The sequence below is a fragment of the Molossus molossus genome, unplaced genomic scaffold, assembly GCF_014108415.1.
Source record: "Molossus molossus isolate mMolMol1 unplaced genomic scaffold, mMolMol1.p scaffold_m16_p_12, whole genome shotgun sequence".
Taxonomy (NCBI): domain Eukaryota; kingdom Metazoa; phylum Chordata; class Mammalia; order Chiroptera; family Molossidae; genus Molossus; species Molossus molossus.
In genome coordinates this window covers 74,545,073-74,828,733 of record NW_023425347.1, presented here as the reverse complement: position 1 = coordinate 74,828,733, position 283,661 = coordinate 74,545,073, and the positions used below count along the sequence as shown (strand labels likewise).

Genomic DNA, 283,661 nt, shown 5'->3' with positions numbered 1-283,661 from the left:
TATGGGTGTACAAATATCTCTTCAGGCCCAGCAGGTGTGGCTCAGTGGATTGAGCGTCATCCCATGGACTGAGAGGTCGCTGGTTCGATTCCCAGTCAGAGCATATGCCTGGGTTTTGGGCTGCCTCCCCAGTAGGGGTTGTGCAGGAGGCAGCTGATTGATGTTCTTTCTCATCGATGTTTCTCTCTCTCTCTCTAAATTAGAGTCTAAAATATCAATAAAACCATATTTAAAAACAAATCTTTTCAGGACCCTGCTTTCAATTCTTTTGGGTATATACCCAGATGTGGAATTGCTGGATCATATGGTAATTCTATTTTTAATTGTTTGAGGAAGCACTATACTGCTTTTCACAGTGGCTGTACCATTTCACATTCCCACCGACAATACACAAGGATTCCAATTATCTACATCTTCACCAACACTTGTTACTTTCTGTTTTGTTTTTATCCTAAAGGACATGAGATGGTATCTCATTATAGTTCTGATTTGCATTTTCTTAGTAGTTATGATGTTGGACATCTTTTCATGTGTTTATTGGCCTTCTGTGTATCTTTCTTAGAAAAATGTCTATTCAGATTCTTTTTGAATTGGTTTGTTTATTTTTTGTTATGAACGTTAGTTCTTTATATATTCTCGATATTAATCCTTTATCCAATATATCATTTGCAAATATTTTGTTCCATTCTGCAGGTTACTTTTTTACAGTTGATGCACAAAATTTTAAATTTGTCATTAAATTCAATGTATTTATTTTTGCCTGTGCCTTTATTGTTAAATCCAGGAAACCATTGTGAAATCCAACATCATGAAGTTTTGCCCTAGGTTTTCTTCTAAGAGTTTTATAATTTTAGGCCTTATGTTTAGGTATTTAATCCATTTTGAGTTAATTTTTGTATATGACATTAGATTAGCATGCAACTTCATTCTTTTGCATGTGGATATTCAGATATACCAGCACCATTTGTTGAAAAGACTGTCCTCCATTGAATGGTCTTGGTACACCTGTTGAATACCATTTGACTGTATATGCAAGGGTTTATTTCTGGGCTTTCTATTCTATTCTATTGGTCTATATGTTTGTAGATTATTTGGGTAGTATTGATATCTTAACACTAAGGCTTCCAATCCATGAACACAGTGTGGGGGAGAGCTCCTTTTTTTACACCATTGCCAATATTATATACCCTTGTCAGTGTTTGAAAAACCTTTTGCCCACTGATAGGTGACAATTAATTTTGCATTTGCATTTCTTTGATCAGCATACTTAGTTCTTAGTGGGCATTCAGATTTCATTTACACGTTGTCTCATCATGTTGTTTGCCCATTTCTCTATTGGAATATTTATCTTTTTTGATATTTGTGGGAGCTCTTTTATATATTAGAGCTAATATTCCTAATGTTTTTCTTCATCCTGACTTTCAATCTTCTTTTATTTTTTTGTCCTTCATAAGCACTTGATTTTCATGTGGTTAAGTCTACAAGGCCTTTTCTTTATACCTTTTGTATTTCCTGTCATATTTAGAGAGGCCACTTTTCCTTAAGATAATACAAATATTCACTCTGCTTTAGTCCTTGTGTGGTTTCACTTTTTACCACTTATGTTTTTGTCCCCTTAAATTTATTTTTGTATAAAGAGTGAAGCATGATTTCAGCTTTATTGTTTGCCAAATGGTTGGTCAGTTATTCCACCAACATTTGTTTATTCGAATTTTTCCCCAATGAGGACCAGAGAGGGAACAAGGTAAATAAATAATGTTCGAAGACAGAAAAGGATGCCAACAGGTTAAAAGAGAAGTTCTGGACAAAATCCCCCAGAATCTGCTAGCAGCTGGTTCCTGGGGAATCCTTCTTCACCGTGGTCTGCTCACCCTTCAGGGGCAGCAGCAGGATGCTAGAGCGACTGAGCCAGACCCTGCACTACAGTCAAAGCTTCTTCAAGAGACTATACATGGGCAGGACAGCCTTGTGCCCAGCTCTCAGCAGTCGAGAAGAAAACTCTCCTCCTAGAGTCAATAGCAAGTTGCCTGTAACTCTGGATCTTTGTGAGATCCTCCTGTTGCCTTATCTCCTTCATGCACTCTGGCCATACACCCTGATCGTCCATGCTATCGCACTAGCATGTAAATAACCCATCCCATCTTCTTCATCACACCACCACTCCCTGCGCAGCGAGCATCAGCTCCAGGGATGGCCTGGCCACTGCCCATCCTCAGGAAGGCAGCCCCAGAGCTGTGGCAGTCTGTGTGTGGGTTTAGAGGTGGAGGAAAGGGAAGGCAAAGCCATGGGCGCAGTAGCTTCCAGGTTGCCATTGGTGTCTACACCCCAGGTTCGGGCTGCTGGGATCCTCTTTGCCAATTTGTTTAAGGCAGCTTAGATTTGACTGTGGTCTGGGCACAGAGAAGAATTTGTCCTGGAATCCCTGGCCGACTTCTCAGCACAGGGGATCCTGGAAGACATAAGGGTGATAGAAATTTCTTGTGAATCTCTTTCCTGGGAGACAGAGCCCTTATGGGACCTCCATTCCCTACTTTCATCCCCAGCTTGTGGCTACAGCTTGGCTCTGGGGCCAGGAGAACAGGCACAGGCAGGCCTGGAGTTTAAATTGGGCAAAATGCCAGGCTGGGCAGTCATCCTGTGGGCACTGAGGGTGAATTATGGCACCAAGGTCCATGGAGCAGGCACAACTCATGAGGCTGTCAGGCACAGGGGAAAGGCACGGCCTGCCCTCCTCCCCCCGCAGGATTGATGGGTTCAGGGCCCAGGTCTGGGTTCAAGATGATTGGACTTTACGATGTTTCATTTTCCCAGAATGCTCCTGGTGAAAATCTTGCCACCCAGGACCACGCACGTGTGAATGTGTGCATGATTCAATGTGACTGCGCAGGAAGGCGAGTTTCTGCATGGGTCTGACTTTATTTCTGCAGGACTGACCATGCCTCTGAATTTGACGTGAGCTTTGTGGGGAAGAGTATGCGTTTTCTGTCATGTGACTGGGGGTGTTATTCTCAGGGAGGAGATCTTGTGCAGCTGTGGAGTCTCTAAGCTCTGAGTGTGGCTGCACAGAGCACGTGTATCTCTTGGAGGACGAATCAGGGGTCTGGAGTCAATGTGCCTGGATGGCTGATGTGGCTACAAACCAAGAATGGGGTAATGGGAGGGAGGGGAAGCAGGTTGGAAGGATGGTTTTGGGTGTGATGAGTCTGAGGTTTTGGCAGAACATCAAGGGGAAACATCTAGAGAAGCACATCTGGGGCTCTGCGGAGAGTAAAGGGCAGGAAGGCCTTGGCTCAGGTTGCCATCCAAATATGTTCAGATGACAATGCTCTGGGGGATGTGACCTTTGGCTGTAATGAGGTGAACACACACACACCTACCAACCTCTGAAGGCTGAAAGGATACGTGCTGTGTTAATCCCAGCTGGACGTAGTTCAACAGGAAATTTCCAAGAGTTGCTGGAATGGCATAAAATGAGCCCAATGCTGAGAGTCAGAGAAAACTTCCTGGCAGAGGTAAATATTCAGTGGAATCATAAGGAAAAGAGAATGCAGAGGGAAGAGGAGAATGTTCTGGTTTTAACGATGGGGAATAGGGACAGATTGATTCTGCAAGACTTGGGGCTGGGACAGCAAACCATTTTGATGACAATGAGCTTCTAGCAGGGACTGTTGTTTATTCATCATGGCATTTCTAGCACCTAGTGCAGGAGTAGGCGGTCTGTATGTTGAGTTGGAGTCAAAGTCGGAACCACTCTAACTAGGGAGTTAGTAGTTTACTGAAGGAGAACTTTGAAATCTACACAACATACTGGGTAAGGACTGATGGGGGTGGGATGTTAGATATCTAAAGTGGCACCCAACCTTGTCCAATTCCTTCAACTTAGGAGACCTGCCCCCGTACCTTACCCTGGGTTTTAATTCAATCAGGCCTCTTCACAGTTACTTCCTCCATGACCTGTCTTCTAAGCTCTTGGTCCTAAACCACCATTTGCATTTCCTCTTCTCATTGCCTCTTGACCTTCCCAAGCTCTGACTTGGACTTAGTTTCCTGACTACAGCCTTGCCAGGCTCAACACGTGAAGAAGCTTCTGTCTGATTTCTTGCTGAATAAGCCAGGGGACCAGACGAAGGGCAGCTCAGCTAGAGGACACCCAGGACTTGGGCACTTGGGGACTTGGGAAGAACCTTTTTAAAAATATATTTTTTATTGATTGTTAGAGATAGAGGAAGGAAGAGGTGGAGAGAGAGAAACATTGATGTGAGAACAACGCATCGATCAACTGCCTCCTGCAGGTCCCTTACCAGGGCCGGCAACCTGGGCATGTGCCCTGACTGGGAATCGAACCAGCAACCTTTCGGCGCACAGGATGATGCCCAACCAACTGAGCCACACTGGCCAGGGCTGAGCAGAGCCTTTTTTATCCTCAGTTATAAGGGCATGGATGCAATGAAAAGGGGTATATGTTATGTTGAAGGAACCAGGGTCTAAGACACGGTGAAAGGTCTAAAACTAGATTGCTGGGGGCTAAAGGACGGAGGGCAATGGTGTCATATGCAGGTCACCAACAAGGTGTGTGTCCTGGTAGGTAAAAGGAGTGAGCATTATGACAGGGAGTCTTGAAATCCGGGGTCTGCACAGGCATATGGACAGGAGTCAGCCTCAGAGGCAGAGGCCATGAGCAGTAGCGCCTGGGACCAGAAGTACATCAGGCTCCTGGATATTAGTAACAAAACATCTAAACTCAGCAGTCTTAAATGATGAGAGAGCACATGCTCTCCCATAACAGGAACTCCCTCTGGAGGAGGAGGAGCTCCTACACAGTCACTCAATGGTGTCATCAAGGGCCCAGGTTCACTTTCTGTCTTTTGCTGCTACCATAAGCGTGTTCATTTTGTCCTCATGATTATAAAAGGGCTGCCCACGATCTAGGCATTCCACCTAGACATAGACACAATGTCCTGTGAAGCAAAGACATTCTCCTACTGGGTATCTCTGAATGAGGATCCTTAACCAGAAGAAGTCCTCCATCATGCTTTTGCCTACGTGCCTGTGTCTAAATCCATCACTGACAGGGGAGTGAGATTGCCAATACTGACTCATGCTAGTCAGAATTTTTCCCCAGGGTGGGGGCCAGCTGTTCTGAAGCACAGGCCTCATTTAGGAAGGTACATGTCTGAGCCCAATGAGACTTCTGTTAGGAACAATGGGTTGGATGTTGGGTAGGCAATGAATTATCTCTGTTCCACCAGGCCTCCCCCAGTTCCAGAGGGTAATGTGTGCAAGACAGAGCTACAGGCAAGTCGTTGAGGCAAGGGCTCAGCAATGGGATACCAGATCGAGGAACCAGTTATTTGAGATGAGTCCTTGTGTCCAAGTAGAATCAGTAGACAGGTCAAACTACTCATCAAAAACTTCTCATTACCATCTCTGCTCCATGTTCACTTCAGAACCAAATCCTTGATAAGATCTGCAAAGCCCTGCATTATCTAGTCTCTTTCCTGTCCTCCCTTCTTCTCTCCTTTCCTCTTTTTGTATATGGACCTTTCTGCCTCAGGTCCTTTGCACATACCTCTCTTCCTCAACTTTCCTCTTTTCATTCCACTCCTCCATCTCTTTCTTAGGTTAGGTCACTCTCTCTTCAGTATATTTCCACAGTTCTCTACAAATCTCTTTGGTGCCCTAGGGAACTTATTTACATACACTGCTAGATTGTAGTCTCTTTGTGGTCAAAGAAGGTGTCTATCTTATTGTACACTATGCTGTCCTCCTTTACATAGTGCTTGGCACACAGCAGGCATTTGATAATTAGTTGTTGAGTGTGTGAATCAATGAGTCCCTTCAACTAGGAACAGGCGGGGTCCTAAGCTTTGGGCAGGGTGGAGGGGTGGCAGATTGATGAAAAGCCTGGTCTCCTGGAAGCCCTTGATGGTTTCTGAGCGCAGAAATGGTATGACTACCATGGGCTGAAGAGCAGTGAGGACACTGGTGTGCAAGGCAGGGGTAAGAAGGTCGACCGGCCACGATCCTGTGCTCATCATCCAGACCAAGATTCCAGCCACAGAGCCAGTGTCTGATGAATCAGTAATGACCTTATAGAGACAAGAAGGGTTAGATGGTGAGTGTTGGGGAAACACCTGTGAGTGGTGGTGCCAGAGACCTGGTGCTAAATAAAGATGGTAATTTCATCTACCTCACAGGACTATTAGGAGGAGTAAATGAGATGAGGTACGTCAAGAACATAGTCTAGTGTCAGTAGGTGCTCAGTAAATAATTAGGCCTTGACTTTGTCTTTACCAACTTTTTATGCTAAATGATTTATTGCGCCCCAGCCCCCATCCCAAGCCAGTTCTGAATTGGTCCTAATTCTCTTTCCCTACCACGCTTAACCTTCCTGAGCTTTCATTTCTTCTTCCAGTTAAATGGGAGTCATAATGCACCCCCCCGCCACGTAGCTGGCATGAGGGTCAAATAAGATAACACATTCCAGGGTGCTTTAGAAGCTGTAAAGTACTGCGAACATGTAAGGCATTACTGTTCTTATTATTTTGTCAGAGCTGGGCTCATTCCTGGGCCTGGCATCTGCTTTGACTTTCTCGGTTCCTGTTTCTTGCTCAGTCTCCGCTTCTTGTAGCCACCCACGATTCTGGCACTGAAGTGTGAGGATATAAGATGACATCCAGGGAGTCTGAATGTAGAAAGAAGGAACACGACAACATCCAGAGTCCTCTCTCTGACAACACCTCTGACTCAGGGGTAACCCCACCACCTTTTCAAGTTAACCAGACCCCAAGACTGGTCATCATCCATGTTCCAGTTAGCTATTGCTACATAACAATCCACTCCAATACTTAGTGACTTAAAACGGCAATTTATTATTATCTATCATGGTTTTGAGGGCTGACTTCGAGAGTTCTAACTTGTGGACTTTGGTAAAGTTGTAGTCAGAGGACAGCTGGGGCTGGAGTCATTCAAAGGCTTGACTGGATGGGACATCCAAGATGACTTCCTTCACTCACATGCTGGTGCCTGGGTTGGGAAGGCTGGAATAGCTGGGGGCCGGCCAGGCATTTCTCCCTCTCCATGCAACCTCTCTGCGTGGCAACCTTGGGCGTTCTCATAGCACAGTGGTCTGACATTGTTAGACTTTTTACATGGCAACTGGCTTCTCCCAGAGTGAGTGCTCTGAAGGATCAAGGCAGGAGCTTTATGGCTTCTTTTGACCTAACTGCAGGAGTCAGGAGGCACCAGTTTTGTTGCATTTTATTGGTTACAGGGCTGCCAGATTCGGTGTGAGAGGGGAGTACACAGGCCCTGGATACAGGAAGGCGTGGCTTGTTGGGGCATCATCTTTGGAGACTAGCGAGCAAGAGCCTAGGCTGGTTTGGGACACTGCTCTGTGGAGCCCTCTTAAAGGTCAGGGCTTGGTAGAAGAAACTGAGCAGCTAGGACTCTTGGCCCCCAACTTTAGTATTTACTATTTATTTATCATTTAATATGTTGGACTTTTGCAAAGAATTGAATGTAAATTAACAGTTCTGAGGCTCACTTTTCCGAGGAAGAGATACAGATGGTAATTAAGGATACGGAAGTAAGCTCAACAACATTTATTATTAGTGAGATAGATGATGAAACCACAATGAGATATTACCACACAACTATTAGAATGGCTAAAGTAATAATAACTAATTTTAAAAAACCGATAATATCAAGTTCTAACAAGAATGAGACCAACTGGAATCCATACACATCTCCAGTGGTAATGCTAAATGATACAGACACTTTAGAAAACAGTTTGGCAGTTTCTTGGAAAGTTAAGACATTGCTCTGAATGCAACAATTCCACTCTCAGGAATTTCCCTAGAGAAATGAAAAGATACATCCACACAAGACCTGTGCATGAATGTTCCCAGCAGCTTTCTTCCTAATAGCCCAAACCAGAAAACAAAAACTCCCAAAATCCAAATGCTCAACTAGTGATTGAATAAATTGTGGTACATCCATACAATGGGCTACGTCTCAGTAATAAGAATGAACCGCTGATTCACACACAATTTCATGGATGACTCTCAAAAGGATTCTGCCGAGTAAAAGAAACCAGCCAGAAAGGTCCTCTACTGGATGATCCCATTGTGATAATGAGGAACAGGCACAACTAGAGTGACAGAAAGTGATCTGTGGTTGCCAGGGGCTGGCCATGGGGGAAAAGGGTTGAGTCTAAATGGGTACCAGGGGACCTTGTGGGGTGATCAAAGTTTTCTGTGACTTGATTGTGGTAGTGGTTACTCAACTGTACATGTTTGTCAAAGTTCATCAAATTGTATACCTAAAAAGGGTGAATTTTCCTGAACATAAACCGTGCAATCCTGAGGCTAACATTTAAAATATGCAGAAACTCCTCTTTCTCCCACCTGTCTCCTCATGTCTAATCAGCCACCAAGCCCTTCTACGGGGATGCCTCGGGTTTCCAGTTACCTGTGCACTACACCCCAGTCATATCTCCCAACTTCATGCCTCTTCATGGGCACTCTCTTCTCTACTCATGGCCTGAACAACTCCTATTTATTCTTCAGGCTCCAGCTAAATCTCTTTCCCAATGAGAAAATTAAAAAGAGCTGGGACAGTACCAGGTGTTGACAAGGATGTGGAACAACTGGATTGCCCTGCTGGTGGGAGTGTAAACTGATGCAACTACTTTGGAAAACTATTTGGCAATATCTGCCAAAGCTGAACACACACTTACCCTATGATCCAGCAATTTCACACCTATTGAATATAGCAAACGAAAATGCATACGCTTGTGCACCAAAAGTCATGCTCAGTTATGTTCATAGTAACATTAAGTATAGTAGCACAAACAGTAAACACCTAAACGCCCATTCATCAAGGATAGAATGGATAGAGAAATTGTGGAATGGTCATACAGGGCCTATATATGGCAATGGAAATGAATGAACTACATTCAACAGCTCACAAACAATGCTGAGTGAAAAGTATAGTGTGTGACTCTGAAAAACAGCAGAATTAATTTATGGTTAGAATAGTGGTTACCTTGTGGAAGAAGGAGCAGGTAAAGACTGGGCATGAGGGGACTTCTAGGATGCTGGCAATGTTTTCATTCCCGATCTAGGTAGGAGTTATGTGGATAAGTGAACTTAGAAAAACCTACTGAGTTTTATGCTCATGATTGTGCATGCCTTTCTATATATGTTACTCTCTAACAGGAAGTTATTTATATGTGCATGTGTGTGTATATATGTGTGTGTAGATAAATATATATATATATAAATATATGTATTTGCATTTCTCTCTTGATCCCACTTTTATTTCCAGCTATTACACCACTTCTCTCTTTCACAGCCAAATTTTTAAAAATTGTTTATGCCCTGACCGGTTTGGCTCAGCGGTTAGTGTCGGCCCACCCACCAAAGGGTCACAGGTTTGATTCCTGGTCAAGGGCATATACTTGGGTTGCAGGTTTGATCCCTGGCCCCAGTTGGGGGTCATGTGGGAGGCAGCCAATTGATGTGTCTCTCTCACATAGATCTCTCTCTCTCTCTCTCCCCCCCCCTTTCACTTTCCCTCCCTTCCAGTCAAATCTTCGACTCCTCTCTTTCTCTTACTTCTTCCATCCCATCTATAAGCAAATCATTTATCTCTAAAAAATCAATGGAGAGCCCAGCCAGTGTGGCGCAGTGGATTGGGCGTCATCCCATAGACTAAGAGATCCCAGTTCAATTCCCGGTCAGGGCACATGTCCCTTCCTCTCTCTCTAAAGAAATCAATAAAAACATATTTTAAAAAATTCAATGGAAAAATATCCTCAGGTGAGGATTAACCAAAAAAAAAATTGTTTATGTTTATGGTCTCCAAGTTTTTAACCCCAACATTCTCCTAAAATTGCTCTTGCTAGGGTCACCAATGACATTCATATTGCAAAATGGTCTCAGACTTCATTGTACTTCAACTGTCAGCAGAATTTGACAATATGACCCTCATCTTAGGCACACCTTTGTCACCTGACGTCCAGAACACCACTCTTCTGGTTCTCTGACCTCTCCGGACACTCGTCTCAGACTCTTGGCATTACTGTGCTCCAGGGGTTAATTAGTGAACGTCTCCTCTGTGTACACTCCCTCTGTTGGTGTCCACTGATGAGTTTCTCAGCTTTTTCTACTTACGCATCTTGGATCTCTCTCCTGAGAGGCCTCCTGTATTTAACTGCCAACTTGGTATATTCACTCTATTTATTGGGTATCTCAAACTTAAAATGTCCCCAAGCAAACTTCTGTCTCCTCCCATCCCCTCAATCTGCACCTCCTCAGGAAGAGATAAGATCATCTTTCCAGGTGCACAGATCCAATATCTTGCAGTAATCTTCGACTTCACTCTTTCTCTTCCTTCTCCCATCCAATCTATAAGCAAATTATTTATCTCTATCACTTTTCATCAGCTCCAAAGCTATTACTTGGGAGCAAGCTATCATCTCTTCTCAAATGGATGATTCCATTAGTCCCCTAATAGGACTTCCTGTTTCTGTCCTTTTCTCCTTTCAGACAGGATCCACCCAGGATGACAGAAACCACTCCATGAAGGAAGGTAACACTGAACCTAGTCACACAGGTGATAGAGAGCTGAGGAGGCAAGTAGGGCACTGGGAGGCAGCCCCAGGATGATCAATAGCAGGGCTGTGACCACCTGCAGACTGTAGGGGTGCAGGTAAAGGTGGTATTTGTTACCCACACCCAGGGGCCAGAGTTAATTTGAAAGAAGCTACACCAAGGTAGGAGATGCAGGCACAGAGCAGAGGCTAGTGATGCCTCCAAAGGAGAAAGTACAGCCAGCTTCTCCCTTATTCCTGATCTACCTGCCTACCAGGCCTCTCATTGGTCAGATCCTGCCAGGAGGCAGCTGACACAGGATCCCTGAAATAGCTGCAAGCGGGGTCAGGGCTGGGAGGGTGAAAAATGGATCTGAGACAGAGATGCCAGGGAGTAGCACACCTCCACCCCCATCGTCTATTCACCCCATAAACAGATCCAGGTCTTCAGCCTTAATCATATGCAGTTTGGGGGTGGAGTTATTGAGAAAAAATTAAAAGATGAAAAACGCTAAATTAGGAATGAAAGTAAATATTTATTTAGATAAAAAAAGAAATCACTACAAGTTACAAAATTTAAAAGGCAGATAAATACCGCAAACATCTGACATAATTCACAAACTAAATCTTTTTTATTAATTAACTGCCTGGCATACCTCTATAGTTCTTCCCCCTCTCCCCCCTTTGTGGCTTCATGTTCTTTGTCAAAGCTTTTCATAGGACAAGATTTTTTTTTTATGGAAAAAATGAAAACAAGTCTTTTCTATTCTGGTTGATTAAATTTTGTTTGTTTTTTATTATTAATAGTTTTAAAAAGCTTCCTCTACTTTCACAATTTGTTATCGGTGAATTTTTAGAATTGTCGAATTTGAGAAAGCGCTATCAAGTTTCTTTTATATCTGAACTTTAAGACTTCTGGGTCTTTCAGATTTTCTTGTTCAATGACTAATATTTTAAAATTCTGTGAGCTGACAATGCTCAGCTCTCACGGCACCATCCTGGGTAAGTCAGCACAGTGGGTGGCAGGCAAATTCCTAGAAGTCATTCTTGCTCCAAGACAGCTGGTAATAACTTCCAATAACATGGAATAAATTGTGAACCACACAGATATATCCCACTATCCTCAAACTGAAAGTATCTTCAGCTCAGTTTTCCCTAGCTGGATCCCCAAAACGCCTGTGGCCATTCCAGCACTGAGAGTTGATACGGTAGAAAAATCAAGAAAGAGATCGAGTGATTTTAACCAATTGTGGTTATGATATCTTCCTTTTGACAATTTTACAAAGCACAGGACCACGTGAATGCATGGCTGGGGTCTGGGAAGGGCCCATGCAAGTGTAGAGTTCTGAAGTTTGAGTTTCATTAGCTTTATGGTGGAGCTGGTCACCCTGACCACATTCCTGGCCACCCACAGGAGACAGAGTGGTTCTTTTAAAGTGTAAGTTGAATGCTAGACCCCTCTGCTCTAGGGGCTCCAAAGGCTCTGCACCATATTGAGAGTAAAAGCCAAAGTCCTTAACAATCACTTGCAAGGCCCCACTACTCATTGCTGACCGGTCCCCTCCCTCTGGCTCCTGCTGCTCAACACACTCTGGCTTTTTGCCGTTCCTCTAGCATTCCCACCCCAGGGCCTTCGCTCATGCTTTTCCCTCTATCTGAAACTCAATTCTCCCAGATACACACTTGTTTTACATCCTCTCTTCCTTCAGGTCTTTGTTCACATATTGCCTTCTATATTCATTTCCTACTATGGTTGTAACAAATGATCATAAATTAGTGGCTTCAAACAGCACAGCTTTATTATCTTACTATTCTGGAGCTCAGAAATCTGAAATGGGTTGGCATGGTTGCATTTTTTCTGGAGGCTCTGAGGGAGAAACCATTTTCTTGCATTTTCCAGTTTCCAGAGGCCACCCCCATCCCCTGGCTCATGGCTATATCACTCACATCTCCTTCTCTGACTCTAAATCTCTTGTTTCATTTCCCTTATAAGGACCCTTATGATTACATCAGACCCATCTGGATAATCTAGAATCATCTCCTCTCTCAAGACCCTTAATTTACTACACCCGCAAAGTCCCTTTTGTCTTGTAATCTAACATATTCACTGGTTCTGGGTTTAGGGCCTGGATAGCCCTAGGAGGAAGGGGCATTACTCTGCATACTGCATCTTCCCAGTAAAACCCTCTCCAATTATCCTTTTAATGTTGTCATAGTGAGCATCTTGTCTCGTCCCTGCCTGAGAAGGAATGTTACCTGTGGTCCACAGGTATATGTGATGTTTGCTGCCATTAGAAACCTGCTATCAGTCAGGCCTCTACCAGAGAAACAGAGCTGCTAGAAGATAAATATCAAAACTTATTACAAGTCTGGCCAGTGCAGCTCAGTGGTTGAGTGTCGACCCATGTACCAAGAGGTTGCCGGTTCGATTCCTGGTCAGGACACTGCCCAGGTTGTGGGCCCCATCCCCAGTGGGGGGCATGCAGGAGGCAACCAATCGATGTTCTCTCTCATTGATGTTTCTATCTCTCTCTCCCTCTCCCTTCCTCTCTCTCTAAAATCAATAAAGAAAAAAAATTTTTAAAAAGAACTTATTACAAGAAATTGGTTTATGTGGCTGTGGCTGGGCCAGAAAGTCCAAAATCTATAGGGCAGGCTGTGCAAAGAGCAGGCTGAAACTCTCAGGCATGAGCCAAAGCTGTGCCCACAGGTGGACCGTCTTCTGGAAAGTCTCAGTTCTTCTTTTAAAGACTTTCAATTGATCGAATCATGCCCACCCAGCTGACCTGTGATAACATTCCTTAACTAACGTCACATGGTATGGACTTTAAATTATGCTACAAAATACCTTCCCAGTAATACCTAGATTAGTGTTTGATTGAATAACTAGGGTCATAACCTAGCCAAGTAGACACATAAAACTGACCATTGCAGAACGCTTTATCTGGTTAAGAAAGCTTATTACAGATCTTTATCATCTTATATAGATGATCATTTAGTTTTCTTTCTTTAATGTACCATTATAGTGAATTTTTTTAAAAGTTTAGTTTGGCCCTGGCCGGTTTGGCTCAGCGGTTAGAATGTCGACCTGCGGTCCAGAGAGACCCGGGTTCGGTTCCCGCTAAGGGCACGTACCTCGGTTGCAGTTTGTCCCCGGCCCTGGTTGGTCGTGCGGGTGGCAGCCACTCGATGTGTCCCTTTCACGTCGATGTTTCTCTCTCTCTCTCTGTTCCTCTCTCTCCCTCCCACTCTATCTGAACAAAAAATGGAAAAATGTCCTCGGGTAAGGATAAAAAAAAAAAATTAGTTTGTAATGTTAAAATCTATGCTTAACTCTTGGGATAAAACCTCTTTGGTCATGATTTATTGGTCTTATCTAGCTAGATTAAATTTGCTACCATTTTATTTATGCATTGTACATCCAGGTAGTTGTGATTGGGCTATACTACTTCCTGGTGTGTGACATCTTCATTCAGCTTAGGTCTGTCAGAGTTAGTGGCTCCAGTTGAAAATGACAAAAGATTTAACCCTAGCTGATTAAACGTTGGCTCAGCAAGCTGAAGGGTCCAGGGGTGGGGGGTCATACCTGAAGGCACGGCTGCATTCAGGGCTCAGTGCTGTAATCAGTGCACATCCTCTCTCCATCTCCTGGTTCTGCTTTCGCCTTGTGTCAGCTTTACTCTCAGGCAGATGGCTGCTCCGGGACCTGTAGCCTTAGTGTCAAGGGCAAGTGTTTTCCAGAAGCCACTAAAATAAGTCTCCTGAGCCCTGGAACTAGGAATGGTGTCACCTTCCCTGGAAGTGCATAGACATAGAGTAGGGTAGAGAGAGCTCCTTCTGAGGAAAATCAGGGCGTGGTTCCTAGAAGGATGAATGAACTCTGAGAAGCCAAAACAACAGATGTCTACTCTACTTGTACTAGCCCAACAGAATGTTTTATGCTCTATAACCATTTCAATAACAGAAGTTATTTGTTCCTTGAATGTTTGATATAACTCACCGTTAACTCCATTCTGGGCCTGATGCCATTTTTAGAAGTATATCTTTGATTATCTGATTGCTTCTATATATATTAGCATTTTTACCTCTTTTGGGGCCATTAAAGGTATAAATAAATGAAAGAAGCAGCATTTGGTTTTATTTACCAAGTCTGAATTTGTTTCTCATTTCATTAATTTCTGCTTTTATCTCTATTAATTCCTTATTTTTATAAAGGCTTTCTTTTTCTTGCCCTAGCTGCTTTCCTTTTCTCAGCTGCTTGGTCTTGATTTTCTTTCCTGTTTTCTAATAAATGTGTTCAAGGCTATACGTTTTTCTATAAATACTGCCTTGGCTTTGACAATTGGTTTTATTATATGGTGCTCTTAGTGTTGTTCATTTACAAATAGTCATTTCAATTTTGAGTTTCTCCTTAATCTGAGAAATATAGAAGAATGTTTGAAAAATTTTAAGTCACTGTTTTTAGTTTTGAACCTGGGACTCTCTGGTCCACAGGCCGACGCTCCAACCACTGAGCAAAACCAGTCAGGGCTAAGTTACTGAGTTTTTGCTATATTGTAATGCTAGTCTTTTGTTTTTGAATCCAGTTTTTTAAACATTGTAGTCAGAAAATGTAACCTGTATGACTTCTACTTTTCAGAATTAAGAGTTTGCTTCTAGCAGTTTTAATGGATGGTCAATTTTTTAATAAAAAAATTGTGATGTAATATTAAAAAGAATGTATTAAATGTATATTCAGTAAATTTTCTTATATAAATCTCAAATCAAAAATTTAAATTATATTATTTGAATTCTTCTATAGCTTTACTTTTGTTTACTTGATCTGTCAATTTTTGAAGAGACATGTAGAAATCAAGTATAATTACAAGTTTGACAATTTCCCTTTGTAATTATAAAATTATTTCTTTCTGTATTTTGATACTTAGTTGTTTAGTACAAAATTTATTTGACTGTCATATCTTCTTGGTAAATTATAAGTGCTTTTATTTTGAACTATATGTAATCTGACACTAACATTTCTATGCCTTCTTGTTTTGTTAGTATATACTTATATTCCATTCTTTTATTTTTAAACTTTTTGTATTATATTGTTTTAAACGTGATTCTTTAAAATAACTGCATTATGTGTGGATATGTATGTACATACACATATATATTGTTGTATCTATGTGTGTGTGTGTGTGTGTGTGTGTGTGTGTATATATACATGGCATGTATATTGTTGAGATTTCTTTCACCCATTCTAGAAGTCTCTGTCATTTCACAGGAGAGTTTAACCCATTCACATTTATTGTGATCATGGTATGATTAGATTTTTTCCCCCCGATTTCAGTTTGACTCATCAAGTTTTCTTTATTTCTATTTTTTTCTATTTTTGGCAAGTTATATGTACCATTTCTAGATTTTTAGTGCTCTAAATTTTTAATAAACATATTTAAGCATTTTTTCTTCTAATAGTATTTTAAACCTCCTCCTATCTTTCATATTTCAGTTCCAGGTATTATTATTTTACTTTATTTATATACTTTTTATATGAACAATTTCTTTAAAATTGTATGAATATTTATAGATTTATTTTTATTTATTATTCAGAATCTTAGACATTTTCTGGTTTGCTTAAACAATTAAAAAATCCTATGACATTCTCTTTTTGAATTCCTTTTTTGTTTTTCTGCAGTGCATAATTATTTCTTCAGTAGGAGTGAATGGGTAATAAATTTCCTTTGTCTTTTAGTATCAGAAAATATCTTGGATTTGCTTTTATGCTTGACAGTTTTGCTGACATAGAATTGCAGGTTCAAAATAATTCAGAAGCATTGAGAATTTTGTTTTTATTTTGTAATTTAGAAATGTCACCAGGAAATGTATCTTTTTATTGTCTTCTGCTTACTACTTGGTGGGTCTTTTTATAGTTTGAAACTCAGATCTCTCTAACTCTCAAAAATATTTTTAAATTATATCTTTAATTTTTCATCACCTCTAGTCTCTGTTATCTCAGTCTAGAACTCCCATAAGTTTTAGGTCTTTAATCTTCTCACGATTTGTATCTCTTTGTATTTTCACTCTACCTTCTAGGGAATTTTCTTATCTTCATGTTTTTAATTTTCAAGAATAATTTCTTTTTATTTGACTGCTTCTTTTCCACAGGAATCTACTCTTCATTTATAAAAGCACGTTTCTTTGGGCTTTCTCTGAGGATACCACTTAGAATTCTTTTAAAGTTTCCTTCTGTCTTCTACATTATCTCCATTCGCCTAAGAGACATGATTTTGGTTTTTAATCTTGTTTGCTTTCATACTCTTGGTTTACCTCAAAGGTGATTCATGATGGTCATTTCAGGTTTATAAATTTAAAGTTTGGTAGATTCGTATATTTAGGAGACTGGTGTAGACTCGCTTCCAGGATGGCCTTTTCCTGGAAGGGAGGCTGTCTCCAACTCTGTGTCAGTGAGAATGCAGGGGCTTGCTCGCGGTGGGGTTCCCTTCAAGAAGACTGAGGGGACTGCACACAAGCAGGCTGGGGACCCTCATGATTGCTGAAGTAAGAAAGACTTTACTCTGTACGTAAGTGCTTTAATACATACTTCACTCCTGAGCAGGATGGCCTCATCATCTTCTCTCTCTTTTCCCCTGTCTAATTCTATTACAGAGATTTAGCTGTTTGCTTCTCTGGCCCCAGCACCTACATAGTCATCCTCCCATGTCAGTTATCTATTGCCACGTAACAAACACCCCATAACTCAGTGCCTTAAAACCACAATGACTTCTTCTTTCTCATGACTCTATGGTTTGCCAGAGCTCATTCTTCACATTGCATTGGCTGGGCCCACCTACGTTGCTGCGTTCAGCTGACCGCTGGGCTGGGTTGGAAGGCCCAAGGCTTCACTGCCATGTCTGGGGTCTTGGTGCTGGCTGTCTGGTGAAGCACCTAGTTTCTCCACCAGGTGGCCTCTTTCCCCACATGGCTTTTTATCCTCAGAGCCTTTCTCCAGAATAGGGTGAACTTCCTTACAGAAAGGGTTCCAAATGGGAGTATTCAAGCAGACAAGCCCCCAAATTGCATCATTCTTGCTAAAGCCCTATTGGCCAAAGCAAGTTACATTACCAAGTCCAAAGTGGATGTGCAGGGCACTCCACGAGGATGTGAATACTGAGAGGGTGGTTCATTGCCACCAATGCAAGTTCACCACGCCTCCTAAGGTAGATCTGTCGTTTTGCTTAGAAAGCGGTCTACCAGGCGTCCACGTCAGGCAATAAAACTAAATATGTCGGGAGAGGAAGGGGATGGCCAGTCGTTTGTTCGCTCTGCGTTTCGTTACCTGATGGTTGCACCGTGGCCTGCACCCTGCTCCCTGTACTTGGAGCCTCCCCAAGGCTCTGTTGAAAAAGACAGCTTCAGTCCATTTCTCCTGTGCTGATTCAACCACTCTGCTTTTCTCCGCAAATCCGATTCTATCTGTTTCTTTATCTTCTAGAATGTCTTCAGACTTTTCCGACCTGCTGATGCCATGATTCTTGTTTTCTTGGGCTGATATGGCTGAATTCATTTCGTGTATCTTTCTGTAATTTCAATGAACTTCGATGAAGAAGGAGAGGAAATCGTATGTGCTTCAGACACCACCTTGAACCACTAGAACACGCAAAGATGTTTCAGGTACATTTATATTGTAAAAAGGAAAAGAAGTAGCGCGAGCCCTCTGGCCACGGTGTGCGCTCACGCACCAGAATGCCGAGAAGTGGCGGTGAGGCCGACGGCAGCTCCGCTCTTCGCCAGGCCTGAGAGGTTGGAGATGCTGTCACTTCAGCCTCTTCTTCCTCATGAGTCCAGGCTGATGTGTTAACGATGATCGTGTTAATTCAAGCCCCTGCTGAGACCTGGATTGAGGCCTTTGGAGCCCGCTTTCTCGGTGATTGAGTTCAGACTCCTCATAGTGCAGTTTAGGAAACAAGGCACAGAGATGGTAGCACAGGTCACCCTGCAAATCAGTAACAGAACTGGGGTTCAAACCTGGGCCTCCTGGCAACTAATCATCCTCTCCTGCATCTTCTCCCACTTGGCACCTCCGAGCACCCCTCAGAGAAGCACAGTCTTATTGTCTGGTGTGGGCCCAGGCAGTATCCCTACCCCAGGATAGCCAGAGACAACGGATTTGAGGCTAGAGTTGCCCCAAATGAGACAGATGTCTGTCTGGCCCCTCCTCCCAAAAGGCAATTATTTGAGCTGGAGATGACAGCGCATTTGGATCATAGACTCTCCTTCTCCCTCCAGCGCCCTCTCTCCCCCACTCAGTTATCTATTTACCTATCTATTTACGTGAGTCTCTTTTCCCCCCAATGAATTACGTCTGTAAGGCAGTAAAATGTTATGTATTTGCAAGGCCCATAATCTTTAAAAGCCCAGTGATGCCAGCTCCAGACAGCAGTGAGCTCCCTCCAGTATGTTAATAGATAGTATTAGGGCAATAATGAAAACACTTGAGACAAGTAAGCTCCTATCAAAAGCTGAGTAATAGGGCTTCGCCGAGTGAATCACAATGCAGAAGAGATTAAGACGTCTGCCGTTGTGCAGTGTCTATTCAGACTAACAGCTGCTCTGTTTCTGATTAAAATGGGTTTGGGGAGACCTTAAAGCAAGTCCCCTTTTTATCCTGCACTGTCCTCACCCTGTCCACCTCCACCTCCATACACAGGCACCTACATTTGCACTTAGCCACACACACACACACACACACACACACACACACACACACACAGACTAGTCACACACACATTGCATCATCACATACACACAGAGCCACAGTCGCTCACACACAGCCATGCGCGCTGACACACAGACACACTGATGCATCTAAGCACGTACACACAGCCACAACCTCATGCACAGGTGCACAGGCACACGCAAAACACACTCTCTCACACACTCAAGGCCTCTGCCAGTCTCTCACACACATTAAATGACAATCTGTCACAAACACAGTCTCACAAATGCATTAAACTACAATCTGTCATAGACACGCTCTTCACACACAGAGTCACAACCAGATACTCAGAGACAATCTCACCAGAGTCAAAGACCCACACATACCTGGCTGGTCACAGCCACACAGAGCCCCAGCAAGTCCTTCAGGTGCAGATCACACTGTGATCCCCGTTAGTCAGATCCACACAGCCCATCGCTGCTGACTGTCACAAGCACTCCCACACATGCCCGGCCACAGTCAGAAATACTCACACATGTCACGTGCTCACATACAACCACAGCCCAGGCACGTATGACGTGACACTGTTGCGTGCACGTGCGCGCGCGCACACACACACACACACACACATACAGCTGGTCTGTAGACCTGCATAGTCCCAGCCACAAGCATGTACATAGCACAAGTCTTACAGATACATCTGGGCACACACAGACCAAGACACTGCTGTGCACACCCCTGGGTAGTGACCCAGAATGAAGACTTGACTAGAAGCCCGAGGGATGGTGCCGAGCTAGTTCAGTGGCCTCATGAGAAACAAAATCCTTGGGGTCAGGCATCAGGTTCCCCATTCTCCAATTTCTGCAAGGCTGTAGTGGGAAAGGGAGCTGGAATCACTTCTGTGGTGCCTGAGTATAAACCCCTGACCTTGAGTGGAACTGCTGATTTAGACTGAGGATAACTCAGAGCTGACCAAAGATACAATGACCTTTAGGAGGTAGTGAACACTCTATCGGTGGGAGGTGTGCATGTGAAGGCTGGATCCTGAGACACCCACACAGAGGAAGTAGAACTGGAACATGACTGGCATGGGAGCAGGTTCAGAACAAGCTACAGGTGTCCAGGAGCTTTACTGGGGTCTGCAGCCCACCTTTAGGGACCTGTATGAATGGCTGCCTTACAGGGCCATGTCCAGATGGTGATGCCCAAAACAAGAGAATTAAAGAGTGAGGTCAGAAACCAGAAACTCAATGCCTTTGTGGTTCAGAAGAGGCCTGGTAGAATCTGGGTTCCAGGAGCTTGTTTGGACACTCAAGTAGCCACAGAAGGTTGGCACTTACCATTATCATATACTAAAGGCATCCATCTACTGTGTCTCTCCCTTATTAGGTGGCAAGTGTCTCCCGGCAAGACCTTGTGTTATGCCTTTGGATTCTCCCTTCCTTTCACAGTGCCTGGCACATAAAACACTCTCAGCAAGCTTTTGTAGCATTTGATTCTGCCTCTGACTCTGAATGTATGGTCTGGACTTGACCTTCAGGCCCTACCTGACCTCTGCAGCCCACCTCCCCTGCTAGCTGCCCTCACCTGATTTACCTGCAGTCGGTCTCCTCCCAGTTCCCAGAACCAATCCTGCCTGACCTGAGTCTGAAATTATTTAGGGCCTCCAACTTGGCTTTTAGATACTTGACCCCAAGCCTCCTTACCTGCTGCTGCACTAGCATCGCCTGTTTGCTATCCCTGAGGCTGGGTGCCATGGCGGAACCCTTTCAGCACCCCAGTTCTGTACTTCACACTTGCATTGGCCAGTTCTCCGTCTTCATCTCACCTAGCGGTCATTACCTGTGATGCAGATGATCACTTCCTCCCCTTGAGACACTTTCTTCATTCGTCTTCTAGCGCTCCACACTGGCCTGGCTTTTCTCTTCCCTGTGACTCCCCTCTTCAGTCTCCACTGTGGTCCCCCCATTTCCCCAACTTCGTAATGTTACACTTCTCCAGTTGGTCCTTACACCTCTTCTCATTGCCTATCCTTGCTTCCCAAGGGGTCTCCTCCAAGCTCATGGCTTAGGTACTGTCTTTCTGCTGATGACTCTCAAATCTCAAGTGCATTTCTTCAGCTCAGACCTCTGCCCGAAACTCCAGACTTGTGTATCCACCTGCTCACTCAACATGTCCACCTGGATGTCTATTACACATCTCAACCTTTCAACAAATTCCTGATTACCAACCCCAACCTCCTCCCGCCACAGTCTATACACACTTGATAAATGGTAACCCTATAAATGGTAACTTATAGTTGCTTAGACCAAAGACCAAGGAGTCATTCCTCAACTCGAGCCACCCTCTCTCTTTCAATGGCCTCAAACAGGTCTCCCTGCTTCTGCCTTTGCCTTCACTTCCTGAGGCTCTAGCTGCCCCTTCTTCTGACATGCCAGCCATAGACTGAGGCCCTTGGCCCATCGGTGCCGCTTCTCCCCTGTGCCATCCATCCCTAACCTCTTGTTCCCATTGCCTGGCTCCCTTTCCTCCTAGACTGGACTCCCAAATGGTGATGTCATCTGAAAAGCAATAGAGACAGCACTTCTGTTCCTGCCTTCTCTGTCTTTTCCATCTGCCCTTCACTCTAGTTCCAGCATTTTGGTGTCTATACTTAGCAGTCCTGACCTAAGAAGGACCAGGCCGAAATCTGGTCCCTGGGCCGATACCTTGGACCCAAGGGCCTGCCCGGAGTCCAAGGGCGTGTGGCTGGAGCCCTGAGACACTGCGACATTTCTTCTGTGGTGGGCCCTCACAGTCCCCCTGTCCTTTACCTTCACAGTGATCCTGTGAAGAATGCATCATTTCTCCTTCCTGTAGGGGAAGGAGAAAAGAGAGCGCACTTGACCGTAGCGACCCAGGTAGTCGGGGTGTGAATCTCATCATCTGACCCCCGTGTCCTGCTTCTTCCACTGCTCTGAGCCTCAGAGCTCAAGTGGCCCCTCCCACCTTCCACTTCCCATTTACCAAAAGGGCACTGAAATCGGAGGTGGGGAGTTTTCTCCAAGGTCACAGAGTGAGTCAGTGACTGAGCCGGTGGAGTCCCCATGTCTCCAGGCTGTGCTGTTCCCCAGCAAACCGGCGGCAGGAGGGGGCACACACCCCAAGGCCAGGCCCTCCTTCTCTGTGGCTCAGCTCCTGACTCCCTGAGGCCCAGAGCCCTAAATAGAACAAGCCATGCTGTCGCCCTTCTTGGGGAGGGGAAGGCAGCTGCGGCAGTGGTGGCGGGCGGAGAGAAATCCCCCTTTCTGTAGATTGGATCAGTCACTCTCAGAATTGATGGCAACGGCTTCATCACGAAGATCTAATGCTTTAATTATGTTGTGACATGACCTGACATGGGGGTGGCATTTGATGGATTTTCTGGTGTCATCAGCATGGCCCTGACATAGGAAAGTGGCAGAAGGCAGGGGGTGGGGGAAGAGGAAGGGCTCCCGGGGGGGGGGGGGTCCTCTCAGGCCCCCTCCACCTTTCCCTGCTCCTGTCTCCCAGGGCAGTTCTGCGGCAGTGGGGACTCGGGAGAGAAGGAGGAGCAGCTCCCGGGCAGGAGAGGGCTGATGTGCCCTCTGGGATGGACTGGATCCTGGGAGGAGGCTCAGTGCGAGTGTGTGTGTGTGCGCATATGTGAGCACGAGACACAGGGATGTTTGAGCAGGTGAGAGGATTCAGATCCATGTTGTAGAAGCAACACCTGAACTGCTGTCTGGCCTGCAAAGGTCTAGGAGGTGAAGGGTGAGGGTGGGGCACGGGATTGGTCCCCAGGTCCTGGGCTGTCAAGAGGCACAGAAGCAGATGCATCCATACAGCCTTCCAGGGAGAGCTGGGACCAGCAAGGGAAGCTCCGGGAGGTAGGCGTGGCTCTGCACTCGCCTGACCACGGACTGATCAGCCCTGGGGGGCAGCGAGCGACCTGTCCCAGGCAAAGCCTACCAGGGTCAATTTAGAGGGGATTCCTTTCCTTGGGGTACACTTTATGACTAGTGACCTCCAGGGCCAGAATTTCCTGTATCTGTGGGTGAGCCCATGAATGTGCTCGTCTCTTTCCTGTTTTCCCCCAGCCCAGTGGCCGGCTCAGGGTTTTGCAGGGTCCCTAGTATGGCAAGAGTGAGAAGCAAGCTGCTCCTGTCAGCCCAAGCTCCTTGCCAGGAGGCTGGCATGCACAGCCCCTTCTCTGTTCCCTCTCCCCATCCCATTCCTGTGGCAAGCCCTCCCACTCTAAGCTGGGCAGGCTCCAGGGAGTCCCAGCCCTGAGCCAGCTGGAGCGAGAGTGGAGGCTTGAAGGGGCAGGGGGTGGGGTTGCCTGTTGGTGCGGCCCCCGCTGGGTGGGGCACTGTGCCGGTCCCTTGCAGGATTCTCGTGTCCACCTGTAACCAGGATCGATTGTTATCCCCAACTTACAGTGGAGGACAGTGAAGCACAGAACATGGAATTTCCTGCCAAGGCTACATGGCTAGGAAGGAGTGGATTAGATTTGGTTTGCAAATGTTTGCTGAGTGGCTCCTATGAGCCAGGCCCTGTGGAAGAAGCTGCAGATTCAAACTGCAGTCCTTGACCTCCAGCAGCACAGCATGTGCCCCCGGCCCTCTCTCACTCGGTCGGATGTCACTGCTTTTCCGGCTGCTCCACTCTGCCTTCCTGGGGCCTGAGCTCAGCAGCTGGAGTGGTGTCGGGAGATGGGGTCTGGTTCTGGCTTTTTTAGTCCACAGCCCTGGTCTTTGGGGAAAGAAGAGCCTGAGAAATATGAGACTGGAGGGGACTTTCAAATTCTGTTCAGTGCTATCCACCTTGTTCCACCCACCCACCCTCATGGTGCAAAAGGAGAAGAAGAAGACATGGGCCAGGGTCAGCCAGCATGTCGGCACAGGAGCCAGGATTCTGGCCCTGGGCCCCTGACTCCTGGCTCAAGTCTCGACCATGTCTGCATCCGAGGGCAGTGCTGCTGGTCATAGTCATGAAAGGCTTCCAGCAGAGCCTCGAACTTCTTCTGGAAAGATGAGTAAAGAAAGGCCAGCCAGAGAGAACCTTTCCAAAGCCTGGGAGCATTCTCACTACCTGGGGAAAGCTCTGAAAGCCCCTGTCCAGCTCTCAACCCAGCCGATCCAGCCTCCAGGATGGATGGAGAGGCCTGACCAGCTAGGTCTGAGGTTGGCTGCTCCCTGGGCTGTGTCTCAGAGACATCAAGATGAGGAGAAGACCAGAGCTATGGCTTAGCTGTTCTCTAAAATCCCCTGTGCAACTGGAGGCTCTGAAATGATGCTGTAGGAAGACGTGAGGAGGGCCTCACCCATGCGGAGCGCAGCGCAGCGCACCGTGTGTCTGGGCAGGCACAGGAGCAGGTGCTCACGTATGCTGCCTGCAACCTGCTGCCCAGGGCTGGTGGAAGCAATACGAGTGTGGACTCAAGGGTCTGCACAGGTGAGGATTTCTGAACAAGAACTGGGTCAGAGAGGAGGCACATGGTCTCCCAGACGGCTCAGTGTCTGGATGTAAGCAAGTATTTCAGGGTGACTGTGGTGCCATCATATGCTTACATGTGCCCTGCTGGCTGACTACTACCCAGGGCTTAGTTGCAGCTGGTGTTGCTGGGTATCCCTGTGTGAAGGTGTTACCAGGTGTAGCTGTATCTGGCCAGGCTGGCGTGGGCGCCTGTTCCGTCTGAGCCTCCCATGGGTGAAGCTGTGTGTGCCAGCCTGAGTTTGCGTCTGGATGCAGCTGTGTGCTTATGAATATAGCTCCAGGCATAGCCACGGCTCCCAACGTAGCTCTGTGTTGCACTGTAGCCACATTTGTGGTCCTGTTTGAGATTGTCTCTGGGGAAGCCTTAGCCCTATAGCCTGGGGCTCTGGGCTGCTAGGGCTCTGTAGCAGGTGGCCACCCATCACAAGGGGCACTATGCATCTTCCTAAACCTTCATCGCCAGCTGGTTCCCAGTGTGTGGGCAGAGTAGGCTGGGAACTGATACAAAGATCCCCTTGGGCAGGCCCAACTGCTTCTGCCTTGAGGTCTCTGGGAAGTCCCAGGGCTTCTCTCAAATTTTGTGCCCAGGGTGAAAGGAAAAGATGTCATGAAAATCCTCCATACTAAGTCTCATGGGAGGAGGCCATAGAGATATCTCTTCCAATGGCTTCATTTGACGGAGAAACTGAGGTTCAGACAGGAAGTAACCTGCCCTAGATCTAATCCCAGGATTATATCCCAACTCTAAGATAAAGATGATGACACCAAATGTGCAAATTGCACTTTAGAGTTTCTATCTCAGGCCTTGTTATAGTGCCCATTTGACAGATGGGTATTGACAGTTAGTATGGGAGCCACCCTGGCCTGGGATTCTGGTCCTGACTCCACCACTTACCTGATGTGTGACCTTGGGTCATTCACAACCTTCTTTGTGCTTCTTTTTTTCATCTGTAAGCTAAGAGAATCAGTGTGCTTGCTCTTCAAGCCCCCTGTTTCAGCATGCACCTTCTCGCTCCCAGAGGTTGGAGGTCAGTGCAAATCTGAGCAGTTATATGCACCTGCTGAGTGATCATTACTCAGGGCTTAATTATGGCTGGGTGCTAAGTATAGCCTAGAGGTGAGAAGGAAGGCAATGGGCCCCTGATTCTTCCCCAGAACCCCCTCGCTCCATCCCAGCAGCTGACCCCACCCTCTCTCTGGGCCATTAGGTGTCAGTGCCTCATTGATACAGCCCTGCGGTCCCCCCTGAATCAAGCCATTTCCTGAAGTCACATGCCTCCCATGTCTATGCCAATCAGGTACTGTGCTGGAGATTGTCCTCTCTACCCCCTTATTTAGTTCGAGTAGGAACCCCATTTTACAGATGCGGAAACTGAGGCTCGGTGGAATTAAGGAATAATAATCATGGCTACTGTTTTTGAGGCTTCCTTAACTGAATGCTGGACGCTCATTGAGGTGAGTGGAGGATAACTAGTCCAGCCTCCAAAATAGCCCCTCAAATAGTGCCAAGACCTGAATGGGATCTGCCAACCTGATTTAGACAGCAATTTGCATACAATTTACCCAGAAAGCTGCACTGTGAAAAATATAATTACTTTTTTAATATTCTCACTCTGATGTGAATGCTTACCGCCCGGTAATGAATTACTTGCCTAATGAAGATAAACCTGAATCGGAGATGCACTTCGGAGAGCTGCCGGGGCAGCCAACATGATGCCATCGTTTGCAGCTGTTAATCTCTGAAATTGATGCCCTTGTTGGTAGGATCACAAATCGAGGGGAAAATCTCTGAGCTCCATGGCCTTCCGTGACGTACTGTGTGACACTGGCGGAGTCACTTTGCCTCTCTGTGTCTCTTTCTTCATCTGTCACAAGGGGATGAGGGTAAAATAGAATCATTGAAAGGTAGGCATGGATCTTTATTCAAGAATGATTGAACATTTACTGTGTGTCAAGTGAGAACCAGAAGGAGGAAGTGATTTTTCAAAGACACGGGCTGAGGGAGCTTCTGAGCTAGAGCTGGGAGCACGACTTCGCCCCCCAGGCTGCACCTGGATTGCTCCCCCTGAAGAGCCTCTGAGCTCCTCCCAGTTGCTGGTGGTGGAGACAGAAACCAGGCTGGATGCAGTCAGACCGCCACAGGAAAACGCGCAAACAAACCTGCAGGCAGGTGTGGCCACCAGAAGCTGCCTGTTCCTGGACCCAGTGCTGGCCACTTCTAGGACCAATCAAAGTGAGGCCAGGACTCTTCTAGCTCCTTCCCAGCATTTTCTCAACACATACACAGGTCAGGGCTGCGGCTTTCGGGGCAACATGTCACTGATTTAGTAAATATCAACTTACCATCTTATATGACAAGGTATTCTAGTCTCTGGGGACACAACTATAAGTAAGACCAACAAGGTCACTGCCACTTGGACCTGAAATTCGAGGAAGGTGTGGGGACCACGTAGAAATAATAAGTGAGTAAACTAAGGATAAAGCTACTGTCAGCTGGTGATAACTGCTATAACATTTTTAAATGGATAATAGGATATCGACCCATTGAGAGGATTATATGACTTGTTAGTAAAAAAAAAAAAGATACCTCCCTCTGAAGGTGACACCTCGGCTGAAAATCTAAATGACATTAAGGGATCATCCCTGTAAATATTGGGGACTGTGGCTCCAGGTGAGATCCGAAAGGCAGGCCAGAGCCAGATCATCACGGGCCTTACAGCATGTGGAAGGGACTTTGGATTTTATTCTTAGTGCAAGGGGGAAGCCATTAGGGTTTTTCATGAGGGGAGTGATATAATTTATTTACATTTTAAAAGATCAGTCTATAAGAAAAAATGGAAAATCTGGATAGCTCTATATCTATTAAAAATTGAATTTATAATGTAAAAATTTCCCACCCAGATGGCTTCACTAGTAAATTCTATCCAATATTTAAGGAATAAATAATACCAACCGTACACAAACTTTTTCAGAAAACAGAAGACAAGGGAACATACCCCAACTAATTTTATGAGCCCAGCATAATCTTCCTGCTGATATTTACTTCTGTACAACTATTCCAAAAGGCAGAAGCTTAAAACAATAATTTCTTAGTATTACATTTTATGATTCTAGAGTTCAGATTTTGGACAGACCACACTGGGGATGACTTGCTCATCTATGCTCCACAATGTCTGGGGCCTCAGCTGGTGACTCAAATGTCTGGCGGCTATAACAATTGGAAGCTGGCTGGGAATCTTTCTCTCCGTCTCCACATGACCTCCTGGTTAGCTTCAGTTCCTTCATCGTGTGGTGGCCTTAGGCTAGTTGGATTTCCCACATGGCAGCTCAGGGCTCTAAATGTGAACAGTCCAAGTGGACTGGGAAGAAGCTGCAAAGCATTTTATAATCTAGCTTCGGAAGGGCATGTCTATTGGTCAAGCAATCATTAAGGCAGCCCAGCTTCAAAGGGAAGAGAATTAGGCTCTACCTCTCAATGGAAAAGCAGCCAAGAATTTGCAGCAATCTTGAACACACCTCTGATGCCAAAACCTGACAAAGACGTTTATAAGAGAAGAAAATTATAGCTCAATATCACTCATAAGCAAAGATGCAAAAATCCTTAACAAAATATTATCAAATCAAGCTCTAGAAATATATAAATAAGAGAATACATTATTGCAAAGTGGGGTTTATTCTAGGAATGTAAAGTTTAACATTTTAAAAAGCCCGTCATATTTAATTCACCACATCAACAGAATAAAGGAGAAAAGCCATAAGATCATTTCAATAGATGCAAAAAAAGAGCATTTGACAAAATTCAACACCCATTCACATTTAAAAAAATAAAAAATAAAAAAAAAACTCTCAGGAAACTAGGAATAGAATGGAACATTCTCAACCTGATAAAATACATCTATGGAAAATTTACAATTAATAATGTACTTAATAGTGAAAGAATGAATGCTTTTCTCATCGGGAGCAAGGCAAAGATGTTTGCTCTCATCACTTCTAGTCCATGTTGCTGGAAATCCTAGCCAGTGCACTAGGCAAGAAAATAAAATAAAAGGTATAAAGACTGGAAAGAAAAAAGTAAAACTTTCATTTGTAGACCATAAGGGATCCTCAAAGCTAATAAGAGAATTTCACATATTTATAGGATACCAAGTCAACATACAAAGATCAATTGTATTTCTGTATATTTGCAGCAAGCAATTAGAAAGGGGAAATTTTTAAAAAATGTATTTATAATAACATAAAAAGCATAAATACTTAGAAATAGATTTAGAAAAAGACATACAAACACTTTAAACCAGTGTTAAAATAAAAAAGACCTAAATAAATGTACTTATAGACTATACTCATGGTTTGGAAAATTCAATATTGTTAAGATGTCTGTTAAGCCTAAATTGATATATAGGTTCAAAGCAATCTCAATCAAAACACCAGCAGTGTGTGTGCGTGAGTGTGTGTGTGTGTGTGTGTAGTGTGTGTGTGACGAGTTCATTCTAAAATATATGGCAACATGCAAAGGAATTGGAATAGCCAAGACAATTTTGAAAAAGAGCCAACTTGAAAGACTCACCTTAGCTTATCTAAAGACATACTTTAAAATTAGTCTTTTAAAGGAATAAAAGTAGGTGCAGAGAAAAACCAGTTAGGATGTATTTGGTATGAACCAGATGACAGATGATGGGAACTCAGGCTGTGGTGACAGTAATAAAGAGAGAGAGAAAGGAAGGATTGGGCTGTATTTTGGAGACAGAAGCCGCGAGATTTGCCAGTGAGTGTAGGTGAGGGGTGAGAGAAAGAGAAGAACCAAATGTGATTTTGGCTTCAGCAACTGGATAGGGATGGTGTGACTTACTGAGATGTGAAACTTCATGAAGAATGGATTAGGATGAGAAGAATCAAATCTCCGTTTTATATGTGTCAAGTCTGAGAGACCCATGAGGTCTACATGGAGAGGCGTCAAGCAGGCTGTTGAATATATAGGTTTGGAGTTCTGGGGAGAAATCAGAACTGGAGATCTGAATTCTGGAGTCAGTGTGTAGATGATACAGGAAGCCATGGGATGGGATGGGATCACCTAGCAAGGGAGTGTAGAGAAAACAGAAGAGGGCCGCCGGCTGGTGTGGCTCAGTGGCTGAGTGTCGATCCATGCACCAAGAGGTTGCTGGTTCGATTCCTGGTTGCGGACCCGATCCCCAGTGGGAGGCATGCAGGAGGCGACCAATTGATGTTCTCTCTCATTCATGTTTCTATCTCCCTCTCCCTTCCTCTCTCTCCAAAATCAATAAAGAAAAAAATAAATAAATAAAGAGAAAAGGGCCAAGGACTGCTTCCTGGAGCACTCTCACTTTTAGAGGGAAGAAAAGCAGTCAGGAAGGAAAGGGGGGAGAACACTCAAGGAATGAGGGATAGAGAAAGTTGTGGGGATAAGGGTGGGGAGACTGGGTGACACGGGAGGGGAGTAACTCACACTGCCCGGTGTCTTCCATGTGCCAGGCCCTGCTGTAGGAGCTTTACCCGCACTCCCTCAGGGCAACATTGTGAAGTAGGCCTTGTTGTTCTATTACTGGGATGATAAAACTGAGGCTCAGATGGATGAAGTGACTTGCCCCAGTCCTACAACCAGCAAGCGGCGAGTCTGGATTTGCAGCCAGACCTGTCTCTGGAGTTCTTTCCACCCCTCTGCCTTCTGTCGGTGCCTCCAGCAGGAGGAATAGGATTGGGGGGAAGACACTAAACCTTTCTCATCTGCAAAATGTTCACCTTTCAGAGTTACGAGGATAAAATAAGATAATCCATGTTAAGCACCTGATAGTGCTTAATTGAGTGGGCCCTCAGTAAACAGTCCGTTGTGGCTATATGAACACAATACAGCGCAGTCCAACGGGAAGCGGGTGGGTGAGTGTGCCAGGGGCTGGGGCAGGCTTCCAGGAGGAGGCGCAGTATGAGCTGAGGACTCAGTGGTCCCAAACCCTGAGCTGTGACGAAGTCTTCTGTGGCTCATGAGCGAAACGCGGAAAAGAAGGACGATGCAGTGGGTTTTACATAAAGCTAAATGTGCTCAAAGTGAAGGATTAGCCTTTATCCTGAGATTATGTGCTTCCTACTTTGTTGATATTAAAGCGCTCTTTTTATGAAATGATGGTGGACAGAGGATGGGAGTCATAGTTTAAATATCCTTACTAACAAAATGAAAATTTGGCAACCTTCTGTCGTTCTCCCAACTTTCTTTTGAAGTTCTTAACTGGTCCATGAAATACAGAAATATGAGGCCCACTGACAGCTGGAGCAGGGGGGCATCCTAGGCAGAGGGACCTGCTGCACAGAGACAAAGGTGCAGGGAAAATAAAGTGTGTTCTGGAACTGCAACGCAGCAGCAAAAGTAGCAGGAGCAGAGGAGGGGGAGGGTTCTAGTGGGTTTGAACAAGGAACTAGGAGGCCAAGTCCTAGGGTGGGGGTGGTCACCCTGCTGAAATCCTTCTCCTCATGCTTCCAGAGGCTCAAAGTGACAGAGGGGAACTCCCTCTGACCTCAGACTGCTCCCCAGGGTATCCCATGACCACCACGTGTACGCGTGCATGACTTTCCTGAGAAGAAAGGGGGTCAAGAATGGGGAAGCTAAGGACTAAAGGGTTCTGGTGTAATACATTTTGAAGAGACACACAGGATGGAAATAGAGATCAGGAAAAGCATTGGAGAGAAAAGGAAGGAGACTCTCAGGACTATCTGAGTGTGGGGAGCAGTGTCTGCAGGTCTGGGCACATGTGTCCGTGTGTGTGTGTATATCCCTGAGCTCATGTGCCTATATACTTGTATCCTACAGAGTGTGTGCCTGTTTTCAGAACCCAAGTGTAGGCAGGAGAGGGAGGGATATTTCTGCTGGCTGTGTTGGGCTTTGGCTGAGGGGTGGTCAGTGTATCTTAGGGTGCTCTGTGTGCTGCTGTTGCAAGTGTGATCCTGCCATGTGAAAGTGTGTTGTGTGTATGTGGGTATGTGAACTAAGGGAGGCGTGTCTACTGTGCCACTGAGTGTGTGTCTGTATGTCCTTGGGTTGCATCTGTTGAGCCTAGGTTATGTCTCTGTGCTGTGTCTGTATACCTGTGCAAGGAGTCGGTGTTGAGCGTGCCTCGATGGCACTGAGTGTGTACTGGAGCCCAGAGCTCAGCCCCTCATCTCTCGCTGATGAGATGATGCCCAGGCCAAACTTCTTGTTTATTTTCATGCTGCCTGTCTGTCCCAGGCCTGTCCATCTGACTCTGTCCAGGATCACGGCTCTTGCTCATGACACTGGGGGTGGAGATGGGGAGAGGACAAGTCCCTGATCCTGTGCTCCCATGGTCCCAGGCCCTTGTCAGTCCTCAGGCTCAGGGTCCTGGTTCTGACCTAAGGTGGGAGAAGCCTTGTGGGTCAGGGATGGCCCTTCCAAACCCCTGCTCCCAGCCTGGTTTGGTCCTGCAGAGATTTGATGTGTCTCTGCACTCCTCTGCCCCCATCCCAGTGTCTGTTTCAGAGGCTGGTCTCGGACTCCAGACTTCTCACCCTCCTTGTGAACAGACTGAATGAACTGAGCACCCCCCACCCCCTCATGGCCTACCACTTCTCCTATGCCTCCCCCCAGCCTCAGGTCCCCTCCTCCTGGCTTCTCCAATTCAGGCCTCTGTGATGGGGCTGGGTCATGGGAAGCAAACCTCTCTCCACTGCCCTGACTGCCACTGGGCCTCAGCCCCTGTCTGGAGGCCTGTCAGGGGGAGTTTAGCACAGAGGAAAAATGGGGCGGGGTAGGAAGGTGTGCATGGGCGTGATGAGAGTGTCTCTGTGAGTGTGCGTGTGTGTAAGTCGGGAGTGAGAGGTGCATCTGTGAGCAAATGGCACGCTGGTGTCAGAGGGCCCTGAAGGGGCTGCTCCACGAGGCATGTGCGAGACAGACTGTGTGCGAGCGTGGGGGGGCGGCGGCGTGACTACCAGCACATTTATCAAGTGCTCGCTCTTAGCCAGGCAGGATGCTAAGTGCTTTACTCGGATTATCTCATTTAATAAGTGTGACAGCACGTGAAAGGGTGAGAGAGACCAGGCAGAGAAGGGCAGGCGGTTAGGAGGCTGCTGCTTGGAAGCTCGGGCAGAGCATTCCCTCGCCCCACCCTGCAGTGCCGCTCCACGGCGGGTCTGAGCCAGGCCTCAGAGTGGGGAGCAGCCTCTTAGTCCCACCATATGAGGACCGGCAGGAGGAGGGAGCAGGCTAGTCCCCGATGCCCTGGCCACCTCCCTGCCCTGCCCCCGGAATGAGCTGTTCCCTTTGGGGGCCAAGGGCGGCCTGAGGCTTGTGTCCTGCCTGTGCTTCGTACCAGGCCCAGCACTCAGCTGGTGTTTCATCGGTCCCTATTCCTTAGCAGAGGGTGAAGCAGACCCTAGGAGATGTCTCTACATTGGTTCAGCCTCTGTAATCCTCACAGGAAGGAAATGAGACCTCCCTGCCCCATGGGTCAGAAGCCAGGCCTTAGAAATGAAAGAAGCAATGGCTGGAGGGCTCATCAGGTCATCAGACTCCAGGGTGTGTGGTTGCTGTGCCCCACCCAAGGTCTTGGTGGCCCGCCTCTGATACCCAATGCTTTAACTCACTCCAGTTATTTCTGGGTTTTAGGTAAGTGAAGGTGCTTAGAAGAGAAGACTGGGTCTCTTGTCACTCAGGTGACCATGCTGCAGGGGCCTAATGGCAGGGATGCCATAGATTTCTAGAAGAGGGAGGGAGACCGTGGGCACCAATGGAGGCCCTCCTATCTCATGCAGCAACTAACCCCTTGAGGACAGAACAGTTAGGGTTGCAGTCATTCTCCGTGTTGCTTTCCCCAGCTTCAGTTACCTGTGGTCAGCCACTGTCTAGAAATGTTAAATGGAAAAATTCCAGAAATAAGCAATTCATAAGTTCTGAGTTATGCACCGTTCTGAGAAGCATGACGAAACCTCACACCGTCCCACTCCATCCCACCCGAGACATGAATCATTCTCCAGCGTCTCCGCACTGCACAGGCTACCTGCCCGTTCATCACCGGGTAGCCATCTGGGTTATCAGATCGACTGTCACGGTATCTCAGCGCTTGTGTTCAACCCTCGTTTTACTTAATAACGGCCCCAAAGCGCAAGGGCAGTGATGCTGGCAAATCAGATAAGCCAAGGAGCAGCTGCAAGGCGCTTTCTTTCTCTAAGTGGAAAGGTGAGTACACCACACTCAGACATTTTGAGGGAGACCACATGTACATAACATTTTTTCAATATATTGTTATAATTGCTCTATTTTACTATTGTTGTTGTTAATCTCGTACTGTGCCGAATGTATCATAGTATGTGTGTATAGAAAAAATATAGTATCTATAGAGTTCAGTACTATCTGCAGTTTCAGGAATGGCTACCCCCATGGAAAAGGCGGGGCGGGGGGGCTCCTGTACTCAGTTACTCAAGAACCCTGAGCAACAATCGTGGGAGGGCTTCCAGGAGGAAGTGGGCTTGGTCCCTGAAGCACAGAACAGTTGCCACAACGAGGGGGACTGGGGAGAGGAGCTGCTGGAAACAGAATGCTTGGAGTCCAAATGCACATCCAAAAGAGCATATCCCCTCCCACCCCTCCTCACCACTGCAATGGTAACAGTAGCCATAATTACTGAAAACATTCCAAAAGTACTATTATTAGCTATCATTTATTATTTTGAGAGAAATACATTATTCCCACACGAGGAAACTGAGGTTCAAAAAGGCAAAAGCGTTTGCTCAAGGCCACGTGTAGAAGCAGTGCTGGGACTGAGACCTGGGTTTGGCTTCAAGTCGCATGTACCTGTATTGCATCGCCTCCCAACCCTCAAGCTCACCTCAGGTCTTGGAAGCCTGTGGCACTACCATATATGCCAGGCATTTGGGCTCAAAACCTCAGTCATTGTCCACGTCCCCTACCCACCACCCCCACCATTTCCAGTCAGTCACCAGACCCTGCGTATCCCTTTTGCCTTAGGACTGGAATCCGAGCAACCTGGATTCCAAAACTTGGACACACGACTTAACCTCTGTGCCTCAGCTTTGTCTACTATGCGGAGGGGATGATGATAGCACTTAGAGGACTGTGGTGCGAATTTAATCAGTGAGTTGCAGGTAAAGAACTGAGCACAATGTCTGGCAGAATAGTCAGTCAGGAAACGTGAGCTATTTTTATTTCCACTAAACTACATGCTTCCGCAGACCAGAGCTGCGCGTATAGCTATCCTTCACAAGAACCTGTCCCTCCTGCCTCACACCTTACAGACCAGCCAGAAATTCCTAAATGCATGTGCTAACTGCATCGGTCAGCTTGGGCTGCCATAATAAAGACCACAGGCTTAAACAACAGAAGTGTATTTTTCACAGTTCTGGATGCTAGAAGTCCAAGATCAACAATAGGTGTTAGCAAATTGGGTTTCTCCTGCGGCACCTCTCTGGCTTGCAGGTGGCCATCTTCTTCCTGTGTCCTCCCATGGCCTTTCCCCTGTGTGCGCAGCCCTCCCTGGTGTCTCTCTGTGTGTCCCAATTTCCTCTTCTTATAAAGACACAAGTCGGGCCCCACCCTAACACTCTCATTTTGACTTATTCACCTCATTAAAGACCCTATCACCAAATGCAGCTATATTCTAAGGTTCTGGGGTTTTAGGGTTTCAAAATACAAACTCTGGAGGGACACTATTCAGTTCATACTGTTACCTTCCTTCTCTGCATCTAGGCTGATGTTGCCTTTCTTTCTGCGTGGAACACTGTCCACAATCTCTTTCCCTCCCCTAAAGACCTCCTACTCTCAGAGCGTCACTGACTCCAGGAAGTCTTCCCGGCTAGACTGCTCCTCCTCTGGGCCCCCATAGCACACTGCGCCCACCCATCTCATGGCATGAACCACACCCTAAGATTGTCATTTTATATGCCTGTCTCCTCTGCTGGGGTAGATGCCTGTTTTAATCTCTGCAGTGCCTCTTGCCCCCTCTGATAATAGCATCTTCCCTCCCTCACTTTGAAGAAATGACACTCCCATCGCTCCTCCATTCCCTGTGGTTCTGATGGGGTGTCAAATTATAGTTCCTGCTCCTTACCACAGGGATGAGCATGGGACTCAAGCAGAGCAAGTAAGAGTCCTTCCTTAAGAATTTTTATCTATGAACTCTGGATGAAAAAATGCTTCGCTTTCCTCTGGGATCCAGAGTGATGTAAGCCTGGAACTTTGTGTGGCCAAGCCCTACTGACCTCCCACTATAAAGGACTCCATCTGCAAGGGGCAGACTGAGGCCCACACCTAGAGGAAACACCTGCTAAGGGTCCGATACTTCACTGAAATTTTAAACTTTTCACATTTCAACTATTTGTATTTTAGATAAGTAACTTTTAAATGGTTAAAAATCAAAACAATATACAAAGGTGTAAATAAGAAGGCTCAATTTTATTTCTGTTTCTGTCAATCCCATTACTTACCTCTCACTACATGGGTAACCACTTAAAGTTTTTTCTTTTGAGAGGGACATCTGTAATACTTTCAACAATAAAGATTTAAAAATAAATTAATGATAGGATACACTCACACACAAAAATTTCTTGTGGCTCCTTCCAATGGTTTTTTAATGGCAATATAAAATTATATATATATATATATTCATATATTAAATATGAATATATATATTCATATTTCTCCTCCTCCCGAAGAAAAGAATGATATCTACACACCTTGTTTATTTTCATTTTACAATATATCCTGGGGTCTTTCCATAAAATACTCTGTGACCTTTCTCTTTCTTTTTTACAGCTGCATAATATTTCACTGTGTGGATGAACTATACAGTTTCTAATGATGAACACCAGGGTTATTTCCAATATGTTGCAACAAACAGGCTTTGTATGCATCATTTTACATGTGTATAAGAGTATCTGTAGGTGTAAAAATAAAATAACAATTCAATTTTTAAAAATGGGTAAAGTTTTTGAGTAGACATTTCTCTAAAGAAAATATACAAATGGCTGATAAACACATGAAAAAATGTTCACCATCATTAGCCATAGAGAGATGCAAATCAAAACCACAGTAAGGTACCACTGCATACCCAACCGGAAATACCACAGACTGGTTGGCTTAAACAAAAGAAATTTATTTCTCACAGTTCTGAAGGCTGGGAAGTCCAAGATCAATGTGTTAGCCAATTTGGTTTCTGGTAAGACCTGTCTTCCTGGCTGCTATCCTGCCGTGTGCTCATATGGCATCTTTTCAGTGTGTGTACAGAGAGAGAAAGAGCTTTGGTGTCTCTTCTTTTTCTTATAATGGCATCAGCCGATTCAGATAAGCGTTCCACCCTTATGACCTCATTTTACCTTTTATCTCCTCACAGGCCCTATCTCCAAATATGGTCACTTGGGGGCTAGAGCTTCGACGTGATTTTTGGGAAGACGCACATTCAATCTGTAACAGTTGATGAGAATGTGGAGAAATTAGAACTCGCATACATTGCTGGTGGGAATGTAAAATGGTGCAGCCACTTTGGAAAGCAATTTGAAAGATTTTCTAAATCTTAAGCATGGAGTTATCATTTGATTAGGAAATTTCACTTGTAGGCATATACCAAAAACGTGTCCACATAAACACTTGTACACGAATGTTCATAGCAGCATTGTTCATAATAGCAAAAATAATAGGAAAAAACCAATTGTTCATCAACTAATGAATGGATAAACATGTGGTATATTTATACAATGGAATATAATTCAGTAATAAAAAGCAATGAAGTACTGACACATGCCACAGCATGGATGAACCTTGAAAGCATTATGCTAAGTAAAAGAAGCCAGTGACAAAGGATCACATTTTGTATGACTATATTTATATGAATGTCCAGAATAGGCAAGTCTGTATATACAGAAATTAAATTAGTGTTTATCTACCTCTCAGGGAAATGGGAGTGACTGCTAATAGGCATGGAGTTTCCTTCTGAGGAGATAAAAATAGATTGTGGTAATGGTGCATAGGTCTGTGAATAAACTAAAAGTCATTGAATTTCACCCTTTAAATGGGCAAATTGTGTTGTATGGGAATTATATCTCAAAATTACTTTTAAAGAAAAAATATAGCATCTCAGATCTGCGGCTGTTGGACTAAAGGGTGCATGCATTTAAATTTTTGATAAGTGTTGTCAAATTTATCTCTGTTGGGTTATTACATTTTCCCCTCCTACTAATAATATATGGAAGTACAAGGCAGGTACTATTATCTCCATTTTATACATGAGGAAATCGAGGCACAAACAATCCAAGACCACACAGTTAATAATATCTAAGTTGTAACTAAAATTAGGACTGTCAGCCTCCAAAGATTGTGTTTTGCTGCATCCTATTCATTTGGTACTTTTCCAGCAGTCATTTGATCTAAAAAACAAAACACACACACAAAAAACAAAAAACAACAACAACTTTGATTGCATTGATTTGCTTTATTATTTTCTTGTTTTTGATTTCATTGATTTATGCTTTGATCTTTGTGATTTCGTCTTCTGATTTAAGTTTAATTTACTTGTCTTTTTCTGTTCTTAAAGTAGAAGCTGATGACATTGATTTGAGAACCTTGTTCTTTTCTAATACAGGTGTTTGGTCCTATAAATTTTCCCCTAAGTACTATTTTAGTGTCTTTCCACAAATGCTGACATGTTGCATTTTATCTTCATTCTGTTCAAAATACTTTCTAAGTGTCCCTTCTGATTTCTTCCTTGACCCATAGGTTGTTTAGAAGTATTTTACTTCATTTCCAAACATTGGAGGGGATTTTTCTAGATATCTTTTTGTTATTGATTTCTAATTTAATTTTATTGTGGTCAGAGAACATACTTGGACTTATTCTAAATTTATTGAATCTTTTATGGTCATAATATGGTCTGTTTTGGCAAAGTTTTTAGGTACACTTTAAGAATGTGTACTCTACCCTGGCTGGTGTGGCTCAGTTGGTTGGAGCATTGTCTGGTACACCGAAGTGGCAGGTTCAGTTTCTGGTCAGGGCACATAGCTGGGTTGTGGGTTTGATCCCTGGTTGGGGCACTTGTGGGAGGCAGCCAATCGACATTTCTCTCTCACATCACATAAATGTTTCTCTCTCAAAAAAAAAAAAAAAAAGCCCTGGCCAGTTTGACTCAGCTGTTAGAGCGTAGGCCTGCGGTCTGGAGAGACCCAGGTTCGGTTCCCGCTAAGGGCACGCACTTCGGTTGCAGCTTGTCCCCGGCCCTGGTTGGTCATGCGGGTGGCAGCCACTCGATGTGTCTCTTTCACGTCGATGTTTCTCTCTCTCCCTTCCTCTCTCTCCCTCCCACTCTATCTGTACAAAAAAATGGAAAAATATCCTCTGGTGAGGATTAAAAAAAAAAAATGGGTGCTCTACTGTTGTTGGGTGAAATGTTTTATAAATGTTAATTAGGTCAACTTGGTTGACTGTGTTATTCAAGTCTACTATATCCTTCCTGATTGTCTACCTGCTTGCTCTATCAATTATTGAGACAGGGGAAATATTTCTGACTATAATTGTAGATTTTTCCATTTATCTTTGCAATTCTATCAGTGTTTGATAGAATTGAAATTTATATTTAAATATTTATATTTACAGTGGGTTTCTTGCAGGTGACATATAGCTGAATCTTCTTTTAAATAAATAATCTGACAACCTTGGCCTTTTAATTGTGGTTTATAGATCACTTACACTTGATGTATTGATATGACTGGGTTTAAATCAATTTCCTTGCTATTTGTTTTCTATTTTTCCTTTGTGTAGTTTCCCCCTTTTTTTCTCTTTTTCTCCTTTTTTTTTTTTTGCTTTGGGTGTTTGTATGATTTCATTTTATCTCCTTTATTGGCCTAATTAGTTATACTTTTTTTTTTTTAAATCCTCACCCGAGGATATTTTCTCAAATATCTTCAGATAGAGTGGGGGGGGGGAGAGAAACATTGATGTGAGAGGGACACATCAATTGGTTGCCTTTCGAAGGACCCCAACCAGGGCCAGGGATGAACCACAACTAAGGTGTGTGCCCTTGGCTGGAATTGAACCTGAGATTCTTTGGTCCACAGGCCGATGCTCTAACTGCTGAGCCAAACTGGCCAGGGCAGCTATACATTTTTTAGTGATAACTTTGGGTTTATAGTATACATTTTTAACTTTAAAAGTAACATATTACTTTTAAGTAATATACCACTTCATATATAGAATAAGAATCTTACAACAATATGCCTCCATTTCCCCCCCTACCAGCCTTCATGTTATTGTTGTCACACATTTTACTTCTATGTATATTATAAACTCAGAACACTTATTATTTTTTGCTTTAACCAATAAATTATCTTTTAAAGATTTTTTAAATAAAAAAATATTTTATATTTTCCCACCAGTTACCATTTCCAGAGGTCTTTATCCTTTTGTGTAGGTCCATATTTCCATCTTGTATGGAAATTGAGACCAATTTCCTTATGACTCAAGGATTTCCTATAACATTTATTGTAGTACAGGTCTGCTAGCGATTAATTATTTCAGCTTGCTTATTTTGGAAAAAGTAGTTCAGCTTTGTTTTGAACTATGTTATCACTGGGTACAGCATTCTAGATTGATGCATTTTTTGTTTTACTTTTTACATTCTGTACTTTAAAGATGATGTACCCACAGCAAAAGAAACAATCATCAAAATGGAAAGGGAACCCACCATATGGGAGACCATAATTGCCAATGATGCATCAGATAAGGGATTAATTTCCAAAATATATAGTGTACTCATACAACTCAACAAAAGGAAGTCAAAGAAGAACCCAATAAAAAAAATGGGCAGAGGACCTAAATGACACCTCTCCAAACAGGACATACAAATGGCCAAAAGACATATGAAAAAAAATGCTCAACGTCACTAATGATCAGAGAGATGCAAATTAAAACAACTTTGAGGTATCACTTCACACCTGTCAGAATGGCTGCCATCAATAAATCATCAAACAACAAGTGTTGGCGAGGGTGTAGAGAAAAGGGACTCTAGTACACTGCTGGTGGGAATGCAGACTGGTGCAGCCACTATGGAACACACTATGGTGTTATCTCAAAAAGTTAAAAATTGAACTGCCATTTGACTCAGTGATCCCACTTCTAGGAATATATCCTAAGAAGCCTGAAACACCAATCAGAAAGAATATATGTACCCTTATGTTCATAGGGGCACTATTTACAATAGCTAAGATCTGGAAACAACCCAAGTGTCCATCAGTAGATAAGTGGATAAAAAAGCTGTGGTACAGGTACACAATGGAATACTATGCAGCTGTAAGAAAGAAAGATCTCTTATCATTTGAGATGACATGGAGGGACCTGGAGAGTATTATGCTAAGCGAAACAAGCCAAGCAGAGAAAGACAAATATCACATGATCTCATTTATTTGTGGAATATAATGAACTAAACAAACTGATGAACAAAATTGACCCAAAGACACAGAGGTAAGGCACAAACTGACAAACCCCAGAAGAGGGGGTGTTGTGGAGGAAGAGATAAACCACAGAACTTGTATGCATGTATGTATAACCAATGGACATAGACAACAAAGCTGGGGAAGGGGCGGGAGGATGGGGAGGAGGGTGTCAATGGGGGGAAAGGGAGAAACATCTGTAACAAAAACAAATTAATAAAAATAATTTAAAATAAATAAATAAATAAAGATAATGTACCATTGTCTTCTGACTTAAATGATTTCCAATAAAAATTCTACAGTCATTCTTCATTCTTTGTATGTGATAAGTCTTTTTCTCTGGCTGCTTTTCAGATTTTCTCAATATTGCTTTTAAGCAACTTTATTGTTATAAAGTTGTAGTAATGAACTTGCCTTTGTAAATTGTTATTCATGTTATATGTGTTTAATATTTATTGAAAAATTTGAATCCATGGTTTATTTTTTTTTTTTCAAAGTTGGAAATGTTTTGATTGTTATTTCTCCAGATAGTTTTTTGCTTTTCTCCTCCTTTGCGGAGTCCAAGTACACATGTATTAGGCCTTTTGGAGTTGTGCCACAACTCATTAATAATCTGTCCATTAATTTTTTTCCTCTGTATAGTTCCTTTTGGTAACTTTCTATTGCTATGTCTTCAAACTCACTAATTCCTTCTTCTGTGTAATCAAATCTGCAGTTAATCCAATTAAATGTGTTTTTTATCTCAGGCATGGTATTTTTTTCATCTTCTGGAAGTTTGATTTGGGTCTTTCCCCCCCAGTGTCTACTTAGCATGATGATCAGTCTTTCCTATAGCTTCTTGAGCATGTGAAAATAGTTATAGCATTATGTTTTAATGTCCTTGTATACTAATTTTATCTTCTGGGTTATTTACAGGTCTGTTTTTTTGTGGGTTTTTTTGATGGTACGTGCCCCTAGCAGGAACCAAACTCGGGACTCTCTGGTCCTCATGCCGACGCTCAACTGCTGAGCCAAACTGGCCAGGGCAGGTCTGTTTTTTTTGTTTGTTTGTTTGTTTGTTTTTTATCCTCACCCGAGGACATTTTTTTCCATTTTTTGTTCAGATAGAGTGGGAGGGAGAGAGAGGAAGAGAGAGAGAAACATCGATGTGAAAGGGACACATCGAGTGGCTGCCACCCGCACGACCCAACCAGAGCCGGGGACAAACTGCAACCGAGGTACGTGCCCTTAGCGGGAACCGAACCCGGGTCTCTCTGGACCGCAGGCCGACGCTCCAACCGCTGAGCCAAACCGGCCAGGGCGGGCAGGTCTGTTTTTATTGATTAACTTTTCTCCTCATTATCGTTTGTATTTTCCTGCCCTCTTTTTGTCCCTATGGTAGTTTCTGGTTGGATACTAGACATTGTGAAGTTCACCTTGCTGTGTACTAGTCATTTTAATATTCCTCTAAATACTCTTGAGCTTTGTTTTAGAATGCTATCAAGCCCAGCCCGTGTGGCTCAGTGGATTGAGCGTTGTCCCATGGACTAAGAGGTACCAGTTCAATTCCCAGTCAGGGCACATGCCTGGCTTGCAGGCTCAATTAGGATGTTTCTGTCTCTTTCTCTCTCTCCCTTCCTTTCTCTCTCTCAAAAAAAAAAAAATTAATAAAAACATGTTTTTAAAAAATAGAATGCTGTCAAGTTGCTGTAAAATAGTATGATTCTGTTGAAAAGTACTTTTTAACTTTATTAGGCAAAATCATTACCTCCCCCTTCCCCTACCACTGAAGCAATACCTTTCTAAGGAATCAACTTGATGTCCTGTGATTTACAAGGTTTTTCATTCTGGTTGATAAGGATACAAACCATTCCAGATCTTGTATGTGCTTTGGAAATTGTTTCCTCTGCTCCATTGTGATATTCTTTCCTCAAACTTGGGTAGTTTTCTCACATACAAGTGCTGTTCAATATTCCATTGAAGATTTGAGGGGAACTCTCAGCAGATCTTTGAAGCTCTCTCTCTGCAAAGCTCTCTTCTCTGAAGTTCTTTCCCCTGTGAACTTTAGTTGCTTTGGCCTCCCCAGATACCCTGCCCTGTCTCCTCAATGCAGGGAGGCAGCTGGGACACTGCTCCCTGTGCTACAGCCTGGAAACTCTCTCCAAGCAGAAGCTGGCAAGTGTAGGGCTCACCTCATTCATTATTCCTCTCGCAGGAATTGCTATTTTTATGCTGCTCAGTGTTCAATATTTGAAAACTGTTCTTTAATATATATATATATATATATATATATACCCTCACCTGAGGACATATTTCCATTTTTTGTTCAGACAGAGTGGGAGGGAGAGAGAGAGAGAGAAACATCGACGTGAAAGGGACACGTAGAGTGGCTGCCACCCGCACGACCCAGCCAGGGCTGGGGACAAACTGTAACAGAGGTACGTGCCCTTAGCGGGAACCGAACCCGGGTCTCTCTGGACCGTGGGCTAACACTAACTGCTGAACCAAACCAGCCAGGGCTAATATATTTTTATCTAGGTTTTCAGTTGGTCAAGACATAGGGTAAATCCACTCCTTGTTATTTCATCTTCCCAGAAGCCCTGTAACTACATGTTCTTATTTATTATCACTGTAATCTTATACATTAGGTGTGATTATCTCCACTTTACAGATTAGGAAAAATGAGGCTTAGAGAATGAGTTGTAGTATAGTAGAGTTGTGAGGCAAATAATGTAACAGATAAAAAGATGGATTTTGTAGTCAAACATTTATTAGTTGTATGACCTTAGACAAATTATTTAACCTCTTTGTGACTCAGTTTCCTCATTTGTAAAAATGAGTTAATATATAACTGGCATATAGTTACTATAATGTGTTAGCTATTTTTATCAGGGTAGAAGAGTTTAAAAACCTAGAGTTGAGCGTCAGGCAAACACATTTTGAATTCCAGCTCCATTATTAACTTTATACTATGAAACCTGTGCCATGCGTATCAATCAGGTTCAATTAAAGAAGCAGAACCACTGGGAGATTCTAACCAGAACCATATAAGAAAGAAAATTCTGGGAAATGTAGTTCAGCTGAGCCAAGTTGACACATTGCCAAGCCACCACACCATGCAGTTTAACAGCTCTGAGAACCCAGTTCTTCATCTGTGAGATGGGATAATAATACCCATCATTGGATGAAATGAGATAATGTACATGAAGCACTTGTCTGGTACAGAGTAGGGTTCAAGAAATGGTTCTTACCATAGCCACCCAGGCTCCCACAGCTAATAACTGCTAGAGGCATGATCTGTCCCCCGAAGTCTGCTGCTCTTGCTACTTTTCCCGGCTACCTCCCTGTGCTGGTCCTGGGAGTGTGGGAATGAGTAAGACAGTCCCTATCCACGGGATCCCGAAGTTCAGAAAGAGGGGAAGCCAGGATCACAAATAAGGATAAAATCGGGCAGGAAAAGGAAAGCTGTCACTATTATTGGGAGCTCTCTCGGAGCCCGGCTCTGAGTTGGATTCCCCCCACGGGGAAGGGAGAGGAAGGGATCATGGTTTACTGCATACCTGCTGTGGGCCATGCACAGTGGTAGACAGTTGATGTGTTGATGTGGTGATCACGTTGAGTCATCACAATTGAAAAATGAGCATGATATTATTATTCTTCCCATAATACAAACAGGAGAACTGAAGAGACCTAGGTCACAGAATGGCCAAAAGACAGAGCCCCTACCTCCTAGGAGACGGCTAGAGTGGCAGTGGAGGCTGCAACTTGGGGTCTGTCCTAAGGCCATTCTGGAGATGCAGACTCCCCCGAGCTCAGGAGCAGGGCTGGCTCTGGAGCCCCTCTTCCAAGCCTGCCTCTGTGCCCGCGTCTGCCCGTGGGCAGTGGGCTGCGGTGGCTGCGGTGCGGGTGGCGGTGGCAGCAGCGGGGCGGCAGCAGGGAGACAGTCACACCTCACTGTTTTGTAAACTGTTTCTCACAGCTTGTTTGTTCCGGGTTAGGGCTGGAGCGGCACCGTATGGAAGTGTGACTCATTGTTTAATGTGGCAGCTCATTAGCAGAGCTTGTTGCTGCCTCTGATTTCTCTGCTCTTGCTAATTGGAGAGCCCAGGGGGCCCTGGCTTCCCGTGAAGAGCGAGCCAGTCCCCCAGGGCTGCAGCTGGCCTTTGCCCCTCTGGCTCCCCGAGGAAGCTGCCCCATGTCTGTGGGCACTAGTTTCAGCCAGACTGGGTTCAAATCCCACCTCATTTGGGCTGGATAACGTTGGATAAGGCTCCTTGTCCAGTCCTCTCCTCTGAGCCTCAGTTTCACTAGCCACCTGGGGGGGAGGTGTTCGCCACCTCATCAGGGTGGGTGAGAGGATTGATAATAATATGTGTAAAGTTCCCTGGCATATAGTAGATGCTCCATACAGTAGTCCCCCCTTCTCTGCCATTTCGCTTTCGGTGGTTTGTTACCCACTGTCAACCATGGTCCAAAAATATTAATGGAGAATTCCAGAATTAAACCATTTGTAAGTTTTAAATTGTGCTGTGGACCCCACCTCACCCCCCAAAAAAGAGGTTCGTTGGCAAGTAACTTCACAGAGTGAGCTGACCATGCATACCTAACTAGGCAGGTCACAGTGGGTAGTCATGTCTCAGGCGTACAACCCCTTTAGTGAAAGGTTTTAAGCCAGCTCTGTCCATTGTTCTTGTGCATCTAGGTTAACACACCTCTGAAATGCCAGAATACCCCAGAAAGGAGTATTAACCCTCAAGAGAGCACATAACCTTAAACTATCATGCAATCCAATCCCCAGCTTGCTTTCTCCGATCTTCCTTACATTCCCGCCTTAATTTCAAATGCATAAAAGAAGCTGCAAAATTGTTACTCTCAAGAGCATTTGAAATCTTGCTCCCCAGCATATATCATCAGTTTGGCTCAAATAAACTCTTATAAAAATTCTCTACAGGTTTGGACGTTTCTTAAGTCGACAGTGTGTTGTTCTGAGTAGTGTGATGAAATCTTGGGCTGTCCTGCTCCATCTAGCCCTGACGTGAATCATCCTTTATCCAGTGTATCCACGCAGTATATGCTACCCACCCATTAGTCACTTAGTAGCCATATCAGTGATCAGATCGGCTGTGGCTGTATCACAGTGCTTGTGTTCAAATACCCTTATTTTACTTAATAATGGCCCCAAAGCCATCCACATAACCTTTATTACAGTATATTGTTATAATTGTTCTCTTTTATTATTAGTTACTGTTATGAATCTCTCACTGTGCCTAATGCATACATTAAACTTTATCATAGGTATGTATGTACAGGAAAAAACAGAATGTATGGGATTCTGTACTACCCGCGGTTTGGGGCATCCCCTGGGGCTCTTGGAATCTACCCTCCATGGATGAGGAGGGGCTACTGCACGCAGGAATGGTAGTGGGATTATGATTAGGCTGGGACCTCAGGGAGCCTCTGTCCTGACTTTCATGGGGCAGCCCCCCAGCACAGAGTGCTCCGGAGGCTCCAGGTGTGAGGGCGTATTCCATTTACATAATCTAACGTTTCTTCCTTCCATGCTAACTCTTTCGAAGGCAATTCCGCCAGATCCCGTTCACCCTCCATGACCACAGAAGAGGCAGCACGACCCTGTTGGGGACAGTCCTGGTCTGCTCTTGGGCGGAAGTCTGCTTCCCTGGAGCTCCCCCTCAGAGCCCAGCTCTCCTCTCTGAGGCCACACAGAACACGTCTGCCCCTTGGCCTGATGACTGTCCTTTGCTATTTGGAGACAGTCTCCTCTCCAAATAGTCTCAGTCCAGGTCCTTCAAGTGTCCCTTCAGTGACATAGTTCACTGGACTGTGATGTCCGAGGTGTCCCTGAGTGGTGCAATGCTATGGCTCCTCTGAGCAACCCCCTCCCCCCGCCCACCCTCCGCACTCTCTCTGGATATGCCCCCCTGCCTGGGGCCTCTTGAGATGTGCAGTCTGGAGTTCAGTCGGTCCCCTCTGCAGAGCAGGGCAGCCCTAGCCCCGCCTACATTTGAGACCTGTACTGTGGCAATAGCAATGATTTGTGAACCACTGTGTCATTTGAAATTTTCTATTAGCCACCTTAAAGTAAAAGGAAATAAGTAATGTTAACTTAAAACTGTATTTTATTTAACCCAATATATCTGAAAAATATCATTTCAACATCTGATCAAAATAAAAATCATGAGCTACCTTCATCATATTTTTCATACATCTGGTGCATTTTTTACACTTACCAGTATGTCCTACTGGGAACTAGCCATGCTCTGAGTACGCAGTAACCACACATGACTGGTGGCGATGGTACTGGACAGTGTGAGGCAGTTCTAGACTCAACCTCTATGAACACGGTCCGAAGTGGCTGGGGTGTTGTGGCTAACACGTCACCCTGACTCAGGAGGAAAGAATAATCTAGTGCCCGAGGGCTAGGGGATCAAAGTCCCAGTCTTGGTTTCATCACATCTCACTATCTATGTGACCGGGGACAAGTCACTGCCCCTCTCTGGCCTTCTCATCTGGCAAATGTGAGGGGAGCGGGAACAGAGGCACCTGCTTTAAGCCCGGAACTCTCCGGGGGTGCTCTTTATGTACCCCTGCTATACAGGTGTTCTTATCTCCGTTTCCCAGGTGAGAAGTCCGACTCCTTCCCCCTCCAGGGGCTTGTGGCTTCGCCTCACAGGTGGGCTGCTTGCTCCTGCCTTCCTGGCCACCATGGATGCTAGTGGGGCTTAGTTCAGGAGGGCAGCCCCCAGTCCTGCCCCCTTCCTTGTGACTCCGTCTCTAGTAACAGAGGAAAGGTGATGACTGTGTTTTGAGGTGAGTGTGCAGGTAGAGTTTTGCTAGATGGAAACACCTCCATCTGCTCGGTGTCTGGGCAGTCTCCACAGCTGTCTCAGCACAGTGGGGGGCTGTGAGGACAGGACCCATCCTTCCCTGTGCTTGTCCCGGCGTCACCAGGACGTGTGGGAGTAAAGCCCACACATCACATCGCCCAAGGCTCCCTCCCTTCATCTGCTTCCTTCCCAGCGTCTCAAATCCAGCTGTCTTCTCCTTCCTGACCACAGATGTGACTTTCGATCCCAGAGCCGTCCTGTCACCGGTAAGACTTGGAGCAAATCACTTTATATGACAGAATCTTCGTTGTTGTGTCTGGGACGGGGAGAATTGTCCCTTACTCGCCAGGTTGGTGGGAGTGACAACTGAGACCATATATGTGAACGTGCCTCGCTCAGTACTTTATGTAAATGTTATTTGTAACGGAATCTTTACAAGTCACTTTATTCTTTTGTTTTGTTTTGTTAATCCTCACCAGAGGATATTTTTCCATTGATTTTTAGAGAGAGTGGGAGGGAGGGAGGGGGAAAGAGAGAGAGAGAGAAAGAGAGAAACATCGATGTGAGAAAGACACATTGATTGGTTGCCTCCTACACAACACCAACCAGGGACCAAGGCCTGTCAAACCTACAACCTGGGTACATGCCCTTGACCTGGAGTCGAACCCGCAACCCTTCAGTCCACGGGCCAACACCAACCCCTGAGCCAAACCAGCCAGGGCTACATGTCATTTTAAGAACGACTTAGTTTGCCCTGGCCGGTTTGGCTCAGCGGTTGGAGCGTCGTCCTGCAGAGAGTCTCGGGTTCGGTTTCCACTGTATCATAAAAAATAAAAATAAAAAAAGAATGACTTAGTTTAACTCTCCTAGACTGGACCTCACCTGGTTCCTCTATTACACTCTACATAGCTCTCTCCCTCTCCCCGGCCATGTGGGCCTTCTCAGCCCGGCCAGGCAGGCTTCCCCGTCCCCAGGGGGAGATGTCATATCCAGACGACCACTTCTCTCTGGGGAGAGCAGGGAATGATGAGGCTGGAGGGGACGTTACTGGTCATGTCCAGGGTACCTTATCACCAAAACCAACCATCTTCAAAAATAAGACAGATGTGACTTCTATTGTGAATCTCTCTACAGTATATTACACTTCCCTGTGTTCCCTAAAAAAGAATGGTTGACCTGAATGTAACTTTTTCTTGGTTCAGGTTCATCATCAAGGATAGACAGTTTAATATGCACATAAAAAGCAACAGCAATAACTTGTGTTGAATACCCACTGTGTACTGAGTATCTTACAATGATGGCATTCCATTCTTATGCAACCCTGGTTCAACTTTAGGTAGTATGCCCTTTTTACAGATGGGGAAACTGAGGCTCAGAGCTGTTCGGAGACTGGGCAGGACCTCGTGTAGAAGAAGTCAGCCTCTCCCCATCTGCTCGTTGCCTCTTGAGGGCCTTCAGGCTCCACTTCGAGGGCCCACGACTAACGAGGATTTCTTCCACGAGCTTCAGAGGTTGGCCTCACCTGTTGGGGCAGGTGGTATACACCGTGGGCAGCTGCTGCCTCACACTGTGGCCTGTACTTAGTTTAACTCTCTGAGAAAGCAAATACCGAACATATGCATTTAAGCTTTGCTGTCTTGACCTGTCTGTAACATTTGCACTATCTACTAGTTCCTTCTCTTTTAGCCACTCAATTCTCACGGCTTTCACGAGTCCACCCTTTGTTAGGTCTCTGGCCACTTCATCCTGAATCCTTTGCGTCTGCTGTTGTCTGCTCTCTGTAATGTGCTGGCGTCCTTCGGCACCCCTTTTAGCTCTCTGCTCTCTCCATATCTTGCTCCACATCACCCCCAGGGTCTTAGCCCCTCCCACAGTTTCACCATCTCTGTGCCAAGGACTCCCAAATTCACATCTCCTGTCCACACTTCTTCCCAGAGCTCTGGGCTGTGTATCAATGCCTGCTGAACAGATGTTTTCCGTGGCTGGCCCTGGCACCTCCAACTCAATGCCCCCAAACCGAATCCATCATCTTCCTCTGATGTTCCTACCCCCTCCTGTGGTCCCTGGCTCAGTGAACCACCTCCCTTTCATCCTGTGCCTTATAACACCAGCAACTGCTTATCAAGGGCTTGTAGGGAACAGACTCCATGCTAAGTAATTCCATGGCTCTCACTTGATCCTTAATCAACCAGGAGAGGTTTTATTTCTTGGAATGTATTAGGCACTCAGGAAATTATTGGAAGACCAGCTCAAACGTTCACCTTTGTGAGGCTTCTCATGTTCAACCTGCTCCCGCCCCATTCAAGTCCTGCGCAGGGCCTGAGAAATGAGTGGGATAAAGACCCAGTGCTAGAGGACGTCACAGACTTCCAAAGTAAACAGATGTGGAAACATAATTACAGCCGAGAGTGGAGAGTGAGGAGAACAACAAAAGTGCATGGGGAGCAGAGGAAGGACTGATATACCCACAGGGGTCCAGGAAGCTTCCCAGAGGAGGTGACAGCTGAGTTTTGAAGGATGCAAGGACTGTCAGGTATGTGAGGGTGATGCCTTGGTTCTGTCTTCACCCTGCATGTCACTTCTCACATCTGGGCTTCTTGCCCTCATCCATCATTTATGCCAAGTCTACTTCCAAAAAAGGGACTTCAGGTAGATTCTAATTTTTATAAAAGGACGCATACAGTAACAATGGGACCATTAAGCGAGGAAAAGGAATAAGAGTTTTGTGATAAAATGGAAGAGAATGAACCATAAACCGAAACTGAAGATAGTTGCTGCAATCGAACACAAGATTCACCTCTACGCTTCCAGCAGGCATAACGGGCTGCACCTGCTGATTGTGGGCCAAAGGGCCCATCCAGCCCCCCGAGAGCCGTGCCCCTCCACTCTACACTTGACCCTTGGTTTATTCCCTGTGTAGGGCTCCCTCGTGTACTGGGCTGATCAGTGATTTTAACTGGTCTTTCATTCTGACTCACTCACATGGCTAAATTGGATGGGGAGGCTGTGCAGCCAACAGTTTTGGAGTACCTACTTTTTTTTTTTTTTTTTTTACCACTGACTCTGAGATGCAAACAGAGAAGAACCTGAGGCTTAGAGGAGCGAAATAAAACATCAGCCGTGCCGGTTGGGGCCATGCCTCCTGGCCCCAGCTCAGCCTCTCTACACGAGTTCAGCCGGGAGGGTTCTGAGGATGCAACATCTCAGAACAGGGAAGCAGCCTGGGTGTCCAGTTTGCCACGCTGGGGTCACAAAGCAAGCTGGACACCTGCAGATGTCCACATGGAGAGAGCGATTGTATGCCCCTGCTTGGCTTGAGCATAGTCGATCTAATTTATGAACTTAGACTGTTGAAAAACAAAAACCATAAGGAAGAACCAGCACTTGTCAAGTGCCTACTATATTCCAGGAAATTCTGTTACCACATCTTCATCTGTGAAATGGGGATGACAACGAAATAACAGCAACCTCTCTGGGTTGATAAAGGGTCAGTGAGAGCCATGGAATTAGCCTAGAGCTTGCATTTGCTAGGCCCTTGACACATAATCTTGTTACTATCGATGTCGTTATTCTCATCATCCTTGCAATGGTCCTGTGAAGTAGGTACGGCCCATGCAGGTTACGGCTGAGGAACCGAAGCTCAGGGAGAAGGGCCCATGGTCACAGTTAGAGCCAGGAAGCTACCCCAGGCCTGCTGGGCTCAATTCCTGTGCTCTCTCCATGTTGAGGGAGAGAGGACAGGAGATAAAGGGCTCAAGACAAGTGTGCAGAAGCAGCTGGGCTTGGGGAGAATGTGTACAGCATCAGGGCCCTCTCTCAAGCGAGAGGGCCTCCAAAGGCCTCCAAAGGGCCCCGCAGAGAGAGCCCGGATGCACACAACTGGCTGCAGCCTGCAGCTAGAGATACAGTCATTGTAGTGGGGCCATGCTTGGGCCACGCACAGCACCCAGAGGAGCAGTGGAGAAGCTCCCAGGCTACAAAGCAGGCTGTGGCTGGACCCAAGTCCCAGGGCACTGGGCAGGGCCAGCCCTCCCGAGGGGCCATCTCTTGGCGCCTGGGTGATGAGCACTTAGGAAGGGTGGGATGACATCATTTTCATGGACCACATTTTTGGCCTGTCCTCACTTAGTCTAACCCAAGTATCAAATTGCTGGGATTAAAAAGTAAGTTAAGCGTGTGGGCTGAGTACATTTCATAAAACACGGAGGGGAGAAGTGGCATATCCCTGCTCGCATCAGCTGCACTGGGCCTAAGCAATCTGTGCCGCTCGTATTTGGCATCAGCCACCTGTGCAGGCAGCAACCAGATGAGAAAGCAGTTGCAGGGGACAGCACCAGCTTCAGGGTTGGAAAACCCCGGCTTTGATCTGGCTCTGTGGCCCGAGGAAAGCCAGTGTACTTCTCTGAACCTCTGCTGCCACCTAAAACAATCCCAACCTCTCAGCACCACTTAGGGATCAAGCGAGAACTACAGATCCCTTAGCATAGAGGCTGCACTTAGTGAGCACCTGATGACTACTGCTATGTTTGTTGTTATTATCATTCTCACGGCAGCCCGGTGACATCTCCTCAGCAGATGCTGCCGCAGTTTCCTCAGTTTCCCCATCGGCCTAATGGAAATAGTGTTGACGACTGCAGAGTGGGACTTTCAGGATGAAACGAGGGCACACACGGCGCCTGGCACACAGGTGGCCTCCTATAATTGTTAGCCTCCAGCTAGCACCTCTGTGGGGCTGATGATGCCAATTCACCAGGAGTCCATGGCCTCTCCTGCCCGAATTCCTCACGCTGTAAGGTCCTGACACCAAGTCAGGCCGAGGAGACGGTGACGTTTGCCACGCACCGGGCATACAGGGCAAGACCAAGCTGTAGGGCAGAGAAAGAAATATTTACAATTCCCAGCAGGTCCTTCTCCCCCGTCATCTCCTTTCATTCTTGTGGCCACTTTGGAGAGAGGTGTTGTGATCTCCATTTTGCAGATGGTAAAATTGAGGTAAATGACCAGGCTGGGGTCACCAGGGAGTCCTTGATGGGGCTGACATCGCATCCATCCATAGCTACCTGACGCCCAGCGCTGGGGCTGTGAACCCAGGTGCGGTGGGCTGGTGTCGGGGGCTCCTCACAGACTTGGGCTCGCTGGCCTGGGAAAGTCTGCTGCCTCCATGGCCTGGGGAACCTGGCAACTGGGAGAGGACACCTCCTTCTAGAACCCTCACTCCCTCGCCTAGGACTCCTCCTCCAACGGTCATGGCTCTGTAGAATTCCAAACCACTCCAGTATTTTGCAAGGAGGTCCCAGGGCTCTGCGGGTGTCAGCCTCAGATGGAACCTTCAGGATAATCTGCTCCAGGCCTCCCTCCCATGTGACCAGTCAGAAAACAGAGCCCCTGAGGAACGGGGACATGACTTAGCCAAGAGCAGGACAGGTAGGAGGACGTTGCAGCCCCGTGTTCTGATAGCACCCCTGGATCAGGAAGATGATAGGCTGGGGTTAGGACAGTCCAGAGGGGAGGCCACATGGGTGGGGCAGGGCAGGGCAGGGCAGCGAGGCCATGGCAACTGCCAGGCGCTGCTGTCAAGACCTCACTTCATCTTTTCCTTCAACATCCCTGGGAGGTCAGGGTGGTTGTCCTCACTTTACAGCAGCAAACACGACTCAGAGAAGTCTGAAGTCAAACAGCTTCTTAGTGAAGAAGGCCGAATTCAAGCCTGGTCCTGCCTGCCTCCAAATCCTATATCTTTTCCATTGCACCACTTGTACTGGGGTGAATAGTGTCCCCCAACCCCCAAGTCAGGCTCTTCCTAGAACCTCAGAATGTGATCTTATTTAGAAATAAAGACTGCAGATATGATTACTTAAGATCAGGTCATAGTGGAGTGGAGTGGGCCCCCAGTCCAGTGTGGCTGGTGTCATTACAAGAAGAGGTGAAGGCCACGTGAAGACATGGAGAAGAGACCGGGAAGAACACCTTGTGAAGACGGAGGCAGAGACTGGAGTGATGTGTCTGCAAGACAAGGAACAGCAAAGATTTCCAGCAACCAACCACCAGAAGCTAGGAAGAGTCGAGGGAGGGTTTTCCCCTAGAGTCTTGAGGGGGAGCATGCCCCTGCCAACACCCTGATTTGGACTGCTAGCCTCCAGAACTTTGAGAAAATAAACACTTGCTGTCTTAAGGCACCTCGGTACTCTGTTACTGCAGCCCTAGCAAACTAACACGCCTCCTCCCTATAGTACCGAGAGAGGGTGACTTCCGGGCGTTATGGATCCCAGGGGTGGTTGTGCTGAAATTCAGAATATCAGGGCAAACCCGAGGTGGAGAAGGATGAAGGGGGCATATATTTGCCTGACATTTGCTCCGTGCTTATGATCTTCATCATCCCCCATAGTGAAGTAGAGTCATGCCCATTTCACAGATGAGAAAAGTGAGGCTCAGAGAAGGGAAATGATTTGTCCCTAAGCTCATTTTCCTCAGCCACTAGGTGCTGTGTAAGAAGCAAGCTCAGACTCAAAAGGAGTCCCACAGAGGGAAGTAGGAGGCTATACTGCTCTTCTCTGAGCCTCACTTTCCTCGCCCAGAAAATGGGAATAATAGTCTCTGCCTCTCTGGTGGTGGCAGGACTGAAATGAGTTTATTCTGTCATTCAACAAGTATTTATCAAAGGACTCTGTGCAGCTCCCACTCCAGGTCCTGGGGTCGCAGTAGTGAACCAGATGGGCAAAATCCAGGCTTGCAAGGAGCCAGGTTCTTCTGGATAATGCTTGTCAGGTGTTCTGCAGGGGCTGACACTTGGTAAGTACTCAATAAAACAAACGGGGATAAGAACATAGTATTGACTTGGATGGCGTGTGGAAAGGGCTTGGCCTTTGTGAACAGCTCACTTCAGCACTGTCTACCACTATCTGTGGTGGTACAGTCCCTGGCCCAGGAGAGCAAGGTCCTTTTGGCCTGGGCCACTTGTTCTTAGGCACCCAGCAGTCACCAGTCCAAGCCGCCTCCCCAAAGCCAGTAGAAAACTCTGCCCCAGGCATGAACTGTGGAGTCAGCTGCAGGAGCCTTGGGTCTTGTCATGAGGGTTCTCCCCTGCTGGACTGTCCCCTTCGCCACACAGCCTCAGCTCAGCCCCACCCACTCCCTGACTCTGTCCCTGGGCCAGGCCTGAGCCTGCCCTGGAGGCTCTCCCAGATGTCCTGATGTCCCCTCTGGTTCCTGCAGACGCTCCCCCTTTCCACCCCTGGAGGCCTGTCTGGACACCAGCCCCTCCCCCTCCAGAGGCATCCCCAGACATCACTCCTGTGCTATTCTTTTTTTCGACAACTGTGATATCAAATGTCAACCAGGCTCTGCTCTGCTGAGCACTGACAGGTGGGGGTGGGGGTGGGGGTGGTTCTTGATAACCGTGTGGTTTAGGGGAGGGTCCTCTGGAGCCCCCCATAAGGGGCTAGGAAAGGCTGGCCGTGGTCTGCCTCTGCTCCCAACCCACAGTGCTTCCTGAGCAAACTTCTCCCTCCCCAAGCCTCGGGCTCTCTGAGCCATCAGGGAGAGGCTGTCTCTGCCTTCACTGGGTGGTATGAGGATCTGGGGACATGGGCAGGGCCCTTTGGGGACTGGGAAAATTCTGGGCAAGTGGCAGTGGCCTCCTCTGAGAGCTGACTTTCTTCCAGCTGGGCTCTGGAAAGGGGTTCTAGGGGTGCTGAGCAGCTATGTCCATCAGACCTCAGAAAAGCCCGTCCTCCTGTCCTCACTTGCCCTGAGTGAGCCAGGGCAGCTGGCACTGAGCGCTGGGGACGCGGGCTCTGGCGGGCCCTGACAGCTCAGCAGTGGCAGCAGCGGAGGTGGCAGTGGCCGCAATGGCAGGGGCTATTCTGAGAGCTGGGAGGGGCTGGGGAACTGAGACTGGAGGCCGGGAAACAGCCAGGGCGGAGACAGTCCTGTGAGGGTGAGGGGAGTGTCACTGTGGCCCAGAAAGGGGGTGTCTGCCAACAGCAGTATGTGTTGGGAGAGCTGTGTGGTGTGTGCTCCTTACTGGGAAGGGATGGACCAACTGAGGTATTGAGGCATGCGCTGGGGTTGTTTGGGTGTGTGTGTACAAGTTTTGTGATCCAGTTAGGAGCTGAGTGGGTAAAGCACATGTCTGTGTGTGAGCAAGCAAGTGTGCATGCATTGGAACGTGAGCATGTTGAAGCCCGGGAAAGTGTGAGCAGAAGCAAATGTGTCTGTGTGTGGAAGGGGAGGAATGCAAGGGTGAGCAAGTGGGGGCTTGTTTGTGAGCAGGAATGAATGTGGGAGTGGTAAGGAGGGTAAATGGCAGATTGAGAGCAAGCATGGGGGAAGGGAGGGTGGCGAGGGGAGTATGAGAGACCTGGGGCCAAGAACCTTAGGAAGATTTGGGCCTCTGCAACTGAGACGCAAGTGGAAGGGACATATGCAAGTGTGCGTGTAAGTAAGCCAGTGTGTGTGAGTGGACACGAGTGTGTGCATGGTGAGAGGAGGTGGGACAGTGTGAGTTGGGACAAGTATGGAGGGAAGATATATGCAGGAGCAACACCAACAGTGAATAAAACAGCAAGCCTTTATTGAGCTCTTACTCTAAGTCTGGTGCTGATATTCATGATCTTATTGAATTCTTCAAATATCCTATGAAGTCAGTGCTATGACGACACTCATTTATAGATTGGGAAATAGTGGCTTTGAGCAGTTAAGTAACTTGCTCACACTCTTAATCACTATGTTATACTGCCTCATAGTGAATGTGTGAGCAGGGTCCAAGTTGTGAGTAAAGAAGAATGAACGTCAATGTGTGGCACAATGGCAAGGTGGGTGTGTGTGTGGAGGGGGGCTGAGTGTGCCAGCTGTGGGTCCCAGAGGAGAGTCAGGCAGCAGCTGTGGACACTGGGTGGGGCAAGGGACTGAGCAGAGTCTGAGTCAGCCTGAGTCAGGGCGTCTCTGCCAACCTGGCTTTCCAGCCCTGCAGTGGCAGCCTGTGCCAGGGCCCCCAGCTAAGGATCCTCCCAGCTCTGGTATGGCCCCCAGCAAGCCTCCATCTCACAGAGCAGGCTGGGCTAGGGCTGAACACTAGCAAAAGGCCTGCCTGGTCTCCAGGGTACCTGAGAGGGTAGTTCCCACTGTGAGCTCCCCAAGCAGGGAGGGCACATGAGAACTGTGGGAGGGGGTCCAGCAGTGATTTCAGAGCCCTTGTGACTCTAAACAGAACCACCTGGAGAGTGTGTGCATGTGTGCAGAGGGGTGAGGGGGACAGCCCATTGTTCCCATGCCCACCCTTGCCTACAGGATGTGACTCAGGAAGATGCCATGCCAGGCATTTGCAAGCTGGGTCTGCTCTCACCCTGGGGGTCCACGAGGGGCCCCTCTAGCCCTGCCCCCACCCTGACCCTTAGCCCAAGGCCTTGGGACCTCAGTTGGAAGGAAGGAATTTTTGAGAGGCTGTCTCCCATGGCCTGGGCCCAGCCCTCCCAATTCCCAGAGAGCTCTGCAAGTTGCTGTCTCCAGCTTCTCCAGGAGGGTGATACTGGCTGATGAGCCTGGGATTCTAGTCCTGGCCATTCCATCTGGGCTAGTCACCTCTCCACTCTGGGCCTCAGTTTCTTGATTGGCAAAAGAGAAATATCGTCCAAAAAGGGACATAAGGCATTGCTGGCAAAGCAGGAAGAGGTGTGAGCAAGCAAGGAACAGAGACTAGTGTTGGGTGTTGGGGTTAGAGAAGGTGTCAGGGATGAGTTGACATTTGTGCTGAGCTTTGAGGAATGGGAGAATCTCTGATCATGGCCTGGAGGAGCAGAAAGGATGTTCTAGGCAGAGGGGATACTCTGAGCAAAGGCTGGCAGGTGGTGTGGTGACTGGAGACCTAGCCTAAGGCCCTGTGGGATGAGGTCATGGGCTGCCCAACTTCTCAGCAAGCTTCTCCTTTCTGAGGCCATATGATGATCTGATAAACATCTGACGCTTCCACTAGCCTATGCAGTATGAACCCCATCTGTCTCTGTTGCTGCTCTTGCCATAGTGGCCTGAACAGTGCCTGGAGCATCAGAAGTGATCAATAAATATCTGTTAAATGAATGAGAAGCTTCTCTCATACAGGATGAACTTTGGGGCAAGTACTTCTTCCAACAGGTCCTGCAAGAGCATCCCATAGTTTAAAACATTGGTTTGCAAAGTGTAGTCCTGGGTGCATCACCTGGGAACTTGTTAGAAATGCAGTCTCCAGCTTCAACCCAGACTTACCCTGTGGGGTCCAGCAACATGTTTTCACAAGCTCTTCAGGTTGATTCTGTTACACTTTTAACTTTGAGAACCGAGGCTCTAAAACTATGTCCACAGGCACCCTAAGACCCCATGAAGACCTCATTTGCAGATGGATAAGTTAGAAATGTGGTAAATCCTGACCCTTTCCCTTTCCCCAGTCCAGTCTAGGGCACAAACGCGAACTCCATCATCAGCCCCATCAGGTTTCTAAGAGTTGGAAACGCCAAGGTTCCAGAGTCAGGGGGCTGGGCATTCAATTCGGGAGTAGAAGGCGGGGCCAAGTGCTCTGAGTCCCGCCCCATCCCCGTTGCCCCGGGAAACCCCGGGTTGTAACAATAACCCGCTGACGCGCTTCTGGGAGGGATCCTGCCGAGTCCGTGGGCAGGGCGGCCCTGCTGCGAACCAATGAGAGTGCTCGGGCCCCGCCCCTGCGCCCCTCCCCCCCGAGACGATCAGGGGGCGGGGTCGCGCCCGCCACTCCTCCACTGCTCCCTAGGCGGCGCTGTTGTTTGCAAGGGATGCGGCGGGGTCGCCCCGAGTCGCACGCCCCGCGTCCCCACCCCCGGCCCGCGGGCGGGGCACCCGGCAGGCCTAGGATTCCGTGGCTGCTAGTGGGTACGCCCCGCCCCCTCCCGCGCCGGGCCCGCCCCTTCTCGGTCCCCCGCCCATCCCGAGGTGCAGCCGGCGCTGAGCGCGGCAGGCGCGGGAGCTGGCGCTGGAGCCGGAGCGGCGGCGGCAGCATTTACGGGGCGGCGGCGGCGCGGGCTCCCGCACGGTCTTGGGCTCCGGCATGGTGCAATCCGGCCTCGTCCCGGGAGAGCGTGGCCCGCGTGCGGGGCCGGCGCCGGGGGAGCGGCGGCAGCGACGGTGGCGGTGGTGGTTGCAGGTTCAGGCAGGCGGCAGGTGCTAGAAGCGGAGCTGGGTGAGGTGTGTGCCCGCTGGTCTCCGGGGCCGCCGCCCCCTCACTGCTCCAGTCTTTCCCTCCCTTTGGGCTTTCCAGCAAGACCAGCCCCCTGTTTCCGCGCCCCGGCCCATGGCGCCCCGCGGTTGAGCCGGCGCCGCCAGGGACCCCTCCCGCGGGCCTCCCCGGGGCGTGCAGATCCCGGAGCCGCCCGCCCACCCTCCGCGGAGCCTCCCTCCCCTCCTCGCCCGAGCCGGGCGGGACCATGGCTGCGAAGCTGCGAGCGCATCAGGTGGACGTGGACCCGGACTTCGCGCCGCAAAGCCGGCCGCGCTCGTGTACCTGGCCCCTGCCGCAGCCCGACTTGGCCGGCGACGAAGACGGAGCGCTGGGTTCAGGGGTGGCTGAGGGCGCCGAAGACTGCGGGCTGGAGCGCCGGGCGACGGCCCCGGCGATGGCCCCAGCGCCGCCCCTGGGAGCGGAGGTCGGACCGCTGCGGAAAGCCAAGAGCTCCCGGCGGAACGCGTGGGGGAACCTGTCCTACGCCGACCTCATCACCAAAGCCATCGAGAGCGCCCCGGACAAGCGGCTCACGCTCTCGCAGATCTACGACTGGATGGTCCGTTACGTGCCCTACTTCAAGGATAAAGGCGACAGCAACAGCTCAGCGGGCTGGAAGGTGGGGGCGTCCGGCTGGGGAGGGGGCTGGGCTCCTTGGCTGGGGCTTCCAGGGGCAGCTAGGTGCGTCTGAGCTCCCGGCAGGCGAGAGGGAGGGAGGCCCCGGGCACCCCCAGGGGTCAAGGAGTGTGTGCCCAGGGCGTGGGGCCGGCCAGCAGACAGGAGGGGGCGTGCTGGGAGCAGCTGTGTGCTTGTTCTGGATGCAGGGTGGGCGGCCTGGTGGGGTAACAAGGGACTGACTGCCACTTTGAAGCACCCCTGAGGGACACCTCCAGCCAGTCCTTCAGTGCATCACGGAGGAACTCATTCTCAGGCGTTGGACATTGGGGAGCCTTCTCTTACCCCCATTAGTGTGCTTTGGGTTACTCTTGTTTTACCCTCTCCAGCAGGGCACCCTCCTTAAAGAGATGAAATAATGACGGGTCAGTGGCAGCTTTCCCCCCACATCTTTCCCACTGCCCTGCCTGGAGCTGACCCCAGGGTGAGGAGTGCAACCCTGGGCTCACAGTTCTTCCTGTGGTGCCAGGAGTTCACCCTTGGGCACCAGCCAGTCTGGGGTGGGGTGACTTGTCAGGTGATCTGGGATCTGAGTTGTCCATGGGGCAGCTGGTGTCACCCCTTGTCTTGATCAGCATGGTGGGCTGGTGATGACTCCTGCTGGTGTTAGGGCAGGGTATTAAGGGCTGGGAATCTGTCCCTGTCCACCCCAGGCTGTCTTCCACTTCCCTGGCTTTCTGAGTTCAGATGCATTTGGGGGGGGGGCAGAGGCGCCCCAGGGGAAGCCTCAGTGCCAAACTGTGGGAAGGGGAGAGCCATCTTGGAAGAGGATAGGGGCTTGACTGGATTGTTGTCTCCAGACCCTCCTCTGGCCATCTTCGTGGGGAATGGGAATAGTCAGGGTTTGGGGGGAATAGGAAGTTGGAGATGGAGGGGCTGTGCCTAAGGCCTGTGAGCTGTTAGACTCCCTCTGGGAGCCAGGGGGTGGTGGTCTCTTCCAGGGAGGCATGCCTAAACGGAGGGAGAGGGCTGTACCTGGTGGTGGCTGCAGACAGGGTCAGAGAAGGAGGTGTGCCAGTGGGGGAGGGGACGCTTGTGGGCATGGACAACTCTAGATGTCCAGTGACTGCATTGTAGGGTTCACGGATCCTCTGACCTGGGAGCCTATGGCTCTCAGGCCACTATAGGGTGGGGCCACAAGCTGGAGGAGCAGACAAGAGCCTCTTTCCCCAGCCTTTCCAGCCCCCTTAGGATCAGTCCCCAGTGGGACACTTATTCCTCCCAAGTGTGTCCTGCCCTTGGGCTTTGCTCCTACCTCCCTTCCTGCTCCCCATGCACTGTCCCACCTTTTACTTCTCCCTGTGGATAGATTCCCTGTCCTGAAGGGCATAGTTCAGATGCCTCTTCCTAGAAGCCTTCCTTAACCCTTTTTAGTTAGCTTAGGAATCCTTCTCTGGCCCTCTCCCTGCCTGTCATAGGTCTTAGCCTTTTGTGTCTTATCTCATTTCCCTTCCCCACCCTGCCTTTGGAAGACAGTGGCAGTGTTGGAGCAATCTCTGCACCCACAGCACCCAGCGTAGAGCCTGGCACTGAGGAGCCACCAGTGCTGTCTGGTGAAAGAGTGAAGAAATGGTTGGTTGGTGCAAAGGATGCTGAGGCTAGGGAGGACACTGTGGGCCAGAGTAAGCCAGGAGGTCTTGCTGCAGGAGGTGGAGCTCCCGCTGGCTGGGCTTGATGGATTAGGGATGATGGGGGAAGATGGCAGGAGGGAACATGAGGCTGGAAGCTAGGAGAGCACTGCAGTTCATTGAGGGTTGTGGGGCCAAGTCCTGTGCCAGATACTTCCAGGCATCTGTGCCAGGTATCTCCTTAAATGCTCTCTGCCATCCCTGAGGTGGGTTTTACTGTCACCATTTACAGAGCTGGACACTGAGGCACAGAGTGGAGGAGTGAACTGCTCAAGGTCACATAGTCAGTAGGTGGGAAAGCTGTACTCCAATCCAGGTGTCTTTCCCTCAAATGTCCCTCAGAGCCTCTGGAATAGTGTCCTGCTGGCACTGGGTGTGGGACCGAGACACTGATGGTTTTTGAACAGGGACAGGTCTAAATTCTAAAATGTGATTGGGAATATGCTTGGAGACAACTTAGTCCCATGAGTTCATTTCTCAGACTCTGAGACTGAGGCCCAGAAAGGGATGGGACTTTTCTCAGTCCGTCAGTGAGCAGCAGGCCCTGGATGATGGCCCAGGTCTCCCGCCTGCCCATTGGATGTGATTTCCACTGCACCAAGCTGCTCAGGACACAGTGGTTCTCCCTGCGTCTGGGCTCAGGAAGGAAGGCGTCCTGGAAGGCTCGTCCTGGGCTGGAGTGTGGGAGAGGGAGCCTCAGGCTTGGGCTCCTGACCTAGGCCCTGGCAGAGACCACCCAGCCACTGGAGGAGGGCTGTTCTGAGGGGACTCTGGCCTTTCCCATCTCATTCTCTAGTGGTTATTCTCTTTCTACTCCCTCCATTCAGCTCCCGATGGAGCCTCTTTCCCCTCTCATGCCCCTTCCACTGCCTGTTCCCCATTTCCAGTCAGTCCCTCCAAGGGCCTGGTAGGGGGGCCATCCCTAACTCCTAGGCAAGCTCTGGTTAGCAGGGGCTGTGGTACACCTCAGGTGCCTAGGTTGGAGCCAGGGCCCATTGTTCCTTCCTTCCTCCCCTCCCCCACATAAGTGTTGCACTTGGATCCCTGGGTTGTATTGAACCCTGTGTTAGATGGAGTAAGGGGACCAAAAGGAAAGGCATTGGACCTGGCTTTAGGACACATCAGGGCTCAGCCAGTTCCACACCCAAGCCCAGTGTTTTACAGGCAGGAAGGGCCAGGGATGGGGGGCAGACATATGGGGAGGGCAGGTTAGATTCCTTGGGGAGCCAGGCAAACCCACTGAGAAGGTGGCACTTGATCTGAGCTGCCTTCATTGGGAGTAGAATTTGGGAGAAGTTCTTCCAGTGGATCTTGACCACATATACAAAGGCAAAGAGGTGGAAATGAACATGTTGGGTCTGGGAGACCATTGGGAATGCTAGGCTAGAACCAAGGGCTCCTAGGGATGGCAGGGAGGTGACATGGGAAAGGCAGAGTGGGACAGATCAGGAGGGGCTGGTGTGCTTGGGTTTTGCCTAGTGGTCCCACCTGTGGTGTGGGGAGGTAGTCCAGCAAAACGAAGGAGGCAAGATCAGCAGCAGGCACAGTACACCTACCAGGCTTTAAAGCCTGAAGGAAGGCTGGGCTTGGGGCTGGGAGCTCTACCAAAGAGGCTGATAGTATCCCCCTCAGAGTAGAGGGTCTCCGGTCTGGGAAGAGGGCCTGGACAGGATGTCCCCATCCTCTGCAGTGTTCCAGAAGTGTGGATATCTGACATCCAGGTAGAGCCTCCCACTTTCTCTCAGGTGCTCCAGCTCCACCTTCCCTAGTGATGGCCCCTCCGGGAAGCCTTCCAGGCTACTCTGGTCCTGGTGCTTCTTCCCCTCTGCTCCTTTCTGTTATATCGCCCCTGGAGTTGTTCTGCCTGTTTCCTGGCTGCCAGCTCCCCTGGGAGCTCCCAGGCCAAGCCTGGGCACCTCCCCTTCTTGTCCCTAGGCCTGGTGGGGGAGGAGCACAGCAGATGAGGACTTTCCTTCTCCCTCAGGGTCTGGAGCAGCCTGGCTGTTGAGGGGTGGGATCAAGAGGTATGGTGTGCTACCCCCATATGGCCCAGGCTGGCCAGTAGGTCCTAAATGGGGTAGGGGCTAGAAGGAGGGACAGATCTGAGCTGCCATGAAGAGGGTCCTGCTACTGGGCTGAGCATTGGTTGTGAGTACAGGGGGCACCCCCTTCACCCCTCCCCCTAGCCTGCTGGAGGAGGGCTCCCTCCTCCTTCTTTGTCCTCCGGGGATCCCCAGCCCCAAGGGCTGGTGGGGTGTGGGAGGAGGCAGTGCGAGCCAGAGCTGGGGGTGTCCTCACAACCCCCCCCCCTGCACTGCACGAGCGGGGGGCTGGCAGCTGCCCGCCTCCTGGGCACGAGCCCGTGCCAGCCGCTCCTGGCACAGTTGCTGGCACGCCCGGCAGACACCCACGGCCACCTGCTCACACCCACCCACGAGCGCTGGCGCTGCGGGCCCTTCCGGCTTTCCGGGCCTCCCGAGGCCCCTCCCCCGCGCTCTGGAGCCCCCACCCCAGTCCTGTGCTCCCCGCCTGCCCCCCCCTCCTGCGGGTCCCAAGCCCATGGCCCTGGCTCCATACCCACGCAACTTGGGGAGTTGGGTCTCCAGGCCGCTGGGGTAGCCTTGCCGCTGCGGGGAGGGGAGGAAGGGGGACCAGGAAGCAGACAGATAGACCGACAGACAGGGTGAGGGCCCCGCCTGCCACCTGGCGCCGCTCCAGCGGGACGATGGCGGGCAGCGCCGTGCCAGGCGGTAATTGCAGACAGACTAATTTAAAGAGATGAGACGGTTATTTTTAACTCGTGTTAAGGTAATGAACGGCGCGGGGGGTGGGGTGGGGTTTGCGGGTTCGAAAGTTCAGTGCCCCCCAACCCCCACTATCAGGGGTTTCAGGTCCCTCTCTCTCAGGCCCTGAGGACTCCAGCTTCAGCACTGACTGGAGTCTGGGCTCTGCCAGAGAAGGGTGTGGGTGGCTGAGAGGCCTGGAAGGGAGGCACCCACTAACCAAGCACCCGGCCATCATTATTCCAGGTGGCTATTAGGATCCCTGTTTCCCACAGGGAGAAGTGACCTGTCCTGCAGGCCTGGGAATTGACCACAAAACTCCAGCCTTTCCTATGCCACTGAGGCTAGCAGGGAGCTTGTGTTTGGATTTTGAAAGGGTGCAAGCTTGTCTCTGGAAGCCCACCTTCTCCTGTCTTTGAGTGGCAGCTGGTAGCGGCCACCACATGTGATCCTGAGGGCTGCGGACTGTGTGTGTGGATATGAGCCTCTGGGATGTGGGTGTACCAGAGAGCCCCTCCACACCTCACTGCCTCCCTTACCTGTGGCTGACTCACCAGTATCCCTTCCTACTGCAGCCTGTACACACTGGGTCCAGTTCTTTCACATCCAAGTTAGACTTCAGGGATCTAGGGAAAAGCAGGAGTCAGAGCCCAGCCCATGCTTTCATGCCTCCTTCCCCAGCTCACTCCAAGTGACTGGCAGCTCGTGACCTCTGGGACTGCCATTCTACTGCTGGACAGGTCTTAATGTTAGGACTTCCTTCCTTCTCCCAGCCGTGCCCCACCTCCCTGGAGCATCACTCAGTGTGTCCTAGTGTAGTCCTTTGGGGTCAGTCGGAGCTGTGGAGTTGGGAGCGGGTGAGGGGTGGACAGGGCACCTGCAGGGGAACCTGCCCCAGGGTGTGAGCTGGAGCAAATCTCTCTCCTATTCCGGTCCTCAGTGTTCTCATCGACGTCCAAAGGGCCTTAACTCGGTCTCTGGTCCTTTCTGGGCTGTGACTGACAAACCCTCTGGTTCTAGGAGTCATGAGGGGTTAGTTGGATCCGAGGGCATAAAGTACTGATAGAATTTCTCAGGGTGGAAGTATGTGAGTACAGGTTTGGATGGACTCGAACTTGGGACTCCTGCCTGGAACTTTCTGCCCTGCTCCTGGCAGTACCCAGGTGGCAAACAAAGTCTGGGTACAATGAAGGAAGTACTCATGGCAACCCAAGCTGGCCCCCAGAGCAGGCAGATGGGGGGTGGAGGGTATTGGGTGGGCATTAGCTGAGGCTCTGGGGCCTGGGTAGGGTGCTCAGTGGGACAGCTGGATCTAGAGCACCCTCTTCCTCCTGGCACCCTGGTTACCATGGAAACCAACTCCTGTTTGGGATGGTTTGGCTGTTTGCTGCCTCCCCCCCTTCCCAGCCCATATGTGGAGGTGGGAGGGGGGCCAGGTGGTGTGTGGGGGAGGGGCCTCCCACACCCTCCCCCCCAGGGCCTCCATCTTTGCAGAGAACCTTTCTGGTCTCTAAGGGGGATGCCTCTTGTGGGAAGGGGAACAAGAATTAAGACGTCTGGGTGCTAGGCAATCAGTGGGCATGTCACATAAATTCTCTCATTTCATACTCCCTGAGACCTAACAGGTATGTGTTTTTAGCCCCATTTTGCAGTTGAGGAAATGGAGACACAGAAAGATGAAGTCACTTGGCCAAGGCAGCATAGCTGGGATGAGGCTGAGCCTGGATTTAGATGCAGACCTGTCTGTTTCTACCATCTCCCAATGCTGGTGCAGTGCCAGCCCCACACACCACCCAGCCCTCCTGCCCCATGGCTTGCGCATGCTCCAGAACCCTCTGGGACTCCTCAGTTCCCTTGGGAGCCAACCAAGCACAGACTGCCCTGTTTGGACCCCTGGGTCCTCTGCTGGCTTTGTCCAGGCCCTGCCCTCCCTCCCATTTTTCCTGCTGCCTCTGATCTCAGGCTGCCTTCCCACTGCCACCTTTCCACCTGACACTGGAGTTCTCAACCCACACCCACTGCCATTTGTCACATGCTCACTAAGACAGCAGACGACTTTCATGGACTGATCCCTTGGGACACCCCTCAGAAACTAGGCGGGGTGCTTGGGTGGTTTGAACAAAGACCTACCTCCCAGGTGGTTCTGGAACCCACTGCGTCTGCCTGAGAATGTCTTCCTTAAATCCTTATTTGTTAGCAAACCTGGCTGGTGATCAGAGTCACCTAGAAGCTTTTAGTGAACAGAGGTGTTGAGTCCCCTTCAGACCTTCTGTATCAGACTCATTGGGTGGGCTCTGGAATCTATATTTTAACAGGTTTGTCTGGTGATGGGTCAGGTTCCGAACTGATGCCTTAGATGTTGACTTCCTGGGCTCCTGCTTGTCCCTCCCTCCTTCTGCTCCCAGTGTGGACCTACCTTCTCTCTAAGCAGGCTGCCCGGGTTGAGCCACTCCTCCTCACTCTGTTTGGGTCCTCCAGCAAATTGAACCCCCTGCAGTCAGCTCCAAGGGACTGACCCCCACTCCCCATCTCCAGCACCCACATGCTAGCAGGTATGCTGTACAGAAAGAACGTGGAGGGAGAGAAAGTGCTGATGCATTCTGCCACTGAGACTTTGGCTGCAGGAGGGGAATGCCAGTGTAAATACTCAGAATGGTGAAGAACCTGAAAGTCGCAGCCCCTGCCCTGATAGCTCCTGCCTGGTGGGAGAGACAGGAGCATGTGTACAGCACAGTGTTGTTCCTGCTGGGTCCTATCCTGGGGCTTCAGTGGGAAGTTCAAGGCCTTGGCCTCCCGGCCCCAGTCAACCTCTCCAGCCACATCACTCCCCGCTCTCTTCTGACCCTTGCTCTCGGCACCCTGAACTATTCCAGGTCAGGATTCAACCCTCATTACGTGCTTTCGTTTAATTCTCACAGCGATCCTGGGAAGCTGGATCCTGTGATACTGTTATTGTCCCTGTTTTGCAGATGAGGAAACTAAGGCTGCAAGAAATCAAGTGGCTTTCTTAGTATCCCACTATCAGTGACAGAGAGGAAACTCCCCAGGGCTAATTCTTTCCTGACCCAGTGCTCTGGCCAGGCCTTGCTGAGCTGACCCCCTCCTTGGCTCCACCCCCATTACACCTCTGCTTCCCATGGAATTTGGCCCTGAGGCTTGCGGCCTGGGGGATGGATCCAGGGTCCTTCCCTGCTATTCTCAGAGAGCTCCCTGAGGGATGTCCCCCACCAAGAGATATCCCCCACCCCGTATGGCCCCCGCTCCTTGATGTCCCCTTCCTCCATCTGCAGGCCCCAAGCCTGATGGCAGCCTCCTCCATTCACTTTCATCGCGGCCCACTGTGCAGTGCTGCTCAGAGGAACTGAACAGCTCCTTGACCTTGAGATGCCCCCAGGTCAAGCTGGGAAGATAAGATGAGGACTCCTGATTTTGATTTCAGGATAAAAACCCGCTCAGGGTCATGATGGAAGGCCAGATAATGAGCTAAGGGAGTTTGGAGGTCAGGGAGGGGAACCGGATAAAGGAGGTCAGACCCTGCAGGACCCTGGGAGCCCTACAAGGTCTGGCTGTGCTGGCCAGGACTTGAGGCTGAAGAAGCAAACAAGGGCATAAGGGCAATTGGCCTTGGATGCAAAGATGGGGAGCTGGTACTCCAAACTGTGGGGGATGGAGAAAGATCACTGAGAGTGGTGTGGAGGGTGGAGTAGGGGGTGCCCAGTGTGGGCCTGGTACTAGGGTGGAGTAGAGGCTGTGAGCCTGAGAGAGAGTGGGGGTCCACAGAGTCCAAGATGCCAGGCCATGCAGCACCCTTTGGTGCCTTGAGGATCTCGGAGGTGAGACTGTGGTATAGTTAGGTGTCTCAGAAGCAAGCTGGGAGCAGCAGATTCTAGCTTTACTATTCATCCTCTGTGTGGCCTTGGGCAACTGAACTCAGTTTCCTCCTCTACAAAATGGGATAATAACAGGACTTATGCCCAGTCTTTATTGTGGGCATTATAGAAGAAATACATGTAAAGTGCTCAGTAAATCTTAGCAAATATCATTACTTTTTTTCATTACTCTGGGGAAAGGAAAAGGACCACCCCCTACCACTATGTAGAGTTGGGGGTCCTTGGGCCCTGATCCCTGAGAGACACTGGTGTGTGTGTGTGTGTATGTGTGTGTGTGTGTGTGTGTGTGTGTGTGTGTGTGTTAGGGGTCGGGGTCCTTGCTCTACTGCCTCCCTTTCTGTCCCTGAGGTATCAGATATTCAGGATGTCCAAGCTCTGTCCTGTCCTTAGGTTGACCCACAGCTTTCTAGCCTCCAGAGCCTTCCCCAAGGCCTTGGGTGGCAAGCGGGCAGGGTGTAGGCTCTGTATTTTTTTTACAGATGAGGGCAATTATTTACTCAAGGTCACTCTTGAACTCAGGGCTACCTGCCCCTAGACACCAGCTCCTCTTTGCCCATTTGGAGGCTATGTGACCTTGGGCATGGCCCTTCCCTCTCTGGCTTTGAGTCCTATCTAGAGATCTGAATTCCCCTCCCCCAACACTCTGGGAAGCTGTGAGGTCTCCTCCACCCCTCCTGTCCCCTCCCCCTGTCCTCAGCTGGCCTTGCCTCCTCTGTAACCTGAGCTGGGGCTGTGGGGGAAGGGGCTTACCCTCTGCCAGAGTCACCTGCCAGCTGAGCAGTTGTGAGGGGATGCAGGCCCCCCCAGGAGATTGCGGGCTCTTAGCCCAGCATGGTTGGGGCAAGCAGAGCTCAGCACACCCAGTCCTGCCCTCTGGTCTCTTACATCCACAGCTTACCCTGAGCACTTGTTCATTTTTTAGTGGATATTCATGTTCCAACATGTCCTGTAAGGACTTCTCAGTATCCAGGAGAAGAGAGATGGCAGGTGAGGGAGGGCTGGTACCCCGGTCTGGGTGGGCTGCCCTGGGCTCCTGGAGCCCCTTGGCATGGGAGCAGGGGACCAAGGGTGGCCTCTGTGGGCGAGGCCAGTGACTGTGCGGGTGGCCATGCCCCTGGGAGAGCAGATGGTTCTCCTGGCACCATGCCCACTCTTCCTCTTTTCCCCCAGGAGCCAGCCATCAGGGCTGGGGCACAGCTGCCGGGCCCTCCCCAGAGCCAGACCCAGGGCAGGGCTGGGTGAGGTCACCGCAGCTGCTCCCAGGGCCTGAGCAGGGGTCCGGGAGGTGCTGGTGGAGGAGGGAGGGGACTCACACTGAGAAGAGACTGGGAGAGGCCTGATGGCTTTGCACTTAGGGATCCCTTTTATCCTGGATGAGCGAAGGAAGTCTGTGGAGAGGTTGCTGAGCCAGTGTGAGCAGCGCCCCCTGCCCCCACCCCAGGCATCTCGGCAGAAGAGCCTTGGTGTGAATTCTGCACCACTACTTACACCCTGTGACCTCAGGAAGGTTGGTTGGTCTTTGGGAGCCTCAGTTTTTCATCTTAAAATGGGGATAATAGACCTCTTCAGAGGGTATCACAAAGATTTGATAAGATTTAACTGTTGAGTGCCAGCACAGGCATGGCCCATGTGAATGTTCAATAAATGGTTAATTCTTTCCCTCCTCACTTCGCTGAATTATCTTGAGGAGCCAGGAGGTACTGAGGAAGAGTAGGAAGATGGCAGAGGCAGCATGAATGGGATGGCAGACCGGAGGGACAAGGTGAGGCCTGGGGTTCTGGCCTGAGGTTTTGCTGAACAGAAACTGCACAGAATAGCCAGGCCCTGGGTGGTTTGTGGCTGCTGAGAGCTCCATCCTATGTGTGACTTACTGTGAGCTAAGGACTGCCCACAAAGTTCTAGTGGAGAAGCAGGCTCATACACACACTGTTGTACTCTAACTTGCAGTTAGATTTCTGCATTAGCACTAAGGTAGGAGCAACTATCTTTGGGGCTTGCAGCGGGGACTAGGAAGAAGCCACAGAGCTAGCCTTGATGAAGCAGCAGAAACTAGTTGAGCAGAGAGAGGGAAAGGCAAAGGGAACAGTGTGCAGAGGCATGGAGGTGTGAGGCATCCAGGGTGGCTGGAGCCTCAGGTGGGCTTAAGGGAATGGAGGTGATGAAGCTGAAGAGCATCAGGGGCTGTTGAATAGCAGTCTGGAGTTGGACCCAAGCCAGAGGTGATGAAGAGCCATGTAGGGGTGAACTTGAACTGCTACTGCTGATTTGTTTGCTGTCCAGGCTGGGTATGTGGGTTCTGTTGTCTCTGGAGTGGAGGGGGGCGGGCAGGGCCTATCCCTTGACCTCATGCCTTGCTTTGGTATTTGGTTTCTGTTGGCCCCTGGCTGCCCACTTCTGTCCCCCTGCTGACTCCAAGCCTACTCACCTGTCAACACCTGTGACCCTGATGCCTCGCCTGCCCTTCTGCCCCTCCTCTACACAGGCCCTAGTTCCAAGGATTTACACATGGCCTCAGGCCCCTGTGGTCATCTAGGTTATCCCCTTCTGTCAGGAAGCTTCACCCCAGGCAGCAGAGCAAGTGACCCCTGGAGAGTCTATGGCTCTGTCTGAGACGGGTGTGTATTCTGGGGCCAGACTGGGGCCAGAGTAGGGTGGGGAGTAAGGGGTGGGACAGGGGCTGCTTCTGGGGGCTCTGAGACAGAGAGGGGATGAGATTCTTGACATGTGGGATCTCATCCAGGTCCCAGCCCTCCCCCATGGATGTTGGCACCGTTACCCTGTTTTACAGGGGAGGCCCAAGGTCACTTGGATGAAGTTGGGATTCCAACCCTGCCCTTGACCTTTCTTCCTGCAGGAAGGGAGGAAAGGAGGTAGGGAGAAAGGAAAAGGGAGTTGTGGAGGGGATGAGAGCCCTTGCACAGCCCCACAGGTGGTCTCTGCTCAGGGAGGCGCTGAGGGAGGAACTGGATCATCACCCCATCTTGCAGATAGACTCAGTTTCCTGGGAGAGGGGCTGGGAGGAACTGTGGACAGTGATGGAACCTGGAGAGGCATCCATACCTGGCTTTCAGCTTAGATGGATGGACATAAAACCCTGGACTAAACTGGGAGGGTCCTGGAATCCCCCAGGTGCTGGGGAGGCCAGGAGGTAGCACAAATCTTACAGTGGATGGGGCACAAGCCTTGGGTCTCCTGTTTCTGATATAAGCCAGAAAACTTGGACTTGAGAACCAAGGCAGGGATGGCTACTGATGTAGGCAGCAGGACAGTGTCGCCCACCACACTGGGGGCATGAGCCCTGGCTTTAGAATCGAAACAGCCTAGAGCTCCAGACCTGACTCCAACACTTCCCAGCTTCGTGGCCTCAGAAGTCATTTAACCTCCTTTGTAAAATAGTATGTAATGAGCCTAGCCTGGGTCTGGCAGGTAGGTGCTGCTCTGCTCTTGCCTGGGCATTTGGAGCACGTGCCAGTGGTGTGCTGGAGCTGGCTTGCTGTGGCTCAGGAGAGCCGTCGCGCACACTTCCCAGTGATCACGTCACACTCGCAGCTTAAAATGGGCTACGATGGGAGTATCCATGCCACATAAGTCAGCAACAGCTATAAATCAAATCAACCAGGATCTTCTCTCTCCTGGACAGTTGGAGGAAATCCATATTGTGGGCCTTCTTTAGCCCCAGAGGGCACAAAGGGGGAGGTGGGGCAGTGGTGGCATGCTGGCTGGGCCAGGCAGCTTAGAATTCAAAGTCTGTGGGCCCTTTGGGGCCTGGGGAGATTGGACGTAGTCATAATGCCAGGCAGCCCTCTGTAGACATGGGACGGGGAATGGTGGGACCCCTCTTCTCCCTCCCCACCTTCCTCAAGAGATCTGGCCGGCTCCGGCTGGAGAAGTAAGATTGGATGAGGTTGAGCTATCAGAGAATGAAGCTGAGCTGGAAGGAGAAATGAGGCTGTACTGGAAGATAAACAAGGTTGTACTGTCCGGGAATGAGGTGGTACTTGGAGGCAAGGTGCGGTTGCATTGTTAGATAAATGAGGTTGTACTGTCCAGGAATGAAGTGTACTTGTAGCAGAGATGACGTCCTGCTGGATCTGTCGGGTTGCACCGTCAGAGAACACAGCCACACCACGGGAGGAAGGAGAGCCTCCGACTTGGAGGATAAATGAGGGTGTCCTGCTGGATAAATGAGGGGGCCCGTCAGGTGAATGGAGTGCTGTTAGCAAATGAGGTTGTACTTGCTGGATAAATGGGACTGGTGTGCTGGATAAATGGGGTTGTGCTGTCGGATGAATGCATTACTGCTCGTGGGCGAAGGGTGTCCTGCTGGATAGATGAGCTGCCGCCACCAAATGGATCAGACCCTGTCCACAAGGGAGACACCATCAGCAAGGACGAGGTTATTCTGTTCCCACTGGGGCTCCTGGAGTATCTTGTGGCTCAGGTGGTACAGACTGTGAGGGACTCTGGCCGCAGCAAGTCCTGGTTAACCAAGTCTGTCTGAGAAGCAGGAGGGAGAGAGTACGGGCTGGAGTGGGCACAGCCCCTGTCTTTACCTCTCATGGAAGTTCCCTCTGTGGATCACACTATTCCTGACTTTCTCCACCCCACACTTGGCTCTTATTCTATGTTGTCTTCTCTCAGCCCTGCTTGGAGAAGCCCGTTATGGGCCATCTACTCCACCCAGTCTCATTAATTCTCCCTGCAACACAGTATTACCTCTCTTCTCTCTCATTCATTCTACAAACATTTATTAATCCTTCTGTATGTATCAAACATATGGGGTACAGTTAAAAATTGACAAAAATCCCTCATGAAACTTATATTCTAATATAAGAAAAATCAGACAATAATAAGCACAGAAGTTAAATTATATATTTATACATACAGCATAATTTATTAATTTATATACATATATAAAATATATTAACTTAGGAAGTGATAGTAACTTTAGAAGAATTTAGGGTAGGGTAAGGGGGCCAGGAAATGGCAGGGAAGAAGAGCAGTTGTTAAGAGAGTGGTCAGGATGAACCTCCTGAAAGGTGACATCTGGACAGACTCAAAGGAGATGAGGGATTAACGTGGGTATCAGGGTGAACAGTGTTTCCCTGAGACAGAGGCCCCAAGGTGGGCCATGCCTGTCAGGTTCAAGGGACAGAGGGAGGGATCGAGCCCAATGTCAGGGGAGGAGTATGAGAGGTCACAGAGGGGCTTGTGGTAGCCAGGCCTGTTTTTTCTTCTGAGTGAGATGGGTACAGTGGAGGTTCTGAGCATCACTGAAAGGGTCACTCTGGCTGCTGCACAGCAGAGGCTGTGGGAAGCGAGGATACAAGCAGGTGGCCATTGGAAGAAATTGAGGTTCAAAGCATCTTGCTCCAGAGCTGCATTGTTTGTGGGTGTTGGAGCCAAAACTGGAACCCAGATCAAGACCAGAGCCCATGCACTTTGCCCTGTGCCAGCTTTCTCTCTCTGGTGGAAGAGGCCCCTGGAGGCTGGCCTCCCTGGGCCAGGTTCTGAGGAAGAGTGGGATGGGCATGGATGGTCACTGTCCCTTCCCTCTGCCCCTGATGGTTTCCCTGAGGCCCCTAACCAAGGACGTCCTGTTTCCCCTGAGACCCACCCCAGGTTTGTCTGGAGGTGTGAGGCCCTAGAAACTGGCCCAGCTATGGGTACCAGGGAAGCCTAGGCATGCCAGGGTGTGGCTGTGGTGGTGGGTTGCTAGGTGACTCCAAGAGGAATCCCTGGTTACTGCTGCCTGGCAGAGGCGTCTCCCTCTTCTGCCTCCCTCACCTCCTCCGTGGCCTCTGGCCTCCCAGGAGGCCTTGTGAGAGAGATGTGATCAGCGCTTGCCACTGGATCTTGGCCTGGAGCTCTGACTGGTACCAGGTGGCTGGGCCCTGAGGAGCCAGACTAGGCTTCAGGGCTTGGGCTTGCCTCATGGGGCACAGCCCTTGTGCACACCTGGTGTAGAGCCCAGCTGAGCAGAGGCCAAGGTCCTCACCCAGCTCTGGGACTCCTCCTTGGGTGACGCTGGGCAAAGAATGGCACCCATCTGGGCCTTAACTCCCCCATCCACCTGGCCTGCTGAATCCCTTCCAAAGGGAGAGTGCTTACTGAGCAGGCAGGGCTCCAGGCACCCCTGCCCCCATCCCCTGATGGCTTCAGTGTGTAACACTCAAGTGTTGCATTAGATTCCATTTACCGAGAGTGTCATAACTTAAAAAAAAAAGAAGTTTCAAAACCTCTGCACTGGATGATTCCAAGAACTTTCATTATCAAATTGAAAAGGTCCTCAGAGTACAACTGATCCATCTCATTAGTTTACAGATAGGGAAACTGGCCCGGAGTGGAGGAGGGACTTGCCCCTGGTCAGACTTGGTGGAGGGGGAAGAGCACCAAGCTAGGGATTTGAGGCTTAGACTCAGTTCCCAGCTTTGCCAACAGGTCCTGGGCGACTTTGGGCAAGATCTTTCTTTCTGGGTCTTGAGGCCAAGTCCTGTGCAAGGGACAGGTTGGGGAAGGATACAAACTTTCATGGGCCCGGAGCATGTGTTCTTGGTGGCCATCTACAACATTTTCATTTGTATTCAGAAAATTTGGATGTATTATGACATACAATGCAAAATTCTCTTGAATTCTAAAAAGGAAGCTGAAGACTTGTAAGGAATTTTGACCTTTTTTTTTTTTTTTTTTTAATTCTGACCTTTTAACATGCCCCCAGTCTTCTTGTGCTGCCAGCTTCTGGGAATGGTTTACATGGAAAGTTTGAGAAGCGCTGGAGTACTGGCTTCCTAAGAGGCTTTGGAAATTCTCCAACCCTTTGTCTCCTGTGGTGGAATGTGATGTCCTTCAGACTCAGTGAGACTAACCTGAAATCAATACCTGGCTCTGCCACTTAAACTGTGTGAACCTGGCAACTTCCTTAACCTCTCTGAGCCTCACTCTCCTCGTCTCGCAGGAGGAATCACAATCCCTGACGTGTACAGAGTTTGGTAAAGTGATGACATGAGATAAAGCACTTACAATGCCCAGGGCTGAACAGGTAGTACTGAGTAGGTGCTGGTACTTGGTGATGTCCTTCCTCCTCCCCTTCCCCCTGAGCACTCAGAACCAGGCTGGCACATATGACATTGATGAAAAGGTGTTGCCTGACTGGCCTTCAGCTGGAGAAGCTGGGAGGTGGATCCTCTGTAAGCCAGATCCCATGTGGGAGAACTGAGGCCTCTGAGGCCCCTGAACACAGGTGTGGGGGAGGGGCTGGGGAGGCAGGTGCAGGGGCAGAAATGGGAAAGAGGGTATCTACTTGAGGGAGCACCGCTCCCTGGCGACCCAGCTCCCCTCCTCTCTGCGTCCCAGGAGAAGCCAGGCAGGGCAACACTGGGAGGGGCCTTGGAGGCCCAGCTGTCACCTCCCAAGACCAGAAAGTGCCAGAGATAGGGCACCTGGGGCCCAGAAGAGTCAGTCAATCAATACCTGGAGCTCGGGCTGAGGGAGGGTGCCCTGGGCAGAAGAAAGGACCCTTCCTTCTGGACACTGATGGGAAGTGGGCAGGAGGGAGAGCTCTCATTGGATCAGTGGTTACAGGGTTACAGGGCTGGGTGGAAAAAGAATTAAGAGCATGTCCATGAGCTGGGCAGATCTGGAGTGGTACCTGGCACTGCTGCCTGTGGGACCATGGGCAAGTTACATCATGCCTCTGGGCCTCCACTCCCTGGTACCTGAGGTGGGGTAATGCCAGCTTTCCAGAGTTGTTGGTGCCCAGCATAGTTACATTTGGCATAATTTCAAGGAGGTAGAGACAGAGCAGGTCTATCGTTGATCTAACAGGGGAGGTCTCCTGGACACGGTGAGGGATTTAACCCTTTATGAGCACCTGGTGTGTTCACCACTTACCCGCGTACATCTCAGGTAATGGCCTAATAGCCTTCTGAGGTGGTTATCGAATGTCACCCATTTTTTCCAGGGTAGCTCACCAAGTCACTGAGGCTCACAGAGATTAAGTCAACAGCCCATGGTCAAATAGCTAGGTGGCTGAAAAGAGCCAGGCTTCCTGACCAACCTTCTGATACCCAAGCCCATGCTATTTCCACAGCAGTAACTAAGCCAGGAGGTCAAAGCCACCAGGTGGGAGGCCCTAGAGGTAGGGCGGGCAGGCCCAACAGGTTCCTATAAATCAGTCTGCCTCCTCTGTCCCCAGGACAGGCCTGGCAAAAGCAGGCAATGGCATGGGGAGCACTACAGACTGGCCCAAAAGACATTTAGAATAGGATGTATGCGGGAGTGACAAAGGGTGAAGCCCAGGGATGTACGGGGACAGCAGAAAGAGCTGTGTAGCCTTGGGCAAACCATTTCACCTCCCTGAGCCTTGGTCTTCTGATCCATAAATGGACAATATGCCACCTGCTTTGTGGAGATTCATGAAGGTATCTCCAGGAGGGGGCTTTGAAGGTAGACTGCAACCCAAAGGGCAGGCCAGAGAGGGGCTGGCCTGAAGGTGGGCACTGAGCAGAAGTGGAGTCGGAGGTCACCATGCCTGTGGGTGTGTTTTGACGGGCTTGCTGGGATCCAGGGCCTCTGTGGAGCTTACAGAAGCTCAGAAGAGTTGAGGGAAATCTCTGAGAAGTCTTGGGCCTCTACCCACCTTGGGGATGCCCAACCTGTTCTGCTTTCCCTGGCCAGGCCCTTCCAGCAAAGGGTTAACAGTCTTCTCTACCTGCAGTTGCATTTTAAAGACACGAAATTAAAGCAGGTAATTTATTCTCCCCACACACGAAAGAGCAATTAGTTCTAAACAGGGCTTAATCAGTCACCACGAGATTGATTTCTGGAGCCCTGGGTTTTCGGGCTCCTGGCGCCATGCCAGGCTGGGGAAGGAGGGGGGCGGACAAATGAGCCACAGCGGCAAGAGCCCTTACATAATCTGCTGAGGGCGGGGGTTGGGGGCTGGGGGTGGCAGCCTGGCTAGCCCCAGGGCTTGGTTGAGTCGGAGAGGGGGTCTTGCTCACCTGCTGCAGGCCCCTTAAGAGTAGCCCTCAGGGTTGGCCATGCCTCCCAGGGATGGCTAGGCCAATCCTCTGGGCAGTGCCAGTGGGGGCACGGGAGGAGGGGTGGTGCGTTTTTAAGGTCTTGAATGGATATTCTGAGTTTGTCGGATCTGATACTTACACCTGCTCCTCTCACCCCCAACCCTTTCCCCCATTCACCCTTTCATCTTCCCTATTTCCTCCCCTTCTCCCTTCTGGCTCTTCTCATTCTCTTATCCTCTCCTTTCTCTATTCTCTCCCCCTTCTCTTTCCATCACTACCCCACCTTTACTCATGGCCTCCTCACTTCCCACTCCCCCACCCATGTCCTTGTCTCTGGCCACAGAACTCCATCCGGCACAACCTGTCTCTGCACACTCGCTTCATCCGCGTGCAGAACGAAGGCACAGGCAAGAGCTCCTGGTGGATGCTGAACCCTGAGGGCGGGAAGACCGGCAAGACCCCGCGGCGCAGGGCCGTGTCCATGGACAACGGGGCCAAGTTCCTGCGCATCAAGGGCAAGGCAAGCAAGAAGAAGCAACTGCAGGCACCCGAGCGAAGCCCTGACGACAGTCCCCCAGGCGCACCAGCCCCGGGTCCTGTGCCTGCCACCGCCAAGTGGGCCACTAGCCCAGCCTCGCATGCCAGCGACGACTACGAGGCGTGGGCCGACTTCCGCGGTGGCGGAAGACCCCTGCTCGGGGAAGCGGCCGAATTGGAGGACGATGAGGCCCTGGAGGCCCTGGCGCCTTCGTCGCCGCTCATGTACCCGAGTCCGGCGAGCGCGCTGTCGCCCGCGCTAGGTGCGCGCTGCCCTGGGGAACTGCCCCGCCTGGCGGAGCTGGGAGGCCGTATGGGCCTGCACGGCGGCAGCGGCAGCGGAGCGGGGATGCCCGAGGCCCTGCTCGACGGCACTCAGGACGCTTACGGGCCGCGGGCCCGCACCGGGACGCCCGCCTACTTCGGCGGCTGCAAGGGCGGCGCCTACGGCGGGGGTGGGGGTTTCGGGCCGCCGGTGCTGGGCGCGCTGCGCCGCCTGCCCATGCAGACCATCCAGGAGAACAAGCAGGCCAGCTTCGCGCCGGCCGCCGCGCCCTTCCGCCCCGGGGCGCTGCCCGCGCTGCTGCCCCCGCCGCCGCCCGCGCCCCGCCCCGGCCCGGTGCTGGGCCCGCCCGGGGAGCTAGCGCTGGCGGGCGCGGCTGCCGCCTATCCTGGCAAAGGCGCGGCCCCGTACGCGCCGCCGGTGCCCTCGCGCAGTGCCTTAGCCCACCCCATCAGCCTTATGACGCAGCCCGGCGAGGCGGGCACCGCGGGCCTGGCGCCGCCTGGCCATGCGGCCGCCTTCGGAGGCCCGCCCGGCGGCCTCCTGCTGGAGGCGCTGCCCGGGCCATACGCCGCCGCCGCCGGGCCGCTGGGTGCCGCGCCGGACCGCTTCCCGGCGGACCTGGACCTCGACATGTTCAGCGGCAGCCTGGAGTGCGACGTCGAGTCCATCATCCTCAACGACTTTATGGACAGCGACGAAATGGACTTCAACTTCGACTCCGCACTGCCTCCGCCGCCGCCCGGCCTGGCCGGGGCCCCGCCCCCCAACCAGAGCTGGGTTCCGGGTTGAGGGCCGCCTGCTGCGCCCCGGGTGCCCGCCCCACCCTCGAGGGGCTTCTGTCTTCCCATCCTGATCCCCGGGTCCCCATCCCTGATTCCAGCTCCACGGAGGATCCAGGAGGCAGCCCCAGCCCTGCTAGAGACTTCCCTCGGAAGTTGGCTGCTGAGGGAAGTAGTGGGGAGGGGCTGGGGCACCCCACATTCCTGCCCAGACTCCTGAGAGCCGCTCCCCCTACTCCCGGGGCAGGAAGCCTGGGGTGGAGGCTGAATTCCGGACTGGGTGGGAGTGAGGAGGAGCGAGATGGGCTGCGCTGGTTGGAAAAGCCAATCCGGTGATGGGTTGAGGGTGTCTCTGAATCTTCAAGTCTCCCTTGCAGGAGCCCTCGCGGTGGTGAATCGCCTACCCCAAATCCTGATCTGATTCCCAGTTGACACTTTCCACAGGTCTTAGCCTCACCCACCGAAAGCCAGCAACCCCTTCCAGAAAACACACTCACAGCTGTGCACCCTGAACTGCTCTCCTTCAGCCCTAACCCCGCCTCTGGTTCAACCCCTCATGGTTCAACCCCTCCTCTCCCCTCGGAGTCAATTGCCCTTTCCAATCCCTACCCCACCCCCCAGGATAGGTCTCAGCTTCTCCAGCGGGCCTTGGCTCTGGATCCACACCCTGACCCCAACACTCCTTTCTCCGTGCCAGTCCTGGCTCCTCTCTCCCATATTTATAAGTGTCGGGTTGGGGCGGGCTGTGGGCGCGGCGTCCCCGGAGCATATCGTAGGCTGTGTACCGTGGCCGTGCCGTCAGTCAGCGTGTGCGTGTGCGTGTGTGCCGTGTCGAGGCCGTGTAGAGTGCATTGTACAGCATATTTTCATGAATAAAATTGTTTTAAATATTTCCCGCGCCTTGGGCTAGTAGGGGGAGTGGCGGGGGAGGAGGATAACTGGCAGGGATCCGGGGGGCGGGGTTCCAGTGCCTGAGTCCCTATTGTGGTTTTGTGTCTGAGTATGTGTCAGCATTCCCTGATGCCTGTCTGCTCAACACACATTGGTTAAACGCCTACTGAGTTTTGGACTCTGGGGATGTGCCTGTGTGGAGCTCTGCACCTGTTTCTGTGAACAAGTGCTTGCAGGAAGTTTCTGGCCTGGGGAAATTCTGTCCTGAATAACCCTCACAGTTGGGAGAGAAGGCACAGATATTTACTGTTATTGTCAGGTTCTGTATTAGGAATGACTTGCTCCCATTGTACAGATGAGAAAACAGGGTCAGAAAAGGAAAACGCCTTGGGAAAGCAGGGTTGGGTGGTGGAAAGGAGGCCTTTGGAGGCACACAAATTTCTATTTGAATCCATTCATTCCCTGCCAGTTTTTTGTTTGTTTGTTTGTTTGTTTTTAACCAGCTGTGTGACCTTGGGCATGTTTTCAACCTTTGCATCCTTGTGTTCCTGATCTAGACCATAGGATAATAGCACCCATCGCATGAATTTCTCATGAGTAAATGAGAAATGGTATGTAAACTGCTGAGCTCAGGTCCTGCACCCACCTACCCACTCACTCACTCATTCATCCATGGGAGATTTACTGAGCACCTGTTTTGTTCCAGGTCTTGTACCAAGCACTGGGGCTGCCATAGAGAGCAACATAGGTACAATTTCTGCCCTCAAGGAACTTAGAGGCTCAAGGAGGACAGATGATTAAAGGGGTGATTCTCGATCAGAGCTATAATGAATGGAGAAGCCAGGGCTGTTGTGGGAACAAATAACAGCTGGATTTATCCCATGTTTGAGGAGTCAGGGAAGGTGACTAGAGGGTGTGTTGTCTCAGTTGAGCCATGAAGGATGAGTTGGGAAGGGAAGAGCTTCAGAAAGAGGGAAGGGCATGATCAGAGAGCCAGAGTCAAGAGGCCATATGGGTTCCAGAATTAAAGTTCAGAGATGGAAAAGTTAGTGATGAAGGGGAGGCAAATGGGCCTGAGCGGGCAACAATGGGAGACGGTCAGTGGCCAGGCCAGAGGTGCTGACTCAGTCAGGAGGGAGAAAGGGCAGTGGGACCTGAGAGGAAAGGGTGAGTTCACATAGAGAGTCATTGGGGCTTTATTGTGGAGTGGACATGGGGGACGAGGGAGAAGGAAGGGGCAAGTGATACCTGAGTTCTAGTTGGGTAGACAGGCCATCCCCTCAGATGGAGAAACTTCCAGGCAGGAGGAGCCCTGGGGAAGACCGTGTGCTCAGCCGCAGCCAGGCTCAATCTGAGTTATGTCCTACTGGAACCCCTGGGATTTGGGTGATGTTCGGGAGCGTGTATACTATGTGACCTCATTCCCTGATATTGGGCAACATGGTGGCCTGGAGCGTTCAGCCAGATAGTGGGGTCAGAAGCCCAGAAGGTGTCTGGGCTGGAGAGGGAGGTCAGAAAATCAATAACAAAGGCTGTCATGGGTGTTGGAAGTGGCTTGTGGGGGGGTGCGGAGTGGGAAGAACAGGCGACTCAGGTCTGCTCTGATGAACACCTTGGCACACCTTGGCACAGGAAGAGGAACCACTGGCTTAGAAGGAGCAACTGCATGGAGAGAAGGAAGAAGACCAGAACACTGGCTCCTAGTGAAAAGAGTATGGCCTGTCCTAGAAAGAAATGCCCAATGCACTTACCTCTCGGAGCCTCATTTTCTTGGTCTGGAAGATGGGCCAGAAGCATCTGTCTCAGATTTGTTTTGAGAAGCAAATAAGATTGGAATTCCTCTCTGAGGTGATACTACTGGCAAGGGGCAGAGCGGGGTTCTTGCCTGGACTGTGTGCCTCTAATGCCCTGGCTCTCCTGCAGCCCCTGCTACCTCTGGGGAGGTGGCTGTGAGCAGAAGAGCCAAGGAGCTCTGAGCCAGTGGGACCTGTATAGGTTTTGGACTCAGTTGGGGGACAAGACCTCACTGGGGTGTGGTGGGTATCCCTGCTGGGTGGGGAGCACATAGAGGCTGACGAGCCCTCCCTTGGAACAGATGCCCTAGCCCAACCCCACAACCAGACTCTGGGACAGCCCGGCTGGATCTGGGCTCCATATGGGCTGCAAAGTTGCCCCCACCCTGGCTGACGGAGGGTGGGCTGCTGGTGTGTGTAGGTCTGTGTGTGTCCATTTAGCCCCATATGCATCTGTGTGTGGGTGGTGTGTGTGTGTTGGGAATGACAGTGTCTCCATCTCTGAGTGTGCCCACATGTGCACCTGGGGCTGTAGAGTCCATGCCTGTGTGACTTGTGTGCGCTGCCTGCCTTCCTCTCTGGATGTGTCTGCCTGTCTTGGCACAGACCTCTCTCCCCATGCACCTGAGCTGGTGTTCCCCTGCCGGGAGCCTTACACAGGCTGCTCTGCTGTGGGAGGGGAGCGCAGCAGAGGGTCACCCCACCCTGGGATGGGCCAGGCTCTTGAGCAGGGAGCAGGGAGACCACCTCAGAGTAATGACAGCGTTGCCTGGCTCAGGCCAGTGGTAATTCCAGAGACAGCTTCTGCCCTGCTGGGCCCCATCAGGAGAAAGGGGGCAACTCCCCTGCTTCTGGGGGTCTGCAGCTGGCCCTTCCCTGCCAGCCACGGAGCCCAGCAGACGCGCCCCCCTCCATGCCTACTCCCTGGGAGGCGTCTGACACATGATTTATTCATAAAAAGCCATTATTTGTGCCAAAGAAGAACTGAGCTGCTCGCTTTTTAAGTGCTGATAATGCTCTCAGCCTCCTTGCCTCTCCTTTTCCCTCCCCTCCCCTCTTCTCTCTCTTATCTTCTCTCTCACCTCCTTGGGACTTCCCATCCTTTCTCTACCTCCCGTTTCTTCTCCCTTCCCCTCCTGGTCTCCCTCTCTAGTCCTTTATTTTTCTCTTCATACCTCCTCCTGGTTCATTCTCTTCCCCTCGCACCTCCTCCCCACGTCTGCTCTGCAATTAGGGGTGTGAGGCAGGATCACTGCAGGCTTAAAACCAGTTGTCCCAGGTTGGGAAAGGCCTACACCAGCCAAGAGCCCAGTGGACCCCACCCTCCACCTCCTTCCCCTCTTCGGGCCACAGGAAGTTTGGGAGGAGGGGAGCAGGCTTAGAAAGGCAGGGGGTCTTGGGAGGCTGCCACAACCAGCTCCCCTCTGTTAAATGGTGTGACTTTAGCCCCCATTATTAGCACCAGTTTCCAAAATAACATTCCATCTAAATAAAAACAGTGCATTTGAAGGTTCAAGGCAAAGTCCCTAGACCCCTTCTTCCCCTCAAGTGTGCCCTTAAGTGGCCCTATATAGAAATTTTGGAGCCACGATTATTCGGGTGGTGCCAAGAGAGGCTGGCTTCAAGGGAGGCACTTGGGGCCCCATGGTGAGGACCCTGTTTCCAGACAGGAGGCAGCAGATGTGAGCGTGGACAAGGACACACACAAGGTTCTTAGAAGTGCGCACGCGCGCGCACAGGCATGCACACCACCGTACACCTACTCACACAGATGCAGAGTCCTTCCTCCCCGAGCACCTGCAGAGGGTCTGAAACTCTCGTCATTCAGACACCTGCTAGGTCAGTCATTCATTCATTCCATTAACTTTCCTTTCGCACCTCTTTTGTGCCCACACTGGTGCTGGGTGCTGGGGTGACAGAAATGAACATGATTGGACCATGGAGAGTGGGGGACTGGAGCAGGGGTACTGCAGGGCCTCCCTTCAGCCTTGGGCTGGGGGTTAGGTGCCCAGCAGATAAGAGGTTAAGTCATTTGGCATCCAGAGCTGGAGCCATTAGGCCTCCTAATTATGAAATTATCGAGGTCCTCAGGTGACTGCTAATTTCACACACACTGTTCCTCTCACGGCTAATGAACGCCCGCAGAACCCACGCCTTGTCTTTCCTGCTGAACAGTGACCTGCAGTTAATGAGCTCAGGAAGGCAGACAGGCAGCCGGCTGGGTGGGTGGGGCGCTAGGCCTGAGAAGAGGGCTGCTGGCCCTCCTGCCCTCTTGGCTCGCTCAATGGCTGCCAACCCCCAGCGAGGCTGCAGGGCCAAAGCCCAGCCCGAGGTTCCTGCAGGGTAGGCCAGGCAGGATAGGCTTCCTGGGAGCAGGGGAGCAGGGCAGGATGCAGATTTGGGGAGGGCTTCGGTTGCAGGATTCCGGAATGAGCATGGGGGTGGGAGGAGAAATGAAATACAAATGAGGAAAGACCGTTTTTGTTAATTCTGGAGCTATGTTAGAGACTTTCATTAAGGGCTGGGGGTAAAGACAGCTTAGGGGGTGGGAACTGGTGGTGGCGGCAGTCATACTCTGATGCTGGTGACAGTGATGACTCCGGGGGAGGACGGTGCTAATGAGAGTGGCAGTGTCAACCGGGAAGTTGCAGTACTGCTGTTTTTTTTTAAGTTTTAATTTTTTTAAGTTGAAAAATAACAAAAATTACCCTGCAAAATATGAAGAAAATAAAACACCTACTAGCTGCAATTTTAGGCGAGGGCAGTGCAGGAGCCCAGGTCTAGAGGTCACGTTTCCCCAAGTGGGCCCTTCCAGCTGACCACCAGGTGGTTTGAAGCCCCCATGACCGGCCATGGGGAGTACCGTGCCCCTCCCCCATGCTGTCCAAGCCTGGTCAGTACCAGCTGCGAGGCAGTGTGGTGAATGAGGACAGCAAGGGGGTGAAGGTCATGGTCTGGGTGCCAGCGTCCTCTGTTGTAGTTTTTTTCTGTCCTGTGGCTTTGAGCAAGCTCCTTTCCCGCTCTGAGCCTCAGTTTCTCAGTGAATGAATGGTAGGGCCAGACCAGAGCTGTGCTTACAGGACAGGGCTGGGCTCCTCGGGGCAGACACCCAGGCTGGGGCCAGGTGAGGAGCCCTTTTGCTGCAGGTTTGTGTATTTTGTGCATGGGGTACACAAAAGTTTGTATCACTCCATCTTCTTGAAGCTGTCCCCTCTTCCTCAGGAATAAGCCTGCTGGTAGGCTTCGTTCTCTGACATCAAGTCCAGCTCAGCCACCAACTCGCATCCACTTATGAGCCTCAGTTTCCCATCTGTCAAAGGCAGGTAATAAACATATGAGCTCATGTTGGAGGCGACAAAGATCTCAGAGATTGTAGCTATTACTATGTGACTTGGACTTGATCAGTTATTTCCCCAAATGCCACGGGGTCCATCCCAGGCAGCTGGCTTCGTGCTGAGGCCAGGGCACAGGGTCCATACCACCACGTTCTGGGGACAAGGGGAATAGGAGGGTAGGCACACTCCCTGCATCTCGTACATTCCTGCTGGCCGTCTGTGTGTACCCATTGGGTCCACGCAACCACAATATGAGGTAGATGCTTTTATTATCCATTTTACAGATGAGAAAACTGAAGATTAGAGAGGTTAAGTGATTATCCCAAAGTCACACAGCTAGAAAATGGCAGAGCCAGGCTCAAGCCCAAAGCCCATAGGCCTTGACTGCTATGTTACACCTTTGCACCGTACACCCTGCCCAAATACATGCATGCCACATACACATACATACCCCTACCGAGATTCTCTTTCCTCCACAGCTTGCCTACATGCACGCAGATGCACATGCCTGCCCTGTCCTGTGTTTAGGTATGCACACCCACACACCACTTGGACATGAATACACACCTTATTAGCAGACTTGCAAAAATTCACATGTACATACCTGCTAGGAGATGTCCATGCACAAACATGCAAAGGACATGAGTGCATGCTTAAATACACAGGCTCTATCACATATACATAAACATACCCACCCAGGAATGTAGGTACACACACAAATACACATCCTCATGTGCACAGATGGTAGGATTCACCTGTGCACATTCACTGACAAACACATAGTTATGCAAGAAATTACCTCCAAAGAGCATTTATGCACACGTGCACATAGCTGTGCCCATACAGACACATGTCCTCCACATATGAACCAAGGCACAGAGGTGCTTTCACACGTGTGCACAGGCACACAGGACAGGGCATCCTGGTGTAGCCAGGTGAGCAACCTCCTGTATGGGTGTGATGGGTGGACCCATGTCCTAAGTGACTATCAAAGTGCCATGGTGTGCAAGGCACAAACACCAATTAGTGGGGCCTTTGAAAGCATCAGCTCCTTAGAGGGGAAGCAGAAGAGGCTGGAATTGGCATAAAACACTGAGTTATTTAACTATCATGGGGTGGGGGTATGTGCGCTGTGGAAAGGCCTTTGGGCAGAGCTCCCCCCTCCACTCTGCAATAGTTAGTGAAGAAGGATCCTCATGAGGGGCCTTGGCAGGCAGCTTTGATGCTCCTTGAAAGGGGGGGCGGTAGGGGGGCAGTCTCCTGCCAGCGCTGGGCTGGCAATGAGTGAGCGGGGGCTGCGCCAACTGGTGATCAATTTCATGCACATCATAAACCTAAGTGCTTTCTGGAGAGTCAGGCAGATTGCACATAAAGTCCCCCTTCTGTCCCTAGCACACGGGTGGGCGGGTGAAGCAGAGGCTTGCCCTGGTAGACCTCTGCCAGGCTGCTCCAGACCTGAAGAACCAGGTCCTCAGGAGGAGGCATCCTTGGAGACATGGGAAATTCTCTCAGGAGGGCTGGCATTTCTGCTGGCAGCTGGAGGTGTGGACAGTGCAGGAGCTCTGGGTTTTGCCAGACTCTGTTGCCTAATGGCTGAATGACTTTGGGCAATCAGCTTCCCTGACCCTTGGTTTCTTCATCTGTAAAATGGGTTGAATTAAGAATAAGGTGAGCCCTGGCCGGTTTGGCTCAGCGGTTAGAGCATCGGCCTGTGGTCCGGAGAGACCCGGGTTCAGTTCCCGCTAAGGGCATGTACCTCGGTTGCAGTTTGTCCCCGGCCCTGGTTGGTTGTGCGGGTGGCGACCACTCGATGTGTCCCTTTCACATTGATGTTTCTCTCTCTCTCTCTTCCTCTTTCTCCCTCCCACTCTACCTAAACAAAAAATGAAAAAATGTCCTCGGGTGAGGATGATTAAAAAAAAAAAGAATAAGGTGAGTACTGCCTATGGCATGATGTGTCACAGAGCTGAAGCCCCTCTGAGCACAAATGGGGTTACATTTGCATTTAAATGACGCAGGTTCTGTCTGAGTCCCCACATGCTCACTGCTGGCCCTTTCCAGCAGGCTCCAGGAGTGGGGTCTCACGGGGGTCCACAAACCTGTCTTTCATTCCACCCTGTTCTGCCCAGACTCCTGCTCAGGCACATGCCACCCTTGAACATGTTTGGAAAATCCTCTTTGCCACTGCTCCCCCATGGAATACCAGCACCAGGCCAAAGGCATGGCCACTGGCTGCCCTCCAGATCCCCTGTGGGTGCCAGGGCACTTCTGGGCTCTTCGTCAAGGCCAAGGTGGAAGGAGGCGGTTGAGGGGGACGAAAGGGGTAAAGGGTGGAAGGAGCTTGTTCCTACTCAGCTCTGTCTTGTCATCTGGGCCCCAGAGAGCAGTGCTGGTGCATCTCTCTCTCAAACACTCGCATTAAATCAGTTTTTGTCAGTTTCTGTCCTCTAACTCTGGAAGCTCAAATCCAAGCCAGGTGCTGCGCTGGAGAGGGGCCCCCACTGCCCTCCTCCCAGGAAGCCACACAGTGGAGGGGTGAAGAGCAATTCTAAAGCCAAACTGCCCCAATTTAAATCCTGGCTTTGCTATTTATAAGCCACAGGATGTTAGGTAGCTTACTTACTTTATCTTTGCCTCAGTTTCCTCATCTGTAAAATGGGGATGATGATATCTTCCTCACGAGGCTGATGTGAGAAATGCATGAACAGATGTAAGTAAAGTGCTTGGAGCAGTACCTGGCACATAGCAGCATGATGTGAATGCTTCCTAATATTCTGATGATGATATTATAACCATTGTTCCTGTTTCTCCTGTGCCCTTTTCAGAGTACCCACCCCCAATTCTTCTCCTAGCAACAAAACCAATCTCCATATTTATCAGTGGGTCCAAAACAGAACCAGGAATACGACAGGTCACAATTCCACATTATCTTTGTCAGTGCCCCCCGCCCCAAACTGCTTCGTGTCCAACCTGAGCATCTGAACACAGCTATCTCCTTTTCTCTCCAATGCATGGAGCGCCGCAGTCTCGGTCTGCTTGGGCTGCTCTGACAAAACACCATGCCCTGGGTGGCTTAAACAACAGACACGGATTTCTCACAGATCTGGGGCTGGGAAGTCCAAGATCAAGGTGCATGCAGATTTGGTTCTTATTTTTTATTATTATTATTTTTTTATCCTCACCTGAGGACATTTTTTTGTTATTTTGTTCAGATAGAGTGGGAGGGAGGAAGAGAGAGAGAGAGAGAGAGAGAAACATTGACGTGAAAGGGACACATCAAGTGGTCGCCACCCACACGACCCAACCAGGGCCGGGGACAAACTGCAACCAAGGTACGTGCCCTTAGCGGGAACCGAACCCGGGTCTCTCCAGACCACAGGCCAACGCTCTAACCACTGAGCCAAACCGGCCAGGGCCAGATTTGGTTCTTAGCGAGAACCTTTCTGGCTTGCAGACTGCTGCTGTCTCAGTTTCTTCCCATGCCAGACAAAGTGTTCCGGTCTCTTCCTCTTTTCATAAGGACACTAACACCACTAGGGGGGCCCCACCCTTATGATCTCATCAAAACCTAATTACCTCCCAAAGGCCCTACCTCCAAACACCATCACATGGGGGATGATAGCTTTAACATATGGATTTGGGCCTGACACAAACATGCTGTTTATAACCCCCACCCAGCCAGGACACCGTCACAACGAGCCTGGGATGCAGTAGGCGCTCAGGGACTCAGTGTGGACCTTTGAATAATTAATCCTCACAACCACCCTGTGAGGAGCAGACGTCCTCAGACGGGAGGTGGGGAACCAGCACTCAGAGAGGTTGTGTTAGGACAGGAGCAGCTACGCTATGCTCACAAACAACCCTGAATCTCAATGGACGAACACCACAGAAGTCCATTGTTTGCTTATGTAAGTTCTGCTGCAGGTCCAGGCATCTCTCAGGGCTGCTGTCCTTCATGGAGTGACTCAGCTTTCAACGCTGCTTTGGTCTTCAAGAGCCACTATCTCAAAAGAGGCTTCCTTGGTTGCTGCAGCAGCTGGAAGGTTAAATACCAGCTCTTGTAGGCTTTGGCCACAAAGTGACCCTTTTGCTTCTGCCCACAGCTCATTGGCCAGGAGCAGTCACATGGCCCATTTACCAGCAAGGAGCCTGGGAAATGTAGAAACCCTTGTTTTTTATATATGTTCTCTTTTGTTTTTCTTTTTTTTATCCTCACCCGAGGACATTTTTTCCATTTTTTGCTCAGATAGAGTGGGAGGGAGAGAGAGGGAGAGGGAGAGGGAGAGAGAGAGAGAGAGAGAGAGAAACATTGATGTGAAAGGGACACATCGAGTGGCTGCCACCCGCACAACCCAACCAGGGCCGGGGACAAACTGCAAACGAGGTACATGCCCTTAGCGAGAACCGAACCCGGGTCTCTCTGGACCGCAGGCCGATGATCTAACCGCTGAGCCAAACCTGTCAGGGCCCTTTTTTTTTTTCTTTTTAAAATTGATTTTAGAGAGAGGAAGGGAGAAGGAGAGAGAGCTAGAGACATTGATGGGAGAAAACATCGATTGGCCTCCTCCTGCATGCCCCTCACTGGAGATCTGGCCCACAACCTGGGCATGTGCCCTGACCAGGAAGCGAACTGATGACCTCTTGGCATGGGTCAATGCTCAACCACTGAGTAACACCGGCCGAGCAATGCAGAAACCCTTCTATGAAGGAAGAAGGGTGGAGGTGATGCTGTGTGTCCAGGCATGAACCAGACAAGAAGGGTCCAGGAGCTTAGGGTGAGAGGAGGTCCTAGCTGAGGAGGAGAAAGTAGGCTTCCTTGGAGGGGGCCGGGTCTAGGTTATAAAGAAGGAGGGTAAGCTGGATTTGGACAGGCAAAGAAGAGAAAGAGTATTCCATGTGGATACAGAGTTAGTAAACACTCCCGGAGGTAGAAAAGCATACGATGCCTCCAAGGAACGAGAACATCCTGGCTTAAGTGGGTCTGTCTAGGGAGGCTGGGGAAGGTGAGGGTGGACTCTCAAGGCCTTAGAGAAGATGTACTTTAGAGGCAGAGCTGATGCATCTTCAGTCCGTCAGCACCCTGTTTGGCCGTGGTGGGAGAGGGCTCTGGTGTGACTTCCAAGTTTCTGGCTTAGGAAACTGGGACAGGAGGTGCCAGTCATCAAGCTGGGGAACTCACGAGGAGGAGCGGTGTGGGGCCAGGGGGAAGCTTGGTTTGAGCCATGTTGGGCTTGATAGCCGTGGAACACGCAGGCAGGGGCCAGGAGCCGCGGATAGTCAGGTCCCAAGCTCAGAAGGACCTGGGGCTGGAGCAGGTCAGAAGTGTAGGCACACAGATGGCGACCGAAGCCTCAGGCATGGATTACATTACTCAGGGGTCATCAGAAAGGTGAGTGGACAAGAGGATCTGGGACAGAGCTCTGGAGGGCAGCCTTGTGAGGCAAGAGCAGAGGCAGAGTCCACGGAGGTACCGGACAGAGATGTGAGGCAAGTCCAGGAGGCATCATGGGAGCACAAGAGAGCCAAGAAGACAGGACAGGTCAGTTGTGCCTGGCATTGTCCAGCATCCAGACGAGGTGTGACCATGGAATTTAGTGACCGGAAGGTTGCTGGTGACCTTGGCGAGGGCTGTTACTGGGTGTGAGGGGTGCAGAAGCCAGCTGGGAGGGGGTTAAGGAGGCAAGGAAAGCTGGCCCTGGTGAAGGGGGTCAGGCTGTCAAGGGAGAGTATTCCTTTAACGTTTTATTATCATTATTATTATTATTATTATTGATGTGTTTTTTTAAAAGAGGGAACAGACTTGAATATGTTGATAACTGACAGGAAGGAACCATTAGGGAGGGAGAGAGTCGGGGGATCCCTGGGGAGTCAGGGGCAGTGGGAGGAATGTGGAGGGGGGGTGGAGGGGGGGTTTTGCCTAGAAGGTTACCCGTAGGTGAGCCCCTGGGGCAGGGCTGTGAGGAAGCCTTGGGGAGGGGGAGGGGAATCACTGTAGTTGAAGCTAGATCTCAGGGGCACTGCGGGGGTGGGGGTGCAACTGTAAGACGCAGAAAAAGGGAGAGGTCGGGGAATAGAGATGAGGTTAGAAAAAGAGGCAGAAAGAGGTTAGAGACACACGAAGATAATCAGCAATAAAGACAGGAGAGGAAGAGAGACCTAGAGGGAAGATTAAAGGCTGGGCTTGGGCTCAGGAGAGGACCCCTCAGGAGAGGCGCCCTCTGGGTGAACATGGGCGGGGCTGAGGAGCACCTGTGGAAAGAATGTGTGCTTTTTCCTGGGGACCCTGAGCCAGCCCAGAGCGGGGACCCTCTCCTAAACCCACCCAGCCCGGGAGTCCACCTTACTACAGTCATGCAGGTGCCCAGGTCCCTTGCTTTCTGTGGCCTGGGGGTTGGGAGGTGGCTCTGCCAAGCTCTGTCTCCATGTAGAGCCCCAGACATGCCCTCAAAGCTGCAGGTTCTGGGCAGAGGGGAGCCGGCCTTCACTGGGCGGGCCAGGCTCTGGCCACCCAACAGGCATCGGCGCTGAGCACGGACAGGCCTTGAGGGAGATGAGGGTTGCAGCCAAGTCCCTGCCCCACTTTACATGGCCCCAGCCCCCAGCCCTTGTCACGCCCGGGCCTAGGCCACCCTGACATTCACCTAATTGTCTTCCTGCTTTGACGAGTGGCTCCACAGAGGTGCTGCCACGGATCAAATTAAATGTGAGCCAAGCAGGCAGCCCGATGATGAGACAGGAAATACCACATTTACATAGCCCAGCACCAGGGCTGGAGACGAGGCCTGGACAGACAGAGATCCAGGGACTCCGGGAGAGACAAGGGAGCCGAAGACAGAAACAGAGCTGGGGCGGGGAAGAAAGAAAGGAGCAATGTGGAGGGTGGGAGAAGGTGGGGAGCGGGGGCTGTTGGCACCTCCAGGCAGGTGACCTGTGCCCTGCCAAGCCCAGCCCGCTGGCCTCAGTGGTCAGGTGGTGGCCCAGAGCCCAAGATACAGCTGAGAACCGCTTCTGGCTGACTCCCAGCTGGGTCTCCAGTAGCTCCCCTCACCCACCCCAGACCCCACAGCTGGGCTGCAGCTGCCTCCTACAGCATAGCCCTGGTGGGTGTGGCTGTGAGCTCCCCCTCAGTTCACTTGGGGACAGCAAGCGCACGCGCACATGTGTGTGTGTGTGTGTGTGTGTGTGTGACTGTGAGCGCAGAGTGTGAGCATGTGCCACCTGCATGGGATCTTCTGTGTGCAGGTGTTGGCTGTCGCAAGTATGGGCACTCAGAGGACATTAGCGAGCACGGTTTTCCCTCCTCTCCATGTGCAGTCAGACCTGAAGGTCCGGGGTGGCCCAGGGACTCCCACCCATGAGCCCGAGTCTGTGTGTGGGACATGTGGGGTGCCAGTGTTCAAGTCAGAGTGACTGTGCCCATAGCCCCTGCTGCCCCTGCTAGCGACATGTCAGAGCCTCAAAACAACTCTGGGAGGAAGCCACTTATATTCCCCCACTTTACAGGGAAGAAATCTGAGGTGCACGGAGGGGAAGTGGACTAGCTAGAAAGGGTGCAGCCCAGACGCAGACCCAGGACTGTCCTCAGCACAGTCGGTCTTTCTGTGTCGGCTCAGTCTTCTGTCTTCTGGGTCTGTGCCCCTGACAAAGGCTGGGTCTGGGGAGCACTCCGCAGAGCCCTATGCTTTGTAGGGCTGATAAGTACTTCATCCTTCCTTCAGCTTCCTAACCCAGTTCCCTCCTGAACCGCCATCCTCCCTCTTCAGCCCCACAGGTCTGGGCTGGGCACCTTGGAGAGTCTTTCACCATGAACATGTCTACTGAGCACATGCTGTGTGCCAGGCACAAGGCACGCCCCTCACACATGTGTCTTTGCACCCGCTTCAACCCCAAGCCGGGGGTACCATCATCGCCCATATTCAACAGATGTAGGAACAGAGGCTCACACAGGTCAGGGAGAGGCGTTTGTTCAGAGTTAGTGTTCGTGTGGGTTCAGCTCCTTTCCCCCAAGAGTCACCGTCCTCACTCACTGACACACCTGCTCGGCCAGGGAGCTTGGGGCCCGGCAGGATGCTACCCTATGCCAGGGTCTGTCAAGGGCCTTTGCCACTTCACCCTCAACTCCTGTGACTCTCCTGCCTGGGACAGGTTGTTTCCCCATTTGGAACGAGCAAACTGAGGCTCAAGATGGGAGGTGACAGCAGTTAGGTGACAGTACAAGTTCTGGGACCCAGGCATCAGATGCACCTGAGCTCAGCCAGGTTCGCCTCTTCCTTCCCCCCTTGGGAACTCCTACTTGGGGCTCCCCCCGCCCACACATGGACGCTAGACCCATGAAAGTGCCTGCTGGCTCCACTGAGAAGCCCTTCCCCCTCACCCACGGGGTCCAGGGCGGCTTTTACTGGGAAAATAATTAGAAATCTAATTCTTATTTCTCCCACTCCGCTAATTGTCTGTGGACAATTTGATTGTAACAGTCGTCACTGAAGCAGAAAAACCACCTTATTTCTGCCAGACATCCTCCCTGCAATTAACACTAGCAACTGCCTGGCTGTCCTCTCACCTGCAGAGACTGGGGCCTGGGGGCCTCGCCTTCCCCCACCCAGCTCTGGCCAGGGCACATCCGGGGATCGCCTGGCCATCGCCAAGGTGGGGGATGGAGAGGGGCAGGTGCCCAGGGACCTACAGGGCAAGGAGAGAGAGAGAGAGAGAGAGAGAGAGAGAGAGAGAGAGAGAGAGAGAATAGTTGAGCATTTGGGGAAGAGGAGGAGGGAGAGGTGGAGAGGTAGAGCCCAGGTCCAGGAAGAGACAGGAAGGCAGCAGGCCAGGCCAGGGCAGAACTGAGGGAGAAGGAAAGGCAGAGGGAAGAAAATGCCCAGTGGGGCTCAAGCGGAGGCAGCAGACGCCTGGACCCCCAGCCTAGACTGTCTCTCTACCAAGGCAGGGGACACACCTCCGAGAAAAAACCAGACTGTTTTTAGGAGCCAGCTGCTGAGGGCTCCCCAGAGAGCCCAGCCTCCAGTGGGATGTGGCTGATTAGGAAAGGAAGGAGGGGAGGAAGGATGGAGTAGAAGGGGTGTGGAGGGATGAGAAAGGTGAAGGATCTGGGACTAGATAATAATGTGGACGGGGACAGGGGACTGAGCAGGAGACGCACACAACCAGGGACTGACCTGTTGATCAAACTGGGAGGGCTCGCTCCCACCTGCCCCCACCCTCCTTCCCTGGAGGCACAGGCCTCAGGGGCAGGTGCTCTCCATTTGTACACGTTTCCCCACATGTCTCGTCTCCAGGGTCTTCATTCTCATCCCTGTCCGTGCACTGTCCCCCTCTCTCCCTCCTGGGCAGGAGCCCTGACCACACAGGGATTGAGCCCTCTCTCTCTTGGGGGCAAGGTGAAGAGCTCACAGTGGTCCCCTTTGCCCCCGTGCTGAAGTCCAGTGCAGGGGGTGGAGGAGAGGGCTTACTGGCTGCGTTGGCACCAACCTGCTTTCAGATGCTCACCCCAGGGCATCTGCCCCACAGCAGGTGCTCCAGTAGCTTTCTGGGTGCTCCATGTAGGGCGGGGGTGGGCTGCCCAGCCTCACCTCATGGGAATCCTGAGCAGCCTGTTCTGCCCTCACCCCAGGGCTTGGCCCCAGGCCCCTCTCCCTTGGCCCAGTCCGGGAGGGTGAGTGCAGGGGACCGAGGGGCAGGCATCCTTGTGGTGGGGCCTGGGGCCTGCATGGGGGTGGGAGAGAGAACAGAGAAAGGGGAGCTTCAGCCCAGAGCCTCCGCCTCCTCCTCCCTCTGCTGGTTCTCAGCCCTCCCTACTTCCCCCTCCCAGGCTGGGGGGGGGGCGCCGGGGGCTCCTGTCAGTCTGGAGCTGGAGAGCTCCCCAAGCTTCATTAACATGCAAATTAGCAAGTTCTGACTGGCTGTGGCAGCAACGGGCAGCTACCCCTCCCAGCCCAGCGAGTGTGTGTGTGTGTGTGTGTGTGTGTGTGTGTTGTCTACAGCAGGGTCTGAAGAGCAGAGAGCTGTTCTCATTGCTCTGGACTTCACAGACAGCAGTACACATGTGTCTCACACGCACACACACCCCCTACACAAAGACACACACACGTAATATACTTACACACACATGCATACATGCACATATATGTATAAACATATGCACACCAGACCAACAGACATTCCTGGTCACAGCCAGCCACATATCTACAGCTTAGGGACACCCATGGACACACAATCACAGACACACAACTTTACCCACAGTAACTACACCCTAAACTGTCTCTAACAGGCATACCTAACCAAATCCCTTCAAATTCACAATATTTTACACCCTCATACACAGTCCCATGCAGGAATTAACCCACAGAAACACTGTCTGGCACGCACCCACACATGTACACCCAGCCCCAGTCCATCACACAAAGTCACACCCAGGTACACAAGTCAGTGAAAGGCAGGCACTAATCCTGTCTCCGCCTCTCTACCGAATTACCCAGACCAGCCTGTCTCCCCGCCAGCCCTTAGGTGAGTGTCTTGTACTGTTGGCCCCTCTGCTTGGACCGCGCCCCTGCACCCCCTTCACCCAGCCCACTTGTACTGTCTCCAGCCATCGCCTGCCCAGAGAGCTTGGCCCGGCCTCCCTCTGTGGGGTTGGGCCCTTTCTGTGGCCACGCAGCCCCGGCTCCCTGAGAGAGTGGCCCTGGCCCACTGTGCCGAGATTGCCTGTGGATGTGCCGGCCTCACGGCCTGAGCGCGCCCGAGGCGCCAGGCAGTCTGGTGCACTGCTCGGGCCCAGTGCTCAGTTCACTCTGACCGTCCACGCTGTTTCCGCAGGAGGGTGGAGCAGGAGACAGAGGCCATAATAACTCCCACAGCTAATCCTTACAAGGCCAGATACACAACGACCCCGTGAGGGAGTGTCTGTTGTTGAACTCCATTGTCACAGATGAGGAAACTGAGGCACAGAAGCATGCAGGAGTCTGGCCAAGATCATCCAGCCTATAAATGACAGAACGGGGTCTGAGCCCAGGTTGTCAAGCTCTGGGCAGCCCTGAATGTGCTCTTCCCCAGGACACCAGGCAGAGACTGGGGGGGGGGGCGTGGGGCAGTCATAAGGAGTGGGGAGATGGAGGAGGTGGGGGAGGGGAAAGCAGCAGGAGGAGCCCCCCAGTCTTGAGGAACAGAAGGGCTTTCTTGACTTCTGAGAGGAGGGTCTTTGCTCACTCATACCTGCCACGGAGGCTCTGGGCCATGGGATCCTGGGCATCAGGGCTGGGGCGGTTAGCCAGGATACCCCCATTTTAGAGAGGGGGTGACTAAAGCCAGAGAAGTCCCAGGTCAGACTGGACTCCTGAGTCTTCAGTACCTGCTATGCGCTGAGCACTCACACCTGAGTGAGCTACTTTATCCTCCAGTGAGCCTGCCACTCGTTAGGTCAGTGTATCTCCACACGCCCAGGGACGCGGTGGGCATCTGTGGCTTTGTCCTCAGAGAACCCTCCCTGCCCCCCTCCCCCACACACCCATGCTAACCCTGCTTTGGGAATGGAGCTGCCATCTTTTACGAAGCCCACCCATCTGAACAGTGTTGATTGGCTCAGTGGTGAACACATGATTTGAATGGGCCAATCAGAGCCCAGACTTGAGAGTTTTGAACTGAGGCTAAGGTGAGGCTCTGAAGTTTTCCGCAGCCCAGATCCCCTCCTGCAGTGGGAGAAGGGAAACTAACCAGTGCACTAGGGGAGGGGAGGAGTCCAGTTATAACCCACCTGGAGTGGCACAGCCTCGGAGCTTCAGCACGCCCTTGGCTTCCTGGGCAGTGTCTAGCTGGTTCCATCTAACTCCGCCTTGCTCTAGTCTCTCCTCCATCCCTCCATTGCCCCTCTGCATGTCTGGGGCCCACTATCACGCAGGAGGCTCACAACTAGGGGCACTGGAGCTAGGCAGGAGGGGGCTGTGCCCGTTGGATAAGCCAGGAGGTGCTGCAGCAGGACTTGGGGCTCAGACATCCTCATTCCTGCTGGACAGCCCATGAGTGACTGGCTGAGAGCTGTGGTCCTCACCTTCACCCTGCCCAAGGCCAGGCTCCCTGTCTGCGTGTTCACTGTGCCCGGACAGTGTCTGATAGACGGAAGGCGCATTCATTTGTGAAATTAATGAATGGATGGTGGAGCTGACATATGTCTCAAGCCCTGACACGCTATGTTGGCACACCCTGAGTTGTGTTAGCAGTGGCTCAAGAATGAAGCCCAGCTGCCTAGGCTGGAGGGAAAGACCCCCAGGGAACAAGTAAAGACATTTGGTGAGAGTGGGTGGGAGAAAGAGTGGCCTATTGATTAATCATTCAAAATGTCATCAGGCCCCATGACATCTGTTGAGCTGGGACTCAAACTCAGGACTCTTAACAACCCTGGACTTGTGGGCCCCTCCGTCGCCTGTCTGAACTCCTCGGAGAGAGTTCTTAGCACTGTCCATTTGTCTCTTAAATTAGAGTTGTCAGGGCTCACTGACGGTGGCCTGATGCCTCCTGCCCCGTCTCTGGGCCCCTACCTTTCCCAGACCCAGTGTGGGCCCAGGTAGAGTTTGGCCATGGACCACTTCAGTCTGAAGGCTGCTGTTAGGTCTTTTGCTGTCCTGGGCCTTTTAATCCAGGAGAAACCCCATGTCGCTGGAGAGAGAAGAAAGGGCCAGAGTCCCTGAGTATCCTTTGAGACTGACCCCAAATTCTGCTCAGGTAGAATGGAGGTGTCTGTGTTTCTGGCTCTGGTTCCTCAGCTTGGCAGCTGCCACTGGCATTTGGCACAGACAAAGCAGGAGCACAGAATCCAGCTGTGGGCTCCAGGGGTGAGCCCGGTTGGCAAGCCAGGGCAGCCCTTCCCAGCCCCGGAAGCAAAGGGTTAACAGGCTGGGGAAGGAGGGAGCAGCAGTCATTTGGCTAAGGAGCCTTGTTAATTGATTCCCTCATTCCCATTTGTTCCTGCTAAAGAGAGACAGATGAGAGGGAGCCCGCCAGGCCCGGCTTGGCACCCGGCAGCTTGGCTGGGCACAGCTGTGCTCCTGGCTCTGGTGTCTCTGTGGGGGGAGGGGCCGGTCACAGTGGAGGTGAGGAGGTGGGGCAGTCTCATCTCCAGCCCAGCGCCCTCTGCTCACCCTTGGTACAGGCAGAGAGATCTCAGAGCGCTTTTGAGAGGACAGCTCTTTTCTTTCACCCTGTGGCACTTCTTTGATCTCTTGGCCTGCACTGTGGCCACCCATGGTCTGGGAGCTCCCTCACCAGGGGCTCACAAAGGGCTCCTGCCAATACGAGGCCCAGGCAGGGTTTCTGCTGGAAGAGGGTCAGCTCTGGCCTGTCCAGTTGAGTCCTGTGACTTTGTGAGGCAGGCTGAAGTCATGTCACAAACCTGGTCACAAACCTGGCATCCTTGCCATGGCCACAGGCTCCGTCTGAATCCCCTGGTTCTGACCTGCCTCAGCCTCAACTTTTTATCTGCTCCCCCCTCCCCGGCATCTCTGCCAAGCTCCCTGATGCCTGTTAGATTGGGCTGTTTAGAATTGTGGCTGACCATGACCCTGCCAGTTACCTCAAGAGCACGGGTTTGAATATCATCATGCAGTCGAGCACGGAGACCTCTGAGTTCAAATCCTGGCTCTTCCACTTCCTGGCTGCATAATTTGGACAAGGCATTTGTACCTCTTTGAGTCTCAATTTTATCATATGTAAAGTGGCAGTATTACTTGTGGCTATCTGTGGTGGGTTGCAAAAGTGGCCACAGTTCTCCAGCCTCTGTGAGCATGCCCCATGGTGATATCACCTTGCAGCCTCTGCCACCCCCTTGAATCTGGGATGGCCTTGTGACTAACGTTGGCCACTAGAGCGTGGTAGAAGTGCCAGTGCCGGTTCTGAGCCCAGGCCTCAAGGGGCCGTGCACACTTTCCTTTGTTCTCTTGGAGCCCTGCCCAGCTGCCGTGTGGAAAAGCTTGGGCTATCCTGCTGGACGAAGAGAGGCACACGGCTCCGTCACCCCCATCACCTAGATGACAGCCAGGCAGCGCCCAGAAGTGGAGCCACTTAACTGACCAGCAGCTGCACGAGGGAGCGCAGCCAAGCCCAGACGCACAGCCCGGCTGAATTTCCAAACCATAGAGTCATGAGCTCAATGAGCAGTGGTTGTTTTAAGTCATAAATGTTGGGTTGATTTATTACACAGCAAAAGCTAACTGATACACTATCTCAAATCACTGCTGTGTGGGGAAATGAGATAATGCAAGTAAAGTACCTGCAAGTAAAGCAGAGCGCCTGGCACAAAGAGGCGATCAGACAGTGGGGCTGCTATCGCTGCTGCCCAGGGTGGCCGCAGCCACCGCAGAGGAAAGCTGACTGTTCTCTCATAGGCACTCAGAATTGGAAGGGACTCCCTTTGACCTACCCACCTCTGGAGCTGTAATGAAAACAGCAGATAACATCGCTGAGCGTGCTCTCATCTCATCGAATGCATTATCTCATCTAATCTTCACTTGACCTTGCGAGAGAGAGGCCCTCTCATGTACACAACATTTTATTTTACACGTTCACCATTTTAAAGCTGAACACACTGAGGCTAGGGGATGTGAAACCTAATTTTCCCAACGCTGCACAGCGTGTGAGTGGCTGCAGAACCTCCCGCGCCTTAGAAGCCATTGACTATGGCTCCTTTGTCTGATCTGCCCGTTCTGCTCCCATCTGGCAACCCCAGGCTCTGAGGATGTAAGAGTCTCTCTCAAACTTTTACCAGATTGTATAGTTTGGCTCAGTGAGATCCCCACCAACCACTCCAGAGCCTGCTCTTCCAGCCGCTCACACACACAGACAAACTGCCGAAGACTCATCCTTTTCTCTCTGTTGGGACAAGTTTTTCTAGCCTTTGCTCTCGGTAGATGCCTTTGGGGGCTGTGGGCTTTCCTCTGGCTGTCCCTCCTGGGTCTCCAAGTGATAACTACTCAGTTTTCCCACCTTTTGCAAATTTTCCCTTGTTCTCATGGTTCCCTCCCATGTCTCTGCTCAGCTGACACTCATACCGTGCAAGGGACATTGGGAGCTTTATCTGCTCAGCACCCTTCCCCTCTCTGGGGAGTCCCAGCCCTCCCCTAGCCTTCTAGGGCCCTGTGACCACAGCGTGAGCTGCTGTGTTCGTATGGAAACCCTGACCCCGGCCATACTTCATTGGCCTAAGGGTGGCACATAACTCAAACCTAGGCAGCGGTAGTTCTCCAAGTTTTTCAACTGGAAAGGAACAAGTCAGTCTTTCTTAGAAGTTATAGAATACAAAAATGAAGAGGATGCTATTATACATTTTTCATATTTTATTTTTTCTGTTTTAGACATATTTCATTGCTTTTGTATATGAATACTTTTCAGAATAATACATCTTTTTTTTTTTTTTAATATGTGCTTTTGGAGTAGTCTTCCTCTTTACAAATGTCATTATCATACTTTTAGGTCAAAGATGGTCAAGTCAGCCCTACTGAAGAGAAAAAAAATTAAAAATAAGGTTTGGTATTTAAAAAATTTTGTACTTACTGACTTGAGAGAAAGAGGGAAAGGAGGGAGGGAGGGAGGGAGGGAGGGAGGGAGGGAGAAACGTGGATTGTTGTATGCGTTGGTATGTCAGGACGATGGTCTTACGGACAGCTGCCTGGCCAGGGCTGCGCTCTGGTTTTAAACACCTGGAGGACTCGGTGCTTCCTGCTGGGCAGGCTGCGGGTCTGCCCTGGAAATGGGTGAGCTGCCCTGGAGAGAAGCAGAGAGGAGAGCAGACCCAGCCGGCTCCGGCTCAGGGGCTCTCCGGGTTGCTCTGTGGGTGATTCCTTGGATTCTACCGATGGGAGTGGGGGTTGCATTTCTGTCACTTGCAAAGCAAAGTTCTGACCCACGGAGCCCCTTGTCATGCAGCCTCTCCAAACGCTTCTTCCAGAGAGGCTGGGGCAGCCTCCTGGAGGCCGGGGAGGGGAGTGGCATCCCCTGAACCATGGTCTTTTCAGTCCCAGGGACTTAAGTCATCTTTACAGATGATTTACGAAGTGATCGGCTTTCCAGTCTTAGAAATTGTCACCACCAATCACCTGTATGCTCAGACCCGAGACCCAGATGTGACCCTATTTCTCCCCTTTCCCCACCCATATCAAGACCATAAACAAGTCCTGGCAACTCTATCTCCCCAAATTATCTAGAATCTGAGCACTTCTCTGTCTTCCTTGCTGTCCCCAGGCTCACACCTCTCTCCTTTGCACTGGGGACCCTTTCTATCTGGGCTGGCCCCAAGCGGCAGCGGGAGCATCCTGCCTATGTACTTAAAGCTCACATTTGGAATAAAGTTGCAGCCGTTATGTACCCGTTTGTTCTGCTGTGGTCACAGTGGCCTTCCTCCTGGACTTCAAACACACCTCAGGACGCTTGCCCTGCTGTCGCAGGCCAGGTGGGGACTCTCACTGGAGAGCCCTCCCTTTCTCATCACCTAGGCTTCTGCCCGCAGTAGATGTCACCTTCACAGGACGTCCGTCCGATCGTCCTTCCTGAATGAGCGCTCTCCCAGGGACTGCATTCCAGTCCCTCTGTTTCCTGTCCTTACAGGATCGCACAGCCTGAGGTTAGTTCCGCTGTGTACTTTGTTGAGGGTCTGCCCCTCCATACAATGCAAGCTCAGTGCGGGGAGGACATGGGCCTGCCTCCTTCACTCCTGCGTCCCTAGGATCTAACTCAGTGCTTGGCACATAGATGGGCTTGATAAATATTTATTAAATGACTAAGTGAAATGTTGCTTCCCATATGGGAGGCAGTATTGTCCCCATTCTGCAGAACAGAAAGTTGGGGCTGGCATGGAGTTAGTAGTGACAGAAGGGGGACTGAGGCCCAAGTCTGAGTGAGGACAGAGCCTTTGAGCCTCCCCAAACAGCCAACCTATGATCACATTGAAATCTACAAAGCAACCCATGCTCATTTGCTTATTTGACCACTCAGTCCATTTTCCCAATTTTATAAATGAGGAAATGGGGGCATGGAGAGGACCCATGGCTGGGCTAAGGGGACCCACTTTGATAGGGACCTCTAGGGTCTCACAGGTTTCTGGGGTCCCTAACCTTCACGACCAGAGGGATTCAGCGCGAGCTCCCTCTGCCCACGGGGGCACCACCTCCCTCTGCCCCCATGCAGGCCACCTGCCTGTATCTGTCACATCAAGTTCAAGTGATTCATGTGGCAACGGCTCCTGGTCTGCCTGTTGGCATGTCAGCTAGTCCTGGTTACCATGACAACAGGATGCAAAGCACCAGGGCATCAGTGGGCTGTGGCTCTTGTAGGGGCAGTGCCATGGGCAGGGAGGGGGTTTGTTTCCTCCTCCTGTGGGAAGCTTGGCAAGGGCTGGAGCCTCCGGGGGCTGAGTGGCCCCTCCCTGCCTCCGTGCTTTGGCATTTCCTTCCTGCCATCTGTGCTGGGAGCTAGGGGAGGGGCTAGAGTGCCATTTCTGGTGGGAGGGGTTCAGGAGCAGATGGGTGGGAGGAACAGCCCTTCCCATCTGGGCTATGCCCCCCACCCAAGTTCTAAAGACTCTCTTCCAGGGCTCCCTCCTTAGCCCCTCAGGCCACCGCTGCCTGCCTCACCCCACCACAGCCATTTCCTCCTTGACACAAATGAGAAGTTCAAGACCCAGCTCAGCCAGAAAATTGGTCTCTGGGCTAGGCGTAGGAGCCTGATGTTCTGAGCTCAGGGAGGGATCCTGAGACAGCTCATCTGCTTTGTGCCCGCAGCTGGCTCAGACCCCAACTCAATCGCCCTTCCCAGGGACGCTGTGGGTTCAGTATTGGCATGCCTATTTTACAGAGGGGAAACTGAGAGCATCAGGGTTCAAACCCAGGGCCGCTTGGCTCCCAGCTCTTGCTGGGACCCTTGCTGAAGAGGGGAAGGGACCCCTCCTTGGCCCACCCCCTCCAGCAATCGCTCATCCCTGCCAGAGAGATGAGGCGGTGGGGTGGGGGCTGAGCTGGTAGAAGGAGCTGTGGCCCGCGAGCCAGCACCTGGACTGGGGGCCTGGCTCATTGCAGGATGGCTGGAGCCACTGTGCCGCTGGACGGCAGACAAGGCGGTTGTGCCCTGCCACAGCGGGAGACTGAGGCTGGAGCTGGGGTAGGTGACAGGGATGTGGATGTGGAGCAAGCTGGGGGAGCAGGGGCTTTCCTAACAGGACGTCCCAGTGGGACGCCGCTCACTTGGAATGCTCTGGGAGCAGCTGGTGCCAAGAAGCCCCATATTTCAAGTCGAGATGTCGGTCTCTTCAGGCCTTGCAAGGGTGGCGACCCCAAGCTGCTTCTGTGACCCTCGGTACCCACTTCCACGCTACACAAAGGGAGGTGAGAGCGAAGAGGGTGGGGTGGGGGTGGGCAATGAAATCTCTCTGGAGGGGCGGATGTGCCCCCTACTCCTACTTTAACTGAGTGAGGGGCATGTGTCCCCTAGAATTTGGGTAAGCACAGTGCCCGAGGTCTGATCCCGACTTGGAAAGACTCTAGAAGGGGTTGGCAACTTCGAACTGTCTGTGGTGGTGGGGAGTCTGGGGAGTCCAGGTCCTTCTGTGGGTCAGAGCCACCATGCGAGGCTCACTGCACAGAGGGTCTGCCTGCCAAGGCGAGGTCACCTCTTGGGGTCTGAGTGGGACAGTTGTGAGCTATCGGTGGCAGGCATCATTGCCCATGTCAGGGGAACTCTGGTAGCAGGATCCCAGTGAGGGGGCCCGCTGCACAGCAGACCTGGAAGCCCAGCCTCTGGAGGACCAGGCCTGCTGTCCCCACCGCAGGTTCTTAGCCCGTCCTCCTGAGCTAGGGGGGGAAGATGCATCATTAGACTGAATGAGAAATTGCAGTTTGGATGCTAGATTAGACTGGAAATTTCGACTCATAAAAACGAGACTGTTCAGCCAGTGTGTCTCAGTGGTTGAGCACCGACCCATGCACCAAGAGGTCGCCAATTTGATTCCTGATCAAGGCACATGCCCAGGTTGTGGGCCAAATCCCCAGTGGGGGGCATGTAGGAGGCAGCCAGTTGATGTTCTTTGTCATCGATGTTTCTATTTCTCTCTCCCTCTCCCTTCCTCTCTCTAAAAATCAATAAAGAAAAAAAAAATGAGACTGAGCACCTGAGTGTGTCCAGAAAAAAATGAGGATATGCTCCAAGTATGGTCCAGAAGCAGGGAAACACAGAGCAAGCTCCATAAAGGATGTCAGAGAGCTGAGAAAGAATCAAGCGTCTTCTGCTTTTGGCCCCCTATGCCCAGCCGTTCCAGTAAACTGGTTCCTTTGACTGGTGTCCGAGTGGGTGGTGGTCTAACTCCATTCCAGGCCTATTTACTTCCTTCCTCCCATCTCACCGTTCATTCCCTCTCTGGTCGCAGCCCACACTGGGAGGGATCCCGCGTGGCTCTCCCGCATGCTCACTGCGCCCTCAGGGCTCCCTGCTCCCTCCTTGTGGGAGCCCACAGTCCCTCCTCTGCTGGCTCTGGGACTCCCCTCATCCCTCTCCTCTCCTTGCCCACACGAGAGCCAGTTTGGCTTCTTGGCACCGAGCTCGTCATTGGAGCTGGGGTAGGGCTGGGTCCAGTATTCTCAAATGGACCGATGTACCCACTGCTTCCACGTCCCCTGTTACAGACAGGGAGATGGAAACTAGAGAAAGCAAGGGAACCTCCCCAGGGCCAAGCAGCAACCCCTAGCAAAGCCAGGTTAGACTCTAGACCAGCTCCCTGGTGCTGGGCTCAGCAGAGCGTCTGGGCTCCTAGGGGAGACAGTGGGGCCAGGCTCATGGCAGGTCCCATTTGCTACCCTTCCCTGGCTTGCAAAGCACATTCAGAGGGGCCAGAGAGGATGGGGGGTTTATTTATTTTTATTTTTATTTATTTTCTTCATTCTCACCAGAAGATATTTTTCTTCAGAGTGGGGGAGGGGTGGGGGAAAGAGAGAGAGAGAAACACTGATGTGAGAGACACATTGACTGGTTGCCTTCCGCATGACCCTGACCAGGTACGTGCCCTTGACCGAAATTGAACCCGAGACTCTGGTCTGCGGGCCAACGCTCTAACCACTGAACAACCCACCAGGGCGAGGCTCGAGGGTTTAGATAGATCCCCTCCCAGAGGAGCTCAGACCTGATTCAGATCGGCAGAGATATCAACTCTTGGCAGCTTACTGCCCCACCCCCAGCCCGGAGCTCCAGAGGGCCACCGAGACCCCGGGAGCTGCCTGCCAAACGGCTTCTGCCCAGGGCATCTGCAGGGCCTGCTGCTGCGACTCCAGCAGGTGGGGTTGGAAAGTACAGGTTCTGGAGTCAGACCTGAGTTCAAGTCCTGTCTCTGTTCATTAGTAGTTTTGCAGCCTTGGACAAGTCACATGGCCTCTCTAAGCCTGGTCTTCTCGTTTGTAGAAAGAAAATAAGGCATTCAGCGTGAGGACAATGAGCTAATGCACCCAAGGCACGTATCCCAGCGTCTGTGTCTGGCCTGCCGGCTGCTTCCTGTCCCCCACAGAGAGCTCTGTTACTTCTGCCTTTCCTTTTGAACAGTGTGATCAAGGCCCAGGGTGGTGGCTCCGGTTATCCTACCTCTGCTCACCCTGAAGGAGCCCGGGTCACCTCATCTAATTTACACTTCTTCCCCCCCTCAGTCCCTCCACTTCTATCCTTTTTTAATCCCCTCCCCCCTTTACAGAAATGACATAATTAGAGGAATTTAACGTTCTGCTGCTAAAATCTTCATTTTCTTGGGTAATTTCCACTATTTCATCAAGGAATAATTAATTGCATTGTCTTTAATCAATTGTTTTACAAACCAGCAGCGGGAGGAACTCTCCCACCCTCTCCACAGCTGCTCTCCCCCTGGGTGAGGTGCCAGCTCCCATCAGCCAGAGGCTTGGCAGCCAGAGCTGGGGTGGGGATTCGGCAGGGGAGGGGGCAACAGTCTCCCCGGCACCCCCTCTGGTGGGAAGCAGAGCAAGCGCAGCAACCCCGTGGGAGCACCCACGGTGGAAGGCAGGCCCTGGAGAGGCTGTGCTCAGCTGTGGGTTCAGGTGCCCCACCACCTAGGCTGGTGGGGAGGAGTGGTCCCATTTAGCAGATGCGGAAGCTGAGACTCAGAGAAGGTCACGAGGACCAAGAGGTGGAAAATGACTCAGGTCTGGGCTCTGGGTCTCAGTGAGCAGAAGAGGGGGAGGGGTGGAGAGGGGGAGGGGGGAGGGGAGGGGCTTCCCAGGCGGAGGCCAGAGGCCAACGTGATGCAGCGATAACCAGTGCTTCCCCAGTACTCACGGAATGCGGCTCCTGTTCTAAGCACGTTCTATCACAACAGCCCTGGGAGCTAGGCCCTCTTACCCCGGTTCACAGAGAGGAAGCCGAGGCTCCGAGGCACAGGGCTCTGAAGGACAGAGGCAAGGACGATCTGCCCGGAAGCTGCTGCCAGGAAGTTCCAGTCAGTGGGTGGAGGCAGGAGGCAAGGAGAAGAGATTGTCCTGGGGGTTTGGGCCCCAGGAGGTTAGCAATGGTCCGGTAGGGAGAAGACCCCCAAGAAGTCAGAGCCTACAAGTCTGTCTCCTCCAGGGAGCACCCCAGTGCACTTCCCTGTGGCTTCAGGTGTGGGCGCAGCCCGAGCTAAGCAAGTTGTGCCACTGACCTGCAGAAAGCGTGACCTCCAGGAAGCCCCCTCCCTCTCCAGGCCTCGGCGCCTTTCACTGTCAAATGTGCAATTAGAATTCTCACCTCACAGGAGATTATTAGGATCAAAAGGTATCATGGATAGGAAAGGGCCTTATTGATTGAGAAGTGTCCCTCTCAATCCCCAGTGAGGATTTGGGGTTCGTTGAGACTAATGAGCCAGGTGAGGGCTGGCTTAGGAGCCCATTAGCCCTCTGCCTGTGCCCCCAGGACAGGCAGTGTGGATGGGGCTGCTGCCACCAGGGGGGCTTGAGTGGCACAGGGTGATCAGCTCCAACCTACTGCCTGCCACTGGGCCTCAGGGCAGGAGGGAAGCAGAGTGGCCAGGCTGAGGAAGAGGGGTGGAAGGAGGAGGCCATCAGAGGGCAGAGGGGCTCAGGGGGGCCAAGAAGACCCACCTGCACACCCCCCACTCTTCTGTACACACACAGGCAGTGTACACAGAGCACGATTGTTCACACATGCAGTCATGTACACAAAGCACACAGGGCACACATGTGGGCACATGTGTACATGCACGCACACATGCGCACAAGTACACACGTGCATACACACGAGCAATGCACCCAGCACAAACACATAGCACATGTGTGTACACAGAGACACACATGTGAGTGCACATGCACACACGTGCAGGCTTCCATCCCCCTGCCCCCATGGCCTGGTCACACCCTGCCACCGCCCAGAGTCTCGCGCAGTCGGAGACCCAAGGTCTCACAGGTCTCCAGGCCAGAGCTGCACTTCAGATGCTCCTTCAGTCTTACGTCAGTCCCACGCACAGCCCTGTGCCTTGCGCAACGCTGCATAGCTGAGAAGAACCTGAGCCAGGGCTCCTACGCATTCTGGAGGGTGTGCCTGGGGGGTGGGAAGGAGACGAGTGTGGAAGGTGAGTCCACAAGTCCCCGAAGGGCCACACAGCAGGGCCACACAGCAGGCAGGGAGGATGGCCGGTGCTGGCAGGAAGAGATGTGGCACATCACCCAGGGAGCTGCGGAGACACGTGGCTGGCATGTGCCCCCCCCCGCCCGCAGCTGGCACCACTCCCTGCCCCCATCTTACCCATGTTCCCTCTGGTCCTCTCTCCTTTCAGCTCCCTGGACCCATCTCATGAGGCCCAGGCAGGGTGCTTCTGGCTAAGGGCCTGCTGCCCGGAAAGGAGGCCAAAAAGCTCCGGACCAGCCTGACTTGGTCCCTGGTGCCCGTGGCAGGAGGAGCGGGCATCTGTGGAGGGGTGGTTGCTGGGAGCTGGCACAATGCTGGCTCTTTCATCTCAGTACATTTTTAAGTGAAAGGTTGAGGGGCTTGTGGGTTCGTGGGGCCAGGGTGGGAGAGGGCTGGCCTTGACCTCAGGTGTTTGTCTCCACAAAGCCGTGGCCTGGCTTGAAAGGCGTAGAGGCTGGAGTGGCCCTGACGCAGCGGCCACAGCAGCCCCCAACCCGCATAGCCTCAGGCTGACCCCGCTGAGGCCAGAGGCCATGAGGTGGAGACACAGAGGGAGCAGGCTGGGGTGGGGCTCTGGGCTGGGCACCCGTGCATGGCCACAGGGCCCTGAGCCCCAGAGTATCCTGGTGGTGCTGGGCCTTAGCTGTGTGTGCTTCTGCGCACACGCACATGCATAGTTTTTAGATCTCCCCCGAGAGGCAACCCCCAGGCAGGCTGGGGAAGGATCTTCTCTGGGTGGCATGCTTTGAAGCTCCCTGAGCTGCCCTGCAGCCTGCCAGGGGCCTGGCCAGCACTGCAGTTAGAGATTTATGGCCGAGGTGAGCATCCAGCCTGAAGGCGGGGTAGATAAATCAAAGCTGGGAGGCCCAAGCCGAGCCTGGCCTGGGCTGGCCCTCCCATGCTTCCTTCAAGGCTTCCTCACCTGCCTTGCCCACACCGGGCCTCTGAGGGAGCTGGGCCCTCTGCCTTCCCCTCCATGCCTGTGGGCAGCCTCTGCTGTTATAGACGCTGCCCGGCTCCGAGAGCTGCCTGCCAGGTCCAAGGGCCAGCTCCCGCATACCTGGGCAAAGGCACATTCTGTGCCCTCGTTTCTTCATCTGTAAATGCAGATGATGGTGTACCTGCATGTGGGCCCTTGTGAGGGTTCAGTGGGTTTGTTAAGGTGCTTAGAACAGGGCTTGGGGGTAAGTTGCTCTTACCTGAGGCCTCAAAGCAGCACTTGGGTGTGGGTGTGGCTGGGTTTGTGCCTCACAGTGTCTGTCTGAGTGCGTGGGGGAGGTGTCAGGGCAGCCCCTTCCCCAGAGGCTGCTGTGACTCCGACTTGGGCCTGCTCAGCAGGCGGAGCCACTGGGGAGGTGCAGGGAGGTGCTCCCAGCTGCAGCCCTGCAGGCTCAGGGACAAAGCTTGAAGGCAGCTTCCCACCCCTGCTCTGCCCACCCCCTCCCACCCCCCCACCCCCCCACCCCCCCACCATTATGGCCCTTCTTCCTCTGGCCGACCTTGTGAAATGAATACTATTGTTATCCTGTTTAAAGACTCAGGCAGAGACTCAGAGACAGAAAGTGACTTGGCCAAGGGCACACAACATGTAAAAGGCAGGCTGAAATTTGAACATGCTTCTCTGCAACCTGAAACCCAAGCCTGGGAGTTCAGTGTGTCTCAGGAGTACACCAAGCCCCATGGTCTGGGACGAGCTGGTGAGGCCTGGCAAACAGTGGGTGCTCACCCAGTGTGAATGCCCTCTGCCTTCACCACCTCCATGCTGCACACGGTCCAGAGGATGTTGGGCAGAGGCCTGCAGGGCTGGGTGGGTGGGAGCCAGGGAGACCCTGGCCTCAGGTGAGCCCCAAGGTGAGTGCTAAGATCTGCCCTAGGAGAGGCTCAGGAGAAAAGCTGGGGCCCTGGGCCATATCTCCTAGCAACATGGCCCCAGGGACCCTGCCCGGCTGCCTTAGGTGTCCCAGGGAGCCTGGCTCAACTACCACCCACAAGAGGGGTGATTGGCTGGCAAGCCCTGCTGGGGTGGGGTGGACAGAGGGGCAAGGACAGAAGTTTCAACTGAGCACACAGGAGAGGGGAAAGGGGGCTCCCCTTGCTCTCTCCCAGGATGAAGCTTCTTCAGGGTGCCCTGGGGGGAGAGATGGGCTGTCTTGCCCCCAGTTCTCTCTTTCTGTGTCTGTCTGCTATCTCTGTCTCCCTCTTCATCTCCATCTCTTTTCCTGCATCTCCCTTCTCTCTCTATCTTCCTCTCTCTCTCCCCTTCCCACTCCCTCCATCCTTCCCTCCCTCCCTCTTCCCTCCCTCAATTCTCCCTCATTTCTCTGTTTCTCTTTTCATCCCATGCACTTTCTCTTATGTCTCTTTCAAATGTGTCTCCCACATGTCTCTTCCATGCTCCCCGCCCCCGTTTCCCTCATATTTTTCTCTCTGTCTCTCTCTGTGAACATTCAGCACTCACTTTCTCTAGCCCCCCATCCTTGAGGTCTCCCCCGTCAGATGTGCACCTCCCACTGGCATCTCCTCACCCCACCCTCGCCCCCAGCCAAGGAGTGTGAGAGGGGGCGTGAAGGCTGGCTCCCGGGCCTTGGTTGGAAGATCACACCAGTGTTCAGTGGGATGTGCAGGGAGGTCAGTCTGAGCAGGGAGGCCAGGATCCATCTCGTGACCTGGAGCGGGCCTCTCCCTCTCCAGGACTGCTGTTAGATGGGTCTAATGGCCCTAGTGGGAAGGTCTAGGCTTCCCGGACTGCTATTGGTTACAAATTATGATTGAAAGGGACAGAATACCAAGCCAAGGTGGTGTGGGGCATTTTCTGGAGAAGGAACGGCACAGGTGTCCGGGACTCTGCCCTCACCCTCGCAGCTGGCAGGCCTCTGGCTGGCATATCCTCCTCTCAGGAGCGGTCTTGCTTTGCAGGATGAGTCAGGAAGGCTTTGGAGCACCTGGGAGGCTTTGGAGCACCTGGGAGGCTTTGGCTGTGTCACAGCGCCCTCTGGTGGCGCCAGGTAGATATGGCTGCTGTACTTAGCTCCACCCGCTGGTCATTGGCTTGGACTTCAGGGCCTCGCTGAGCTCCGCTGAGCACTTGGTATGTGCCAGACACCCTTCCAACTGCTTCTGTGCACTATTTCACTTTACCCTCATCCTTCCCCATTATTTCCACCTGGCAGATGAGAAAGGTGAGACGCAGGGCTTCAAACACAGGCAGTGTGACTCGGCTTGACCACCACACTCAGAATTCTGCCTCTAAGTCACCTGCAGCAGATGCCTACAGTGCCACCACCAATGACCACTCACTCTTTGGGGCTATCTGCCTAATACGTACTTATTTACACCTGCTGTGGGCAGTGCCCTGCAGGAAACTTCAGAGCCAAAGGCGCCCATAGCATCCAGCTAGCCCGGCTGTGCCATTTTACAGATGGTGAAACTGAGGCCCAGAAAGGAAGTGACTTTGAGTGTGAGTGGTGTGAGTGTATGGGAGAGCTGAGCTTTCCTGCTCAGCCCAAGGTGGTGTCTCTAGGTCACCGTACTGGCGGAGGCAGTGTTGGGACAGGGAAGGACAGTGCAGCCTTCCAGGGTGAGTGAAGCCACCATGGGTAGGGGCTGGGGCACTGCAGAGAAGTGGCAGGTCCTGGCATCCTGGCATCTGCAATTCCAGAATTCCAAGAGGGAACAGCTGGAGCAAAAGCACTGGGGGCAGAGGCTGGCAGGAAAGAGGTGTCTGAGTGTGGATACAGGCCCGTGTTGGGGTGCCCTGCAGGTCAGGCCTGATGGAGGCAGGGGGAGGGGTGGGAGGGGTGGTAAACACCGGAGGAAGTCCCAAATGCTGAGCCAAGGAACCTGGGCCTTTTCATGGTGTTACTGGAAAGGGGGCCTGGCCCTGAGCGGGTCTGCCTAGGGCCAGCCGGTAGTGTGTGGGTTCTTGACTTCATGCAGGAAAAGTTTCACAACTCATCCAGGTGAATTTTAGAGGATGTTTATTAAAGCTGGGGACACTGAAACAAGAAAGGACTGGGGAAAGGCGTAGGCTGGTCTGCTTCGGCTCACTAAGAAGTCCGAGAAAGGGGGGCCTTGGGGACAGGCTCAGGGGGTTTGCCTGGGATGAATGCCACTGCCCATTGCTGCCCTGGTTGCAAGTCTAGTGGGGTCCCTCAGAGTCTAGGAGATGCATGGCTGGGGGGAAGAAGGGGGTGGGGAGGTGCAGGTGTGCTCCTAGCAAGGAGAGCACCCCCTGGGACCTTTGTCTCGAGGCTTTTATTTCTGTCTTGCAGGCGGGAATCTTAGGGAGATCTCAGGGGAGAGTTTCAGCCGAGTATTCATCAGTTTTCTAGGTGTGCTCCTTCAGGGTCGTGGTCCTTACTAACTGGCCAGTGTCAGGGCAGGGGGTCCCTAGTCTTTGCAGCTGGTCCTGGTGCCGCCCACTTGGTTTTGCTGCTTTTCTGGGTCTGGAGCTGAAATACAACTGAGGCTTAGATGCTATTCCTAGGGAGGTGACCTTCTGTATCCGCTGTAAGTTGCTCTATCAGTTTGTTCAGCTATCTGCCTCGGTTTCCCTATTCCACTTGTCCCTGCTCACTGGCCTATGTCAATGGCAGCTGCTGGAGTTAGGCGTGCAACCTCCAGCCATCTTGTTATTCCTCCCGCAACTTTCCCAAGCACCTGCTCTGTGCCAGGAGCTGCCAAGGAGCAGGGCAGCCAGCTGCCATCCTCACGGAGCTGGCCATCCAGCCCGATGGCACAAAAGATCACCTTCAAAAGGGAGTTGGGGGGTCTTGCCTGGGAGCTCTCTGGGGTGAGGGGACTGTTCTAGAGCGGACCAGGGTGGCAGTTCTCCGAGGACACGTAGAGGGAAGTGCATTGCGCTGTTCACAGAAACTCCGGCAACTGCTGCGTATTTTGGAAGAAGAAGGAAACAAAGCAGCCTCCTGCCCTGGGCGGGACATAGGGGGGAAGGGCCAGTCGCGGTGGCCTGTGAGGGATGGAGAGGCCCTGGGCAGAGAGAAGCGGGGGGAGAAAGACTTCTCCGGAGGGGTTGCTAAGAGGAGTAGATGCTGAAACCCAGCTGTGGGCAGGGGGTCTGAGGAGCCCCAGGGAACGATGCCCCAGTCTCCAGGGCTGGTTGGAGGCCATGTGGGGCTGCTGGCTGCTCAAGCTCATGCTCACCTCCTGTGCCCACAGCCCAGAACTAAGCTGCTGGGAGGCACTTTCGGCCACTGGGGAAGGGCAGAACCCTGGCTCTGGCTCTCGTGGTGGGAGATGCCCCGTGCTGCCACCTGCTCACAGGGCTCATCAGGATGTAAGCGGTGCAGGCTGAGCGGTCAAGGTCGCCGGTCACTGGAGGTCAGGGAGAGGGTGCCACCCACAGCCCAGGCACCTCCTCCATGACCCATGTTGGCCCTGGGCCCCTGCCCAAGACAGCTGCTGTGCCTGGCCTCACCTCTGCCTCCCCCTCCCGCTCCACTTTCCCTCCTCCAACCCCCCAGTCCTTCCCGGCCCGGCTCCGACCTGCTGACCCCCCTTCCACTCGGACCCATTAGGAGACACGCAGATTGATGTAGCCCCAGGTCCTACTCCCCTCACACCCTCCTCGCTGCCCACAGCCGGAGCTCTGTGACCATGGACACGTTGCTAAACCTCTCTGTCTCGGTTTACTGACCTGAACAACTGGGTAATAGGTCCTATCTCACGAACAGATCGCGAGGCTCTTTCCACTGTTCAATGCTGGCTGCACATGTGTTTCACACCAGTTATCTTATTTCCCTCCCGGCAGCTACCACCGCACCCTGTTCCACCGGCAAGGACACTGAGGCTCGGGGGGAAGGTACAGTCTCCTGTCTCGCTGCTCAGTGGTGAGTGCAGAGCTGGGCTTCGGGACCCCACGATCAGTGTCCTTTGCCAAGCAGGAGGTCATCGAGGGCACAGGGCAGGGGTGTGACCTCACCAAGCAAGGGGGTGGGTGAGGCGGGGCTCGGGCCCCTGCACACACAGAAGCTCAGCTCCTGGGTTTGGGAGTCAGGCCGCAGGCTCCTCCTCTGTAGAGTAGGGAAAGTGGAAGCCATCCCTAGGGCTGGTAGTGATTCGTAAAGGGGACAGAAGGGGACTGCGGAAAGCAAGGAAAACGCTTGGGTTGCCCCGGTTAAGGTGGAGAATGACTCTGCCTTATGGAGACACACACAGCAAATACCGGTGAGTTGAACCCCACATTGCTGAATTTTTCCTGCAACCTCTATTACAAACCCTAAGGTCTATGCACAAGGATGAGAAGGGCTACATCGTTTTGAGTCTCCACCGGCACCTACCTCTCCTGAGTAACGCATACTAACCCACCTGCGGGGAGCGAGCAGCCTAGAGCCAGCCGGGCAGCAGGGGTCCTGGCCCTCCTCACCCACGGTGGCGGCTGCCAGGCTGGCTCCCGCCCCAGCAGACGGCTTCATTAGCATTCCGCAGCGCACCCACCCAAGTTGCCCTCATGTGCTTGGGGAGATTCACATCTGTAGGTCCTAATTCACCTTAATTGACCCTGCAGGGAATCTTCCAAGCTCCTGGGTTTTTACAGCTTCTCGGAGTTTTATTTTGGCTTTTGAAAAATAGTGCATTTATGTCAGACACGCAGGGCTGTAAATCGATGCTGCTCTGCTTGAGGAAGTGCCCAAGAGCGGAGTGCTGAGCGGCAGGGCCGCGGCGCTCCCCCACGTGGCCAGGTGGCGGAGCTGGAGGCTCCCCAACAACCAGCTGAGAGACCAGGGCGAGGTGCCCAGAGGGCCTTTATTCCACGCGCTGTGCTGAGCTCGCGCTCAGCGCTCCGCAGACATGCAGTGCGACTGCTCACGGGCCAGCCGCGGCCGCCTGATCCCAAGGCCAGCTTGCAGGAGTAAGCAGCTCGGAGCGGAGCCGGTGAGCCTGTTTCGGTTGTGGCGAGATTGAGGTTCTTGTGGGATATCCAGGAAGGACAGTTTGGCTCGGAGGCTGTCTGCTGTTCCACCCTGAGCAACTCGGTTAACCTCTCTGGGCCTCAGGACCTCATCTGCAACATGAGGATAATATCAGTACCTCTCCCAGGAGGTTGCTGGGTCAGTATTAAATGAGTATATGTGTGAGGTCGACCGACGTTCAGGAGAGAACTGGATACCCGGCCGGAGCCTAGTGATGGTGAGTTTGGGAGCCCCCGTGTCTAGGGAGAAAGGGGCCCCAACAAGCGGGGCTAAGAGAGGGCCCCCTTCCTGGCAGAAATGGACGGCAGGGGGCCTGCGAGGGGTGTGGGGTCGTGGAGCTGAGAAGGGAGCAGGGAGGAGGGCAGAGATGGGGCATATTGGGGAGGCTTGAAGAAATGTCACTAGGAAGGGGGAAGAAAGATGGGGACCCACTGGAGCCACATGTGGTGCTGAGGGGTGGTCTCTAAACCCCCAGCAGAGGTGGGTGTTTGCTGGTGGAGGGGAGAGTGAGGAAGGGCAGCGGGAGAGGGTGCAGCCGGGACTCGGGGGCCCGCACTCTTCAGAGGCTCCTGCTGGCCTGTCCTAAGCTGGGCCTTTGGAGAACGGGCTGGGAGACATTTGAGGGCCATGGAGTGTGCCCAAGACTGTGGGTGCACAAAGGCCCCTTGGGGTCCAGGTTGGACAGGGAGGAAACCCGGAAGGAGGAGAAAGTGGGTGAGATCAGAGTGATGAGAGTGATGGATGGAGGGCGGTGGACAGAGGCCAATTCTGGGCGGGAGGAGATATGAGGGGCGAGGACAATGTCCAGGGTAGGGATGGCTGGAAGACAGCAGAGGAGGGAGAGGGCTGTGGGTGGTGAGGGGCCCCTTATCCAGAGGCAGGGGTTGACTGGGTCATCGGGGATGCTGGGAGCTCCCAGGGCGAAGGTAGGACTCCAGGGGGGGTCTGAGTTGCATCCCTGGGGGAGAGCTGATGGTGCAGTGAGCCTCAGCAAAGGTCTTAAGACCACTCACCCCACCTGTGGGTACCTTCATGTCCCTGCTGGCACAGGTGCTGGGGTGCGCGTCCTGCCCAGCGCCCAGGCCCCCTCCACACCCCACTCCAGGTGGCTGCTGGTGGGGGGCAGTGGCTGCCTTGGCCTGAGTCCTGCCTCTAGAACCCCACGAGTTGCTCCAGGGAGGCCGGGATCGTAGGGGAGCACTTGGGCTGGCCTCTCACTGCCCCCGTTAGGGGCAGAGGCTCTCAGAGGGTGGCAGTAGGTCCTCAAGGTGTCCAGAGGCACCGGTGCAGGCACTGGGCTGGAATCCAGGCTGGCAATGCAGAGGGCAGCAGGCTGGACCCTGGCTGGTACCTTCACCTCTCCAGCCTCAGGCTCGGCTCAGGCTCAAGGTTCTGGGCCCCAGAGACTGGGTCAGTGGTGCAAGGCTGCGGGCTCAGTGCACTGGGGGGTGGCACTGCTGTAACATCCACTTCTCACTGCCCTCCCCCACCCCTCGGAGTCAGCCAGGTTCCATCCTGAGAGAAGGGGCTGGAAAGCTGGTGGAGAGCTTGACTCCTTGACCACCCATGACCCCATCATGATCCAATGATGAGCCCCTCATGACCCCACCATGACTTCAGGATGGCTGGGTGCTGGCAGCTGTTGGGGGTACCAGCCTGGGCTCAGCCATGCCGGGTGCCCACTCCTGACCACACCGGCCAGCCTCTCCCAACTCAGGGGCTCCCCCGGGCCCAGGAGGGAAGCCAGCCAGGGCTGGTGTGGGGCACCGCGCTGGTGGGGGGAGCAGCCAGGCCAGCGCCCCTGCAGGGCACATCCCAGATCCTGCTCACCCCTCCTCTGTAGAGCACCCTTCACAAGCATCCATTTGTTCAGGACGAGGCCCAGCCCCTGGCTTGGCTCCTGGAGCTGGTTCATCTGGCTGCCCCAACACATACGCTTCAGGGCCCCTGCTACGTGGGTTCCTCTGTCTGGGGTGCCAACCCCTCCTTCCTTCTCCTCTGCCTTTTCCTTAAAGACTCAGCCTGGGATTTACCTCCCCTCAGAACACCCTGACCCCCTGACTGGTTGAGGGAACCCTCCTGAGCATGGACACCCCCTACTCCGAATGGCTCCTTTTCTGTCTTCCCCCAGCATGAGGTCCACGGGCCAGGCCTGCTGCCAGGTCCCCGCGCCCCAGCTGCGCAGGTAGGGGACGGTGTTGGCTGAAGGGGGGAGTGGCCAGAAGCTCCCCAGACACTCGGACAGGAGGGGAGCGTGGATTCTGGGCCGAGTGCTGGAGCGAAGAGCCCTGCGTCTTCTGACAGGTTCTTCACCCCTCTCAGGCCTTCCCCTCGCCGGAAGCCAGAGGGTAGCGGCCCCTCCCCCGCAGCAGGCCTTCTTGCTCTTCATTATTATCATCGCTCGGAGCTGCCCAGAGGAGGGTCTGGTCTCTGTGGCAGAGAGGGTCCTGGAGGTGCCAGGACTGGGGTTTGGCCCTGCTCTGAGGCTTGCGGGCTGGTAATGCCCATGATTGGTGCCAGCTTTCTCCAAAGCTCTGCCAGCGCCCAGAACCGGGGGTACAGGCTGTGCCATGCCCACTACGGTGTGACCTAGGCAAGTCACTGAGCCACTCTGAGCTACTCTCCGCATCTCTGAAACAGCTCCTAATAATGCCTCCTTCAGTGGATGTGTTCACGTGCTTCTTTCTCCAGGCAGTGTTGCCACCGGATGAAGGGAGCTAAAGTGTGGATAAGGCCTTGCGTGGGGATGGACACAGGTATCTGTGCCCCACCCCCAAGATTCAGCTCCAGCTCCAGCTCAGCCTCCACTCCCAGGCCCAAGCCTCACTTGGAGGCCTCATCGCCTTGGCTCCCAGTGGGGTAAGGCTCTGGCGCCCTCTTGTGGCCACACCCTCCACACACAGCCTCTCTAGGGGACCGGAATCCCCAAGGCTGGGTGGTCAGCGTGGAGGGAGCTGTGGGAACCTCCTTGACCTCCAGTGTGCAGAAGAGACACCAGGCCCTGAAAGCGCCACAGCTTGTTTCAGGCCACACTGTGAGTTGAGGGTGGCCCTGGCCTCCAGCCTGGTGCCCTCACCTTGGGCGGCAGGGAGATGGGAGGTGGAGGATGGGCCCTTCCCCTCCCCTCCTGCTCCCCCAGGCCACCCTCCCAGAAGCTGCCTCTTCCTGGCAGGACACCCCAGGGCAGCCTGGGCCCAGCATGCCTGCAAGCTCGTGGGCAGGCCCTAGAAACTAACGGCTGGTGCAAGTGGGTGTTTGGCGGCACTGCCAGGCCCATGCACTCGCCAGCTGGCAGCCTACATCGCCACCCCCCACTGCAGGCCACCCTGCCCAGTGGGCCCCCATGGCCCCCTAGGCATCCTGCAGGCCCCCCAGGTGCTTTGTGATCACTCGAGGATGCATCCACGCAGGGCCTCAGAAATCGAGTCCTGACCTCTCTTTGTAGGCTCACGCTGAGCTGGGCTGTGCCAAGGGGGTGTGGAAAAACTCCTGAGTGAAGAGGGACCAACCTCGGGGCTCCTTTCTGACTCTTAACTCATCTGGGCCACAGATGGCAGAGTATGTGTGTGTATGCGCATGTGCGTGTGTGTGCATCTGTGTGTGTTGTGTTTGTGCTATTCCTTGTGACCATGTCTATCGACAGGAATTCATACTTTATTCATTCACTCATTCATTCATTCATTCATTCATTCATTCATTCATCAAACATAATTCTCATGTGTCCCAGGCTCACAGGTAGCGACCAGCCAGAGAACAGGCAGATGTAGAGAGGGCGCTTGGGAGCCCGGAGGACGGACAGCTGCAGGGTCAGGAAGGCTTGGGGCATCCGCATTGAGAGGCAGGTGGGAGTTGGCCAGTGCCATGTGGGATGGCCCCTTGGGGTAAGAGCCCACTCCAGTGCCTCATTGTCCTTCCTGATGAAGGCCCTTAGCAACCTTGTTTCCCAGGTGGGAAAAGAGCTCAGAGATACTGTGACTCATCGAAGATCACAGTCACCAAATGGCCCACCCAGGTTTCAGACCCCGACCTGGCAGATCCAGAGCCCATGTTTCAAACCGCTCTGCTCCTCGCGTCTCAGTGAGATGAGCAGGCACGTCCCAGTGGCCCCGAAGGCCAGATTACGGTCAGATTTGAATTCTGATTGTGTGTGTGTGCTGAGAAGGGGTGTGCAGAGCAGGGTAACTGGTGACAAGGACTTGACAGCCACCCAGAGGGCTGGTGATGGTTTCCTGGGTTCAAGCTGGTTGAGGAGCTGGGAGATGGTGGATTCTGGGAGTTTGGGAGGTGGCGTGAGCAGGGCTGAGTGGTAGATTGGATGTGGGGGCAGAGCGGGAGGGGAGCAGCACGTGTCTGGCTTGGGAACCTGTGGTGATGGGGGCATTCTTTGAGGCGGGAGAGAGAGCAGATGGGACCCGACACTCAGGGCGGAGCTCCTGCTCACTGGTGTGCCTTGTCCCTCTCTGAGCGGATTCATACGCACTGAGCCATCCTCCCCCAGGTGCCTGGACTGACGGAGGAAAGTCAAGAAGGGTCTGCCAGGCAGTGGTTGCATCCTGCTTGGCTCGAACCCCACCCTGCTCACTACAGCCCCTGAGCGCCTCCAGGTCTGGATTTCCAGTGTCCTGGGGGCTGTGGGAAGATGGGGTCTTGAACACCATGCTGGGGGCAAGGGCACCCAGCAATGAGCATGGTGGTCCAAGTCTCCCGGAGCAGATCGATGCTCCTTCTAGACCTCACGCCACCTGCTCTCCATTTCTTGCATTCAATGCGGGACCCTTCCTGCACCCCAAAGTCCCTTCTGACATCACCCTGGGATCCCTCTGGCTGGGTGGTAAGTTGCAGGCACCTCAATTTCTCCCCCCTGGAAGACTCCTGCTGCTTTTTTAGAGGGCTGAGCTCTCTCTGCCCCCAGTGTGGGCGACACCCCACTTTCTCAGCACTGCAGAGCAGATCCCATTGGATCTGCCAGGCCATCCTGCCTACTGAGCCTTAGTTTCCTCATCTGTCTGGTGAGTTTAGATAGCCCTGGCCTGGCAGAGCATGGTGGGCAGGTCACTAGGACGAGGAGGGGGCATATTCCTGGGGGTGGGGCTCTTGTCCTCCTATTAGGGTCTCCCTGCAGTACGGGGGCCCCTCCTGTGAGGCCCCACCCTGGCAGGCTGCCAGCACTCTTCGGGGTTAATCAATTACTTTGGAGTGGCCGTGGAGGCCGGATTAAGGAGCAATCGGGTATGGGCTGCGATGGGTGCCGGCCCCCCGCCCCCACCCTGGAACCCACGGCTCCAGAGACCCCAGTGAGCTCAGGCCTCCCTCCGGCTGAGCTGCAAGTACCAGGCAGGGGCTGCACTGGACAGGGTCCCTGCGCTTGCCAGGTGGGGCCTGCTGTCCTGTCTTGTGTCCTGGAGCCACCCCAGCTCCCCTGGGCAGGAAGGGGTGAGGGGTGGCCCTGCATATGGGGTCAAAGCTGAGACTCCCCAGCAGGGACCCCAGACCCCTCCCGGCCACCCCAGCTCTCTGCTCTGGGGATGGCTGGGTTGGTTTTCCAGCATTCCTGGGAATGGGAAGCAGCAGGCAGAGTGCTGAGGCCTTGCCTGCCACAGCCAGTCCACGCCGAGGGTGGAGGGCCGGGGCGTCTGTCCCGTGAACGAGGAGCCCACCACCAGACTCATGTGGCGGGGGGGGGGGGCACTCTGCAGCGGGATTGAGGGCCAGCACCTGCTTGGACCTCAGTTTCCCCTTCTGTAAAATGGGAGTGATGATGAGCCCACCTGGGAAGGTTGTTGTGAGGTCTTTCTTTCTTTCTTTCTTTCTTTCTCTCTCTCCTTCCTTCCTTCCTTCCTTCCTTCCTTCCTTCCTTCCTTCCTTCCTTCCTTCCTTCCTTCCTTCCTTCCTTCTCTCTCTTTTTCATGTAACAGGTCTTTATCAGCGAGTGCAGAAATATTTTTGGTGTGACACATGTAACATGTACTTGTATATACGTGTCTCCAGGTTTTTTAGTTTGCAGAATAGCGTCATTTGGGATTTCCAGAACTCCCAGAAATATTTTATTTTATTATTTTTATTTTCATTGAATTTATTGGGGTGACATTGGTTAATAAAATTATGTAGGTTTCGGGTGTACAGTTCTATAATATGTCACCTGTATATTGTATTGTGTACTCACCACCCCAAGTCAAGTCTCCTTCCATCACCATTTATCCCCCCTTTACCCTCTTCTACTTCCCCACCCCCTTTCCCTCCAGTAATCACCATACTGTGGTCTGTGCCCATGAGTGGTTTTTCCTTTGCTTAATCCCTTCACCCTTTTCAACCAGACCCCCAGCTCCCCTCCCCCTGACAGCTGTCAGTCTGTTCTCTGTACCTATGAGTGTGTTTGCATTTTGTTTGTTAATTGTGTTCATTAGATTCCACGTATAAGTGAAATCGGATGGAACTTGTGTTTCTTTGACTGGCCTATTTCATCGCATACAGTAGCTGCCAGGCCAGAGGCGGTGCCTGGGAGTAGCCTAGCCCATTGCTCCCCGGTGTTTCACGCCTTTGGCCACCTGCCTGCTTGGACCTTACCTGGGGTGGGGGAGCTCACCTGGCTGCATTCCCAGCGCCGCAGCGACTCTGGAGAGATGGTGAGGGACGGAGGTCACGCCGAGGCTGGCTCACTGTGCGGGAGGCAGGGCAGGCGGCCTCTGTGAGGCACCAGTCCTCCTGCCCAGTCTGTCGCTCCAGCCACGAGAGGGAGTTCCGCGGAGTGTGCGCATCGGGGTCCGGGAAGATACGTACCCGCTCCCACACGCAGGTTCTGCTCACGTCTGCACAGCAGCCCTCTGGCAGCACCTTCCTCCGTAAGCCCACCCTGGCCTTCACACCCTGCCCCCCGTCACAGCGCCCATAGCTGTCACAAGCCCCGACACCCCGGAACATTCCAGAGTGCAACGGCTTTACAGTTGTGCACACACCCACACACACATGCCCACAGCCGCTGACACATCCACACGGTGCCCACTCTGCACACACACATACACCACACCCCTCCAACAGAGAGTACTCGTGCATGCGCAGAAACACCCCTGAACTGCATGGGCCGGTTCCAGGGAAGGGGGCAGGAAGGGGGTGGGGAGGAGCTGCCCTGCTCCAGGGAGCTCTCACCCCAGGCTGTGCCTGCACCCTGGGCAGGCACTGCAAACTAGCAGGCAACTGGGTTCCCCTCCCCTTGAACCCCCAGTGCACCCATGGCCAGCGCTGACCCTTACCCTGGCCCCACCAGGCAGTGTGGGTGCAGCACCAGACACATGCCCCCCATTCCAGATGCCCCGAGGGGGCTTGCGGAAGGGGCCCTATGGCCTTTATCCTCATCCGAGGATATTTTTCCATTTATCTTTAGATAGAGTGGGAGAGAGAGAGAGAAATATCGACGTGAGAGGGATACATCGACTGGTTGCCTCTGCACCATCCCCACCAGGGCCAGGAACGGACAGCAACTGAGGTACGGGCTCTTGACCTGAATCAAAGCCGTGACTCACTGGTCCGCGCCCTGCGTTCTAACGGCTGAGCCACAGCGGCCAGGGCTGGAGCCAGCAAATGTATCAGCTGCGTGACCACCTCTCGCAGCGTGTCTCGTTTGTCGAAGGTGAGGACTAACCGTACCCTCCCGGGGACACACAGGAGGTGCTGCATGTAAAGCACACAGAGCCCACTGGGTGTGGGCGCCCCTCTGCCGCACCCTGCAGTGAGGAAGCACAGGCTCAGAGAGGCGAAGGGACCCCACTTGCCCACGGGCCGAGGCGCTTCAGCACATAGTAGGTGTGCAACACACACTCTTTCTCTTCCGTTCTCCCTCAGGAGCAGACTGGGGCTCGAACCCAGGACTTCTGACCCTCTGTCCCATGCTCCTGGCCCCGCTCTGAGCTGCATTTGGGAAGCTCCTGCTGTATACAGAATGCAACCCTTGGGATGGTGGGGTAGACAGATATCAGTCTCATCTGCCTTTGTCTCTCCAGCCCCCCGGCCTCCCCGTAGGTGTCCCCCACCCCAGCCCTCATACATACACACGCATGCACACATACATGTATACTTCCTTCAACACTCAGGAAATAATTCCCCAAACCCTTCAGAGACAGCCTCTCATTTGTCAAAGCTTAATGCCCCATTTCACAGAGGGGGCAACTGACACACAGGTTCAATGACTCACCCAAGGGCATTTACCTCCACAGACCTATGACTTCCCCTCGACAGGACTCCCCGTCCATCACCCCGCACACCCTCCGGCCTGCTGTTCCTCGCACACATCACCCTCGACTCCCAGCTCTGCACCTTGGCGAGGTGTGTTCCCAGGCCCCAACCCTCAGCTGGCTCCTTATGACGAAGATCTCCACACAGCGCGCCTCTCCGGCTGAAGTCTGCCACCCTGCCTTGTTCTTCAAGTCCTCCTGCTTATTCCCCTCACTGAGCACCCCCTCTTCTCGTCTTATTCTTTCCTTTGGAGTCTATGTCCACCCCTCGCAGGAACGCAGGGCCCGTGGGAGCTCCGACGGGGCCTGGTACACAGGGCGCATAACAACAGGTCCCCGCAGCACTGTGCTGAGCCTCGGGGTCCTGGAAGGCTCTGGGTCCTGTCCTGGGGTGCGCCGGGTTCGTTCCCAGGAGCCTCTGCGAGAGAAGTGCGCAGGGCTGGAAAGCGATCCACCACGGCTCAAGCACAATTCTTTGTTTTCTCCAGAATTTAGGCTCCTTCCCTCAGATCTTTTTTATTCTCCCATAACCACGGACTCTCCCCGGTCCACAGCCCCCTTCAGGATCGGCAAGGAAAGGAAGTTTACTTATTATAAATATCTACTCTGTGCCCAGTGAGTTCACTTTCTGTTCCTAACACCCTGTGAGGCAGGATCGGAGCCCCCGCTTTACAGATGAGGAGCCTGAGGTTCAGAGAGGCTGGTGTCCAAAGACACGCAGCTGGGAAAGATAAGTCCTGGATGGGACCTCGGTGCCATGCAACCCGGGATCCTGGAGGTTGGGACAGGACAGGTCCTGGGAAGTTGGAGCCAGCTTGTTCTGTAGAGCAGAATGAGTTTGGCTTCCCAGAGGAACAGGCTGCATCACCCTGAGCTGCCCCTGAGGCCTAATCAAAAGGTAGTGAGTTTCCTGGCGTGAGGATAGCAACAACATGCAGAGTAAATGACCCCAAAGCCTGCTGCAGTTCGCAAGGCGTTGTGTCTCATCTTGGGAGGCACATTTGCTTCCTGACCAGTCTGGGGGGCAGGAAGCATTCTCAGCCCGTGCAGCCCTGAAGAAACGAAGCCTTGGAGACGCCCTTCTGGATGAGCGGATGTCCAGCTAAAGCAGCCGTGCCGGGGGTTCTGATGTGTGGACAGCTGCCAGTGCTGTTCCCGGCACTGGCACAGGGCACCAAGTACATCATCTTGTGCCATTATCACTGCCATTCTCCAGATGAGGAAACAGGCTCAGAGAGGTTAAGTCACTGGACCCAAATCACACAGCTAGTCAGTAACAGAGATAGCACGGCACCCCGGTGTCTGCCTGTGAGCACCGGTGAGAAATCCCCAGCCCACTGGCTGCTTCTTCCTACGTGAGGCAAACATGAACCTCTGTCTCCTCCGCAGCCCTAGTCCTCTTTCCAGGGTCACTGGGACAACACCTGATCCTTGTGGGCCTGAAATCCTCTGATCATTTGGGGGAGGGTTGAGGGCCATGGTCTCGGGCTGTCACCAGCACAATCACCTTTCAAGAGTGTCTTTGCATGGAGCGCCTTTGACAGGCTGCACTGGACCTGCCACCTGCTCGTGTCAGGCAGTCCTAAGGACACATTTCTGAATTCGGGGAGAGCACACAGATACAGAACATCACAGCGTTGTTTAGAACAGCAGGAATGGAAACAACCTTCAGACTGAACCGGGGAGCAGCCTCCGGGCAGAGAAGGGGCTCGCCAGCTTGTAAGTACCGCGGAGCCGCGCAAGTGTGGGGACCGAGGGCAGAAGGAAGTCCCCGCAAGGCTGCTAGTGCGAGTGGTGAGGCAGGGCGGCCTGGTTTCGCTTTTCTGTGCATTGTTGCTGTTGTTTGTATGTTTCAAATTTATTTAACGAGTATTAATTTTATAGAGGGGAGGGGAGAGAGAGAGACCCCCACCTTTTTCAGGCAACTCAAACTGCTCCCAGACGCAAACGAGAACCACGTGCTCTGGGGCGGTGGCGCGCTTTGCCCTCTGCCAGGTCCTGCGGGCAGGGCGGGCGGGGCCTCCCCTACGCGGCCCTTCTCGGAGGAACCCCGGACATCTTGGCTCAACGGGAGGTACCAGGCTTCCCAGGACTTCTCCCCACCGCCCCTGGGTCTTACCCCAGGCTTGGCCGTGGGGTATGTTGGCAGTTCTCCCCACACACGTCTTCTCTAAAGCACAGAATCGCTCTTAGTGGAAGTCGTGCCCCTGCAGAGTGCTCCGTGCAGGCTGGGGAAGGTAGGTTGTAGGCGTGGCCGTTAGCTGGCTGACATCCACGTTCACATGAAGGCAATGCCATTTACTTGATGGCTTGACCAGGGAGTTTCATTATAATTTGGGCATCCCAGGCCTGAGAGGTCCCTTCCAAGTCAGGCGGGGTCTCCAACATCCTACAGCCAGGGGAACCCAGAAGTGCCAGAGACCAAGGCAGGAGACCGGAGCAGGCCAGGGTAGCCCCCAGCTCCTGCTTCTGCCTCCCCAGACCTGCTGCCTCGTGAGGTCAGGCGCTGGACCTGGCACCAGGAGGTGCCCAACCAGTGTTCGCCCAGAACAGGCAGCACCAGCCCCACCTGGCTGTGGTCAGCCGGAGATGTCCCTGCCTGAGACTGGAGGGCGGGACAAGTGTGTCTTCTTTCCCGAAACCCCCGTGCCTGGCACAGCCTGACATGGGCAGGTGCTCGATAAATTCGTTGAGCAAGTGAAGTAGACCTAGCAAGCAGCTGCTGCCCATCTCCATCCCCGGAGCTTTGCCTGGCTCCCTGTCCCTGGGGCCCTTTCCTGATCCTCCGGCTAAGAGCTGTCATCAGCCAGCGCCTGCCCTGCCTTTTGTGGGAAGGTAAAGGACCCGAGGTCAGTGACTCAAGGGGACATGGACATTCGCCAAGCCGGTCCTCATGGCCGAACACGTTCTTGTTCCTTATAAAGGACTCCGTCCGTTTATTAAGCACTTACTACATGCCAAGTGCCATGCTTCACCTGCATTCTCTCGTTTATGCTGCAAACAACCCCATGGGGAAAGAGAGGTGAGCATCTTCAATTTTTAGAGGTAGAATCTGAAGATCAGTGGGGAAACGACTTGCCCAAGGCCACAGAGACAGCAACAATCAGGATTCCAACTCCAGTCTGTCATTGTGGTTGCTGAAGCCTGTAATCTTATTCATGACACCCTATGGGGTCCCTTGTGCCAGGTGATGTCTCCGCAATCAGGTCTGATGAGCAGGTGCCTTTTCTTCCCTGTTCCAGCATCATGTTCCAGTCTTGGTACCCTCTAGACCCATCTCAGGACTGGCAGGCTTCCTGCTGGCCCCTGGCTGGGTTTCTGCTGCACCAGCGCCCCCTGCTGGACAGGACTACTTCTGCTTTGCCCCAAGCCCTGCCCTGTCCCTGCCATCACTTGGGGTCTGCAGAGCAGCAGCTGCTTTGGCACAGCCGGACCATGCCCCTGTGAATCCAAGAAGTCACAGAACAGGGTAAGCCTTCTGGGCTTGGCTTCTTCAGGCTGGGCACAGCAATTGCCTTTCCGTGGATCACAGGATCCTGTTCTCTCTCTGCCGGACATGGCTGCTCAGTCTCAGGCCAGCTGCCCAGGTGACTTCTGAACAGAGAGAGGGTCCAGCACTGGCCAGAGTGCCCCCAGTGAGGCCAAGAGAAGGAGAACTTAGTAGACAGCCCTGGTGGGGCGGGAGGTTTGTTAGCCTCCTCCCTTCACTGCCTGGGCACGGGAAGCTGTCCTAGGCTCTGGAGGGCAGAGTGCAGAGATGCCAGTATGGATGCCCAGGTGGCCCCAAAGGCTCTCAGAAACTTTCTAGCTGGTCCACCTCCTCCCCTTTCTCATCGTCCCCTCAGGTCTGCACCCCAGAGGCCCAGGACCCACAGAGGGGGTGATGGGGGCAAGAAGGAGGGGTCTGGTGGCCCCTAAGCGAGTGCGTCTCCCTGGCAGTTTCCACCAGCTGCTCACTGAACCCTCCTGCTCTTGGGAAGGGCGAGCTGGGAGGCTGGAGCCAGACGTCCTGGGTCTGCACCCTGCCACTAACTTACCTTGTGACTCTCCTCTCCCTGGACCTTTTCTCTCAACTGTAAAATGGGTCAGTAGACCCCTTCTGGGGCGTGAAGGGCCCAGCAGAGGGCTTAGCACAGAGTTGGCATCAGTCCCGGTCTGTGCAATGAACCAAGGCCCATGGGGAGAGGTCCATGGCTTTGACCATGAGCGCTGGGCTCCCTGCTCACCTCCAGGCTGCCTTCCTTCCCCTTTTCTCCTTTGCAGGGGCAACCCGAAGGGGGGTGGTTCCCACCAAGTGCCCCTCCGATGCTGACAAGCTCCCTGCAGCCCCACTGTGTATGTGGTTGGCCCCACATGCTCCTCTGGGCCCGGCTCAAGCCAAGGAGGCATCCTGGTGGCAGCTTGAAGTGGAAAAAACCCAGGAAGGGCAGAGCTGGTGCCAGTCTCAGTTCTGCCGTGTGGTTCCTCATCATGGAACTCTCAGAAGACTGTTTTCCTGTCTAAGCCTCAGTTTCCTCTTCTGGAAAATGGGAGCAATGGCACCTGCCACGTTAAAGGAACAACAGAGGAGGAGCAGCTTGCAGAAGGTGCCTCATGCCTGTACCCACCACTCGGTCCGGGTTACGTCTCACTGTTCCCCTCACCTCTGGGTCTACAGCTCCCCTGAGCTGCAGTTTCTCGAAAGCATCTCATGTTCAGCTTATTCCCCCCGCCCCTCAGTGGCTGCCTGTCCCATTGCACAAACCAGAATCCTGGAGGGGGATTTTCTTGACTCCTTCCTCTCTCTCAACCCCTTCCCCAGCCTGGCCCCCTGCCCCAGCCCTGCTCCAGGAGGTTCCATCCTCACACACCCCTTTCCTCCACACTGTCCCTGCTGGCCCTGTGCTGGCCCACCCGTGCCCCCATCGCCTGGCAAGCCCCACATTCACTGGCTTCTTTCCAACCCTTTCCCCAGACTGCAGCCAGTGACATTTACCAGACAGGTGTGCTGTTCCCTTGCCGAAAAGCCTGCGGTGGCCTCCCAGGGCTTTTCGGATAAAGATGAAATGCCTCGTCGAGAGGACCTGTGTCGGCTGGGCCCTGCGACCTCCCTGCTGGATCTCAGGACACCTCCCCTCACTCCGAGCCCCAGCCGTCCTGGCGTCCTCTGCTGCCTTGGCCCGTGCCATTCCCCGTCTGGATGCTCTTCTCCCTCAGCGAGTTGCTGCCGTCCTGTTCCCCAGGTAGCGGCCCAGGCACGTTGTCTCCAGAGAGGCAGTCCCCTGCCCTGGGCCAGGTCCAATGTTTGCCACAGCTCCCGCCAGCCTCTTCTTCAGCGGGGCCCTTTTATTGGTTTCGTTGATCCTGTGGAGGGTTCTCTGCCCTAGGAGACGGCAAGGTCCCTGAGGGCGGGGTCGTGTCTGTGTCTGTTTGTCACAGCATCCCTAGTGTGACATTCACACAGAATGCAGAATGAGGCAGATGCCGGATAAGTATGACGGAGGGTCCTGGAATCCTCTGAGGCTGTCAGTCTGTGCCCTGGGATTTGCACAGGACGACGCTCAGTCTGATTGTTGGTTAACGAGCTTGCAGTGTGGTGGAAAGAAACTCAATCTGAGATTTAGGAATCTCAAGTTCTGGTCCTAGTTTTGCTGTGTGACCCTGGGCAAAATATTACCCTCTCTGGGTCTGTTTGCTCAGCATAACATGAAAGGGCTGTGTCATAAGAGGACGGAGCAGTCCTTTCCCACAGGACTGGTCCAGGAAGCGTCTTGGAGGAGACAGGGCTGGTCAGGGTCTGACGGGAGGGCAGGATCAGAGAGGCAGAGTGGGGAAGGTGCTTGGGCGGGAAGAGCAGCGTGAACACCGACGGGAATGAGCAGAGCCTGTGAATCACATGCGGAGCTGGGTAGAGGACAGGACCCAGGGGAGACAGGAGCATAAAGAGAAGGAAGAGTAGAGAGCAGGGCCTGATTCCCCCTCCCAAAATCATCTGGGGCCCTCAACTGAGTAGGATTGTAGTCCCCCCTCCCCCCAGATCACTGGCGCCTTAATTGCAGGGCCCCTTAATTACCCAACCCGCCCTGCACCTCCTGCCTCTGGCGTGGTGGGTTAATTTCCTGCTCCCTGGAGCTGCCCTGTTAACAGTCTTGCCTTCCTGTAACCGACATTCCCTCATCAGATAGCAACAAGGACGAGTCCTCTGGGGGAATCAGAGGCTCCTGCCTGCCGCCCTCCGTTGCCTGGAAGATAGCATCACCACCCAGGAACGCTGAGCCCAGACCCCCTCCCCGTTCCCCACAGCTCTATCTAGTCTGGGATCTTGTGTCTGGCTGTGCCATCTCCTGTCCTGTGCCTCCCCCTGCCACTCCTGGCCCTGCACACTGTGCCCCCGAGCTGGTTCCTCAGACGGTTTGGGTCTAAAGGCTGTCAGGCTTGGTGGCTGGAGCCCCTTTGGGTCAGTGCTAGAACCCTGGCTCCTGGGTTGAGGTTGGTGGATGCTGGGATCTTGGCTGGGGGTTGGGATAATAGGCTGGGGCACATGTGCTGGGAGCAACAGGCTAAATTTGCAGAACTAAGACTGAGATGGGCTGGAACTTGCTGCGGAAAGAACCAGGATCCATGAAGTGGTGGGAGCAGGGAGTGTGGGTCTCACCCTGAACACTCAGCCTGCCCAGGAGGCCCAGTGTCCGAGCACAGGGGAGAGACTGGGACAGGTGAGACCAGCTGACTCCTTTCTCCCTATCCTTCAGCCACACTGGTCTCCTTTTAGTTTCTCTCTAATTCCAAGTTCAGTCCGCCTCAGGGCCTTTGCACTTGCTGTTCCCTCTACATGGCACCCACTTCACCCTGCTCTTTGTTTCTTTGCTTCTTTCAGACCTAAGCTCATACATCATTCTCTCAGAGACCCTTTCTCTGACTACCCTGTCATTTTCCCCTGTGTCGTCTGGTTTTATTCTTCACAGCACGTGTAGCTGTCTGAAATGATTGCCCTCACTTTGTTTATCTGCCTCTCCACTAAATTATACATTCCACGGGAGCGGGAACTGCGTGTCTTGTCTGCAGTGTCTCCAGGTTTTAGCCCGTTGCCTGGCACGTATTCTTGCTCAATAATATTAGTGTCCCATGTTTTCACCTTAAAAGTCAAGAGTTTGTCTTTTTTCAAATGTATAGGATGTTTTCTGTATTTATGCCTTTGTATATGCCATTCCTTCTGTCTGAAATGCCTTCCCTCAGCTTTTACCTGGAAAAATGGCTTTGACACCCAATCAAATGGACAGGGGAGAAGGCTCACCTAAGAGTTCTCCCGTAAGTGCAGTTGTCTCATAAAGACAAACCTCTGGTCAATTCTGAGCATATTTCCACTGTCCAGGAGTTTATTAACTACTGAATTAGCTGCTGTTATTCGACAACCACCGTTAGAAAGTTCTCTCCAATTTTGCGAGTGGTGACATGTCTCCTGACTGCCAACTCTGCAAAGTCACAGCCCCTGAGAGAGGGAACAGTGGGAGACAGGAGGGGTGGGCACCAGAGACCCAGTGGACCCCAGTGGCTGCAGGAAGTTGGCAAGGAGCCTGGCCCAACAGGTAATGAGCTCCCGGCCAATGGAGGTAAGCTTTCCCAAGTGTCTCCCTTCCCCTACCTAGCCCTCAGCTTCTCTCTAGGAGGAAGGAAAGCAAACCCCCTCTCTGTGTCCCACCCCTGAACAGTTTAGTAAATAGCACCGTGGGGGAGTTTCTGTTTGGGTCTCACCTCAGTGCATCTTTCTGCAGGTTCAGCTCATTTCTTCAGACTCTGTCCTCAAACAGACAAAGATCCATTTTATAATTTTAAAAAACATCATTTCCTAAGCATTTGCTGTGTGGTAGGCCTTCGGTCAGGTCCTGAGGTTATAGACAAGAAGGCACAACTCTGGCCCTGGAGTAAGTCCCCAAGTGGTTGGAGGCGGGGGCTGGCAGACAACTCCTAGACCATTGTAGTGCTGTTGGCCAGTGTGGGGACTGGTGTGCAGGTGACAGGGGGCTCACAGGGGACCCTGGGCAGCTTTTCCTGAACTGTGTCCAGAAGGACAAGAGGACATTGAACACACAAGAGTGTGGGGAGAGAGAAAGGGAAAGTACATCTCAGGAAGAGAGAGAGAGGAGAATGGCGTATTTACTACACTAAAAACTAGTTCAATTTGAATATATACAATTCAAGGGCTATAACAACCACAATAATAGCAATAGATAATATTTACTGAGTGCACACTATACACAATATTTCATGGGTATTATTTAATCCCCCTGCAGTTCTAATTTTATAGGTGGGGAAACTGAGGCCCAGAGAGGGAAAGGCCCAGGGTCGCAAGCCTGTCAGGGACACCTGTCTGCCCCAGCTCCGGTATGGGCCAGACCTTCCTCTGTGGCTGTCACTGTGAGGCTGGAAGTCTGATCCCCGGCTTTGCTGTCATTGTCATTGTCCACAGGTTACATACAAGGGTCTCATTTTTATAGGATACTTGTGGTGGCACCTGGGAGACCCCAAGTGTTGCCCTGGGAGGAGCCTCATGATCACTGGTAACACTCTCCCTGCCTAGAAAGGAAAGGGCAGGGCTGGGGCCAGAGCCAACCCCCCGGCTGCGCACCACGCCTGGCTCCGGGCTGGGACCGGCACACACTCTCCCATGGAAACCTCACCGCCGCCTTGCGGGGGGACAGGGAGGCAGGAAGTGATGGTACCAGAGTCAGTCCTGAGCCTGTCATTGCTCGTCTGTGTCGCCCTCATTCCTGTCTGGTCTTCTTGCTTTTGCACAAAGAACTCCTCGATGCCTGTTCCAGACATTTATTTTCTGCATAAGTCAACCAGAGTCTCTTTCTATTGCAAACGAACCCTGATTAGTGCAGATTGGTGCCGTAATTGGGTTGCAGGCAGGGACCTTGAGGGAATCGTGGGAATCTGGGATTGGTTACTGCCTTAGTTAGGGCTGAGGGCAGGAAAATAATAGCTGGTGTTAAGGGGTGGGGCCCGGAAGCTCCTGGTGCCCAGCCGAAATGGCTAATTAAAGTGCCCCTCATGGTCATCCAACGTGAAATGTCCACTGAAGGCGAGACGTTAGAGGCCCGGGCCACTGGGCTGCAGAGCAGAAGAAAGGGCAGGAGGAATCCAAGGACTGTGGGATGCGACGTCTGTGTGTGATGGCACTGGATAGCTTAAAGAAAGAAAATAATGAACAAAACTTCCGAGAGTTTAGCTCAAGGGATAGACTGAAAGGCAGGAATGTTCTGCGACGGGACAAGAATCCTCTCTCTTATTGAGGCGGGGCCCAACCTACCAAGAACCAGGTGGCTGGTTTGTTCTGCCGGGTGGCTGAATTCTGATGTTAGTTGAATTCTCAATCTGCAGGTTTTTATATAATTTAAGAAGTTATGTAGAAAGGATGATAATTAAGAATCAAAATGGGGGTGGTATACACAAGAAACGCCCAGCTGTCCAGACTTCCAAACCCTGTGGAGCCTACCATGTTGGCCAAACTGGCCCCGCTTCCCCCTAGATGAGGCTGGGCTGCCTCCGCTAAGACGCCTCACCCAAGGGTGTCATCTTGCAGAGGGAAACCAGCAGTCCTCACGGTCCCTCCGGACTTTTGACTAGGTCAGATTCCAGCATGTTCCTAGGGACCAATTAGAAAAAATCCTTGGAGGAGAAAGTTTACTCACTGACAGAATTACACGACTTTGCTCATTTATCTTGGCTAAATTCTAGGGAACACAAGTGGGGGTGGGTTCTCAGAAGGAATATCATTTTAAATCTACATGGATTTCCTGACATTGATGAGCCCGTCCGAGCTCCAGTTTCAATGCTCTGGTTTGAGGAGCTGAAAGAAATTTCTTGATGTGAGAAACTCAGAAGAAAAAGTGTCCTCTAAAGTCTGACCCCTGTGAAAGCCCAGAAGAGACACCCTTCACCAAGACCTTGGAAAAAAGTCCCTGATCAGGGACATGCCAACCTCTTTGAGAAAGCCCTCCAATGGCTGTCCTCTGGGCTAGGCATGCTGGTGGCCTGGGCCCTGACTTTGATGGAAATGGACGGGTCCTGGTGTGACAGAGGTCATGTGGTGGCACTTAAAGGTCAGAGGTTGAGTGGGTGTGGTGACCATTATAGAAAGCAGAGCCTCCTGCTAATCAGAATGCTCCAAACTGCAGGATATATATACATATTTGGACATGGTTAATGATCATGGGTTTATGGCCAAAAGAGATAGGGAGCAAAGGTCCTATATTGATTCAGGTAATAAGAAAGATGTGAATAGAAAATAAAATTTTTAGAATCTCACCCAATCAACATGCAGAACCAGAGTCTGTCAAGGAAAAGAGGAGTGGGCCCCCTTGAGGAAACACTCTGCAATAATAGTGAATTAAATAATATTTGAATTCCTTAAAGCTTCACCAAAGGGCTTAGTGGCCATATTTCAGGGTAACAGAGTACTGGCAGAGACCCTAGATCTTCTGAGGATTATTAGACACTAGCCCTGAACGAATGCTAATTCTTACAGGCCCAGATTACCCCAGAGATTTACCAGTTAGAATGCTGGCTTCTAGGACCAGATGAGAAGTGGAATGTTGACCCACGTTTGTTCCGTGGAAGAGAGCAGTAGACCTGTGGCTGCTCATCGGGTTCCAAGTGTGCTGTTAGAATAGGTATCCTCGGCCCTGCAGCTTTCCTGGCCGGCTCATGACTCAGGGGGCCTGGGCAGGCCAAGGGAGAGCCACCGTAAGTTCCCAAGCCACATCAAAGTAGGAAGTTGGAACAACACTTCTTCAGTGGAACAAAGTAAAGCTACTGTCAAAGAAAGATGTAGGGGGTGGTGACTGCATTTAACTTTCTAGTTTGGCCAGTGAGCAAGCTGGATGAGTCTTAAAAAGTGAAAAATTATTATAATGCATCAGGTGGCGATTTCAGTGACAGTGCCACCGTGTCCAAATGTGGTCTCATTAACTGGAACAAGTTAATGAGTGTCTGACAACCTGAGAATATTTTTTCTCCTCCTGGCTAATAATCAGAGGACATCAGAAGTACAGTAGATTGCTCATGGCAGGGACAGCAGGACACCATCCATGTTGCCTCAGTGCTCTGTGGACACTCCAATCCCTGTCTAACTTTCTGACAAGTTAGTTCATAGAGACCTTGCTCATTTCATCATCCCATAGGACATCACACTGGTCTAGTACCTTGGTGCTATCATGCTAATAGGACTCAGAGATCGTAAAACGGCGAGTGGTCGGGGGTGGAATAGCCTGAGAAAATACAGGGAACCCAGTTAAGCTTCTGGGGAAATAGGAGCCTTGGAAATTCAGAATATCCCTCTTCCCAATGAAGAATAGGTTGTTAAACTTTGCAGACCTGATCACTAAGAAAGGGCACATCACTTGGTGGAGCTGCTTTGGATTTTGGAGGCAGTAAGTACCACTTCAACCATTTCCTGAGCGATCACAAAGCTGCTGGCTTTTAAATGGGATCAGGGCTGGTTGCGACTTCAAGCCAAGTTCTTATGCTACATTAGAGTCAATGGAGGCCGGAGCGTCTGTGGCAGATTGGGATGCTGTATGGAGTCTTTGGCAGGACCAGGTAGGAGAATCACAGTTAGAGACCCTTCATTTTTGGAGCAAGGCCATTCCTTTTCTGGCAAATAACTATACACCTTTTGGGAAACAGTTCTTGGTTTGCCCTTTGGCACTGTCAGAGGCTAAACACCTGACCATAGACGATGAAGTCATCGTTTAGTCTAAAATACCCACCATGTTATCTGCGCCATCTAGCCATTAAATTGAGCATGCCCAGCAACACTCCTTCGTCAGGGGGAAATGGCAGAAAGGGGTCTGGATCCAAGCAGGTCCTGAAAGCACAAGTCTGTTGCACGGGCGGGCGGCGCACACTCGCAGATGCTCTGTCCGTCTCTGCCTACACTTGAGCTCTCGTAGGAGTTGCCTATGGCCAACGTGTTGAGAGAAACCACCTGGTGAGCCTGGTTAGCAAACGGCTCTGCGTGCTAAGCTGGCACCAGCCGGGAGCGGGACGCTGTGTGGACATTGCAGCCCCTTAGACGTGTCTCTGAAGGACAGAACAGGGAAGTCTCTCAGGAGCAGCACTTTGGTATCTCTCCTTGTCTTGGTCTGGAAGAACAGATCTAAGTTCTACAGTGATTCATAGGAAGTGGCTAATGATTTGGCCGGATGGACAGGGACTTGGAAGAGACAAGCTAGAAGGATCGGTGAAAGGGGAGCTTGGGGAAGAGGCGTGTGTTTGGATTCTCAGAATGTACCCGGCATCATAAGCGTACTTACGTCCTATGAGAGTACCCACGGAAAGTTCCTGAAGATCCTGGGAGGACCTTGATAAACCATCCACAAGATGACTTCTTGTGGATGCCACTTAGTCTCTTTCTCTGGTGCTTGCTCAGTGGGCTCAGTGACAGAGCAGCTATGGGTGTCAGTTGGTGGTAGATAGATGACATTGGATTCCTTACTTAATGGAAGGGAACAGCAAATTTTTCTCATTGGAAGAGCCATTTGTTCTGGATTTGCCTTTGCTTTCCCTGCCTGCTCTAATTCTGCCAGCAGCACCATCTGCAGACCCACTGAATACCTCACTGCCATGGTATCCCATATGACATCGCTGTAGACCAAGGAATTCATTTTACAGAGAGAGGAGTAAGCCAATGGACTGACGCTAATGAGATCCATTGGTCATGCGAGGTACCCCGCTGCCCAGAGGCACGTGGACCTATAGAATTACGACCTAATGACAAACTTAGTTTCAGAGCCAAATGTAACTAAAAAGACTATGATGTTAGGGGGCCATTCTATAGGATGCCATATTCACTCTCAGCCAGTTGCTTATACATGGTGCTATTTCCCCCAGAGCTAGAATGCATGGCTAGGGGACCACGGAGCAAAAGTAGGGGTGGCGCCACTCACAATTCCACCTAACGACCTTCTCCCCAAACTTGGCATTTAGAAGTGTTAGCAACCAAGGAAGGAACGCTTCCGCCAGGGGATGTAAGAATATTGGCATTCGAGTGGAAGTAGGGGATGTCAGCTGTCCACTGACAACTCCCATGTCACCAGGCAAATAAGCAGAAACAGGGGTTACAATTTGACTGGCGTTATGGAGAATGACTATCACTCAGAGGAACAAGGAGTCATAGAGATGGGAACCGTCTTGGGCAGGACTTCCGAGGTCTCAGATCCATAGAAATGACTGGGCGACCTCACTAGTAGAGAACTTCGCCAAAGAAAGGAGAAAACGGAAACACCAACCACTACCTCATACGAGTACCAGAAGGAGAGCTGTAGCACTTGCCCGTGTACAGGGGTGGGTAAAGGTAAGCTTACAGATGTAATGCAGACAGATGCTATAATAATTAATAAATAATAATACAAGAACCAACTGTTGTATACTCACAACTGTAAACCTGCTCTTGCCCACCCTTGTATTGCCTTCCCCTGTCTCCGTCATGCTTATGTTAATGTATTTTAACCCAGTGTTTCTTAATCGCTAAGGTGCATACTTTCCTTGTGAAAATGCAGGTTCTGAATTAGGAGGTCTGGGTTGAGACCCGAGACTCCGCACTTCGGAGCAGTCTTCCTGACCTCCTTATACGATGTAATCCTTCCCAAGTCACTTTCTTTTTAATCACCCTGCTTTTCCCCTTCAGGGCAGCGATCGCTATCTGAGATTATTTACCTGTTTATTTACTCACTCATTTGTTGCGTGTGTCATACGTCACGTGTAAACTGCGTGAAGAAAGAGATCTTGGATTTCTTATTCATCTCCGCATCCCCAGCATCTAGGACAACAGGTGGCTCACACTGGGCGCTCAGTAATGATTTGTGGAATAAATAAGTGTACATACCTCATGTAATCACTTGCACTCCCATGTCTATCTAGAAACGCGCACACACACATAAGGGCACGTTCATGCTTCGGCACATACGAGAGGTGATTAGATAGAAACATACATGCACGAGTGTGGAGACTCACACGCACAAACAGTGCTGTGTGATTCGCATTCACGTGGACACACAGACATGCAGAGCATAACAGAAACGCACACTTCCTCCAGGACACCCTGCCACCAGAGTCCCGGGTGTCCCTGCCCGGCTCCTGACCTCCGGCCAGGCCTTTCCTGGCTGTCCTCCCATCCCCTCCAGATGGTCAGAGTTCCCCAACCAAGGCAGAGGAAGAGCTCAGTGCTTGGACCCCTCCACTTTCCTCTTAGAAGCCCCTGCTGCTCTGCTCCCACCCTCACCCCACCCCCACCCCAGGCCTGAGCTAGCGTGTGTCAATCAGTGCTGTCGGATGCAAAGCACGTCCTTCCTCTGGGCCTAAAAGGCAGTGCCAACGGCTCCTTCCCCAGTGCTGGCCAAGTACAGTGTGGATGCCCCGTGGCTTCTCAGCCTTCACATCGGCAGCCTGCGGCCAGAGGCGGGCAGGCCTGGTCCCCGTCACACAGACTGGTTCCGAGACCAGAATCTTGGCCATTCTGAGTGTAACTGGTCCCCTCTATGACTCAGGGTCCGGTACTTGCTCCTGCGTGCCTGATTCTGGGCCCTTCTCTATAGAAAGCGTTGTAGCTGCTGCACAGGCCCCAGACTATTTTGTTTGCAATTATGTGGCCACAAGCCTGGAAGCTGCAATAGGCAAGTTTCAGCAGACAGACCCATGTCTCTGTCTAAAGATCCCCACTCCTGATAATCCCCGAGGAAACCTGTAGCCTCACCTTCTCCTTGGAGCCCCCCTCCCCTGCTTTGCTTTGAGTCCCTGACAGGCCTGCTCTACCCATGGCTGGGGTCGTCTCTGAACCTGCTAGGGGCAGGAAGGGGGGTCAGGGCCTGCTGGCACGTACTGGGGCGAGGAGCTCACACCTCCCAAGGGGCCAGTTCCCCTGACCATGGATGGTCCTGCCTGTAAGTGATTTGGCTTTAGCGCCTCCCCCCGGCCCTGCTCCTACTGCTCCAGGAAAGCCCTTTAGAATTTGGAGACAGGGCCATGCCTTCCCCGAATCTCCTCTTCCTTGTGACCACCTCCAGACTTTTCACTGCATCCAGAGAGAACGTAGCTCCAAGTTCTCCTTACTTACCTACTTGATCGCGGATTCAACCGATGTTTGTGTGGAGTTCCCACTGTGTGCTCAGTGCTGTGCTGAGCCCTGGGCCTCACCGGCAAGCATACCACATTGTGTGGCCTCATGGGGGCGTATGTTTTCTGGACAGAGACAGAACAAAGGGAATTAAAGGAATATGAATAAGTCTGGCTGGTGTGGCTCAGTGGCTGAGCATCGACCCACACACCAAGAGATCGCCAGTTCTATTCCCGGTCAGGGCACATGCCCCGGCTGTGGGCCAGATCCCCAGTGGGAGGCAGCCATCGATGTTCTCTCTCATTGATGTTTTTATCTCCCTCTCCCTTTCTCTCTCTCTAAAATCAATAAAGAAAAAAATAACTTAAAAATATGAATAAAAATGATGTTCTGAGCATTACAACAATATTCAAAGAAAGAAAAAAATATTGTCCTGATATAGAGAAAACACTAAGTTGAAACCCACTGTAGGTTTTATGGCTCAGAGGCCTCTTTGAGGAGGGGACATTTAAGCTGTGATCTGAAGGATGAGAAGGAGCCACTATGATAAGAGCTGACCCTTGCGGGGCCTCAGGTTACTATTCTTATTACGGCAACAGCAACAACAACAAACCTATAGTAACTCCTCTAGCTCAATCCTCCTGAGCTTGTACTTGTATCACTCCTACTTTATAGACAGGGGAGCTGAGCTCAGAAAGGATAAGTACAGCCCTGGCCGGTTTGGCTCAGCGGTTGGAGCGCCGGCCTGCAGTACAGAGAGACCCGGGTTCGGTTCCCGCTAAGGGCATGTACCTCAGCTGCAGTTTGTCCCCGGCCCTGGTTGGTCGTGCGGGTGGCAGCCACTCGATGTGTCCCTTCACATCGATGTTTCTCTCTCTCTCTCTCTTCCTCTCTCTCCCTCCCGCTCTATCTGAACAAAAAATGGAAAAATGTCCTCGGGTGAGGATAAAAAAAAAAAGAAAAGAAAGGATAAGTACATTGCTTAAGGTTGCCCAGTGGGTTGGGGGCAAAGCCTGGATGCAAGCCTGAGACTCCCTGAGTGCAGAGTCCAGCACACTGACCCTTCCACTACCCTCTGGGTCCCCCTTTTGGAGAGTGTTGAGATGATCTAGTCAATGCTAATCCATTGCTGGTCATTGGATGATAATTGATCTATCCCTTTTTCTGGTTCTGTGCTCTGTGACCTTAAGAAAACTTCTCTCTCTGCTGTAGTTTCTGAAGAAACTGGCCAAGCTGGCTCAGAACAGCCAGCCAAAAGAACCCCATGGAAGTCAAGCAGCCTCTTGCCTAAGAAAGCAGATGTGCGTGGAGGGGTGGGACCAGGGAATAATTAGGGCACTAGCTCGTAGGGGAAACATGCCTCCTTCGTGGGGGAAGATGGCGGGCCATCCGTCAACAAGGCTTCCTTGACTCCCTTGTCCTGGCTGGGCACTGTGGGGGGTAGAAGGGTGTCAGGAGCTCAGAGATCCCTCCCAGGTCTGACTGCTCTGACAGGAAGACGCCCCAGCTCTCTTTCCCGCTGCTCCGCCTCCCCTATACCCTGGAGCTCAAATCCTGTTTGGAGAGATAAGATTTATAAACACGAAAGTGAAGGAACAATAAGATGATTTGTACCAAGTGTGTGGTCTGTCTACTCATTAATAAGAACTATGGAGTGTTCTTGGGACCAGGCACTGGGCTAGGCAAGGGAGATACAGAGGCAAAGGGGACCCAGACTCCCCCTTACACAGGGCGGGTGAGAAGGACCAACTCGTTAACCATCTAGGGCCTTTGCAGAGGACGGCACCTCGGGGCCTCATGTCCGCACACAACAGGGCCAAGCACTGGACTAAAGCCCCCTGTGGATCCCCTTATTCAATCCCTGCAGAATCCCATGGAGGGGAGGAGTACTACTGTTCCTGTTGTATGTGTGAGGGGACTGAGCCCCAAGATCCTGAAGCTTGTAAGGGGTGAAGGCAAACATAAATGCAGAATATAGGGCTTAAAATTTTATTATCATTATTTTCATTCAGGAAACATGACTTTAAAGGTCAAGTCCATCTGGCCAGTGTGGCTCAGTGGTTGAGCATCAACCCATGCACTAAGAGGTTGCCGGTTCAATTCCCAGTCAGGACACGTGCCCAGGTTGTGGGCCCGATTCCCAGTGGGGAGGATGCAGGAGGCGGCCAGTTGATGTTCTTTCTCATCGATGTTTCTGTCTCTCTCTCCCTCTCTAAAATCAATAAAAGAAAAATAAATAAATAAATAAAGGTCAAGTCCTGCTGGCCTCCGGGGTGTCGGGGGTGTGGGTGGTGGGGAGCGGGGACTGGATGGGGAAGGCCCTGAGTGCCTCGCAGTGTCATCCTGGAGCTCGTGAGGGAGGCCTGTCCATCCAGAGGAAGGTGGCCGCGTGGTCGGGAACGGAAACAGCGTGAGGGTGCCCCTTGAGCTGGCTGTCGTTGCTCCGACAGCAGCAGAGAAGAGGGGCAGGGAAGCGCTGGGGCACGGAGGGGGCGGGAGAAGGTGCGTGTGGAGGGCTCAGGCCGGGAGCACTGGAAGGGTGAGGCCGGAACTCCGGCCGAGCGCTGCCCTGGGGCGGTCAGCACTGGCTGTTTGGACAGGGCCATGGCCAGGCAAGTGGGGCTGAGAGGCCATGTGGCGGGAGCAGCGTGGCTGCAGGACGAGCAAGGGCCCTGGCTTCACGGACTGTGCAGTCCAGGACCCGAGACAGACATGACTCGAGCAACCACAGGCACCCACGGGTGAGTGCAAACAGCCTGGCAGCTGATGAAACCCAACGGCCTGCGGCGGGGTGGGGTGGGGTGGGGCTGGTGGGAAATGTGGGGAGAAACCCTCGGCCTGATCTCTTGGGGATGGGTCGGGGGGAGAAGAGAAAACAGCAGGAGACAGGAAGTAATATGGTGAATTAAAAGAAAAGCTAAAAGACCAGAGTGGCCGGTGCTCAGAGAGCTAGAGGGAGGGTGGAACCAAGCCAAACATTTTCGGGGTTTGCTGGAGAGCCCCTGGAAGACAGTGATGAGTTTTAACTGGGGAATGACATAGAGATCTGTGTTCTAGAAAGATCCCTGTGACTGCTGCAAGGAGACTGGATGAGGGGTAAGTGTGGTTTTAAGAGCCCTGTTAGGACTCCCCACTAGGGGAGAGGCGGGGAGTCCTGGATTAGGTCCTGGCAGGGGACCCGGGAGACCTGGATGATTGCACCGCTGTTTCAAAGGGGGTTCAGCAGCACTTGGTGACTGACGGTGTGGGGTGAGAAAGAAGGGTCTGAGAGAGAGAATCAAGAGATTGTTCCGGACGTGCTTGGTTTGAGTTGCCTTAGAGACACGCGGTGGAGGCAGCGGGGGCCCAGGCCTGGGGCCCAGGAGACAGGTCTGGGCTGGACGTGTGGGTCTTGGAGCCATTGGCTAGAGGTGGAAATTCAATCCACTGGAGGGCCTAGGGGAAGAGTATGATGGGAAGGGAAGAGGAGCCAAGATGGAATATCAACGCTTGGTCGGAGGAGGAACTGACAGAGGAGGTGGAGAAGAAGCTGGCAGAGCAGGGGGAGGTGGGCGAGGGGGTGTCAGAAAGCCCCTAGGAGAGAGTGGTCAGCAGGGGACCTGACAGGGGACGTTCAGGCAGGCTGAACGCTACGCAGTGCCCTTCGGATTCAGGGAAATGGAGTGACCGGTGACTGGAGCAGGAGCAGTTGGGTGGAGGGTGGAGAGGGAGCAGAGGCAGCCTGGGGGTCAGGGAGCGGGAGTAAGCCGAGATGCGACCTGAGATAACAGGTCACCAAGAAATGGATGAAGGAGAAGGAATGGGGCTGGCGGGAAGGAGAGGAGGGAAGAAGGTTCCCCTTGTCTGCCCGTTGGCGGTTTTAGGGTGAGGGAGCTGGGAATGTTTGGAGGCTGGCGAGAGGGAGGTTCTGGTTTTCCTTCACAGAGTAGACCCTCGAGGCTAAGAACAACTACAAAAATTCAGAAGGGCCCTGGGAGAAAAGGAATTTGGCTTTTTAGCTGAGTAGCAAAAAGGCAAGCCAGCAACCGCCCCTGGGCTCCGCCGGGGCAGGTCAGAGAAAGGCCTCCTCGGGCTGGAGTGGGAAGGACACGGGAAGAACGTGAGCTCGGCCTGGAAGGAGGAGAGAGACGCGTTCCCTGAGGGTACACAGGCCTGTTAAAGGGGGAAATTAAAAGTGAGAACAGACAATAAAGATTCTTCTATGTAGCGAAGGTGCTCTCCCTGTATGCTTTGAGACTGTCGTGTTTGACGCTTGGTGTTTGAACTTGACTCAGCAACGGCAGCTTGTGCGGGAAGAGTTCTGACTTGTAAGACAGGACAGCTGGCTTCTGGGTCAGCCCTGCCATCAACCGGCTCAGGCCTTGGGCCCTGGTGTCCCATATTTAAGTCGGGCTGGAGGTGGGCGGGTGTTTCTAATATTTTCACGTGAAGTGTGTCTTGACAGCCCTGCTACCCGCTGGTGGCTTGGTGCTTCGCGTGGCTGCCGCGCAGGACTGCGCCGTGACATGACAGCAGCGGTGGCGTGTGTGAGTGCCATCTCTGGGGTCAGCACCAGGCCCAGAGCTCCGAATCCTGTGCAGGGATTATCATTCCCATTTTACGGACCGAAAAACTGAGGCTCGCTTCCCGAAGTTCACACCGTCAGGACGTGGCAGGCTGGGGATTCCTCTCCGCCGTGGCTCCTCTGACTGGGCAGACTCAAGACCCCCTGTCCTCCAGAGGAAGGTATGCCCACTGGCTAGATCCGCCCTTGGGCCACAGGCTGTAAATGGTCAAGGGACAAACAGCTTGAAGGGCCAAATCCAGACTGGATGAGCAGGCTGCATGGGAAAGCACCCCAAGATTCAGAGTCGGCGTTGGGGCAGAGGGGAGCAGCGGGGATTGAGGTTAGAGATCAGATCACAGCTGCCGAGCCAAGGCCTGAACTGGACCCTGAAGACGTGGGGAGCCAGGGAAGGCTGGGAGGAAGGCCCTCAGTGCTGATGACAGGGCCCACAACGGGCGGGTAGGGAGCAGGTGGGAGTCTAGCAAGGAAGAGGGCAAACAGTAAAGCCAGAGAGGATTTGTTATGAGTGAGGCGAGGGAAGAACAGGACGGGCGGAGGCACTGGCCTCTCCAGGGCCGAGTCGAACTGCCCACCTCCTTGGAGAGAGGCAGGGAGTCTGAGCCGGCCGGAGCTGGCTCTGAGCCCGTGAGAGAGATGAGTTGGGGCATGTATGAGGGGTTTTGTTGTCTGTTTACAAGCCGATCTCCTGCCTTGGCTGCGGCTGGGAGCTTGCGAAAGCTGGCTTGATCCCACTGTCTCTCCGTCTCACTGCCTCTGGGGTATCTTGGTGGGTCCCCTGGCCTTCGCTCTCTCTGCTGCAGCGCCTCAGTTCCAAGGACCCTGCCTGCCTCCCTGCCACCTGCCACCTGCCACTCGGACCCCGGCGGAGGCAGTCCTGGGTCAGGCTCCCCAGCGTCCCTGATGCTGCCTCCGTGCGTTCCCTGCCGGTGCCCTCAGCTCCTCAGGAGTCGAAGCTGCACCCCACTGAGGCACCCCTACACCACACAGATGCTGCGTTTCTTATTTTTATTTTTTCTTTATTGGTTTTTAGAGAGAGAGGAAGGGAGAGGATGAGAGAAATAGAAACATTGAGTGGTTGCCTCCTGCATGCCCCCCAAATGGGTAACTGGGCTGACAACCTGGGCATGTGCCCTGACCGGGAATCGAACCGGCAGCCTCTTGGTGCATGGGCCTGATGCTCAACTACTGAGCCACACCGGCTGGGCGATGCTGTGTTTCTTTCAAGGCACTTTCACACCTGTTACCTTAGTTAATGCTCCTCCAACCTGGACAGATCAGCCTGAGTCACAGGCCCTGACCCAGTCCCATCGCTGGTTGTAGAGCCAGAGCCAGAGGTGGGGGCTCCCCTCGCTACGGCTCAGGGCTGAGGGGCCCTTAGGTGCCGAGCTGGAAAAAGGCCTGAGACACAGGACACCTGGGCTCCAATCAGAGTGTTGCTTAGCAAGTCCTGCCTCCCAGCTGGGGTGGGGGTGGGGGAGAGTGGACTAGATGTCCTCTACCTTCCAGATGACCTCTGAGAGCCTTTGTTCAGCAGACACCCCTGACCCTTGTGTGTGGCCAGCCTGTGCTAGGGGCTGGGGCCACAATGGCAGACCTGCCCTCAGGGCTGGGATCACCCCATCAAAGGCCTGGCCCACACATCCAGTCACTGGACACAGTGAGGCAGCTCCAGACGGCTGCCAGGGTCAGTAAAAGGGATCCTGCCTCCAGCCTGGGCCTCTGAAACTGTCGCAGGCCTCCGAGGGCCTCTTGGGCCTCTTTTCTGTCCTCCCCAATTCCCACCTGTCCCAGGTCCCTTTCTCCCCACCCAACTCCCACCATCGCCCCAGCCTGGGAGTTTTTCCTCCAGCTCCTGGCTCTTGCAGCTTCTGCCTTGCTCATCACTCAGTGGCACAACCCTTGCCCTTCCAACCTTTCTTTCTTTGCCTTTTCCTGCTTCCTCATCACCAAGGATCAGAACCAATGCAGAGGACTGAGGGGCAGAGGGACGAAGACAGGGCACTCTCTGAGGTCTGAGGTAATCCCTAGGTGGAGAGCCATAGGCCGTGTTGGGGGACACTATGCAGGGGCCTCCTGCTCTCACCCTGACTCCCTGCCCCAGGGCCCCTTGTCCTCCCTTCGGGGCCTGCCTCTATCTTCTCCCTGCTCCCGCAGGCCAGCCCATGACGAGGGCTCAGCAGTCAGAGCCCAGGGCTCCATTGTGCTTGGGAAAACCTGAGACAACAGGTTCCCTGCCTCACAGACCATCATAGCAGGAAACGCTGTCACGTCTGCCCTTCCCCCATTTTACAGACGAGGAGACTGAGGCCCAGAGAGGAGACTGCTGTCTGAGCTGACTTGAAGCCAGTCCTCCTAAAGCCCAGGCGTGGTTTCCTCCCGCAGCACAGTGCTGTCTCCTGGGTAACAACTATTGTTATTATTGGTATTGTCAATGTTCTTTGTTGTTATCACCACTTACATAGTTATATAGTGACACTACTTTTGGTTGGACACTCACTGAATCCTCCCTACAACCGTCACACAAAACGGACATTCTTACCCCATTTTACAGCCGAGGAAGCCAGGAGGCTCAGAGAGGCTCAGTGACCCGTCTGCAGATTCCCAGTCAGCAGGTGGCAGTGTGGGGAAGTGGTTCCAGAGCCCGAGTCCCAGCGCCAGAGGTCAGCCCCACTTCTCTGCTCACCGGCTGTGTGGCCTTGGGAGGTCACTTGCCCTCTCTGAATTTTAGCTTCCTTTCTTGGAGACCAGAGCTGCCCATTCCCTCAGTGGGGGTGGCTGTGAACAGGCCGAGCAGCACCAGTAGTGCCCAAGCCTGTCCCTAGCTGTGTGTCCTCAGCAAATCCCTCACCCTCTCTGAACTTTGATGCCATGTCTAGGGATGGAGAAAGCCAGACCCGCTTTGCAGGGGTGGAGCGGGGCTTACACGAGAGGGTACTGGCCTGGCGTGTGCTCCCTGTGGTGCCCGGGCAGCCGCAGCCCGTCGGAAGCTGTCTAACTTCCAACGTGAACAGGGCCCCGCGCGGGCAGGTTGCCTCCAGTTGTCCTCCACGTCATACACACGGCTGCAGTGAACACCCCCTGGGCTCTCGGATTATTTCCTAGAGAACGTTCTGGGACTGACTGCTGCAGGGGTGGAAGGGCGCAAACACTTATGCAAATGAGCAGCTTTTGTTCTGAGCGAGCTCTGGAGTCCCGGCCTTGTGTGTGTGAATCTCTCCAAGGCCATTTCCTGGTGTGTGGCCTTGGGCCAGCGGCTTCCCTCGCTCCGCCTCAGATCTCGAATCTGTAAATCAGGGATAAATATATGACCTGTCTCCCGGGACTGCAGCCTGACCTGCAGAAAGAGCTCATAAACCCTCCCTGTCATTGTGCTACCGCCGTGCTCTGGTCACCCATTCTCAGCTGATCTATAACACACAAAGCTGGTGGCCCACTGGACACTCTGCTGGAAGGGGAAGGTGGGAAGCTGTGGTCGCCTAGGACCTTCTGCAGGGTACAGGGGTCGGGAACGTGGGGACAGGAGGGGGACCGCTGGATAAAATTTCCAGATGGCTCTCTCGTCCTAAACCTGCTGATTCCCCGCTTTTTCCTTTCACACCATGGTTTGCTCCACCTAGAAGGCGTTCCCAGGCAACTCCGGGGTGGCGTGGCTGTTCCCACTGCACGGGGCGGGCACAGCCTCCCCCACCTCTGTGTCCCGGGGCACCGCACTCCTCAAGCAGTGGTGATCGAATAGAACGAACTTGGGCATGTCAGAGGTGGGCTGGGCTAATTTCATATTTTCTGATGGAGAAATAGAAGCCCCAATGGGTGATGGACTTTGTCCATAGCCACATGGTCTGTTACAGACCTACTAAGTGCTCAGCACCGGCTAAGTGTCTGGCCCGGAAGGGGCGGGGCGTGGTAGAAAGAACACTAAGACTCCTTTGTGGGGACCTGGCCTTGTCATGGCCCCTCTCTGGGCCTCAGTTCCCCACCTGTAAATGGAGAGGATAAGCCTACTTCCTTCTTGAGGCTGGTATGAGAAGGACTGGAGACACTATGCCAATGTTACCCATGAGTGTGATGGTGGTGGTGAGCCCCAGCAGGAAGGGGCTTCCAGGGCACAGGTGGCCAGGTCCGGTCTGGAGTCAGGCAGGCCTGGGCCAGGTCCCTGCGCCTCCACGTACCTGCTGTGTGAGCTTGGACAAAGCACCTCTCCTCTCTGAGCCTCAGAGCCTCTTCTGTGAACTGTCACCTCCTCAGAGAGGTCTTCCCTGACCACTTTATCCAAGGGGCCCCCATCTGCCCCTTCATTTCTTCCATAGCACTGGTCACAAGTTGCTGTTACCTTGTCTGTTCCCTTTTGGTGTCTGTCTCCCCCTTTCAGAACATCAGTTCCTCGGGAGCGGGGCGTTTTGTCCGTGTTGTTCCCTGCTGTATCTCAGGACCTAGTGCGGTGCGGGCACACAGTAGGAACTCAGTACATCTTTGTTGAATGAATGGATGGGCGACGGAGTTAATAATCACCCCCCCAAAACGAGACAAGACGTGCAGTGTGCCCGGCCCAGCACACAGTGGGTTCAGTGGGCGAGGGTGTTGGAGCCGTGTTGGCGTCCTGGAGACCAGCTCTGCAGCTGCGTCCTGGAAGCTGGCCCACGGCGGGGGGCAGAACAGCCCAGCAGCTCGCACAGTGCGGCCTCGCTTCCTGGCTTGAGCTGGGCCTTCTGATTGTTCCTTCTCCTTGGCAGCCTCCGCAGCTGTCTAATGAGTTTGCACCCGACTGGCCCCGGGGCCTGGCCACACAGCCCAGGCCTGCCTGCCCATCTGTAGGCAGACAAAGACCCTCTGTCTCTGGGCTCTGCCTCATGCCTGCCCCATGCCAACCTGACAAACCCACGTCCCGGCTGCCAAGCTTCACTTCTGAGCAGAGGAGGCCACAATTCCCATAGGGACCAGGGGCACACAGCAGAATGGAAAGAACACTTGCCATGGAGAGTGGGGTCCGGGGTTCAAGTCCCAGCTGCTGGGTGAGGTGGGAGGCCATGAATGTCATGGCCTTTGGAGCCAGACTCCCGTGGGTAGAGTCCTGCCTTTGCAAGAGGGAGTCAATCTGTTTCCTCAGCCTAAGTCAGGGATAGATGGCACGTGCTCACAGGGCTCACTCAGCACAGCTCCGGCACCGGCGAGGGACCGCCTCCTTCCGGCTCTCCAGCCCTCCACCTGCGGGGGGCTGCAGAGCCTCGGCCCTTGGACCTCGGACCGGCCGTTCTTGCTGTGGAGGGCCGTCCTGTGCAGCACAGGGTGGTCAGTGGCTTCCCTGCCCCCCACGGACCCAATTTCAAGGTTTCCTGTCAAACTCTGAAATGCCCTGATTTACTTCAGGAAGCCCAGAACATTCTGTTACCCTGACCTGAACCATTGTGAAACAACCCCGACTTACAAACACCCACTTATAAGGGTTCCCCCAAGTAACCTGCCCAGTCTGGGGTCCCCAAATGCCTCAGCTGCTGACGGGAACGTTAGGGCTGGGAGGAGGATGGCGATTTCTTTGAAGACAGAAGCCAGGAGCTAAACTATGCTAAAGCTGTGGAGGATGCAGCCCCGAGGACCCTGGAATCTCCTCGATGTATATGGTCCCTCGAGCGTTTCCCTGGAGCCTCCCGCCTTCCTCCGCAAACACTCGGCTGCCAGCTCATAATCCTGCTCTTCACCTTCCTGCGTCCCTAATCCAGGCTCGCCAGCCCTAACCCTCTGCCGGCCCTGAATTCACCGTGGCCCATCTGCCAGCATGCTTTCCCTGCTCTGCATCCCCAAGCCACTGTGCGCTTTGCTGGCACTGTCCCTCCTGCCCGGGTGCCCTTTGTCCACCGCCACCCCCTTCCAGGCGCAGCACTGAGGTCCCTCCTCTCCAGGCTCTCCCGGGCCCCTCCTCAGGCCCTGCCGGGCCCCAGGCTGCCGAGCCAGCCCTGAGCTCACTGCTCTGCCAGAACACATGTCTGCCCAGCATGGCATCGAGTTAATTTATGAGGCTGTCTGTCTGCCCTCGATCCCGGGAGCCCCAGGGCAGGCCCTGTCTGATTAATGGCCCAGCGCAGGGTCTGGCCAGCATCAGGGAGCGTGTGCTGAGCAGACTGACATGAGCTGGCTCTGGGAGGAGGCATCGTGAGACTTGGTTGGCACAGAGCACAGGCCCAGGGGTGGCGGGGACTTACCGATGCCAGGGCTGCTGGAGAAGCTGGGAACCCTCTCGGCCCTCCCTCCTTCACAGGCTCACTCACCATTTCCTCCCTCCCCCTCTTTCTCCCTCTCACTGACTCATTCACTTGATAACTTCTCTGGCTCATTCATGCATCTGCCTACTCCTTCACATACCCATTCACGGATGGAGGAGCTCATTCATTTCTTCACTCACTCCTTCACTTACGTAACAAACACGTCCCGGGCTCTGATATTACACCCAGACTTACCCTCTGTAGAGGCCCTGGCCATGTAGAGAGAAACTGGCCCCAACCCAGCTCTGAGGACACTCTGTTGAGGCGTGGTGGCAGCGCGGTGGTGGGGAACACAGACGTGTAAACAAACAAATGCCTGCAGTACAGAGTGAGTACAGAAGCTCAAGTACTATACAATGTCACTGCGACTGCAGAGGAATCCAGTCTGGCTTCACAGAGGAGGTGATGTTTCCACCTGGGCCTTGGAGATGAAGAAGTACCAAGTAAGGGCCGGTGAGGCTGGGTTCAGATTTTGGTTAGGATGCTTTGGGCTGCAAGTAACTTTAAGTTCAACACATACTAGCTTTAATGAGATGTATTGGCTCAGGTAACCAGACTCAAGAGATAGGGTGGACTTCAGGGCTGGCTTAATCCAGCAGCTTTGGGCCACCTCTCTGCAGCCTTCTTGAGTCTGATGGCTTTGTCCACGAGCTAGCTTTCCTCAGAATGCCAAATGGCTGAACTATACAGTCACCACCATGACACTTAGGAAGCTAGAGCATGTCCCTTCTGGATTCTTAAGAGCGAGGAAACACCTGCCCCAGAAACTCTCAGCAAGTCTCCCCTTGCATCTCAGTGAGGACCACATGCCTAATCCTGTGGTCTGCGTGGGCCCTGGGCTGGTGCTGAGGCCTGGATCTCTGGACCATCACTGGGCAGGTGGGGTGGATTCCATGACACCAGGTAGAACTGCCCTGGATCTGCAGTTGGGGTCCACTTCCCTTGGAGCATGGGTGATATGCGGACAAGGAGGACTCCAGAATGAAAACTGGGGTGTTTTCAAGAGGAGGAGCAGCGAAATAGAAGATGGGTAGAACATCAAAATCATTTACCATAACAGCAAAGTCTATTTCTCTGTTCCCAGAATGTTCCTGTAGACACCAAGAGCAAACCTTGGAGACCCGAAGGTGGAGTTTGACGCTAAGACACGGGTAGGACAAGTTGAGGGTGATGCGAGGGAGACGCCTGCTCAGCTTGGGAGGAGGGGGCAGTGTTTCCACTTCTCAGGGAGTCATAGGAGAGCTGGGAAGACGGGTCTGGGAGGGGCTGAGTGAGGCAGAGAGGCTGCTGACGGCCCCGGTGCCCCACCTTGCTTTCTGAACCCCAGCCTGGGGAGACGTTGTGGACAAAACAGAACCCCCAGCTGGGGGCTTCCGCTCACTTCTAGAACTCTAGCCCCTGTGGTGCTGCCTGGAGGGATGTTTGGTCCATGCCCGCAGTGGAGTAGAAAGGGCAACAGAAGGTGCATGCGAGTTCCCTGGGCTGTCATAACAAATGACCGCAAACTTGGTTTAGAATGACCGGAAGTTATTCGTTCACAGATCTGGAGACCAGAAGTCTGAAATCGCGGTATCGGCAGGGCTGTGTCCCCCGGAAGATGCTGGAGGACAATCTGTTTTTTGCCTCTTCCCGCTGCCTGTGGCTGCATCACTCCAATCTCGCCTGTCTTCACTCGGCCTTCTCTGTTCCTGAGTCATCTCCCTTCTGTGATAAATCTCCCTCTGACTCTCCCGATCCGGGGCCTTGTCACTAGATTCCAGGCCCACCTAGATAATCCAGGATGACCTCATCTGGAGACCCTGACTTAATTATATTTGCGAAGACCCTTTTGCCAAATCGCATTCACAAGTTCCTGGGTCAGAGTGTGGACGTATCTTTGCGGAGGCCAGCATTCAACCTGCTACCGGGTGTTCAGGCAGAGAGCAGAGCAAGGAGAGTGCCCTAGTCATGCTTGTCTGCCGTGTGATGTAGGAGGGATACCCCAATTTCCCAGCACCCCAACAATGGGAGTACACAGAAGGCCACTGAGAGCTTTGGTGGTCACTTGCCAGTCAGGACCCTGGACAGGGACACAATGACACCCCCACCCTTGGGTCCCAGTAAGATCTTAGGGATCTTGGTCAGCCCAGCACCTCTGCCCAAGTCAGAACAGACCCTGGGCCTCACCTGCTCACAGTTAACGGCAGCCAGGGCAGAAACCAAGGCTCAGAACCAACAGGATGAGCTGCTCCGACGAGAGGGTGACCTGAGGCCAGGGAGGGGCCTTTCCTTGATGCCACGAGGACACCCAAGCTCTCAACTCTTACACCCCTTCATGAGAGGGAGACCCCTATGAGGGGGAAATCGCTCTGATAGGGAGCTAAAGTTTGCAGCGACTAAATCCCAAAGAGACTGTTACTTTTCATTGCAGTTTGTTTTTCTCCTTTACTCCACTTCTAAGTGTATAAATGATAAGCCTTTCGTAAATTAGAACTGCCAGGTATCATTATTTAAAAACTTTTTAATTGATTTTAGAGAGAAAGGAAGGGAGAGGGACGGAAACATCAAAGTGAGAGAGAAACATTGATTGGTTGCCTCCCATATGTGCCCCGACTGGCGATCAAACTCACAACCTAGGTATATGCCCTGACTGGGTATCAAACTGGCAACCTTTTGGTGCATGAGATGACACTCAGCCAACTCAGCCACACTGGCCAGGGTCTTCCAGGCATTATTTTCAATGGGCACATGCCATACATATTATTCTCAAAATTCTTTTAAAAAAACAATCCTTTATTGAGGTAAGATTGTGACAGTTGCATTTAACAATTCATACGTTACAGACATATTCCTATAACAGTATATTTTTGTAGCTACCTTCCTTCTTTTAAAATCCACATACTATAATTGATTTAACCACACCCCTATTGATGGACATTCAGGTGGTTTATTGATCGCAACTGAATTAACAGGTATATCAGATGAGAAATATGCCAACAATGCCCTCTCATGCGGGGTTGCAAACATGCCATGTTTTCTTCCCTTTCTCCTAAATCTATATGGCTCTGACCCCCTACAAGTCAGCAAACAAAAAAGTCATTAAGTGAGCCCAGAACTGTCAGCCAGAAAACTGCCCCACAGTCTTTCCCTTTGCAGAGCACCCTGGGAAGCCAGGAGGAGGGCAGCTTGCCAGGACACGGCCCTTCAGTGTGCATAATGTCCCGAACTCGTGCACACCAACCGGCAGCACTCGCTCTGTTTCAGATTAGCCGATTGCCACTGCTCAAAGGAGGGCAGCAGGACATGGATCTTTGCCTCATTGCGACAGCCCAGTTGCAATGGCCTTTTGAAAAGAAACTCCCTGCGTATCTCTGGGAAATGGAGGTGCAGAGAGGACTTGGCTGTATTCTCACCTAGCGTTTTATTCAGAACCATTTGGACTGCAAGCGACAGAAATCCTGATGAAATGTAAGCAGAGCAGGAAGTATATTGGCTCATGCAAAGGAGAAGGCGGAGGAACTTTGCCCGGCTGGTGTGGCTCAGTGGTTGAGCGTCGACCTATGCATAAAGATTTATTTCACTGGTTCGATTCCCCATCAGGGCACATGCCTGGGTTTCAGGCTCCATCCCCAGTAGGGGGCGTGCAGGAGGCAGCCAATTGATGTTGATGCTTCTGTGATTGATGTTTCTATCTCTCTCTCTCTCTTCTTCTCTCTCTCTCTAAAAAAGAGAAAATCAATAAAAACATTAAAAATAAATAAAAAAGGAGTCCGAGGAACTTCAGAAATGCTGCATCCAGGTGTTTAATGGATGCCGATAAGACTCTTTCCTTCACTCAGCTAGGCCTGCCAGTCTTGGGCTTTTTTTCTTGGCAGATTTTTTCCATGTGATGCAAGATGTCAACTGGCTGCTACACTCTCATCTTTATGGTTCATAATCTCTGAGGAAGAGAGAGCTTCCTGCAAAAGTCTCAGGGAAGACTCCTATTGGCCTGCCTTGGGCCCATGTTTATCCTTGTCAATCACTGTGCCTAGGGTGGGGGTGGGATCTCTGGCTGGCCTAGCTCATGAGTGCCCCTGCCTGGGCACGCAGGGAGGCTGCCCCACCTGAGCCAGTGGACAGAGCAGGATTAATGGGGGGGGGGGGGGAGCATGCAGCTTGCCAAAGAAAGGCTGGGCTGGCAAACAGGTGTCCGTGATGCCTGGCCCCTGTCAGGGTTACACTTACATCTGCAGAGAAGATGCTTGTTATTTGGATGCAGAATTGGACATGGCTGTACTCCAAACTGAGAGCTCTACAGAGCAGTTGGACCCTGCTCAGACCTGCCTTAGGTTCCCACTTCCCCAACCCCTTCAGGCCAAAACAAAGTGGGGGTTGCCCAGCTAAGCCCACACCCCTGGCCCAGCCTTTCCCTGACCCTGTGTGGGCTCCATGAACAATGTGAACAAATACAGATTTTCTGATCAGTGACAAGACCTCAGAGGAGCAGCACACTCTGAATTCAGGTGACACGAGGTGAAATACTCAGCATTTTGGAACACTTTCAGCTCAAAGTCCTTTGTTTAGCGCTGGCCTTGGGGTGCACCCTGACTCGCCTAATTCTCACGTAGTGGCTGGGCCTCTGCTGCCCTAAAATGCTGTCCCTTTGTCCTTGCTGTCTGGCCAGGGCCCAGGCCTGGCTTGTAGCCTCTTTGCTGGAAGTGGTCTGTGTCTCCTGGCTATGGGAGGCATTCCTGGATTTGGGGGTGCTTGCTGTAGGGGGAACTAGATTGGGGACAGTCAGAGGACTTCGGAATGCTGGAAGACAGCATTCTAAAATTGTCTTAGGTTCATAGCCCAGCTTGAATTTCTGAGAAGATAGGCATAAAGATGGGAAACCTGCACTTAAAAAAAATTTTTTTTATTGCTTTTAGAGAGAAAAGAAGGGAGAGGGAGAAAGAGAGATAGAAACATCAATGAGAGAACATTGATTGGCCACCTCCTGCATGCCCCCCTCTGGGGATCGGGCCCACAACTTGGGCATGTGCCCTGACCAGGAATCGAACTGGTGACCTCTTGGTGCATGGGTTGACACTCAACCACTGAGCCACACCAGCTGGGCGGGGTACCTATCTGACCTTCTGACCTTCTGACCTTCATGGTACGGCCTCTGCTGTCCCCCACCTCAGTCCCATATTTCTTCAAGCTGTTGCCCCGGCTGGAGTGCGCTCTCCTGCTTGGTCCGTCAATACTCATCCTTCAAAATCCAGCTGCGCTGGAGCAGTCACTTCTTTTCAGCCACAGAAAAGCGAGACTCCGATGTTACTGGCGTGGAAGACGCTGCAGCGCGTGCTCCCTCCGAGGCCAGCGCCTGCAGCGTGCACGGAGCCCAGGCTTTCTCTGGAGCCTGGCAGAGCCCTGCTGCCACAGGTGCCAGAGAGTCAGCCCCACCCCCACCCCAAGGTAGCTCTCAACCAGCACATGCGCTCCAGCTCCTTTGCCCTCTGGGTGGGAAAACTCTGTGGGGTGTGGTTTGCAGTTTCCCAGAACCTCTCTGTGGGATAAACTACAGATGCCCAGGGTAGTAACCTGCCTGTTAACACACACTTCAGGGGCCTCCTCCCCGTGACCTTTTACTTCCTGACTCCTTTATGAGTTTTCCCAAGATCACCTGCTGTTATTGGGTTACCCCAGATTCATATGCCAAAGCCCTAACCCCGTGTGGTGTGCGGGTGTTTGGAGATAAGGCCTTTAGAGAGGTAATTAAGGTTAAATGAGGTCATAGGGGTGGGGCCCTAATGTGAAAGAATTATTGTTCTGATAGGAGGAGAGAGAGATCTTTGTTGTCTCTTTCTCCTCCAAGTGTGCCAGGGAAGGGGCCACGTGAAAACACAGCCAGCGGCCATTACACACCAGGAACAGAGGTCTCGCCAGAAACAAACCCTCATGACAACCTTGGTCTTGGACTTCCGGCCTCCAGAACTCTGAGAAAATGAATGTCTGTTGTTTCCACCACCCCATCTCTAGTATTTTATTATGGCGGTCTGAGCTGACTAACACACCTGCCAACTCCTTTTTGAATTCTTATCTCAGGGTCTGTTTGTTGGAAATGAAAACTAAGACAGGTGGTCAACTTCACTGGTCATCAGGGAAATGCAAATTAAAACCATCAGGTAATATTATCTCACACCCACTGGCATGTCTAAAAGGAAAAGTTTGACCACCCCAGTGCTAGCAAGGATGTGAAGCTGTCATATCCAGCTGATGGAGTGTGAAAAGGTAAAACATTTTGGAAACCGTTGGTCGGTATCTAATGAAGCTGGAGCTACGTGTAGCATATGACCCAACAATCCCACCCCTAGGCATATACCCAGCAGAAAACATACATGCATTCACTAAAGGGCAGGTGTAAAAATGTTCAAAGCAGCACTATCTGTAATAGCTTCCAAACTGGCAACAGCTCAACTTCTATCACCAATAAAATGGATAAATAAACTGTGGTATATTTGTGCAATGGAATACTATACAGCATCGAAAAGAGCAAAATCTGTTACACATAACAACATAGATGACTGTGAAAAATACAATGTTGCAGAAAAAAGGCCAGACACAAAAGAGTGCATACAATAGGATTCAACTTACATCGAGTTCCAGAGCATAATATTCATACAGAAAAGTGTATAAATCCTAAATGTACAACTTGATGAATTTCCACAAGCTGAGAAACACTCATGCAGCCTGCAGCTAGGTCAAGAAATGGAATGTGACCATGACGCCAGAAGCCCTCTCCTGTCCCCTTTCAGTCACTGCCTTCACCCCCGCCAAGGAAAACCACCTTGTTGACTTTCAGCACCATCAAAACTGTATCCAAATGGACTATTATGTGATGTACACTTTCTTTTATACATTTTGTTTGTGAGGCCATCCGTATTGCTTTGTGTAGTTGTAGTTCAGTTTATTCATTCCGCCATCACTGGCCTTTTGGGTGGTTTCATAAATAGTGCTGTGGTGGACATTCTAGTATACACATCTTTTGGCAAACATATCTAGGCATTTCTCCAGGGCATATACCTAGAAGAGGAATTGCTGACCCATGCTTGTTTTGATTTCATTTTTTATCTGCTGCTGTTCTGATCCCTGCTTAGAATAACCAAGGAGGCCTCTGGTTTCCCTACCTGGTTGAAGTCAGTGGGCCTCAGTTTGTCTCTGTGGCTGGGGCGTATTGTTTATCCCAGGTGTCATGAAGCTCTAAGAGCTTGTTAAGGGAGTAGGATCAGATTGTGGGCCCTTTGACCTCTTGGCCCAGATCCAAGCATTCCTGAGGCCAAAGGTGTCCTGGAAGAGGGCTTTACTGCAGGTCCAGCCCCAGCTGCAGGAATAGGGCAGTGGGTGAGTCTTGGTTCAGGGCCGGGCCAGGCAGCAGAGGGCTGGCATGAACAGGGCACAGCCCAGGGTCCCCTGAGCAGCAGGGGGCAGGGGCAGGAAGGCCCTGGACCACTTTGTGCCCACCTGAGCATGGGCTGGCCTCCTTACCACCTGCCTGCTCTTCTCTGGGCTTCCATTGCCTCTTCTGTCAACTGGAGATCAGAGTTCAATCCTCCCCAGCGCGAGGATTGAAGATTGAAAACGCTTCCCTGGGGCCAGGGGCATTGTCAGCCCATTTCACAGCCCAGGAAGCTGAGTCTCAGAAGTTTCTCTGAGGATCTGAGCCCAAGCCTGTCTGGCTCTGAAGCCTGTGCTCTTATCACTTCATGAAGCTGCCCACCTGGGGGTAGACATGATATCATTAGAGGCACATAAGAAAGACCAACCCCCAAATTCAAGCTGTCTCTTCCGATGTTTGGGCTTCCGTTGTTAGAACTTTATTCCTCTGGGTTAGTAGTACTCTCTTGTGAAAGTGTGTAGGGATGAGGGGTAAGACATGCCACATCCAGTGTTTCTTGTGCAAATGGCTTCCTGGCAGAATTGGAGAAATGAGCCCTCAAGAGGGTGCTCACTTCGTGCCCTTCCTTGGCCCCACCCAGGCCCTGTACCTTGATGAATGGGAAACTGAGGCCCAGAGAAGGACACTGAGTAACTCAGATTCACCTCTAGGGCCTTAACCCAGCCAGCCTCCCTGCGCTGCCTAGAAAGACCCAGGCTCGAGGGCCAGTGGGAAGTCGGGGGTTTTCATCTGGGCTCTGCCCAGGGGCCTGCAGGGGCAGAGCTGTCTGAGGCACACTTCTGCAGAAGGGCGGAGGCGTGAGTGCACCCTGCTGAGCTCACAGACACACCCCCTCTCCCTCCCCTCAGCCCTCGGGATTGCCCCGCCTCCACTGGGCTGCTCCTGCTCCTGCGCAAGGCTCCTGGCCCCTGAGAGAGTCCCTTTGGAGCAAGGCGCCCTTGGCTGGCCAGGCACTCACTCACAGCCCATGGCTGCTGCCCCTGGGTCTTGGGTTAGGGCCCCCAGAAACAGGCCTGAACCGGGATTCGAGGGCATGGAGTTTATTTGTGAGGTGATTCCAGGAAGCCATAAAGAAAGTGGGAAGTGAGCCAGGGAGGGAAACCAATGCAGCAAGTTAATGAGCAGCAGGTGGGCAGCCGGGCTCTGGGAGACGGTGCAGAACCGAACCGCCGCAGGGTTGTCTCACCACTGACCTGCTCTTCACCATCAAGGCTGCTCCCAAGGGCATGAAGGCAACCCGGGAGCAGAGCCCCAGACACCTGCCAGAGCCTGGGAATGTGGGCGGGGCCATCAAGGTAAAAAGAAACCTGGAAGAGAGAGCCCGGAGAAGGCTCTAGAATCAGAAGAGCTTGTGTCCCAGTTTTGGGGCTGACTCATCTTCTAGAAAGGTCAGTTTCTGTATCAATAAAATGGGAATTAAAATATCGCTTACCTCCCAGGTATGTGGTGAGGATCGAATGTGATAAGACTTGCAAACGGCCGGGGGTGGTGCTGGTACTAGTGGAGATTGACAAATAGTGGTTTCCCTTTCTCCCAGGGCAAGGGGCAGCTGACTCACCTAATCTGGGGGCACCCAACAATCTGCTGTGTGTACCAAACATCGCTGCTCCTGGAGCCCTCCCTCTTCTTCCCTCTTTATCTGCAATTTTTAAACTTTAATACTGAGTGATATCTAAGCCATGCCAGGTCAGGGCAGGCTCTGGGGATCTAGGAATGTCCTTGTCCTGCAAGTTCACAGACTAGTCGGGAAGGCAGACAAATATGGGGCTGGGTGGTGACCTGGGAATGGGCTTTGACGGGTGGGTAGAAGTTTGTGGGTCAGACCTGAGGTAAGGAGGCAGTACAGGCAGAGGGAGGAGCCGAGGAGCTGGAGTGGCCGAGGGTGGGAGCATGGAAATTGTTCTGGGGACAGGAGGAGGTGAGCAGAGAAAGGGGGCAGATGTCAACGCTTATATTTTGAGCTTCCAGGTAAGTGTGATGACCTGAGTTATAAACAAGGAAATAGAGGCCGAGCGGTTGTGTTTTGTCCAGTTGCTGTCAGGGCAGGGGCTGGTCAGAGCTCTGTCTGATACTCCCCCCACCCAGCCCCACTTGAGACAGAAATGGGAGCCTCTGGGACCAGGACAGAGACCTCCCTGGGTGTGGGGTGGGGATGGAGCTCAGGGTGTGGGCAGCCCTGGAAACTGAGGCCAGGGCTGTCTGCCCTGGCTCCTCCCTCACTTTCCTTTCTGGCCCCTGCACGTGGCAGCCAATGCTGCTGTCGCTGACCCTGGACAGCTCCCTGTAAGCAGGGGAGTAGGAAATCTCCCACTTTGGTGCTTTTAATTCAAACTCCATATGAATATTGCATCTATGATATGTTTGTTTTTAAAATGATTAAGGTTTAGAATGACTTATTAATTACTAAAGTGCTTATTTTGCCTGTAAATAAAGCAGGATGTTCAGGGTTATATAGTAACAACATCTCTCTGTTCCTCAGTGTGAGGAGGGGAGAGCGGTCCAGGCGAGGTGGGGATGTGCCCCGGAGGGAATGTCAGTGTTCACAGACCTTGAGGTGCCACATCTGGGGTACAACTGCACACTTGTGTGTATTCACATCTGCAGAGTCACAGGACTGTATTTCCATACACAGCTCTGCCCGCACTCACTTGAAGCACCCCTAGACCCACACGTGTACGTGCACACCAATGCACACATCCAATCTACACTTCTGTAAACTCCCTGCACGCATTCTTACACATTCTGAGACACAAACACACACACCTGCATGTATGCGCATGTCACTTGTGCACCTGCACACCCCAATCGTGGACTTGTATGCACATCCTGCGGGCACACATATGTAGTCACATGTATGCACACAAATCTCAGCAGCCACAACCAGGCAAAGACTTGCACACTCAGGGGCACTCACAGCCACATATGCTTGAACTTGTTGACATGCACAGGAATATGCCCATGTGTAGATTGCACATGAAAAGCCATCACACGAGACACAAACTTGAATGCCTGCAGCCATGCAGAAGTGTCCCCTGTTGCCCTGAAGAACACACTTTATACAGAGGTGTACCTTGTGTGCTGTGCTCATGCATGGCCTCATATTAGCAGGTGGCACTCTGGTGTACTAAGCTCACCATGCTGCATCAACTTCATAGGGAGGGAGCCTCAGATGTCTGGCCCCTCTTCTACCCTCCCTGCACCTCCCCTGCCCCCAGTCTGCCCTCCCAGGAGGAGCCCTCCTTCCACCTTAATGCGCATGGCAATGGAGCAGATTCGGTACCTGCTCACGGGGAAGGCTCTCCCCAGCCCTGCAGCTGGAAACCTGGAGCCCTGCAGGGACAGCAGCCTGCCTGGGTCCACACAGCAAAACCTGGGCCAGAGGCAAGATCCGAAAGGCTGGTTTGGATCGCAGGCTGAGAGGGAACCAGAATGCTCCACGCTTCTCCTCTTCAAAACACCTGCAGGTCCTGGTGCCAAAAGTCTCCCATTCCAAATGCTTTCCAATGATGATGCCATCCTGTGAAGGGCCCTATTTATTTATTCAGAAAGTGTGGGGTCAGCTGAGGATGAGGCTGGCCAGCCCCTTCTCCATCCTCAAGTTCCCTGGGGGACCAACTGAGAGGCTGTGGGATAATGTCAGCCACAGAGAGGCAGGCCTGGAGCCCGACAGGATCCTAGATCCCAGCACTGGAGGACCCCGGAGGCGTCCTCTGGGGAGGGAGACACCAGAGCCTCCAGGGCCCTCATCAACCCGGTAGCATCAGGTGTGTCTCTTCTGCACATCAGATTCCTTATGAAGAAATGGCTTCTCCATCAGAGAAGCTGGAGGGGGTGTGAGGAACAGGACACTCACCCAGTGGGGGCAGGAGTGCAAATAGAACCTCCTTCTTGCCAGAATATTGTGAATGTGCTTGTCCTTTGATCCAGCGTTCTCACATGTCAAAATCTGTTCTTTGTGGACAAAGATGTATGAACAAGGTGTTTACTGCCGCATGTTTAGGAAAACAGTAGATGAAGGACATCCTAACGGCATCAGCAGGTGAATGGTTAAGTAAATAAGGGTCTGTCCATGCCAGGGACCACCACGAAGCTGTTAAAACGAAGCCTGGCGTGGATCCAGTGGACTGGTCCAGGAAGATGCCTATGAAGTGAGGAAGTCAGATTGCACCACAGTGGAGAAGCGTATGCCTCCATTTATTATTGTAAACACCTTTAAAAATTAGATATAAAGCATATATCTGAATTTATAGAAAAAGTGACATAACCCATTCTCATAGTACCATGGAGTGGGAGGCAGAAGAAGACTTAATTTTTAAAAATTCTTACCTGAGGATATTTTTCCATTGATTTTTCAGAGAGAGTGGGAGGGAGGGGAGGGGAGGGGGGGGGAGAGAGAGAGGAACATCGATGCAAAAGGGACACATCGATTGGTTGCCTCCCATATGACCCCGACCAGGGCTGGGCATCGAACCTACAACCAAGGTACATGCCCTTGACTGGGAATTGCACACGTGACTCTTTGGTCCATGGGCTGATACTCTATCTGCTGAGCCAAACCGGGACAGAAAACTTAATTTTTATTCTAGATACTCCTTATATTTTCATTTCTTGTTTGTTTTGAACCACAAGCTTTTATAAGTGTATTGTCTTACTTTGTAACTATATTAATAAAGTATTAAGATTCCTCTTAAACATCTTAAAAAAGCATTAAGATCCTTGTCTCATTAGATGGAGGCCCTGAGGAGGCAGAGACCCCCCCAGGTCACAAGTGGCCTCCACTTCAGCTATAGCCCTGACTGCGACCCCACCCAAGGATCCTTCTTCTGCCTCCCAGTGTTGGGAGACTGGGGCCAGGAGAAGAACCAAAGCTTAGGGGGAATGGGTGGGGAAATAGGCTCTGGGCTGTAGGCCACAGACACTCAGCAGAGGGGGCAGGCCCAGCCAGGTGTGGAGAGATGTCCTTGTCTTGGGAAGAATCACCTGTGTGCTGAGACAGCAATTCTTTATCACCGAGCGTCCTGACACCCCTGTCCTAGCTGGGGGTTTTGCCTGGTAGGCTCTGGCTCTACCACCTTCAGAAATGCTGCTAAGAAATGCTACCCTTTGCTAAGTGGCCAGCTGATGCCACCTCTGCGGGTGCTGACCTACACTATCTTACCCTGACCACGGAGACAGTGGCCCAATGGCCAAAGCCATCATCTCTGGATCTAGACTCCTGGGGCAAAGTCCCCCACTGTCACTCACTAGCTAAGTGACCTGGGAAGGGCTACTTAACTTCTCTGGACCTCAATCCCTTGTCTCTATGATAACATAAGGGCTGAAGTAAAGTGCTTAGGCCAGAAAGCGGAAACAACCCAAATGTCCGTCAGCGGATGAACAGATAAACCAAATGCGGTCTCCCTTGCGACGGCATAGTATTCGGCCACGGAAATGGATGAAGTACTGACACAGGCTACATGTGGATGAGCCTGGAAAACATTATGCTAAATGAAAGAAGACAGACCAAAGGCCACATATTGTATGATTACATTAACAGGGAATGTCCAGAGTAGACAAATCCGCAGAGACAGAGAGTAGATTCGTGATTTCCAGTGGCTGGGGGGATGCAGGGTATGGGGAGTGGCTGCTACAGGGCGCAGCGTTTCTTTCTGGGGTGATGAAAAGTTTCTGGAATTAGATAGTGGTGATGGTTGCATAACTTTGTGACTATATTAAAAATCACTAAATTGTACACTTTGAAAGAGCGAATATTATGAATTATGACTCAATAAAAAAATATGTAGCAAAAAGGAATTAGGGATGAATACAAAATGTATGTATAAAGGTAGCATGCAGTGTTATGCTATTGGTGGGAAATTGAACAAACTTAAATACACATTTGTTACCTCAAATGCATTATGGCACAGCCTTATGATGATATAAAATCTTGTTTGGGAAAATTTTAAAAAATTAAATAAAATACTTAGGATGGTGCCTGACACATGAAGTATCATCAGTGTGGCTCTTTTTTTTTTTTTTTTTTTTTTTTTTAATTTTATTTTTTTATCCTCACCCGAGGACATTTTTCCATTTTCTGTTCAGATAGAGCGGGAGGGAGAGAGAGAGAGAAACATCGATGTGAAGGGACACATCGAGTGGCTGCCACCCGCACGACCAACCAGGGCCGGGGACAAACTGCAACCAAGGTACGTGCCCTTAGCGGGAACCGAACCCGGTCTCTCCGGACCGCAGGCCGACACTCTAACCGCTGAGCCAAACTGGCCAGGGCAGTGTGTGGCTCTTTATTCATGAACCCAGGTTGGTCCTCTCATCCCCTCAGGACAGATGAGGAAACTGAGGCCCAGAGCAGGAACGTGACATGGCTACACGGCCCTGGTCTGCAGCCAAGGAAGGGCAGAGTCTCGGGTTCTAGCCAGTCAGGGCCCCCCACTGGCTCCACCACTTTCTAGCTGTAGAACCCTGGCCCAGCCAGCCAGTCCCTGCAGCACTCTGAGCCTCCCCCGTGGTCCCCGGCCACCCGTGGAGGGGACTAGCGCCTAGAGGAGTCTCTGAGAGTGCCACCCGGCTGGTGGTGCTGGGACCGTGCCTCTGGGACCAAATCAGGGAGACCCCAGGAGCAGAAGCACTTCCTCCAGCCCACCTGCCTGCAGTAGCCTGGAGCAGCGAGTGTCTGCAGGTGCCCTGAGGGCCAGAGGAGAGAGCCCCGCAGGAAACTTTGGGGAGAGGCAATTCAGGAGGGCTGTGGCCCTTCCCCCTGCAGCTCCTGAGCCCCCCTCTTTTCTGTTAATCCTCACCCAAGGATATTTTCCATTGATTATTAGATAGCGCGGAAGGGAGGTATGGAAAGAGCGAGAGAGAAACATGCATGTGAGAGAGACACATCGATCGGTTACCTCCCAAACGACCCAGGTACATGCCTTTGACTGGGAATCAAACCCGTGACCCTTCGGTCCTCAGGCTGATGCTCTGAATGCTGAGCCACACCGGCCAGGGCCTGATCCCCGTTTTTAGTCTACTGTTTTTGGGAAAGGCCTCCCACCTTCCTGGGACCCCAGTTTTCCCTGCTGAGCCAGTCCAGCACGGTGGCCATGACAACGTGCTCTTGGGGCCCAGACCGCTGGGTCCAGATCCAGCTTCCCCGCCTGTGCTTCTTGATTGCATGTCCCTGGGCAGCGAAATTCACTTCTCTGAGCCTCAGTTTCCTTATCAGCAAAACGGGGACAATCACAGTACCCACCTCGGTGGTCCTTGTAACGATTCCATAAGTGAAGACAACACGCTCTTAGCACAGAGCCTGGCACACGGTGAGCCCTCAGGCCTGCTGGCTATACTATTATCGTGAACACGTGCGTGCGTGGAGGCAAGGGGCTGCCCGGAGCCCCTGCTCCCGCTCCGCCTGCTGGCCCCTCACGCTCTTCAGCACTGAGTGATCCACAGGCTGGGCCGGTGGCATCCTGGCAGGCCTGTCCTGGCAGCTGCTCCCACAAGGCGAGGCCCTTGAGCTTCGGAGAATTAATTAGGCCACATTCCTCTTCCAGGGCTCCTGGCGGGCCTGCACAGGGCCCCCTTCTGAGCTGCTGAGGGCTCTTGGCTCGGGTCCCTGGCAGGCGAGGTGAGGCCCACACTCAGCTCTCCCGGGAGAGGGGCTGGGAGGGCCTCCTGAGCTGGAAGTGCTGGCTGGCTGGGGAGGGGACAGCCACAAGCCAGCTGCCCGAGCCCAGCTCCTGCCCTGGCTCTCCCCTGCTAGCCACCGTCACTGGCTCCCCATCACTCAAGTTCCAAGTCCTGGCTTCGAATGCAGTTTCCAGCCTGGTCCCTGACCAGCAGGCTGGCTGCCTGTCTCCGGATTCTTCCATGCCCTAGCCAGACAAGCCTCACGCTCTTTCCCCAGCTGTGATGCCCTTTCCCCACCCCAGCATGCACCAACCCCACCCATTCCAACCCCCACTCCTACCCCCACCAACTGGAAGGGCTGCTCACAACTTGCTCCATCTCTTGTCCCTTTGTTAACCTCTGTCTGTCTTTCCTGTCAGCCCGGGAGACCCCCGAGGGCAGCAAGTGTGGCTGAATCCAAAGACTTGAAGCAGTGGTGGCCAGCACTCGGATGCCCCCTGGGAGACATTGTCGGAGGCTGTCCTGGGGTGACAGGTGCTGCGGCTCTCCTGCCTGGAGCCCCTTCCCCCACACCAGTGCTCAGTCTTGATCTGGTGCTCAGGAGGGCACTGCCCCTCCCGCCTGCCCCTCTCCAGCCTTCTCCCTGCCCCTTCCTTCTTTTGCTCCCTGAAAGGGGCTGAAAAGGGGCCTTCACTCTGCTGTTCCCTCTGCCTGGAACGCGTGTCCACCTCCTCCTTCGCTTGATTGGTTCCCTCAGGCTTGGCTTCGATGTCACCTCCTTCGGGAAGCCACCCTGGGCTCCTCAACCCAGGAGCCCTGTCAGAGAGACAGACAGCTTCAAAGTTAGTCTGAGACTTAAATCCCACATACTGGCTGTGTGACTCTGAGCAAGTTCGCCTCTCCTTACCCTTCTCTACAACGGGAGTAACAGTGCTAGAACCTGCTGCCCAAGGTCGCTGTGAGGAAGGGCGGGATTCGGATGCGGAACACATTCAGTGAGAGCTCCCTGGACGTGAGCTGTTCCTCTCCTCTTACTGGGGGACAGTGCTTCCTCAAGGGCGCTCCTCTCGGCTGGCTGCGAGGGCAGGGCGTGAGTGTCTGCTCAGGGGACTCTCCAGAGAGGTGATTATTCATAATTATTGAATGGATGGATGGCGCATTCCAGTGATTTATTGCCGCGATAGGCAAATGACTTTTCTGAAGTGAAAATCCAGCAGCCTGGTCTCTATTTTTAATGAGAGAGAGAGAGAGAGAGAGAGAGAGAGAGAGAGAGAGGGAAATGAACTCCTTGGGGCTGTTCCGTGTGTGTGTGTGTGTGTGTGTGTGTGTGTGTGTGTGTGCGCTCGTGTGTGTGGCGGGAGGGGGGGGCAGGGAGGGACAGGGCCCAGCCTGCAGCTTGGATGTGTGGCCGGCCTGGTAGCCCTGGTCGTGGGCCGACTGCCTGGGCCACAGCTCCCGTCTGTGCACGGAACCCGAGCAAATCCAGCTCATTCTGTGCCCTCCTCTGGCCTGTCTTTGCCTGGTGTTCCCTCAAAAGGAACACCCATCTGACTCAAAAGCCTTGATAAAACCTATTAAGTATTTATGGGAAAGGCAGAAAAAGGCAGCAAAAGGGGAGACTTTTTCTGAAATAAAAAAAATAATAATAATAATCCAGGAAAACTTTCTAAAATGTTGACACCTTTCTTCCCAGGGTTCTTTTCCGCTTGGCCGCCACTTCTCACAAGCTTCCCTCTGCTTCTTCCAAGCTCTGCCGCCTTCCCCCAGGCTGCCAGGACCCCAGCTGCCTGGGGTGTGGTCTGGAAGCAGGTGCAGACTTCGGGTGCACACGACCCCTCGGCCCTGCAGACACCCGTCCTGTGGAGAGAGGTGTGACGGAAGGGAGGCCAGGCGGGCCCCCCACAGGGCAGGACCCCCGCAGAGGCCGTGTTTCCAGGGCACTGCAGTGTCACTTTGCCTCCCCGGCTCCCTGGGCCTCTTCTCTTCCCTTCAGTCAGCTCTGTCACTGAATCATCTGGGTCACTGATCTCTGAACTCTGGCCAGGGCCGCTGGGGCCTTTGCCAAGGGCACTGAATGCCTGGGCCCCCGCCACACCCTCAACCAGGACCTTGTCATCCCTCTGCCAGGCTTCCATCGCACCTGCCGCCCTGGGATTGTACCACTCAGCTGTCCGCCTGGCCATTGGCTGTTGTTTTGGGCTCCCAACGGGGGCAGGGTCATTTTGAATGGGCTGCTGGGCTGCCAGGGAGTGAGATTCCCCTGGTACGAAGCTTGGCTGAGATCTGACAGGTGTGCTCTGGCCCTGGGCTGTGGTAGGAAGTGACTGTGCTGGCCCCGTTACACCACCCCTCACCACCCAGGATGCACTGCGGACCCCTAGGGCGAGTCGTAAACTTGTTACCCTGACTGTTGTCCCCTCATTCACTCCCGCCCTGCATCCTCCGGTGGCATATTTCCAAAGCCCAGCTCTGCCCAGGCCCCCTGTGCTCACACACCTCTCGTGGCTCCCCATGACCCCCAAGAGAAAGTCCTTGAGGCCTCGTGGCTTCACTCCTGCGGCACCCCTCACCATGCTCCCGCCACCGGGGTCCTCTGTGGGAACCTCCTCCGCCACTCCCCCTGCCACACCTTCACCTCTCCCGTCCCCCCTGTCTGGAGTTCCCTCCCGAGCTCCTTTCTCTTTATTTCAGGCTTACCCGTCTCCTGAGGCAATGGGAGTAGCCTATGTCTAGGAGCCTTTCTGACGGGCTCTCCTCTCCGCCCAGCCAGCCCAGTCTCTGTCCCCTCAGGTCCTTCAGCTCTGGGCCTGTCCCTGTGACTGCAAGGCCACTGACGGCAGCCACACAGCCTGTGCCACTTATCAGGCCCACGGCTGAGCCCGGCACCAGCACTTATCAGTTTAGTGTTCACACCAGCCCTGCAAGGTAGGGACTATCGTTTGCCATTTTATAGATTAAAAAACCCACAAAACCTGAGGCTCAAAGAGAGAGATTTGTTCAAGGTCATGTGCAGTGCTGATCCATGAATTCAATCAATCAATATTTATTAAATACATATGTTCGATAGACTCTGAATTAAAATCTTGATGCCACCACGTACTTGCTGTGTGACCTTAGGCAAGTCAGTTGCCTTCTCTGTGCATCAGTTTCCTCATCTATAAAGTGGGAATCATAAAAGTACCTATGTCACAGGGCTGTTGTGAGGGGAAACAAGTTACTCTGGGTGAAGTGTCAGGATGCAGCAGGTGTCAACAAGTTACTCTTCCATCAGGGGGCCAGGGATGGCTTTATGGACAAGGCAGGATCAGCAGTGTGTAAATAATTATTTTTCGATTGCTGGCTCAGGCTACAACCTGTCCCTTCTAGCACAGGCCAGCCGGGCGGAAGGGGACAGCCTGCTCCCTGGGAGATCTGGCAGAGGTGGGGCTGTGGGTCCAGGCGATGCGAGAGGGGAGGCCCTGGCTGCTGGTTGTCCCTGGGACTCGGTAGGCTGCTTCATGGGCCTCGGGGGGATTGGCCAACCCAGTCCTAGAACCCTGGGCTTCTTTCATCAGAGGAGTGTCCAGCCATCTCTGGCAGGACCCCACCCAAGGCCCAAGGTGAGAGTCCAGGCCAGGGCCAGGCCGGGGCTCCGCCACAGCCCCCGTCACTGGCCACTAGGACTGCTCACAACCTGGGGATCCCCCCGCCGCAGCCCTCACTGGATAGAGCTGCTCTGGGCCCCCAGCAGCTGCCGGCGGCTCAGGGCGGCTGGAGCAGAGGGAGCCTTGGCTCCTTCCGAACCTGCTTGGGAAAAGCCTGGCCATCGGTTACTGGCCTGAGGGGAACGTAGGTCCTGGAACCCTGGGTGTGAAAGCTACGAATGGCTGTCGGGCACACAGCAGGCAAAGCCTGCAGAGGTGGGTTAGCAGCCAAGATGCCCGGAAAGGGCACAAGAAGTAGAACCCAGGGCTCTGTCACCTGCCCCAGGCTCTTTCCTCCCCCTTTCTGTGTCCCCCTAACTTCCAAGCAGCCCCTTCCCAGGAGGTGCCTCCCACCCCTGCCTCAGCCAAGACAAAATACCAGAAAACATTTCAGTTTATTACAAACACAGTTTGCAGGCAAATAATTGAAAGTCTAAAAAAATACATTACAATAAATAATTGGAATTCTCAAAGTTCTTAGAGCAAATAAGTTATATACAGACAGGCGAAGCAGAGAAGGCCCTTCTCACCAGGAGTGTCCCGAGGGTAAGGGTACAGGACTCGGGAGGCAGAGCTGCAGGGGCAGGCGAAGGCGGCGGGACACCAGCCACTGGGCAGACCCGTCCCGCCTTCAGGGCTGGCTTAGGTGTGAGCATCCATCACGGCGCCTCGATCCTGGTCTGTAGCCAACAGACAGAACACCTCGCAGGACGTGGCCTCCGGGTTAGTTCTTTTCAGCAGGGATGTGGGACCAGAGCCAGAGCGGGAGGCTGCTCTGCAGCCCGGAAGCTGAAGGCTTTCCCGGCGGCCGTGCGAGGGCTCGGAGCTGCCTCGAGGGGGCTCCCCACTGGGGCGAGGAGGCCGGAGCTCCGCGGATCCCAGCAGGTCTGTTTCCTGGTCCAGGGAATAGGTGGAGGGCCTCCCTGCCCTGGGCTGCTCCTCTCCCCCATCTTCACACAGGCTTCCTTCCCAGAGTCTCTCTGGCTCCCAGTACTATCTCTTCCTCCGCCTGGGGTGTGTAGGCCTGGTCTCCCTTGTTGCCTCCTGCTGTCGCCTAGCAAAGCGGATCTTGGCAGAAGAAATGTCCCTGGAATCAAGAAGGGTGGATTCAGCATCTCAGGAGACAGGGACCACCCACGAGTTCCCTGTGAGAGGCAGCAGTAACCGGGACTGCACCCCTTAATCATGGTTGCCCTGGGGTCAGGAGGTGGCCACAGGCCCTGAAAACAAGGTCTGCCCATCAGTACAGGCCAGACCAGGCCTAGAAGCGTCTTTGCCCACAGGGGCTTGGACAAAGCTGATGTTCAACATCAAATGTTGCTGGAATGACCCGACGGTCAAGAACAGCCCACTGTTCATTTCCCAAGACCTGCCTTCCCACTTCCACACCGTGGCTGTTCACCTTCCCCTCACCCAGACTCCCCTACTGCAACTCCCACGCTCAAGTCCCAGCAGAAGGTGGTCCAACCCAGACAAATACGGGTCCTGCCCTCTGAACCCTTGAGGGACTCATGGTGTTCAGGCGGCCTCGTCCTGGCTCAGCGCATTCTAGCCTGGAAGCTAGGAGCTGGCTTCGGTCCCAGCTGTGGGAACTGGGGCAGGTGTCTCCACCTCTCTGAGCCCCTTTCTGATTCACAACAGCCCTGAACTGTTGCGAGAAGGGGTACAGGCTGAGAAACCTCTCTGCCACTCTGAAGGCCAGGCCTTGCGAGTCGGATCTTGATTTTGTTCATCTTAAGACAGTTCCTAAGTATATGTGGGTCCTTCCCACACCATCCTGCCTTTTCTCCTGTGTTCTGCCTCCCCACAAGGATGGGAACCCACAAGGAGCCAAGCTGGGTCCCAGCACTGGCTGGCCCCAAGGGGCCATCAGGGCCAGAGGTAGAACTGACTAATGCCTTCAGGACTCCCGCCAGGGCCAGGCCCTCCTGAGGTGCTGCGTTATGTCAAATCATCTGACCCCACGACAACCCCAGGAGATGGGTAGCACTGCTGTCCCCGTTTCAGAATAGGAACTCAAAGCACAGAGAAGGGACGTGACAAGCCCAAGGTCACAAAGCTTGTTTGTGGCAGGGCTTGGGTTCAAATGAGGCGGTCCTGGCTCAGCAGCTGCCCCTCAGCCGCTCTGCTGCAGGACCAGATGTGGGGTTCTGTTCTGAAGTCAGTTTGGTTGGACAAACATTCATAGGCACCTCCTGGGCCATTCTGAGGCCAGCACAGAGAGCATCTAGTCTGGGGTGGGAGGAAGAAGCAGGCTGGGCTGCTGGTCCTTCTGGACCTCAGCATATGCGAGATGCTCAATTCAGACACAGCCTGAGTGGACACCTGTGGTCCTTCTAGAGTCAAGAACCTTCTAAAAAGTACATTTCTAGGCATAGAGGTTAAAAAGCACAGGCTCTGGAGTCTCCCAGATGCCAGACCGCTGTGTGACCTTGGGAAAGTACCTTCACCTCTCTGAGCCTTAGTTCTTTTAACGGTCTGATGGGGAAGCGGCCCTGCCTTTTCCAGAGAACAAGAGAAATGAGAGGAAATGCGCACGGCCTACAGGGGGCACTCAGGCAGCGCAGGCCCCTACCTCAGCCTTCGGAGGAGCTCTCCTGCAGGGGTCCACGTCTTGCCAGCCTGGAGCATGTGGGCAGGGGACCCAATGCCTGGGTTTGCCATGGTTTCAGCCCTGAATGAACAACAACAGAGCCCAAGTGAGGGGCTGTCCAGGGCCCCAAGGCCATCTGGCCGCAGGCCCAGCCTGGCCCCCGCCCTCCCCCACCTGCCGCGGGAGCAGATCCGTTTCCAGCTCGTGCACCTGGCAGCCTTCCTTTCCCAGGCAGGGTGGGAACACTGAGCTACGGAATGTGTTCTCAGCTTCAGACAGAGGCAGCTGGGTGGCTGGCCTTCTCAGAATCCGGCCACCTGAAGCTGAGTGGGGCCCTTTGCAGGGGAAACTGAGGCAAGGGTGGAGCCACAGCTTGAGTCTCAGAGGAGGAGTTTTCCCACAAACCCTGGTGAGAATGGAGGCTGAGATGCCAAGGCGGTTCCTGCTTCCCCAAATGCTCCAAGTGGGGGAGGGAAAGAACAGAGCTTCCCACCCTTTTACAGATGGAGACACTGAGGCCTAAAGAGTTAGATTTGCAAAGGCCCCCCCAGCAACTCTGTGGTGGCCCTGAAATGGTGCCATGGCCGCCCAATTCCAGATGTTACTCCTTCACGGAGGAAGCTCCAAAGCCCCCCGAGCCTCAGGTCTGAATTCGAGCCCCATGGACTCGGTCAGACGGACCAAGGCTGAAGCCCAGCTCTCCTGACCAGCTGTGTGGACCGACAGGACGAGTCCTGTCTCCTCGGTTCTGGGCTGCCTCAGCTGTTACCAGGGAAGAATCCCCCCTGCCCAGGAGTGCAGCATGGTGCTTTCAGAAGCCCACAGGGCTGGGCAGTGGGAGGGACTCAGGGGTGACTGGTTCCCTGCAAGAAGGGACACTGCCCATAAATCCAGGGCAGCCTATGGGTTCCCAGGACCTGCTCCCCCTCCTCCATTTGCTCCTCTACTCTTCTGCTGGCCCCCCAGACACCTTGCTGTCCAGGGCAGGTCCAGGCTGGCAGCCACCCCTGGCCCCTGCAGGCTAGGTGCCCACTTACCCGGGCCTTCGGTGGCAGAAGGTGGCACACGCAGGGTCTCTGGCACTGGAGCATTCGCAGCGCCTTGGCAGAGAGCGGCGCCGGCGTCTTGGCGGGTTTCCCAGGCCATAAGGAGCTGTCTGTCTGTGGGCGGGCAGCCAGCAAGGTAGTGATGGGGGGGCGGGGAGAAGGAGAGAAAGAGGAAGAGCGGGAGAGGAGGATTAGATAAATCACTGCCATTGGCAAGCAGGGACTGTCCATGCTGCACACTGGGATGGCCTCAAATGCCACCAGGATGGCAGCAAAAGGTGACCAACCCTTGACCTCAAGAAGTCCCACCACAAGCTCCTACCTAGGGGCCAGGTAGCCCCGGACAAGACGCAAGCCTCTCTCCCTCTCTGGGCCCCTGCCCACGCCCCAGGGGGAGTTCTCCCAACCCCCCTCCCAGCCAGGAACTCGAGCTGATAGAACCAGGCTGTCCCCCTGTTCTCAGGGAAGGCCCACAGCTTGCCCTGGAGGAGGGGAGGAAATACCATCGCGCAGAAGTAAACACACAGGCTCACAGCTACGCTGCCCCCACCTGGTCCCCACTTGCCTAGAGGAGTGACATACATGTCTTCGAGTTTTGACTTAAAAATGGTGAGTGTGCATGTGTGTGAGATCGGGTGGGATCGATTTCAGATCAGAGTCTAGCCCAGGCTAGTGGAGGGCAGGGCAGGGGCCCTGTGGCCGGTTGGACCAGCACCTTCGGGTGCCAGAGCTAATTTTAGCTGGTGTGATTGAAGTTGTAATGACTCCAGGTAGACCCGGCAGGCAGGGACTGGCAGGTTCCCAGCCTGAGCTAGTGTTTGGATGTGGATTAACTCCACACACGCTTACGTGCCGGGCTTCTCTTGTCTTTTGCAATTTGGGGAAGGGAAAAAAAACACAAATGCACACAGAGACTTCAACTTGAAGTATGCAGTGGCCCGGAGGCAGTGCGGGTGCAGACAGAACAGACAGCACGGGCCCCCACCCTGGCTCCACCAGGTGACAAAGGGCAGGTTTCTCATCTGTCATTTGGGGACAACAGCAGTACCTGCCTCAGGGGAGGACTGGGGGGTTCACGGGATGATCATGCACGAGCCGTGCTTGGCATAGGGCCTGGCACAGTCGAGACATGGGTGCTGTCATTAATTGTATTATTCTTGGAAGATCATGGCGAGGTAGCATGGCAGAGTGGGTGTGAGCTCTGGCATCCACCGGCCCTAGGATGGAGCTTCCTCCTACCACTCACTCCGTCCTGTGATCTTGCAGAAAGCACCTAAACCCTCTGAGCCTCAGTACCCTGATCTGCAAAATGGAGCCAACACTTTCTTACAGGCTGCTGTGAGATTCTCATGAGACAACCCTCTATACTGCTCAGGTGGCCTCCACATGGGAGTTAAAACAATACCGGCTAACTATCGATATTAGCCCAGTGCTCCCATCTGGAGGGTGTACTGTGCCCAAGGTTCCACAGCACGCCCATAGCCCCCTGCCCCTGCCCCACGCCTAGCAGCCCCGCCGGGATCCCCACGGTAGCTCACCCGGGAGTGTTCACCCAGATGATGTCCAGGTGGCAGAAGTAGACGCACTCCTTGTCCAGCCAGGAGCTGCAGGAGCAACGCCGAGGCCGCAGGTGGGAGCCTGGGGCATGGGGCGAGGGCACTGGCTGCTCCTGGGTGGCAGCGGCCTGGCCCTTGCCTGCACGCAGGAGGGAGAGAGAGGTGGAGAGGTGGGTCAGGACGCCTGGCACAGCTGGAATAGGGGGACCTGCCAGGCTCCTCCTCTTGCATAATCGAGGAAGTTGGCACTCTCACTGCTCGGAGCTCCGGACCAGCCCGGGGAAGCCTCGGCAGCCCAGGTGGGAAGGGCGCGCGCTGCCCTGTGCCAGCAGCACCTCTGTACTGGCCGAGCCCCCTGTCACTGCCACTGCTGTTGGGCTCCCGCTGCCCTGCATGTCCCCAGCTCGCTTGTGGGGCGCCGCGCTCCCCGGGGCAGACACCGCTGAACAGACCCGGGGCTGCTGCAGCAGGCGAGGCCAGACGGCTCACCTTCGTTCAGGGCCACGAGCAGGGCCAGAGCGACGGAGCACCAGGCAGTGGGCACAGCAACCATAGCGGCGCGGCGGCGGAGCACACGGCTGGATGGGAGCAGGGAGCAGGGAGGGAGAGTGCTGCCCGCGTCCTGCTGCCAAGCTGAGCCGAGCCGATAGCTCAGTGCCTCGGTGCCCTGGCTGCTTCTTATAAGCAGTTCCCCGCCCCTGCGGTCCAGCCCTGCCGCACTGCACCAGCAGGCGGAGGGCCCAGAGCCAGGGACACCGCCTCCTCCTGGGGCGTCTGGCCCGCCCCAGCCTTCACGGTGGGGGACAGAGGAGGGCGGAGGCGGGCGGAAGGCCCAGCTCCTCCCTCTGAGCTTGGCGCACCTCGGGAGTGCTGAGGCTCCTCTGCACCCCCAGCGACTCCGACTCCTCTCCGGCCCTAGGACTTCCTCAAATCATTCCCTAAAGCGCCCCAGAGCTCCTCCCCCACTCTCCCCTGGGCTGCTGCCCCGGTCTTGCCCAGAACTAAGAGTTTGAAAGGGGAGCGTGAGAAAAACCTTCCCTCTCCTTGGAGAGGCCCTGCAGTCCTGCCTCCCTCCTGCCAGCCAAGCTGAGGAGCCCTTTCTATGCTGTAGGAGGTGAGAGGCCAGCTTATGGCTGTGTGGCCTTGGGCAGGTCAGAGCCCTCTCTGGGCCTGCTCCCCTCAGTGAAGGACACCCCTCTGTCCCCGGACCAGTCTGGAGCTGCCTCATCTCACTTCACCCAGGAAGCGCCCCCTCCCCTCCTTCCACCCCAGGGCCTGGGGACAGAGGTTCTGGTCCCTTCCAGAACCTTTGTAGCTGTGGCCAAGGATATCTCTCCTAGGACTCAGTTTCCTTGTTTGCAAAACAAAGTAAAAATGGGGGGTTCTTAGTGTGTTGGCTCACAGGTTCCATTGAGACTAACAAAGGGGGCTTCAGAGTCCTTTCCAGAAATGTGTCCTGTGGGCCCACACAAAGTGTCCCTTGAAAGGTCCATCTCGGACGGGACAGGATGTCTTGGCTCACCTCCGTAGCCACTTTCTGCAAAAAAGACCAGGTGGTGGGGGTGCTCGCCAAGGGCCAGTGTTTGCCCCCTGCCCCTCTGCTGGCTCAGAAGCTGGGCCTTGCTGGAGACAAGAGCAGGGGTTTGGGGGGGGGGTGTTGGTGAGTCAAGCAGTTCGTGGAACTGGCAGCTGCCCCCTGTCCCTGTGCAGATCTGGCTCAGGGTCCACCTCTCGGCATCTTCCCAGGGACACTGTCTCCGGGCCCAATAGGAAAGGCAGTCACTTCTTGGAAATCCCAGAGTCCAGGCTCTTGCGCCTGCCTGACTCATGACATTGAGCTTATCTCCCGGGCAATCGAGGTCCAGAACTCCAGAGGAGGCAGGGCCAGAGCCTGCCTGGCACACAGTAGGAGCCTTCTGAGTGAGGGCACTCTGGAGAGGGGGTGAACGAATAAATGCCTGGCTTTGAACTGGGGAACTGGCTCTGCAGGGACCCAGGCTGCCCAATGTCTAGTTCCTATGTTCAGCAGCAATTTTGTCACTAGATATTTATGAAGGGGGAAATAGAGGACCACAAAGAAAAAGGCAATTTTGCTTTTCCGTAGCGTCCAGAGCACACGTGTATGTGTGTGGATGCGCGCGTGCATGTTCCTGGTAGAACAGAGCAGAACGGAAGGAGGGAGAGACCTAGCAGCATTGTCTTCCTCCCTGCAGGCTGGGTCAGGCTGCAGTGGATTCAGGAACAAGCATTCCTGGGCACCTACTGTGTGCTCAGAGCTTTCGTGTCCTCTTCCTCACGACCCCAGGAGGCAGCTGCTATGGGCTGGCTATCAGCTCCACAGCTGCCCGGGAGGAAGCGGAGCCTGGCCAATGGCACCCAGCTGGCAGGCGCAGAGCCCGCTCTGGGACTCCGATCTCTGCCTCTCCCGCAAACCAGGGACTCCCCCTGTAGTGCTCACTGCCTTCTCCCGCAGGGCACCTCTCGAAGAATTTAGAAGAGTATTTCTGGAATGAGGTGAGCAATTCTCCCAGTCATTTCTGTTAGCCTCGGAGAGAATATAAATACAGAATTAAGCAGGGTGAGGGTGGGGATAGGAGGTGGATAGAGAATTCAGACCGCTGAACCGTGAAGAGAGAAAGAGGCAAAAGCAGGTCAGCGGGGAGACAGAGGGGTCAGGGTGGGGAGGAAAACAAGCGGGAGGCAGATAAAGACGGCCAGGAGAGCCAGGGAGGACAAGGAAGCAGAGCCCAGCCAGAGAGAAAGAACTAGGATTTGAGAAAGGAAAAGAGAAAGACATTGGGAGTGAGAGCGAAGGTTCTAATGTGTCTAATCTTTACACAAATGCCAAGTGCCTGCTCAGGACAATAGGGAGCCAGAGGCTCCTAGTCTGGGAAACAAAACAGAAGAATTAAAGGGACCAGGAGACAGAATCCCGCTCTGGTGTGAAAGGAGGGTGACGACAGGGCAGGGGCCACCACCCGGCCGGCAGGGTCAGCCCAGGGAGCTGTGCCGACTCCAGTTTCCTCTCTTCCCTGCCCTCAGCCCAGCTGGGCAGAGGGGCTCCTGGGAGATGAGAGGCCCAGCCCAAGGAACCTGAGCAAGCCCAGGTCTTAGGGGTGACAGCTTTACGGAAACAACACTACTCCACCAGCAAGAGTTGGTTTCCAGGTTGAGAAAATAAAGCGTAGTTAAAAATAGCCAGCCCAACCCCCTAGGGCTCTGAGTCTGGGCCCTGAACCTGCACCTCTGCCGCACCCGGCTGGCCTGGCTGCACAGCCCCCTACACCATGGCACCGGCCTGGCCCCCACCAATGCCCCAGCCAGCTGCCCTGCTGCACTCCCCAGCTGGCCCGGCCCTGCTGCCTGCCGGGGCTAGTAAAGCCTGCAGATCCAGGGGCACGGACTCCCTGAGGTCTCCAGCAGGATTTGGGCATAGCTTTGCACACACAGTAATTTGCTCCACTTCTGCTTGACGTCAGCTTAATCCAAGAGAGAGAGAGAGATTTACTCTGGCTGGGTTGGTTGGCGTGTCAACCCCCAAAGGTTGCGGGTTTGATTCCCAGTCAGGGCACATACCCAGGGAGTGGGTTTGACCCTTGGCTGGGGCGATGGGAGGCAACCAGTCGATGTTTCTCTCTCACATAGATGTTCTCTCTCTCCCTTCCTTTCCATCTAAAATCAATAAAAATATCCTCAGGTGTGGATTAAAAAAAATAGAGGAAGAGATTTGTGGGGAGGGCAGGCTGGCAGAAGAGGGCGGTGTGAGACTCTGCTAGAACCGCCCTCTGGAAATCCTTTCCAGCCCCCGCTCCCATTCTCTGAATGAGATAACTGTGGTCTAAGAGGAGCATCATCTTCAAGACAGTGATGGGGCCAGACGTGTTCTCCTGGCTGCTAATCCAGCCTCACCCTCCCCGTGCAGCAGTGACTCTCGCAGGGGTCCCAGTTGAGCTTGAGACTCTGGGTCCATTTGCCCAGGAAGGACCAGGGCACTGGGACAGGGCTGGGCCGTCTTCCTGAGCACCCCAGGACTCTCTCTTCACATCTGCACTGAGTAAATGTGGGTCCCTCGAACAGCTGTCTGGCAGCTGTGGACACTGGGAGGGCGGATGCCAAGGGGTGAAGATAAAATGTCCTGGTGATGCTGCCCCACAGGGCAGGCATTGGCTGGAGCAACGGACTTTTGTCCCAGCTCAGCTATTCATGCTGTGTGACCTTGGGCAAGTCCCATTCTTTCCCTGGAAAACTTTCCTGTCTTCCCACTGACACCAAGGGACACTCCCAGCATTGACCGCCGGTGACTTTCACAGTCAACCTGCCCCGAGTGCATTTAGAACTCCCCAGACTATACTGTGGCTGTCTCCCCGCTCAGGACCCTCTGCCCCCTCACCTCTGGAAAACCGGCCACTTCCCCCTCGCTACCTGGCCCCTCCGGGTTTCAGAGAGTTCTGCTTGCAGCCCTGATGGAAGGGACACAGTGTCTTGGTTGCAGGCACATACCGTGCCGGCGGCTTAGTAGAGCGAGCAGCTCGGAGGATGGGGCTGGCCAGGGGGAGATGTCTGGAGCCCCAGGGAATGGGGGACTGAGGAGGGTATGGCCCTGGAGCCAGCCTGGCTTGGGGACTTAGGAACTGAGGGAGTTCAGACATTCCTATCCACATTTACCCCCAGGGTACATCCCCAAGGCTGTGGGTCAAGGCTGCCCCCACTCAGCCCCAGGGCCTCTTTCTGGTGGGTGGTCTGGGCCTCCTGCCAGCGGCGAGGCTCACCCTGAGCCAGCAGGGCCTGACGCTGCCCACACCATTGTCCCACACCGGGTCCCCACAAGGGCAGCCTCGGCCCTGCGGGGCCAGCTCACTTGGTCTCCACGGCTTCCCTCGGAGGACACCCCCTTATTAGTTATCCTTGTCCCTCCCCCTCAGCCATTTGGAAAGATTGATATCTCCCACATGAACTGTACTTTTAAAGGAATAATTCATGTGCCCTGTTTGTTATTAATCTAAGGGTAATCAGAACAGGTCAGCGAGCCCACGCAACTGCTGGAATTTCAGCTGACAGCAGACATTATTCAGTCAAGACTCCCTGTAAGTCCGGCTGGACTTTCTGAAACAAGAAAACCACCTCGGGACGCAGCAGCCAGGGTGGAAGTCTCTGAACGCAGAGCTTTTGAGTTTCCTCCAAAGAGCAAAGGGCCCACTTGCCCACTTCGCCTTTAAGGGGTGTGGGGTAAACACACATTTCTCGAGTAATTAATATATTCTAAGCGCCGTGGTAAGTGATTTACATACATTACCTTTATTAACTGTCACAACATACCTGGAAGGGTGGGTACCATAATTAGTTCCTATTTTATAAATGAGGAAACTGGCTCATGACTTGCTCAGTGTCTAAGCCAAGGTTAGAAAGCAGATCTGGGTAACTCCAAAGCCCTAGCCCTGAGCCCTGAGTGTTCGCAATATGTTTTCTCATCCAGTGGGGAGCCCTCCTGCAGCAACTATTCTCCAGGGGTCCCTTCCCTGCTCTTAGCAAACAGAGAGCTCTGTGCAGACTGGGAAAGTAGGGAGCCCAGAAGCAGAGGTAGCTTCTCAAATGCATCGGTGGGAGCCCTCAGACAGTGGCTGGGGTCTGGTCCCAGCCGTTAGGTAGGTAAGGACAGTCCATTCTTATTTCACCGGATGTCCGCAATAGACTTGGGAGGCATGCTGGGCTCATGAGTCGCACTTTACAGATGAAGTCTTTCCAGATAAGATTCTCACTTTACAGAAAAGGGAGTGACTTCCTCAGAGTCATACAATGAACAAGAGGCAAGGTTAGAACTTTTCCCCTATACTCATCTGCTATGGGACCAAGCCTATATGACATATCTGCAATGATCCAGCCATCTATCTGTCATCCATCCATCCATCCATCCTCCATCCATTCATCAGTTCAACTTCCCATGCCCATATCCATTTATCTATCCTTCCTTTTCCTTCCTTCCTTCCTTCCTTCCTTCCTTCCTTCCTTCCTTCCTTCCTTCCTTCCTCCCTTCCTTCCTTCCTCCCTCCCTTCCTCCCTTCCTCCCTTCCATTCATCCATCCTCCCATCCATCTACACAACCGGCCTCCCATGCATCCGTCTTCTTCCATGACAGATGCGATTAGAACGATAAGAAGGGTCAAAGCTGGAAGAGTGTTGAATGGCACATCACACTTGTCCTGAAACAGTTGGTTATTTCCCGGGGACAGGTATGTCTCTCTACTGGCGATGAGCTCAGTGAGGCATGGTCTTCTCCGGAATTCCCATCCCAGGGCCCAGAACAGGCCCGAGGGCATGGTCCGAGCGCGCTGGAGTGAAATGGAAAGTATGAGATGGCTTCGTCTCACACACAAAGGCTGTCTGTGCACAGTCACCCCTCCTGAGGAGGGGATCAAGGTCCCTTTTGTTGCCTGATACCATCTTCACAATGCTCTAATGGAGAAGAGCTGACTATCTTTAAGAAAAATATCAGACAGGCAGCCAGAGAGGGAAGGACACTTGACCTAGACCTAGATGAGGAGCCTGAGGTCCAGGGGGAGGAAGATCTTTCCAGAGGCCGCCCTGCCAGGCCTGGATCCGAGAAACCCAGACTGCCTGGACTCTTCCCTCTCTGAGGCCTGGGCACCTGCACCTCCATCCCACCACCGCCACCAGCCAGGACTTGCAGCTGGTGGTTCTTCAGCCACACCCACTCTGTTGCCTAGAACCCATGTTTTCCAAGGCACACCCAACACCTCACCAGGAGGCCGCCTTTCCCCTCTGGGAAGGGGTGAGCCACCGGGAGGCCAGGCCATGCAAAGCACTGTATTTCTTTCTAGAAGTAAGTGTCAGCTAAAAATAAGTGCCCGCTGACTATATCATCAGGGTAACTTGGTGCCCAGCAGGCAGGCAAAACCTGGGGTTTCCAAGTAATTTCGGGCTGACATCCTGAGCAGAGGTGTGCCTGGGACACCTCCTGGCCTGAAGGCCTTGGACTTCCCACCCAGCTCCAGGGAATCCTGGGCCATGAATGGCCGGGAGGGGCACAGCGGGCTCTTCTAGGCAGGAGGGAGGTCAAGAGCTGAAACCACCGCCCGGAGCTGGCTTGGGGTACGGGGGTGAGTCGGGGCCATCCCCCCTCTGGAACCTGTGAGGCTTGGCGAATCCAGCTGCCAGCTTCAGGGCCCTGTGACTCAAGCTCGGATCCCATCCCCACTGCTGTCCTCCTGCGTACAAGTGTCCAGCACTACACCAGGCCAGAGTAGCATAGGGCAGGGTCGGCCAGTCTAGGGTCTGGTTCTGTTGCTCCCTAGCCATGTGACCAAGAGCACACCTTGGTTTAACGTTCCCAAATGTCAGAGGTCACATCCATCAAAAGCATCAAAGAAGACCCCTCCCCCCTGCTGCTGAGAGGCTGTGGCAAGGACAGTTGAGGGTCTGGCCCGTTGTCTGGCATGGGAGGGTTCTGCTGGTCAGTCTCTGTCTTCCCCTCCTCACCTGGGCTGCAGGGTATGTGGGGCCTCTCGGCGGGACCCCGTCCGGGAAGCAGTGGTGTATGTGTGTATGTGTGTATGGGTGGTGGTGGCTGTAGGGGCGGATCCCCATGGACAGTCCCTCCAGGGCCCTGCGGCCACCCGGCTCACTCCGCACCACCACATTGGCTTTGGCTCTCCACACAGCCACAGCCGAGAACTGGACTGAGATTTGGGTCAGAGCTGCCTTCCTATGAAAACCAAGCCTGGCGTCAGGGTGAAGTGTCTCACCACGCCCTAATGCCCACCCTGGCTTGGGGTCTGACTCTGAACTATCTGTCCTTCCTCATCCCAACAACAATGATCTGGGTGCCCAAGGCTAAGCCCACCAGGCCCCAGGGCTGGTCACTCCCTGGACACACTACAGACTTTCTTGCTTCTGTGTATCTGTGCAATTTGGGGCCTCCCAGGCTCCTTCCATTCTTACTTGATGTAATCTGTCCATCCTTCAAGGGCTGTCACAATTAACACCTCCCCTAGGAAGCCTTCCTGACCCCGTCTGAGACACGAGATGTGAAACTCACCTATAGCCACCTCTGTCTAATTACATGTGCCCTTTCCTCCTTCTCCCAGCCCGTTTTCTCATCTATAAAATGGGTATAATTGCTTTTCCCCATCTTTCTGGCAGCCGCAGCCATGAAGGTTGAACTGTGCAGTTTCAGCGGGTACAAGATCTACCCCGCGCACAGGGGGCGCTACTCCAGGCCCACGGGAAGGCTTTCCAACTTCTTAGTGCAAACTGTGAGTCGGCACTCCTCTCCAAGAGGAATCCTCAACAGAGGACTGTCCTCTAGAGAAGAAAGCACAAAAGGGACCGTTGGAAGAAGCCAAGAGAACAGAACCTACCGTGCCGTCAGATTCCAGAGGGCAGTCACTGGCGCCTCTCTTGCTGATGTCATGGCCGAGCGGAGTCAGAAGCCTGAAGTTAGGAAGGCTCGCCGAGAACAAGCTATCAGGGCTGCCGAGGAGGCACGAAAAGCTAAGCAAGCACCTAAAGAGACAGCGGTGGCCACTGCGAGGGCTCCCACAAAGGCAGCACCTAAGCAAAAGATTGTGAAACCTGTGGGAGTTTCTGCTCCTGCGCTGGTGGAAAATGCAAAGTTGGCAGATCAGAATTTCAAATCAAGACCTATCAAATATTAAAAATCTATTTCAAAGTGGGCATAATCATGGTAACATGGCTGTGGTAAGGAATAAATGAGCCAGAGCTCCATCCGTGGTGGCCATCGTTATTGATCACACTCATTACAGAGCACGCTCATGTTCCTGTTCTCACCAATCCTCACAGCGTCACCCTGCGAGGTGTGTCAGGGCATCGATGTGCAGGTGAGGCTCAGACTCGGAGAGGCTGGCGGGCTTGATCTGTAATGGTCAGGATTCAAAGCTAGGTCTGTCTGACCCCAGGGTCAGTGCCATTCTTACTCCCCCTGTCCTTCTCTGCCTATGTAGCCTGCCCCAGCCTCTGTCCCTTTGTCCAGGTCACATGCTCAATAAATACCTGTGAATTGGGAATGGGGAGGTCAGAGAAATTTTTTCCAAGGTCCACTCTTCCTCCACTGGCCCCAGCCCAGGTTCATCGGGTCCCCACACTGAGGGAGCTGCCTCTTGAGCATGTGGGACAAGATAAAGACAGATGCTTCATGGGCTGGTGACAGCACAGCTGTTTCCTGCCGTGTGTTTCAAGGAAAACACTGGACACTGTTGCGTTTGGGCAGATGAGCTCTGTGAGCCCCCAGAGTACTGTCTCTGAGACTGGGAGGTGAGGCTGTCCTGGGTCCAGGGAGGCAGCTCCCAGGCTGGGAAGCGGGAGATGTGGGGTTGCAGGCTTGGCTGCTTCCAGCTGGGAGGCTGCAGGCAAACCCCTTCTCTTGCCTGAGCACCAGCTTCGTCTCCGTGAAATGAGGGGCTTTGTGGGTGCCCTGGAGACTGGAAAGTGTAAGGTCAGAAAGTGCAGCCCAGAAAGACCTCTTCAGAGAGCCTTCTGCACTCACCTAGGGAAGTTTGGAGCTCAGCCTGCAGAGGGTACCCTGGAGCTTCAGTGCCCAGGGAGCTCCCCCGATGCTCGGCCCTCATCAAAGGAAGAGCCAGAACTCTCCTCCCGTCTCCCCATCATTCATTGAAAGCATTCCGGGCTCACTAAGTGTCTGGTACCCATGCCTGGTCCCTGGTTCCAAACCCTTTACATATATTATCACCTTTAATCACCAAAGCAAGAGGTCACTTGTCTGATTATTCCCATTTTGCAGATGAGGAGCCTGAGGCCCAGAGAGGTAAAGGGGCTTGTGCAAGGACACACAGCCATTTGAATCTAGATCTGCCTGTCTCACAGGCTACATTTATTTTTTAGTCCTCACCAGAGGATATTTTTCCATTTAACTTCATATAGAGTCGGGGGGTGGGGGGTGGCAAGAGAAACATTGGCATGAAAGAGACTCATCGATTGGTTGCCTCCAGCATAACCCTGACCAGGGCTGGGACTGAACCACAACTGAGCTATATGCCCTTGACTGAAATCGAACCCATGACTCTTTGGTCCACGGGCCGACGCTCTAACCGCTGAGCCAAACTGGCCAGGGCACGGGCTGCATTCTTAAGCGCTATCCTGACAAATGTGATCTCATAGAGAATCCTCATGGGATGCAGCTTACTATTATTACCCTCTTTTTTTCAGATGGGGAAAGTGAGGTAGCTTGTCTGAGGTCATCCATTTAGCAAGGAAGGAGCTGGGATTTGGTCCCAGGTCAGTCTGAATCCTTAGCCTAAGCTTTCAATTTCAATTCTAGAGTTTCCTGCTAGGGCCAGAGAGGACCTAAAAGCAGAGCCTGGGGGTGGAGTCTGAGGGCAGCGGCAGAGGTGCCCCGGTTCCCCAGCCTGGCTCCTGGGCCTTTAGCGGCAGGAACTGGGAGGCTGGGGGAGAGGACCCGGCTGCTCACGCACGGAGCAGGGTGCCGGCTGGTGAGGTGAGCAGTGACTCAGGGTGGGAGGCCCTGGGCCGGCGAGCAGGCAGTGCGGGCAGCCCAGGCCAGGCCCGGCCATTGCTGGGGTCCCCTGGAGGAGGAGGTTTGGGTAAGGCAGGGCTGAGTCAGCCTAGCGAGATCAGACAGGGAGCTGGGATGGCCCAATGACCTCACGCTTTCATCTGAGCCTGGCAAGGAGCCTCGGGCCCAGGCGGGTCTGGTGGGCCCACCCTGGCAGGTCGGGCACACCCCTTCTTTGTCCACCCGGAGACATGGGGTGTCTTCCTGCAGGTTTCCTGAGGCTGGTGTTGCTGGGACCCTGAAACCCTGTCAGATTGGGAAGCAGCGGTATGGAGCACGGAGCAGCTGTCTAGGGAACAGCACCTCACTCTGCCTCTTAGGCACTGTGACCTGAGCCAAGCGATTCCTCTGAATTTTGACTTCCCGCTCTGTCCTAAGGAGCCACATTAGGACCTCATAAGCTGATGATTCCTGTCCAGTCCCTGGTACACAGTTGGTGTCCTGGAAGGAGTAGGGAGGGAGCGAGCCAGCCATCACCAGCCAGGACCCCACAAGAGAATGGAGGGCTATAGCAGATGGGCCCAAGTCCCCTGGCTGCAGACCCACACACGCTGTCCTGGCTGTTGCCTCTGTGGCTTTGGATAAGGGCCTTCTGAACTCGGGGTCTCAGTTTTCCCAGGTGTCAAATAGTCTTCCTTTTAGGAGGATTATGTCACAGGGTTGCTGAGAGCTCATACCACCAGCTTGGGCCAATACTGGAAGGAAGATAGCAGGACCCATCCCTCTGCGGCCCAGAAGCAGCGAGTTAGCCCCCCCCCCCCCCCCCCCCCACCACCACCATGCTTGCCTGGAAGACATGCCTGGGAGCCTTGTGAGGCCACTGCCTGCCCCCTACCCAGCACTTCCCAAGGTTGGTCCAAAGAGGATGAGGGTTGTCAAGGTCATACAGCTGAATGGATCCACCATCCAAGGGGAGGGGGCCTTTATCTCTCCAGATAAGAAGCCCTGAATGTGCTTGGAAGGCCGCGGCCTCAGATTTGGGTGAATCCCGGGGGTGGGGAGAGGAGGGCCAGAGCTGGGCTGGCTCAGGCTGACCATAAAGCAACCATTCCTCCTGATGCCTCCTCAGGCTGAGTCAGCCAGGGCTGCGGCTGCTTCTGAGTTCACCGCCTGCCACCCAGCCTTGGAACCCAGGCCTCGGGCACAAGGCAGGTTCATAATAATGACCTGGTGATAATGACAGCTGTGTGGGGAGCTGTGCCCACGTGCCAAGCATTCTCTTTGTCTTCATTCATTTGATTCTCCAAACAGGCCTGGGAAGCGGGCAGGGCAGGGCAGGGCAGGACAGGGCCTGGAAGCAGGGTTCAGAGAGGCCGAATAAGCTGCTCAGGGTCACACAGCCAGCAGCAGAAGAGCAGGGTCTTCCAGGTGGGAGGCCGTGCCCTCTGCCACCATGCAGCAAACATTCCAGGCCTGCTCTATATTAGACCTGGGCTGGATCTGTGGGTCTCTGGCCCAGCTGGGATTGGGGGAAAGGGGCCCCAAAGGCACCACTTTTTGCCTGGGGTAGGGACTTGGGAGCATGGAGGGCCTGTAATGAAGGCTGTGTGCAAAGGCCCAGTGTGTGCTCTGTGCTTGGCTCCGTGTTGGCTGAAAGGGAAGGACAGACAAGGAGCTCCAGGACCCCAGAGGAGGGAGAGTTGTCCTCTGTCCTTAAAAAAAATTTTAAATAAGTTTTTGTTTTTATTGACTTTAGAGAAAGACGAAGGGAGAGGAAGAGAAACAGAGAGAAATATTGATGTGTGAGAGAGAAACATCAATTGGTTGCCTCCTGCATGCACCCTGACCAGGGATCGAGCCCACTATCTGGGCACGTGCCCTGACCAGGAGTCAAACCAGTGACCTTTCGGTGCACGGGACAATGCTCAACCAACTGAGCCACACCAGTCAGAGCTCGCCTCTGCCTTGAGGACCAGGATGGCTTTCCAACAGAAGAGATACTTCAGTGAGGCCATGCCGGCAAAGCATTCCAGGCATTGGGGACAGCACGGGTCAAGGCTATAGGCTTGGAAGACTGTGGCATGTCCCAGGAGCTGGAGAGAACAGTATGAGGGACTCAGTGATGAGACAGGAGGTCATAGACCAGACCACAGGCCTTGTATGCTCAGCTGGAAGCTGACCTTTCCTGAGGTCAAATGGAGTCAGTTCACATTTGTGCTGTGGAGGTCCAGGCCAGGTGGGACCCAGACTGTTGGGTGGGGAAGGAGGGGGCACTTCCTTCAGGGCCTTCCCTGGAGTCTCAGATGAGCCCTTGGTGGGTGACACCACAGTTTGGGGAAGAGCTGCCCAGTCTATGTGGTCACCTGAGAACAAAGTCACCTGCTGGCCACATAATTTCTGCAAACTCGGAGCAGACCTCTGACCTGACACCATACAGTTCTGAAGATGCCCTTTGGGACCAGGCTGCAATGGGGAAAGAGGCCAGGTTGGCAAAGGGTCCCGGCAGGGAGCCTCCCTCTGCCTCATTTTCCTAGGCAGCCAGGCAACTCAGTGCTTCCCAGCCTCCTGGCTGCCCGAAGGAAGGCCTTCCCAGTGTAGCCTGGCCTGGCTGGTGGCCCAGGGCTTGTCTTGCCTCCTCTCTGGACCTTGGTGGTGGTCCAGATGATCAGGGGACACCTGGAGGAAGGTTTGCTGAACCAAACCTGCCTATACCCCAGTGAGTGAATAGAGGTTTAGTGAGAGGAAGTAAGGGACCTGGTCTCAACCGCCAAGGGGCAAGGAGCAGGGAGGACACACACTGCGCCAGACTGCATGGCGCACATTATCACATGAAGGATGCATGAAGATTCTGAAACCCTGAAACCCGGTTCAGATCCTAGCTCTGCAGCTCACTAGTGCGTGACCTCACGGCAATCAGTGTCTGTCTATGCCTCTGTACAATGGGATGGCAGTACCTACCTTACAGGGTTGGTGTAAGATTAGATGCGATAACTCATACCAAGTGCTTACAACTGTGCCATGCACATCCCCATTGGCAGATGGGGAAACTGCAGCTTAAAGACGAGCAGTGCCCCAGGGTCTGGATTGACCACCCAGTGTGCCACCTGCACTCTGCTCCCCGTCCATCCCCACCCGCTGGGCCCCCACTGTTTCTCCCTCTCAAGTCTGTTTTGGGAAATCTCAGGCTGGGGACGGAGAGCGGAGCGGCTGTGGAGGAGCAGAGAGCGGGAACAAGCTGCAGATCCTGCGGGCGGCCCGCCCTCTCCTCGCGACCAATTTTGGGCAAAGCTGCATGCGGCGGCGCGCTACGTGACAGCGGTGAGTCAGCGCGCAGGAATGCGCAGGACGCTTTGTTCTCCGCTCTGCGAACGAACGTGCTGGGACCGGGGCGCGGCGGGGCCTGACATCACCGCGCGGGCAGCAAGGCCACGTGCGCCCCGCCCCCTCCGCCGCTCCACCGCTCCTGGACCGGGTCTCAGCTCCTGCTCCGGGGACACCAGGAGACCTCGGGAGACCCCTCCCCCTCCTCAAGCTTCAGGGGCTCTGGCCCTAAATGGTCCTGGTGGCCCAAGCCCCCTGCGTGGGTCACAGGGAAACATCCTGGGAAAGGGCTGAACTGGAAGAGAAGGCAGCTGCCCTGGAAGGGCCAGTGAGTGGTGTGGAATAACCACAGCAAGACCATAAAGCTGTCCAGGGGACATTTTTGGGGGCCTGTGGCCACTTCTCCACATTGAGGCTGGTGTGGGAGAAGGTAACAGAGCATGAGTCCTCCAAGCTCTGTCTCCAGTTTGCTGTGTGTTTCCCCCAAGTCACTCCCCCTCTCTGGGCCTGGGTCTGGCCAGCTGACAAGTGGGGTGACACTGGCTGTCTTGGTCTCCCCAGCGTCCTGTATTGAGTAATGAGTTCTCAAGCCTACAAGTACTTTGGAAAGTGCAGGGACCTCAAGGAGCCTTTGGAAACTACACATGGCCACACTGAGGCCTTTTGTGTCCCAGACTATGCCTGGATCTTTCTAAATGCAGTGACATCTAGTGATCAGAACAGCCCTGAGTGGTGGCATTGCTGCTTGTGGAAACTGAGGCTCAGAGAGGTGAAGTCATCTGCCCCAGGCCACATTCTAGCACGGGCTCAGAGCGGGTGGGACCTGGGGCCATGTGACTGGGTCGCCCCTCTCCCTGAAGGGTGTGAGCCCTCCTCCTGGGCAGAGGGGCAGGCTGGGCACTGCAAGATGCTGGGTGCCGCTGACATGGCCAGCCCTGGCCAGTGCCGCAGCGGTTCTGGGGCTCCTCCACAGGGTGTCCTCAGAAGGAGCAGTGATGGCTGGAGTTAGGATTCTTTCTACCCTACGTGGCCTTGGGCATGTTGCTTGCCTCCTGATGCTGCACCATCATTTTCTCATTTTAGCTTCTCCAGGAACAAAATGGCCAAGCCTATGGGTAGAACCTACAGAGGGCAAGGCAGGGTGGCCAATGGGGTGGAGGGAAATCTCAGGGTGAGATTTTTTCATGTATTCTCTCCATCCTTCCTTCCCTCATCCACAAGGTCCCGGACACCAGGGCACAGTGCCCCTCACCCTAGCCCAGTCCCATCTGGTAAACAGATGGGGATGGAGCATTGAGGTCCTACTTGGCCTGGTGGCCTTTCAATTCTGGCCTCAGGGACTCTGCAACTGGCAGGTCCTTATTGAGGTCCTCACCAGCCTCACCCCTGCTCAGCCTATTCTGGAACTCTGGCTTCTATCCTTCTTAGGCCGTAAGTTCTATGCAGGAGAGAGTGATGACCTCTCCCCACCGCAGGGCTGACCTTGCAGAGGCTTTGTTCCCACCTTAGTACTTGCCCTCTCTTGGTACCCCAACATGGCCCCTACCCAGTCTCAGTTGGTCCCCAGTGATAGGAACTGGTAGAAGAGGGCGAAATCCACAGATGGGCCTGAGCCAGCCCTTCCCTGTGTAGAGGTCTTACCCACAGGTAGCACAGCTGTGACCTGAAGAAGGTTGATGATGCAGGGGCCCCGGAAGGCCCCTCTGCCACCTGGGGCCAGAGGTCCCCGCATCTGGGACAGTGCCTTTCATGCTACCTGCAGTGCTTAGACCTCACTTGCAAACCCCTTCCCAGTGGCAGAGGTCACACTGTACTGTGGTTAGACACTGGGCTCTGGGGCCGGCCAGCTCTGCACCTCAGATTCCACATCTATAAATGGGGAGCAGGGTCCCCTTTGTAAGCATTCAGGGAGCTGGTTACTAGACACAAGCGCCTTAGCACACAGTGGTTATCGGTTCAGCATGAGTGCTACCAAAGAGTTTTCGTGGCTTCCATGTCGTCTCCGGCGTCTCTCTTGACTTGAGTCAGTGACAACAACCTCCTGTAGATCTCTGTGGTTATATATTCTTCTGGTTCCCCAGTGTAAAAGACCACCTGGTATGGCCCCTCGCAGCTCAGACCAGGCCACTGTGACTCAGAGAGAGACAGGGCCCTGCCACCCAGCAAGAGGAACCTGCTTGCTGCCTTGGGTAGAGGTTGATGGTCTGTGAGACCCTTTGGCTTCCAAGTCTCATTCCGAAGACCCCAAGGACACAGGGTGATAGGAGAGACTGGAGAGTAAGTGTGTGCACATACCCCCTCCCCCCCGGCACAATTCCTGGCACTCGAGAGCCCCGCCTCAGCCTGGCATGCCTGCCCGGATTCCTGCCATGTGATTCCCGGGGCCTCTCCCTCACGTCCGCTGGCAGAGTATCCCCAGCTGTGTGCATTCCTCTGCTGTGAGGACGGCCACCTTAGGGCCGGGCCTGGCCAGGACACCCGAGTGTGGGAGCGTGCATGCTGGCCAGGATGTGCAGGGGCACACCTGCAGTCATGTGCCTCTCGGTGCCTGTGGCTAGGTGTGTGTATGTGTGTGGGGCTGTGCCCTATGTGTCCATATATGTGTGGGGGCACCGACACTTGTGTGGACATGCATGAGTCCGTGAGGCGTGCAGGGTGCAATGGGGCAGGAAGGAACTTAAGAATCCCAGGGTCCCTGCAGGCCTGTAGACCTGCCCTCGTGCACAGTGTGGGGGTGGTGCATGTTTCCCACAGCTGAGAGCCCTTGCACGTGTGGGGTCATGCACCAAGTGTGGCCTCGTTTGGGGCAAGTTCACCACCGCTGGAGGAAGCAAGAGAAGGGGTCAGCCTGAGATCAAGTGTGGAGAGCCCATTTGCCTGGCTGAGCTGGATGCTTCTCACAGAGTCCCTTGTTGAACTCTCATGACATCCCAGGAGGGACAGAAGTAGACCTGAGGCTTGGAGAGGGCCAGTCACTTGCCTAAAGTCACAGCCTGTAAGTGGTGGAGCCAGCACTCAAATCTGTGTCTGCCTGACTCTAGAAGCTGTCAGGCAGTGCGGGGGGGAGGGGAGATGCCACAAGGGCACAGCCCAGTGGAGACCTGCACGCTGCAGAGTCCAGGCCAGGCCATTCCCGGGGAGGGTGGGCGCCTTGGAGCAGGCCCCTTGGACCCCAACCCTCACCTGTTTCAGCTGGAAAATCATAATAAACCTGCGCGAAGCAGTTGCTCTGTGCCAGGTGCTTGTGTAAGAGCTTCGCATGTAGTAACTCTTCTAACCCTCCTAACTCTCTAGGAGGCTGGTGCCATTATTAGGCCATTGTTTTAGATAGATGATAGATAGATAGATAGATAGATAGATAGATAGATAGATAGATAGATATGTGATATTTATATTCTATCAGAACATGAAATAATAATTATGATTCACACTTTAGAGATGAGGAAACTGAGGCACAAATATGTTAAGTAACTTTCCCGAAGTCCCAGAGCTGAAACACGGCTTGCTCAGTGGGCTCTGTGCGCGAAGGCCTAAGCCGTACACACGCTGCTCGCGCCGACATCTCCTCGTGCATGAGACCTCAGCCTCATCCCCTTTCTGCTGGGTGGTCACCCACTCCATCCGACATGCAGGCCTAAGGAAATTGAAGGCCTCCGTCTCATAGGTGGGGAAACTGAGTCTGTACTGGGCTCAGGAGTCCTAATGCCTGGTGCCACCCTAGCTTTCTCCACTCACTTGCTGTGGGACTGGAAGCAAGCACCCTGCTCCCTCTGGGCCTCCGTTCCTGCCCCTCCCCATAGAGCAGGGAGGGAGGGCTGTCCCCAGGTTTCCAGCTGGGGAGCCCTGGGAGGAGGCGGGCGGGCCTGGCAGCAGGCAGGGAGTGGGCAGGCAAGGGAAGGTGAGATTGGGCCAGGGCTGAAGTTGAGGCTCAGAGCAGGTTTTCCCAGGCTGTGTCTGAGTAATCCTGCGTCTATATTTATCTCCTCCTTTCTTGGGTGAGCAAACAGAGCCCGATGCCAGCCCAGCCCGTCACCCCCCATGCTGGCACGTTTCCCTCACCTGCCGGGTGGCCCTAGAGAGTGCCGCAGTCTTGGCCCCAAGCTCAGCTTGGCCCATGTAGGACATATAAGGCTGCTCTAACCCAGTGGCTTCCATGACAGATCTCGTTGTCAGCGGTGACCAGGGAAGTGCCACACGGGCTGCTGCACACACTGGCAGTGGTAGCAGAGGCCCGGGTGCCAGGGGAAGCCCTGTCTCACTCAGGAACAAAGGGTCCTCCATTCATGCTTTGGTTAAATGGCAGCCCCCTGTCCCTCTGGGACCTGAAACTCCCAGAGGAGAAAGTCTGCACGGTGCAGTGGGCTGGTCAGACTGCTCTGGGGTGGAATCCTGCCACCCTGACCTTCGGCAGATAGCCTCTCTGTGACTCAGTTCCCTTGCTTTTCCAATGGGCCAAGACTTGCTACTTCCCAGGGATCTTATGAGCATTAAGTTAGAGGATTATGAGCTGACAGATGGGATGGGTTCCGCTGGGGAGGGTCTGCCTGTCCCCATCTGCTTACCATCCCAGACCCTGACCCACTGCAGTGACGATGGGCCCACAAGGAGACATATATGTACACAGTTCCCACAAAATGCACTCATTAATGGACACCCCTAATTCTGAGAGGTGCATGCAGCCAGAGATCCAGGATGGATTCGATGAGTTGGGACTTGGACCCTGGGAAGACCCCCGAAGGGATCAGATACTACCTTTGCTGAGACTCTCCCCAGAGGTGGAGAGGGCAGGACAGGTGGTAGTCAGGCCAGAAGGGCATCTTGTCAAGAGATGGCTCAGCCTGGAACAGGCCTGGGCTCTGTCGCCCCCGACCCCAGCTGGGATCCCCATCGCTGGTTAGGCCTCTGCCCCAGCCCTGGCCTCTGCCCTGGCAGTGCACCTGCCTGACCTCGGGGAGCCCTGGGTCTGGTGCACGTGCACCGCAGCCCTCCCCGCTCCCAGGCTGGATTAGGCAGAGTCCGAGGACGTGCAGGGCTGGCAGGCTTACGGGCGGGGCAGGTGCCGGCCCTGGGGCTGCCCTGTGTCGGCTCGGGACTGGGCCGCGGCAAGGCCTTGTATGGCTCTGGCAGGGGAGCTCGGCTGTCCACACCCATTGGCTGGGCTGGCACTCCCAGCCTGCTCCCCGGGCCCCAAACCACGGTAACCAGAGCTGCCAGGAGCTGGTGGATTAGCGTGGCCGCCTGCCCACCGCCGGCTCTTTTCCTTTCCTAAAAAGGCAGAGCCGGGCAGGAGATCTGGGCAGGTGAGCTGGGCCGGGGCAGAGGAGCGGAGGGCGGGGTGGGCCGGGGGCTCTGCGCGGGGTTGCAGTCTTGGCTCTGGCCTTGGGCACACTCTTCCGGCTCTGGATACCGATTTGTCATTTATAAAAGGGGGCGACTGGCCGCTGTGCCTCCCTCAAGTGGCTTTGATGGGATTGGGGGATGTGTATCCTGGGGTCCCCCATCCCCGGCCCAGGCTGGAGGGCTGCTGGGCAATAAGAGGCCCAGATTCTCTTCCACAGGAAGCCAACCACTTCCTATTGTAGGGGCTCCGTTTTCAGTCCCAGCCCTGCCACTTGCCACAGAGATGGTGAGGTGATTAGTGCTCCCACCCAGGATCTCCAGAGCCCAGGATGACCCGATGCAGTGCACCCGATGTGCCCCCCCTCGGCCCCTCGCCGTCTTCCCCGGCTCCCCCTTCCTGCTCCTGCGCACGCCCACCGCCGCTGGCCCGCCTCCCGGGGCTGTCCTGCCTGCTGCTGGCTGCCCTGGGAGTCTACAGGACAGAGCGCGGACTCCAGGTCCTGAGCTCGGAGAGGGTCAGGCCTGGGGGTGAGGGTGGGATCTTTGAGCCCTGCAGGCCCAGTCCAACCCTGGACCAGGCGAAGCTGGGCTCGGGCCTCCGGGCCAGACACAAGCACAAGCCCTCCTGAGGCTCTGGGTCAGGTGTAACTGGGGCCGGCGGCTCTGCCAGTTGCCAGGGTGTGATCTTGGTCCCTGTCCTTCACCTGTGACAGAGAGGCATGTACCCATCCTGCCTGACTCCAAGAGAGAAAGTGCTCTGTGAACCCTAGAGCAGCCGTGGGAGGCCTGTGGCCGGAGAGGGGCGGTGGCTGGCCCTTCAGGGAGTCCACACGCACTTGTCACGCTCTCAACCGTGGGAACCCATGCCCTAGAGCTCTGTGGGTTTGTCGACTGCTGGACACAGGCCTGCTGCAAGCTGGCTGCTTGTGTCTACAGGGTGACAGCATCTGTCCTGACTGATATCCCCGGCTCCGAGCCGGAGCGCCACCCACGCCCTGCAGCCATCAGAGGGCACCTCACTTCCCCCCTGCGTGACCCACTTCCTCTCGGTGGCTTTCTCTGTCCCTCCACCTCAGCACCACACCTGTGGCCAACACCGGCTTCGTCCACGACTGTCCCAGCTCTAGAACAATGAGCTAAGGCGACTCACAACCTTTTCTTTGTTTTTATCCAGATCTGTCACTTGACCACTGGCCTTTCTCTGAATCAGCCTGTTTCTGTGCTTCCTTCCCAGATCATAAATTCAGTGGTCTGTGACCTCACCTCTTTTTTGAGTATTTTTTGAGAGTATTTGCCAATAGTCTCACCTCCCGTACCCCACTGTCTATCTGTGCCCTGGCCTGGCAAACCCCCTACCCTGGATGAATCTACCAGCGCCTCCTGCCTGCCCGGCACAGCTGGAGAAAGTACAGGTTGGGCAGAGGAGGCGGCCAGCTCTCGCGGTCACAGGGAGCCTTGGGTTTCTCTGCCTGGCTTCCTCGGCTCCCTTCAGAGGCCATTCACACCTACTGAGGCCTCCAACCCCAGCCCCCCTCCCCCAGCTTCCTCCTTCCCGCTCAGCAGGTGACTTCACTCCATTTCAAAGAGGAATTCCTCTGCAGAAAGGCCCTCACTTCCTGTCACCAAGCAGCAGACACACTGAGCCCCCTGCACCTCTTCTCTCGGTCACAATGGGAGGAGTGTCTGCCTCTCCTCCTAGCCAAGCAGGCTGGCATCTCACCATCTCCTTCCCACCAGCCCTGAACACATTCAAGTCTCTCTTCCCTGGACCCCTCCTGCTGCCACCCAGCTCTCTCCCCTGCCCTCCAGCCCAGGCCCCGGGGCAGGTGTCCAGATCTGCCTCGCTTCCCCCTTCTCCTTAGTCCTCAGCCACCGCCATGTGCTCCACCGTGTATTCAACGGCCGCAGCATCTAGGAGGGGCCTGGCCTCGAGCCAGGCACTGTGCTAGGCCTGCTTTTCCCTCAGTCAGTAGTGATGCCCTCGGTGCTGACACACAGACCCTCACAGGTTCTTAGTGCTACACTTCCAGGCAGCAGTTTATCCTAAGTGATATAGGAGGCAGTAAAGACCGACATGAGCAGAGGAGGAGCAACAGGCCAGGTTCAGAAGGTCACCAGGGCAGAAAGCCCCGGGTGCCCAGTGGGCAAAACTGGGAAAACAAGTATTGTAGGGTGGGACCTCTCCCCCAGGGGGACCTTTCCTCCCCTAGCATATGGCTGGTCATATGGTTTAGACCCCCTGACCTTCCGTGTCATGGGTCATGCTGTTCGGACTCTCCCCTGAACTTTTCTCCTCTGGCAAGTTGCTACTTATGTGGTAGATCCCCTGAGAGGAGGAACCAGGAATAGCCTCATAGACTCCCATACAAGCCCTTGCATGACCACTCCCTTAAGCATTAAGCCCCCAGGACAATGGGGTTCAGGCCTGTGTCAAATAATCCTAGGAACAAAGCTTCAGGTCTGTTGACCACAGAGACAGAGTTTTGGTCAAACTAGGGATAACCTCGAGGCCTCAGGTGTGTTTCAGCTCCAGGCCCAGAAAAGCAGCAAAACCAGACAAAGCGACACCATGGCTGACATCAGGACCAGCTGCATTGATGCCAACCAGTCAGTAGAGACCGTACCCTGAAAGGAACCGCTTGGAAAGCTGATGAATATTCTATTGAGATCCTCCCCTGGGACCTCCCCTAAAATCCCCACCTTTGGAAACCAGATAAAAACCCTCAAGACAAAGGACCCAGCATGCATACCTTTACTTCCTTTCTCCTAAGCTCCAAGGGCCCTTCTTTCGCCTCTGTAAACTTTCCTGAGTCCACACAGCCCAGCTGGCTCAATTCTGCTACCCCTGTGACTTGCTAAATAAACTTTCTCTTATAACCAGAGTTCTTGGCTCTGAATTCTTTCTTAGCCAAACTCAAGGACCAAGGTCTAACTTCACCAGTAACATCTGGTGTTGTTCACCATTAACATAAGGACTGTGATATTGTGATTTATAATAAGGAATATATCTTTGATTTTCCCTGTTTCTGGCACAGAATAGCTCTTAGAAACCTTGGAATTTCCTAAGCTATAGATATGTCTTTTCTTATGTTAATGACATGACTTTTGGAAAGCCCCCAGGTAATCTGAGGAGGGATCTGGTTGCCAGAAGAACTAACCACGTGATAGAGGGTTGAAACTTTCGTCTTTTTCTTTTTTTTATTCCTCACCCAAGGATACTTTTAATTTATGATCAGATAGAGTGGGAGGGAGGGAGGAGAGAGAGAGAGACAGAGAGAAACATCGATGTGACAGAGCCATATCGACTGGTTGCCTCCCACACAGCCCTGACCAGGGCCGGGGAGAAAATGCAACCAAGGTATGTGCCTTTAACTGGTATCGAACCCGTGGCTCTTTGGTCCGTGGGCTGACACTCTAACCACTGAGCCAAACCGGCCAGGGCGAGGGTTGAAATTTCTAGTCCCACCCTCCTGACTTTCTCCAGGTGGGGAAGAGGAGCTGGAAGGTGAATCAGCCACCCATGGCCAACGGTTTAGTCAATGAAATGAAGCCTTTCTCAAAACTCAGAAGGGCAGGGTTCAGAGAGGTGAACCCAGGCTGGTGAGCAGGTGCAGGCGCTGGGAGAGCCGTGTGAGAAAGTGTGAAACCCTGTTATCCTTAAGTAATAAACTGGTAAATGTACGTAAGAGTTTCTCTGAGTCCTGTGAGCCACTCTAGCACGTTAATTGAACTCAAGGAGGGGTGGTGAGAACCTCTGATCTATAGCCGGTTTATCGGAAGCACAGGCGACAACCTGGATTTATGATTGGCATCGAAGTGGGCGTGGGGATGGGACTGAGACCTTAACCTGTGGGGACTGTGCTATCTCCCAGGAGATAGTGTCAAAATTGAATTAATTGCTTGATGGTGTGGAAAATAAATACACTTTGGAGGACCCCTCCTGATGGCCCATCAACCTTTTCAGCGGCCCCTTCCCCTCCCCCATCCACCTTCTTGACTTTTCCAGGGAAGGTTGCTAGGGTGACTCAGTCTCTGGACTACAGCTTTTGTTCTCTCTGCCACAGCAATTACGGCTCCTGCGATTGAGTAATTAATGATGTCATTATTTGCTTAAGGATGGCCTCTCCTGTTAGAATGTAAGCTCTTTGAGGGCGGGGCCATCCGCTGTATTCTATGATTGGTTCCTCACTGGCCCTCAGCAAATCATTGTTGAGCACAAAAGGTGGGGACCCATGCGCAGCTTTTCTATCCGTATAACCCCAGGACCCCCTGCAAGGCCTGCTCAGAGAATATTTGTTGAAGGCTTACTGTGTTCAAGGCTCATTAGACCCTGTATACATCCTCTCATTTAATCCTCACGATAACCCCTCTACTTTCCAGATCAGGAAACAGAGGCCCACAGAGGTTGTTTAACTTGCCCAAGGTCACACAGGCAGTGAGTGACTGTGCCATCATTTGATTTCTTGTCCACAGTGAGCTGAATGTCGACTTCTCAAAATTTAGTCCATATCCTAATCCCCAGAGCCTACGCGTGTGAATTTATTTGGAGAAAAGGTCTTTGCAGATGTAATGACGTTAAGGCTCTTAAGATGAGAGCATCCTGGATTAGGGTGGGCCCCGATGCAAAGGTGAACGTCCTTACAAGAGAAGGGGAGAGACACACTGAGGAGGCCGAGGTCTGGAGGCAGAGGTGGAGAGCAGAGTGACGCAGCTACAAGCCTACAAGTCAAGGACGGTCTGCAACCACCACCGCTAGGAGGGAGGCGTGAAATGACCCTCCCTCAGCCTTCAGAAGGTACCACCCCTGCTCACACCGTGATTGATTTCAGACTTCTGGCCTCCAGGACTGTGAGAACAAATTTCTGTTGATTTGGGCCACCTAGTTTGTGGTCATGTGTTACGATAGACCTAGGAAATAAATAGAGTCTCAACCCCATGGCAGTGGGTCAGGTGCCTCCTCTCCAGGCCTGGAAGCGAGGGCTCGCAAGACTCCCTAGCTGTGTGACTGTGGTCTGGTCACTTCCCTTCTCTGGGCCTGACTGCTCTGTAGGGAATGAAGCATTTGCGACACCAAGTGTCCCTGTCACTCGGGCATCTACGACTCTCAAGAAAAACCATGAGCCAGCAAGCAGGGCTATGTTGGGATTTTCAAATTTATTCCAACATGCTGTGTTTTTTTTTAAAAAATATCCTCAGGCTGAACACTCAGCCAGAGCTGTAATAAAGGCAATTATTATACTTGTAAAAACTTCTCATTCACAGTACAGATGTAATTTACAACAAAGGTCACACACATCAATACTGAGCATTTTTTTCCTTTTGTACGTCAGACTCTGTGCTTTAGACCTGCATGGATTTTTTTTTTTGTTGACATTTTTTTTTTTTCCTTTTGCACTGATAGATACCATACCAACATTGCAAGATGCAAGTGTAGAAACTGGAGATTAAATAAAATTACAGGCAAAACTACCCCATCCCGGTGTGGTTGCTGTCATATCTACAGTACGGTTTTTGGAATGTATTGCCATTTAAGAACATAGAAACTTTCTACAGACAATTTCACAGACCGAATACATACACCTTTTAGAAAAAAAAAAAAAGGCAAATATTTATCTTACAGGGAGTGTGTATCTTACATTTGCCTACGTTTCCTTTTTCTGTTTCTTTTCTTTTTTTTAACACTAAGTTTAGGAAAGTGACCATACGTGCCGAAGCAGTTTTCTAAGGGAAAGCGGACTGGAGTCACAACACAGAAGCAGGGTTTTGGACCAGGCCTCCGGGAGTGGTCTCCCTCGGTCAGGGCTGCGAATCTGTCCCCAAGGACGGCGGCCCAGGCAGGACTTTTGCTTACGAAGGGTTTGTCCGAAGAAGGGACCGAGGGCAGTTCAGCTCAGATATATTGCTTGTTCCTATTCAAAAGGGTCAGGTGGGAACAGAGTAGGGGTGAGAGGGATCTGGAAGCGAATTCTCTGACTTTTTCCCGCAGGAGGAGGCAGAGGGATTGTGGGTCTGGAAGTTGGAGGTGATGGAGGTGGGAGAGTGAGCAGTTCACAGCCATCAGGCTCCACGGGGGTCTCAGGAGAGTAAGGGGGGGGGGGGCTAGGGAAGGTGCTCCGAGAGGAGCGGGGTCAGTATCCAGAGTGACCTTGAGCTTGCTGGGGGTAAAGGGCGTCCTGGAGGTGGGCCTGGGAGCAAGCGTTGTCTCTGAAGCCCTGGCGGGTGGCTCCTGCCCCGTGCTAACACCCATAGAGCAGAGCGGCCTGCGCCAGGGAACCGCCACCCGTCACACTGCCTTCTCCACCGCCTCCCCCAGCCTGGACAGTCACGTCACAGGCAAGCTGGACACGAGCAAGTGGCTAGGGGCAGGGCCGTGGGCCTGGGAACGGCATGGAGCAAGAGTCTTTTTCCAAATGATGAAGGTGTGTGGAGGCGGGGCTCTGTTCTCAGGGAGTGGGAATAGAGTCTGGCAGAGGGGTTAGAGCTATGCCCAGTGACATAGGACCCAGACTGGTGGCATCGATCCTGCCCCTCTGAGCACCTGTGTGGGGCAGCAGCCGTAGGGCAGAGTCTGTTTGTGCACGGTGTCCCTGTCATTGAGAAATGGGTCTCCAATGACTCTTGGTCTTGGTCCCTTCTACCTGTGCCTGTGGCATTGGTGACCACAGGACTCTCCCCTGCTGGCCTGTACCTCCAGGAGGGGAACCTTGGTGGGTGGGCTGTCCGAGTTCAGGAGAAATGATGTGCGGGACAGCTGAGGGTGCAGAGCCGGGTGGAGGGGTGTGACCAGCCCCAAGATCAGGGGCTAATCCAGCAGAGTGGCCAGTCTGCTGCTTTGTGGGCCTGGGGCAGGAGGGTCATGCCCAGGAATACTTCAAACCTGGGCTGAAGCAGTGCCCTTCACCCAGCTGCCAGGCCTCAGCACTTGAAGTCTCCAGTCCTTGGGCAGCCCCTGGGGTAGGACTGAAAGGCGAGGATGAGGACAGCCCGGGCCTGGGCCCTGGCTGAGTGGGATCTGGGTTCCTTCCCACTTCCTGCCAGGCCAAAATGTACCACTATGGTCAGGGCTTGCTGGCCTTCTCCCAGGGTGGGCGACAGACCTCAGCTCTAGGCCAGGCAGCTAACAACTGCTCGATAACCCCACCCCAGCACCTTGGAGTCCAGTGGCCTCAGGGAGACCTTTCCCTCTTTCCCCTTTTTTTCTGAGTGAGGTCAAAGGAAAATGAACTAGTTGGTGTGGCTGGAGGCTGGACCTGTGACTGGTTCTTCCACCCAGCAGGGGTCAAGCAAGGAAAGGCCCTGAACTGGAGGAAGAGGGAATTGTGGCTGAGTCCAGGGAGCTCCCGGAGGGGCCTCGGCCCTCTCCACCTATGTCGCCCATCTGAACAGCTCAGGGGTCCTACCGCCTGGCTCAGGACTGGGGACTGTCCAGGAGGTCCCGCTCTGAAGGATGGCCTCAGCACCCAGCCGGGCGGGGGGGGGGGGGTGCTTTCTCCCCCTTGTAGAAACGAAATAATTTCTGCCGGATTGGGGGAGATCCACCTCTCCTAGAGCAGGGTAAACATGTTTGAGTTCAAATTCCACATTTCCATTTGGGATTTTAGTTTCTGCCCACATTATTGTTCCTACAAAGCAGGTTTTTGCCCCAGCAAATGCAGGGCAGCTTCTAGGAGGAGGGGATTGAGATGAGGGCACTGGCCAGAACTGATTGCTTTGGAGAATTCGATCAGAACCCTCCAGGTCAGAAGAATCTGGGGAATCTAGGGCAGTACCAAACAGTAGCCCTTCCTTCTAGATGTTTCTACAAACAGCATTTTTTTTAAAAGGGATTTAAGCCAATGGCAGGCCTGGGTAGTTCCCACCAGCGACGGGTACTTCCTGAGGGTGATGGAGGCCTGACAGTGTGGGGGTGGGATGGGGACCAGTCCTGTCAACCTCCAAGGCCGAGCCCTGGAAAAGCTCAGCCATGGAGGAAGAAGGGCCCTTTGTACCCCAGGGACCAAATGTGAAACAGAACCCCAGCCCTAGCCTCTGGAACAGCATGCCTGTGCACCTTGGATCTTGACCCCTAGGGGCTGGGCCCGGCCATTCCAGCCTCGTGGGGAGTTTCTAGAGCCAGGGAGGCAGCCTGCGGCCCGGGCCCAGGGAGCGAGGCCGGGCCAGGTGCTCAGGAGCTGGGAGATGCCAGGTCGGAATGCCTTTCCCAGCCCAGGGTCCGAGGGTGAGGGTCGGGGGCTGTCCACCTGGGCACCTGGGAGCCCAGGGGAACCAACCAGCTCCTTCCCACCTCCTACCTGCCATTATTTTGTGTCAAAATCCTAGGGGAAAATTTTTTCTTTTTCTTAGGAAAAAGAAAGTTGGCGTTTCCTGGGCTCGGCTGTGGAGGCCGAGTGGGGTCTCCCTGCCTGTGTGTGCCCCTCTGCCTGGGGCCCCTGGCCCTTCTGCTGGCTGCCAGGGTGGCCCCTCGCTGGGGTGGGATAAAGTGGCAATAAATAGGACATACACATCTGTACACAGGAGAGCTTGCTTTTACATTTAATTATATATATATATATTTTTGTAAGTTTTTTTTTTTTTTCTCCCTCAGTGCATCCCCCTTCCCTCAACAAATAGCCACTTCGTGCCAGCCTTGGGGGGGTGGCTGCCAACCTCATCAGCAGAGGGTGAGGCCCCACCGACACCCCTTCTCAATAAAGCACAAAATATTCACAGCCTCAAACTCCTCGTGGATTTTTTTTTCATGTGTGTATGTTTTGTTTCTTTTCAAGCAACAAAAGGTGTAGAAAAAGGCACAGGTAACTGCATACGTGGGAAGATACAACCGATGGGGCTGAGCAGGAGCTGCTTGGACACGGGACAGATGTGGGGAGCCCACGGGAGCAGGACCACTCGAGGAAGTTTCTGGAAGCGTCTGTTGCCGAACCCTGGAAGCTGTCGGAGAGGCTAAGTGCTTGGAGGACCCCTGTCCGTGGGCTGGTGTGGAGGTGCCCCGGGGCCCCCACTTCCTGAGGGCTCAGGGGAGTCCTGACCGGTCCTGGGTTCCCCAGAGAGGTTCCTCCTCCGGGCTGGGAAGCGAGTGGAGGCCTCTGCTAAGCAGCCCACGGAACTGCTGCTGCCCAGCGTCGGAGGGGCAGAGGCCAGGGGTTTGGCCAACGTGTGTGGTGACTCCACGCGGGGGCTCCAGGACTCTGCCCGGCGGCCCTGGGGTGGCCGGGGCGAGGCCTCGGGCGGGGTGCGGGGGCTGTGCATGGGCACGGACTCCGCAGACGCAGCCCCACGAGACTCCCAGTCAGGAGGTCTGCCCAGGCCTCCGCTCGTCCTCTCCCTCCCCCTCTCCTTGGGGTAGTCCCTGCCCTCCAGCTCCGAGGACAGTGTGAACTTGGAGACCTTAGCCACAGGGGACACGGAGGCCGATGAGCTCTCAGTAGGACTCCAGCGGCCTCGCTCCTGGGCCTCTCTGGCTCCCGTCAGGTCGCTGCCACCCCACGAGAAGCCACTGACCCAGGCCTCAGCGGGCCCTGGCAGCAGGGTGGGGTGGGCCCCAGGCCGGGCCTGCACCATCTGGATCCCACCGATGGGAATCAGGGGGCACGGGGCGCGGGCTAAGTGCTGCGAGTGCAGAGGGAGGTGGCTGAAGACGTTCTCTGTCCGGGCCGAGATGTGGCCGTGGAAGTCATGGGGGGTGGAGAAGGGTCGGGAGGAGACGGGACGAGCAGGGCCAGGTGAGCAGGAGGGACTTCGGGACTCGGCCTTCTGCTGGGGTCAGAAAATAAGACAAGGTAAGGCCAGGTTACATGCCAGGCACATGGACACCCCAAGGCCTAGAAGAGGAGGGGATCTAGAGAGCAAGTCTTGGCTGAGCTGGGGCCAGAACCAAGTTCCAAGCCCCTGCCCATGAAACCACCCGTGCTGGGCCGTCTCTGCAATGGGCTGTCCCCACACACTGACCAGGAGCACACTCAGGCCCCATGGTCGCACGCCTCCGGCCAGCATGCTTGCTGCAGAGGATGTGGGTGCTCTGGTGAGATGGGCTCCTGGCCCCCCTTGCCTGGCCCCCAGTCGTGGTGCTGCTGAATCTCCTGTTCCTGAAATGGTCTTGACCCCCTGTACCCTTGGACACAAGTTCCCACTCAAGGCTCTTGACCTTCACCCACTGCCAGAAATTGTAATGTGACCCCAAAATGAAAAACCAAGGAGGCGCTCCTACATCGTGCTCCCCCAGAAGCTGAAATCTCTGGCAGGTGGTGTCAATGCTGCTGGTGGCGAAGGGTGGTGTTGGGTCATGACAGTATGGTGGCAAAAAAGACGCTGGAAGGTGTTGTCAGTGCTGGGGATCACAGCAGCACTGATGACAGTGATGGTGCTAGGTGGTGATGGTCGTGGCAGGGCTTGGGGTGACAAGAGTGGTGACTACTGATAAAGGGGTGAAGCACCAAGCAGGTTGATGAGGTGGTTGGCGATGGTGTGCGGGAGCGTGGGGGTTGGTGACGGTGTGCGGGAGCGTGGGGGTTGGTGACGGTGTGCGGCAGCATGGTGGTTAGTGACGGTGTGTGGCAGCATGGTGGTTGGCGATGGTGTGAGGGAGCATTGGGGTTGGTGACGGTGTGAGGGAGCGTGGGGGTTGGTGACGGTGTGCGGCAGCGTGGTGGTTGGTGACAGTGTGAGGGAGCATTGGGGTTGGTGACGGTGTGAGGGAGCATTGGGGTTGGCGACGGTGTGAGGGAGCACTGGGGTTGGTGACGGTGTGCGGCAGCGTGGTGGTTGGTGACGGTGTGCGGGAGCGTGGGGGTTGGCGACGGTGTGCGGGAGCGTGGGGGTTGGCGACGGTGTGCGGGAGCGTGGTGGTTGGCGACGGTGTGCGGGAGCGTGGTGGTTGGCGACGGTGTGCGGGAGCGTGGGGGTTGGCGACGGTGTGCGGCAGCGTGGTGGTTGGCGACGGTGTGCGGGAGCGTGGGGGTTGGCGACGGTGTGCGGGAGCGTGGGGGTTGGCGACGGTGTGCGGGAGCGTGGTGGTTGGCGACGGTGTGCGGGAGCGTGGTGGTTGGCGACGGTGTGCGGGAGCGTGGGGGTTGGCGACGGTGTGCGGGAGCGTGGGGGTTGGCGACGGTGTGCGGGAGCGTGGTGGTTGGCGACGGTGTGCGGGAGCGTGGTGGTTGGCGACGGTGTGCGGGAGCGTGGTGGTTGGTGACGGTGTGCGGGAGTGTGGTGGTTGGTGATGGTGTGCGGGAGCGTGGGGGTTGGCGACGGTGTGCGGGAGCGTGGTGGTTGGCGACGGTGTGCGGGAGCGTGGGGGTTGGCGACGGTGTGCGGCAGCGTGGTGGTTGGCGACGGTGTGCGGGAGCGTGGTGGTTGGTGACGGTGTGCGGCAGCGTGGTGGTGGTGGCTGGGATGGGGTTGGCGATGGTGGGTGCCAGCGACGGTGCTGAGGGCTGACAGGGATGTGTTGGCTGTGATACCTCTGAGGGTGCTGGTGACAGTGAGTTAAGCTCTGCCATCTGCTCAGCGAGCATGGGGGTGGGGTGGGGTGAGAGGAGAATGGCACAAGGCCAGCTCCAAACTCTGCCCTGCTGCTTCCGAGGCTAAATGAGCCGGTTTCAGGCACCAGGCATGGTTCCTGGTACAGAAGGTGCCCCATAAGCATTTGCTAAGTTATCAGTGACCATGAAGCTGGCGGGTAGCTTAGCTCCAGGCCTGGTGCCTCAGGGAGAAATGAATTTGTAGCCCCCCCACCCGCCGAGGGGGAGCAGCCCAGCCACTCGGGGCAGGAACTCACCCACGTGGAGGCGCAGGTCTCGGGGCTTCTGCTGAGAAGCTTGTGAGGTAGAGGCGCGGGCAGGTGGAGAGCCCGCGGGGCCAGCCCCGAGCTGGGGCCGCACTCACCCACGAAGGGGCTGCCGGGTCTGGCCAAGGCCCACCTCCCTGGAAGCACTGGCCGAGGCGGAGACTTGGCCTGGCCTGGTGACCAGCTCCTGGTGGGCGAGTGTCTGGGGGGGCCTGGGTCTGTGGTGCCCTCACGTTCGGGGAGCAGATGCACTCGAGGGAGCAGTTCCCTTCCCAGGGGGTGGGGGGTGTGAGGAGACAGCTCAAGTCTTGGAGACCCACAAGGCAGAGGGCCAGTCTGGGAGCCAGGCGGGCTCAGGGCTGAGGCCTGTGGCTCTCGGGCCGGTGAATGTCGCTGGGTAGAGTCGCTTTTGGTTAGTGGGTGTTTGTGGGCAAGTGGTGAGCGGCTGCCTGTTTCTTTGCTGGGGGACCATGGCCTCCTCGGGGACAAGGCCTTAGAGCTCAGGGCTGAGCTTGTGTCCTTCTCCACGGGGCCTGAAGGGGCTGGTCCCAGCCCAGGGAGGCACAGGATGCTTTGGCTGGACGTGGAGCAACTGCCTGCTTCTGAGGCCGAGCTGCCCCGCGTGGCCTGCTTGCCAGAGGTGGCATCTGGGGGCTGAGGTCCCTGAACAGGTGAGGAGTCTGCGGGCAGCGTGGCCAGCGGGCGGGGCAGTGGTGCCTCCGAGGATGGTCCTGACGGCTCGTCCTGGCTCTCGTCCTCATCCTCATCCTCATCCTCATCCAGGTCTGAGTCTGAGTCTGAGTCCTCCAGGTCTGAAAACTGGTGCTCCGCCACAGCTTCTGAGCCCTCTCGCCCTTCCGAGTCCTGGAACGGGTCGTCGCTGGTTCCTGCGGAGCCAAACAGGAGACCGGGGGTCACAGCCAGCCCCTCCTCTCCGAGCCCCAGTGTGCTCCCCTGCAAACCGAGCCTCACGGCCACGAAACGGCGCGGGATCGTTAAGAGGATGGGGACGTGACCAACGTGGGAGCGCTTCGTAAATCATCAGTGAACAGAATTACCTTGCATCTACCATGCGCCAGGCTCAGTCCTAAGGGCTTCAGATGCCTTGGGTCATTTAGTCCCCAATAACCCTGTGAGGTCGGCACTGTGTTTATCTCATGTTACAGATGGAGAAACCGAGGTGAGACAGATTGACTGACTTGCCCAAGTACGGTAAGCAGCAGAGCTGGGGTTTCCTCACGGGAACTAAGCCAGCCTCATCGTGTTTTGATTTTTGTCATTAGTAGGTCAGTGCTGGCTCCACTATCAGCAAGGTAAGTCACCTGCCGTGCCTCAGTCTCTCGTCAGTCAAATGAGTGTGACAGTCTCACCTCACAGGGTTGACAGTAAATGCACACCTAACACATAGTGAGTGAGGGCTCAAATAATTATGGTCACTCTCAATACAGTCCTGAAGAAGTCGCATATTCTGGGACCATCTGGCAGCACCGAGCTTGTTTAGTCCGTCACACCCCCACCCCACGGCCAGGCTGCGTTGGTGGGACGTGGCACAGGGCAGGTGCAGGCCCAGCCTCTGGGGATCTGACTAAACCGGCCTGGGAGCAGTGTTCAGAGCAGGGCCCATCCTAGCAGTTCCTGTCCAGGGGGCCTGCTGCCCTTGCAGAACCCTGAGCTGCTGCCGGGGGGATGGAGAGAGTGGAGCTCTGAAACATCGGCCTCCTGGTCTGGCTTCCGGCAGGGCAGCCCCAACCAGCTCAGTCCCTCCGACATGATGCAGGGCTCACTTGGGCGTCTCTGAAGTGGGCAGCAATCAGGATTTTAGGGAGAGCTCCGCTAGCATCTGGCCACCTGGCAGGCTCCTGAGGTGTGGGTCCTGCTGGCCCATCTCCAGCTCATCGCCAGTCCCACCATCTCACTCAGACACAAGAGTATCCCTTCCACTTCTGACTGAAAGAATTGGACACACAAGCTGACTCAGGCCACCAGTGCAACCAGGCCCCACCAGGGACCAGAAAGCACAGCATTCATACTTTCAAATAGCTCAATATGCAGCAGTAAGGTGCATGGAATGAATGACAGTGAGCATTCAGGAGGCTGTAGATAAAAAACAACAAAACTACATGGTAGAACTGGGGCCTGCAGGTGAAGAGAGGGCCATGGAACCAAGGGCGGGGTCTTTGGCAGCTGGGAACAGAGTGATGAGAGAGAGGAAGAGACTGGGACTTGGAAGGACCTGGGATGTGCAAGGGGGTGGGGGGGGGAATGCAAACACACCCCAGGCATTTCCTTCCCTGCCTAAGACTTTGGTGGAGGCCTGCTTCAGTCACCTGGCCTCACCGTCATTTACATATGGACTAATACAGGCAAGAGGGGCTTCCCCAGGATCACCCAAGGGGTTGTGGCCAGTCAAAACTAAGGTTTACAACTCTTGTACTATTATACTGCCAGTTTAAAAATGATTTTATGCATCAAGAAGCAGAAAATGGGCCGGGTTTGAATCTCAGCTCCACCTGTTCCTTACTGTATGACGTTAGATAATTTCCTTGTCCTCTGTGTTCAGTTTTCTCTTCTGTAAAAAGGGGGTCAGAATAATAAAAGCCAACATATGAAGCTGTTGGAAGGATTGGAAGGACCTGACACATAGTAAGTTCCTGATAAACCTCAGCTATTATCTTAAGTGTCCAGGGCAGCCAGCACCGCAAGCATCTTGCAGTTGAGGTCAGGAGAGTCAGGACCAGGCTCTCCTGGTATCCGGCAGGGAAGCCTCCTAAAGACCCTCTTTAAGAATGAGGAAGTTGAGACTCAGACCAGGCTGGTGGTTGACCCTAGACACCTGTTGCTGGTGATAGAAGCCAAGGGTTCTCTGCCAAGTGCAGGGTTCAACAGGCTCCCCCACATCTGGGCTCCTGCAGGGCTCTATGGCATGCCCCTATCTAGGGGCCCATTCCTAGTGCCTCTCAGGGAGCTGCGAGCCACTGCTGGGATCACCGCCAAGGCTCCACAAATAGTCACCGGGTTCCCAGGCCTGGGACCGCGGAGGAGACAGAATGAAGAGCACAAGGGCGCTCACAGCCTTCGGCCACACGGTGGCGCTAGTGCTCAACCTCCTCACCACCAGGGGCGGGGCTGCGGCGCGGCGCGGCCGCCGGGAGGCAGTCGTTCCCAGGCGGTGTTCGGAACGCCGCTGCGTCCAACAGACATGCTCCTCCCAGATTCTTCCTCGTCGCGTTAAGTAGCAACTCCATCCTTCCAGTTTCTGAGGCCATAAACCGCGGACTCATCCTTTGCTCCTTTTATTCCCATGTCCCCCACCCCCACCATAACCCCGACGTGTTAGCAAAACCTGCTGACTCTGCCTGCAGAATGTATGCGGAATCCGACCACTTCTCCCCACCTCCACGCGGCCCACCCGGTCCAAGCCGAATGCTCAGCCCGGATCCCCGCGCCCAGCCGCGCCCCCTACCGGCCGCCCTCTGCACACAGCCAGAGTCATGGGAAGTCAGAGAACATCACTGGACAACCAAGTCCGTCCCTTGATCTCTACTACCCCAGCTATTTCTAACCTCATCTTCCCCCAACTTTGGTCCTCAGGGGCTCTGTACCTGCGGATCCCTCTGCGGGGAGAGCCGTTCCCAGACCCCACATGGCTTCGCACCATCCTAACAGAGAGGCCCCTCCTCACACTTCCCAGCTTCTCAGTTTTTGCTTCATACTCATTGGCCCTGCTCAATGCACCTTTATTCATTGACCGGCTCCCATCGAGAATGTAAGCTTCTTGAGGACAGCAGAATGTCCAGCACCTAGAAGAGGGCCTGGAACATGGCTTGGTGCTCAGGTTTTATTTCTGCAATGAATGCATTGATTTCATTCTCGGAGGAGGTGGGTATGGTCATCCTTTTTGCCTCATTGAAAAAATGAGGCTAGGAGAGACGCAGGGACCAGCCCAGGGACCCATGGTTGACCCCTGGTGTGATGCCAGTCATAACCTTTTGACTCCCACCCAGGAGGGCTCAGGCTCCTGTCCAGCCCCAAAGGCACTGGGGTGGTGTGGAGCCAACATTTATGTGTGACCTCGGGCATTGCTCTGACCTGTCTGAGCTCTCCTTTCCTCAACTTAAAATGGGAAACACACGTTTCCACCACCAGTCACAAGGACTCAGTGAGACATCTGTAAATGGCCTGATATACCTTCCTGATGACTATGTAACCCCATTCCTTGTTTTGGGGGAAGAGCCCCAAGTTCACTGTGTTCTATTCAAAAAAGATGATTACACACACACACACACACACACACACATTCTCAGTCCTGATTCTAATTTTAGGGAATCTGGTCAAAGGTTTGCCAGGTGCAGAAGGCATGCCTATGGCCTCCCCTGTTGGGGGACTGTCTGTCTCCCCACCTGTGGCCTCCTCCTTGAATTCTGAGGCTGGGCAGTGTCCAGCCAGACCCTCTGCCTTAGGCTCACCTTCTCCTCTGCCCTGTCTCTTCAGAAACCGGTTCTGCTAATACTCCTCTTGCTGATGAAGGACTACAACAGGATGTAGTGCTGGGACATGGGATGAGAGAGGGGAGGCGGCAGGTCTGGCTTTGGCTCTCTTGAAGCCTCCAGCTCTAAAAGGCCCAGGGATCAGTCCCCTGCCAGAGTGTGTAGGTGCGAGTGCGGGCATGGAACATATAAGAGTGCGTGCCTCATGGCATCATGGAGGGGATTTGCTGAGATAATAATGGCATACGTTTAGAACACGCCTGGCATATAGTAGGTGCTGTCAGTGTGACCAGGATTACTCATGTTTCCATTGATTCAATGCACACTCGCGGAGCACCCTCCAGCGCACGACCGTCCACCTGCGTGGCAGACTGGAATGCACAACGGCTGCGTTGCACAGCACGGACTGTACGAGAGGGCTGAGCACTCTGGGTTAACCTTTGTCTCCCAGCAGCTGGGAAAATGCAGGAGAGGGCATGGAAAGGGGAGGCGAGGGGGACGAGGATGGGAGCAGGGGAGAGGAGGACAGAAAGGAAGGGGATGGTGAGGGGACAGGGAGAGGAGCAGGCAGAGGCGGCGGCGGGGAGATGGAGAGGAGGGGAAAGGAAAGTCGTCAATTTGTTACCTTCTTCGGCTTCCAGCTCCTCCGGCACCCCCGTCTCTTGGCACTTTTTGCTGTGGGCCTTCGACTTCATGTGCTTAGTCAGATTCCCTGAAAGGAACGAGAACAGACTCAGGCTTGGCTGGAAGGCAGGGGCCAGGGCAGGCCCAGGGCAGGCAGAGGCAGCACCTGGCTGGCAGGCTGTGGCTTCTCAGACTGGCCGAGACCCTCCAGCTTCGAGGGCTGGGCAGGGGCCTGTGCCGGGCTGGACGTGTGGCCACAGCCACCGTTCAAGGCAGCATACGGGAGCGGGGGCTGTAAGGGGACACAGTGTATGATGAGAAAGTGAGATGCTGGTTAAACAAACAAATAAAAAAAGTAAAAGACATCTCATGCAATAGGCTTTTCCTGATTTTGATCAGCTCCAGGCCCAGGAGCTGGTGACACAATCATCAGGATTACTGGCTTGGCCATCTCAAATGCTGAGACGACAGCAGAGCTCCCGCTGACCAACATGGTGGTTTGGGTATTGAGGGTGCCCCCCAGTTGGGGACACGTCTAGGGCAGCCCCCAGAGAGCCATGAGGCTGGGGCCCGAGGCCTGACTTCCTTAGAGAAGTAATGTCCTGGGCCTCAGTTTCCCCAGGCCACTGTGCAGTGCAGACACAGGTGGAAAGGCTAGGCAAAGGCTCTGCCCCCCCCATGCCCACGCAGCCCTCGGGGGGTGGCTAACTCTTCCCCAAATGGTTCAGTCCAGTCCCATAGCTGATGAGCAGGGGCAGCTGCTCCGTGAAATCAGGGCAAAGGTAGCAACACCTTCAACAACCCCCCCCCAGCACCACCACCACCACATGTGAGCTCAGCACTCCCAGGCCAGGAGCTCTGCAGCAGGAGCGCTCTGTGAAGGAGGCAGACAACCCCCCTGCCCAGGAGGATGCAGGCCAGATGCCTCACAGGTACCTGTGGGCCCAGCAGCTACCTCTAAACTGTGACACTGTTGCTCTGTGGATTGCTACATCCCATACAGTCATTCATACCATAAACCATAAGTTCCCTGAGCTAGATGCTGTCTCACTAATCTTAATAATTGGTAAGTTTGAATGTGGATGGAAGAAGGAAGAATGGATACTTAACAAATACATAAAGAGACTGGTGGATGGATGGATGGATGGATGGATGGATGGGAGGAAATATAAAGGAAAGATGGACAGATGGATGGGACACGGGATGATTAGATAAGCAGATGGATAGAGAGATGGGGGATAAAATATTAGATGGAAAAATAGATGACAGGATAGATGGGAATGGGTCAATACACTGATGGGAGGGTGGAGCACTGGACCGGAGGACAGAGACATGAATGAACGGTGAACGGCTGGTTGGGCGGGCGGTGGAGGCGTGCACATATACACGCACGGGAGGCCGGACAGGCGAGAGGGTAAAGAAATGGGAGGTGTGTGGAAGGATGGACTGGTGGGAGGACAAATATGAGAAGGGGAGGAACAGATAGGATGAGAAAACAAATGGGAAGACATATGGACAGGAAGACAAACCATTAGATGTGAGGATGGGAGAAACGGATAAATGGGAGGGAAGACGATGGATGGATAGGTAAATAGGGCGAGAGCTCACGGATGAACCGAAGAGTGATTCTTAATCATTCTGAGAATTTTAAGGAACCTTTAGGGTTTTGCTGAGGGGTAACTGGGTCCGTAAGCTGGGATTTCTTGAGGTGTGGAGGTCAAGGGCAACAGGGATGGAAGAGGGGCTGTTTCTTTTCTCTTTCCTCCCTTAGTCATAATCCATGACTGTCTCTTTCCCATCTTTGATTTTCCTCCTATACCTGGACAGACACCTCGATCTTTTACTGGCCAAAGCGGGAGCAGAGTCATAGAGTCATCCTGGGGCTAGAGGGTGCCCAGCGGTCCCTACCCAACATCAGCGGCCTTGCTGTCGTGAGCAGGCAAACCCTGAACAGGACATCAGGGGTGGCAAAGGCCCCTGAGGTCTTCCATGGGCAGAGATACAAACTGCCTCCTGAGTTCTGGGACCAGCCCCTCCACCCCCGACTTCCCCAGACCCCAGAGGACCATGAACATGGCTCCTTCTGGCTGTGACATTATTTGCTGCATATGTTTTCCCTGGAAGGTTTGGGTCTCTCCAACCAAGTCAGAGGCAGAGCACACAATGGGTGGACAACGCCATGTGTGGGAAATGCTCTTTTTATCACAGAAGCGAAGTCTTGGAAGGAATCTCACAGACCATGCAGTCCAATCCCCACTGGTCCAGGGTTCTCCTGCTTTTGCTCTAACTATGAGTCCTAGTGCTGACGATGCCATTAGACAAGATGACTGATGGTCTCAGCTGCTGGGATGCCATGGGCGGGGTCCTGTTAACCAACCAGCCAAGGCCACACAGCTAGTTAGTGTGAAGCCCAGTCGAGAATGGGGTCTCATGACTCCAGGGGCCTTGCTTCTGCACTTGGCCAAATGGAATCAGGATGGTTAGGAACTTGAAGGCCTTGGGTTTGAGTTTGGGATCTGCCACTTGCTAGCTGCATGCTCCCGGGCAAGTTTCTTAACCTTCTGAGTCCATTTATGCAACGCTAAAGTAATACCCACCTTTCAGGGTCACTGGTCAGCTGATAACACCCAGCGTGGCAGCAGAGAGTGCCAGGCTGAGGGCAGACACCCACCACATGGGACCTCCTTCCTTGCCATGTACCACCTTCCCCCCACAAGACAATCACTCCTCATTGAGCACCAAGATGTGGAGGAGAGAGGTGCTGAGATGATGCTGGTGATGCAAATGCTTTGAACTTTGGCTCAGGGCCTCTTAGGAGAAGGTACCAGGCAACCCCAGGAGGCCTGCTTTTCCTGCCCCCTGCCCTGGAGTCTGCAGGGAGGAGGCAGGGAGTCTGAGGTGACTTTGCCTGGATAGGCTGTGGGTTACAGGAACACACTGTGGAAGCGGCCCTGAGGGTTATCAGCACCCCCCTGACGTCCCCTCTTGGGGCTGTGGGCCTGTCTCCTCTGTGAACTGAGGGAGGGGCAGCAATTGGCTACAGGTGTCTCTTTAAGCCTGGACATCATTTCTCTGTCAACGGGCAGAGCCTTGGCTTGCCATGTAGAGTCCTCGGCTTCTCGTAGCCATCCCCGCCCCTCCCCCGCCAAAGCCCGATAGTCCTGGAATGAAGGAGGAAAGGCAAGTGGATGAAAAATGATGGGTGTTGCAAGAAAGGCCGAACCTCCAGTAAGAGCATTAGCCAATGACCCTGTCTGCTTGGTTCGGCTTTGACCAACTGTGCTCCCTCTGCCCCTGCAGCCTAATTGACATGAGGCCTTCCAACTGTCATCTCTGTCCCTTGAAGCGATCGGTGCAAACCACCCCCTTGGCCTCTGGGAACCATCTGAAAAGAGGAAACAGGACCCCCCAGACCTGCACAGGGACATCTCAGCAGGCCTTTCTCAGCCCCACCCACTGAGACGCCCCTCAGCCAGTGCCCAGGGGCCCGAGCTGCCACCACAATGTCTAACACAGAGACAGAGACACAGACAGGCAGACAGAGACAAACAAGAAGGGCTCTTCAGGCCTGGGAGCAGTCAGGTGGTGGTGACAGACGGCCCTGAAGACCACGGCCCAAGGCGGAGGGAGGGAGGGGGAAGAAAGGAGGCAGCCGGATGGGGCTGCAAACCAGCCGTGAGGGGGGGTGGTACCTGAGTGACGGCTGAAGGAGGGTACGTGGCCCTGCCCCTTCCGTCTCCCCCATGTGCAGAGGGAGCCCAGAATGAGTGTTCTCTGCTTCAACCCGCTCCCCACCAGCCCTTCTGTGGTCTGAGTTTGAGATTCCACCATTTCTGATTTGCTCACTGCTTTGGCTCTGGGAGGCACTGTCTTCCGGAAGCCCCTGTGAGCATCTGAGGAGCTCTTAGCACCTTCCCTGATCACAGGTTAGAGCAAAGCCCTGGCCTGGGCTTGAGGGCAGCGTGAGACAGCCGCACGCGCAGATGCCGCCCCCAGGCAGGCAGAGGGTCTGCAGCCTCCTGCTCAGGTGCTGTGCTCTGACCCTCCAGGGCTCACAGGGACCCAGGAAGGCCTGCAGATAGGCTCAGCACGGTGTCGAGTGTAGGCAATGCCCAGGAAAGGGGGGCCCCTGCCAGGGGCCCGAACCTGTCTCAGACCTGGTGGAAAAAGGCCTGGCCTTTACTCTCTAAAAAGGTAGAGGAGGTGACTAGGGACTCCTTGGGAGACTGCTCTGGCTGGGAACCTGGACTAATGGGTGTTTCAGGTCTCACATGGCAGGGTGATGGCTTCCTAAGGCAGTGGGCAGCTCTGCATGGCCCTGGGCTGGGAGGTCATCTGAGGACTGGGCTTGTAGGGGACGCAGAGGGGACGGGGCCATGCCTGGGCTGAGGCAGGCTAGGCTGAGCCACCCCGGACATGGCGGGGCTTCAGAGCTGGGTGTACCATGGGGCAGGGGCAGGGCTCCAGGCCTATCCGCCCTCTCGGGCACCCTTTGGAACACTGTTTATAAGACACCAAGAGAGAAGAGGGTGAGGACAAGAAAGTGAGGGGGTGCCTCCATTCACAGCAAAACATTGGCGGGAAAGTCTGAGCTCCGTTGAGGATAATGGCGAGAGGAAGGCGGGAGGTGGGTAAGGGGTTAGGAGACCAGAGACCGGCACCCCGTCAGAGAAGGCCATGGACAGGGATGTGATCAACCGCCCCCTGCCTAGTACAGAGAGCGGAAGGGCTGCAAGAGGAGCAGGAGGTGAAGAAGGCTGCGAGGGCCCTCAGAGCTGCTGCCTGCCCTCTCTCACTGGCAGCAGCTTAACCAACCGAAGGCAGGTCACCAACTGGCAAAGGGACATCTACTCTCGAGTTTCAGCCACTGAAAACCACAGGGCTCCAGTGGGGCCGGCGGCAAGGAGAAAGCAGGACCCTCGTGCCCAGACCCTGACCCACAAATCTGCAAAGCATTAGAGGCTGAAGCCACCAGGGTGTGGAGAGCCCCAGGCCTTCCTCCAAGTCGCCCCTGTCTGCTCAGCTCCTGGGAAGCAGTGAGCGAGCTGCAGTGTCCCTGCCTGCCCTGCAGGACAGCCAGCGGAGGAGCAGAGAAGAGCTGGACCCAGGGACTCGGCCCTTTGTCCGCACAGGGTCCCGGCGGCGGCCGCAGCCAGGCCACGCCATGTCCCGTCAGAGCTGTGGAATGCCTACCCTCAAGAGCCAGTCCTTCTTCCTTTCACAGATTCCTGCCAGAGCCTCAGCGGACTCTGCTGTGGAGTGTAGCCGGGGCAGGGATGACAGGGATGCCAGTCCGGGTGGGGGAGAGCCAGGCCCTGTACCGAGAGCTGCAGAGAGGCCGGGCAGAGCGGGGACATGGTCTGAGTGGTGAGGCGGGGTGGAGGCCGGGCGCACCCTGGCATGAGGAGGGCTGTACGAGTGTGTGCAGTGGCTCGAGGTGGAATGATTTCCAAATGCAAGTGTGGCAGTGACAAGTGTGGATGCTGGCGTTCATCAGGTCGGTGGACAGAGGGCTAGGACACATGCAAAGGAAGGGGTGATGAGAGCAAATCAAAACCAGGAACTGTGCAAGAGCGCCGCCAGGTGGTGGGGAGTGCCAGGCGCAGGGCCGCGTGGGATCCAAGAGGACAGGCTGGGGCAGCCAGGGGTGCCACGGCCCAGTCTGGAGCCAGCTGCTCTGCCACTGGGGAACCCAGGAAGCGGGGGTGCCCCAGGCTCTGTGCTGGGGCTTCCAGATGGGAGCTCCCTGCAGCGGGCAGGGGCGTGCCCAGCGGACTGTCTCTTACCTTTGGTTTTAAAAGCAAAGTGACAGTGCTTGCACACATAGGGCCGGACGTCAGTGTGGGTGCGGATGTGTTTCTTCAGCATGCTGGGCTTCTTGCAGCGAATTCCACACTCCTCACAAACATATTTCCCTCGGCCGCGGCCTCGCACATATACATACTCTTCGTTTGATTTGTACCTGTGAGCAACAGGCGTCATGGTAAAGGAAAAAAGGGAGGAGAAGAGGCAGGTCCCCACCTCCGAAGATGCACGCGCTTCCTGGCTGCATCCAGCCCGCGACAGGCGTTGGGAGAGAAGGACGCGGAACCAGAGAAAACGTGGTGTGATGGGGACAAGGCACCCCGGGGATCCAGCACGGACCCCTGCACCTGCCCTGCCCCTCGGACTGGGGGAGGGGACGACCCCTCCTTCCCTCCCAGAGGCAGCAGACCCTGGGCTCCCTGCTGAGGGAGTGAAACCACAGGTTTGCAGAGGGATCTGTTCCAGAGCCAGCTCGGCACCAGCTCCTGCCCACAAAGAACAGCCGCTCTGGGCCACCAGAGATACAAAAAGAGTTAAATAAAAAAGATAATAGCCACAGTTCTAGCAGCTATGACTGCGGACCGCTCACCAGTGCCGGGCACTTTACCCAAATTGCATCACCATCAGGAGGAAGAGCCTGTAAGATGCTGAGGCTCCCACGGCCCGAAAGGGGTAGAAGCGGGATCTGAGGCCGCCTGCCCCAAAGCCTGTCCGCCTCCCACAGACGGCAGCCAGGGCCAGTGGCTCTCAACCTCCCTGATGCCGCGACCCTTTAATACAGTTCCTCATGCTGTGGTGACCCCGACCATAAAGTTATTTTCGTTGCTACTTCATGACTGTAATTTTGCTACTGTTATGTCTTAGGCGACCCCTGTGAAAGGGTCGCTCGACCCCAAAGAGGTCGTGACACACAGGTTGAGAACCGCTGTCAGCTAAACAGTCTGCTAGGAAGCCAGCCAGACGCCGTGAGGGGAGGAACGAGGGCGGCCATCATTCCTGTCCTCAGAATTTGGAAACCAGGAGCCCTGCACTTTCTCCCCACCTCCTCTCAGGACCGGCCTCCAGCTTCCAGTGACCGCGTGGGACCACGGTGGGAAGTGCTAATGCTTTCAGAGGCCCCCTGCTGCGCCTCAGGGCCACCAACGCTGTTGGGCCTGAACCAGAATGCTCTTATGTCCACTTAAAGGAAACCCACAGGCTCACCAATGCCATCCTCGCCAAAACGCCTTCCTGGTCTAATCTAAGGCTCCAGATGCGCCAGTCTCCTGAGCGGCAGGGAGGCAGCCCTGGCGCCAGGGCCCAGGGAGGGACCCTGCATAATTCCAGGAGGGCTTCCTGACTTCAGAGGCCTGGGGGTCCGAGGTGTGGCTGCCTGGAGGGTGGTGTGGCCTCTCAGCCTTCCAGCAAGAGGCCTGCCCCTCCCCCACTGCCCCCACAACATGCCCCTGCCCAGGAGGTTTGGAGCTCAAGCTCTGGGGCAGGCGCAGAGGGACAGGGGGTGCCTGGGAGACTATGAGGACGTGACAGCAGCTGAAACCCCATCCTGCTCCACAGGGGCCCTCAGCTGACCTCTGGGAAGACATCACAGGATGGGCCTGAAAGAGGGGACTCTAAGGGAGGAGCTGGCAGGCAGTGACATAGTGATGACCATCACACCCACATACACACCCCCCCCACTGCACTCACACACACTCACACATCCGTACCACACTCAGTCACCGACACACCCACATACTCACACCACCTCCCCATTGCACTCACACACGCTCACATACTCACGTACCACACTCGCACTCACTGACACACCCACATACACACACCACCTCCCCACTGCACTCAGACACACTCACTCACTGACACACTCACATACACCACGTCGTCCCCACTCATACTCAGACACACTCACACTCACTGACATACTCAACATTCGCACCCCTACTCCTGAGCCCACTGAAGCCCTGCTCCCTTGCCCCCCTGTCTTTGCCAAAATCACAGGTTGCTAATCCGAAGGACAACGGTCTTACCCTGCCCCTCTCACCGCCTTCCAGACGCACCTGCTCTGGGCGCTGACCCCTCTGTCCTGACTGCGTCTCCTTTGCACGCTCCTCCTCTGCCCACCCTTCTCCATGCTGGCCCTCCCCTGGCCCCAGCCTGCACTCATCCCCTCACAGCCACCCCGGAGCTCCCCCTGCACAAGGCCCGACTGTCCACCGGGACATGGATGGCTCCCAGTCTTCTCTCCAGCTCTGACCTCTCTGCTGTACATCCAACTCCCCCTCAGCAGCGCCCCTAGGGGTCTCCAGGCTCCTCACACCCCACGTGCCCAGAACCATGTTTCCAGGTCCCTCACCTGTACCACCTACTCCTGGGTCCCAGTCTCAATAAATGGCACACACCCAGGTCAACATCTTTGGGGCCTCCATGCCCGTGTCTCTTCATGTTCACGTCATTGCCACCCCTGTCAATGCCATGCCAATCCATGCTCCGGGAGGCCCACCTCCCTGCTCCCACCAGCCAAGCCACTAGTCCCCGTCCTACACAACTGCACCCTTCCTTCACAGAGCAGCTGGAGGGAGCGTCTCCGAATGCACTAGTCCTGCCATCCCTCCTGGCAGAGGGGCCCCATTCGCTCCTCCTCCTCCTCTCTCAGAAGCCGGTACAGAAGGCCCAGGGCACCACTGGCCCAGCTCCCTCTCCAGCTCAGCTCTGACCGGTTCTCACTAACCCGCCCCCTGCTGCTCTTTCCCACCGGCCACGCCCAACGTCACCCGTCATCCAGTGGCTCAGAGACCATTTCCCACTGGCCTCCCACCTGCCCCAGCTCCGCCCTCTTCCATCTGACCAGCTCCTCTGCTCCTTCAGGGCTTCTGCGCCCCCTCCCACACCTCTGGGCCTGGGGCAAGTAGACTGGTCAAGCTGCGTGTACTGTAATGACATTTTCACAAGTGTGTCTGCATCGTCCCCATGAGGAGGGACCACACGTACCTCACTCACTGGTGTATCCCCAGGGCCCAGCACAGGGCCCGATACCCAGCAAGTGCTCACCACTCACTGGTTGCACAGAGTAAGCCAAGCCAAGGCCTGCTTCCCCAGCTCCGCCATCCTCGGCTTCCCAGCCTTGATGTTCCCACTCCATCTGTCCCTCAGCACAAGTTCCACCTGACGCTGTGGGCTCCCCAACGACATGGCCCGAAGCCAGCCCCTCCAAACCAGGACGGAGTGTCTGAACACCCCCCACCGTCTGGTAGGGACGACAGGATTGGCTCTGCTCCTCGGGTAGAGGTCAGCAGGGATCTGGGTTGGAGTTCTCGCTCCTTCTTGAGCTCGTTGGGTGACCTTGGGCAAGTCCCTTCCCTTCCTGCAAACAGTCCATCTGCACTGCCCTTAGATACACCAAGTGCCTCACATGCCTGCCAGCGCTCAGTCCTCCCATCAGCCTTTACCACTGCCCCAGTTTCCAGGAAAGGGAACGAAGGCCTGAAGAGTTTCAGTGACGTAGCCACGGTCACCCGGTCAGCGCTTTTGCACTTAGCACAGACTTGATGCAGAAATACTTTTAGATGATGCAGACTAAGGTTTCCTTAGCACCTTCCTTCTCCAGAACTCCCAAAGGGGGGCCTGCCACACCACAGGCAAACCAGAGGGCATCACTCGCCACCCAGCCCTTCCCGAAAGGCCGCCAGCTCTGGGTGGGACCCACAGGTGCTGACAGCTGCGGGAAAATGCCCTGCAAAGAGCCAGGCAGGAGACCGGAAAGCCGTGGTGGGGCCCTAGGGTGCAGTCCTGCCTCCCAGGTTTGCCCTTTACCTAGGGGGGCAAAGTGACCAGCCCTCTGCCTGCTCCACGGCTACAACACAGCCCACTGCTGGGGGCCTGGGAGCAGGTGACTCCCAGGACAGGAGCCATGTCTCTGAGCCCTGCCACCTGCCTGTCTTCAGCTGCCCTGACAAGCCAGGGGTGTTGGCCCGTCTAGGAAACAATGTTTGCTTTTGTTTTTAAAGAAAAAGAAACGCGCCCTGGCCAGTTTGGCTCAGCGGTTAGAGCGTCGGCCTGCGGTCCGGAGAGACCCGGGTTCGGTTCCCGCTAAGGGCATGTACTTCGGTTGCAGTTTGTCCCAGGCCCTGGTTGGTCGTGCGGGTGGCAGCCACTCGATGTGTCCCTTCACGTCGATGTTTCTCTCTCTCTCCCTTCCTCTCTCTCCCTCCCACTCTATCTGTACAAAAAATGGAAAAATATCCTCGGGTGAGGATAAAAAAAAAAAAAAAAGAAAGAAAAAGAAACGCTCCTGTTTCTGTGGGTTCCAGAAGTTTGAGAAGGGCCTTGAAACCAGAGAGCTTGACTGGTTCAGGTCTAGGGCTGCGAGGCCCAGGGCCATGCAAGGGGGCTCTGCAGGGCTTCGGTCCCCTGGCCATGGCTGAGGGCCCCTGACCCCTCCAGGAAGCAGCTATCTGTTCTGTGGACTTGGGGTAGGAGACGAGCGAGGCTGCCAGGAGGGGTGTGAGCTGCCAGGGACTCAAAGGACAAGAAACAGAATCTCAAACAACCCCTGATCAGGAGGAAGTGTTTCCTTCTGGTCTAACAGAGGGAAACGGAAACAGAGAGTTTGAGCATCTTGCCCAAAGTTACAAGGCAGCTAGAAAGTTGCAAAGCAGGAACTGGAACCCAGCTTGGACCCCAACACTCCTAGCACGACACAGTATGACCTCCTGCCGCCAGCAGCACCTCCAGTCCTGCAGCTGGGGACTGAGCTGCCTGACTACAAATATTTAGCACGTGATGACTTGGGCTGTGGCTCTAGCCTCTGGAGGCATTTCTGAAAACCGTGGCTTCTAGAAGCACATGGCACTCAGTGCCTAGCTCCCAGAGGGGATGGCACATCTCTCTGCTCCAGATTCCAGAAGAGGGGATATGGTGGAAACAAAATGGCATTTCAGGCAAGGTGATGGGGAGCTGTTGTTGTTGGACTTTGCATGTAACAAAGACTCAGCAGTGAGGCCGCTCTGCGAGGTAGTGAGCTCCCTGTCACTAGCGCTCTTCACTAAGAGGCCAGATGAACAGGCTCGGAGACCCTGAAGCAGGAGAGAATGGTGGTTATTTCATGCCCATGACATGCCAGCATGCTGATAGAAGAGGCTTTAGGTGGGTTAGCTTGTTTGCTCCTCTAACAATGCTATAAAACGATATATTTATGTTTATTCCAATAGATATATTTATTCCTGACCAAATGGAGGGTCAAGGCACTAGATGAGGGTGGGTTGGCAACATGACTGAGCAAAGCGGAGGAGGCATAAGGGGGGTTGGGGGGCGTGGTGGGAACTGGTGAGCTGGAAGGCAGGGCCCCATCCCTTAAGTAGGTCTTACTGGGTGTCCCGTGCTATTTTCAAGATTTCAGATGCATTACCTCATTTAAACTGCACGCCAGCCCGATGAGTCAGGGGCTCTAATCATCCTCATTGATACAGAGGAAGCTGAGTCACAGAGAGGCCAAGGAACCTGCCCAAGGTCACATAACTGGTAAGGTAACAGAGCCAGAATTTGAGTCCAGGTTGCCTGATACAAAGTTCAGTCGCTTAAAAGCCACACAAGTCTGACTAAGACTTAAAATTGCCTGCTTTAAAAAACACTATTTAAGTCAAATAAAGGAGAAGGAAGGGTGGATGTAGCTCAGAGCTAACTCCTCTCTCAAAGCAATTTTCCCGAGGTCATGCAGTGGGTAGGGGCACGAATGACCTTCAAGCCCATGACTTTTCTCCTTACCAAGATGCATTTTTCTCTTCAATGAGAAGAGGAAGTCAGTGGCCTCCAAGTTCCTTTCTAATATGCGAGTCTATGAGGCTGTGCTGTGTGCATATTATTGACTTTCCCAGATATCATGAATATTTTATCATAAAACTCTCACCTCTCCTCCAAATTCAGATGTTTTAAAGGGGTACCGAATTTATGAGTTTATTATGATCTTGTTGCCAACGGCACCCCCCAGGGGTCTAATTGTGCAAAGCAAGGGGAAGATGTGACGAGACACGCACACCCTGTGTCCTGGAAGTGAGGCTCAGGGTCGGGCCCCAGTGGTCACTGTGCCCTGGGCGGTCCAGCCGCAGTGGGCCCGCCAGCCGGTCCACAGTGAAGCCGGAAAGGAAGGGATGTCTGTGGGAAGAGAAGCAAGTGCTAGGTGGCACAGCCGACGGAGCTGTGTATTTGCTAAAACCATTCCGTTGTCAACAGGTGGGGAACGCACCTGTTGGTGAGAAATGAACTAGGGAGGCTGAGCGGGTCACGGGGGGTGTTCACACCGGGGTCTGGGCACATCCCAGGCTCTCCTTTAGTCAGGGTTCTGCAGAAATTTATCACATCATGACGTCCAGGGCGGGGCATTTAATCCCAGGAACAGGCTGCAGGGGCAGGAATTCCACAGCACGCGAGTGACACCAGCACAGGCAGCGGGCCCACCAGCGGTGCTTTAAGCAGTATTCTGGGTATTTCCGCAACAATACTTGCAAAGGCCTGGTCTGAGCCTGGGGCTGGGCCAGGGTCAGAAATACAAAGCTAAAGAAGATGTTGACCTTAGTCTCGAGGGTGAGTAACAGGTACTTAAAAGATCGTAAATCGGAGAGAGATAGAAATGGTAATGCAGACAATGTACACAGTGCTGTGGATGATGGGGCGGGGGGACCGCAGGCGGGCCTTAAGTGGCTATTGCAGAGGAAGTGTCTCATCCAGGTCTCTCTGGATGAGTTGGGTCGGACTTGTGAGACTCCTGTTTTGGGAGCCCCCCTCTGGCACGGCGTGGAGCGTGGGCCCGGAGGCCTGGGGGCCAGAGAGGTGCTATAACTGTATGGAGCCCAAGCTGGGCAGAGGCAAGGGCTGGAGCAGAGGGGACACCGATTCGAGAGGCTGGGGTGGCCCGACAGAGGCAGGAGTTGAAAGCGGGTTGAAGGAGGCTCCTTTCCCACCTCCCACCACCAGGTGAGCCCTTGTCCGTTTTGCAGGCCTGCCTCTGTGCCATTTCTTGGGTTTTCCCCTCGTGATTTTCATTCTAGCAGAACAGCACAGCTCAGGGGTCTGAGACCCAGCGCAGCTCTAAAACTAGAAGTGCCTTTTATTCTAAAGAAACTGGTACCAGTTTCTGGCTGTGGCGTGAATGACCAAGTGCAGACGCCTCAGAACCAGTAAGCAGGCACCGAGCCTGGGCTGCACGAAGCCAGCTGGGGTCCAGAGTGTCGCCAAGGCCCTGCTTCCCGCCGCACAGGTAGGTTCGGGAGGGGCCGGGTCCCTCATGCTCAGAGAAGTGAAACTGCCAAAGAGAAGTGTCCCCTTACGTGCACACTGGATGAGCGCTCCAGCCCTCCCAGGCCCCGGGGGCTCTCCCACACCACCCTCACCTGCGCCAAGGATGCAGAGGCGGGAGCGGAGCCCCAGGGTTCTGGGCCCCTCCACCGCCCCACCCCCTCACGGAGCCCTGTTTTCAGAGTAGCATTGAAGTAAACTGAACTTTGTGAAAGAGAGTTCTGTGAATCTAAACACAATTTGAAAATTACTGAACACTGAAAATTAAAGAAAATTCATGTTGGGAAGCTCCTTAAAACCGACTTTCAGAGTGGGAGGTGCCTTGTGCCTCCTCGGACTTGGTCATTTTTAGGCAGACCCTCGAGCTGGGGTCTCAGAGTGTGCCCGGTGGCGCCCGCCGCCTTGAAATAGCTCTCTGCCCATCAAGCTGAAGTTGTCAACCTGTGTGCCCACCACAGTCTGAGCTCTGGCCAGAGCGACTCCTCTTCCACCCCACCTCTCCCAAGAAGGATGTCACGCTACTCAAGTCCTTTCCTCCAGGCCTAACATCTCCGTGCCCTCAAACAATTCACTCAGGATGGAGTCCTCATTCCTCCCCAGACTGTCCTGGACCCCTCCAGGGTCCATGTCTTAGGGCAGAAGGGCCCACAGCAGCCAGGGGCCGTCAGGTGGGCTGGAGCCAGCCCAGCCTGAAGCAGGACTGCGGTCTCCTCTCTAGGGTTCTCCAGCCGCACTTCCTTGTTCCCCAGACAGGAAGCAGCCCAGCGTGGGGAAGTGACCAGATCCTGGACAGCGAACACGTGCCTTCTTCACCAAAAACCACCACGAAGCAAGCCAGCCCGTCAGAGGTGCACCTTCACCATGGAAAGAGCAGCAGCTGTCACCTGCCGAGTGCCTACTCTGCGGCAGGCGTGCTTCGACCGGCAGCATGTTGTGGAGGCCTTGGCACGTCTGTGCAGGACACGCAGCAGGCATCGAGCTGCGGGTCAAGCTGAGGCTGACTGAGAGAAGCCCGGACGCCAGCACAAAGCCCCGCCTGTGTCCTGCCGGCAGTAGGGGAGGGAAGCTGTAGTTAGGGCTGTGCCGGGGGCGCCCCTCTGGGGCCGTGTGCGCAGCTGCTGGAGAGGATGCCGACCAAGGCTGTCTGCAGTGACGGCTGATGAAATCTGTGTGTACGCTAGGCCTGATCGATGCCTGTGGCCCAGTGGCTAGGAGTTGCTTAGTTTTTAGTTCTGGACCTGGGCACAGCTGACCCTCAACAGATGACGGCTGCTATTACTGCAGATGGGGATGGAGGGTGGGCAGGAGGGTGGGGCCACTGCAGATGGAACGGGGCTCAGTCCAGGGGACAATGGCTGCATCTCCATCAGTGGTCACCAGACGGTAAGCTGCCAGAGGTCCCTTCTGAGTGTGCAAGATGAGGGTGCTGGGGACAGGGCAGGTGGGGCTGAAGTACCCCTAAATGGAGGCTGTGAGTGGGAGCACCTCCTTTCACATCCCTCTCTGTGCTAGGAGAAGGCTCCCCTCAGCGCTGGAAAGCCGTCGATCCAGGGCACAGAAAAGCAAGGCGTGCTGTCCCATCGGGCAGGGAGCTGATGGAAAAGCGCCAGAGTCGGAACAGAGGCAGCTTCTCATCCTCTGAGCCCGGAGGCCTTGCAGGGTCAACAAGGTGGCCGAAGCCCAGAGAGGGCAAGGGTCATGCCCAAGGCCACACAGACATTGACCGCAGAGCCAGGACTGCCACCCGAGACTCCCATCTCCCAAAGCAGGGCTAGGGCTGCCGTGACTGGGCGTCCCTCCTCGTAGAGGGCCCCTCGCTCCCCACGCACTTCCCTGCACCAGGCCCAGCGCCCAGCGGAGAAGGGAGTCAACACAGAAGTGTCTCCAGAAAGCCCGAGGGCAACGCTCCAGCCGCCAGCCCCGCCTGGAGAGGTGCTACAACCGCTGTTTACAGCCGTGTAGTGTCTTTCGGAGCAACGGGCAGCAAGAAGGCAACGGCGGCTGGAACGCAGTCGCGGGTCGTTCCTCGCAGGTCTACTGGGTGTCTGCGGAGTGGCGGCACGTGCTGCCGTGCTCCAGCCTCCGGACTTCACAGCAGCCTGAGGGAGACCGTTCCAGAGGCACAGAGACGACACTCAGAGAGGCACAGCCACTTGCCCTCAGCCACACGGCGGGTGAGTGGCATCATGTCATCCCAAGGTCATTCTGATCTGCCCTACGGTCAATATTTTTAAACTTGCATATTTTAAACCATACGTGGATTTTATTAAATGGATTTCCCTTGCCTGTGGACTCAAGGCTGGACATTATCTGAACCAAATAGAAATAATAAATGTCAGCATAAGGTGAGAGAACAGGTCCCGGGGTTTGGAGGGAGACACGGTGTCTGGCCGGCACTGGCAGGCGGGGAAGCCGGGGGGCTCCGGGGAATGGGCACTTGGCCTGGGCTGTGAAGGAAGGTCGGCTCTGGGAACCTGGAGGCGAAGAGGGGAGAGGGCTCTCCAGATGGAGGGGCCAGCGCAGGGGCAGAGAGCAGGGATGTGCCGAGGGAACAGTTCGAGGGGCAGAGAGGTGTCTGAGGAGGGGGGCTGTGGCCCGATCAAACATGGGGTGCTTTGGAGGGCACTGGGGAGCCAGCAAAGGCTCTTCCTGGGCCAGATTTAGGGTCAACTATGTGGTAGTTATTGGAGTATCAGGCTCCAGGGATTTAAAAATAGCCCCAAACCAGGGAGTGTTTACAAGGTAGTGATTTTCTTTGTTCATCCCCATTCTTCCTTCACAAAAATGAGATGAATGAGGCCTCTTCCATTTGACAGAGAAGGGACAGAGGTCCTTCCTCATCCCCCATCGACACCTGTGGCCCCATCACAGGCTCCTTCCTGGCCACCCACCTTCTTTATCCTGCCTGGCCACCCCCCGCTCAGGGCCACCCACTTCCTTCTGCACAACAGCTTCGCCAGCACCCTGCTCCTTCCGCCTCTGGAGGAGGCCTTTGCCCTCGCCAGTTTGTCCATCTGGATCAATGCCCCCGCCACGCCTTCGTGAACTGCCCCTACTCCTGGGACTCAGCTCGAACCCCGTCCTCGGGGCCTCCCGAGCACCGCCCAGCCCTCCCGGACAATGCCGCACCGACAACCCCGGGGAGGAGCCAGAGGGGAGCGCGGGAGGCAGGCAAGCTGACGCTCCGGGGCATCCGCAGGTGCCAGGGCTGTGCTGAGCATGGTACCGACGACTCCTTCGGGCCTCGGAACAGCCTTTCACTGTTCAGGCTCCACACTTTGCAGATGAGAAAGGGAGGCATGGGGGGGGAGGGGGGGTTAGTGACCTGCCCAAGGTCACACACCCAGCAGGCGGTAGAGCGAAAACTTAAACCCTGCTGGTCCCAGAGGCCATGCTCCTGACCCGTCCATTCTGCCTTTGTCCTGCCTGCCAGCTTCCTTCTACCCCTCCCTCTCCAGTGTCCAAGCCAGTTCCTAGCCGCCCTGTGAATTACTTCAAGGACTCCAGTGGCGCTCTGGGAGCTGTGCCTCAGAACCCACACTAGGGACCACCCTGGGGCCCTCCAGGCGTCTGAGCTGAGACAGGCCTGCCTGAGCACGCGCCTGGGTCCCGCCCCACTGCAGCCTCCTCCTAAGGACTCAGGCACGAAATCGCAGGTTTCACTGGTTAGTCACATTTTTCTAACATATTAAAATAGAACATGACAATGAAATAAGGAGCGTTTGTCCAGGTGCTGCCTAAGATCACCCCGATGATTTGCGTCACAGCCCGCGGGAGGCTGTCACCCGGAGAGCTGCCAACACAGAGGACCTGTGAGGCAGGCCACGGCGGGTAGGAGCCAAGTGCCCAGGAGCCCAGGGAGGGAATGAAACATGCGAGGAATTCCTGGAAGGACGACCCGATATTCGAAGCATGGTGTGCGCGCGCACACGATGATTTTTCAAGGGGAGAGAGACAGTGTCCCCAAGCCCCCCAATAACCAGGTGTGTTGAGAGCATGCCCAGATCCCCTGGGAGACTGCTGGAACCCCACTGCCTCCTCACTCTGGCCTCCTGTGGAGACCCCGAGCTTGATCCCCGTCCAAACATCTGTCTCACCTCGGACTAGAAAGACGAGGAGGCGGGGCCCCTTCTGCCAGAGCCCAGGGAGGCCCAGCTCGCTGCTTTCAGTGTGCTCTGCCCGGCTGGGAGGCCCTCGCTGCGTGCGGGGCAGAGGCCAAGGAAGAGAGGACCCCAAAGGCCCACATTTATGAGCCTCTCCCACCCTGGGGCAGGGCCAGCCTTCAGGGGTCCTTCAGGAGTGTGTGTGTGTGGGGGGCAGACGAAAGGCACATTGGCCTGTAAAAGCGGAAAGGAAGTGAGCCTGAACCAGTATGGGGGCATCCGTGGGTCACTGCTCTTCTCAGCACCGGACCCGAAAACACCCTCTGGAAGTCCAAGCGGGCAATGCCCTTCTGCTGGAGGGGCGGCAGGTACCCAGTCCTCCTCCACCCCAGTGGGAGCTCCTGGGTCACTGCTCAACCTGGCCGGCTCCCCAGGAGGAACTTGGTTCCTTTGCTCCAGACCCGTTCGAGCCCCCTCTCCGCTCAGCCCCATGGGGTCCTCCCTCCTCACCGCTGACCTCCTCACTGGAAGGGTTTCCCCACGCACTGCAATGGGGAAAACCCAGAGGCAACAGAGTGCCACCCCCCACAGGTCACAAACCTCAGGAACATCACAGTTCTTAGAGTCTGGCCCGAGCTCGCAAGCTAAGCAGTCCCAGAAACTTCTGAGAGACAGGTCTGAGGCAGCCCAGCTGCCAGATCTGCTGACATTCTGTGGGAACTGGTCCCCTCCTCTTTTTAACGAGTGAACCCCCTCCTTCTGAATCAGCCTGCACTCAACCTGGCCCCCACTGGGCACCCACACTTTCCTCCCTGGCTCCTAAAAATCCTGCACCAGGCGGAACAGCACAGCCTGTGGACAAGCCTCCTTTGCCTTCCCGGCCCCTGCCAGCTGTCTCCGCTCCTTGCCACCTTCCTTGGGGAGATGCCCTGCCTACTCCTGGCTCCAGTTCCCAGAAGTCTGCACAGTCCCTGGCTGTCCGCCTCCTGCCCCAGTCTGCCAGCCACACTCACCCGCAGGTTGCAAGGCCTCATTCACAGCCTGGCTTCTCTCCGGCTGCCTTAGGCTCACTGGGATCCTGTGTTGGGCCCTGTCTGCTGCCACCAGGTTCCTGGGAGCCTGCCTGCCTGGCACGGCCCCTGCTGCCCTGCTCCGGCCCAATCTGTCTCCTGTTGGCTGCTGGGTCCTGGACACACGTCCCCCAACTCTCCTGCCGGCGGGGCCACCCTTCGGTCTGCAGGCCACCCATGGCGAGAGAAGACACCAGTCCACCGCACAGACTCAAAACTCTGCTCGGAGTTCGGGCCCTGCTCCTTAGGTCTGATGCCTTTAGCTCCCCCTCTTGGCCGTGGCCAATTCCACTTGTCCAGAAACCACGCCTGGCAGCACAGCATCGATGCATTTTATTTTTAAAATATGTTTTTATTGGGAGAGGAAAGGAAAGAGAGAGAGAGAGAAACATCAATTGACTGCCTCCTGCATGCCCCCTACTGGGGATCGAGCCCCAAACCCAGGCATGTGACCGGGAATCGAACCAGTGGCCTGTTGGTACATGGGCCGATGCCCAACCAACTGAGCCACACGGGCTAGGGTGCATCTGTGCCTTTTAAACTCCTTCCTAGGTTCCTGGCTTCCCTCGTCTCCTTTCTTCCTAGCCAAACTGGTTCTCTCTCTTTTTAAAGTTTTTGTTTTGCAACATCACAAAAAATAAAAAAAAGTTGAACATATAGTGAGAAAATTAATTTTTTCCTGAACCATTTAAGAGCAAGTTGCCAACACCATGTCCCATTCCCTCTGAATTCTTCAGTGTTTCTTCCAGCCACAACGGCCTCCCCTGCCTTGCCAGGCTCTAACTCCCCATGCTCGGTCCACCCTGTGTGGGGCCCTCCTCAACCTGCGGCCCCCCAGCCACACACCTCTTCAGCCACACAGTCCTTCGTCCCTCCCTCCCATTGGCATGTTTTCAGTGGGCGTCTCTGTCGTCAGCACGCTGTGTTAACGCCTCTCCTCTCGGGACCAGTTTCCACATTAGCAAAGTGAGGAGTCTGGATCAAATGATTTCTAGGGGCTCTTTCAAAATAACAGTAACAGTAGACTTTTACTGAGTGATTATTATGTGCCAAGCACTTAAGTTCTTTACCTAGCATCTTAGTTATTCCTCATTAAAACCATTTGAGATGTAATGACTGTTATTGCCCCCATCTCACAGATGGGGAAGCTGAGGCACAGAGCAGTCACACCATTTACTGGAGATCAGCCAGTCGTCCTGGTCGATCCAGGGTTCCCACACAGGTGGTCTGGCCTCAGAGTCACTCTCTACCACAAAGTGCTCATAGAAGGGGAGAGACCAGGAATGTCCCCTTTGCTTGACGAGGCAATCATATAAATAAACACTGATAATTCATGGCAGAATAAGAGGTTAACTTGCTATGTGCGAGGCACTCTGCCAGGTACATTACATACAGACATGGTTTTCTTTGGTTTGCAACACCTTTGCTACGTAGGTACTACAATTATTCTCATTTTCGGACGAGGAGACAGCCATAGAGAGGTTAAATGACATTCTAATCAGTAATCGAGCCAGGATTTGAACCCAGGTCTGGCTGTCCTGCGAAAGTGAGACAGATGCTCCCATGGAAGGCGGGGAGTGAGGGGTGCCACTCATTCCCCCTGACTGGCAGTGGGGGGCATGGAGAGTGCCAAGCTCTGGGCAAGTGTTTCAAGGTGCCTGATTCTAGTCAACATTCACCACATCCCAGGAGCCCCAAAGGGCATGACTGAGGGTGCCGAGGCTGGCAAGCACAGGGGGCGGGAGATGGCTGGCTGGAAGGTGTCAGCGTCTCTGGGGCTGGGCCTTCACCCTGTAGACAGCAAGGAGCTGCTAATGCCTGGGGGGAACAGACCGCAGCTGGGACCCCTCCTCCAAGAGACTCCAGACCACGGGGAGAGCAACTTGTTCCTCATTCTAAGCTGTGGGTCCAGAGGACCCTCTAGAGGCTGCTATCTCCTTCCCCCTTCCCACCCCCTCAGCTGTGTGTTCAGACAAGTCAATGCCCAACACCCAACTCTGGGCTCCAAAAGGAAATTCTTCCCAATTCTTCCCTGCGGCATCTCATCTCAGGCTGGCACACTGTCAGAGGCCCCTGCCCAAGGAGGTGCGCCCTGCCTGTGAGCCGGGGGAGGTTCTCGACCGTTGGGAAAGGCTGTCTTCTCCTAGGGAGACTGGGCCGCACAGCCCCCGGCCAGCCTTTCCTGCTGACCGTCTGAGCCACGGGTCCTCCCAGTGCCCAGCGCAGAGCTGACACAACTTAGTGGCTGGCAGGAGCCGAAAGACCCCGCAAGTCACATCAGAGAGGGTTCACCCAAACCACATGGCAGATGAGAAACTGAGGTTCAGCAAGAGCCCCAGATCTCGGAGGTAGTAATAGCAGAGGCAGGACTCAGACCCAGGCCTGGACTCCAAGGTCAAGTCCTTTCGCACCTCCTCTGAGCAAATGAGGAAACAGAGACCCAGAGAGGAAGCGCGACTTGCCTGTCTCCCGCCGCGGCGCCTCCCTCCCTGGAGAGGCCTCATTTCCAACAGGCCGGAGACGGAAACGGTGTGTCCAGTGATCTGCTGCTAAGAAGATTGCAGAGGACTTGTGCTCAATCTCACCGTCAGAAATTCCACCTGCCCAACGACCCTGTCATCTGCCTTCTTTGTGTTTGTCCCCCCGTCCATGGATCACCCAGTTACAGAACTGGAGCAGACGGCCACCTCTCTCCCTTCCGAACTGCTGTCCCCACAGGGCCACCGAAGGCACGCCTGGCGCCCGGCGGGAGCGGCTGTCCACCGCCCGGGCAGGGACACCGCGAGCCTGCAGCAGAGCGCAAGCAGAAGGGAGGCCGCGTGGAGCTCGGGGAAGGTGCTCTCGACCTGACGGAATTCTGCACTTCAGTCACCCGAGAAACAGAACGAAGACACTCCTGACACTGCCAGTCGTGTGACATGTCCAACAACTTACCTCTCACAGACCCTTTTTCAAGAAGGCCATACTGATGGATGGGCCCCGTGAAAATGAGGACGTCAACTGAGGAAGAGGAAGAGGAAGACATACGTTTCCAGAAAGAGGAGACCCAACACCGGAGGCGAGAGAGCCTCCAGGGTGGGGAAGGGAGACCCCGGGATGGGGGATGGCAGCCGTGCGCATGGAGCCCCAGGACGGCGCAGGGAGGGGCCGTCAGCAAGATGGAACCACAGAGCAGCTGGTGCTCCTGAACGTCGGGGGGGAGGTGTTGGTGAGGTGAGGTTTGGGGGTCAAATTAGTAATAGATACATGGAAACCCAGACGAAGTTAAGAAAAGCGACTTTGCTTAGTTTTGGCAAGTCCTCTGAGCACCCAGGAGGCAAGTGCTTGGCCGGCGGGAGCAGAGTCGACCTAACTAGACTCTTTAACGTCCGATATTGTTATTTGGATGATAATGTCTATAAAGGAACAACTTTCCCAAAAACACACACAATCATTATCCACAGTGAAAACAGAGAAGTTGTACAGGAGAGAAAAAGTAACCGAGTTCATGAGTGACTTAGCTGTGACCTGAACACGGTGCCATCCGAGGGGCCGGGAAGATGGGGCTGGGCAGATGGGGCTGGGCGGGTGTGGAAGGTGGAAAGGTCAAGGTGGAAAGGTCGAGGAGGCCTGAAGCCCAAAGGCAGGACTTGGCAACCCAGGCATATCATTCAGAGGTGTGGGGGTAAACCAGGGTCAGCAGCCCAAAGAGATGAAAGGGATTGTCTCTGGGGGCGGGGAGGGGGGTGTGGGGGAGAGAACCATTACTGCTGTTTTCCATGACAAAACGTATGGAAGTAGTGGGATCTTCAAACTCTGTGCGTGTGTAATTTTTATAAAAATAAAAACAGAGAGAGAGAGAGAGAGAGAGAGAGAGAGAGAGAGAGAGAGACCGTTTCCTGAGAGGCCGCTTCTCCCAGGAGAGACAGAGAGAACCAGCTTCCCCCTAGGTGCCCGGCCTGACCGGCCAGGGCAGGACAGAGCCGGGACGCAGGCGCACACTGCCAGGCCCAGATGCCTTGGCTGCTGCCCTGGCTCCCAGGGGCCGCCCTGCTGGGGCGAGGGCTCCATTTCCTGCACTCCCTCCTCTCAACGTTGAGCCCCTGCTGCCTCAGACCCTCTAAGAACCAGAGGCCGCAGGGGAAATGGATTCTCCTTTAAATTTTAATAGGATGCATTTAGGTCTTCCCTGACAGTCTTCAGGCTCCAGGGACTCTGGCCCCAGCTACGCAGACACTCAGTCTGCCCCACAATCAATATGTCTTTTTTCTTTTCCATTTCGCTTTTCCGTCTTTTTTTTTTTTCCCCTGTCGGTGACTTGGGTTTCTTAGTGACACAACCAGCTTTCTCTAATGTCTGGAGCGGGTGTTCCCTGCGAAGCCCTTTGAGCACTCCGGAGAAAGATGCTAGGTCAGCAAAGACAGGCGACCTGACTAGACTATTTATCTGATATGTCTTATTTGGCAGATACTCTTTTTAAAGGAATAACTTTTTCAAGAACCTAGGTGGTTTCCGGGGAACAGAAATTTCCTGTTCTTGTTTTCAAAATAGCCATTCCCAGATTTGTTGTTGCTGAAGACCTGGAGCTGTAGGTGGCCTGGAGGGGTGCAGAGAGGTCTGCACTGGGGCTGAGAACCCTCCCCGGCCCCCAACCGCAAACTCAGTGCTGCGGCATCACGAGCAGCATTTTCTTCCGTCCTGTTCCATAGAACTGCCCTTCTCCTCACTGCGTGGACCCACCCCCTGGCACCTGCTCTGTGACTGCTTGGCCCTCTGTCTGTCTGTCTCTCCTGGCAGCATTACCAGCTGCCCCTGCTGTAAACCATTCCTAGCGCACGGACACACACAAGAGGAGCTCTCGGTGCAAACTCCCACCTGCTGGACCTCACACTCCCCCCAGCTCCGCCCCGCAGCCCCCTTCCTGCTTCCCTCCGCAGCCAGCCTCCAAGGACAGAGGTTTGGATCCGTATAAAGAAGAACCCCCCCCCCCCCCCCGGCTCTGGCTGGGTGGCTCAGTTGGTTGGAGCGTCGTCCCATACACTGAAAAGTTGTGGGTTCGATTCCCGGTCAGGGAACATACCTAGGTTGTGGGTTCTAGTCTCTTCCTCTGCCACACCAGCCCTTTGGAATGAGTTTCCATCTTTCCTTGCAACAAGTGAACTTGAGCTAGGACAATGTAGCATCACCCCCAATGAACAATATAACTCTGTCTGTGTGAAAACAACGTTCCTTAACAAAGGAGCCTTTCTGAAATGACCAAGGCAGATGCACAGGTGCCGGGTGAGAGCCAGCACATTCTGGGTGGGGCACTCCCAGAGGTGCCTGCAGAATGCACGCTTTGTCCAGGTGTGGAAGTGACGGGGAATGCAGACAGGGTGTGTGTGCTGGGAAATCAATTCAATAAATAGGAGCTGAGACATCATATGGATGGAGCAGGCCCTCAGATCCAAGTCAAGAGGGGATCTGGGGGGAGACAGGAATGGATTTCAACACCAGTGTTATTCCAGAAGTAACATAAAAAACTAGGGGGTGTGAAGGGACCTGGGAGGTTAGTTAGGGGGAGGGGTCAGTACTGCCCTTTGAAGGTTGAATGGAATCTGGCAGCGGGCAGACCCCGGCAGGCACAGCAGTGAAGCAGAACGGACTGTGAGCCCAGGAAGACCAGGCTGAGGTCTCACCGGATGCTGGAGGTGAGGCGGCCACAGAAACTCAGGAGCAGAGGTGTGGCACAGGCAGAAACTTGATCAAAGACACTCAGTGGCACCAACATGGGGCCCTGGAAAGAGGGAGGCCAGAGAATGAAGAGAAACCACCTCCAAGTCATGGACCACTTCGTGTGGACACCAGAATTTGGGGACTAATGGGAAGGGGATCAGGGATGAAGAAAGTATCCGAGATGACACGAAGGTTCTGAGTGTGAAGAGCCAGGTGCAGCATCTGAAACCTCGATGTGGAAGGAGATGCTGTCGGTGGCAACTGGAGGGCTCGGTGAGCACATGCTGAACTTGAGGTGCCCTGGGTCCCCCCAGGAAAAGTTTCCCAGGACCCCTGAGAAGCAAAGGTCTATAGTTCAGGAGATGGAGATGCAGATTTTGTGTCCTCGGTGTGATGACGAGGTTTGAAGCCAAGGACATGAATGGCATTGACAAGAGGTGAGACGCAGGCCAGGAGACATCAGTCCAGCTGACCAGGTACATGAGTCTCCAGTACCCCCAGACTGCTGACCAACCTACCTTTCCTCTCCACCTGGCCCCACCTCACCCAGCCTTCCTGGCCTAGCCCCCCCCCCCCCCCCCCCCCAAGGCTCTGACGACTCCAGCCCCAGGCAGGTGGGGGGCCCTTCCTGCTGTAAGCATCTCACTAGCAGGCCACACAGCCCTGAGCCTGGAACTGCCACCTGAGCCAGCCCCCAGGCACCCCGAAGGCAGAGTCACAGCTCACCCGCTCGGCCTGTGATTCCTTCTGGCACAGAGCACCCATAAGGCACTGAATACATAGCTTGTCCTGGATACACTGACTCATTGATCAATTGCTAGGCTGGAGGTCAGAAGAGGAAGGGGACTAGGAGTAGTTGACTAGAGATAAAAAGACTCATGAGTGTTGGACCCGTACGGCCTCCACTTGGTGTGTCTCATCGCTATTGTGAATCAACATGGACACATCTCAGAACGCGGCTGAGTAAAAATAACAAGTTGCAGCTGTATGTTAAGCCCCCTGGAGCAGTCAGTGCTGTCTGCCGGGTCTCACTGGTCCCCCCCCCCACACACACAGCAGGGCTCCCCTTGCCCACGCCCCAGCGGGGGGACGGCCCTTCTCGGGGAAGCGTGCTGAGCCGGCACGGCACCGTCTCCCCTCGTCCTCTCTCCGCCTCCACCCGTCCAGCTCTCCGAGTCCTGGGAACAGACCCCCACTGCACACCCTTGTCAAACACGTGCTGGAGTGAAACGTAAACGCTCGCTTGTTAAAAAAGAAGGAAGGAAGGAATACATGATCTAAGCCAAAGCTTGGGTGAGCCCAGACGGTGTGCCTGGAGGGTTTACTCGGCGTTTTGGGTGGGGGCACCCGTGGCGTTTGGGGTGGGACAAGTGGTTCCGTGGCTGGTTGTATGGATGGCTGTGTATCTGGTCCCATTCGTGAGGTGCCAGAAGTGCCCCCGTTATGTGACAGCCCGAAACTCTCTCACCCCCACACTCCCAAACACTCCTGGGTGACACCAGCCCCACAAGAACCACGAATGCAGAGGGGTCACCAGAAGTGGGGGTGGGAGGCACCGCAGGGCCCAGATAGGACAGCTGGGCTGCGGGAGAAGAGGGTCTGACCAGGGCCACTACGTAACCACCAAAGCGTTCAAATTGGATGTGACCAGTTGAGAGCATAAGGGCGTTTCCACAGGAGACAGAACAGAGTGAGACTGTGCTGGAGGGAGAGCAGAGAGAAGGATGCAACAGTGATAAAATACCCCGACGCCCACGAACCCCGCCTTGACACGGGCCGCACAGCCTCCTCTGACGATCCATGTTGCTGCCCCGTCTGCAGATGAGGACACAGCTGGAGGGGGACTGGTGGTGGAACAGAGGTAAGTGGGAGAGACGCTTTGGGGTACAGATGGCGGATCTTGAAAGAGAGGGAGGTTCAGAAACACAGCAGGGGGGACTAAGTGACAACCAGAATGGGGTGGTGGGGCTGGGGTGGAGTGGGGACCCATGCCCGGCCAGCAGGAAGAGAAGGGGACTTGGGTATAAACCTTCATCTTGCAGCGGAAGCCAGACCATGTGGCCGAGACTCTAGCCAGCAGCTGGACCAATGAACCAGCCGGGATAGCAGAGGCTCCTGCCAGCTGCCCCCGGAGCTCAGGTTTTCCGGGGACGAGGCAGCACCAGCAGCTGGGCAATAGGTGTCTGGAGGCTGTTGCCTCTCAGGGCAGAAGCGGAGTTCTTCACACACACCAGCCCCGCCGGGCTCCAGGGACAGTTTTCAAAGCAAGAGGGAAGAAGGCAAGTTCAGATGCACCAGTGGATGAATTCCTGCGCCGTCTTTAAAGGACCAGTGGTGTGAGGGCACAGAGACACACGAGGGCGCTCTAACCAAATCGCGGGGAGGAGACCGGTCTCCCGTGAAAGAGGGCCTGTCAGTATTTGGAAAACCTTTTGGCCTAGTGTTTCTCAATGAAGCTGCTAACTCTGGGCAAGATGTTTCTCCCGCAGGGGGAGGTGTCCCTGCTACTTCAGGCTGTTTGCCATCCCTGACCTCCTCCCTGTCACTGGGACAACCCAACTCCCCAAGTTTCATTTCCAAACATCCCTTCTTCAGACAGTCCAGCTGGTCAGGGTCACTGGAGGGTGCCCACTGGGGGCCTTGGGCAGCTTGGTGGCTTCTGCTGTCCCCAACTTTGCAGGGGAACCCGGCACCTCCCACTCTGACTGTGAGTTAGGCACCTACAGCCGCTGGAGAGCTGCGGGCCCCCAGTGACAGCCTGTGCTGAGGGGGACTGTCGTCCATGGGAGGCAGGTTTTCCTCCATGCTGCTGTCCTCAGGACTGGGTAGGACAAGGGCTGCACTGATAACACTGGGGACACAGACACAGGACCCTGAGACAGACACACGGGACCTGCTTACAGACACCCACGTCCCAGGGAGCAAACAGGTGGCCACACAGAACACAGCTCACACAAAACTTCCACGAAGCGAATCTGAGACAAGACCCCCTTCCGGAGCCCAGAGAGCCCCACTGTTGTGAGTTCTGAGATGTTCACATCATTAGCTTCCCAAAGACAAGCACCAACGTGGAAATCCAGGGATGAGATTCTAAATATTTACCAACCAGTGACCCTGGACCCCGGCCGGTCGGAACGGAGACCGGCGTAAACAGCTGGCGCATATGCTGTGCTATGAGCCCTGCAGCAGCCTCGTGTCTGGCAGAGTCCAGTGCCCAGGTGGCTGCTGGGTGCACAGGGGTGACTTTTCGGGAACACACACCAAGGGAAATGACAGTCTCACTATCGACCCTGGTGAAGGACTAGAATCCACTGGAATCTGACGGAATGAGAGGCTGGAGAAAGACAGATTCACCAGTCCACGACACCCAGTGTCCCCACCCCCACCAAGGAGCCCAGTGTTCTTAAACAGAGGTGGCCTGCGCACCCCACAATGGTGGCATCTGCTGGAACCCTAGGCACCGGGGGCACGGCCCTGCCAGTGGAGACACTCACCACCTCTGAACGCAGATGGGCCCCCCAGCCCGCGGGCCGGGCGTGAGCTCTCACTCCATGGCAAGCAGACACTGCAAACCAAACATGATTCTTACCCTCCTTCGAAGATTTTGATCCTCGCTGGCTCCCCTCTCTTGGAGGCAGGAGTGTCCTCCTCCGGCTTCCCTCGCTTCTCTTCTTCCTTCTCCACTCTAGCTATCTCTTTCTGGCCTTCCGGGGAAACCAGCGAAGGGAGGTGAACCTGGCCCACCCCAGGAAGGACAAAATCACTGCTGGTTACGTGGTAATGATGGGCAGTGCCTCCAATGGCACTGCATGCTTACACTCAGTCGTGGCTCGCTGAATCTCCACTCTGCCCCGGGAAAAGGTGCTGGAGCCCCACTGAACAGACAGAAGGAAGCCGACCCCCCGAGAGGTGGAGTCCCTTATTCAAGGCCATGTGGTTAGTTGGTGTCAAAACTAGGACTCTGACCCAGTCTCTTTCATGGAAAGACCAGGCCTCCCCGTGACAACTGCTTTTTCTTTTACACCGTCAAGGAGCTGCTGGGGACAGTTCCTCATGCTGGTCTCCTTGGTCAGGCCAGCACCCAAAACAGGTCTGCCTCAGTGTGGGCACTAAGGAACGTCCCACAGATAAAGGAAGACTCCGCCTGTGGAGAGTGACTCGTCTAATTCTCCTTCACAGACCAGACAGTCCAGGTCAGCCGGAAGGTTAAGGGCATTGCTGGGAGCAGAGCACAGGTCTCCCGAGGGCCGTGACCCATGGGACCTCCCAGAGCCGGGCACAGAGAGGCCGTGCGGCACCGACGGGCGTGCACCTGAGGGTGGCAGGCTCTGGGCTCTTTATCGGAGGGAACTGTTCTCTTCACTGGCCTCAGGGGTGACAGCTGGCTTGATGAGAACGTATCTTTTGTTTGTTTTGTTTTTTTTTGATTGCACGCAAAACTTTTGTTAGGTAGGTTTTATTAGAAGAGAGAGCTGTTTTTCTCCAGTGCCCAAGGCAGGATCGATTGGTTCAGGACTAAGTCACCAACATGGACACCCTCTCTGATCACACACACACTGCTTTTGACATCTTGGTTTCCCTGATACATATCCAACCTAGAACTGACTCAGACCCCTCCAGTTTTGCTTATGAAATCTGGGTGAGCCCCCTTAAACAGGTGTGGCTGTAATTGATTTCTGAGCGAAATACTATTATTATTTTATATTAAGTTATTGATTACTGCAAAGGGGGAAGCACTTATAGCTTGATAAATTTTGTTATTCATGAAATGAACTCAATTTTGTAGTAATATAGTGAAAATGTGTTTTATGGGACACTGTGGCTTATCTCACAAATTGACAACTAAGCTTTCCAAGCCCTTGTCCAAAGAGAACACGTTTTAGACGCCCTGATGGCAGCAGGGGTGGGTGCACACCTGACCAGGGGCAGCGATGCTGGGCTGGCAGCTAGAGGCTCTCGTCCCACTTCATGCCACTATCACGAAGGTCATGAGAAACCTCACTGCTTACAGCCAGCAGGAGAAGCAACTATGAGTCCTGGTGCTGGGACAATCTAAGAATTGCAGCCCCTGTGCCAGCCACCACACCTGCCCCGACAAGCATGCTAGGGCTGAGCAGAAAGGTAGCTGGTGGACAATCAGGGAATGAGTTCTAGCACCACACAGGCCAGTGTGTGCTGGCAGAAAACACGCCAGTGAATCAAATGGGGTATTCCAAGAAAAAGTTTGCAGGTCTCAGCTCATTTTAAGAAATTCAAATTTTAGCCCGGCTGGTGTGGTTCAGTGGCTTGAACGTCATTCCATGGACTAAGAGATCCCGGTTTGATTCCTGGTCCGGGCACATGCCTGGGTTGCGGGAGGGAGAGAGAGGGGGGGAGAGAGAGAGAGAGAGAGAGAGAGAGAGAGAGAGAGAGAGAGAGAGAGAGAGAAACATCGATGTGAAAGGGACACATCGAATGGCTGCCTTCTGTACGGCCCTGACCCAACGGCAGCCAGGGACAAACTGCAACCAAGGTACGTGCCCTTAGCAGGAACTGAACCCGAGTCTCTCTGGACCACAGGCTGACGCTCTAACCGCTGAGCCAAACCAGCCAGGGCATGAGTCTGGTTTTGAATTGAGGTTCTGCCATTTACTGTGTGTCCTTGTGCAAGTTAACTAACTTCTCTGTGCTTTGCCTTCTCTTCCATACAACGGCCATAGAGTACCCTAACTTTCAAGTTAGTTGTGAGAATACAAGTAAAGTTTAGCATAGTATCTGGCACATATTAGGTGCACAAGTAGTTATAAATATGAACATAATTACAGCAGCACCTGGGGAGTACCAGTAGCTAATAAGAGACACTGGAGAGCAAATCAGTAATGATGTTTATTACAAAAGTGGAAATCTCAATTAGGGATGTCTGTAGACTGACAAGGACATTTAGAGAATAGATTCGGGAAACAGTTCTGTGAAGAATATCCGGCTGAGCTAAGAACAAATTCAATGCATAAAATTCACTCAATGATAAAGAGGAGGACATGAATATAGGAAAGTTATAGAGCACAGTTTTGTTCATTTGTCTATCATGTGAATTTAGGAGATTTATGCCTATTTGGTCCAAGCACCTGGTCTGAAGACACACTTTAAGGTTTTCTTTCCTCAAATAATTGAAAGAAGAAAAACAGACTTTCTGGAGTCAGACAGGTCTGGGTTCAAATTCTGGGCTTGCCAAATATTTCCCATGTGACCTTGCTCCTTCTACCCTCTGATTCTCAGGTTCTCTCATCTGTAGAATGGAGATGGTCCTGCTACCCCTCAGGTGGAGATAAGCATTGACTGGATTCAAAGGCTAAGCACAGTGTGCTGCTCAGTCAACAGATCCATTGTTAGTCCACAAACACCAAGTCAGCATAACACCTCATGGCCTGAATCCTTAGCCTGGCCTTGTCAGGGTATGAAGGTATCATCTGTCAAATTTCAAACTTCCTGAACTTTCAGGGACCTGTTCATTTTATATAGGTCCTGATGCAGCCTCAAGCCAGAGGCAACGGAAGACTCAACGTGAGTCCTTAGTGGGGCTTGGTGCTACCACACAGCATAGATGGGTCAAACTGAGAGCGATACTGTCACCAACTGGTAAAAAGGGATATTGCAGACCAGCTTTATCTGTTATCCTACTTACAAAAAGAAAAAAGAAAAAAAGACTATTTCAGGAGTTGTGTCAAATTCTAGAGTCTCTGGAAATGAGAAGATTTCAAGTACCAGAGAATGGAAACAGCAGATGTAGAGAATAAGAAAAGCAAGAAAATATTAACATGACATATGATGCAGTGGTATAAAGTTCTAAAATTGCTGTAGGCATTCCATTAGCCAAGTTTCCAAACAGTCTTTTGGAGAATTGTGTTTTTCCTGGCTGAGATTGTGTTTTTGATTTTACAGTAGCAGCTAATGGGAAAGCAGGATCACTTAAAAGCTCACTTTACTGAAAGGTATCTATTCCGATGGCACAAGGGACACACACTGACAAAGGAATCCAATAAATGCTTAAGGTGACAAGTCCTAGTTGGCAGAGAGGAAATCTGCCCACTCATCTGGCACTAGCTTTGCAAATGGGACCTGAGAAGAATGTGGCTTTAAAAGCTCAGCAAAGGTTTTTAAAATCATGAGGAGAAGAAAAATAAGACTGAGCTTACCTCTGTCATGCGGGGCTTGTGGGAGCTGGATGGCACGAGCCTTCCTGTCTCAGGATGCGGAGCTGTGGCCATGGTGTATGTCTCTTTGCTCACCTTCTGCTTAGACCTCAGGAGGGACAAAGCAGCTTTAGTGGAAACCCCCGGAAGGTTGGGGTTGTACAAACTTATGCACCAACCAGCGTAAACAGAGGACCTCCTATCTGCATGCTGGATGTGATTTGGCTTAATGTAGTTTAAATAGCACCAACTGACATTAGTGGTCGTGTGGAGGCTGGGGAACTGCAGTACCTTCTTTGAGTCCGTACCTTCTTGAGACTTGGCTGGTTTGGGGGATGTTTCTGACAGAGGAAGTGAACTGGGAGGTGCCACTGAAGGGAGGTCAGGTTGCTCCTTGGAATCTTCTTTCTTCACACTCAAGGAGGGCAACCCTCTTCGGTGAGGTTTGCCAGATGGCTGCACATATTCCTTCAAAGCCTCTGAGCCTGGAGTTGTCACATGGGGTAGTGTGGGGTGAGGAAGGGGAGTAATTTCCTTTGGGTCAGATGGATCTGTGGGCAGGCTGGACAGCAATTCTAGCTCCCTCCTGCCCTGGCCCTGGCTGCCCAAGGGGGATGTCTCTGGCCTCTGGCCATCCTCAGTGCTGGTAAGCACCACACTGCATGGTTTTACCAGTTCTAGTTTTTCATCTGCCTTGGAAGCCTCCTCTTCCTTCACCCGTTTTTGCTGCTGTGTTTCCATGGTAAGTTCAAGGCTGCCAGCCGGTGAAAGGACACGTTTGCTTCCCCCTACTGCCGACGAACCCCCCTCCAGGCTCAGGACACTCTCCAGTGGCAGGGAAGGGCCTTTCCTTTCAGGTAACGTCACCGGCACTCTCAGGTACGGAGTCTGGAAACCTCTGCTCTGCTCTTCACTTATCCCAGCTGGCCCGGGCCCGACCTCGTACACATCTGCCCCGCACACTGTCGTCCCTTTGCACGAGGGCTCCTCAAACTTGGGGAGAGCTACAGTTGCTGAGCTGCCTTGGGACTGGGTGACCAGGATCTGGGAGAGGGTGGTGTACATGGCGCTCCCGTAGGACGGCATGTTGGTCTGAATGCGGACGGGTACAACCAGGGACACCATGGTATCTGGACAGGCGGGCAGGGCCAATGGAGGGGCTGAAATGGGCACCGAGGAGCTGGATGGGGGAGGCATGGGGGGCAGCTGGAGGTCACTGCTGTACTCTGTGCTGGGGGAGAGGCCGGCTGTTCCTGTTGCCAGTGGGGCCAGGCTGGTTTTGATAGGCGGCAGATGGCTTTCCCCATCGCCAGGGAGCTGAAGGGCAAACGGGGACTGCAGAGGCAGGAAGAACCCAGAGGACAGTGCTGAGGAGGACGGGTATGGCACGGGGAGAAAGGACGGGGGCTGCCGGAAGGGGATGTTGGCGGGGTGAGGCATGAGGTGGGGGAGGTGGAGTTGGCCTGGGTGCAACACAGTAGGTTGGAGAGGAAATGGTGGGGCTTGAAATAAGGAGGGAGGGATCGGGGGCGTGGAGTATGGTGAGGAGAGGAGGCTGGACATGGACTGGGTGGAGAAGAATTCTGAGGACTGTCCTGGCTCATGCTGCAAGAGGTGCTGGAAGGAGAAAAGGGAGACGGGCGGGGGCAGGCATGGTTTCTCGTGCAGGGGGAGCGGGGCAATGGGGGGGTGGAACACCTGCAGTGCTTCTGTGTAGGGCGGAGTGGAGCCCAGCGGGGGTCTGTCCTGCACCTGGCTCTTGCCCCCCGGGTGCCCAGTGTGTGAGGTGGCCGCTGAGGAAATCTGGGGCAGTGAGCTTTTGGCCGAAGTTTTACTGGATGAGGGCTTTGGCTCCTCGCTCTCCTGTCTTCCCACGGGGGCGGCCTCCAGCTCTGTTTCTGGAAACCTGCTCAGAGAGGCCTGTCTCACCAAAAAGCACTTCCTCCTCTCTGGAGGAGCCGCTGGGGCTGCTGGGGCTGGCGCGGAAGGACCTGTTAAGGACAAGCTGCCGTAGTCGAATGATTTGCTGCGTCTCTCAGTCATGTGGGCAGAATGGGAAACATTGGGACTCTGCTCGGAGGCCGACCTCCGCATCTCTCGGGTGTGTGGGTGGTGGCTGGGGACAGTCAGCATGTGCGTGCCCAGGGGTTTGGAGCGCGTGTCCGACGAGGGCCTGGGGGCCTCGGCTTTTCCGTGGTCGTCCCTCTCAAAGGAGGTGGAGCGGCTAGACCCGCTCACAGAGACACTGCTTTCCTGGCTTGGACTGCGGGACAGAGGCACAGAAGACTCGAAGCTGGACTCCCCCGAGGACTGGGCCATCTGTGCCAGGCGCAGTCTCTTCTTCTTGGGTGGCAGCTTCTCAGCCGGGAGCTGGGCAAGAGTCTGGCTGCGCTGGGGCCACTGGAACTCCTCCGTCTTCTCGGGCTCCTTCGGGGGCGGCTCCGGCTCCGTGTCCTGCCGGTCGGGCTCCTCCGTCACCAGGATCTCAGGAACCTGGATGTTGGGCTGGCGGACCAACTTGGGCTGCAGGGAGTGAGCCGATCGTCCGTGTCCATGTGGGGCGGGTGGGGGCGACGAGAACGGGGCTGGGGCCGGAGGCTTGTCCTCCCCTTCCAAGCCACTGGGCTGCTCCAGAGAGTCTGACTTCTCAAAGGAGCTGGTGTGCTGGATGACAGAAATTTCTTTGGATGTTGCCCTCCGCTCCTTGCCTGATTCCGAAGCAGACCCTGGCTTGGGAGTCCTTGGCTGGAAGCCTGAGGGTCCCTCCAGGGAGGGCACTGACTTACTTGGTTCTGCTGGTGACTTGGTGGACTCCGGGGGAAGGTTCCGAGCAGCATCGAAAGGCCTGGGGCTGCCGTACTGACTTTTTGTCGCCTCAAAGGCAGGTGGCTCCTCCTCATCGCCAAGGCTCTTCTCTTTCCTCCTCTTCCTCAGCGGAGTGAGCTCCAGGGTGGTCCCCAGCTTATAATGCATCATCTGGGACCAGGGCTCGTGCTCGGCCTGGCTCTTCTCGGCTTCCAGAGACACGTGAGCACCTGCAGAGACGGGCTTTGCTATCTGAAGCTCTGAGCAGTAGTATTTCTTATGGGCTTCGTAGTTGTCCCTTTTCTTGTACCGAGCACCACATATGTTACATTCATAGATCACCCCTTTCGTTTTCAAGCCCTTCTTGGTCTTTTTGGTGAGTTCGCTTTCCTTGGGTTCCGGCTCGTCTGCAGGTTTGGGGGCTGTGTCCTTGCTACTGGGCCCTGCCTCCTCGGAACTGTACTCCCCTCCCAAAGGTAGTTCGATGGCCGGCTGGCGCTTGAGCATCCGGGGGTGGGAGGTAAACACTTGACTGCTGCGGCTCAGGCCTTCCGAGTCGGTGACGTGGTCGTCGAAGGAGTAGCTACCGCGGAAGGTGTGGTGGGGGGTACTGAGGGTGCAGGTGGCAGAAGGCATTGAGTGGCTTCTCAGCAGAGGCACAGGGGGGGTGGTGCTGGGCGGGTGCTGGAGGCTCAGCAGTGATTGTTCAGGCTTCGTCTTCTCGCTGTGGGACGATGGGGGCTCCCGGTACAGGCTGGACTTGGGCGACTCCATGCTGCTGCGCCGGGACAGCGAGCTCCTCCTGGGCTTCACGCTGTCTATCTCGCTGGTGTCCACCACGGCCTCGTTGATGGTGATGAGCTTGGTGATGTGCTCGATGACCTGCGTCCGGGGCACAGACAGCGGCACCAGGCTGGGCTTGTCTTCGGTGGACAGGGGCAGGAGGGGCTGGGTGGAGGTGGTCGTCAGCATGGCGGTCCGCTGGCCGATCCGCCCGCACTTGCCGAAGATGATCTCCGCGTAGGACCTGGCGTTGGTGTTCGGGGGGCTGACCTGCTGCTCGGCGCTCTCGGAGCGGGAGAAGTACCCAGACTCAGTACTGCCTTTGCTGCCCGGGCTCAGAAACGCCTGCTCGTCGATCACCTTCTTCCTCTCGCTCAGGCGGAGAGCCAGCTTCTGCTTTATGGTGTGGGTGTCTTCAGGTTTATGGCTCAGGGGGTGTTCGGATGAGGGTTCCGCGAATGGAGTGGGGTCCTCGAGCGACTGGACTGAGCTGGACTGGGACAGGGAACAGCGCTCATGGCTGGAACCCTGGCTCCCAGAGCTGTACAAACTGCTGGACAGGAGGGGGTGCTTGGGCCTGGGGGAGAGCTCTGCGGGGTGAGCGGCCGTGGTGCTCGTCTCGTCTTCGGAGTCAGTGCTTTCGCCCTCGGTGGGCTCCTCAAACTCTTCCCCCGGGATCCGCTCCATCTCCAGCCCCGGGGGGTACATCTCGCTGCTCACTCCCGAGGCCAGGCCGGCTTTGATGCGGTGGGCGTGGGACTTCCTGTGCTTGTAGAGGTTGCTCTTGGTCTTGAAGGAGAAGCCGCAGGGGCCGCAGGGGTAGGGCCTCTCGCCCGTGTGCGAGCGGATGTGTTTCTGGAGCACGCTGGGCTTGGCGCAGGGCCGGCTGCAGTACTGGCAGATGTACTTGCCCGGTTTCTGGGGCTTCCTCTCCTTCTTGTGCGCCTCCTCCGCGGGCTTCAGGGGAACCTGGGAGGGACGGGGCACAAAGACCTTGGGGATGCCAGGCAGGTCTTCCGGAGGGATGATGGAAGCATGGGAAGGGAGGAGCTGGCTCTGAGGAGGGAGCCCGGGGGTTATGAAGGAGCCTGAGGGTCCAGGTCTCATGGGGTCGACCAGCTGCCACTTGGACCCCTCCAGGAGGTGCTCAGGTTTGCCAGGCGACATGAATGCTGGTGTCAGAGGGAGCTGCGGGAGCTGTGTGATGTGGACAGAGGCTTCGATGGAGGACCTCTTGGGGGGCTTCTGCTGCTGGCCCGGTTTCTCCTGAGAGCCTTCCCTAAGAACCGACGAGGGGCCCGGGAAGGGCTGCGGGGCTAGGAGCTCTTGGAGGGGGCCTTCGGGGGCGGGAGCCGTACTGCCGCCTGGGTACGGGGCACTGGCCGGGGCACTGGTCTGGACAGCCTCTCCTTTGGTCAGCCGCTTCCGGGGACTTCCCTCAGCCTTCTTGGTGCCCTTGACACTTTGTTCAGGATCCATGACCTCCACGGAGACTTCAGATGCTATTCAGGGAGGGTCAGGGCAGGCTGCATTTATGGATAATCCACGTGTCCCAAGGAGGCGTCTGGTTTTGGCCACATGGGTCAAGAGCGGAGGAAGCCAAACCCAAGAGGGCTGTGGAAATTTTTTGCAAGTGTCACTGGCTGTGAGTGGACTCAGAGCAAGTCATTGGGGCTGAAACTATTCACGTCGGTGAGGCATGGCCCTCTACTTTGCAGACAGAAAATGCGCCGGCACTTTCTGCCTGAATGTCTGCCGTGGGAACGTCATGAAGGACGTCAGTGCTGCCATTGTATTGTTTCAGTTGGCAGTGGCAAGTGGCCCCCCACGAGTCCCCTGTGTGCTATGCGAACTGTTGGAGGCTGGAGACATCTGTGTGCATGGCCCAGGCATCCCTGGTCCCGGCAGAGAGAAGCCACGCTGGGGGCCGCAGGCGGCTCGTCCAGCCTCTTCCCTCGAGTCCCGTGTTGGAGATCGATAGCCGCAGAGGGGAATTCACGCTCTTCTACATGGCAAAGACACACACACGGAAATACACACAAGAGGAGAGAGTTACTGCGACCGGTCCACAACCTGGGCACCTCCGACTCTGAGAGGCCCAGTGAGACCCCCCCACGTCTAACCAGGGAGATTCAGCAGAACCCACGGCCCCAGCTCTGCACACCGGGGCACTGCCCTTCCACCCCTCACCCACATTCACGGTGCTGCTGGGGACAGATACCAGCTGCGGTTCGGGGGACTCTGGCTGTGTGGGGTGTCAGGACCAGTCAGGGTCAAGAGGCCTGGGCTCCAGTCTGCTCTGTGAGCCCCCCCGAGTGGATTTAGCTCCCTAAGCGACAGCTGCCTAACCTAGAAAATGGATGACAACAATTCCTGCCTCAGCTGTGCCCCAGATGCAGTGGGGTCCAACCTGATAGTGGACGCGGATGCCACTGGACAAAGGCTGGTTGGTGCGGGGGGAAGTGCTGGCGGGGTGCTCAGGGACGAGCTCTCCAAGGGGTAGATCACGCTCAGGTACTACTCTCTCTCTGGCCCAGGATTCTGAAGGAGTCCAGGAGGGGCATCACGCGTGGTTTTGCTCCTTTGCCTACTCACCTCTGCAGCCCGTGTTTCACGGTGAAGCTAAAGCCCTAGCCTGTGGGAGCTCACAGTCTAACACGGCCATGGCCACCTGAGCTGCCAAGCAGTAGCTGGGAGGATCATTCTGGCATGTTCCTCCAGCATTGCAGCCTTTAAGGAAAGTGCCCCAGAGATACCCTGGAAGTGGCTCAGAATGGGGGTCCTTGCCAAGGTGCGGGGCAAAGTCGTTGTGGGTGGAGCCCCAAGTGTGTGCACCCTCCCAGGGCCAGCCAGAAGCCAGGCTGTCTAGGCTTCTTGGGCTCCAAGTGCATCTCAGGTCTCGTCTCCCCAGCAGCACGGTCAGCATTTCAAAGCTGGAAGTCACTGTGGACTCCATCTCAACCAGTCACCTTTCCTTCCAGTGGAGAAAACTGAGGACCACAGAGGGAAGGCGGCCTGCTAAGACGGCATGTTCTAAGAGGCAGGGCTGGCGCCTGAACCCAGGTCCCCCATGGCTGGAGTTCACTCCCCAGCTACCTGCAGGCGCCAGTCCCCTGGGTGAGGGCTGGGTGAGTGACCGGTGTGTCCCTGCCTTCCTCCTTCTCCTGTAAGCATGCTCTGCCCTCGGCATCCTGGCCTCAGACGCCCTTCACGCCCTTACCCTGCTTCTCGCCAGCTATCTTCTGATGCAGACTTGAGTTCACTCTTTGTACTTTCACAGGGTGCTCAGAGAGTCCACAAGTCTGCGACTCCAATACTGTCTCACAGATGGCAGGACCTCACCCCTAGTGACATTCCATGGAGGAGCAGGTGGTTCGCTCTATTAGCTAACAATTACTATAAATTCACTCCTTTTGTGTTTCCTTCCCGTCTTGGTTCTACAAATAATTCAAAATAACGACAGCAAAATTTTATTAATATTTATAAAAGGATGGCAAACTACAAATACGTATAACTTTAGAGAAGAATAACAAATCAGAACGAGGAAAATGTAAATAAGGCAGGAATCAGGATCGGAGGGATGGAAAGAACACTGGTAAGCCAATCATAAGGGCCCAACTGTTATATCTGAGCTTCCCAGCGGCCAAGGAGAAAGGAGGAATGTGCTCCATCACAGAGTCCTTATAAGCCAGAGATGAAGAAATACCTCAGTTCCTTGCAGGAAGCAAAGAGTTGCTTGCAAAGAACGTTTTCACGTGCTACAGGGGCAGTGACTGTATGAGATCACCTGTGTCTTCAAATGACACCCCTCCTACAAACGCAGTGATTTTGTCAGTGGAAGGTCACGACTCAGCAAAGGCGATTCTCTGAGCAGTCAAATCCCTCCCATAGCAGGGCCAATGTGGGTATGGTAGGGAAACCTCACTTCACCACATTACATCAGTAGGGGGGCCATGTAAGACATCATCCAAACTGGGCCACATTTGAGAGTGACGGAGGAATGACTGTGGAGGAGTGATGGGCATGAACCAGGCCTGTTCCAGGCTAACGGGACAAATGGTAACCTTGAGGCCCAAAGCAGCACAAGGGCTGACCCTGGGTATCTGGCACAAACTTTGATCTTTGCTGTGGGGACTGAAATGACACTGTGGTCTCCTAACGGACTCGCAGAGATTGGTTATCTCGGCCAATCCTCTCACTTGACAGATGGGACACTGAGGCCTGGAAGAACACTGTGCTTTTTCCTAAAAATTGCAATGATGGTGGCAAAGCACTACTGTCCCTTGCCTTCCGACCTCTGGCCAGGGTTTGTCCACTGCCTCCGAGAATCCATTCCTTCTTGACGCCTGCGGTCAGTGGGCACTGAAGTGCACGGCTCTGTGTTCTGTGGAAGCACTGGCTTGGCCTCAGGGACGTGGCCGTACCTTCCGTGAGGGGTGTCAGCAGGTGTCCAGGGGCTTAGCAGTAAAAGAGGCTTTTGAACGTATGTCCTGACCTCACTCTGGCTGCTGGACAGGAGAAATGCAGAGCCTGGCTAATGCTGGGGAGTCCGTCTAGGCGGAAGTCCGTCCAGGCCTTCATTTTCCAAGCTAAGGTAGGTAGAAGTGCCGAGTCACCTAAAAGTCAGATGTCACCTGCAGTGTAGACGGAGCTGTTCTCTAGCCTGGCCTGGGACTCCTGGGCCTGGCTGCACCTGTGTGCTGTGTATGGCTAATAACGGGCTGACTATACTTGCTATTTCTACTCACCCCTCATGCAAGGATGTCAAAGCACCCCCAAGTGCTAGCTAGTGGTAAGCTTTGCTTCTTCTGATGATGGATGGGACCCTGAGGCATCACCGGGTGGTAAATGATCAGTCTGAGTGGGGGTCAGTAGGCCAAGGCGGACCCTACATTGTCCATTCCCACAGGTATCCCTTCCCTGAGCTGCAAGGCTCTCCGGGGGCAGGTGGGGAAGTGCCCAGTGGCTGGGGTTTGGGGCAATTCCTAAGCCAGGTGGGAGGGGAGGGGTGGAGGAAGGAAACACCAGGTGACTATTTTGCCATCAGGTGACTCACTGGGCCGCACCACATGCCTAGGGTCAGCATTCAGCCTACACCTGTGAGCTGGGCCTGGGGCTCCCCGGGGAGGGCCTGCACCCTCTGAGGGAGGAGCAACCGGTACCACTGGGCCCCCAGGCTGTGGAATCAGGGAGGCCTGGGGTTCCGGAAGCCCATCCCTTTTTTCTGCAGGGAGAGTGCCTAGGGCCACACTGGTCCTTGGCGTCCTGGGTCAGTGCTGTCCGCTGCCCTGCTCTGCACCTCATGACAGGTCTACGTTCTTAATACAAGGGGGGGGCTGGGCTGTGGGTGCAGATGGGGGGCTAGACTGCAGGAACAAAGGCCTCAGCCTTGGACGGATTACAGTTCGGATTGGCATAGCATTCGGTCACTGAACTCTCCAACTCCTCTGCAAGGGCGGCTTCTCATCACTGCGACCAAGTGACACTCATAAAGTGACTCTTTTCTACCTTCTGTGCTTCTGAGGGTGTGTGTAACATGTTAACGTAAACTTGAAGCAACAGGAGAACCTGTCTCTCCGGACAACTGGCGAGGGCACCTGTAAACGTCACCAGTGCCAGGAGGTCAGAGGTAGAGGGTTTCCCTGGCAGGGCCCAGGAGCTGGGCCAACGGGGGATGGGTGTCCTCTGCTGATGGTGGGAGAGCGGCCACGGGTCCACACTGTCTGCCACTGAGGCCACAGCCCCGAGAGCTTAGAAACCAGATCAGAACCGTGAGGAAAACCTGAGCTTCAAGAGCCAGTTAACGAACATCAGACAACTCAGCTCCCACTTCTGGAAGCTTCCATAGGGCTCGCTGTTAGGACAGCCCACCAGGAAAGAGAGCAGGGTACTGGGGTGGAGCCACAAAGGCCTCAGGGGAGTCAGAAGTGATGGAGGGGCCGACAGGCGAGGCAAGGTGGCCTGACGCTCTGAAACCCAACTAGAAAGCACCTTCCCTAGGCAGGCATCGGGCAGCGTGGCACAGCGCATGCCTCAGACCGCTTGACCAGAGGGGCGCCGGGCAGCCAGCTTTACCAGGAGGACGGTTCCTCCAGACCTGGCGGGAGGCCAGCTTGAATCTGCCTTGGACTCTGGACTAGGGAGCTTGGGTCACCAGCAAAGTTAGATAAGACAGAGATAAGATGGGGCAGGAGCCTGATGCCCAGGGGCAAGCTGGTCAATCGAACCCCAACTTCGTGCGGCTCGATAAAATTCTTTGCTTGTAGTCCTGGCCGGTTTGGCTCAGTGGTTAGAGTGTCAGCCCACCGACCAAAGACCGGGGTTTGGTTCCCAGTAAGAGCATGTACCTTGGTTGCAGTTTGTCCCCAGCCCTGGTTGGGGTCGTGTGGGTGGCAGCCAGTCAATGTGTCTCTCTCACATGGATGTTTCTCTCTCTCTCTTCCTCTTTCTCTCCCTCCCGCTCTATCTGAAGATAAAGGCAAATATGTCCTCAGGTGAGGATGAAAAAAAAAATTCTTTGCTTGTAATTTGCACACACACACACACACATACACACACCCCTACCCCTGCACACAGTCTAATATGCTAAAATCTGGTCAAAATTGTATTGACAGTAGTAAAAACACACTGATCTTAAAAACACCAGGAAAGCAGGATGTCCTTTTCATTTTAAAAGCTGAAACCCAGTGAAGAAAGCCACAGGTAACAACACAGACTAGGGTTTGGGCCCAAAGGACAAGACAGGAACCTGCTGTGAGAAAGTGTCCTGACCCCAAGGCCACACACGCAGCAGCACCGCACTGAGGGGCCAGAGGCAGCCTGGCGGCTCGGACAGCTTGTGTCTGACTCCTGGCCCCCACCTCCCAACTGGGAATTCGTGGAGCCTCGCTCATCTTCAGTCTCCTCGTCCGTAACATGGGGACAATGACAGGACCTCACGCCTGGTTGTTTCTGCTTCCTACATCTCCTCTGCGCTCTTTCCAGGGGCTTCGGTCCGGACCAGAAGTTCCGGAGACTGGCTACATACAGAAAGGCTGGGGAGCGTTTCCCTTGGAAACGTGAAAGCACGGCAGACTCGTACTGTCTCCTGCAGCCTGTCTCCACACGCCCTTCTCCAGAGAAGCTACAGTTGATGTAATATGGTCTTCCCGACATCCTAAGGCATGTATATAAATATGTGTGCATACTGGATTTTTAAATATACACGAAGAAAATATGTTGTACATCCTGATCTGTGACTTGCTTTTTTTTTTTTTTTTTTTTTGCATGGATATATAGGTTCATCTCTTTCTGGGGGCAGCTAGTATTCCACTTGGGGCTGTATTCAAATTCAGCCAGTCTTTTATTGACGCATATGAAGGCTGTTTTCAGCGTTTTCTCTTCCAAGAACATCCTCTGCACACACCTGTGAGTATATCCACGGGATAAGTTCCAAGAAAGGGAAATATTTGGCCAAAGAAAATGTATGTTGAAGTTTTTGATAGGTACTGACAAACAGCTCTCCCAACAGCACAAATTTACACTCCAACTGTGTGTGAGGACTGTTTTTCCAAACTTTTCCTACCCGGGATAGAACCAATGTCTCTGACATTTACTAATATGAAATCATTGCTGCTGGAACAAATTGCCCTGCACTTCACGGCTAGAAACAACACAATGTATTATCACACAGTCCTAGAGGCCAGAAGCCTGAAATGGGTCTCACTGGGCTGAAATCAAGGTAGGACCATTTTTCTTTCTGGAGGCTCCAGGGGAGAATCCATTCCCCCACCTAGTCCAATTTCTAGGGGCCCCTGCATTCCTTAGCTCGTGGCCCCTCTCCATCCTCAAAGCCAGCGATGGTCTGCTGCATCCTTCCCAAGTGAATGACCTGCCTCCCACTTTCACTTATATCAACCCTTGTGATTGCGCTGGGCCCTTCTGGGTAATCCGGGATAATCTCCCCATCTCCAGATCCTAATTTAATCACACCTACAGAGTCCCCTTTGCCATGAAAGGCAACATATTCACAGGTTTCAGGGATTAAAATGTGGACTTCTTGGGGGGGGGGGGGTCATTATTCTGCCGACTACGATAGCATCTTATTTTTCTAAAATCTGTATTTCTTGATCTCTAGGGAGGCTTAGAACTTTACATAAACTTATTAAACAATTATTTCCTCCAGGGAATTATTTGTACATCCTTTGTTTAGGTTTCTGATAAACTATATTTGTCTTACTTGTTTATATAAACTCTTAATAATGAGGGTGCCAATTCCTTATAAAGAGTGGGGCAAAAGTAGGTTTACAGTTGTGAGTCCATGAAAGAGTTTATTTCTGTATTATTTATTAATCATTGTATTATTGTCCGTACGAACAACGGTAAACCTACTTTTGCCCCACCTGGTATGAACTGCAAATATTTCTACCTATTTGTCATTTGCTTTTGACTTTGCTGAACAGTAAATGTTTCCATGTGGTCAAAGGCATCAGTATTCCCTTCATGACTTTTAGGTTTCATGTCCAAGATGATCTGTTAGAATGTCATTGAGTTCCCTTATGATTTGTTTATTTTCTTCCCTCCCTGGGTCCCTCCGCTCCTGTCCTGCTTCCCCCTTCACGTGCCATCGCGACTCCACCTGGCACTTATTTTTGCATAAGGAGTGAGATAAAGACAAAGCTTGATTTTTTCCCCAATGTAGCCTGTGACTGTCCCAACACCATTATCGAATAGTCCACCATCACCTCACCAAAATGTCCTTCTAGTCCTTCCAGACCCACTGAAACAGGTATGTGGGTAATGGGCCCCAGAATCTATACTTTTACAGAACTCCCCATGTAAATCCAACATATGCTTTTCTACAGCCTGGCATTTGAGGACACTGATGAGATTCTTCTACCTTGCCTCCAGGTTTCCAACCTTCCCCAGCCCCCCCACTCCCCCCCACCCCACCATCCCTCGTGGCCAGAGAAATCTCTTCAGTTACCAACCTCACCAGACCTCTCCCTGTATTAAGAACTCTCAATAGCTCCCCATTGCAGGGAGGTCCAGCCAATGGCATTTCAGCCCCATTGTAACCAGCCTTCCCAGCCTCCTCTGTCCACCCTGCACGTTGATTGGTGCGCCAGGTCTAACCGACACACTCTGTTCCCCAGGAAGCAGGCAGAGGAGGGAGTCTGCAGGCTGGTTCCACAAAGGAGTCTGGGACTACTTCCCAGAGGAAGATGTGTTTGGGCTGAAAGATGGGGAAAACGATGACAGATTTGGAAGAAAGGGGTTCTGGTCTAGATGGGAGGTACAACATATGCAGACTACAGGAGGCTGGGATGTGGCCACAGGGAACATGGACTTTCTGCCTGTCCCCCAGCCTAGGCTTTGGGGCTCCTGAGCCCACACATCCTGGCAGGGGTCCCACATTTTGATAGGGTGGGTTCAGGGCATAGGCAGGGATTTCTACTCCTAGGCACTAGGACAAGAAAAAGCCCCAAACTGTGAAGGCTCAGTTGTGCCAAACAGACCTAACAGAGCTGGGGTCAGTACTGACCTTCAGAAAGCAGGTGGAGGGCACAGCCTGGCCCCATGGGTGGCCAGGCGTGTGCTGCTGGGCTGGATCAGGCTTCTGGGTGACCAGACCCTCGGAACCCCTGGCCTGGATTTACTCATTGCCTCTGTTGGGAAGAAGTCTTCCACTAATGCAACAGGTCAAACAGTGCTGCTTCCCCAACAAGCCCGCGCTATCTGCTGGGGGTCAGGTGGTGGCTTAACCAGCCCCTCAGGTTCTTCAGCAAACCTGTCTCCCCTGGACTGGGCAGAGACTGGGTCTTTCTCATCTTTCTATTTTTGGTGCCTGGCACTGGACCCAGCACTGAGTCAAATACTGAAAATATTTTTAAAATACTGAAATGAGAATCTATCATGTGCCCAAACTATGCTAAACATTCACATCTTGATCCTCACACATGTTCCCTTTTTGCAAATGAGAAGACTGAGGCTCAAAAAGGTGAGGCTAATTGCTTCAGATGATACAAGAAAGGGCAGAGGCAAGAAGCAGAGCCCGAGTGCAGGCCACCGTCTAGAAAAGCCCCAGAGTGCTGACCTCGGCCTTCCTTCCCAGCTCTTCCAGGAAGCCCTTCCAGTTGTCTACATCCACCTCCACTCGCACCCAAGTCTCCTTCCCATTGCACATCGCTCTGCGTGACCCTGCTCAGAACTGAGTCCCTTGATAAACGCTTTGCCCCACCAGCAATGAGTGGTGGATTATTCACTGCCTGGGAGGCTCCCAAACCCCTTCCCTTGGGTGACTGGTTTCTGCGTTCCCACTTCTCCTTTTCTCCTCCTGGCCAACCCTGAGACCCAGCCAGCGCTGGCGATTTCTACATACCGGTCAAAAGCAAATTCTATTCGTAGCAGAGAGAAAGCTAGGCAGCCCTGGGTGAGTTGCATCCGGACGGTGTTTGTCCTCCATTAGAGAGCCCAGCGACCGAGGTGGAACTGGCGTCCCCGGGAGGACAAAGTTTCCAGCGGCATCTCCGAGGAAAGCAAGGACTTGTTTCACAGTCAAGACTAAGCAACGATGCAGCCAGAGCTCCATGTGCTAGACCCTCGGAAGCCCAGATGTAGCCCTGATAACGTGGTTGTGATCATTCATGCAAAGATGGTCCAAACCAATGCCCTGTGTCTAGCCTGAACAGCTGAACTCTTAACATGTGTCGCGGCTGTCCTTAGTGTTTACACAATAGTTCTACTGGGCAAGGACCAGTACCATCCTCACAGATGAGGAAACTGAAGGACAAAATCACCAAGCTGGCAGTGGCAGAGCCGGAACCTGAACCTGGGCCACCAGGTGACCCGCAGTAGAGACCCTCAGGCAGCTGGGGCCATGATGCCTCGCAGACAGGACTCCGACTGAAATCACAGTGCTAACACTCTGGGTAACCAAACAGCATCCCTAGTAGCCTTCCTTCTCATCACATGGCTGACCTGGTTAAGACCTTTTCTTTCATCTAGAAAAGTAATGATAGTGTTTAAGTCTTGTTCCCAATGAGACTAAAAATGAACTGAGATCAGGAGCTGTAGTCTCGACTCAACAAGGGTCTAGTGAAACCCAGATACTTGCCATTTATTAACCTAGTCAGCTATCTATTGTTATAAACCTAGTCACCTATGCCCCTACCTATCTCATCACTTATTTGTATCTGCCTGGTTCCCGTAGATTAAAAGAAGCTTCTGGACACCCCTGAGAAGTTGGCAAGTATCTGAACATAACTCCAGTGGCTTACCTTAAATGGTCCAGGAGAACCTCTGGGTGAAAGAGCTTAAGAAAGAAAGAACACAGCCTGATAAGAGGGTTGGGCAGGGTCAGGCGACTTGTCTTCTGACCATTGACATTCTGCCAGCCTCTCATCTTTGCTGCTAAGACAGACCTGCACTCCACGCTTGCTGCAGTGGCCTGTCTTCTCATCAGTTTCTATCTGTGCCTTTGATGATGTTTTGTTCCACATGAGTGACCATGGTACAAAAGACACCCCTGTCTATAAGCTTCCTAGGCAGGTAAAGTTCTTCAGTCTACTATGCAGGGCAATACACAGAACACACACACGCACACAAGCACACCACAGAATACATTAGATAAGGACAAATGCCTAGGGAGACTAGATGGTGCATACGGTGTATTAAAGAAGTAATGACAAAGGTAGGGACTACCTGTGGTCTCCTCCACTCTTGTCCACATGGCAGCTCTTATGATCACTCTGAAGTTCAAGTGACTTATTCACTCAGTCTTCAAGCATTACAGGGACCTTCTCAATGCCAGAGCAATAGAAAAACAGACATAAGTTATGGACCTTACTATAAAGTTGACCATGAGGTACTGAAACAAAGAGAAATTAAAAAAAACAATGGAGACAATAGAGTAAGGAAACAGACTCCCACATATATAGTCACCTGGTTTATAATTCAGATGTTATTGCATTTGAATTTGGTGGGGAAATGATAATCTTTTCAATAAACAGTGCTGAAGCAAGTAGATATTGATAAGAAAAAAATGAACTAGGTCCCTACCTCACACCACACACAAATATTAATGTGACATGGATGACTGGCCTGAACACAAAAGATTAAACAGTAAAACTTGTAGGAGAAAACACAAGAACACAGCCTCAGGAACTTCAATCCAGTGAAGAGCTCCTACAGTTCCCCAAAAGCATAATCATCTAACCATAAAGAAAAGCATGAATAAATTGGGCTTCATTAAAATAAAATAAAAAAATGTCTGCTCATCAGAAGATACTGATTACAGAATAAAAAGACAAACCATAGATTTGGAGAAGATATTTGCAATACATAGCCAACAAAGGACTCAGCCAGAATATTAAATATTCCTAAAATTGAATTCTAAAAAGGCAGACAACCCAATTAACTTTTGGCCAAACTTAACTCAAAATGGATAAAGACCTAAAATGGATAAGAGCTCTGGCCAGTTTTGCTCAGTGGTTAGAGCATTGGCCCATGGACCAGAGACCCTGGTTCGGTTCCCACTAAGGGCACGTACCTTGGTTGCAGTTTGTCCCTAGCCCTAGTTAGAGTCGTGTGGGTGGCAACCAGTCGATGTGTCTCTCTCACATCGATGTTTCTCTCTCTCTCTTCCCTCCCTTTCTCCCTTCAGCTCTATCTGAAGATAAATGCAAAAATGTCTTCAGGCGAGGATTAAAAATAAATAAATAAATAAAATGGATAAAAGCTAAAACTATAAAAGAAAACTTAAAAGAAAACGAAGAAAAGCTTCATACTATTGGATTCAGTGATGATTTCTTAGATATGACACTAAAAATACAGGAAACTAGAATAAAAACAGATAAAACTGGATTTCATCAAAATTTAAAACTTTGATGTGCATCAAAGGACATAACCAACAGAGGGAAAAGGCAACTCCCAGAACAGGAGAAAATATTTGCAAGTTATATATGTGATAAGGGGTTAGTATCTAGAATATATAATCCTACAACTCATAAACAAAAGCCTAACAACCAGGTTAAAAATAAGCAAAGGAGTTGAATATACATTTCTGTAGACAAGATATACAAATGGCCAAGAAGCACATGCAAAGATGCTCCACATCATTATTCATTAGGGAAATGCAATCAAAACCATGGGCTACTACTTCACATGCATTAGGATGGTTACTACAAAAAACAAAACAAAACAAAACAGAAAATAAGTGTTGGTGAGGATGTGGGGACATTGGAACCATTGTGTACTGCTGGTGGCAGTGCAAAATGGTGCAGCCTCTACGGAAAACAGTACTGTGATTTCTCAAAAAATTTAAAAGCAGAATTACTATATGATCTAGTAATTTCACTTCTGGGTGTATACTCCAAAGAACTGAAAGCAGAGTCTCAAAGAGATATTTGTACACTCATGCTCATAATAGCATTATTCACAATATCCAAAAGGTGGAAGCAACACAAATGTTCACAGGCAGATGAATGGATAAACAAAATGTGGTATATACATGCAATGGAATATTAGCCAGCCTTAAAAAGGAAAATATTCAGACACTTTCTACAACATGGATAAATCTTGGAGACATTATACTGAATCAATAAGCAAGTCACATAAATTCAAGTGCTATATGATTCCAATTACATGAGGTACATAGAATAGTCAAATTCATAAGACAGAAAGAATGATGGTTGCCAGGGGCTGAGGGAGGGGGAAGGGGGAATAAGGAGTTATTTATTGCATATAGAGTTTCAGTTTTGCAAGATGAAGAGTTTTGGAGAGATTCATTTACATTGCAAAACAGTGTGAAACTACTTAATACTACTAAACTTAAAAATGGTTAAGATAGGGAGGGATGAGCTAAACCAAAGAACTTATATGCTTGTATGCATAACCAGTGGACATAGACAACAATGCTGGGGTCAGGGCAGAATCAGGAGGAGGGTGGGGGGGGGGCATCTGTGATAAATATAAATAAATAAAAATTACCAAAAAATTGGTTAAGATGTTAAATGTCATGTTATGTAAATTTTACCAGAATGTTTAAAAATGGCAAAAGATTTGAATACGTACTTAAAAAAAATGTTATCTAAATGATCAATAAGCATATGAAAAGGTGCTCAACACCATTATTCATAATATAAATGAAGTCCACCCCATGTTCACCAGAATGGCTAACCTGAAACAATGATACCACATGATACACAATAGACTGCTGGCACAGAAGGGGATCCACTGGAACTCTCTTTGCACATTGTTGGTGGGAAGGTGGACACAACCATTTGGACACTTGGTTGGCAAAATCTTCAAAGCTAAACGCTTATCTACCCTATGACCCCAAAATTCCACTCTTATGAACATATTCTACAGAAATGCACATATATGTCTGCCAAAAACACAAACAAGAATGTTCACAGTAGTTTCATTCATGACAGCCCAAAACTGGAAACGGCCCAAATGCTAACAACAAATAGAATGGATAAATAAACTGTGGTATATTTATACAAGAATTTTTACATGGTAATAAAAAAGAACAAAGTGCTGCTACAGACAAAAATATGGATGAATCTCATCTATATAATAAGTCATAGGATTCAGGCACAATAGACTGTTTACTGTATGATTCCACTTAACTGAAGTTTAAGAACAGGCAAAACGATTTTACGGTATTTTATTAGAAATCATAATAGTGGTTTGCTCTGGTGGGGATTGACCAGAAGGGGCAGGGAGGAGATTTCTGGGGTTATAGAAATGTTTTACATCTTGATTTGGTTACATAAGTATTATACGGGTGTGTGTGTGCATGTGTTGTGTGTATAAAGTATTTGAGTTGTACGCACAACTTATATAGGTACATATATGCTATGTGTATACTTAACGATATGTGTACATAATTATATGTATGTTATGCCTCAATTTAAAAAAAGATATGAAATTTTCACTTGAAAAACAAAGCCTATGGAAAGGGACACATACAAAAACAGGTAATAAGGTGTGGTGGATGCCATGATGGAAACAGGTTCTGAGCACAAGCTGGGGGAGGGGAGAGAATGCTCAGGTTTAGAGCTGGTACACGGGCCTCCTAAGGACAAATGGGATTTCACCAAGCAGAAAAGGGGACTCATGCGGGCAAAAGCATGACGTTGCTGGGGGAAGTGTGTGAGAAGGCAGGTAGTTCAGTGTGGTTAGAGGGTCAGGTCTGCAGAGCACAGTGGTGGGAGGCTGAGGGTATGAGTTAAATTTGTTTATTTAAATGGGTTCCCCATAAACATTTGTTGAGAGAATGAACGAGCCTTCCCTCAGCCATGACGCATCTAATGCCTGCCTGGAGTCACAAGACAGGTGTATTTGCATGGCAGGAAGCACTGATGAGATTCAGCACTGGTGGGGTCATGGAGTCCATTTCTTTTTAAATTGTTAATTTCCCCAAAGTCTACCGTCTTCCAGGTCCCAGAACTCAAAACCATCTCAGTCATTTACAGTGCTGACTTTGTTATAAAACTGAGGGATTTTTTTTGTATTTACCCTCTCCCCCAACTTCCTTCCACTTTATCTCACCACTTTTGATAGTTAAACATTTTGGGTTATTCTGGAAGTTGCCTTCAACACTGTCAAATAATATATTTAAATTTCTTCCCTGGTCTGTCAACTCGAGACGGTATCTGTTCACGTCCTGCTACAAACAATGAAGAAATGTGTGCACATTCCCTTCTCTCCAACTCCTTTCCCTGTCCAACTTCAAATTGTTGTTACTTGTGTATTCTTACTCTTACATGGTCAAGTTTCCTAACATTTATATTCTCCTCTATATTATAATGATAGAGTCTACAGGTTAATTCTAAAAATTGAAACTAATAAACAACATGATTGTGAAGACAGTATTCCCTGGGAAACTACTTAGTATGAATGAACCCAAGAGAAAAAAATGTATTTCCACAGGACTGAAATTTTGTCACAAGAAAAAAAGTCAACCAACTGATTTTCCTACAAAGAGTTTATGGCTTCTTTTTCTTCTTTTTGAATCCCATGTCATGATCTCTTTGGATTCCTTTTTTGATTGATAGCAAGAACTGCAGGAGTTTTGTTGTTGTTTTTTTCCTCCTTCTTCCAGAAAATATAGATGACTGAGTGAAAACGTTACGAACTCTTACCTAAAAAGTCTTTAGTTTGCTTTTAAAGTTCGAGGAGATAGAATTCTTATTTCAAAACCATTGTCCTCCAGATGTGTGAAGTCACTTCCCTACTGTCCTGGGCTTCGGGTGCTACTGATGAGAAATGCTGATGGAAGTTTCAATCCTCTCTGGAAGTTTTTTGTTTTTTATCCTTGATGTTCTGAAATTTCAACAAAACGGGTCTAAACTTCCTTTACTAATTCTGTCCTAAATTTAGTGTGCTCTTTCCATTTTAAAAAGCTCTGTGTGTTTCTTTAACGGAGGGAAAATGTCTTTTGTTATATCTTTGCTTATTTCTACCCTTCCCTCTTCCTTGTCCATATTCTGTGGTCTCTGTGTCTAGATCTCCTATTTGATGGATACTGAAGCTTCTGGGCCTGTCCTCCATGGGTATTAATCTTTTTTCTCCTTGATGTTTTACTCTACATTCTGGGATATTTTCTTAGTTTTAACATCTAGATAACCAACCTGTCTTCATCCATATCCATTGTGACATTCAGTTCATCCACTAATTTTTTCTCAAGAGTCAATAATTCTTTTCTCTGTTCTATCTTCACGGCAACTTTAGTCTGTCAAGTGAAATAATCTCAATCATTGTCGAAGATACTAATGATAATTTATTTTGGGGTTTTCTTCTATTTGAGCTATCTGTTTCCTTTGGAGTAAACTCTCTTTTATTTTCTTATTTTCTTGTTCTATCCTAGGTCTTCTCTTTTTGCTATTGGTTTTCTTCTAACGTTTGGTGATCCTGGTTGTCCATACATATTGAAGAAAGGACAGTGTTGTGAAGATAGTATGTTTTAGGATACAGGTTCTAGCTTCTGTAACAAGGACCCGACTGCAAGAGTGTCTTAGGTTTATTTGTCCTGTGTAACAGTCTAAGAGTAAGTGGCCAGGGGCTGATATAGTGGCTTCACAGTGTAGGTATCTTTGATCTTACTCTTCTGTCATCCACAGCATTTGGCTTCCATCTCCCACCATCATACCCTCATCCTGGACAGCAGGAAAGAGAAGGGGAGGGCAAGACTGGGAGTTGTACACATGATTTGGGTTCACACCAGCCACAGACCACACCTAGCTGGAAATTAGGAAGCCTCGGAAATGTAGTCTTTGGCTGGGTGGCATGTGCCCAGCTAACATCCATCACTACAGAAGAAGAAAAAAAAGGATACTGATGAAACAGTAAACTGGATAGGGGCTTCCTGTGGTCTTTGTTCTATTTTTCTGAAAGGTTTGCTCTTGATGTGATGGTAGAATCATGAGCCCATCCCATGGAAGGATTCTGTGTATAAGGGTGAAGCATTATGAGTCTCCCTCTAAGGACTGTGGAGAGGAAGCTGGCCAGGGGACTCCCACAACTGCCCAAAGAAGGGCTTTCCTCCTTGGTGGACACAGTGGTAGACTTCACCGGAGGCAGAACTGCTTGCTCGCTGCTCGCTCCTTGCCCCACACTGAGTGCGCTGGGAGGCCTGGATCTCCCTCAGCTGGGCTCCTCCTGAGCCCCTGGCCCCTGGAACTTTCCTTATCATGTACTGGGATTAGGCCTGCCACTGGCTGCCGGCCCGTAGAAAGTGAGAGGGGTTGAACAGTACTTGCTCTTCGGAAAAGTTCTTTAAAGGAGGCTGTGACCCTGGCAGCCCCTTCCTGTTCTTTGTTTTGTTGGCTCTCAGCTTGAACTGCGCTTGGCTTTTCCAGCACAGAAATCACTTAGGCCTCTGGGGTCAGGCGCTGGGCCGCAGTGACCTCTGCTCTGATTTCCCTGTCTCCGCAGTGTCATGGGCTTCCTTTCTTCCTAAGACTTACTAACATTTTTGGTCCGCAGATGGCATCCTTCCTTGTTTTCCAATATCATGATGCCATCCTTCAAAAATGTCTTTCTCTATCATCTAACAGATCCTGGGGAAGACATGGAGGGGGACACCTGAGCTCTGCAGTTAGGAAATCATTGCACTGTGATTCCTTCCAGGATTCGGATACACCAGGAGGAAGACCAGGAGGAAGACGGGCCCTTCCGGGACGGCCATCACCTTCAGGCTCCACAGTGTCCCTCTCGTGGAGAGCACATCTGACAGGAAACTAAGGCACAGAAGAGCACACAACTTGCCCAGGGACACACACGCAGTAGAGGGTGGGGCTGGGAGCCAGGGCAGGCAGGCGACTCTGGAGTGTGCTCCTGACTACCTCCCCATGTCACCTCCATGGCGGCACCTGCATAGTTAATCAAGGGAACACCAGGACTGTGCTCCAGGTGTGGGATGGACCCACGGCTGGGGATCTAGAGACTTGGCCTTTGCACTCACTTTACTGGGTTATCTGAGCTAGTCAACTCCGCTTTGTGCTACCTGCTCCCATATTTTAGAAAGAGGGTATTGATCACAATGGGACTCTGGGAAGCTTACTCACCCTGATATTTTAGATGCTTCTGCTACCTATCCTGGGTCCACCAGCTGCCCTCCAGATGGCCTGATGCTGGCCCTCACTGCACCTTCCAACTGGGGCTGTGTGGTTATGAACTCCTGCTTCTTGACATTCCAGGCCTTTGCTCGGGGACCTGACCTGACCTCACCCTACTTCCTGGCTGTGATATTCCACCCTGCGCCCCCTGCCCCACCCCTCTGGCTCCCAAACTGCTTCTTCCCACATCCTCCCTGCACCCCAACTCCTACCCATCCTTTCTGCCTCTTGGCCATGGATCAAGCCCCTCCCTTGGCCCTGATGCCTGGTCCCCCTTCTCTTCTGTGTCCAGCCAAATCCTACTTGTCCCCTTGCCAACTTCTCCCTGGGGCCACCAAGGTCTCAGACAGAAAATTCCCCTTTACTCTGGCATGTGGTTAAACCTCTATGCAGATGCTAATACTAATATTAATGCTAATGCTAATGCTAATGCTAATGCCAATGCTAATGCTAACAATGGCACCTTGCACGGGTGCCGAGATTATAGCTCACCAAAGGCTTTCACAGTCTCCATCTCATCTAATTGCCCAGGTTCTTCCCTGTGGAGACAACCTACTGTTTATGCTCCGTCTCCCCTCAGACTGTAAACACAGTGTCTGAACATCGCTTCACAGTTAAATGGTTCTTTAAGACAGCCCTGCCGGAAGGGCCTTATCACATTTTGCAGATGAGGAGGCAGAGGTTCAGAGGGGTGTGGGACTCGCCCATGACAAGGCTGGAAAGTGCTTGGCTGATCCATGGCCCAGGTCTCTTATTCTGAGTGGCATGCTTCTCGGGGAGACCTTGCTCCCAGGACCGGACTCATTGCGACCTCCGCCCCATCCTTAGCCCCAGCAAACATGCTATCCTGAACTCAGGGAACCAAGAGGAATATGTTGACTTAAAACAACGAATCCACCGAGGCCTAGCATCGGCCTCCTCCAGCACCTCCCTCCAGAGCACTGCGATGCCAGCTCCCATCCGACCCTTCTCCTCGGCACTTGACAAGATGGGCAGAGGGGGGGTATTGAGAGCCTGAAATCCTGGTGCCTTTTTCCTCCATCCAGAACCTCAGAAAACCCAATGGCATTTCCTCTTTGTCCTGAAGAAATGGGACAGCCTCTGCTGGTTGTCCGTGCCAGCCCAGCAGGGTAAGCCCAGCCCCTCCTCCTGGGGCAGCGCGAAGGGGGGACTAGGGCTGCCCTGTGGAGGGAGGGAGGGAGTGGTGGAGGCAGCCAGGCGTGTAGCTGAGTCATCTCCCTGGATGCCAGGCAAGGTATGGCCCTGCTCACTCCCCTCAGGGACTCCCACTCCCTTCCCAAGAATTCTAAATCCTTCCAGCGTGCGACACTCCTCTCCAAATGGGCTTCCCAGTAGGTTTTGGCCCAAGGGAGTGATTTCTCTTTCCCAGGTGGATCACAGCCCTGTTTCCCTGCCCGGTCACTCACAGCTCCCGTCCCCTGTGACAGTGGCAGCTGCCAATTCCTGGCTGCTAACCTTGTGCAAGGACCGGGCTCCGGACGCTTTGCTAATGGCTTCACCTGTCATATCTCCATTTGCAGGTTTTTCGACAGCAGAGGCCATTTTTATCACCTTGACATCTTCTGTGCCTGCCACACTGTAGGCACTCGTGGGTGTTTGTGAATGAGTGAATGAATTGTGAAAGACTTCAGTGGTTGGTTTACAGAAGTCACTTCAGTTCCTTTCTGGAAAAGGGGGGTATATTAAATGCTGAAACTAGAGAGTATATTAATTTGTTAATGAATATGATTTTCTAATTTTGAGTGTTTCTCTTATAAACTACTTTTGGAACCTGCTATTAGATGGTGTCTAGTATAATTCACATACTGTAAAATTCGCTCTTTAAAGAAAAAAATCCTCATCCAAGGATATTTTCCCATTGATTTTCCGATAGAGTGGGAGGGAGGGAGGGAGGGAGAGAGAAAGACATTAGTGTGAGAGAGACACATCAATCGGTTGCCTTACGCATGGCCCCAACCAGGGCCGGGGATTGAACAGCAACTGAGGTACGTGCCCTTGACTGGAATCAAACCTATGACTCTCTGGTCCACGTGCTGACACTCTAACTGCTGAGCCAAACTGGCCAGGGTTTCACTCTTTAAAAAGAAATATTTTTATTTCAATATTTTTAATGTTGATATTGTTGCAGGAGTCCCACCTACCCCACCCCTTTGCCCACTCTTTTAAATGTATAAGAAAGTGTTTTTTTGAATATTGACAAGGGTATTCAATGACCATCATCCTCATCTGATTCTAGAACACTGTATCTCAACAGAGACCTGGTGCCCATTAACAGTCACGGCCGATTCCCTTCCCGCAGTCCCTGGGAACAACTAACACATCTGCTTTCTGCCTCTATGGATTGGCTTATTCTGGACATTTTATATAAATGGGATCATACAATATGTGGTCTTTTGTGTCTGGCTTCTTTCACTCGGTATAATGTTTTTAGTCATGTGCTTAGAAAATCAGCATTTCAGGATGTTTCCCAGAGCACCCTGGCCCCCGGGGTTCTGAAGCCACAGTGCATGTCAGATCATGAGCAGCCCTGGGCATCAGGACGGCCTGGGTCCGGGCAGTGTGGAGTCAGACGGCAGAGCCTCGGCACAGCAAGGACAGTCTGAGGCCAGTAGCAGCACTAGTGGTTAGAAACCGATCACACATGGGGACTGACTAGGATGATCCTTGAGGGATCAGAGAACCCAAACCTGATTCTCTGGAGGGGACAGAGGAGCGTCAAGGCCTCCGGGCCGGGCCTGCCATTCTGAGTCTGTAGGGACTATCCCATTTCTGAGGTGGCCTCAACACTCAACAGGAGGTACGGGTCCCCAGGGCTTGCCTGGATCAAATCTGGGGGTGCAGAGCCGGCAAGAGCCGCCCCAGCCTCTCCATCTAACCCGAGCCTTTCTCGCTGGGGAGCAGCTCCTGGCACCAAACCCCACAGGCTGAGCAGGGCCAGGCAGGAAGGCTCTGGTTTTAGGTAGTGTGCACACGGATCAATGACTGACTTAATTAGCTCATTCTCTTTTCCTTTTGTTAACAGTTTCAACTTGCTTATTCCACGGAGGATCTGAGGTGGCTTACCAAAACAAAACAAGCGTACAAATTAAAACATGACAAATCAACCCAGGGGAAATGGAAGACGAGTGGGAGCGGAGGGCGACACGCGTGGGTCAGCGGGGCCGGAGGCCCCACGCGGCTCTCTCTGGCCCTGGGGTCCGGGCGCGGCTTCCTGGCAGCCAAAGAAAGGGCGAGCCAGTTAAGCGCACATTCTCGGGGTCCTGACAACCAACACACCTGTTCCTCAGGGAGGGCACAGCTCTCCTTGGCACTAAGACCTGAAGGGAATTTCTCTCGCGCCGTTGTCAGACTGGAGCCGTTCATTCAGTCCTTGCTCCCATGCTCCTCGGGCTCCAACGTGCCAGCACGGGGCTGCTCTGCCGACATGGGAGCTGCCAGGTGGGCCCCACCCTGTACATCATTAGCTCTCATTTGGGAAACACTGTGCCACTTGGTGACCACCACTCCAAGTTTTGCCAGAAACACATACCGTCTGTATTGTTACTTATGTAGGATTTTAATCTACGTTGACTTGTTAAAACATCACCCTAAGCAACAAGGATCACAGGGATAACTGCCAACTCTAGGGTTTTACTGAATTAAAGAAACTGCTATTAAAATAAAGAATTTCACCCACGCTTTCCTCTAAAATCACCTCATGTTCTACTAGTGATTTGTGCCCCACACTGGAAAGAAGCCCCACCTCTCGCCCTCGTGAGCCGGGGCTCCCCTCCTCCCTTACGGACCTGGCGGAGTGATGGAGACGTCCCTGGGCGACTCTGGTTCAGGCTCCCCCACACTCCATGACCAGAGAGCTGGAAGGGCCCTGGAGCAGCGTCCAGCTTAAAACCCACGTGTGACAGACAAAGATGCTGGAGCCCAGGGAGCAGGAGGGATTCACAGCAACTCACAAGGCTAGTGACAGGGCAGGTGTCAAGACTTCTCCCAGACTTGCCTCCGTCACTGCCCCAGAGGGACTGGTGGACATTATACCACCAAAGGCTAGAACTCACCAACAGAGTCTGAGAGAGGGACCAGACTCTCACCTAACCCTGCAGCAAGCCCTGAGGACAGGAACCTGGTCAGTTTTGTTCACCAGGGTAAATCTAGCACCCAGTACTGTCTGGCACATAGTAGCTGCTCAGAAAACAACGGTGGGATGTTAACACCAAGTTCAGGACAATGGTCTCCTCTGGAAGTGGGGGAGGGACCTTCAATTGTGGAGGGCTGTGCAGGCTTCCACTGTATTTGTTAAAGTCCTTTTTTTATTTGTCAATGACAGTTGACATTCAATATTATTTTGTATTAGTTTCAGGTGTACACATAGTGATTAGACATTTATATAATTTACAAAATGATCCCTTGATAAGTCTAGTAACCACCTGGTACCATACACGGTCATTACAATATTATTGATTATATTCCCTATGTTGTATTTTACATCCCTGTGTGTTAAAGTCTTTTTAAAGTGGGGCAGTGTGTTTACTGCTGTTTGTTATATTATTGTCTATTTTGATGCTGTTTGTTGAGCTATTTTTAAAAATCAAACATATTTGTTAAATATATGAATAAACCTAGTATCCCAAACAAGAGTGTTTTCTCTCTGCTACTGTAACACTCTGTGCCCGAATCAAGGGGCTCTAACTGAGGCAGAAGGGCTCTGATTTCCACGGCAGGTACACCCCACAGGGGTCCTCTCAGCTTGTCGCCTGGACTCCCGCAGCCTGTGGCACCCGGGTGGCCAATCTGAGCACAACGGAGGCCCCCGAGGCAGGGTCCATCTCAGACGGGCCGGGACATCTCTGGCGTGGCTCCCGCCAACCCAACCGGGTCTCAGTGAAGACACTGGGAGGGCCCAGCCGGATCCGCAGGGGCGCCGCCAAGGAGCGCATCAGGGCGGCGGGCGTTTCTGTAAACCCAAGCCAGCAGCCAGTGTCTTCGCTCCTCGCCTGCAGACATACGCTGTGAACAACAGACTATCTTGTTGGGTCAAACGCCAGCCTAGGATGTACTCTGAGATCCACAAGGTCTGGCAGGGACCTCCAAGGTCGTCGGCACACGCTCCCATACAGCCTCCAGCCTCCAGCCTCCTGTCGGGCTGCTCTCAGGAGGCCACTCCTGTCCTGGGGCAACAGCAGTCGCTCTCCTTGTTTTGCAAGAAGGTGGGGGAGGCATTTTTGTCTTTATAAAAATGGGATCACCCCGTGTGCATTTCTTACACCTTGCTTTTCTCATGGAAAATCTAGGCCAAAGGCCAATGTTTTCCGAGCAGTTAGAATACATCAGGCATAGTTATAAGCACCTCACATGCACCAAGCCCATAGGGCAGGTTCTCCTATCATCTCTACTTAGCCAAAACCAGACTGACAGAGAGGTTGCAAAACAGTCTGTAAGTGGTGGATCCCGACCTGTCTCCAGACCCTGTGTTCCTAACCACTGCATGTCACGGCCTTTCTGAACAGAGACAGGGCCTGTCTCCTTTTTACTGGCTGAATGATGGGCCATGGTTTGGATATAACACTTTCAAACTTTCCCTAGGTAAAGTTCTAAGATTTTTTCTAAAAAAATGTTTCGCCACTAGGATTTTGGAGTAAACATCCTTTGTATACATATATGACAGATGGATGCTATTGTTCTATAGGCTGATGCCCAGAGGTGGACCACGGGTCAAAAGGTACGTGTGTTTTGGGTGGAAGCAGCTATGGGGCCCACTGTTTGTGGCGTCTTCCTAAGAAGGAGCCCTGTGATCTCCAGTCACTAATTTTGATTCTGTCCTGAGGACATACCTCTGACCCTTCTTCTCCAGGACAACCCCTGTTGAGGACAGTCTTCCCTTTGCCAGTTTCTTCACATGGCCCTCTGACAACATGGCTGGGTGTCCTCCACAGCTGGTCCAGACACCCCTCAAAGTGCAGCAGCCCTCTGGGGTGACCTCCTCCCCACTGACAGACATGCAGAGGGACAGTATCTATCCTGACGTCGGTGGTGCAGCAGGAGAGATCCCAGTTGGCAAGGTGCAGAGTTACTGTCAGCTCCTCCTCAAATCACACACATGCCTTCCCGAGACGAGGCCCTTGTAGGATATTAAAGACCAGCCAAATTTGACCCTCACACAATTAAAGAAAAGCAAAGCTCATTCTTCACTTGGAAAAGATGCCAATGATTCTGGAGCCAGACAGACCTTCACGCACCTTCTAGCTCAGTGCCTGTTTGCAAAAGAGCCCTGGAGGGCAATGACCAACCCAGGCTCATGCACTGGGTGTACGGCAGCATTTACATGAGCTTGGAGCAGGGTCACAGAGGGGCAGAGAGGGGATGCTTTTCTCCAGGTCCCTCTGCCTGCTGGTTCCTAGAAACTGTCTTACTAGAAAGGCGTAGTGTAAATATTTTGCTAAGCAGCCAAGAGAGGAAACTTACCCAGGCTGAGCTGCCCTGTGCTGGGCGCTGGCCATGGACACAATGCTCAATGGGGGCCATTATCTAGGAAGGGAGGGCTGTTTGTTCCGCTGCGGGTCAGTGCCAGAGCCCGGAGCCACCAGGCTTGCCACTCTGGCTGCCACACAGAAGAGTCTCCTTGCGCTCAGCAGACCCTGTGGTTATGCAATGCAGGGCCAGGAGGTTAACTCTCCCCGGACAGGAGCCAAGCCTTGTTCCTTCCTGCCTGAGCATGTCCATCTGAAAATGCTCAAAATTGAGGGCCTCAGTGTTTGCAAAAACACTCTGGCCCCAAACCTGCTGGTTTATTCCAAAGGGCGTAGTGTGCACATCCCTGTAGCTCCTGGCACCTCCTACGAGGCCCTGGGCCCCAGCAGTGTCTGCCCACTGCTCCTCGGGCATCACTCACAAGCCTCGAAGTCCTGCCCGCCAGCCTGTGCTGCTGCCCTTCCCTCGCTGGAAGGCTCCGCTCCCTCTTCGTCAGCTGTGTCTAGTCTAAGGCCCCCCTTCTTAAGCCCAAGTTCCATCCTACATCCTCAAAGCCTTCCCTGACCAAGCTAAAGGAGTGAGTTTTCAAGCCAAAAGAGATCTTAGTTATCTATCCACCTGCTCCGTTTTCCAGATGAGAAAACCGAGGCTTAGAGAGGCTGACTGGCCCGAGAGCAGAGAAAGTGCATCAGCAGGACTCTCCTCTTAAACTCTTTGTTACACCGCGCGGCCCATCCTCCAGTGGGTCACATCGGCTCTGCCTTCACTGTGCCCAGAATCCACCCACCTCCCACCCTCCACAGCCACCACCCGGTCTGCAACGCTAGCCCCTCCTGGTGACGGCACCAGCCTCCCAGCTGGCCCCGGGGCTGCCTTGGCCTCCTGCGGAGTGGTCTCCACACACAGCCAGGCTGGGCCTTTGAGAACACCGGCAGACCCGGCACCCCTGTGCTCAGACCTCCAGTGTCTTCTCAGCTATGCCCACCCTCTGCCTGTCACTTCTCCAGCATCCTCTCCTCCCGAGCCTCCAGCCCCACTGGCCTCTGTGCTGCCCCCGCCATGATCCCGCCTCTGCCCGGACCCTTCCTCAGAGAGCAGTGCTCGCTCCCTCGCCCCAGGTCTGCTGGGACGCCCCCTTTGGTCAGGCCCCTCCTGACCGCCTGAGGCCTCTTCTTTCCTGACTGTCACCTTGATATACTCTACATTTTACATAAACAAAAGGTAATATCTCTCTCTCTCTCTCTCTCTCTCTCTCTATATATATATATATATATATATATATATTTATCCTCACCCAAGGACACTACCCCATTTTTTTGTTCAGGTAGAGTGGGAGGGAGAGAGAGGAACAGAGAGAGAGAAACATCGATGTGAAAGGGACACATCGAGTGGCTGCCACCTGCACGACCGACCAGGGCCGGGGACAAACTGCAACCGAGGTACACGCCCTTAGCGGGAACAGAACCCGGGTCTCTCAGGACCGCAGATCGACGCTCTAACCGCTGAGCCAAACCGGCCAGGGCTCTTTATATATATTTTATTGATAATATTTTCATACCTTTACTGTCTCCCAAAATATATAGTGCATGATAAGGTGACAGTACAGGGATGGGCAAAAGTAGCTGTGCAGTGGTAACGGGAATAAATCATACAATAATTAATAAATAATCCTGCAAGAGGAAGCTCTGTTTCACGGACTCACGAATGCAAACCTACTTCTGCGCATCTGCCTGTTTCCCCCATGAGAACGTAGCTCCGGGAGGCAGGGACTTTTGTGCTCTGTCACCCAGAGTGGCACGCTGTGCCTTCTGTTCGGGCAGGGCTGACTGTGAGGGCCCACCTCCCTGAGGGCAGATGACGGTGGCGACGGTTCTGCTGTCCCCGTGACACAGTGCGTCTGTGGAAGGGAACGGTGGAGGCACATGCAGCATCAACAGAAGGACGGGCTCTGGAGGCCCTGGGAAGCCAGCTGGGAGGCTGCCCAGATGTATATTTTTAGGGCCTTACAGGGGAAACACCCAGACCTGGGCCTCCGTGCCTCCCCGGCCCAGCCCAGCAGAGCCGCTCCACAATAGCAAATTCACAGAGGCAGCCACAGAGGCTGCTCACATGGGGCTTCGAGAACCCAGGCCTGGCGGCCCTTCCCTGGGTCCAGGCACCTTGAATCTGCAAATCCAGGAATGTACATCTATTTTTAAAAAGCTCTCCGGGGGGGACTCGTTGGCCCTGGGGGCTTGGAGAGCTCAGCTGAGTTCCTTTGCACAGAGCTCTAACCCCGTTAATAAATTCTGTTGAATGACTAAAGAGAGAGATGGAAAGGAAGGGGGAAGGAGCTCAGGACGTTCCAGGAAAGGAAGAGGAAGGCTCCGAGCAACAGAATGATCCCGGGACGCATGCAAACCCGAACCAGGCAGACGGAGCGCGGGCTTGTCCCGACAGGCCGCGGAGGATCCAGTTCTCCCCGGCTCTCCCACACCTGCAGCTACGCTGGCGGGAGCGCAATCTCAATCAAACAGAAACTCGGGATTTTGCTTTTATTTCGACTGACACTTTTATTTACCCAGGGCACGATGTCTTTGAGGTTGGCTGGTTTTATTCTAAAGAGGGGCCCCAGCTGAGTTAGCTGGGTGACTGACTGTTCACGTTTCTCTTTGCTTGGTCTGCTCTGGCCCATCCTGACTCGGCTCTGTCCCCACCACTCCTCTCTCTCCCCTGAGCCTCTGCTCCCCGGGTGCCTGGGCTCATTCCTCGGGCTTCAGCTCTTAATCCCCTACGTGTCTCTCTCTGCATTGCTCACGGAGTCTCAGCAGCAGCTTCCACAGCTGCGCACATCACCTGCCCGGCCCGGAGCTCCCCGGGCCTGCATTTCCAGCTGCCGACGTCTTGGCTTGGCCATCCCACTGGCTTCTCAAAGTCAATACGCTTGGCATCAAACTCATCTCCTCCTCCTCTGCCTCTGGGGCTCCCATTCTGCTAAACCCCCGGAACCACCTGGGACTCTGCTTCCCTGCCCCCATTTCACCCATCTATCCAGTCCACCCCAGCCATCCTCATTTGCTCAGCGCTTACTGACCAAGCACCACTGGGTACCAGGCTGTGCTGGGCTCCGGGACATTCACCAGGCCTGTTCCTCTTCCCACCCTAGGCCCTGAGATTGTCAGGAAGCCTATTCCAAACTAGGCAGTTCTATATCTGCAAGTAATCCGCAGTGTGACCTTGGGCAAGTCACTTGCCATGTCCCCATCTGCTCGTTGAGAGGATTATTTATTCCTGCCTCACTCGTGCCCAGCCTGGCTGTGATGCCCACAGGTGACATCAATCTGAAGAGTGCTTATGATCATCACCCTAACCATGTTGCAACCTTTTTTATTCCTACAGACAATGGCTGTATGTAACCCCCTGCAGCCTTCCAGCCTCTAGTCTGAGACAGGGCCCTAGAATCTGCATTTTAAGAAACACCCCAGACAATTCAGGGTGTGTGTGTACCACACTTTCACAAATTCTGGCTCACAGAATAAAGTCCAAATTCCCTCACTATCCCCTAGTCCCTGATCAGACCCTAGCCCTGCTTTCCAGTCGTAGGTCCATCCCACCAGCCTCCCTCAGTGCTTGCTGGCTAGTCTGTCCACTCACCACCCTGAACCCAGAGCCGAGTCTAACCCCGCCACTTCCCCAGCACAGAAAGCCTTCCTGACTTCCCTCACCTCTCTGAAAGTCTCTCCCACCGAGCAAGGTCCAATTCAAATGCTTCTTCCTCTACACAGGTCAGAAATTCCACTTGTCATTTGTCCCCAGCAGGCACATGCACCGTGGTCTCCCCCGCCTGAGTCTGGCTGAATCACATTCTAGCTTCCTGACCAGACCGTGAGCTCCCTGAGGGCCACCATCCCTCTTGCAGCTCTCGCATTCAAGAATAAATGCTTACGGAGCAGCTATGAGAACCTAAACTCCCACCCTAGGGGCACACAAAGGAGGAAGGCGAATTCCCACCCTGGGGAGCCCTCTGCAACAGCAAAGACAGAGGTGCTTGCATAATTGATCAGGGGGGAAATAAAGATTGGGAACCACAAGATCCCAGAGCAAAGGTCCCTAAAGCCTCAAGGGAGGGGCACGTGGGAGGCACAGAAGAAAAATCCGGGAAGAAGGAACAGCATGTGCAAAGGAGTCAAGCCTCAGGAGTTCAGTAGAGGAGCAGAGGGGAGGAGGAGGAAGAGGGATGGAGATGGGGAACGGCTGGAGTGGGAATGCTGAGCTCAGAAGTTGGATCCATCCTGTAGGTCAGGGGTTGGCAAATCCAGCCCACTGCCTGTTTTTGTACAGAAAGTTTCACTGGAACACAGCCACGCCCATTCTTTCCCACACTGCTCGTGGCTACTTCCACGGAACAGCAGAGTAAGAAGCAGCAAGAGGGACTGTATGTCCAGCAAAGCTTCAAACAGTTACTAGCTGGCCATTGAGAGAAAGCATTGTGCCGATCCCTGCCTTAGGCGTTGGAAGCTTCTGGTGAAGGTGAAGCAGGGGAAAGCATGGTCAGATTTGTGGTTTGTCTTTCTGTCACTCTGGGACAATGAAGGGATGGGCTGGAGCAGACAAGGGAAGGCGGTCGGAAGGCTGGTATAACTGTCCAGGTGGGGTAGGGATATGGACAACACCACTGTTGGTTATTAAGAGATTTATTAAGAGTTGTTGTGTGCCCTCACTGGGCTCAGCCCGACACGCAGACCCTCATTCTACCTGCACATCTCTGCAGGCACTGTTGTTATCCCCACCGCACGCACAGATGAGCAGGCACAGAGAGGTCGGGCAGCGTACCCCAGGTCACACAGCTGTATGCAGCAGAGCCAGGATGCAAACCCAGTGCCAAGCTCGAGGTCTTTGGGGTCGAGCATGTTTGCTTGTTGACAGATCCCTTCCAGCTTCCCTGAGAATTCACAGAACAGTCCTCCACAGGAGAGAATCTGCCCTGAGTTGAGTCAGGCAGGAAGTGGGAGGCAGGAGCGTGGCTATTTTGGAAGAGCGACACGAAAAACCACGAAACTTCCTACCTGTCCCGTTTTGCTCCCATCTGTCCTCCGAAACAAGGCTGTCCCTCTCCTAGATAAAAAGGTGTCTCTCCCCCCACTGGCTCTGCTGCTGCTGGTGGGAGCGAGCACTAAGCTTAGCACACGTCTGCTATTTTTAAAGGGCCCTACAAACAAACAGGGCTATGTAAATAAGAAAAAAAATGAGGTCATCCTTTTAAAATCTAAAAATGTTCTTTTTCTATGGGGTGAGTGGTAAAACCTCAGAAAAAACGGGTGCTTTTTTTATCCCCAAGAGGCCTCCTTCAGCCCACAGCCTCTCAAAGGCAGCAGGCCTGCCCCTCCCTGCCTTGCCCCCGCCGAAGGAAGGCAGGAGGCCTGGGAGCAGGGACTCCTGAGTTTTATTCCTGGCTCTGTAGGCTTTGCCTCAATGCCCAAAGCTATTGCCCAACCCCAGCCAGCACCTGCTTGGGGCTCTGACAGGTTACTCACAAACACTGCCCATGCTTATGTGCCCTCTTCCTGCCCACAGCTGGCTTGGCACGCCGACCTGGCTGACCCCTCTGCCATCCCTCTCCTCTCCCTGCCCCTCCCCCACCTTGATCTGCTGAGTGGCCTCAAAGGCCCTTTGCATACTGATTAGAAGCCATTTGTATGCTCATTCCACTCCCACCCCATTTCTCTTCCAGTATTTTAAACTTTCCCGTGTCCTTCTGGACCTCTTCCAAGTTGAAGGTCGGAACGCACTCGAGTTCCCCCAGAGGGCTGCGTTTAGGTCATCGTAAGTTAGGAGACACCTTAGGCTTCAGCAGGAACTCACGGGGAGGCTTCTCCGTGTTTTCCGAGGACTTTTTCCACTACAAGCCATCTCGCTTCTCTCCTCCACCCCTTTCACGACTTAACTCCCAACTCTCAGCATCCGTGGCTCCTCCGTTATCCCTAAGCACAGAGCTGAGAACCACCAATATTTGCCGAAGGAGCAGTTTTCCAGCTGGTCTCTGGAGGTGTTTCAGGGGCGTCACGTGAGAATTGGATTCCAAAAATACAGTTCGACTCCTATCAAAACCTCTACGGAAAATGGACCTGCACCTTAAAACCGGCTACAACGCACTGAAACAGACTGAGCACCGCCGACAGGGGTGGCCCACTTCCCTCGGCCGCTGCCTCGGACTCAGTCTGGGTAGGTCTTGAACTTCGGTATTGAAACGTGTCTACAACTAGAAAGCTTGGAGGTCTTTACTGGGCATCTGGATGTTGTTGTTTAAATTCAGGACTACACATGTTTACATAAACCACACAAACTAGTTCACTCTAAAGCTGTCAGCGATCTGAGACCGTATTACATGAATTATCACAAAAAACATACTAAACGCTTATGAGCTTCCTGCCTGAGTGTTGTGATAAGAACTCCAGCGGTTATTCGAGCTGTCAGTGATGCAGACCAGAATCCCTTCTCCCTCCAGAATGTCCACCTAACACCGAGCCGGAGACCATCCTAGCTGCCAGGAACCCGCTACCGTTCACAGCCTCCTACTGACACGACTTAGAATTTTCTTGACATTGTACAACGCAGCCAAAAGAAAAACTAAAACAAGGAGAAACATTGGGTGTTACAGCTGATGCAGCGGTACGACGAGCAGCTAGGACACAGCCCGCACCCTTCTATACGGGGCTAAAAGGTAAGTATGTCTGTCTTTGTGGGAAGACAGTCTCCGGCACAGCCGCTCCCAGCCAGACCCTGTGTCGGCGAATGGTGCGCGGTGCTCCAGTACAACTTGATTCACGAGAGTCAGGCAGCAGCCTGGGTTAGGCCCTGGGGTTGCAGTCTGCCCACCCCGCTCCAGACCCTGAGATTCCAGTGCTCTTATGCCTCAGAGTCATTGTTCTATTGATGGACTGTGATAATGAATCAGTGTTAAGATTTCTAATTTAAAAATAAATGTGTATTAATACACTACCACTTTAACCTGTTTTGTACCATTGGCATCCCGTGCAGGATTGGACTTTTTACTGGCTTCTAGCCCTGGCTGATGTTGCTCAGTGGTTAGAGCACCGGCCCACGCACCAAAGGGTCGCTGGTTCGATTCCCAGTCAAGAGCATGTACCTGGGTTGCAGGTTTGACCCCTGGCTCCAGTTGGGGTGTGTGCGGGAGGCAACCAATTGATGTGTCTCTCTCACAGCTATGTTTCTCTTTCCATCTCCCCTTCCCTGCCTCCCTCCCTTCCACTCTCTCTAAAAATCAATGGGAAAAAAATATCTTCGGGTAAGGATTAACAACAACAACAAAAAGGCTTCTAAGACTATAAAATTTTGCAAACTACTAGCACAGAGCTTTGCCTTCATTGTCCCTTTTCAATTTAGAGTCAGCCTCTCAGCAGTTCTCAACCTGTGGGTTGCGACCCCTTTGGGGGTCTAACGGCCCTTTCACAGGGGTCGCCTAAGACATAATAGTAGCAAAATTACAGTTATGGAGTAGCAACGAAAATAATTTTACGGTTGGGGGTCACAACATGAGGAACTGTATTAAAGGGTCGCAGCATTAGGAGGCTAGTCACTTATTTGGAAATCACATTTATTCTGAAAGGAGCCCAGTCCCCAGCCCAGGCTCCTACTAAGGAGGGGCTCTGACCTCACATCTCAGACGGTGTCGGTGGGCCTCTCCAGCACAGGGGCGTCTGTGATGCCACCGAAGGCTGGTACGCAGCACGCGCCTGCCTGGCACACCGCTGGTCTGGGTCTGTGCCTTCCCTCACTAGTGCCATGGATCCCAGCCCCTGCCCTGGTGGCCGGGGAAGCTATGCCAGCAGGGGGCCATGGGCTCCTGGATACTCCAGAAGCAATGAGTCAGCACCCCATTAATCACAGATGCTTTTATTCCCTAGGGAGAGCACGGGAAGGGGTGGGGACCAGATTTCTTACTGGAACTGACAGCTCATTTCCCTCCCAGCCAGTCCCATCCTCTTCAGTCCTCCCTGCAGCTGGCAGAGCCCAGGGCCCACGGCTGGCACAGCTAAGGAGGGGCTCTGACCCCACATCTGATGGTGTCAGTGGGCCTCTCCAGCACAGGGGCGTCTGCGAGGCCGCTGAAGGCTGGTACGCGGCAGGCACCTGCCTGGCACACCCGCTGGCACACAGTGAAGTGGAGGAGGGCACATGCCAGGTCTGGGGAGGATGCCCCGCTCCACATTCCCCACGACAGCTCCCCCGTATCTCTGCTTGCATCCCTCAGCGGTTCCTGTTTCCAGCCTAGTTCAAGTACCTTCTGCACCACTAGCTGATTAAATCCAGACCCCGCCCTGAGACTGCCAGGGGCGGACTCACGACCAGCCCCGTTATACCTGCCGAGGAAACAAATGCTATACGGAGGCATGGGAGGCGCCGTGAGCTACCACCCCAGGACGCTGAGGAGGGGGACCTATCCGTTAGGGCTCTGCGGGTGCCTATGAAACAGACATTCCTGGGGAGGGTCCTCGAAGCCGGTACCACTGTTCTTCAGGAAGCATCTTGGTGGAGAAAGGGCTCTGTTCCTTACTAGCGGTGTGACTGTCGTTCAGTCTCTGGACCTCTTTGTGCTACTTCCTTATCTTCACAAAAGGGGCAACAGAACCAGCTTCACTGGGTTTTCTGCAGGACGCAGGCTTGTCTATGAAGTGCCAGGGCCCATGGGCAGGGCCAGGATCTTTCTTCACCCTGACTCTCAGGAACTCATGCCCTGGGACCCCATGGCAGAGCATGGCAGACACGTCACAGGACTGCCCCTGGGAGGACAGGGTGGCGGCCGAGCTGCCTGTTCGAGCCAGAGGGGCTGCTTGGTAGTGGTGGTGGTGGTGGTGAGCCTTGCTGTGTGTCTAGCATCGTTCTAGGGGCCTTGCCTGTATTTCACAGCAGCCCGGTGAGGTAGGTACCACTACGTTCCTATTTTATAAGCAAGGAAGATGAGGCAGAGAGACTGAGCAGCTGCTGGAGCTGGGATTTGAACTTGGGAAGACTCGGGCCTTCACTATTAAGCACCATGTCAAACAGCCCTCGCATACGAGGCTCAAAGGCCCAATCCTGCCTCAGAGTCCAGAGGATGATTCCTCCCCCTCGGCTGGGAACCCTGGTAGGGGCCTGGGTCCAGGGGCCTCCCCTGGTGCGGCCCAGCTATGGGCACAGGCCTGGGCCTGGGCACCCACAGACCAGCAGCTCAGTGCTGCCATCTCCGAAGGCTGCCCGAGAGGAAGGGGACGGGGGGGGGCGGGGGGGGGGGGGGGCGCTGCTCGTGCACAGTGGGCTGGAAGCAACCCCGGGACTCACAGCCAGGCCCAAACCCAGGCGAGTACTTCCAGCGCCCCAAGTAACAGGCCTCGCAGTGCCTAGGCTTTGTATCAGAATCAAAACACAGATCCCTGTATCCACCCTCTCCTCCCGCCCCCAGCATGGGTGGGCCAGGGAATCAACTTTTTTTTTTAACCAGGCACTCTCCCCGCCACCCCGGACCTCCCCCCATCCCTGAGTGATTCTGATGCACCCACAGCCAAACATCCAAGACATATTCCCAACCCAGTGAGTTCTGAACACCACACACCTAATCTGAATCACAGCCTGAACTTCTAACCTGAAACCACAACACATACCTGAAAACAAAAGAGCGATCACACACACACACGCACGCGCGCACACACACACAGCCTAGGTTGGGGCGCCTCCCGGGTCAATTCAGCAAGTATCTTTGGAGCTGGGGCCCTGCTCCTGGGATTTTGAAGACTTCTCCAGGTGATGCTAACATGCAGCTGGGCCCAGAACCTGACATCCTTTCGATTCTTCACAAAGGGGAGGGCCCTGAAGAGGGGGTGCTCAGTCTCCAGCATCCACTGTGCTCCTCTGACCAGGGAGTGGGTACACAAGAGCCTTCGTGGGTGGGGAGGGGAGCAGAGAAGGTGGAGCTCTGGAAAGCCAGAGGACACAGAGGGGCTGGCGGTGGGAGGCTGTGGTCCCTAGGAGGAGAGGCTGCCAGCGACACGATGGGAACTGAGGAGCTGGGGACACAGGACTACATTTGGGGGAGACAGCATGGGGCAGTGCCGTGACAGAGCTGGCACTCCTGGCCATGGAAGTCCCTAGAAGTTCCAGCTTTCACAGAGGCTCAAGGAAGGCAACAAAGTAACTATAACAACAATACATTTTAGGGGAAGAACACACTAGCCGGCATATGCAAGGAACACCGAAGGCGCCCCCAGCAAGCGTATTCAGGACGGCCCATGTCTTACCTGTGCTGAAGGCACCACTTGCGATGACCAAAACTAAAACGCTGTTCTCTTTGAAAACCAGCGTTCATGTCCACTCCCGCTGCAGCCGCCTCCTCTCACGCTCCGCTCTGCCCGACGGAAGGGAGAGCCTGCCTGGACAGTATCTCTCGAGGCTCCTCCATGAACTAGTCCGAGGCTGCCGGGTGTGTGTCTGTAATCCTGCAGGACGGTTGAAACACACGGTCAAGGCATTTGCTTGGTCAACCTCTTTAGACACAGAGCAATCTCTGCCTGGTCCCAGAGGCCCAGGCTCTCAACTCTTTCCAAGCTGCCTGTCTTAATGCAGGGAGGACGGTGTGGCCTGGTGGCCACCTCGTACCCAGCTCCTCCTACCCTCTGAGCCTCCGCTTCTTCACCAGCAGAGTGGGCAGACTCCTGTCCCCGGGTGTGCATGTCCTGCTTTATTCCCAGGACTGCAAATAGGATCGATTTTACGCTCATGATAAAGTTATGTTATAGGGCACAGCTGATTTTAAAATAGGAAGGTGATACTGTGGGCTTGATCGCATTAACAAAGTCCTTTAAAAGCAAAGTTTTCTCTGACTGGTCACAGAAGAGGAAGTCACGGAAATTAGAATCAGAACTGGACGGGCACTCGCTGCCTTGAAGATGGGGGAGGGGCATATGGAAAGGACCTGAGTGATGCCTCTGGGGTTGGACAGCATCGGATCCCCCACCGGCTGACCACCAGAAGAGAAACAGCCACAGTCCCACAACCACAGAACCTGGACTCCGTCAACACCTGAAAAGGGGGATGTTCCCCAGAGCCACAGGCAAGAGCTCAGCCTGGACACACCTAGGTGTCAGCCCTAAGCAGAGAGTCCAGCCGCTCCGCACCGACGTCTGGCTTACAGAACTGTGCATTCACACGGTGGTTGTTTGAAGCCACGAAGTTTGAGGTAATTGTTACACAGCAAGAGAAAACGAACACAACTTGCAAAGTGACTCACATTTGGGCCTGAGTGAGAATTAAATACAACACTGGACACAAGAGCACATTGTATTCCCCAAATCATTAAACAAGACGGCATTCCAGGCCAAAGGAGGCCAGAGCTCGACAACAATGACTGCCTGCTGGAGGCAGTGCCGGGTTCGAGTCCCAGCCCTTCTCTTCGTTACCTCTGCGGCTTCGGGAGGTGGCTTAGCTTTGCTGTGTCTGAAAAAGGGGGGCTAAGAAAGGCAAGTGCCTCCGAGGTTTTCCTGAGGCAGCACCTGCAGAGCGTCTGGGCCAACACCGGCACGTGGACCGGGGGGGTAAGTGCTGTGGATATCCTCACTGCCCCCGAGCGGCCACCTACTTCTGGAGTAACCTGCGCACAGACCTGGGGACTGTCACCTCCTCCCCTTGGGCACCATACTTTTTACTGACAGCCTGGGAATAGTCAGTGTTTCGGCAACTACGTCCCACCGTGAGCCCCCCTGGCGGTCCACCCCACACTTGCTCTCAGATCCAGCAGCCGTGTCCCACCCATGTGCCAGAACAGCATTGCAGGGCACACGGTGGCTGGACTGGCTCCGTGGCTCCGCATCATCTCCTGACCCTGTTGTCCAAGCTCTCCACCGCTTCACGGTTTCCCATCCCCCAGATCTGACCTCACACCCTCCGATAGATCTCATTTCTTCCTAAAAACACCTGTGCACGATCCTTCCCGGTACAGAAACACTGATTTCTCAGAACGTGCTATTCCATAAACACAGTCCACAACTTCCCACCTCCAAGCCTTCGCTAAAATGCTGCTCCCTCCTCGCACGGCCATGTCTACCTGGCCAAATCCTGCCCATCCTCCCTCAGGACTTGCTCAGTTCCCCAAACTGGACTTAGTCCTGCCTCCCCAAAGTGCCCAGAGCACAGCTGCCGCATGCAGAGGCTCACACCCCTGTGGACTTCGGCGGGCTCCGTCTGACCCATCCCCAGCCCTAGAGCCTGGTGTGATGGCTCATACACAGTCAGCGCAGAACAACTCTCTTTAGAACCTAATTCGGCTGTTCATTCATTTAACAGCTTTTTTGGGTCAGGCCTGGCAGTAGCTGCTGGGGATACAAGACAGCAAAGAGTCGGTCCCTGCCTTCTAGGGGACCACATCAGGGGAAAGGGACCAAAGGAATGCATTCCAGTGCCGCTGGCTCTAAGCGACCATTTGGCGAAGGCAGAGAGGAGAGAGTAGTCCGTTCGGGAGGTGTCTGAACATGTGACAGAAAGAGAAAGAGGACATTTCAAACAAAGGAAGAAGTGTAAGTAGACAGGAGACCTCAAACTGGCCAAATGTTTAGGAAGTTTCACGCTGTCCACATGGTGGAGGTGAGGGGCAGGGACAGCTCATGAGGGGAGAGCGGGGCCAGGGAAGAACCTGATGCATGAGACAGCCTGGACCTAACCTGCCGACGGAGCGAGGTCACGGAACCGTTCCAGTCAGTGAGGTAATGTGGCCAGGAGCAGGGGCGTGGCTGGAGGAGGAGATGGGCTGAGGTGGAGGGAGAGAGCCGCCCCTCTCCCACCCAGAGTGAGGCCAGCATCACCTGAACACCACACCCGGCCTCCAGTGGCCGGTGGAGAGGTGGTAGACCTGCCTGCATCCCCCCCCCCCCATCCTGAAAGCTACACACACCTGAGGTTCTACAGGCAAACTGAGCCCATCTGTTTACCTCTTCTCCTCCGAGCACTGCTGAAATAGACAGAAATGTACATAAGAACAGACCCATAGTAGCACCAGCTGGTCAGCAAGTGTGTTGAAAAGCAGACGAGTGGGAGTGACAGAAAATCTAATCAGAGCTGAGCCAGCTTCGCCCAGGAAGCAGGGAAAGGCCCACCTGCCAATCACCCCGGCACTCCCTTGGAGGCCGCGGGAGCCAGGGCGGGGCAGGCCGGTGGATTCCTGAAATCCAAGGATAGTGAGTGAAGTGGGGGTGGGGAGGGGAGAACGTGACCACCTGCCCACACTGTCCTCATCAGCATGACCTTCTTCTTCCAGGACACTAGTCCCGGCAAATGGTTTGATTGTGTATTACAGAAACCATCAGCTCTTCAACCAAGAGTCTGTGCCCTAAGATTGATTGAACCCCTCGCTTTGCCTCAAAATTCCCCTCCCTGTTCCCACCAGTCCCCAGACCCCACTTTAGGGACTTCCAGGCCTCAACGAACCCCCACCTTGCCCTGTTCCTCCAGACATCAGGCTCCGCAGAGAGCAATAAGCTCAGCTTCATCTCTGACAGTCTCTACAAAATTTTCAAGACTCGAATTGACATTGGACTTGACATCCGCATCACCCACTGCTAGAGGGCAACAGAGCAAAGCCTCCAGAGCTCTGAGGAAGAGTCAGAGCCCGAGAGCCTACTCAGCGAAGCCTCAAAGCCAAAGAGAGAAGTACTAAAAATAGGATGCCGCCCACTTATCTTTTTGGAACAAAATTACTCAAGGAATTACTCCAACCAAATAAAAGCTGTATCAGAATAAGTAATTCAAGAAAGGGCAAGACAGGACACACAGGAAATGGTGATGAACAACAAAAGTAGAAAAATGTACAAGTCAAATCTAAACAAATGTTTGATAGTCATGGTCTCGTGGTACTGGGAAGCGGACACCGTTGAATTCTTGACGTGAATAGAGAAGTGTGCGCTTCAAGTTTGTATTTAAGGGTAAGCATTTCTTGAAGGAAAACAAGTGACAGACCTTTGGAACCACTGTGTGGGGGCAGGGAGGGGAGAACCGAAGAAAATTCAATAAATTCAGCAAGAGTTAGGAGAGGGAAAACTAGACTGGAACGAAAAAAAGTGTCATTAAAAACGACACAAAATAAGGTAAAGAAAATAAGACCAAACACATCAACAACTACAAGAATGTGAATAAATTAAATCACTCTGAGAATGTGAATAAAAAACCCAGCCACAGGCTGTTTGGAAGTGATACATTTGAAACAAATCGCCAAAGAAACATTATAGGCAGAGAAAAGGCCAACAGCCGTAACAGGCAAATGCTAACAGAAAGAATGCAGAAAGTCAATGTCAATATCAGCCAAAATGCAAAAATGCTACACAGGATAAAATGGAACATTTTATATTGCTAGGTCTTCTCCAGGAAGACACAAATATCATGAACCTTCACCCTGAACAACAGAATCATAAAACATGTGAAATAAAACCTTCTTAAAACCACAAGAAGGCAAAACGACAGTGAAGGCTGAGCGTATCACTCACAGTTTGATGGCACAAGGAACCTCCAATGACAACTATGAAGATTTGAAGGTAATAAGCCTAACTTCATATATGCTCAAGAAACAGAGAAAATTCCTTTTTCTCAAAAGTCCTTGTACTAGATGCCAAGAAATCTCCAGTTTCAACACATACACCACAGTCTCAGTTCTCCGTACAACAGAATTGGAAATGAACAAGTAGCAAGAAATAAAAAAGTAACGTGACAACTGAAGGGGCATTTTTCTAAATAACTATTGAGTCAAAAAGGATAATAGGATTGAAGTTTGTAGCATATGTATAGATGCCCAACATTGAGAACCCTACTTTAAAGTCTGTGGAATGTAATCAAAGCTGCATTTAGAGGAAAATACAAACCTTAAATGCTTTTATGATAAAATAAGATTGAAATTCAATGAATTAAGCATCTAACTCAAGAAGCTGAAAAAGAATAAAATAAATCAAAATGGCCTCAGAAGGAAGAAATGAAGTTGAAAACAAAAACACATGAATGAGAAAAGTACAGCAATGGCAATAATAGAAATATAAATAACGCTGCAAACTGATTGTCTGAGACCAAATGGACAAACCTCAGGCTAATCTGTAAGCAGCAAAGTAAAAAATCGCAGATAACCATTAAGAAAGGTAATGTAAACATGTATATGAACATTTTTTAAAGTTTAAGAGAATTTAATCCATAACCTGATGTCAGTGAATTTCAAAATTGATGATTTTTTAGAAAATTATAAATTGTAAAAACTGAAGAAGAGGGAG

General features: G+C 53.2%; 3 protein-coding genes, 1 long non-coding RNA gene and 1 pseudogene across 6 annotated transcripts; 2 read left to right on the top strand and 3 right to left on the bottom strand.

Moving 5' to 3' along the window:
• The first annotated feature begins 58,999 nt into the window (after positions 1–58,999).
• Positions 59,000–79,779, top strand: FOXO6 (forkhead box O6). The gene is made up of 2 exons (XM_036257200.1): positions 59,000–59,907; positions 77,631–79,779. Exons 1-2 carry the CDS (start codon positions 59,494–59,496, stop codon positions 78,897–78,899), a joined length of 1,683 nt encoding a protein of 560 aa, XP_036113093.1. The 5' UTR covers positions 59,000–59,493; the 3' UTR covers positions 78,900–79,779.
• An 88,552-nt stretch (positions 79,780–168,331) lies between these two features.
• EDN2 (endothelin 2) lies at positions 168,332–173,086 on the bottom strand. 2 transcript variants are annotated; one of them, XM_036257499.1, is made up of 5 exons: positions 173,023–173,086; positions 172,516–172,672; positions 170,969–171,091; positions 169,914–170,012; positions 168,332–168,425 (listed from the first exon to the last, which is right to left on the bottom strand). In XM_036257499.1, the coding sequence occupies exons 1-5, from the start codon at positions 173,084–173,086 to the stop codon at positions 168,332–168,334; spliced, it is 537 nt and encodes a 178-aa protein (XP_036113392.1). The 2 variants fall into 2 exon arrangements, with proteins under 2 accessions (XP_036113392.1, XP_036113393.1); XM_036257500.1 differs by lacking the exon at positions 169,914–170,012.
• A 7,612-nt stretch (positions 173,087–180,698) lies between these two features.
• On the top strand, positions 180,699–181,205 carry LOC118626793 (annotated as a pseudogene).
• A 19,435-nt stretch (positions 181,206–200,640) lies between these two features.
• HIVEP3 (HIVEP zinc finger 3) lies at positions 200,641–244,786 on the bottom strand. 2 transcript variants are annotated; one of them, XM_036256658.1, is made up of 6 exons: positions 239,720–244,786; positions 236,137–236,282; positions 214,378–214,553; positions 208,593–208,679; positions 203,472–204,367; positions 200,641–201,454 (listed from the first exon to the last, which is right to left on the bottom strand). In XM_036256658.1, the coding sequence occupies exons 1-6, from the start codon at positions 244,781–244,783 to the stop codon at positions 200,642–200,644; spliced, it is 7,182 nt and encodes a 2,393-aa protein (XP_036112551.1). In that variant the 5' UTR covers positions 244,784–244,786; the 3' UTR covers position 200,641. The 2 variants fall into 2 exon arrangements, with proteins under 2 accessions (XP_036112551.1, XP_036112550.1); XM_036256657.1 differs by having other exon boundaries at positions 200,641–201,451; positions 239,720–244,783.
• Positions 244,787–245,253: 467 nt separating this feature from the next.
• Positions 245,254–281,345, bottom strand: LOC118627088. The gene is made up of 3 exons (XR_004959009.1): positions 281,309–281,345; positions 278,664–278,861; positions 245,254–245,309 (listed from the first exon to the last, which is right to left on the bottom strand). It is a non-coding gene; the product is annotated as an uncharacterized LOC118627088 (long non-coding RNA).
• Between the last annotated feature and the right edge of the window lie 2,316 nt (positions 281,346–283,661).

Excerpts from the sequence above, each read along its gene's own strand:
- FOXO6 (XM_036257200.1), top strand. The coding sequence starts at position 59,494 with ATGGCTGCGAAGCTGCGAGCGCATCAGGTGGACGTGGACCCGGACTTC. Across the intron at positions 59,908-77,630 it reads ACAGCTCAGCGGGCTGGAAG|AACTCCATCCGGCACAACCT; the intron begins GTGGGGGCGTCC and ends CTCTGGCCACAG.
- EDN2 (XM_036257499.1), bottom strand. The coding sequence starts at position 173,086 with ATGGTTGCTGTGCCCACTGCCTGGTGCTCCGTCGCTCTGGCCCTGCTC. Across the intron at positions 171,092-172,515 it reads ATCTGGGTGAACACTCCCGG|ACAGACAGCTCCTTATGGCC; the intron begins GTGAGCTACCGT and ends GCCCGCCCACAG. Across the intron at positions 168,426-169,913 it reads GAGCTCCTCCGAAGGCTGAG|GGACATTTCTTCTGCCAAGA; the intron begins GTAGGGGCCTGC and ends TCTTGATTCCAG.
- HIVEP3 (XM_036256658.1), bottom strand. The coding sequence starts at position 244,783 with ATGGATCCTGAACAAAGTGTCAAGGGCACCAAGAAGGCTGAGGGAAGT. Across the intron at positions 214,554-236,136 it reads ATCAAAATCTTCGAAGGAGG|GTACAAATCAAACGAAGAGT; the intron begins GTAAGAATCATG and ends TGTTGCTCACAG. Across the intron at positions 201,455-203,471 it reads AGACCTGCGCCTCCACGTGG|CAGAAGGCCGAGTCCCGAAG; the intron begins GTGAGTTCCTGC and ends TTCTGACCCCAG.